The sequence below is a fragment of the Mastigoproctus giganteus genome, chromosome 2, assembly GCF_048544385.1.
Source record: "Mastigoproctus giganteus isolate SK-2022 chromosome 2, ASM4854438v1, whole genome shotgun sequence".
Classification (NCBI taxonomy): Eukaryota; Metazoa; Arthropoda; class Arachnida; order Uropygi; family Thelyphonidae; genus Mastigoproctus; species Mastigoproctus giganteus.
In genome coordinates, this window is record NC_143576.1 from 145,586,611 (window position 1) to 145,874,968 (window position 288,358).

At 37.9% G+C, this 288,358-nt stretch overlaps 1 protein-coding gene across 2 annotated transcripts; it reads right to left on the minus strand.

Moving 5' to 3' along the window:
• Nucleotides 1-42,563: 42,563 nt before the first annotated feature.
• LOC150089641 (max dimerization protein 1-like) lies at nucleotides 42,564-177,712 on the minus strand. Of its 2 annotated transcripts, XM_090368705.1 has the most exons (7): nucleotides 177,537-177,712; nucleotides 177,260-177,347; nucleotides 139,226-139,270; nucleotides 124,535-124,564; nucleotides 72,991-73,105; nucleotides 69,594-69,777; nucleotides 42,564-43,432 (listed from the first exon to the last, which is right to left on the minus strand). In XM_090368705.1, exons 1-7 carry the CDS (start codon nucleotides 177,589-177,591, stop codon nucleotides 43,296-43,298), a joined length of 654 nt encoding a protein of 217 aa, XP_090224831.1. In that variant the 5' UTR covers nucleotides 177,592-177,712; the 3' UTR covers nucleotides 42,564-43,295. The 2 variants fall into 2 exon arrangements, with proteins under 2 accessions (XP_090224831.1, XP_090224832.1); XM_090368706.1 differs by lacking the exon at nucleotides 139,226-139,270.
• Nucleotides 177,713-288,358: the final 110,646 nt, after the last annotated feature.

A 288,358-nucleotide genomic window follows, 5' to 3' on the forward strand; every position in this document is an offset into this window, starting at 1 on the left:
TAGACAAGACTGAAGGTGAGGATGGGTTATGCTTTCAACTGGAATTATACAGATTCGAGACAAGCATATTCCAGTAAATAACTAAATTGAATCAGTAGGATGTGACATAAACAGTGGGAAAACAGATGAGAGTGTTATAGACCAGATGACTGTGAAAAGAATAATATATATCTTTAGAGACAAATAAAGTGAGCAAGCAAATCAGAATGTCTTAGCATTAAATATCCAGACTGAGTTGAACTTGGAGTTAGGCACCCACTTAGTGGAAAGGGAGGGTATATTTCTAGAGTTCCTGAATGAGTGCTTCTTACATTACCATGTTAAAGATACCATAAGGGAATTAAATATTCTCGATCTAGTTATCAGCATGGATCCCTCAGATGGTAAGAATCTTCAAATAAACATTCTTAATATCTGATAGGTCACTAGAGGCAAGCAGTGGTCATACATTGCGTCACAAAATGTTTTTCATGAATATTTTATTGTGAACAGTGCCGCCGAAGGCGAATATTCGATATAATAGGCATCCTTGCATGCAAATGCCGAGAATCCAATAGAAATCGATCTACCACCTTACAGAGCCGCACATTATGCAAATTATTCATGCCTAGAAAAACACGGGTTGAGACCACATCACTTAGTTCCCAATTTTTTTTTTTAGCTTGTTCAGTAGGATGCCACATCTCCAGTGCTCAGAATGGCTAGTGATCGTCGTTCACATGATTCTTTGAAAGGGCGGGCCGTTGCACGACTTCAAGCCGGGCAGGCGGAGGAGGAAAGTTGCTGAATGTATCACGCAGCGTCGTCTCGGCACTATGGAAGCAGTTTTCCTTGAAGGAGACGTCGTCTGCGCGGTAGTACACAGTGGTATCGCCACCATCCTCCCTACACCGGGTGAAAAAGGCCCGGGTTTCAATCTCGTCGATGATGCGAGGAACTTTAATGGGCTTTTTTCAATCTGTGGCTGAGTTAGTCGGTCTCAGGCGTAGATAGCAAGGTTTTTTTCGTCCAACAAAACAGGCGGAACAGGAACCATTACAAGAAGAGCTGGCTAGGGTCGCCCGAAGGGATACGTCAACCAAAACAACCAGAATAGATCTGGCTCTAACAACAAGACAAAAACCCTACGATGTTCTGTCATCAACTGTTGCTTGAGGTTGCTGTGGCCACAGGTGAAAACATTTTCAACTGGACTCTGTTAAGAAGATTCAATTCAAGTGACTCTACGCAAGTAAGCCAGTTTTTGTATCCCATTAACCCCAAACCACCGCAGAGTTCGTCAAAACTGATACCATGAACATATGATTTGGAGCCCTGACAAATGGAGCATAGTCCTGATTTAGCCTACAAACAGATCTAGAGGCAACGAGGGATTCAGTACTGTTCCTCCAACATAATAGAAAGGGACACTTTACGGTGGAGGCGGAGTTCTCGTGTGGGATAGAATAATGATCAGCGGCCGCACTCCTCTTCAAGTTTTTGATAGGGGTACCGTAACTGCGCATAGGTACCGAGAACAGATCCTCGAATCCTATGTGCTACTTTTTAGGGCCTAGATTTTATTTTCATGCACGACAACGCCACTACACATAAAGCTCGAGTGGTGGAGGAATATCTTGAAACTGAACTGAAGATGTATGTAGACATGTATAGTATCTTATGTAGGACGGCACCTGAACGAAAGTTCAATTCTGCCTTTGTACACTGTGGTGGTTACAGAGCACTGTAACAGGCCAGAAATGTGTGTAATATTATGTTCGTGCAATGTGTGTGTTGTTTAGTTGTTTCTGGCCGTTTTGTCACCAGGCAGGCGATCACCTGGAAAGCCTGCCCAATGTCCGTCTACACCACAGGGAGTTAGGCCACAACTACGCATGTACCATGGCCAACCTCAACAGTCACGCACTGAATGTCCAAAGAGTTTGGAGCCATTCAAAAGAACCACACACAGTCATTCCCAGGAGAAAGAACAGCAGAAGAGGAAGAGATAGCATAAAGTAAAAATAAAACAAAAAAGAAATCTTTATCCATGTCTTTGCCCACGTCTTCATGCAGTCCTGTCCAAAGTAGTCCACAAAGAGAAAAGGCGTACTGTTAAACAGAAGTAGTAATGTCATTCAAACAAGATCAGCAGGAACAAGTTCTAGATATAATTCTGAATTCTGTTAATTTGGACTGGTATCAGAAGTTTCTGGTCGATGACGGTATCACTGAGCAGAGGAAGGATTTAGTTGCAGAGAGTCATGATAAAGGATGAATCAGAAAAATGCAGCATCTGCTAAAACCACAACAATTTTGTATATGATGTCACACCACGTTTTCTGTTAATTTGGTCGAGCAGAGTAGTATACTACTGTAGGGCGTAAAGAACTAACTACTACGAAAGAAAAACGAAATGATAACTTTCACAAAAAGAAACGCTTAAGAAAGTTATTTTTAAAACATAAAAAATAAAAAGTATTTTTAAAGGTAGACCGAAATGGATGAAAAAAATAACTGATTACCGTAGCAGCATTAAAGAAGGGTACATGGGATGATTATAAATTATTAGGGAACGTTCTGTGGATAGGAATGGAACTACACAGACCGCTTTATTTAGGTACATGTGAGTAAAGTCGCCGCTTGGGTTTCAGAATAGTTTGGATTTATCTTTAAATAGACTCAATGAAGCGTCGAAAGCTTGTCACAGGGATTACGGCCATATTTTACTCAATTATTTCTCACAGTTATTTCAAATTGCATAGCTGCAGAGCTCTACCCTGAAGAACATTTTACCTCATCCCATTGGTACTTAGTTGGATTGACATCTGATGACTGGGAAGGCCACCATGCTAATTTGAATACACTTTCATGTTTCTGGACAATTCTGGCCTTATGACGTGACGCATATCCTGTTTGAAGAACCCATTCGCTGATGCAGCCATGAAGGGATACGCTTGGTCGGAAACAATTTCCAGATAACCTGGCATCCAAATATTGCTCCGATGGTATCACGAGACCCAATGTGCACCACGAAAACATTCCTTACACTATTACACTGCAACTACTAGCACAGTGCATTGTTAACAGGCAGGATGGATCCGTGGACTCTTGCTGTGTTTTCCATATTGTAGTCCTCCCATCAGCGTGGAACAGCTAGAACACGTGGTTCCATCGAGTGAAATCCGGTCCACTCGTCAGCTGCGATACCGGATCATTGAAAAATTTGAAGAGTTGTGCATCGAGAAATGTCGCTTTCGTTACCACTATTGTACTGGGTTGTTATTTGGTTGACCGTAGCCTTTCTGCTGCCCTGCACAAATCTTTCCAGCCTCCCTATCTGAGTTTGAATCCCTTTGACGACGCGAGAAATTTTTATGAGTTTTATTCACAACGTGGCCGAGTTAGTTGGTCTCAAACGAGGGTAAGGGTAGCCTGGTGTTTTTTTTCAGGAAACTCGGCTTCTTCATCTAGAATTATTTTATAAAACATTCCCTATTTAGCAAGTGTGTTCCTTAGGAAAAGGTCTCATGTGAATGACGAATGAAAATAAATTTAAAAAATAATTTTAAATAATGTATTTTATATGAAGATTCGTGTATATAATTTTTTGAAAAAAATCTTGGATCACTGAACATTAAACTAGAATCTGTGCATTGGTCCCAGAAAAAGCAACCGGCAGACGGTATGCTACCCACTTGCTTGAGACTCATGAATCAGTGGCGTTTTCATGGAGTGGATCTGCCTATGCATCTATGCAATAGGGAGAGAGACGGTTCCCCCATCCCTAGAACCTGAGTCAATTGGAACAAATACTGTGTCTTTTGTGATATTAAGTCAATGTATTCGTTCTGTATGTGTGTACATAAAAATGATTAAAATTTTTTTCAGATTTTCCAACAACTGTAAGGTTCTTTTTTAAGTGTTTTTACCGCTTGGGGGTCCTTTTCTTGTCAGGGTTTTAGTGTTTCGCACACGCCCCACTTCTCCTGTTTGCACGGCCCTGGGCATGCCACACAGAAAGAGAGCATGGGCAGAAAATCACCGAGCGACTAGCAGTTAAGGCGAATATGCGGTGTTGTGCAGGACTGACCCGGACCTTTTAATGCTAGTTAACCCTTTTTATCTAACGGACGATGAGAGTAGCGATGTCAGACATGTGTGATTACTCCCTCCCGCTCCGTACACTGGAGGCTTCCAAGCAGCAGTCATTGATTTCTCTCCGTGTGGCCTTGACACTCTCGCTAGCTGCCTGAAGTAATTGGCCCGTCACCCTCACCTGCTGTTCGTTACGCCTACGTCACCGTGACCGCCATTCCTACCGGTGGTCGTATGGGGTCGGGTCTGAACGCCCAGCAACTCCAAAAGCGGTCGATCTTTCTCCACAAGCAACAAACTCCACCATCCATTCAGTAGGCCTTTCAGTTTTGTATTTAACACAACCTCGGTAGTAATTTCTTTGAATTTTCTCGGTGCGCATGCGTAACCGCTTTGTGAAAAGTATACAAAGTGTTGTTATGAAAGTGCGGTAGTACTTAACATACAATCCACCCCTCACTTCGTACGTGGAACAGTCTATCGATCTTGAAGCTGAGCATATTTCTCATGACGGCTAAGCGACACGTGGTGTGTTCAAAACATGCGTTAGGTAACAGCGCCAAAACGTACTTGACTCAGGTTGCGTGATGTGGGGTTTGTGAGGAAAACAAGATTAGATATTCAGGTCGTCACAGTTTCATTGACGTTGTTAGTACATTCGGTGCGTACTGACTTGGACTGTGTACTTGTCATCATTCATTACCATCCCCCTTTCGAGCTTCCCCCCCTGTCTTTTTACACGAATTTCAGTAGCTTTCCGCGAACTTTTGATTACAAAAAAAAAAAAAAAAAAAAACGTGGGTTACAGCGACCGATTTCGTTGAAAGATCACTTTGTTAGAATCAACGTTTGTGCCCAATTACGGATTGATGTGTTCCATAAAGTTGTAAGTTATAACTGAAAAGTGGTTATTCATTTTATTTTTTTTCATAATCCACGCTTTGCTTCTGTTCTTCCCATATTGAATTCCATTTCAGAATGAATATGCTAGTTTGCAAACAGTTTTAAAGAAGTAAATCATTCGTCCCCTAATGGGAGAAGTGTTTCTTACTTTTATTGTTAATATCATTCTCATAATACGATACTCTACAGTTAATGTCGAATATTTGTATATGCAGCCGAGTGGTAAAATGTACGAGTACAATAGTACATGCGTTTAACTTTAAACACGGATTAGCTCCAATATTCTATATATTATAAACTACTCTGTCCCTGTTTTACCGTCTCGGATTTTAAACAGAAAATTTATACTATTTATAAACTGACTACAGGAATTTTACGGTTTCTCACTCGGGAGCAGAACATCACTATGAATTTTAAACCGATGTGTTTGTCATCAAGGCCGAATATTTTAAATTAAAAAACATCCAAAGATGTTTTTTGAGTAAACAAATAACGTGGACCTAAAAAAAAAAAAGGCTGTAGCAGCGCATTCTGTTACGCTCAGAATGAGCCATTAGTTATTTAGTTCCTAAAAGAGAAGGTTATGTTCAATCTGGAGCCAATCCACTCTGGCATGTGTCAGTGTTTATTGGCACTTCTTCAGAGAGTGGGCTGGGTAACGCACTTCGTCTGAAGGTATGCAGAATGTTTCTGCCAAATAACTTTTCCATAACCCTTTTAAACTTGCTTATTTACAAAACATCTCCAACTTTTTCACGTGACTATAAAATAAAACCACACTTCATTTCCAAAGGAAAAAGCCTTTTACGGGTTTTTTTTTTTTTAACCTTGAACCGAAGAAGGAAATATAGTAGCAAAATGGCTGCAGGAGAAGCGGACAAAATTTATCACCATTTTCCAAAATGTCTATTTTGAATGTAATTTGAACGGTGTATGGTGATCTATCGGAGTTTTAGGCGCCTGGAGACAAACGTGCTTCTACTGTAAAAGATTGCACTGCAAGGAATGGACGAGTAGTACAACAAACCGTGTTACCATAGCAACTGTGTATTGTGTACACGGCAGCAGTAATCGAACCCGAGTCTGTCCGTGTGAGAATACGAAGGTAAATACAATTCCTCGCCTGAAAATACTTGCAAACTAGTTTTCCACAAGGATACGCCTGTGTGAGAATCCTTCCAACCTGTCTAATTAAGGAACATAAAGCGTGAAAGCAACGAAGATGAATCAGGAGCAGAAAATGTTGAAAAATACATGCTTGGAAGCAATTTTCTAGCATAAACCGTAAATGAGGTCTGAAATAAACCTCGAATATTATTTTAGAAAACTCATTGGTGCATGCATTTCTACATTTCGCTTGTCAAAGGCTAGTTGCACAGGAAGATAAGCAATTGCATGAAAGGGCAAACAAAATACTGGACCTGTACTTTGCTACTCTCTAAAACATATCTGGACACTCCGTTTTTCATAGTCCATTGGCTTCACGGATAAACAAGACTCCGACCGGTATATGTATAAGGAAAGCTTATGAGCCACACAAGTTAGTTCTCAGCATAACACATACTGCACAGCTATTTCATTTCGAGAGAAGTATTATTGTCGAATGTTAAATTTCTGGCGTGTCGATTCCTGCAATTGCACACAGTATACATCCAAATTCTACAGTCAGTGATTTTTTCATGAAATGCAAGGGTACCACCAACCCTCAGAAAGATCAATCCACGTGACTAGTTCTCGGCAGGGCAGTATGACAATCTTGTGAGACGTCCCTGCAAAACATCAACAAGGAGTCCTAGTGTCCCCAGAGGTTGCGGTCTGTATGAACACACTCCGCACGGAACTTCACAATTTCGATTTTCATGGAAGAGCGGCCGCGCATAATCCAGACAATAACAACCACATGGCCATGTGTTATTGTTTGGGGGACTCCTAGAACGTCAGTTCAAACCGCCTAGTGTCTCTGTGAAGAGCAGCATCAATGCAGAAGGACCAAATAAGTGAATAGTGTAGGTTTATTGTTTTGGCCGCTTTGCTACTCAGAAGCATAAATCACCTGGGAAGCTGCTTCCAAGTATTCGTCTGTACCACGGGAAGGTGGGCCAGGAGATCTCATACCATCTTAATATGAGACTCTCACTCACCTGATTTTGCCAAAAGGTGGACCTGATTTCTCTGCGAAGCTCATTACAGAAGTGAAAAAAAAAAAAAAAAAAAAAGAGAGAGAGAGAGAGAGAGTAAAACTGCGTACAAGCTCTTGAATTGTACCCTGTTTGGTACCCTTTTTCTCTTCTCGGAGTTCAAACAGAACTTGTAGTGAAATTAAATAACTCCACGCAGCTATATGACCTTGCTGTTCAACGCTGCGATTAATTGAAATTCAACCTATACTCCTGTTATCCAGAAGATGCAAGCAAAAACTTCAGGCGCTTGTAAATTAATGGGAGGCTCTATAAGGTTAGTTTCTTGGCCAGGAAAAAGGTTCCCACTGAGATCTCAAGTTCGGTCCTTATATCTATGTAATATGTACATTCATATAATACATGTCCCCAGCTATAGTTCTTTTAAAATAAATCTACATCACAGAGGAATAGCCTTTCTTGTAGATAAATTTCATAATCGTTTAATTATGAATGCTTCCTCGTATATAGACAAGACTGCCAAAAAAAAATAAAAGTTACAATTGACTTTTGTCTCCTTTACATTCCTAAAGGTACCTACACCTTGGACAGACTGTTCCTTTGTCGGATGATCAACCATAATAAGATAATCATTTTTGGTTTACCTTAGTGAGCAGAGGATAAAGTTAATACAGTACTAGGAAAAATCTGTACATATTACTATGGATCTGACTGCACTTTGATATACTGAGAATAGCTTTACTATCTACCAAACTCATGAGTTTGGTAGATATCAAAAGCTAAATGAAATAGTGATTTAAATCACGTAAAACTAATGATTCTTATTCTAAATATAAATCCAGTTAACTACCATTACTGTTTTTTTTTTATTTTAAACTTCGCTGAAGCGCGAAATGTTGCAGGGATTCTAAGAGTACACTAATCCTTACTTTAATCATGTTTACAAATGAAGGATTTTACAGATTAAAGCATCCTTCATTTCAAGTTATAATTTCTTTAATGTGTGGCCGGTTTGTGTCGAATTTAGTGAGACCTTTCGGGTGATTAATATGTGTCAATCACACGAAAGGTCTCACTAATTTTTATTATTTTTTTACCTTGTGAGAGACCTTGAACTGATCTCGAACTTGGGTCGGTGTGCTTGCTTGCTGGAGACATATCCTCATCGCTGACGGGTCCTTCTTGTGAATGAAAATTCAAAAGAAGTACTCACAGTTAGTAGAAAAAACACACATTGTACTTTTCAAGTTAACAAAAGAATACTGATTCATGTCAACACACGCCTATGCACATAGTTAAGCAGAGAAGAATGCACATTTTCCAGTTAAGTGTATGAATATGTATTGTGTGCCCGTTCTAACTGGTGAAGTCACCCAACGCCGGTTTGGAAAATTCCATATGAATTGAACATTGATTTCGCTCGCCCCTGCAGTTTTACATTTTGCTGAAAAGTATTGAAAGGAACTGCAGTGCGTTGGTAATATTCGTAGACTGGATAAAATGATATCTCGAACAACCTTAAGAGACAATCGGGGGGGGGGTTCGATTGCTCTCGCACTAAGTCCAAATCATCCATGGTACTGCTCTCCATCAGGCGGGATATTGTTCTTTCTGATTCCAAAACTTCCACAAAGTTGTCAATAATCAGAATTTTCATCCTTAAAAGTTCCATTTCTGAAACGCCTTATCTTGTGTTTCTCACGTTGACCAGTGCTGTCATTCCACACAAGAGTAGCGATGGAATTCACTGTTTCGATTGTTAACCCACTCTGTTGTTGGACTATAAAGAAGAAGCATATCATCTGCCCGTCTTTTTAGAGCGAGCCACTCACTTAAAGACGTAGGTATGTTTTCGAATTTTCCAAAATTACCAATGCTTCATAATCATAAAGAGTAACACGGAGAGTTGTTTTGCTCCCCAATCTTCGGTATAAACAATTTTTTTTTTCTGGCATTAAGATGCATCGTAATTTGCACTAAAGAACTGAAAACAAAATGACTCAAAGAGTGTCACAAACTATCATTTTAAGCTTTGATGAAACAAGACCAGACATGCCCTTCTCGCAGTTAATGTTACACACTACAGTTATGAGTCATTGCCGACTGAAAGGTCACAGCATAGATATCACGATACAGAGGGCACGTCTTGTTTGTGTGAGGTGAACAGGATCACACATTTTATATCCAAGAGGTGTATGCAATTTCTGATTGGTCGAAAAATGTAGTCAATACTCATATTTTTCGCAATATTATCTGAATAAAATTGTCATTTTCCTATGAAAAAATAGCTAACGATACGTTTCCCAATCTACACGAATACACATTTTCGATTTGAACTGTGGCTTTCGGTGCATGATTCACAGTTACATTATGCCTCATCCGTTCCAGGGAGGCAACACGATTTATTCCTAATGTTGAAATTATTGAAACCGGTGTTAATACTAGGTGTGTAACTAACGCCGCATATCTCTATATAACATGCTAAAACTAGTGGTTTTTTCCCCAACAACTATGAGACAGAGAATGGAGAGATTATGTTAGAGATGGGTCATTAATTAACCAAACTGCCCTCTTCTGAATGGATTCTAGAAACCTGAGAGAGGGGTATTGAGACACAGCCCTGGGTGTGGGCACAATATTCCATGGTAGAGAAAATTTGTGATTTGTACAGAGTGAGCAGCTGTTTGGAAGAAAAGTAACGCCGAAAGAGAAAACCAAGTTTTTTAGATGCAGAGGAAGCAATATTTGTAATGCTTGTGCCAAGAGAGATTAGAAGTCAGGGTAGTCCCCAAAAGAGATATATCATTTTGCTTAGAAATCGGAGTGTGTCATCAAAGATAAGCATAGGAGCAGAAGAATCCTTTTTGCGAGATATAAGACAAGACTGAGTTTTAGAAGGGTTGAAATCAACTAAGTTGTCTTTGCCCCACTGGAGAATTACCTGAAGATCGGCATTTAAGTAATTGGTAGCAGATTTTCCAGAAGTTGAAGCTGATCGAGCAGGGTAAGGTTTCTCAAAATGGAAAGTGGAATGCAATGTGCTATCATCGGCAAAACTATGGATAGGATTTCCAGTAAATGGAAGAAGGACATTAATATACAAGAGGAAAAGAGTGGGGGAAAGAACTGAACCTTGGGGAACACCGGCATTAGTGGAGAAGTTAGAAGACAGAGAGCCATCTACCATCACCCTCAGTGAGCGATCAGAGAGAAAACTGGATAACCAATTACAAAAAATCAGTTGGCAAACCATAAGATGGAAGCTTGTTTAGAAGACCTTTATGCCAAACACGATCGAAAGCCTTTGAGATGTCAAGAGCAAAATGGAAAGGTTCGGTGTTTCACCGAACCTTTCCATTGAATTAGTCCATAAATGGGTAACATAAGCCAGAATATCAACAGTGGATCGACACTGACTGAATCCATACTGGCGATCATTGATCAGACGGAAGGTTTCTAGGTAGTTTAAGAGTTGGCGGTTAATTGATTTCTCCATTACTACAGTACTTGCTATTATTCGCATGTACGCCTGTATCTTAATGCTCCCACCGTGAAGACACGGCGCCTCCGTAGCCAGATGGAAAGGAGCAGCAGTGCGTAGCACACGCTTCTTGATTAGACCGGGGTTCGAGCCCGTCACCACCAAATACGGAGGATGCGGAAAGGTCAGGGAATGACCACCGTATATTCCCAGAGCAATATGGCCTTAGTTGCTAATGCTCCTTAAAAAAAAAAAAAAAAAAACCGTGAAGATACCAATTTTCCATTCTTGGCCCTGTCTGATGGTAGTGTTCATTGCTGTGAATCAGTCTAACGATGACTTTATGACCAATGATGATCTTACGCTGGACGTGATTCTCATTAACATCGCCAATAGGGGGAGGCAGCCATCATTCTGAGAATATTATGAAAACGGCTATGTTGCATCCAAACGATTTTCTGAAGAAGAAAAAATACATAATCTGTCTGTAGGATGGACACTGACAGATAGTCTGTGTCCATCCTGTGCGCTAATTATTGGCATTTCATCCCTCCAAGACGATGGCAAAACATAGAGACAAGTGGGAAGGATACATGTAGTACGTGAACTACCGGGCTAAGAATTTGCACAAGACTGCAGGGGTGGTTTTGGACGTTTGCGGTCTGGTTGAAGTGGAAAAGTTTCAGCGCTTTCTCACCAACGATTTTCAAATCGTAGTAATATCAGCCTAGTGTGGGTTTGAACCGATTTATCAGGGGCCCGAGGCCGCTAAACAGATTTTCCTTCTCCATCACGACAGTCATTATGATTTGGTGCACTCTCTAAAGACCCTGCTCAATGGCAATTGTTACTGTTCACTCTGCTTAAAAGTTTTTACATGTCTGCAACACCTTGCCACTTACGCATATCAACATTCATGTAATAGGTACAGGGCCTGCACCCATCATAATAAGAGCAACCTTCTCTTGTACAATGACTTGAAAAGATATTTCAACGGCAGTGATTGCTTGGATAGTCAGATGGCAAACAAAACATGCTTTGAACTTCAATGCTGCAGTGTTTGTTTGCGCACCTATCTCACTAAAACGTGCACAAATGGGAGAATCCCAAATTCTGTAGCCACTGCAAGACTGTGCACTAGCTAACGATAACCTCAACACTGTTTCGTTCAAAAACCGGAGGAACCAAAAAAAAAAAAAAAAAAACTCAGTTGTGATTTATTTCGACACAGAAACGATCTTATTAAACGGCGAACATGTGGCTGTCTTTTGCATGGCTGAGTTTCTGGAGGAACTGTTTGGAGTCCAAGAGACAGTGAAACTTGGTCGTGACGGCCGAAATATAAGGATGTACGGTAGTGCTGCATAACCTTCGCAGTTTCAACGCGTACTTCGTACCATCTTATATTTTTGGCAATCACATGGGTCCTCACGTGATTAATGATGGCTGAAGATTTGCATGGCCACCTTGATCATTGTTTCCTTGGATTAATGCTCTTCCCTTTCAGTACCTCTCCGGAAACTGCTGGCAATGTTTGAGCAGCCTGAGGTCGCAAGGGATTCTTTCCTCATGAATTCCACACTATAGATACATTAGACTACGAAGATGGAATTCCAGATCAAATGACGAAAGAAATACACGTTTGGAATTCGCGTTATGGTACCAGGAGAAGTCACATGAAGTGTACACCTGAAGTCAGAGCTTTTGGCCTATGCCATCGATGACGTTAGGGTATTGCGAGATTAGTGAAATAAATTTCGATCTCTCTTCATAAGCATCTCGCAAGTTGACTTGTTCTGTCAAGATATAACTATCACCAGGGCCTGTTGTAAAATCGTTCATCTGCTGTTATCAAAGAATACGTCAAACGGACTGTGTCAAGCCAGCAGAGCAGTACCAGTTTGCTGAATATTTGTCCACCGATCTTCTTTTAAGAATTTCGGCTTAATGTCCATAATGATAGACTCGAAATCACCCTGGCAGCTTTGAAATGTTGACAATGCGCTAGTCTTCTGAAAGTTTGCATAATATTCCTTTTCGTCTTGTTTCAAGTGAACTTCCTCCGACCATATGAAAGGGCCATATGAAATGCTTTCTACGTACTCAATATGGAAAATGAAGTTGGTGACGTGAAACGGAACAAAATTGTCACTAAACGAATCTCAGCGAACAACTAATGTTGTACAGGAAGCAGAAGCGCGGGGATGTGTAAGTTCTTCGTGGGGGAGGAGAATGCAAGCAAAAGTTACATTACATTCTTTCGAACAAAGCAACAATATCGGTTTTTAATTTTAATTCTACTGATTTGGCACATTTTTCACCCTCCATTCTTTTCATTGCCGTTTAAGGACACAACTTCAAATGATTGTTGCAAATAACTTCCACGCAAAATAGTTCTGAAATAAGGATTTTCTGGCGCATGTTTATATAGTTTTTTTTTCTCTTATTTTGAAGCATGTATATTGAGATAACGAGAAGACAGACACCTTGACGGAATTCAAACGAAATCCTTGGTTCGCCAATGCTGTCCGTTATTTAGGTCGTTTGCCCCATAACTCGCTACTAAGTTGAAAAACTTTGGGAGAAATAAAAATGTCGCAGGATTAGAGAACAGGGCTTTGGTCACTTAGCTATCAAGGCCGCAGTATACAAGTGAGTCAGTACTGAGAACACGAGGGAGTGTCATAGTAATGCCATACGTAAAGTAGCCACATGACTGGTATTGAATATCCAGTTTTTCAGAGACACCATTGCGAATTACTCCTATTTAACTGAATGGGTAAGATATAGCGTATAAACGAAGGCTTAAAAACTGGCTAAAACTCTTAAATAAATAGCTATAATAATCCCCTTTACTTCTTTCATCGAAGGTCCTTTTCAATCTTCGACATTATCGCACTGATTGCAAGCATGTTGTGTTGCCCTTTGGCATGTTTCATCCTCATTGCCAACCGTAATTAAATGTCCACGCTCAGAAAGAAAGCGGCATTTGACTCTGAAAATATTTTCCTAACGGCGAATTCTGATTAAAATGTAAATGGATCGATTAAACCTGCAAACGTTCAGTTCTGCCAATCGTGTTAAGAATCGTTGGAAAGAAACTTACGGGCTTTTTTTTTTTTTTTTTTTTTTATGATCTCCCAATGCTTATAACCACAGTCTCATTCGCTCGTTGTCCGTAATTACGAAATAGCTAAGTTGTATCTATATTTAGAACTCATAGTCTCCGGGATGAGCTCTCTTTACTGCGAAGGCATTAAATTAAATTCATTATCTAAGCAACCGCTAAGCTTGACGCAGACCTTAGACTACAAAGCGAAATGATTTTTCAATTTCTTTGAAGCTCGATTTATTTGGTTTCCTTAATTGCAGCCAGGCAGCAAGTATGAATCTTCTAATTATACAGGATGCTTGGAATATTTCGCTGCATAAATACAGAGAGCAAATTTTTTTTTTTTTTTTTTTGTTGTTTAATAAATTACTCATCTCATTCATTGCGAATCAGCACTAACAAAATCAAAAGAATCTGAAACTGGAGTAGATGAGCTTCAAAGCGTAGCATGCGTGAATTTTTTGCTGTTTGCCATCAGCGCTAATTTTAAAAATGGTATGTCCATCTATTCTTGACTTACAAATATATTATGAAACATTTAATCATTTATAAATATAAGATAAAAATAAATCGTAATAAATAACAAAAAGAGTATTTACTTTTTAGTGTTGCTGTGGCACTGACGCTTTCTATGGTGCTTTATAACCAGCTCCCATTGATAAAATATATAAATTTTCTGTTTATAATCCCGGACTAGTACACAGCCAGAGGAGTTCAGAAGAAACAACACGAAAATGCAATTGCCTATTATTTATTACTGCAGTTTTTAATGAATAATTATACTGTTTAGTTTGTTGCACAAACTATAATACAAAATTCCCAAAACACTCGCATTTCTGTCATGGTTTGCTGATAGTAAAAGAACCATGGATGTCCTCACGCTAGGGATCGAGACAGTCATAACGGAAAACATTAAATATGGTTAACCTGATGGCTAGGGAGCAACTCGAACTGAAAAGATGAAATGTAGAAAGAATACTTTTTCTCGTTCAGTTTCTGAGCTTCATGAACAGAATAAAATACTATACAAGATTATAACAAGATTTATGTTCCCAAGTGTGTAACATTCATTATTTTTTTAAATTAAAGATTCATTACTATAGTACTTTTCGTTCTACAACACGGCAAAAAAAAAAAAAAAATCTGTTGTCATAAAATGCATAGGCAACAGATTTCGCCTGTACATTTTCTTACTAAAAACAGAAAAATATAACTACTCGTTCGATTTTATGTTTTCACTAGCCAATAGACAGCCTTCGACGAGATGCAGTTTTCATTACGATTAATTTTGTGAGATCCAAAATATCTGAGAGAACTGTACATTTTCCCAGATGAAAACTCACTTCCACGTTTTCCATTTGTAGTCCTTTATCTGAAAGATCAAACTGCAAAAACAAATCCGATTGCTGGTTGGATATAAAAGTGACAGATACAGAGGATGTATTTGTATACTTTCTTCAATTGACAGAATGATCCTAGCGTTAATAATCGTGCTAATTACTACCCGGAACAGCGCTTAGTTAAACGAGAAGGAACAATGTTTGAAGAGATGGTAGCTACCACTACTAATCTCTTCACACATGAGGAGTTGGTTCGAACAGAAAGAATTCTTTTTAATCTTGACAGATGGCAGTCCATTCATCTTCAATATATGTACGCCATTGTCTTGTCTGCCAATGACCCCACTATCGGCCACTCGCCCGCCACACACCGAAAGGAAATGAAGAGTATATTATCTACAATACAAAATTTATCCATGGGTGACGCCCAAACCTTGCAGTTAACATCGTTTCGCTCTACATACCCTAACCTGCATGGCTACCGATGACTCACACACCATGAGAGAGAGAGAGAGAGAGAAAAAAAAAAAAAAAACTACTGAGTACCCATGTTTTAACCTCGTCAATGCTCACAGAGATGATGTCACTCTGGGTAATCTTCCTTGTATCCTCAGATGACAGCCTGTAATGCATCAGTGAGGCCAGCAGACCGCATTGCCGTCTGGAATTAGCTTAGCACCCCACTAAACACATCAAGTGACCCTTTAAAACCCTACAAATCGAATAGAAATGCTAAGCATGGCTGGTCGAATCTGTCACCAAGTTGCTTCCTTCATTATTCGAAAACAGGATTCCGTAACAATAATAAAGGACTGGGTACATTAGGAGAAATATTTCCGGTAGGATAATGTCATTGGCAGGTTGATAACTAACAAAGGCTGCTGTAATGGAATTCCTATATAGTCAAATATTTCTTAAAATGAATGCGTTGAATTTTACAGATCACCTGAATGTCTAGAAATTGTTTGTTGAACGTTTCAATTACCTAGTATAAAATATACAGCCAGAAAATCCGGATGTAAGCACTAGTATTATGACAGACCCATTTCCTTCCTATCACATATCTTGAATTTTCATAGCGTTTATATATAAATAGTTCAATAAGTAAACGTTGAGCGTAACGTTTATTTATTGAATTATTTTATATCTGATTTATGTTTCGAAGGACAGCAGACTATTTTACTTTTCAAATTTATATCTTATCCAGTAGCTCAAGCCTTCCGTTTGTAATTGTACTTCAACAAATACAAGCTAATAACATCACAGTATTCTGGTCGGCATTTTTATATTCTATTTGGGCGAAGCCATTTTATTTCTCTTGACTGGAATATACCAGCGTCGATTAACGATGGACATACAAAATGGTTAATAAATGGATGCAGTGGGTTTTATCATAAGGGATAACTATAGACACTTTAGCCTCTAGGTAGAGGCCAAAGTGTCTATAGTTATCCCTTATGATAAAAATAATGTGGATTTTTAATTCATTTTTTTTTTTTTTTTTACTGCTAGGTGACAATTAAAGCTCTTAATGATTCTCCTAACACTGCTGTAGGCTCCTTCCCATTTAGACAAATCTTGGACCACCACTGGGATGCGATCCTCATCAGCTGAAATACGATCCATACGTTCTTTAAGAAACAGACTATCGTTACGATAGTTTTCTTGATAATTCAGTAATTTCATTATGAATACATCAAAGTGGTGTAAGCCTATTTATAAAACTCGTAACTACTATTATACGTCATTTACATTTTCCAGTTTTCTTAAAAATTAAATTGGCTCTTCGCAGTTGATAAAAATGGTGATTCTCTACCTTTGTTCACTTCCCTCTTACCAACGATTCTCTGTAATATACAAATAGAATCATGTCAAATGTTGTATGAAGCACTGCGATACATCGTTCAAAGTGCTAATTATACTTAACATATTTTATCGTGGAATATTACATGTGACGTATTGCCTTGAGTTTAAGGACAAGTCTGTCTAGAAGTTAAATAATTTGACCTCTCATTATTTTCTCTCCGTGTCGACTGCCTTCCAGGCTAAGCGCACTGAAATTTTTCCCTTGCCTTTTGTTTCTCTATTTGTGAGCAGATATTTTTTGACTTGTTCAGACTTCTGCCTTAGAGGGCAGTAGATGAAACGAAGAAAGCTTATAACAGCGCCTTATATTTCCTATAATCTGTGGATAACCTTTTATACTTCAGGAAGTGAAAAATGTTTCCAGTCATATTTTGCATACGTCACAGCTTACCTAAAGAATTCCTAATTTATCTGTACATGAATCGCTTTTCCTCATTACAATGAGACGAAAGTATTGTAAATCAAATAGGAGTTCTAACAAAGTCCAAAAAGAAATGAATGCCTTTATTTTCCCTCAGTAGTGACAGGGAACTGGTTAAAACATACAGTTAAATCGCTAAAAAATTAAAAAAAAAAATAATAACAACAACTTTTTGCTTCATACACTAGGTGGCAGTAGGCAACCGTAAATTCAAGAATTTGCTAGCTGGAACCGCGTATATCTTAAATATTTGTAAATGTGCGCTGCGTGTCTTTATATAGATCTCATCTACAAGGCTCAGGTGTTGGCGGTTGTCCAGTTTCGTCATGCGTGGGTGGGTGGACAAAGTTGCGAAGGGATGGTGGTTGGCACTCGGGGAGGAAAGTGTACGGCAATATGACAGAAGTAGCACACATAATGAGCAAGAAAGGAAAGAGCTATATAGTTAAATGCAAACCATGTCAACACAAGCGGCTATATTTATCACAAGGACAATTAATATCCACTGGTTGAGTATTGCTCCTTTTTTTTTTATACTTTGTTTATGTAACTTAGGTGAAGGACTGTTGCCATTTGGTCGCTTTTTAATGAAGTAACTTCCAATGGAGAGTTCTTCACGGGGATCGATCTCATACTCTTCTTTGATTTTAATACCAAAGCAACACCTTTAGTCTTCCGATGCACATAGTGCAAATACCCGATAGATATATTCACCGTTTCTTCAGCCATTATTATACCACAATATACCGCTTCAGTACCAGGAAATTTTCCGATCCCTCCCCGCCCGTGAAAACCAAGTAGCAAGCTCTATTGAACCCATAGTCGTGCAACTTTTAAATCTCTATTTTATATTATTCTTAAATTTAGAAAAATAAATCCCGGTAAAAAATTTAAAAGATAAATTTGCACTACCAAGAGGTGCATCCTGACTGTCATCTTCCAACGCATCCTCTACGGAGCAGATATTTGGGGTTCTGCGACCAAAACTATGCTAAAGCCACTATATACAGCTGAGTTTTGGTTACTTAAATGGGCCACATGGAAGTCTAAGTTACCTCCACAGCAGCGAACTACAGCGATGGTCACGGCTCTCGGTCTGAAACGATTGCCAGTGAAGATGGAACAGAGACGCCTCACCCTCACGGGGAAGATCTCGGCCCCCAATATCTAGGGCATGATCTGCTGGAGAGTTCCTCCTCCTGCGCTGAGAGCAAAGCCGCCACAGTTTGTTTTTTTTTTTTTTTTGTAGTTGTTGGCGCATCGGCTTCTGTGGCCATAATGCACCTCCCAAGGTTTTTGCGGTACTTTGATCCAAGCCAGAGGCGGGAATCGAACCCGCGACCTTTGGGTTGCCAGGCAGGCATTTTACCCACCCGGCTAGCCCGGTCAGCTCCACAGTTGTGCTCGACCCCTGTGAGACTGCACATGACAGACAGATTTCTTTCCACACAAATGTTTAAGATTATACAATTACTGGACGTTGATCGGTACCGGTTTGCCTGCGACAAGCAGTATAGGAGAAGAATCAAAAGCATGTGATCTGCTCCCCACCCAGTAAGGGGTACGAATTTGAATTGTAAACTGAAAAAACTCGATCTGTGTCACTCTATTCTGTGAACCACGAATTCCTGTAATCTAGATGTATGGAGAAGTGATTCACATGGTATCTGTTCCTGGATTGGACTTAATTGATTCAATTTTGATATTACTGGTGTTATTATCTTCTTACTATACCTTATTATATTTATTTGTGTGAAACTCCTGGCAGCATGCCGTGATGGGTACATTATATCGTACCTTTACGTACAATAACGATTAATTAATTATTATTATTATTACGGTTCTTGTTTTGAGGATTTTTGGTGCATTGACTAATCTGTTCCTAGTGTGCTCATTCACGTGATTTAGCGTTTATTATGTCTGTACATGTGCGCGTTCACAGGCTTGATTGGCATACATATATATATATATATATATATTTTTTTTTATTGAAAAACACGAAGCTGCTTTATTACCTTATAAAGAACCGTATAAATACATTCTAAAGCGAGTTACGAATTTCGAAGACGATTTCCCCCTCCACTGAATCAGGTAACATTGTGATAACCTATTCTTCATTTACCTCTCCTAACATGTCATTTGCATCATGGTCTTTTTTTTTTTTTTTTTCTGGAACGTAAACCCCCCCCCCCCCCCACCTCTCATTATCCATTAGTTTAAGCATTTGCTGTTCGCGATTTTGCCGATCCCTAAAGCTGATAGCCCCTCAAAACATTTAGCAGTTCCTCCTCCTCCTATACTTACCAATTCGTCCCTGACCACAATACCCATACATGTGTACAGATAGCGTGACGCGTTTTCGTACATTTGAAGCATGTGATGATTATATCTATGATAGAAATAAGTGCACACGTAGCACTAAAGGATGGTTTTATTTTATCGTTTTTGGACTTCTAGCCTTATAAATAATAATTACTTTTCAAAACCAAATTCGATTTATTGCTCCACGATTCAAAATTATGGTAAAAATAAAAATACATAAGCCGAGTAATCATCTTAGACACTAACTCCTTTTTTCCCCTTTGCTTGCTCGAGGGCCCTCCTTGTACACAGTACCCTGTTTATCGTGCCACGAGATCTGGAAAGGCTTAAGATAAGTATCCGAGGTATACAAGTCAGATATGAGCCCACTGACCTGGCCCCAAGAAGTACAGGGAGGAAAATAGGCCAGTTGGGATTACTTTCTTCAACCTCGAGATGTTACCTAGGAAACAAGTATAGTTACGTGCACTTCCCTTTATCCCCCTTTTTCTTTGTTTGCTCGCCCTTTAGTTCAGAGAACAAGGGGTTCATACGCGGGCACACACTGACAATAAAACAAGGTTTTGTATTAGCAGTTCTGCTTTGTTCCTTTCTTCCACAACATAAGGTAATGTTCCCTTTGGTACACATGAATAGACATCTTGCTGAAGGCGTCTTTCTTACGTCACGAAGTAAGGGGATGCTTTACGAAGACCGGAAGAAAGCAAGATTCATTACTGATAAGAGTCATCAAGCAAATAAACTTACAGTACATTTTAAATTATCCAAAGTATCATACTGTCATAAACAAATACTAAAAAAACAATAAATAAATAAGTATTAAAAATATTTTGGACAAGCTTATGGTACAACCAAGCACGAGGAAGAAATGCTTCGAAACAGCCACTAGGCAAGAGTCTACAACATCATTGTTACTGAATGCAAGTTCGAATATGTTAACGCCAGGTTACAAGTTCAGCAGTGCTAAACTTTTAACTGACGTTTAACATATTCGAACTTGCATTCAGTAATAAAGTGAAGATGGAGAAGATCCATTCCAGTATATTAAATTTCAAAAGAAAAAAAAAGTAAGCTATAGATATAAATTAAAATCCACTGGCTCTGTGTTACTGCATAGTGTAGTAGTCAGACAAGTGCTTCCTCCCACATAGTTGAAGCAGAAATAACATCAGACAACTATGGAAAAAATATGGAATTTTTTTGTGAAACATCCTTGGCTTGAAAGAGGTAAGCGAAATTCATTTGTAGAATAGTATGACGTCACAATCATACTTCCTGCTGTAAGTATGATTGCAACAATACAAATATTTGACCACAACATTTGAGTTTCCGTACACTCCATCTTTAGGTGCCGCTATAGATGTTTTCACATCAAAAAATAAATAAAAGTAAGCATATGTACCTTAATGCAATTGACTGCCCGATTTGTAAAATAAGGTCCCGCATAACAAGGCTGACGGCCGCTAGCATGTGACAACTCAACTCTCAGGACGCATTTTCATGAAATTTATATTTGGACCTTTTAGAAAGATTGTTAGGCATTCCGATAATTAAAATAGGACTAATAGAAATGATGCTACAATTATTATTTCTTTGTCCGTCCAGATCATACTTCTTGCTGCCATTATGATTTCAACAAAAGCGCCCGGGCTAGCCGGGTGGGTAAAGTGCCTGCCTGGCAACCCTGGGTTCGAATCCCGCCTCGGGCTTGGATCAGAGTAAATGCAAAAACTTTGGGAGGTGCATTATGGCTACAGAAGCCGATGAGCCAACAACTAACAAAAAAAGAAAAAAATTGCAACAATACAAATATTTGACCACAGCATTTCCGTTACACTCTATTGTTAGAATCCGTCCACTGATAATAACTGTTCTCAGGGGATGAATTTTAAGGAAATTTTACATTTCGCTCTGTAAGAAAGATTTGTCGATCCTCCCTTCGTTAAAATCACACAAATAGAATTCCAGCAATTATCCTTTTCTTTTTTTGGAATATATATCACGTAGGCTACCATATACTGTAGCTGAAGTACTGAATATTATGCCTCTTGACATGCGCAGAAACGAAGTTTACTCTGTTCGCGCGTAAATCATTAATGTTTGCTAACGCGCCTGAAATGAAATGCTATGCGCAAATTAACTACCTTTTTTTTTGTAATGAATTTATATTAGCATGAGGCGCAAACCCCAAGTGATTTTTGCTGCAGCTGAAATTAATGCATTGTTTTAAGGAGCAGAACATGTCTGTTAAATAGACTGGCCGCAACCCACCTTATGATGGTGACGCGGCTGCCCTACTAAACCCCCTTCCCTCAAGAGTAAAGTCTGCAGCGAAAACCCTGCGAAGTTTAGTCTACGCGCGTCCCTAGCCCTATCAAATTTTCGTGAACCCCTCGTCGTGAAGGGCGGTTTGTCTGTTGTGAGGGGAAAACCGGAGTCAATCCCCTCACAATTTTTCACGACCACGGTTTGAGACCGCCAAGCTGAATGCCCCTGGGAAAATCCCCATAAGGGTAGCAGCTAGAATCGAACCTGGATCAGCTATGCAACAAGCCAGCAACGTTACCACAAAATTCCGTGAGCCCCGTATGCTATCGTTTTAATTTCGGTATATCACATTATTTCACACCAGTTACGTGGGTAGTGTGATGTCATTGCCAAACTTTCGTTACATTCCATTCCATTGTTAGGTGCCGCTATAGATGTTTTCGTATCATGTTACAGACTCTGATAGAAAAACATGGAGCTGCGTGCATTTGAAAACAAACAGTTCTTTGCTGGACTCCAAGTAGTTATTAAACTTCAAAATGCTTTTAAACAGGAGAGTACTTTTTATAAATTAAAAAAAAATAACTCACTCTGGCGAAAGAAGTAGTTAAATTATTGAAATAGTTTCCATAATTACAAGCACGTGTATACAAAGTCTGGGGGGGGGGGCAGAACGCGGTACAGCGCGTAATTCTCAGTTTATAATAAGAAATTGCCGAAGGAGTGCAGCTAATGTTTAGGATAACCAAACTTTAGACAGGCATTTGCGAAAAGCGCCTGTTACACTTCTACATGCCACGTTTATGTTTCAATATTATTAGGTACATTCCAGGTAAAATTACGAAGATTTCTATTTGCTGCATCATGTCCGACCGTACGAAGGCAACAACTTTATTTTTGAATGCAAGAATTTTCCTTTAGTATTTTTGGAGAAAAATTGCTGCAAGGATTTTTCGTACATTTATGTGGCCAGATGTTTGAGGATTCATCCGAAGTTAATTACCAGGATATGCCTTCGATTTTAGATGAACCAACAATATTGCGGAAATAAATCAAAAGAGCATCTGTAGAAAAATTTTGCAAGTTTTTTTTTTTACTTTCAGTGACCTTTCCATTACTTTATATCGCAATAAAACGGATGTTACTATTATTACAACATCTGTATTTAGATAAGTACAAGTTTCTCCAAATTCAGGTCATTTTTACATATATAGATTTTTGTAACTAATTTTTAAATTTCTTCCCTTCTTATATCAGTTAAACGACCCTTAAAAGTTAACAGAAACCTGATTATGCTCATCAACAAAAATTCAGTAAAAATAAAAACACATGGAAAAGTTAAATCCCAGTTTGTGGTAACCTCTCTTACATTATGTTTATTTTTTCGTAAAATACTCTCAATTTACAGGTAAAAATATATTAACTTTCATTAATAATTTTAAGCAATTTAAAAGTGACTAATTTTTTTTTATAATTAGCTCAGATTAACTGAAAGAAAAGCATGCGTAACTAATTAGCTGAACTATTTTGGTGAAAGTTAGTACAATGATTAAAAAACTACGCTTATTTCATAATGATAACAATATCAAGTCGATTAAGTTCATTATTTTAGATACCCACTAATTTAAAAGTGCTTAATTCCAATAATTAATTTCCTTTTGTTTCTTCCAGGATCCTTGAACAACTGACTGCGATAAATATCTCAAAGCTAAGCTGTATGTTAAAGTAATAACAACCATGTATAAGGATGAACCAATGAATGTCAAAGTCCCAAGCTGGTATTTTCCTGTCTCTCTAAGAAGTAGGGGCGAATAATGACATCTTAGTTCATGTTATTGAGATTTCATCACTTATCCGAGTTGAGATTAGACAATTCTGTCGCCCAATGCAATTTTACTGTATGAAGTCAGCCTTTAGTGCTGTTATGTTCTAAGGAAAACTTAATTATTAAAGCAAAGAGTCGGAACATAATTCATAAAACAGACACTTTTATAGTCGTGGCAGTTCCAAAGAAGCTTCATGCGGACTTCCGGCAAATATCAATCATCTCGAGAAGTGCATCTATAATGATGTTGCACTTGCAATCTTTGCACATAGGCCCAATCATAAATATACTTGATAACCACCACCGACGGAGACATAGGGCAGCTCCGCTGCCGACACGCCATTTGGCGATCTGAACCGGGTGCTTAAACCCGGTTCCCTTTAAAACACCATCCCCAGGTAGGAGGAGGATACAGAGACCTGTCTCCTTCCTTCTCCCATACTTCGCCTGGTGAGGCTCATCCCCACTGACCTCTTCGGGCATGCCTAACTATCGTCCCCAGCCTTCTATCTGTTCCCCCCACTCTAACAATGCCACCAAATTCTAATCAACATCTAAATTCAACCTCTTTCGGCATTTCCAAATTCTAGTGTTCATCACCCCCCCCATTGCGTTTTTTTATATAGGCCTTGCCAGAGTACTTAAATAATCTATTGGGTGCGTGGCAAAATGTGGGCAACGATGGGTCCCAAAGGCTAAATGGTCAGAGAAACAAATCACTCCCCACACACTTTTTTTTAAATCTCTAGCCTCCACAGACTATACAACGCGGAGATGGGATAAATCCCTGGTGCCGTCAGACAACTAACACACTTTACTGAACATGGTTGGCGTTTGCCGGGAAACAACCTCCGTAGTATCCCTTCTTTGTGCTCAAGGTACCAGAGTTTCAGTACTGTACACACTTTCCAAATGTGAGTTGGGACTCGCTCAACATCGATCTATGGTCTATTGCCAAGTCATATCGCGATGACATCTTGGCCTATCAAACCGTATGTAAAGGACAGGTGTGCCGGTCCTAGTATGCCGATGTCATTTTTATGTTATGATTAATTCTGATATTTTGTAAGATTCCTCTAGTTATCTGTGCATGGAATCACAAACGTATACGATTTAACTTATTAAAGAATATCTTTAATTATTAAACAGATCAAAAAAAAAAAAGCATGAATTTTTTTTTTTTTTTTTTATGTAAAAACACCTAACAATGGAATGTAACGGAAGTTTAGCAATGACATCACATTACCCACGCGAATGGTGAGAAACGTAATGTGAAATATTGGAATTAAAGCGGTAGCATACGGGACCACGGTGGCCTTGTAGCAACGTTGCCGGCTTGCTGAATAGCTGATCGAGGTTCGATTCCAGCACTACCCATATGGGAATTTTCCCAGGGGCATTCAGCATTGAGTTTGGCGGTCTCAAACCGTGAGGTTTTTCACCGGGATTGACTCCGGTTTTCCCCTCACAACACACAAACCGCTCTTCGCGACACTGAGGGGTACACAAAAATTTGATAGGGCTAGGGTCGCGAGTAGACTAAACTCCGCAGCGTTTTCGCTGCGGACTTTCCTCTTGAGGGAAGTGGGGCAGCCGCGCCACCATCAAAAGGTGGGTTGCGGGTAGTCTATTTAACAGACATGTTCCTCTCTTAAAAGAATGCGTTGCATGCTCTAATTTCTACTGCAGCAAAAGTCAATTGCTGGGGTTTTCACCTGCTGCAAAATAGAAAAATTTATAAAAAAAAGTTAGTAATTCACGATTTACAGCAAAATGCAATATTTATTAACAGAGAAAATTTCGTTTCTGCGTATGTCACAGCAAACAAAATATCCAGTGCTTCAGTTACAGTATATAGATAGCCCTTGTGATATCCATTCCAAAAAAAAAAAAAATTTACTGGAATTCACGGAGAAGAGTTATTACATGCAGACGGACAGGCAAAGAAATAATAATTGTAGCATTTCTATTAGTCCGATTTTAATGATTGGAAGGTCCAAATGTAAATTTCATGAAATTCCGTACGAGAGAGTTGAGCTGGAGGTGGGCGTGATGAAGGCATTAGGTGCATTATGCATATATGCTAACGTTCTTAAAAACGGGACCATATTTTACAAATCGGGAAGTTAATTGCTCTGTTAAGGTACGCGTGCTTACTTTTATTTATTGATGTGAAAACATCTATAGCTGTATAGTGTTAGGGTCGGGCGCCACCTGCGGTTTCCCACATCTGCGCCATATGTACGCTGTGAATAAACATAGAACAGTGTTGTGTGTTGAATGCGTAGTATTATGTTGGGTTCTGTTGTGTGTCCTGGCATTTGGCCGTACACACCACTAGGAGGTAGCCAAGTTGCCCATTATTCTCTGGCAAGTTTCCGTCAGGGTCGTCTGAGTTTCCTGAACGGAGACCAATTAAAAAAAAATATATATAAAAAAATAAGGTAGAGTGCGGCAGTACAGGGTGCACAAGAAGATGGGGGTGAGAGTAAGGGGATGTAGGTGAAGGTGTCGCATAAGTTGACAGTGGAGCGTATGCCCCGACAAGCGAAAAGGGGAGGGGATAACCCCAGAAGGGTAGAAAAGCCACGCAGCGAGAGTGCTGAGTATGACTTTTATTTGGCGGTGGAGTGGTCAAGACCACTCGAGCCTACTCAACCATGTGGGTGAGTTAGCAGGTAATCCTACCCTGGATGTTCCAGGGTTAGCAAGTCGATGTTGATAAAACGGTCAAGTATAGATTTTTTATTTCCGATTTGAGCAAGTCCCTAACGGATTTGTGCGCACTCCATTAGTAATTTGTAGTATTGTTCATCAGAAATGAACAGGTGCTCCTGTCCTTGAGATATGTGTTGGAGTCCAGTGTTCCTCGAAGATCGTCATAATTTGAGCAGTTATAAAGAAGATGGTTCCAATCTTCAATTTCTCCACATATACAGTAGGGGTTATTGATGATTCCCAAGGCCAACTTATGATTTATAGAGCCGTGTCCAGTTATAATACATGTACAGTAGAAGCCAGGAGGCCGACCGGGCTAGCCGGGTGGGTAAAGTGCCTGCCTGCCTGGCAACCCTGGTCGCGGGTTCGATTCCCGCCTCGGGCTTGGATCAAAGTACTGCAAAAATCTTGGGAGGTGCATTATGGCCACAGAAGCCTATGCGCCAACAACTACCAAAAAAAAGCCAGGAGAGAACTAAGGCGGCGACTTTAGCGGCACCTAACAATGGAGTGCAATGGAAATGCAAATATTTGTATTCTTGCAACCATACTATTCTACAAATGGATTTCGCTAACTTCTTCCAAGCCAAGGATGTTTTCGCATAAAACATCTTTCGTGCGTACAGGGTACACGCTTTAATTTTTTTTGTAACGAATGAGCCAATGAAATGATTTTGGCTTGCTGAACACAGTTAGGGCCAACTTAACCTACCACGAATTTTATAGTTTTTCAAGGATCAAGTTCCTCAGATTCGGATTACAAATTTGATAATTTAAAAAAAAAAAGGGGGGGGGGGGAGAGAAATGGACTAAGTTCGAAACTCTCAGAATTCCCTTTATTTCTTGACATATGACCTTCTTATCCAATGTTGCCATATCCAGTAGGTCATGATCATCGAGGAAATTCTCCAAGAAGAATCCTAATGGATCGTAAAATGCAGGACAAATGCTGTCTTCTTCTGAAGTAAGAATTACAAAAAGAGATATCGTAGTATGCAAACTCACCAACTCGCACTGTACAGAAAAGAAAAATAAGAAAAAATATATATACGAACAAGAAAAATAAAGCGCCATTTCGCCCTAGAATATTCAGGAATCTTGAAATCACTCCTTCACGAGTCATCACTCGAGCAGCAAGCCATTATCCTGGATGTACGGGTTCCAGATGACATATTTATGCATTGTGGAAGTGGTAACGACTCTAAGCTCTAAAACAGTTCCTCCGTGAATGTACTAAGCGACATCAGCATCAGTGCGCATACAAGCTCTTAATATTTCTAGCGGCAATTGAAGGAGCATCTATCGCTGAAATGTTGCTATGCGATTCCGACACTTACCACCATTACATAATTGCGATGCTACGGAGAGACACTAGGCTATAATTAACTTCTGTCGCAGATTCGGACGACAACCGTAATGTACAGTTTCAAGGTTTCCTGCCAGCAATAATAATAGCCGATTGTCCTTAGCTTCGAGCAAAAGAGGACATGATAGTAAAGAAAATGAAGGGTTTCCCCATTCCATTGCAAATTGCTAACAATTATCCCATCTCTCACTTTGGACATGGTTCTGTAAAATTTTGGAAGGAAATATTTTTGCCGATATTCTCTTTTACCAGCTCCTCCCCCTGTCCCTTCTCAATTAATGGGGGGGGGGTAGTTGTTACAAAGGCCAAATGATTAACGGTCGCAATGGGATATGAGGTTATTTTGAATGGGATTACTAAGTTCAACGTGCTGAATTATCGGTTTTCCCCTCACTAATGTGATGAAAAAAAAAAGAGAGAGAGAGAGAGAGGAAAAATGCTCCCCCCCCCCGCCGAAACTAGTTACTGCCTAGCCTACTTTTGCCTTCACTAAAGGGAGAAATTTTTTTTTTTTTTTTTAAGTTCTTTATTTCTAATCTCGTCGCCTAATAGTGGCAATATTACCATACGTTTTCATGAATTTCAAAGGCACGCATCTCTACTGAAATAGTTAAAGACATTTATAATGAAATTGTAATGAAATTTCAACAGGAACATATATATAAAAAAAGGGTTGATATCTGTCTTTCTTATTATTGTCAGCATTTTTATAATGTCGTAGGCAATCATATTAGCCAGTGAAGCATAGTAAATTATGTAATATGACAAGTTTTCACTGGTATCATGAACATTTAGCAAATAAGTAAAACATAAAATACATTAATTAATTAAAACATATATAAAAAAATAAATTGTAACACTGTTTATTAATAAAAGTTATAAAGACAGGTTGGTATGTGTTTTTCATTATTTATTAATTTAATTCATTTATTTATTATTTACCTGTTAGTAAATAATTACAGATACAGTAATGAAACGTACCGGTTTCGAGAAACATTCGACTCCATCAGCATAGCAGCGACCTATTATGATGTCTTATTTTTGCTGCAAACCAATCATGAAAATAAAGGTAAGTGGATATCGGTGGATACAACTATGCCAAAAATATAACTACAGGCGTCAAACTTCTAACGGTAGAGTGCTTCTCAAAGAACCAGTTAAAATTAACACACTTCCATTAGATGACTGGCTCAATTATTATAAAAACCTAGAGACCACAGGTCCAAAATAATATACGAGAAGCAATCACTAATGAAGAATTAGAAATAGTGCTTAAAAATACAGCAGTAAAAACCAAAATTGTCCAGGTGACGATGGAATCAACATAGAGCTCATCAAATACTGTACTCCGGAAAAAAATTAAACTACTTGAACTGATGAATATGATTTTTGCGGAATATAAATGCCGCAAAAGGCAATATAAATGACTGCAATCACTACAGAGGAATCACTCTTCTAAACTCCGGATATAAAGTATACTCAAGCCTTTTAAAACTGAAACTTAGCAAATATTACGAAAATATCCTTGGAGAAGAACAAAACTGGTTCAGGAGGGGAAGATCATGCGCGAACGATTACTTCATACTCAAGCTCCTAATAGAAAAAAAAGAAGAGTTTAATTTGGAAACCCATCTCTTATTCATAGATTACAAAAAGGCCTTTGACAAGGTGAACCGAACAAAACTAATGAAATCTTAAAAGAAGATAATATACCAGACCAGTTGATCGAGGCTATCTTCAATATCTATAAAATGATAGAATAAAAATTAAGATTGAATCACAAACAACTGAATTCGAGACAATAAATATGGAGGTGAGACAGGGATATGGACTGTCCCCACTTCCACTTGACATATATATAAATTATAAGAGAATGGGGAAAAATCTCTAAGACAGACATCGAAATCATTCACAAAGCAATTATAGTCACACTGCTTTTTGCCGATGATCAGGTTCTAATAGAAGAAAATGAGAATTCATTGCAGAAAGCCATTTTCTCACTAATCAAAATAGCAAAGTCATTTGATAAGGAAATTTCAACTTCAAAGACAAATGTGATGGCATTTGAAAGGAGAGATCCAATCAGAAGCAAGATCTGCATCGATAATAATATTATCGAACAAGTTAATACTTTCAGAAACTGGGATACCATCTGTCCTAAGAAAAAGATATTGAACATAAACTAAATAATTATAAAGGAATAACTAAGCATGGACAAGACCAAAGGGGTAGGTTCACTAGTGCAGAAATGCGCAGAACCGCAGGCTATACCATACTTGACATGAAAAGAAATCAAGGAATCCTGTCAGAGCTGGAGACTTCAGTACTGAATTTTTTCAATTCATATAGAAACAAATGGATCCAGCATGTAGAAAGAATGGAGGATGGATGCTATCCAAAAGAGATTTTGAACTACCAACTCCAGGGAAGGAGAAACAGAGACAGATCCCTGCAAAGATAGAGAGAGAGACCATAACAGGCCACTAGGCTTATTACTGGATAGGAAGAAGATCATTCACCGTAAAAAATATCAACATAATTTATCCAATGGAATTTGTACATCAGCAGTTCCTACCGCTAAGCATTGGCGTACAACCATCTTTCTTGGCTCTATGCCGCAAGCACGGCTCGCATTCTGCATTCAAAGGCTTCCAGCATGCTAATACAAAAACGATGCCTCACCATAACTATCAAATTCATTGCTGGTATACACCGAGTGGACAGAAATCATGGGATACTTACCTAGTAAACGGGTAGTCCCACCTTTCGCCCGGATAAGGGCAGTCACGCGGCGAGACGTTGATTTCACTCGTTCACGAAAGCCTTCCACGGGTATTCTATCCATGCCTGCTGCACCGCTGTCCATAATTCCATCGCATTCCTGGGTGGAGGATTCAAAGCTCGAACGGACCTTTCTACAGAATCCCAAAGATGCTCCACAGGGTTCATGTCCAGTGAACGGAGAGGCCATTCCATGGTGGTTAAATCTGTGGAATGCTCTTCGAACCATGTTCTAGCCACCACGGCTCTGTGGGTGCACGATGACCATGAAGGGATGCAGATGGTCTGCAAGGATGGACACATAACTTGGACTGTCCAGATGTGCGTCTAGAGTACCAAAGGTCCCAACGTGACGCAGTTGAACACGCTCCAGACCATTACCGACCGCCTACTTGCTGAACAGTTCCTTGTTGACATGACGGGTGCACGGCTTCGTGCGGTTTCCGCCAGATACGCACCTTCCCGTCCGCTCAAAATAACTGGAAACAGACCTCATCGCACCAGGAGACTCATCTCCAATCATCTAAGGTCCAGTGCCGATGTTCTTTCGCCCAGTTGGCATAGAGTCCTGTGTCCTGGTGTTAGCAATGGGACTCTGGTGGGTCGGTGGCTATCATAACCTATCGCGACTAATGATCGCCTGATGGTCTTGGTGGAGACGTTTCTGGCACCTCCCTCGTTGAGTTCGGCGGTGATTTGTGCCACTGTCGCTCTCCGGTTGGCTGAAACAATGCGAGAGAGGCATTGACGGCCACATTCATCCACCACCTTTCTCTGCCCACAATGAAATGTTATTCCGGAAATGGCGTATTCCCGATATACTATCGAACGGGGATAGCGCAATTTCTAGACCCCCTCCACAATATAGTGACCCACGGCTTCGGGCACCCACTATCATCCCTCTTTCAAAGTCGGTTAACTCACGACGTTTATCTATACTGACATCGAATTACCCTCTACGTGAATCCAGTGTACGTACAGTATATACCTGCCATGCGGTGGGTTCGTCCATTAGCGAGAGCGGTGACAGCGTCTCGTTGCCCAGGAATCAGGTATCCCATAAATTCTGTCCTTTCAGTGTATAATGAATAAGAATATGATGAGTCAAATGAAAAACGGGATTTTTTAAACAAAACTAAGTATTTAATTTTTAAAAAATATTTCTACCACAGTTCAGGCACTAATTCCATCTACACACCAGATATTTTAATATCCTCTTAATAAAGGTCTTTGGTTGCTGCTGACATCATTGTTTGACAGTTTCCTTCACTTCATTTTCGTATGGAACGACGTCCTGAAGCATCCTAAGTGAGGACATTCTCTGGAAGGTGTAAACAGCTTTCATACTAAAATCTGCTCTCGTAGAATTGAATTTATTACAACAAAGCCAAGCTTCAAAAATAAAATTTATTTTATATTCCAGGAGGTCGCATATGATTAAAATTCATAAGATAAAAAAATAATAATAAATATAAAACTATTGCAACGCGTCTGTCAAGCGGCACGAACTCTACTTACGTACTGACTAGTTAAGATGAAAACTTGTTGCTAGTTGGTTGGCTGTAAGGGGTGAACGTACTACCCATTAAACACACGAGAATATAGGCTCTTAATAGGGAGTATGATGCATATATTTTTTAAACCAATATACACTCAGTGATCACTAAATTGTGACCACCCAATTCGTAATGGACTGTGTCGCATTGCTCGCAGTATGAAAAAAAAAAAAAAAAAAACCCGAACTACTACGCTAGAAAAGTTGCAATTTGCATCTGGTCGTGCACGTCAAAGTAGCTGTTATGGGACGATGCAAATACACTCCTGGTGTATATGGACCAACGTTTCACTGGTGTGGTCTACCGGCTGCTCTTAGGAGACTATGTGCAACCTGTCAGTTAGCTTTTTTTTTTTTTTTTTTTCTGGATAGAAAAGAGATTTTCCAAGACGATAATGCGCCATGTCAAAGGCCAGCACTGTGCACGAGTGGTTCGAGGAACAGTAGATATATCACCCATCTTGACTGACCTCCAAATTTGCCCTAAATTCAATCCAACTGAATGCCTGTGGTATGTTTTGTAACTGATAGTGAGGCGTAGGAACACGCAATCGTCATCTATACCGACATTGTGGAAAGCCTTGCAGATCCTTATGGATGTCTTCAGACATCTAGTCGAGTCAATGGCGAATAGCGGCTGTCATCCGTGCGAACGGTAGCCCAACACACTATTAGGTAGGTGGTCACAAATCAGTTATCATTGAGTGTAATTGTGCCTTGCAATAAAAATATTCTTTCGTATTCAGTTTCATAGAATTCCATAAAGTACTTTTTCTTATCTCGGATTCTGTGTAACTTTTGGCGACATTCATATAGACCAATAACATATCACGATATGCAAGCACTTTCTACTTAATCTAAATGGATTAAAATGTCTTTTGGTATTTAGTATGAAAATGAGCTTACCTTTAAGCAGAGCTGCACGGCCTCGTCGTCATCATCAGTGCTTTATGGGAAAAGCAAGTGATATCAGGCAGTTCACAAGACGCATGCAAGTCCTCTACAGCGAAGCATCTCCAACGGCAATAACGAATGGGCCATAGTGTATTAGTGAAGACAATGTCAAGGGTCTATAAGCAGAAGCTTTCAGCTGGGAAAACTCGTAGCAACAATGCAGACCAAACGAAGACATTCCATGATCGGAACCAATGACTTATTTAAACATCCTCTGTGAAAAATCAGACGGTCCACCGTGAATGGAGAGTACCTGTATCAGTCATCACCAATGGCTGAGAGCTAAGGGTGCTACTGTATTGCATTTCATAAGCCGCTTGTGTTTGAGAGGACGTCTATTTGCAGAGGTGTCGTGAACAGCGATAATGGTTGTTAGAGATGTGTAAAAGTAGACTAAGGAATCTCTTCTCACACTGTTTACTGACAGAAGCACACAGGTGCGAAAGAAGAAAACTCCTTTGCTTGGTATCGATGTCGCTAATATTCCCTCTGCTACAACAGGAGTGCACTGTTCATCCTTGAACTTGTCAATTCTAATGGATACAATGGAGCAGGTTCGTACGAGCCAGTTGTCAGAATTTTTTTTGGTGGTGGTGGTGGGGGGGGGGGGTTGTTAATATACAGTTGTTCAGCAAGTCCACTCTAATTGGTTGGCATATTATCTTCGAGTATATACCTAAGTACAAGGTAGGGCCAAAAATTAAATCAAATATTATAATACAGGAAGTCAGTTACATAATTTCGATTTTCAATTTTGTTTGAAAATTTCAAACAGAATTAAAAACCGAACCACCCATCGGGCAGACTGTATTCTAGTGGTATAAGAAGTTCACAGAAATAGCACATATGCACAATCAACAACAATCAGGGAGGTGACACCAAAACCGTAGGCCAATATGGAACCCACACGAGTAGCATTTGTCGTTAGACTAAAGAAGTTTATGTGATGTGCCAGTAATGAATTACAGCTGCTACACAATAATTTGACGGGCTTTAGATAAGCGACTATGAGTGAAACCATACAACACGCAGTTGGCTGCTGCAGGCACTGTCAACAATAAGAGACAATGATTCAAGTTCTGTAGGGCATGTCATCTCATATGGAGGAAGAGAACTTCCTAGAACTGTGTTCAGTAATGGAACTTTGTTTGTTCACTTTAGCGAACAAACAAAGTGCCAGAGCTTGGGGGAACACAAAACTACCAAGACAGGTAAGGTGTATTTAGTGTCAGACGGCACCAGGGGTTTCCCCCATCTCCGTGTTGCTTTCATTGTGGGTGTATCAGTTTGCTGGAAATGCCAGAGATTTAAAAGTGTATGGATATTGTATAAGTGCAGTGTCATGTACCGTTGTTCATCTGGTCGTTTAGCCGCTGGACCTCTGCTGATATCCAGCGTTGCCCCGTGGAGGCAGACCAGGAACCCAGTAGTTTTAGTTTCACTCTGGCAGGTCTTGCCACCTAATTTCCTAAGATTTCAGACCTAAAAAAAAAAAAAAAATGCGCGCGCTCTTTTATATGCACTTACGTACAGACAGATACATATATCCATCATCGTCGGTTTGATGATCGTTAAGCGAGGGGGATAATGCTTGCATAATAAAGGCCGAAAGAATGAGCGAACGGGAATTTTGACATAATTAAGTTTTTGTGTGTGGGACATTCGCTAGCATAAAGATAGAGTGGGTGGGAGACTGAAGGCTGGGGGAGTTAAGGCAGAAATATGGGGATGATAGAGTAGGCAACCCCAGAAGTCAGTGAGGCAGGCCCACGCCTCACCAGGAGAAAGTAGGGGGGCACCGGGGGGACCATCCCACCACCGGCGCAGGGGAGGGGGTGGAAAGGCACCAGGCAAGGGAGCCCGGTGCGATCGCCAACAAGCGTCTGCAGGAAAACTATACAATGACCCTGTTGGTGGTGTCCAATCTGGTGTCATTGTCCGAGTTGTCATCCTTAGGACCTGGGTCCCGTCCATGTTAGTCCTTTACGTTAGTGTGGTTTATTTCCTAAGCCTTCCAGTTCTTAGGAGTGTGTCTTGTTTACATAGACCCAGCTGGTGGGGTGTCTAAATTTGGTAGTCATCTCCATTTGTCTTTCATGGGACATGGGTCCCGTCCATGTTAGTCTATTTTGGTATAGTTTGTTTCCTGAGTTTTCTAATTCTTGGGGGTAGGTCATTTCTGGTGTCCCAGTCCTAGCGAGCTGAAGAACAGATGTTCTTTGGTTATAATGGTAGTGGGTTGTGGCCATTTGGTTTCTCCTCCTCGCGAACAGTGCCTGTGCGTAATCCGAGAAGGCTTGATACTCCTTCATGTCTAGGAGGTGATGTTCTTTCATTACCAAGACAGGTAATGGAATGCTCATGTGCCAGTCCAAATATTTTATATTTTGTGTCATAAGTTGCTGGGTGATGTATGGGCCTTTCTTCTTTGTGGCCACACACACTTTACTGCAGAATTACCAAATTCCATTGCTTTAAGAATGGAATGATTGTAGGTACAAAGATTTTTCAACAAGGCAAATAATGACATTTCCATAATAAAGCTCGTCTCAAACCCAAACACTTAATTTGCATCTCAGGGCCACTTTCTGTCTGGGGATTTGTGAAAATTCTGATGGCTAGCACTTTTACTAACTTGTGGCTGTGCATCACAGATGTTATAAACAAGGTGGACCAAAATATTCTTTCTGGAAAGAATTTATTTATTGTGCAGATATCTGCAGGATAACTAAGGAGGTTCATATTAATGAGCCTATAGATAGAGCTTGAGCTTTCTTCTTATATTATGTAGGTGATTTCATGTCATTATTGACTCCTTATATTTCTACAGTATTTGATTAAAGTTGTCAACTATATTTTGACTCATCTCATACTATTGACATGGTACCACGAAATTAACTAATGTATGTGGATGATATGCCACTGAGCACATGGCAAAAATATTGTGTAGGGATGAATGAAGAATATTTATTCATGAAGTGTCATTTGCCCTTGTATTAGTCTAGGATTTCAGTCCAATTGACAACTTCTGGGATAACTGACTGTTGATGAACAAAGAAGATCACATTTTCACAAGTATTCCTTGAGCTAACATCCCCAGAAATACACGCGAAAACTTGGGGAAGGAGGACCAAGTCAGTATTAACTGCATTCTCTAATACCTTGATATGGCAGCATATAACTACCATTTACAGCGCTGTTTCTTGCATTCTCTCTAGTTTGTGAACTCCTTTGACTGTGTGGTCGTCCCGGACTATAAAGAGCAAATTTAGTTATTTTATTTATTTATTTGGATATTCACTATTTAATTAAAATCATTCTACTGCTGAATATATGCACACATGTATTCAGTGGTAGAATCTGTGTACATGTGCACACACTCAAAATTCCACCTTCATATTCACATTGTATATCCTTTTTCTAGAACTTTTAATTCATTCCTATGGTACAGATTTGATATATTTATATAGCCAGTTGTGATACTCATCATGTTTTCTCTATTACTTTTATGCCTTCCAGATTTAGCTTCTCCCTGATAGCGCCCTCGTTGTCCTCATCCTCACACTTCTCCTGGCCTCATATGCAGCTGGAATTCCTTTCGAAATGAAATGCACTGTTTGTGGTTCCATCTGCTGAACTTAATTCATCTGCATTTTTTTTTTTTTTTTTTTTTTTCCATTTTAAGAAATGTTAAACTTCTGGTTATTAAAGCTATTTGTATGCAGACATAATTTAATACTTACATTCCTATAGTTATTGTAAATCTGAGTACTAACTTAGTAAACAAAGTAATTTCTTATGGTCATTACTAATGATTCTAGGTATATTTTTTGATTAGTATTAATTTTGGTGTCACATATTACGAAGTGTTACAAACATACACATAATTTGTCTGGGATAAATGATTTTAATCTCAAACACTAATAACAAAAAAAAAAAAAAAAATCAAAATTTAAATACATTGCATAAAACAATTTAAGGAATTAATTGGAAGGAGTTGTCAATTTAAGCTATATTAGTTTAAGGGGATATAATTATACAGGGTGTCCTTGAAATTGACGTCAATATTTAATGAGGTAATGGTTCATTAAAATAAAAGAATATTCTACACTCAGTTCGAAGTACGAGTAACGGGTTTTGAGGTAGAGTATTAGATTAGTGACATCATTTTTGCTTCTAGCATGTTAGAGTAAATTATGAAAAACAGTCATTATGAAAAGCTTACTTTAATTAGAAACGTTTTATTTATAAAAGTTTTTACTTTAATTATTCCTAAGTATCTGATTCCGAATAATGTTACTTGTACGTGGTAAATTTTGTCAATAAATCCAACAAAAGATGTTCATTGATTAAAATTTAGATATGAATTGAAGAGCACTCAAAAATTCAATAAAGCTGTTCAGTAGGAGTAAATGAATTTTATTAGTACTGCAATCAAACTGAAGCATAATCAAAAGAAATATCACACAAGAGGCGTTTGAAACAAGTACCATGTGACAGGAGACAGGCTTCAACACGGCATGAGAAAGAATCCCATACATGTGTGAATAGCGCTGTGTGGTTCAAATAGTAGTGGCAGCTTCGTGGATTCAACAAGTCATATCGGTTGTTAACCTCTGTGACATAAACAATTTGTTTTATGTGACCCCCCCCACACACACACATCCAAACAAGTTAAGGTCAGGAGAGCATGGTGGCCAAGAAATGGGACCTCTGCAATCAATCCAGTGATTCTGGTGATGATCATTTAAGAATGTTCTTACTTGTCACCCAAAATGTGGAGGCGCTCCGTCGTGCTGAAACCACATTGGTACGTACACTTAAAGGAACATCTTACAGAAGTGATGGCAGTGATGATCATTTAAGAATGTTCTTACTTGTCACCCAAAATGTGGAGGCGCTCCGTCGTGCTGAAACCACATTGGTACGTACACTTAAAGGAATATCTTACAGAAGTGATGGCAGTGAACTCATGATGAATAAATTATCTCCTACAACTTCAGCGCACATATTGGCACTAAAACCCACTTGGAAATGGGATTGCCAAATAGTGTGAGGATTTTCCACTGACAATGTATGGAGACTGCAATACCGAATATCCCATCTTGTGTAAATGTTTCCTCGTTGGCCCACAGGTTATTGACAAGAAAGTCTGGGCTATTGCTGATACGATTAAGTATCCATAATCAAAATTCCTCACATGCAAGCAAATCTCCTGCTTACAATGCCTAAGCTCTCTACACATGGTATGCATACAATCCGTGCTAACGCAGTGTGCACAAAACAAAGGTTTTGGGATGACCCGTTTTTGCAGCAACTCATTGGGTGCTGGTGGAGGGATCTAATATCACAATATCTAGTACCATATTCTCTGCTTGCGTAGAATATGATCAGTCCAGCCTCAGTCACGATGCCCTTTCACTGTATCTCATTCCCTCAAATTAATTACAGTGGATGTCACCAATTAGAGTGCCACCTTCTGGTATTCGGTGGCTGCAGCTCTAGCATTTCCTTCGTATACATAAAGAAAGTGACATTTCTGCGTATTCTGCTAATGTTAGTGCTCTTCTACTCTCCATATATGTAATAAAGTTACTGTACCACAGTAACAATCCATTTGTTGCAGCCTTATATTTTCATTACGCATTTTATAAATAATACAGTATGACAATTTACATAGCATTTTGTGCAATAATCTGATTTGCATACCCCACTCTATCCTTTGAAAGGACACAAGTCCTTTCAAAAGCCACTGCAACTGGAAAATCACTTGTTTTCATGGATAGTGCTCAACCTCACAGGGAAACATTGGGTAGATGTATTGCTGCTTGTCCTGAATCTCCTGTGATGTTCCAGCAGTTGGAAAACATACTCAACAAATGGTTCAGTGGTTCAATGAAATGATGCAAAACCTGTCTAGTGATCAGAGGTTACACACTGTACTAGGCACTCACCATGCGACACCTAAACCAGTTACTACTGATTACACAATCTGTGTGCATTCTGCAGCAGTTTCATATATTTTTATGTCTTTTGGTTTCAATAAACTTTACTTTTGCTGCCCGCACAGTTTTCCTTTGATAAACTGAAAATTAACATAGTATTCACGAGGAACACTGTTGATTTTGTTGTAGAATAAGGTTACCTTAAGGTATTATTAACTGTTTTGAGCAGCCTATATTATTCTAGCACTGGATATTTCTTATTAGGCTTATGATTTTCTCCCAAAAGCACTGCTTCTTTTTGGAAGAATGGTAGGCTCTTCTTTGGGTATAAATGTGTTTGTGTTTTCAAAACGAATAATAACTGCACAATTTATTACAGGAAATAGGTTTTATTTTAGGAAAATGAACAAAAACAAAATTCAGTACATGGAATATGTACAGAAGTTGTGAAAGACCTCTACATGAAGGGCCACATGTCATGTCATGTCATTTCGAAGTATCAAAAGATACAAATCCAGGAATTTTTTAACCTTACAATATACACACTCAATGAAATGCAGCCTTTGCATACAACATCAACACAGTTCTTCAGATTAAAGTCACCCGAGTGACTTGAAGATTCCCATCAATTATCTGGGAACCTTATTAGGCTCTATTTAGTTTGCAGAACCTTTTCCTAACCAGCAGGTTTCAAAAATACATTATATCCTTTATATAATGCCCTTCTCTATATAACTACACACAAAACATTTCTGTTTTATTTAATCTTGTGCCCAAGCATATTTACAAAGGGACAAGGTGCTTGCTGGAGGTGGCAGTGAATGAATACCATGCCTTTAAGGCAAGAGCCAGTCTCTCCATTAGCAACCAACCAGTTCTGAATATCTACCTTAAGAATAATTCAAATATATTTGGCCAACATTAATGAATCTTCTACTAATATCACTAAGTGTTCTTTGTTCTTTGTAATGATTCTGCAAATTATATAATAAAATGAAGAGAAAATAATCCCCCCCCCATTACACATATTAAAGAAAGAACAAAGATGTTTAATTAGGGACAGAGCAATATAGTGTTACAGTAATACATTGCCTAAAAGCGATTTTTTTTTAAAATGAACCCCATGAGACCTTTAACGACTTTAAGTCATACATGAAGTCAAAAACATTCAATGGCTACAGAAGAACTCTTTTGCTCTGTCCCGGGATAATAAGCCATAATCAAAAATAGTTTCTTCAGCTATCATATACACATTATTTCACCAAATTCTTTACCACTATTTGACTCACTGTTTGAAGAAGAAATGCTTAAAAACTACATTCTAATTTTTAAAAGATTTTTTTTCAAAAAAGCTAATAGTACAATTAATTTTTAATAATTACAATATATTGCAAATTGAGAAAGTTTGGGAAAAATTAAAATGCATTTTATCGAAAATGAGGTTCATTCACAATCACTCCTACTTTTCAGGATGAATCGTATTGTTATCCTTCCTGACATTATTTCAGAGTACCACAATTAACTTTGGCAGTAATGAAAATTAAATTCAATGACTAATTCTAAACAAACATCTGGTCCTCAAACATAGCAGAAAAAGGTTTTGTGCCAAATCATTTCAAATAGCTGAATGTATAATAATACCTTCTCTTTGGATATGTTAAATTTCAGTAAATAAAATTCTATGAAATTAAATCACCAGTAGTAATCTCGAAGAGAAACATTCAAGATTAAACATTCCATACTACGCAAAAGGACCATTCTGTAATATGTCAATTTTTGTTTATAAATTTTAATATTTATGTCAAAACTAGCTTACTTGCTTAAACAATGACAGTTGCAACACAAAACTATTACCGTACATATTATTAATTCAATTTTCTTAGATTTGTACTAAAACTAGTCAAATTATGACTAAAGTATGAGTTTTTCAAAATTACATCGAGAACTTCATGGTTCAAGTAAAGTATCCAAAAATAAAGAATTTAACAAAGATAACAATACACCAGAAATCAGAACAGAGAACAAAAGAGACTTCACATAATTCTCTATATAAAAAAATTTAAATATTGGAAAACAGAAAAAAATAAGAACTTGAATATATGTATCAATTACTAACAAGTACTAATTGCCATTTAGATGTTCTTTAGAATTTGGCAATCATGCATCTTAAATAACTATTCTGGCTCCTAAAAAGAAATTTCTTGAAAGATAATCAACACTAGCAATATTAAAAAATTAGTTCCATAAAATCTGAACAAAGACACTAAAAATTATTGATTAGTGTAAAGGAATAACAAATCTCATTATTTTGGATTTTGCAAAAAATTTGAAAGAATATGTAAAAAGTTTGAATTCAACAAGTGAGATTTCATTCTATATGCGCAAAAGCAGATTAGAGTTATTTTGATGAGATAAATATATCAAAATTCATCAATTAAACATCAAAATGTTACCTCCCAAATAACTGGTTTAAGATTTTCCAAATACAAACTGGTTAGGTTTTCTGACTAGCTGTTTTCTGATTTAGGGTAATGGATTTGTAACTCAATTCCACCATTATGCATCATATAAATTTTTTAAAATTCTTCATTTATGGCACTATGCATAATTTTCAATTTGAAAATGCGATGCCTAGTTTCACGGTCTTCTGACTAGAAGGTAGAAGCGATTAATAAAAAATTCTTTTTGATGAGTAGCGGTATTTATTTTATTTTTTGGTATAAATGTTAGTGAAATAATGTGATCAGTACACAATTGTTTAATTAACAGAAAATAATTTAATTTACATAAAATAACATAGATTTCTTGAAATTAATGAGAATAGGGAAAAAGACTTCAGGGAAGCTAAAAGAACTAGTTTAGTTCATAAAAAAAAAAAAAAAAAAAAAAACAAGATAAAACTTGCAGAACTAAATATATGCAAGGAGCTTTCTCTCTCTCTCTCTCTCTCTCTCTACTACTACTAACATAAGACCACGTTGATAAAGAGAAACCACAAAGGCTAAGATAAACAATTAGACAAACTATTAACTTAAATTTAGCTAAAAATAGATAAATAAAGGGCCGCCTGAAATAGAAGAATCTGATCTTTCCATGTAAAGACCCATCTCAAAACTCTAAGTGTTATGGAATTCTCAAAAGAACTGTGTTGTTATTTATGCGAACCATTAACATAAAGTATAAATGATATATTCAAAAAATATATTTTTCAATAAATTAGTATTCAAAATATTTGAGACTTTTATAATATATTCTGATTTGGCAGAAAACCTTTTTCAGGATTTGTGAACAACGGTAATCAAAGGAAGGCAATCACACCTTACAGAGAGGCAAAAAAAAAAAAAAAACTGTACAATTAAAAACACCGGAATCAATTGTTTTGTAAATGTTCCTAACATAAAACTTTAAGGCATGTTCATATTAAATATTTTTAATTATATAGTGTGTTTCTTTTATACAATATAAATTGGATATCTTTTTTTTTTTTTTTTTTTTAGGTGGGCATTACTGGAGTATTATTTTAAAATATTTAGCCAAAGTGGCCTATAATGACAGAAAAAGAAATAAAATATACAAGAAGTTCTTTGTAAAATTTTACAACCCAAATAAATATTTTCATCACATATAGTAAAACTGGCTCTTTTGACAAAGAATGGACCACCCATCCAAAGATAAAATTAGCCAGCAAATAATTTACTTTTACAAAGTCACAGACTTTAAAATATAAATTATGTATGTCTCTTGGATTTAGTTTTATGTTTACAAGGATACACATCTCTGTTTCGCCAATACTACATACATACATACATATGTACACAGCAAAACTGCTGTAAATTTTTGGAATCTACCTGTGACTTTCATCCATTCCACTATAAATATATTTAATATAGCATCTTGAACCATTTTCCACTGACCTGATAGCTTTTACAATCTTGTAAAGTGGAGGGATATATACTAAAACAGAGCAGTTTTGATAACTGGAATGAGCAAATTCCTTCCTTCAAATTCCTGTAGGTATCAATGAATCACCATAGGAAATGTGCTACCAGTTCACTGAAAAGATCCATTATCCAGGAGGGTGTCCACCATCAGTATCTCACAAAATGATTTTTTCCCTTTTCTTTTTTGGGCCACTATTTGCACTGGTGACAATTGGCAAAAATCTGCAGTAACTGGCAAGGAGACCGATGACAGTGTCCACTTTCATATCCTCACAGCCAATGTTAGATGGAACTTTCTTCAGTAAGAGAAAGTCGTTTGGTACTAATAGACACTCCACCATCACTGTTCAAACTTTGTATGCTGCTGTGGTCATCTGTATCACTCTGATTGCTATTATAGCCCATGATGTCAACTTCATCTGTTAAAAAAAGGGGGAAAAATGGTATTAAGTACTGTGATTGCTAAAATGGCATATTTATTTTACATTGTGATATCTGAGACTTGGTACAATATCTTAATTTGAAACAAATCCCTTAGGATACACCTCATTATAAAATTATTTTTTTTATTTTCAGATGATACACCAATACTTCACCTTCAACTGGTTAAATGTGATGGAAATGGTTGAGGTTTATGAATTCTGTGTTGAATCTCATCATGAGGCCTAATCAGTGACAGGATTCAATGCATAATTCAGAAACTCAATACAACCACTTAGTAGCTACAACTATTAAGTGGTTGTATTGTGTAGGAGTAATAGCTTAACCATTTTCCACAATAAAATTCACTTTATAACAATTAAATAGTTTAATCAGTGTCAACCAACTTTACATTAAAAGTAAGAGATTTCCCCCATTTACTGCTCCTGGCATCTACTCCTATGTCAGCAAGGACATGCTAACACAGAAGCCTTAATATTACTTTACATTAATTCTTCTTTCATCACATCAAATTCATGATAAATGAAAAATCATGTTTTTCTAAAAGGTACTTCTTTAGATGGTACCTTTTAGAAAAACATGATTTAGATAGTTTCAATAAAATATATTCTTTAGCACTTTTTTTATAATAATTTCTAGTGAGAGCAGATTTTTTTTTAAAAAATATATTTTATTGCAACCTAAGACTATGAAATTCTACAAAATACTGGTTAAATACTATTTAAGTTATCATGGAAAATATTTGTAGAATTTCACGTCTCAGGAAATAGTAAACATTTTTAGAACAACCTTCACTTTCCGTCACTTTGCTGAATAAATCTAAATACAGCAAGTTCAATTACAGTTGGATGAAAGAAATAACTTTGACATTATTAATTTTGAAATTTAGCAAAGAATTTGACAGTGAGAGATTGACAATTAATACATAAGCTTGGGGGAATACACTGAGATCATAAGCAAGATCCCAAAATGGATTATGTGATTGATAACATTTGTTTTTTACTGGTCCAGAAATGGAAACAGGAATGGCCCCAAAACCAATTCCTGAGAGATCAGTTTCGGGACCAAAACTGATCTGAAAGATCTGTTTCTGATATTTTTAAATGAAAACATTGATCAAACATTAATTGATACTACAAGGCACAATATCAAAATCTGCAGGTGATGTGACGATTCCAAGCATGGTTAATGGCCAGAGCCAAGGTGGATATGCTTCAGGAATCTTCAGATAAATGACAACTAAGTTTTAATAAGCAAAATATAAGGTTTCACACTTATAAAATAACAACCCCAATATCTTACACTTTTGCAGGGGCTGAATTAAAAATGGTAGAGGATAAAAGAGATGGCGCCTCCGTAGCCAGATGGGCAGGAGCAGCAGTGCGTAGCACACATTTCTCGATTAGACCGGGGTTCGAGCCCGTGCCCATCAAATACAGAGGATGCGGAAAGGTCAGGGAATGACCACTGCATATCCCCGGAGCAATATGGCCTTAGTTGCTAATGCTCCTAATAACAAACAAACCAAGATTAAGATAAAAGAGATTTGGGGATCATAATGTAGGTCAACAGACATGCAATTTTCTGCAGTGCAGATGAGCAGCAAGGAAGTCCCATGGTGTCTTGTTCATTTATTGAATGGTTGCTTATAGAGAGTTGGAGATTAATTCTACTGCATAAAGTAATTGTGACTCTTGTTCTTGGAATTCACATAGTGGCCACACCTAGAAAAAGAAATCGAGCTTCATGTAAGGTCCAAAGACGGGCAATATGCCAGGTGAGATTTGCAAAAGTGCACCACATGAATGAAAGAGACTTCAAATATGTGAGCTTGGTAATTATAGTAATACTGCAAAAGAATGAATGAACCAAGGTCACTACCAGAAGCAGTCTATTTTAGAACTGAAGGGGGGATGGCGTGGTTAGGGCAGTTTAACTTTTAGATTAATTTTAATTTTAAACAAAAGAAATCATATAAATGTAAAATGAATTAACATAAAGAATCTATTCTGATGTCATTTTGAGCTTGGTATTCTCAAAATGAGACCCGAATAGAAACTATATATACTCCTTTTCCCCTAGTTCATTAATCCCTTCATTTCTTGATTGAAGGGATTAATGAAACATAAAAAAGGCACCTGGGGTGGAATGGATCTATCCAACTATATTAAAGAAGGCAGCAAAGGAAGTAAACAAATCCTTAGCCATAATTATGAGAGCATCCTTGGATTCAGGGGAGGTCCCCATGGACTGGAGAAATGCAAATGTATCCCCAATTCACAAAATGGGATCAAAGGGTGACAAGTAATTACAGACCTGTTAGTTTAATTTATGTTTGAGGAAAAGTAATGGAGTCACTGGTTAAAGAAGTATTGCAGGATCATCTAAACAAGACTGCAATTGTAGTTCAGACACAGCATGAGTTTGTTATGGGAAAGTCTTGTCTGACCAATTTGATTGGTACTATGATGTAATCACTAAGGAACCGGATGCAAAAAATAATTTTGATATCATATACTTGGATTTCTGGAAGGCTCTTGATACTATTGCACATGTAACACTGCTGTACAAACTGGAGCGGTATGGCATATGCAGTATCCCCAGAGTAACATACCAACTGTGCAGTACTACACACAAGAGTAGTGGAAAATTAAAAAGACCTGGGGGTAATTGTGCAGTCAGATATGAAGTTTTCTAAGCAGTGCAGACTAGCTGAGAGAAACTAATGGGAGTCTTGTCAATGATATACAGAAATTTTGCTACCAGGGATAAGGAGGTGATTATCCCTTTATAAGGCAATTGTCAGGCCACAACTTGAGTACTGCATACAGGTCTGGAGGACTCATTTTAGGAAGGACAGAGCTACTGGAACAAGTACAGAGAAGGGCAATGAGATTGGTGAGGGGAACAAAGAGTTGCGCTTAACAAGAAATGCTTAAGCTCTGCAAATTGCAGTGTCTGAAGACTAGGCACATTCGAGGTGATCTGACTGAGTTGTATAAGGCCTCCTTGAATGATCTGAGCAAGATCAATGCTGATGGGATTCTTCCTCTTGCTAAGATTATGCACCTGAAGGGGCATAAATTCAAATTGAGGAAAGACAGTGCAGAAGTTTGCCTTTAGCCAGCGGGTGGTTGATTGCTAGAACAAACATCTATCTGTTATTGTGGATGTTGATAGCTTAAATAAATTCAAGGAAGAACTGGACAAACTTTTGGAGCAAACGGATGGGTGAAATGGAAAGTGTATTTATTTTTTATTTTTGGCCGATGTTGTATAAGCTTGTTTTCTTGCATCAAATGCTTCTACTGATGCTAATGCATAGTTCTTTCATCTTCTACTGTGGCATTCTTTCCCAAGGCTAGTAGTACTTGTCTTTGTTGTTTTCTGTTGGTTTCTGGTTTCTCTTCCATTCATTCTGGTGGCTGTGACAGAGGTAAATAAATGGCTGTGTGTATGGTATCTAGTGTTACTTTGTTGTTGTTGAGGAAATCGGGCATTATTCGCCGACTTATATGGCCTGTGACTTGCCACAGAATCTTCTTGGGTCTCTGCTTCAGTATTGCGTGGGTCATTGTGAGGCTCATTCCCTCGAATTCTGCTAGGCTTTCATCCACTCTTCTTCTATTCTGAATATCATGACCTCGTCTCTTTCCATTTCAGCGGCATTGAGTTGTACTTCTTGTATTTGCTGTTCCTCCTCTAACAGTAGAGATCATTCTTTGTCCATATTCCTTGTTCTTGTTAGTTGGTTGCTCACATCCTGCTTGATTTTTTCAAGATTGCAGGAGCTATCAAGTTCTTCATGATAACAGTCTGTCTCTGGCCTGCTATTTGCTGTTTGGTAATCTGAACAGTTGGAAATTGTTCTAACAACTTGGTATGTAGTTTCATCCTGTACATTTTCATATCAGTTTCTAGCTTGAGAGACAGTCTCCAACTTTGCTTAAGGCTTGAATGCGAGTAACTTTATCCTGTGCAGCTCTTGATGCAGTATGCTCACTATATCTACTTCTCATCCTCATCCAAGCTATGGAGGTGGACCTGTTTAGCTCTGGCCTTTGCATCCAGTGGTTGTTGGTAGTTATTAAGATCAACAGCAGATGGTGCCATTTTGAATAAGCCATCATTTCCACTTGTGGGAGGTAGGTCTAATGAAGCGACTTTTTCGCGACATTCCCCTCCATTGCGATTTTTTTTTTCTTCACAGCAGAATTTGAACTCTGGTTCATCATATTGATGATCTGGTGTCATAACCACTGAGCTAATCACACCAATTATTTTTAATTGCTGAACCTTGCCCTTCTGTATATGGCTCACCTCGGTAAGAATAAGAAATACAAAATCTACTTATTTATTCCCTTTATTTTAATTTACAGTTTTTACTTTGTTTTACCTAGTTTTTAATATTTTTTTAGGCAATCAACATTAATGAATACGATTCATATTTCAAGTAAGAGTATCATCAGTTGAAGTGAAAATTAAATTAAATTAATTTTAAAATTTAAATACCTTTCATCTGAGAGAAAAAAAAAAAAAAAAAAAAGATTACAAACTAATACACTACTGGACTGCAAACTGTTTTTTTAAATTTTTATGTAAATTTCTCTCCTCTAGTTCTGGCTGGGTTGAGGTCCATCAGGTACATAATTTTAAGGAAACAAACTATAGTTACTAAAAAATAACCTAAATATAAAAATACTTCAAAGTACTTCCTTGAGTAATATTTAATCAGCTGAAATATGCGGTATTTTTTCAATATGGGAGAGAAGTGCTGTTCTCAATTTTGAAGAGAAATTGATAAATTAATAAAAATAATATAAATTAAAAAATAATAAAAAATGAAAAAAGTAGATGAAAAAAAGTTTATTATATTAAATATTTCTTGCAGTTTTCCAATTTAGCTACAGTTTATAACAGATCCAAGGAAGTGGCTTAAGGCAAAATAATTTACAAAAACATCGAATGTGCGCCTTCTCAGTACAGATTACGTTTGAAGCAGCTACTGGTAAGCAACAAAACATCAACAAACATAGGGTCAACTCGTCAGTTTGAAACTCTCGCTGTTTGGCGCCAGCTTTGCCGGGCAACGACTGTCCATGAACTCGACCTCGCTCAATGTACAATGCGTGCGTGCAGAGATACGGCATTCGCACACCGATCGGGAGTTGTCCTACCTTGACGTTTCTTACAAACAGAATAAAGCTATGGGTCGTTTGGAATATACTATTTTGCAAATCCACCATTCTAAGCGAAATACAACTCATTTTCAACATCCAGCACGCGACTATTTTAAAGGCAAAAGAATAATTAAAAATAGTTAATGGGAGAGTACAGTACTTTGATGTAATTAAAGAAAAATTTTATAACAAGTATGTATTACCGGGTGTTTGTTATGGAATTTTTTTTTTTTTTTGCCATATCCATATATACACAAGGCCGTGTAAAGATCTTTAAGCGCCTGGATGCAAACAATGAAATGTGGCTATCTCACATATTAAAAGCTTCTAATAATACTGTATCAATACAGCCGCTTACATGTTAACATAGCTACATATACGCACAGCAATAAGCAAATACTCTAGCGAATAGGGAAAATCTTTTCATTTGCAGAATGGGATAGTAGACACTGCTGTATATTATTATGCACCCATTATAAGTGATCTGGTATTCGGATTCTTTCAGTGTGCCTTTCAATCGTGTTTACCCTGACTCCTTATTTAAATGCAAATTATTTTATCGTCTTATTCACACCATATATTTGCTGCGCGAGATCTGTTAGGTTCCTTCCGGAAACATTCGGACATCAGTAAGAGCAGAGTAAACGGCAGCGAGAGCAAAGGCACTATCGGAGAGCTAGCTAGCACACTTGCACAAAACATCATAGTTTTTTTTTTTTTTTTTGATTAGCTTTGAAATACATCGTAAGACAAAGAATTTAATGTCAAGAGTGTGCCTTAATTAAATATAGTAATTCTGCGGCCCCTAATAATGAAATTCACAGCGGTTGCTCCCCCCCTTATACTTAAATAAGCCATGGGTAAATGGAGAGTGCACATTCATCCTGGATTGTTATTCATTTTTAGGCAGTCAACAGTGCTTACCCAGAAAGCGTGAATAATACACATTGATAGTTATATAAATAAGTGTTCAGCATGGACAAATTAATCACTTTTAAAAGGTTTTTACTGATTTCTGTCAAGCTTTCGTGAAAGTGGACTGTTTTTTACCATCGTACTTCTGTATATCACTTCCTGATACTGAACGGTGTATCTTCATTGTCTTTTTCAAAGTTATGCTTCACAAGTAAGTTACCTTTCTAAAGAAGTTATCCCATAAGGATATTGATGAAGGCATATCAGGGTTAATGTCTTAAAAGTTTGCAGATGATCCAAAGGTTGGCAGAGTGGCTAATGACTGTAACCAGAGTATGCTACTTCAACAAGATCTAGAAAAATTACGCAGATGAGCTAAGGAAGTGGCAACATATGCAAGGCAATGCATATTGGGTAGTGGTAATCGAAGAATAAACTCAGAGGCTCACATCTGGTGAGTATGGGCTTGGCACATCCAGGGTTCTGAGCTGGATATCATCATTCTTCTTTTTCTTGATGATTTCCTTCTCTCTCTCTCTCTCTCTCTCTCGGGGTAATTCAGAATTTTTTTTTTTTTTTGGCTGGTGCAGTATAAGCCTCACGCTTCCTTGCACGATATGGCTAATAATAATAATAAGATACCAACTGTGTGGTACTAAATGTACAGCCAACATGTTTTCTGAACAATACAGACAAGCTGATGAAATTCTATCAAAGAATTTAGCCAGTAGGGATAAGGAAGTATACGGTATCCTATAATAAAAGCTTAATATCTCTCTGGGGGTCTATCTAAAAATAAATAAATAAATCGAAGAGAAAAACATTACGTGCGGGGAAAATTCAAAATTTATGTCACTACTCTAAGTGAACAATTCTAGCCACCAAGAGTCCATTTCACATCTAAACTATTTATGCTTTCTAAATAAAATATTTCCTCTACGAGCACCACTAATTCTGTTCTGATTCCATCCACCTTAAATTCAGTTTGTATGTATTCGCCTGCTGTACCAAAGCACTGCTCTTCCTTAACCTACATTCGGCAATTTTTGACTCCAAACCTCTTTACCGCATTCTGTCGAATTCATCGCTCTCTGAACTTTCTCGACTTTTTGTCCTTAAATTTTGATTTTTTCTTATACAAATTTCTGAAGTTATGATTTTTTTTTTTTTTTTTTTTGACTTTATTCAGCATTACTTCAACTGGCATCCCTTTCTAACGGTAGGACCTACTGGTAGAGATGTCAAGGCATTTTGCTATCTATAATAGTTCTAATGCAGTGGTTTTAAAATTTTTCACTCAAGTCACATTTGGAAGTAAAAGACGTTTTATTCGCAAGATACTTAAACAGTGATTGTAATTGAACTGAATGGAGTTTTCACTAACCTCACACATTTTGGGAGTATTACTTTATTAACATGTTAATTTATACACTAAAACAGCCTATAATCCTAATAGACCCCTTGTAAGAATATTGTAGATAATTAGACCATTAGCGAATTCATATCACAGTTTGCTGTTGATTTGTCCAGAATTGTTGATTCAATACCCGTCTCGTTTGGCACTGCCATTTTCAAATGAATAAAAAAATAATTCTAATTATTTATTGAAATTTCGTAAACAGACGAATGTAATCAGTAACACAATAAGAACTGCAAGCCTTAGCGCCCTCTGCCTAAAGCATTATCAACCAGAGTACGAAAAGTTTTCATCGAGATTATGGAAGCCTATAAATGAAAAGAACTAAAGAAGGTTGCAGAAGAAGCAAACTAACAAGCACTACGGAATGAATTACTGAAAGGAGCTACAAAAACATGCAAAGTATAAACAACTGATATGACTAAGTTAATGAAGGATCATACTCATTAAAAAAGTAAATTAGTTGAATTAAATTCCTGGTTCTGTAATTACCTCATCGATACGTATACCGACGAAGAAGCAGAAGCTTCTGCTGACCTCACTAAAATGACGAATGCATATCAGTCATTACATTCCCATTTCAAACCAATATACCAAGCCGTCCCAATATAAATTTTCTGTTTATACTCCAGGACGAGCACACGGTAGAGAAAATACAAGAAACAGCACCGTATTCAACAGTCAAGGGCTTGAACCGGGGGCACTCAAGGCACATGCACTTATGCACCATTGCAGGTCAGAGATATTTAAAAAAAAAAAAAAAAAAAGACTCCGACAATTTTTTTTTTTTTTCTTTTTGGAAAATTAAACAACAGTTATAGCCGTACAAATTCCAAAAACTAATCCAAAAAGCATCATGACTCGATTGATAGAAAAATACAATGTGAAGAAACGTCAAGCCTTGACTACGGGAGGACATTTTCACATCATCATCATTATGATGGGAAGGAATAAAAGATAAAGACAGATAACAGAAAAAAAAATAAGTAAAGAATAAAAAAAATAAATATAAAATAATAAATAAAACTAAAATATATAAGAAATACAGAATGTGAAGGGAAAAAAAAAAAAAAAAAGCAAAAATATTTAAGACAGTCAGAACCGCCTCTTCGTGGTATCCTCTAGATAAGGGCAAATGGTTCTGAAGTTTTCAGTGTAGGAAATTTACTACTAAGGGAACTTATTTCAAGTTTACAATCATCACCGCATTCATTAGAGCTTAACAGAGCGGAGGACTAATTATACTACAATTTTTGACCTGACTAGTCCTGATAACGGTTGAAGGCATGGAAATGGAAGTAAGTACTTGTCTAATTTCATTTCTGTTCCTTGCATTCCCTGCACACGTTTCCTCTAAATTCAGTAGCCTTTTAAAACATATGTCCCGGATATGGGTTAACTTTCACTTCGTTTCTGAAGAAGCCAAGTTTACCAAATGCTGACGATATTAAATTGTTTTCATCAAATCCTCTCCAGTGGATTACCATACTCTTTGTCAAGTGACTGGTAAGTCAGCATAATGATTTGGTAATAACTTACAAAGTAATACTTCCGAGTGTAATTGCACATCTTAATAAATAAAAAAAGAAAAACAAGTTTACAAATACGTTATGATCAAGCTATTCTCTGAGTTTTTAAGCATACTGACGAAGTTTTTCCGTCAATACCCCCTTCACATCTCATAATACACATGAATGGTTAAAACTTATAAAGCATTACTTTTTTTTTACTTAGATACTCTGCGTTGTTTCACAATCCAGCCATGTTCCGTTATGTATTACTCATTAGCGATTCTGGAATTTGGTCACCTCTCTGGGCACCGAGTGGCTTCACTAGCATCCACTTGTTTGAAAATATCGTACGTGGAACTATTCGTACCTTGCTAAGAATGGAACAAGCATATGATTTTTACTGTAAATATTATGTTCTGTCGCATTATGATTTCATTTGGCATCTCCTTATAATAATGTCTCTCATTACGATTAGATTCATTTTTACAAATTATTTAATAGAAATGCACAGCATATATACATTTTATTATCCTTTTTAAATGCTATACAATTCTTAAAAAAAAAAAGCCCTATATTAAGTGTGTTCTTGTTCATACTCCGGCACGACCAGCAGACCAGTGGAGTTTACAACAAATCTAAACGCATTAAATCTGGATCTGTTTTTAAACTCAGTGTTTTTTTTTTTTTTATATATAATTGTTTTAAAGAAAAGTGTTTACATATAAAATATTAAGGGGTGAGATATTTCCACTTATTTTTATTTTATTATTATTTTTTTTCATGTGAGAATAGCTTATTCCTTTCATTTTATATTAATTTGTATATTCCAAGTAATGTCTTTTACTCAAGAAACTATAAAATTGTTTTATTAATATTGTGGAAACCTAAGCTGAGCATTGTTAAGTAAAAGAATCTAATCGTAATGACAGACATTTATTGAGGTTCCATATTAAATCATAATGCGAGAGATAACGTAATATTTCCAGTGAAAATCACATGCCTGTTCCATTGTTAGAAAGGTACGAATATTTTAAACAATTTACAACGTATACTTATCCTTTTTAAACGTATACTTTTAAAATAATTCACAACGTATACTCACTTTTTATTTGTACAGGAGCGAGCTTAAACACTCCAAAATCATTGAATTTATCTATTTTACAGCACATCTGGTCTCTAAACTGGTACGATTAAGATTCTTATTTCTACTGCCATCTATTTGTTGTTGGTTTCATTAAGCACCAGCGTCTTAGGCCATATTACACCAGTGATTGTACAAGTGTGTGTGTGTGTGTGTGTGCGTGCGCTCGCTCGCGCTCACGGGGCGATTTTTCATGTGTAGGATGAAAAACCCAAAGTGGCGACTGACAGAGAACCATGTTTTTCTTTCTCCGCCTAATCAGCCAACCACAGCCCGATCGAAGAGGTCTTTGAAAATTCCTCCATTCTATAACAGGACTCGAACATGGACCGCTCCCATAATTAACTAAACCACTAGTCATGGAGATATCAATTTTGTCACTGACTGATAGCGAAGTTTACACTTCGTAGCTATTTTTACAACACAATGGACTGGTTGAATTTTTGGGATTTTACGCGAAAACAACTAAGGGCCACGAGGGGTCAGTATATTATGATTATGTTGGTAAACTGCATGCAATCTACACTGGTGTGCAAAATTTAAGGAGCAGTCAGATTTTCACCTGTAGCTTCTCATAGGAGTGGCCTGGATATGGGAAAAGCATACCACAAAGGAACCTCGTGAGGTACAGAAATGATGAAGGAAACAACACCTACACAACAACGGAAACAAAACGGTACAGAGAGACTTTATTCAAAAATGGCAACATAGCACTGGCTGCCATGATACAGATGCATCACTGCCAAAGATGGAATAAAGGGAAGAGGTGGTCCTCAGTAGGAGATATGGTCACCCCTAATGTCGATGCAGGCTTTGCACCGCCTGTCCATATTAGAACAATATTGTTGATAAGTACTTGCGGTAACATCGTCCATTCCTCTGTCAGCGCCATCTTCAGCTGGTGAACATTTTCTGGTGTGTGTGTGTGTGTGTGTGTGTGTGGACTTGTCGCTAGGAGTCTCCCCAGAGCGTCCCATATGTGTTCGATGGGATTTAGAACGGCAGAAGGGGCAGGCCAATACATACGAACAATGTCCTCACTTTCGAAAAGCATACCAACAGCTGCAATGCGATGGGGTGTGGCGTTATCATCCATAAACACGAACTCGAGGTTAATGGCACCTCAGAACAGACGCACATGGGGAAGGGTTACCTCAGTACAGTAGCGTGCACCGGTTACAGTACGGCCTTCCAGTATGTAGAGTTGTGTAGGTCCATCCAAGATAACGCCTCCCCAGACGAGAACACCTCGACCGCCACTTTCAGTGATGTTTGCGGGGTGATACCGTGTGCCAACCTCTCGCCAGATTACCTGACGTCCAGAATCGCTGCTGAGACAATCTACTCTCATCAGTAATGAGAATATACACACAGCTAATCCTTGTTCACAGCATCGAATACGTTTTTGTAAGTCAAACCATACGAGAGCAAAATTTTCGTTCTTTTCACCACTTTCACACAATTTCAAATATCAGCAAACACTTTCCTAAGCCATAGATAAATTAGGTTTACAACAGAAACTACAAACAAGACTTAACAAAGACAATTGCCTCACTAGTCTAAAAGACAATACAGAATACATTTGCATTTGGGTTCTGCCACCGCACTGCTAAATGAAAGCATGATCAGCCTTCTCGTTATTTATTATTGCAAATCAAGAAAAAGACTTCGCCCCAGGCCAGTATACTTGTCAGGTGGTATTAGTTTCATAAGTTAGACTGTATAAGGCAAAATAAGAAAATATAAGGGAGGTAAACAAATATATGAAAAATAAAGAAATTGGACGGGTCATTGATTTCGCCAAACTATCAAGAAAGGCGTTCTTTTTCATAAGGGGTGGACATTTCTTCTTGTATTCCAATTGCACATTTGGTTCACTTAAGGAAATGTGAAAACTACCAACTTCTTAATACAAGTTAGGCGTGAAGGACATAACTGACTACTTCGCGGAGATAGGAATGTTCTGTGTATGTTCGTGGATCAGCTATCAGATTACACCAAAATGCCATGTTTCGTATGTGAAAATGCCAGCAGAGCACTCAGTCAGCACCGGACAAGGAAGCAGTGGTCACACAGGGTAAACAGATAGCCTTGTACCACTTTAAAAGTACTGAATGCGTGCAGGACCGGCTCTATGATGAGCTAGCATTTAAAGCAACGAACATAATAAACGCACAGCAAATCAAAGTTTTAACTTTATTAATATCGAACAAAAAAAACAACAAAACTTTATTAATGAAGCAACTGCACTTGCACCTTACCATGTTTCTACATTCACATACTTTCCTACATACGCTATTTAAAATGATTGCATTTTATGTTTTGAAATATCTAATGTTTCAGTTTATCGTTGTGCCTAATGTTCCATTGCTTTTTTTTTTTAATAAAAAATATTCACCAAATAGTAATCACTGGTTTTACAACGGTTGATCTGGCTCTTATAGTGAAAGCCTGGTGCACATCGAAAGTCTAGGGTTCATAACGCAATCCGTAAAGGGCTTGTTTAGGCAAGGATTGTAATTATTTTAATATTATTGCAATCAATTTCCAAGTTTATATAGGGCGAGCCTTGGCATTTTCGTTAGGTGGACGACAAGAAAGTTAACATCAGACGAGCAATCTGAAGGAACGATAACCGCAATTGAAAAAGCAGCATGGACTCACCCCAAAATGCTGTTCATGTCTATTTAAAAAGATACCAATTAAGAAATTATCACCAAAATTATAGTCAATAAATTTCAATAATTAGGATGCAAAGTTGAGATTAAAGATCCATTTCTTGCACTGTCAAACACTATCTTTTCAAACCCAGGAAAATCTTGGTCTCATCAGCGAGGAAGAGGCAGTGCAATACCACTAAGACATAAAGGAGATGGAAAGGGGATACTAGGAACGGTGAAATTAAACACAGGGAGCAGATTACTTAATATAACAATAGTGACAAACTAGGCTTGGAAAATGGAAACGTCTGGTGTCACAAAAACGAAAAATCACAAAACGGTAATTTAGGACCAAAAGAACTAGAATTTATTCTAAGGAATGAGGAAAATTTGCATAAACGTACAATTTTGTATTAATATTCTTTTGTTTTCTTCACTTTTGTGTTTGTCCATGTTTTTTTTTTTTTTTTTTTTTTCTCTCTCTCTACAGGAAGTACACAAATCATTATTTGGATAAATTAAAAAAAAAACATGTTTTCCTTTTTCCCAGCTTGTTGAAAATCATTAAGTGATACAAAAGAACTAGATGTCAATTTTGAAATCAGCATCAAACTTAGGGAAGATAACATAATTAAAATACAAATCCCATTCTTCAAGTTTCAATTTGTTGGCCTGTGTTACTGGACTTTGGTATCAACAAATAGATTGTAATATGAATTTCACAGTATCTTGCTGAGAGAACACGAACCAGAATCAGAAATGCCTACTACAATAATTAGTGCGGGCGAGCAGGGAAAGAAATATGCATAAGGACTACCACCAATTTTACTACATGCCCACAGAGTTAAACTTTACGAAATTTCAAATGTTTAAAAAATATACTCCTATAGTTCTTTAAAGGGTAAAATATTTGTTCTCACACACACACACACACACACACACACACACACACACACACACACACACACACACACACACACACACACAAATAATAATAAAAAATTATATTTATATATATTAATTAATAATAAGAGGTTGTAGTGATAAAACGGAACGTCTAAAAAAGAACGAAAACATAATAATAATATATAATGATGGATTATGGAGGATCCGGGGCACTGTTAGTGATAGCAGATATGCCCAGCAACCATAATGAAATACAGTATAGGCAAATGGATTTGAAAGTGTATGTATGGGTAGGAGTGCTGACTTGACAGGTATAGTTACAGTGGAAAAAATTAAGTGCCTAAAAAATAAAAGCAGATTACTTGAAAAATTATATAAATAAAATGAAATGAAAATATATAAATGGTACTTAATGCTGTAGGCCTTAAGATTTGGCTGCCGGCCGTTGATGACGTAGTTAAAATCTTAGGACCTACAGCACAAAGTACCATTTATATATTCATTTAATTTTATTTATATAATTTTTCAGGTAATCTGCTTTCATTTTTCAGGCACTTTTAATTTTTTCCACTGTAACTACACCTGTCAGGTCAGCATTCCTACCCATATACTTATCAAATCCATTTGCCTATATATATATATATATATATATTTAAATAACGTTTAAAATAGTTGAAAACTGGATCTTTCATGATAAAAATAAAATAAAAAGGTACAGCAAACATCAGAGGCAGCAAAAAGCATATTCCTCTACATGATGCTTGAAATATAACCATACAAATAAATTAGAATGAGAGTAAAAAAAAATAAATAAAAAATAAAATAATGCCAGCAGTATGGCAAGACAAGAGCGAAAAAGTCGAAATTAAACTTAAGAATCAAACGAAACAGGGAGGGAAGAGAGGGATAACAAGAGTAAAAATATTGCAGCAGAAAATCTCTTAGGATAATTTAGAACATCTAATTATAAGAATAAATAATAATTCATTAAATTTTGAAAGCCAATTAAAATAGAAATTTAACGGCGCTCCCTCTGACGGACACCAGGTCCAAATTTATGTGAAATATCACCAACAGAGATCTAGACCACTACAGTAAAATAAAACAAAAATAAACTAAAAATAGACTGACCATTATGCCCCATCTCAACAGAGGCCCACAAGGCCAATAATGGTCACGGAATCGCTGCATTTCGATCGCTAGACAAATCGCCGCAAAGGCGAGTCGATCGGAAGATCAGTCCACCACCTGATCCATTGATCGAACCGCCAATGCAGAAGATTTGAATAGCGGTGGTCCTGATGCAGCGAAAACTAAAAATAGAACAGATACGAGCACTCCAGTGCAAAGCCACATTTTAATTGGCTTTCAAAATTTAACGAATTATTATTTATTCTTATAATTAGATGTTCTAAATTATCTTAAGAGATTTTCTGCTGCAATATTTTTACTCTTGTTACCCCTCTCTTCCCTCCCTGTTTCGTTTGATTCTTAAGTTTAATTTCGACATTTTCGCTCTTGTCTTGCATTATTTTATTTTTTATTTATTTTTTTACACTCATTCTAATTTATTTGTACGGTTTTATATATATATATATATATATATATTTTTTTTTTTTATTTTTTTTAATTTATTTTTTTTTTTATTTTAAGATTGCTAAAATATAGTTTTAATATTGACTACGAAATTAAGTAAAGCAGCAACACAGGAAATGCAAATCTTATTATTATTCGGGCTCAACACAAAATATGAAGGTCTTTAGCAGAAGTGTTTCACAGCGTCCCATTTCAAAGGAATGACATGGAAACGCAAATATAATAATTGAGTAAAATTCTCATATAATATCCTGGAAAGAATATTTTGTGACAAATATCTTTCTTAAGAAATAGTAAGAGGATAAATAAATAAACAAAAATTCATTACAAAAGAGGCTTTCAGTAAGAGTTAACTTGATAAACCAATTATTACAATTCCACTGTGCGTAGGAAATTGAAAATGCCATCAAATGATTCATTATTTCTTAATTAAGATTAGTAATGCAATGCCCAAAATAAATCTAGTCACTGTAGTTTAGCAGGTTCAGGGACGTCGATAAGCTACAGCATGAGTTTATATATATATATATATAAAATCGCTACGACCAGGCAAGACAAGCTATCAGATGCTAGCAACAGGTCGCTGACCTCCTATACTAAGTGGCACACTCCGCCTTCCAGGCGACGGCCATTCAATACCAAGGGCGACGACTTCGGCTATTCAACAATGACCAATGAAACAAAAAGAATACAAACGCCTTCTACTTCTAATCAACATGACATTTTTTATAATAACCAGGGTCACCCGTCCACTCGGTGATAAAACATGTACTATCATGAAAACTAGTTGATTTTTCCAGCTATACTACAACTATTAATATAATCAAGTCATGGGTAGTTTGTGCGTTCTAATGATCAAAGAAAAGATAAACCAACCAACAAATACATAAATAAATAAATAAATAATGAACATAAAAATAAGAAACTGCGCAATGCATGCCACACGTCCAAAAAATAAAAATAAATAAAATAAAATAAAACAAAACAAAATGAAATGAAATGAAGTAGAGCTTTATTTGGAACCCAAAAATTAAAGCACAAGATATACTATAAGTTCAAGTATCCACTTTGGTAATAAATGAACTGTTCTTTCAATATTCCTTATACAGTACTAGCAATGGAAAGCAATGATTCCATTTGTTCCTCTGACACAAAAATGTGTTAAATGCAGATATCAACGTTAAATGTGATACCAACGCACTAATATGCACACCAACGTAGGAATAAACACGAACGATCTGAATCGTTCCCACTTGGTTAACCATTCCAAGAAAATTATTTTGGGACATACCTCGATGCTCACCGATTTCATTATTCGAGAAAAATCAGACAGCTCATTATAAATAATAATAACTGAACACGTGTAGTAGTCAGAGTTTCTCGACCAACAGTAACAACAGACATAACAACAACCCTGTGCACTTGGTACCAGTATCCGTCACGGGGTGGAAACCCCTATCAGAGAGAAATAATAATAATAAAGACAGCACAAACCAAGCTAGAAATATGGACAAAGAAGACACTCCATGACACATCAATATCACATAGATAAAATTGCTTCCGATGCATGGCTCACCAGCGGGACGCTCTTCTTCGAGACTGAACGATTCATGCTCGCTATCCAAGAGCAGGTAATCAATACCAGAAACTATAAAAAATACATCGCCAAGGGGCCCGGAGTGTCAGATGATACCTGGCCTCAGAAACGATCCAACACATCACTGCGGGATGCAAGGTGATCACCCAGACTGACTACGCTCGTAGACACGACCAGGTAGCCAGGATAATACATCAGAAGCTAGCAAGGAAATACTAGTTGATCAAAGAAAGTGTACCGTACTACAAGTACGAACCCCAAGCAGTACTTGAGACCGCCATAAAACGGATAGGACAATCCCGCACAACAGACCGTACATAACCCTTGTGGACAAGAAGGAAAAGGCTACCTATTTGATTGACAAAGCAGTGTCCAATACTGGCAATCTCCAGAAAACCATGAGGAAAAAATCAGGAAGTACACGAAAATAAAACAGGAGATCAAAGCAATGTGGCATATGCAACAAGTAAAGACCATCCGGATCAAAGTGTCAACCACCGGTATGGTGCCAAAGACCCTACATAACAGCCTAGCAGCAATAAGTCTCCCAGACAAATAGAGGAACTGCAGAAGTCGCAATCCTAAACACCTGTAGGATAGTCAGAGTTCTTCGACGAACAGTAACACCAGAAATAACAACAACCACCCTGTGTACTGGTAGCAATACCCTACACGAGGTGGAACCTCCAATCAGGGAGAAATAATATAACAACAATAATAATAATTTATTATTATTATTGTAATAATTGGAAATAATTTCCTATTGTTTCCTGAATAATAATCATAATAATCCAAGAAAACAGAGCACCAAGCCAAAAAAAAAATAATAATCTTTTTCAAGAGGAGTGTTTCCATTTACAATGGGTTTCCTCAGCCTACAAGTTATTTCTTGTTAGGAATTTTTTCCCGCCATAAAGTGCGGTTCTGGGTGTCTTGGTCGGTTAAGCCTCGGACTGTTATGCATTCCCGTACTCCATCCATTCATGTCCTCCTAGGTCTTCCTCTTCTCCTTCTTCCAGGATAGCCTTTGGATATCTGTTTTCTTGCATCCGTTTTACATGTTCATACCATGTTAGACGCTTTTCTTTGATGGTGTCAATAATAGTCTTTTTCACTTCCATTTTTTCCCTCATGTCTTCATTCTGTTTTCTGTCTCTTCTAGAAGTTCCTGCTGAGCGTCTCCAAAAATCCATTTCTGTGGAGAGCAATTTGTTTTCCGCTCGCCTATTCAATGTCCAGGTTTTCGCTCCATACAATAGAAGGCTTTGTACAATCGTTTGAAATATAAGTTTCTTTGTTTTATTTAGGATATTTTTGCTCCACAGAACAGAGTTTAACATGCCAATAGCCTTTCTGTCGTCTGCAATTCTCTTATTGATCTCTGCTTGGGATGATCCACCACTTTGTAAGATTGATCTCAAATATTTGAATTTATCGACTTGTTTGATTTTAAAACCTGCAATATTTAGAACGTGTCCTGGTCCTGAAGACAACATTTCAGTCTTGCTAAAATTGATTTTTAGACCCCATTGTTTATATTCCTCAAACAATTGACGACATGCATACTTTGCATCTTCTAAGTCTTGTGCTATCACCACCTGATCGTCTAAAAAAAGTAAATTGTGAATATAGGTGGTTCTTATTAATCGGCAATCCCATTTTATTGCATTTTTTTGACCAGGATCTTAGGCAGATGTCGATATAAATTTTGAAAAGTGTTGGTGACATGCAACAACCTTGTAATAAGCCTTTTGAAGTGTGGAATTCAGGTGACAAAGCTGATCCCACTTTAATTCCCTTAATAATGTTAACAGAAAACTTATGCTTCCCATAAGTTTTCTTGGAACACTGTCATATGCCTTTTCAAGGTCAATGAAAATCATAAAGATTTTTTTCCCTTTTGATCGGCAATTTTCAAGGATCTGTCGTACTGTTGAGATGTGGTCTATACATGACCTCCAGGCTGAAAAACCACTTTGTTCTTCTGATATCTCGATTCGGGCTTCTAAATGGTTCCTGATCCATTTTCCAAGGATCTTTAACAGCGGGTTCAGGACGCATATTCCTCTGTAATTTGAACAGCTTTTCCGACCGCCCTTCTTATAAATTGATGTAATATATCCTGTTATCATTTCTTTCGGTATTCCTCCTCCTCTCAGTATACTATTTAACAGTTTTTGTATCAGAACAGCCACTCCTCTTCCTCCATATTTCAGAAGTTCCATGTAAACTCCTCCAGGTCCAGGTGATTTGCCTTCCTTTAGCAGGAGTTCCACTTCCCTAACAGAAACTTTTAAGCCCGAGTCTTCTACACCAAAATCCTCCATCGTCTTGAACTCTTCCCGGTCTTCTTTTAAAAGCCCTTCATAGTACTCCGTCCAGTCTTTCAAAGGTATTAATTGCAAACCAGCATTGTGTTTATTCTGGTTTCTTAAGTCTTTAAGGATCTTCCACGATTTCGCTGATTGCTTGAAGCCCAATTTGCTATTAATTGTTGCGCATTTTCTTTCCCATTCTTCATTTTTTGCTTCTACTACCAACCGATTGGATATTTTCTTCTTTTCAACATAAATGTTCCTATATACATCATTCATATCATGCAGCCATTTCTGATATTCAAGTTTCTTTTCCTCTACAGCAGCTCTTACTTTCTCTGTAATCCAGGTCATTTTTGGTCCTTAGCTCTTCTTTTTTCCTAGGATTTCATAAGCTATTTTTTTAACAGTATTTTTTAAATATTCGTAGATTTCTTCAGTATTACCTTTTATCTCTATGTTAATTGCAGCATCCAGTCTCTGGGTGAAGTTTTTTCTAATGCTGTCGTCCTGGAGTAGGTCAACGTTAAACTGATCCACTTGTAGCATTTCTCCTTCCCTGCACTGTTGGTTGTCCACACACATTTTCTTAATCCAGTTCCACCTCAGTGTTGTTTTAACAAGGAAATGGTCAGATCCACATTCGGCTCCTCTATAAACTCTGACATCTTTCAATACATATTTCCCTGAATGTTTTGAAATAATGTAATCACTACATGATTAGACACTACATGGTCTGCATCAAGCTACATATATAAGATGGCTTCCAACGCATAGCTCACGAACGAGCTCTTCCCCGAGACTGAAGGATTCATGCTCGCCATCCAAGACCAGACGGGTATCACCAAGGATTACAGAGTGATAGATGATGCATGTCGACGATGCCACCTGGCCCCAGAAACAACAATCCAGCATATCACCGCGGGTTGCAGGATGACAACCAGACGGCGTACCCTCTCTGACATGACCAAATCGCGAGGATAACACCAACCAGAAGCTAGCGCAAAAATACCAGTTGATCAAAGAAAGAGTACCATATTACATTTACGAATCTCAGAACGTACCAGAGACTCCTACTCACAAACGATACTGGGCCGTATCATAATAACGGAGAAGACGACCCCACACAACGGGCAAAACATAACACTCATCGTTAAGAAGGAAAAGGCTAGCTATGCGATCGAGATAGCAATGCCCAACACCAGCAGCCTCCAGAAAACCTACAAGGAAAAGATCAGGAAGTATAGAGGCTTAACACAAGAAGTTGAAGAAATCTGGCGGATGGAACAAGTAATGGTCATCCCGATCACCGTGTCAACTACCGGCATGGTGCCATAAGAACCTAACAGTAATAGCCTCCCAGAAAACACCTATATGGACTCCAGAAAGCCGCGATCCTGAACATATGTAAGATAGTAAGAGAGTTGCTGCAACAGTGAGGTCTCGACCAACAGTAATAATAATAAGAGTAACTGGACACAAACAACCACGCCATGCACTTGGTACCAGTATCCGTCACGGGGAGAAAAAATACCATAAATAAGAAAAAGTTTATTTAAAATTTTTTTTAATAACAATAACTATAAAAAGTTATATAGAAACCATCACAGAAGGTGAATAATTATTCCTTTGTTATTCCTTTGTAATAACGAAGGAATAACCATTAACATCAAATGAAACTGTATTAAACATAATAAAAATTATAAGCACAATCAAACATAAAACTTCATTGTAATACACAAATATATAAAAGTATTAAAAATATTTAAATTAATCTCGGAGACCAGTGGTAGATTTAGGCATAAGCGGCTACTCAGGGATTCACAAATTACTATATCTAAGGCAATGTCAAGAGCTAACACTCTCAACACTGAAACATTCGCTTGTATTTCAGTAGTCCCAAGCAGTTTCTCCTATCTCCGTGACAGGAGAAAGCTACTTGGGACTACTGAAAGACAAATTTATTCCATTAATGCAATTCAAAATAACTTTCAGCACTGTTTTTTCATGCATGATGAAATACCGGTGCACTATTCGAAAACTGCCTGCAAATTCTTCGATGAAAATTTTCCAGGTTGATGGATAGATGCCAAGGGTTCCATGGAAGGGCCATCACGCTCCTCGGATTTAAAAACCCTTTGATTACTTTTGTAGGGATTCTTGAACGATTAAACATTCATTAAGAAGCACAGGTATCTTCTGGCGCTTTAGAAATCAATAAATAACATAGTCGGTTAGAGAATTTGAGAACATTTCTGAGGAACTATGCCTAGCGTGTTTTCGCCTGTGCCCAAAAGACTCCAATTTCGTAAAGATCAAAATGACAGTTAAATTGAACGGATGTGATTTTTTTTTGTTTTGTTTAAGTAAGCCCTTTCTATTGACTAGCATTAATTGAAATATATATTTAAAATTGTGTTATTATTTACAGTCAAACGTGTTTCCTTATTTATGGACCACCTGTATATATAGTATAAAGTTTTTGTGAAAGGAAGGGGACTTACTAAATAAACTTACGAGTAGTGAGATGTCACAGTCAGAAGGTAGCCATATTGGCATAAAAGAATCAAACGTACATCAAAATGTGAAAATCGCCAGTAATAAGACCCGGATTAACCTGTTCTCCAATATCGTGATCAAGTTCTTGGTATGAACATCTTTTTCTACATGCAGGCATTGAAAATTACGCTTTTTTATTAAAAATTAAATTTTGTTTTTGTTGTACTCATTATTAATATTATTTTCTATGTACAGTAAATTACATTGCAGTAAAGCGTTACACACGCTTAATATTATATATATTTTTTAAATTAAACATAACACCACGTTTTTATGAAAATATAAATGATTTTTACTGAGTAATAAAAGTTGGAAATTCTAAGCCTATCCCCTACCAACAAACCTATTTAATATGCATGTTCAATATACTAAATAATATTGCAGTATTTATGTCGACGTTTCGTATCCGACTTTGGGAATCCGTTATCAAGAAAAAAATTTGAAGGTGACTGAAATCAAATAAAACATTTAAAATCTAAATACCATAAAGTTAAGTGTTTAATTTAAAAATATTCATCCCATACAGTAATATTATAATACTAAAATATATTTTATCGTAAGACATCACTTGTGCAATACAATGCAAATATATCAATGACACCTTGCAAGCCGAGCCCTTCCTTTTTTCGTGGAGGTCTCCAGAAACGCAATTCTTGCGAATAGCGAGGTCACTACTGAACTATATATTTTCGCCTACTGACATTTCTACTGTGAAGTATCATGAAATTTTGAGTATCCCTTTGCACACTACTTGTAACCCCCATTTTAATATATTAACATGAATTTGTAAAACTTTGTTATACAATAGACATCTGAGGTCCCCACTTGTTTGATGCACATGCTGAATGAGGAAACTGAAACCATCTATTTCGATCAGCAGGAGCTAATTATTTTCTAAAGGGGCAAAAATAACTTTAACCCTCAAGTGTTTCTTCTTTTTTTTTTTTTTTTAATTTACTATAAAAATTCAATTCTACGAATTTCATTCCTTCTCGTCCGTGGTTCTAAATTAAAGATAAAACTTTTGGGTCTCTTTAGAATAATTTTAAAATTAAAATTTTCCAGAGCCTTAAAACAAAGTGCCTACTAAAGTATTACACGTTATATCTTATACAGGACATTTTATGCAGTTTAATTTAATTTCTACTAACGCTTATTCCCTCTCTGTAATATATAATGTCTCCCTCCCCCTCTCGTTCTCTGCAGCGTTTAAAGCTGCTACAAAAAAAATCTTATAGTGAAGCCGCATCCTCTCCACGTGTCTCGCTATTTTTCAAGGTCGTGTGTAATGGCCTACTGCCAAGAGTATGTTTAGAATTGGTGATGTAGAAAGACAATCTTATAGTCAGAATATAAAAGATCCTTCATTGGTAGGTAATCGCCATTACTCGTACGTACACACACCAAGAAAAATTTTATTTGCTTTATTCCATTTATTGCTACACGTGGTCCCAGAATTTCGAGAGGAGTTTAAATAAAATATCGGCCAGACCTGATACGATTAGTAACCCAACTTCTGCTTACCAGTAGTTTTGCGAACAGCATACAAACTACAGTACTTGAAAGCTCACTACTAAAACTCTATAGATTTTTTTTTTTTTTTTAAGCCACGCTCCCTTGCGTGGCCCTTTGCCTCCACTCCCCGGGCGGGAGGGGGAGGTGACTTCTGGTCTCCTCCTCCCCTCGCCGCCCCTCTCTTCCCTCTGGTGGGGCATGGGCCTGCTCCACTGATTTGGGGGTCATCTTCTCTATGGACCCCTTATTTCTGTCTTTTCCCCCAGTCTTCAGTCTCCCCACCCCTCTCTCTCTCTCTTTTAATTATAATTACTAGTGTCTGAACCATTGTTAAATTGCATGAGCCCTACACCCAAAAACTTAACTTCTATTTGCATAAATAGTACTTCTTATGGCTGACCCATAACTATAACTTTTTTTTTATTATTTTTTTATTTATGTTTTTTATTATTATTATTTATTTTTTTTTTTATTTTTTTTTTTAAGGTCCTTGCCACTGAAATCTCAGGAAATTAGGTGGCAGGACCTGCCAGAGTAAATAACTATAATACTGGTGTACCTGGTCTGCCTCCACGAGGCAGAGTGTGGACAACGTTGGGTCCCATTAGGGGCCCAGCGGCTAAATGACCAGAGGAACAACGGTACACGACACTACACATGTACAAAATCCATACACTTTTAAACCTCTGGCATTGACAGTGTTCTGTTTCACACCCACAATGTATAGCCCGCGGATATGGGGGAAACCCCTGGTGCCGTTTGACACTAAACACACTCTACACTCTACTAAAATTGGCATCAGCAAGTTAATGAATGATTAGCATTTTTGATGCATTTCCTAAAGTCTGGAAAAATAATCACATACAAGAATGATATCATATAGTAACAGCATTTCCTTATGTGAGGATAAAAATCTATAATGGCATATTTTTAGGCCTCCTCAAGTGATTTGGCTTACAGATTCATCGTATCAAAATCCAGCCAAGATTAGCAGGGTTTCGATCCATTTGCGATAATTACGAAGTAAATAAAATTTGTGACTGGAGAGGTAATAAACATTCTTATCCAAGTCATAATACTTCTCGAAATGAAAATGCTTTTATTTGGAGTGTAAGCAATCTAAAGCGATAAGGCTAGGTATAACATTTCGGTACATGGCGCATCTTAAATTGGTTTGTATGTACATGGGAAGAGAAACCTAACATCTATTCCTGAGACTGACTAAGTATCCTGAGGTATCTGAGAAAAGAAAAGGAAACCATCTGTTATTTAGTTTTTAGGAGCATTAGCAACTAAGGCCATATTGCTCCGGGGATATGCGGTGGTCATTCCCTGACCTTTCCGCATCCTCCGTATTTAGTGGTCACGGGCTCGAACCCCGGTCTAATCAAGAAGCGTGTGCTACGCACTGCTGCTCCTGCCCACCTGGCTACGGAGGCGCCAGGAAACCATCTGGAAATATGCAGAAAAATCTCTGAGATTTTTCTGCATATTCCCATAACATCCATCCGAGTTTCTGCAACGGTGACGTCTCCACTTCTGATATAAATATGATCTTTATTGTAAAGCACATCTAGAAATGCAGAAATAAGCACATTTTGGCCTCAGTTGCCCTTGTGAACTTAAACATCAATACGTTCCTTCTGCCTATGGTTCTGGCTAAAGATATCTGATTATACATTATGTGGTGAAAGCCTACATAAAATTGCAGTGTTTATCTGGTTGTTAAGAAATTGCAATTGTAAGCTGTTGCATGGTTGACCACACTAAATCGCAAATTTGGAAGCAACCTCCACACAATAACGGCTCATAATCCAACAGTAGAAACCTGTCTACAGAGAATCCTAGAGTTAGTTTTTTCTAGGCTATAAAGAAACAAATACACTTGTAATATCTCTGGACCGAATCAGAGGAGCCAACTTTCATAAATTCCACTGGGTATGTGGTTGCCCGCCTACATGTGTATGTGAAAACAAATTCCACAGCCTTACAAATTTCCCGATGTCGTTGAAGAACCGTAAAAATTTGGCCCTCTGAGGGGGAAGGGGGGGGGGAATCTCCAACCTTCACAATAAGCGCTCTAACGTTCTGCTATGATAACTAAATCAACTAATTTGTCGGATTTTCCCTAAACTAAGTAGGAAAATGGGTAGTGACAGATAACAGATTAGCGGATTTCAGAGGTTTGACTATCTTCTATGAGAACGGTGCGGTTCGTCACAAACTGACAGACTACCCGGCGGTTTTTCAAAGATTACGAGTGAACTGAACCTAAGTCAATAATTTGTAGAAGTAATTACTTTTGAAAGTTTCCTTAATTTGATTTATGACGTTTAAAAATTTATTCTCTGTTATACTGAATGAACTTTGTTTTCGCTTCTGTAAGAAGTAATATTTACTTGGCGTTTTAATTCATTTTATGCCGAGACTCTGGGAAAAAGGGATCTAGACCTTGATAAGTTCCATTTCTTTTTCCCCTAATACCAGATCCCTCGACAAAATTAATTGGTGACCTCGTTATATGTGTTAGTCGCCCCTAGTGTTCTTTTTTCTTTTTCGTCAGCCGTAATAATGAAATAGTTAAAACTTTCATAAAAATTTAAAGAAAAACTAACTTTGCGATCCCTCATGCAGCTGCGTCCATCCGTGTCTCCATAACTATAACCCTAGCCTTTGATTTTGTCCCTTCGTTTAAATAAAATAAAACCATGAACGGACATAAACAGTACGGTTCTAACGAATCATTCGCATTGAAAACACTGGCAGGATTGAACACGAGCCACTTTAAGTGCCTTAAAGTAGAAACATCAGCTCCATAATGTCTTACCTGTTTCGGAGGTGGATGAGGTAAACGATGCAGAAGTTAACGAACTACATTCGCTAACGCTCCGTCTTTTGTACAAGTGATCAACTCGAACTCCAAGCTGATCCAACTTTCTTCGAAGATACCTCTGTTCCCGTAACAACTGGTCTTTTTGAAACTGTTGTTTCCTTTCCTTCTCTTCGAGACTCTGGAAAAATAACAAAAGTAAAAAAAAAAATTGACCATTCGCTCAAAGCAATTCTCTTTTGTTTCTCCATTCTGCAGGAAAGTAAAATGTTAAGCTTACAATATTAAATTTAACTTCTTAGGCCATTACTGGTATCCAATGCAAACGCATGAAAGAACATCACATTAGTGATTCTCCAAACGCGGTCCATGAAGCGATCCAAAATGCAAGTTGCTGATACGCAGCGCTACAAGCAAATGGATTTTTTATGGGATAACAAGCTGGAGCGGTTACCCCATAACCTTAATCAAACTCACGAGATCTTTCCCACCATTGACTCTGAATTCAGTGGTGGGAAAGATCTTGTGAGTGTGATTAATGATACGATACAGGACCATCTCGATAGGAACGGTATCCTTAATGGATCACAAATGGGTTCGTGAAGGAAGGTCTTGCTTGACCAATGTGGTAAATTACTATGACGGAGTATTATAAAAACAGTTAGACGGAGGAAATAATTTCGACATAATTTACATGGAGTTTAGTAAAACTTTTGATACAGTTCACCATGAAAGACAATTGGGTAAACTGGAATTACTAGCAAGATGAAATTACTAGCACCATGAAAGACTTGAATAAACTGGGGTAAATTGGAATTACCAGCACGATTCTTCGTTGTATAGAGATCAGGTGATCCAGACGTTGCAATTTGGTTAAAGGATGGTAAACAGAAGGAAGCCATACATGGACATTAAGAAATGACCAGTGCAGTAAATGGAGTCCTTCAGGATTCAATGATGGGAACACCTGTATCTAATCTACCTTAATGACACCGACGAGGGAATACAACAACGAAAGTTGTTATTTGTTATTTGGTTTTTTTTTAGGAGCATTAGCAACTAAGGCCATATTGCTCCAGGAATATGCGGTGGTCATTCCCTTGACCTTTCCGCATCCTCCGTATTTGGTGGTGACGGGCTCGAACCCCGGTCTAATCAAGAAGCGTGTGCTACGCACTGCTGCTCCTTCCCACCTGGCTACGGAGGCGCTACGAAAGTTGTTACGACCTCGTCGTACTGCTCCAAAATAACATGGATCGGTTCCATATTCTTAAAAGTGGCAACAAAAAAAAAAAGGTTTAATACTTCTATATGTTATAAAGTTTTGAATCTGGAGACCAGAAATATGGGAGTTATTTATAAAGCTAGGAAGTGACGAATTAAGTGACTTACTTCAGGACGAAAATACTTAGGGTTATGATACGATCATATGTAGAATTTACGTTATTATTATTATTATCATCAGTTTATTTCTCTTAGGAGAACACCCGATTACAGCCACTGGCTAGGGAGTGATCCAACTATGTGATCCAAATATACAACTATGTTACAAAATGTAATACAATTATAAAATACATGAAATACATAATATCTGATTTATAAGTACATTTTATCTGGAATATAAAATATTTGAGTTATTAATTACTCGCAAAGGCCTTTACTACTTAACTACTGTAATCTGGTAAGAACATAATACCGTGACAATTTAAGCATACCTTCTGCTTAAACACACACAAGTGGGAGTTTCACCATATTTACATAAACACAAATATTTACAGCCGAACAACGTACAGCATATGAAACAACAAGACAACAGGAATGACCACCATACAGTAAAATGAAATTTGAAAGTTCAATTTTCCAGCAGTCGTCTTCTTCGGTGGGGATTAGAGTGGAGTAGGTAGGTACCTATTTCTTGATCATGTGCTGATAAGGCCAATTTGAGGCGTATAACCGCCTCAAACAGGTTTCAAGTTGCTAATCCTTCACAAGCAGGCAAGACATAAACCGTGCACGTTAACGTCAAAGTAACTAAGGCTATGAGGCAACAGTATATGAATGTCTATAAACTGCGTATTCTGAGGTATATTTGCCTGTTTTCGGAAGAATAAAAACTGCAACCTTCGCCTGAGACTTGACTTATCGCGATGTGAAAAAGACCCATAAAATTTCTCACATCACTGAATGGATTCGGACCTGGGCATTTACTTCCTATATTTCTGTTCTCCATATTCAAAGTCTTATAACATATAGAAATATTAAACGAACCTAAGGGAGTAATAAACGACTTGATTCCATGGGTAGAGTGTTGTAAAACACTGGAATTACTCCCACTGTGACCCAGACGAAGAGTTTAGCAAAGTGGAATTGGAAAGTTACTTTTTTGATTATGGGAAAAGTATGAATGGAGGGAGGGGGGGGAGAACAGTTTTGTTTTTTTTTTGGGCAGGGGCATACAATGTCCGCTACCGTCCATCCTATGGCCATTCTGGTGTCAATGTCAAAAAAGTAAATTTTTGACAAAAGAAAATCCTAAAGAGTTTTTTTCAACGACCATTGCATAGTGGACGCGTCACAGTAGGTTATTTTTCGGCAACAGTCACTGCGTTCGAGGCAGAATGCATCGATGGGCCTCTTCAACGCAATTTAGAGTTATATTAAACTGTCAACCAAAAACTACATTCATTTTGCGGAAGTGTATAATAATAGAGCTGGTGATAATCGTGCAGTCAGATATGAAGTTCTCTGAGCAATGCAAACAGACTGCCAGGCCAGCTCATGGGATTTTATCATTGATATATAGGAACGATTTTGGAATGGATAAAGAGGCGATTATCCCACTGTAAAGGCATCTTGAGTACTGCATACGGGTCTAGAGGCCTCATTTTAGGAATGATAAAGATATGCTGGAAATGGTGCAGAGAATGGCAACGAGATTAGCGAAGGGAACGAAAGGGTGGCCTAAAAAGGCTTCAGTTCTGCAAACTGCAGTGTCTGGATCACCTCAATCAAATCACGTGCGAGGTGACGTGATTGTGGTGTCAAGCTCAATGCTGATGGCTTTTGCTCAGACTACACATAAATAAATTCAAATTGAGGAAGGGTGGCTGCAGGACAGATGTGCAGAGGTTTGCTTTCAGCCAGCAGTTGGTTAACTGTTGGAACAAGCTTCCATCTGTTGTGGAAATGGGTAGTTTGAATAAATGCTGGGAAAAACTAGACAAATTATTGGACTGGATGGGCAGTGATATGGTATTTTTTTTTTTTTTTTTATTTTGGCTGATGCGTTTAGCTTGCTTTCTTGCATAATTTGCTACTTCTTCAAGCAAAGAAAAACAGTTCACTTGCAATTCTTAATTAACAATATTAATGAAAAACAATAAAAAAAACTTACTTTTATGAAACCTTTGGCTTTTGTGAGTAGACCCAGTGTCGTGTGGCGACTCGACTCCGGACCCAATGGAACCATTTCCTTTAACTTTTCCAGGCAGTTCCGTAGGTGAGCTCTCCTATAATAAAAAGAATTTTTTTTTCTACTTGAAAATACCACTCAAAAGGTGTAACTAACTAACTAACTCACACTCTCTCTCTCTCTCTCTCTCTCTCTGTTACAAATGTTTTTTTCTTTTTCCTTTTTTTTATGAAACCCCTACATACACAAAGAACCTATAGCACTTAGCATCGTGCATGGATTAAAGCTGCAGAAGATACTTGTTGAGACTGGACTTGAATTTCTGTTGATTGTAATTTTCAAAAAGGCACGTGAAGAAAGGCTCTATTAGGGAATAAAAAGTAGAAGGAAAAAATGAGGAAGAGAAAATCTTAGTATTGGTATCATGAGAGGGCAGTGGATGGATGTTGACTGGTTGAGACATGCATTCGGACCGGTTTTGAAGAGCCGTGGAATTGCAGAAACCAAATAAGAAGACTAGTGTCCAAGGAAGTATCTATAGAAAAGGTACGCAGCAGAAACTGAGGTCTATGACAATGGTGGTAAGACTGAGTAATTTACCTGACTGCCCTCTATTGAATAGTCCAGAAACTTGAGAGATTTTGAGGGCAATCCAGAAGTGGGTACACTATTCCATGCTAGGGTGAGTATAATTGTTTAGAAGAATGTAACGCTGAAAGCGAAAACTAAATCCTAGGGTTTTTTTTTTATGCAGAGGAAAGCAATATTTGTGATATGCTTACGCAAAGAAAGATTAGAAGTCTGGGTAAACCTTTATAGAAATATCTGACCTAGTATAGAAATCTAAGTGCCAAAGATGAGCATAGAACAATAGACTTATTTTTTTTTTGCCAGAAATAAGACAGGACTGAGTTTTAGAAGGACAGAAGTTAAAGTTTTCTTCACCACATTTGGAGAATTACTAGGAGAACAGCATTAAAGAAATGGTGGTGTATACTCAAGAAGCTTAAGCTGTTTGCGAAGGGCCAAGTTTCTCAAACTAAAAGTGGAATGTAATGTGCTATCATCAGCAAAACAATGGCTAGGATTTCCAGTCAGTGGAAAAAGTTCAATAATACACAAAACGAAAACAATGGGAGAGAGAAATGAACCTTGAAGAACACCAGCATAATTGGAGAAGTTTAAGGCTGAGCTGGACAGGTATTTGGATCGAACGCAGGGGTGAAATGGGAGCGTTTTTTTTTTTTTTTTTTTTTGGCTGATGCTGCATAAGCTTGTTTTCTTGCATCATATGCCTCTACTAATGCTAAAGTTAAAAGACAAAGAGCCGTTTACCAACACCTGCCTTGATCAGTCAGAGAGAAAACTGGATCCCCAATTGCAATAAATAGTTGGCAGTCCATCATAAAGAAGGGAGCTTGTTTAGACCTTTATACATAACACAAAAAAAAAAAAAAAAAGCCTTAGAAATGTCAAGTGCGACTACTTGAGTTTCATTACACTTTTCCTTCGAATCCGTCCAAAGATGGATAACACAAAAAGCAATACATCACCAGTGGATCGACACTGACGGAATCCATACTGGCGATGGTGAGTTTAAGGTTTACGGATTTCTTCATTACTTTGGAAGGAGTAGAGGTAAGTGCAGTGGGACGATACCTTTAAGTAGATGGATTTATCATTCTTGTTAATAATCGGCTAGGTATAAGAAAATTTCCAAGCAGAAGGAAAAATACCAGTGGAATAGGAAAGTGTAAAAAGGCGACAGAAAACATGAGTAATCTGAGGAGCAGGAGCAACACACTCCACTCAGGAGCGTTGAGTGGAGTGTGTTGGGTATAGCAGAAGATAATTTAACTAGATAGTCGGTACAGGAGTTAGAAGAAAATATAGGTTAGTGAGTTAACTTTATCTTTAGCCCAGGTTGCAACAGAATAAGGTCGTAAACAGAGGTGGGAGTATACATGGACAGAAGTTGTGGCCAATAGCAGTAGCAAGAGACCAGAAAGCTCTGCCATTTAAATAAGAAGCAACTTCCAAAATAACAAAATGGCTATTTTATTATTTTTTTTTAGGAGCATTAGCAACTAAGGCCATATTGCTCCGGGGATATACGGTTGTCATGTCATTCCCTGACCGTTCCGCATCCTCCGTATTTGGTGTTCACGGGCTCGAACCCCGATCTAATCAAGAAGCGTGTGCTACGCACTGCTGCTCCTGCCCACAGAGAGGCGCCAGTTCAGATGGATTAGTAAGTGTTTTACGATTGTAAAGGCTTTTGTGCAAGCAAAAAATAATGCTGGAGATTTTGATACAATGGGCTTGTATCCACATCTCCAGCATTATTTAAGTTGCTATATTCTTATCTTGAATATCCTTAGCATATTTTTGGAAAACCAACGTTGAGATAAAGAACGATATTTTAGGGTGTAATGTGGAATAAAGTATACCATCCTTACCAGAATCATTTCAATGACACGATCTATGCAAGCAAGCACGGGGATCGGAATGTTTAAAACAGTATCTAACTAAGGAAAAGTGAAATAGAAATCACGAAAAGATTTCTTCGCACTCTTTTAATGCCAAACGGCATGAGGGTGAGAACGCCCATGAGAAAAAGAGAGAGGCTCCAATGAAGAACAAACCAAGTTTGATCTGAGGTGCCTCGAGGCCCACTAATACTGACCCTGTACTTTGAAACACTGTTGTGGAGGAAAAGATCAAGAGTGTTGTGTGTGGTTAGGATTGCCTGTTAATCTGGTATCGAGGTCTTCAGTAATCGTAAAATCTTCAGTATCTCATATAGCTGGGTCCGTTTAACTAGAACACTGAAACCACTAAGAGTTGTGAACATTAAAATCACCAAGAAAAGTTACCTCGCCCTTAGACCCGACTGGAGAGTACGATAGAGGCAACAGATGAATTTGACAGAATGAGGTAGAGCGAGATATATATTTTAAGCCAGAGGAGATCAAAAAGAGGAAAATCAAAATTGGGAAGTCTGAAGCAAGAACTATCAGAATGAACATATGCACAAGTACAATGTTTGAGCACTCGTAGGTAGCACAGTTGGTATAATCACCGTTCTCCCCACACCGGCTGGAAAAGACACGAGTTAGAATCATGGGAGAAATTTTTATGGATCTTTTTCACAACGTAGCTCAGTTATTCGGTCTCAGGTGATGTTGGCATGGTTTTTCTCGTCGAGCAAAAAGCAAATCGACCACAGAACACGTAATTTACAGACATATTATATATGGCGCAATATGGCCAAAGGTGGTGTACACCTACACCACCTTTGAAGCGAAAGGCGAATAAGTAATACAGCGAATAATTAGAACAACTAGATCAGTAGTGGTTGAGGCAAACGATAATTGAGAAACTCTGTCAGCAAAGTAAGCTTAGACTGGCAGATTGTAGTTGAAAAATGAACATCAATGAGACTGGAACTGAGACCAAGTACATTTGTAAAACGAATGAGGAAGTTTTTGGGAGGTAAAGATCTTTTTACGTATAAGTTTTTCTATTAGAACAAACTTATCTATGAAAGTCATGATACAATTAACAGATAAAGTAAAAGTAAAGGAGAGGAATGCATTAATTTAATAAACATTTTGGATATGTTGTAGATACAGCAAAATTATACCCAGATATTTTACATAACGTGGACTCGACATACCTCCCGCGTACACACTACTCGAACTCTCTCCCGTCACCAGCAGACACAGTTGAGGCAGGGAGATTATACACTAGATCAGGGGCGGCCAACGAGTCGATCGCGGATTTAATTTCGGTCGATCGCGACGAATTTTAAATATACAGTCATCCCTCGATTTGTGCACCTTGTGCAATGTAATTTTTGAGATGGTAGATCGCGGCACATTTTGAAGGAAAAAAGTAGATCGCATCACAAATTAAGTAGGCCTCTCCTGCACTAGCTGATACAGATGCTTCCTAAAGAGTTAGCAATATGTTGGGTCCGGTGGACTGTCTAGCGGCCGGCATGCGAAAACCGTTTTAAAGCTGCAAGCTCGAAATGTAAGGAATACTAGATCTCACTATGATGCCCAGAAATGGGGGGAGGGATTGCCGGAACTTTGCTATGGAGACTAAACATGGGTTTTGCCAATTCAAGCTTCCAATATGCAAAATAGTGGCGGTATTCCATCCGAAGATGAGAGCCATCTAGTATTGCCTGGTGACAGAGGGACAGCAATTGAAAGCATGAGTGCAGCCGATTCTTATTCGTGAGAAATAAGCCATGATTGAGTAAATAACTGTAGTTAACCTGGTTTTACCTCCCACTGGAGATCAGCATTTAAGGAACTTATGGTGAATATTCAAGAGTTTGTGGCTGTTTGTGTAGGAGGGTGGGTCGAAACAGAAAGTGAAATAGTGTACTATCATCAGCAAAACTGTGAATAAGATTTGCAGTCAATGGTAGGTCTTTTAATATAAAGGAGAAAAAGAGTTGGTGAAAGAACAGAAACTTGGGAAATTCCCAACATCAATTGAGAAGTTTGAAGACAAGTTATATTAGGTTCCCCTGTAAATGATTACATCTAACCATATATTTATTTTGTCTGTAAATTGCGTATGTTCTCAATTCGATTTGCCTGTTTTGCTGGATGAAAAAAACCCCAATTTCTGGGGGGGGGGACTTTGCTATCTACGCCTGAGACCGACTAACTCAGCCACAGAGTGAAAAAAAGCCCACTAAAGTTTCTCGCGTCATCGATGGGATTCGAACCCAGGCCATTTCCACCGGGGTGGGGAGGACGGTGACGATACCACTGTGCTACGCGCGCAGACTCTTGAAGACACAGTCGTCAATCACTGCAAGGCCAACAAATTTAAAAATTTTTTTCTTCCTCACAATGAAATGCAGACATCGGAAAAAATTAGTTGCGGTGTGATTTTAATTTAATAATATGTAACCTCGTCCTTCGGCACGAATCATTTCATGAAAATTTTCATAGCAACAATTGATATAGGGGTTTATCTTCATGAAAACGGATCCGATATATGGAAAACATTTGACGCAGTCGAATTGTCATGAGCAAGAGTGAAGGGGCATGCGCTCTTTGGGTGGACCGGGGTTCAAACCCGTTACTGCTAAATACGATTAATGTTTGTATTGATAATTCATTGTAAACTTCACTGACCTGGTGGTCGTGCCGGGGTATAAACAAGAAAATTTTTATAAATATCAATACTTTTTTTGTCAATTACCAATCTATATAAAATATTTAATAGTCATTACTGTATAACTATTATATTAAAATTCAAGAAAACAGTAATTATAATAACACTGACAATACGCTGTGATTACATGTTGGCATTTTACTCTTCACTTTTATAATGCAATTGGCACTTCTACTACGTTCTTGAAAAGGAAGGCATGGCAACATGGCTTGATTTCAGTGGCGACGCCACTTTTCACTTGATCAGGAATGCTAACCGTCACAACATTCGTGTGTGAGGCACCGAAAATTTTTAACAAGTCACAGAACATGAGCGGGACTTTCCAAAAACATACCTTTTTTTTTTTTTTTTTTTTAATTTTTCACATCAGAAAATATATAGACCTTTCTCTCTTTTTTTTTTTTTTTTATGTAAAGACGATCAATGGGAATATATCTATCCGGACATGCTCACACTAAATTGAATTACTCGACTTCACGGAGTTTATTCTGATTTCATCTTCCAAAACATATGGAAGATGAGCCTCCTCGCTTTCGTTTGGAAGTATAACACACTAACGCAGATAAAGTCACATTTAGTGCAGTTGTTAAAACGTCAGCGATGGATGAGACGAGATATCGAAGATGATGAATTTGAGCCAAAGTAAGGCTTTGGCTGTAAACTGCATGTATTCAGTTCGCTTTTTCATTAAATGAAAATCACAAGTTCAGGGAAATTCCATGCAACCCTCGCTCGAGACGAACTAATCTAGTAATAATGAGAAAAAAGCCCATAAAACTTCCGCCTTGACAAGATTCGAACTCGGATCTCTTCCTCGCAGTATGGAAAGACAACAATCTAACTCACTTGCTACTCGCGGGGATCGACATGTGACGCTTCTGGTTTCCTGGTCTTCAAACAAAACAAAACGCGACTTTTTTTTTTTGTGATGCTATATACCGCGTTTGTGCCACCACCATTGTCAACAGAAAAGCAAATTACCAGACATACTGGCAAAGGTCTGGGAAGAAACGGACGACTGAACTGACTTACGAAACTCGCATAGAACATTTGTAGGACCATAGGACACTTCCGGAGATTCTTAGTCCAACAATGCATATATCGACAACAATAAATGCCAATTTTCATTTCTATGATTTTTTTTGAAACTGTACATTGTTTTTTTCTAAATTACTCTGTAAATAACAATATAAAATTTTATCGAAATCTATACAGGTGGTGATATTTCGAAAATGTGAAACTTCCTTAACTTTTGCAAAAGAATGTAGTTAATAAATACACTTGTGTCAAAATTTAAGGACTAGTCAGGTTTTCACCTGTAGCTTCTCATAGGGGTGGCCTGGATATGGGAAAAGCATACCAAAGGAACCTCGTGAGGTACAGAAATGATGAAGGAAACAACACCGACACAACAACGGAAACAAAACGGTACAGAGAGACTTTATTCAAAAATGGCAACATAGCACTGGCTGCCATGATACAGATGCATCACTGCCAAATATGGAACAAAGGGAAGAGGTGGTCCTCAGTAGGAGATATGGCCACCCCTAATGTCGATGCAGGCTTTGCAATGCCTGTCCACACTTACTGATAAGTTCTTGTGGCAACATCGTCCATTTCCCCTGTCAGCGCCATCTTCAGTTGGTGAACATTTTCTGGTGGGTGTGGACGTGCAGCTAGGCGTCTCCCCAGAGCGTCCCATATGTGTTCGATGGGATTTAGATCGATGGAACGGGCAGGCCAATCCATACGAACAATGTCCTCACTTTCCAAAAGCATATCAACAGCTGCAGTGTGGTGTGGCGTTTTCATCCATAAACACGAACTCGGGGCCAATGGCACCTCCGAACAGTAGCGTGCACCGGTTACAGTACCGCCTCCCCAGACGAGAATACCTCGACCACCATATCGATCCCTTTCGGTTTTGTTGTTATTATTTGGTTTTTAGGAGCATTAGCAACTAAGGCCATATTGCTCCGGGCATATGCGGTGGTCATTCCCTGACCTTTCCGCATCCTCCGTATTTGGCGGTCACGGGCTTGAACCCCGGTCTAATCAAGAAGCGTGTGCTACGCACTGCTGCTCCTGACTACCTGGCTACGGAGGCGCCTCCCTTCCGGTGATGTTTGCTGGGTGATACCGTGTGCCAACCTCTCGCCAGATTAGCTGACGTCCAGAATCGCTGCTGAGACTGAATCTTTCATCAGTAAATAAATAAATAAATAAATTTTCTGTTTATACTCCGGGACGACCAAACGGTCAGAGGAGTTTACAAGATACACAGAATACAAGAAACAGCACTGTATTCAGCAGTCACGGGCTTGAACCCCCGTCACTCAAGGCACATATACTTATGCACCCGCGCGCCTGAGTACCTTAAGTAAAGATTTTGTGGTTGTTGTCTTTAGAAATAGTGTTGGTCCTTAAGTTTTGCACACCAGTGTATGTCAAGTTCTGCGTTGCTAGTTAAGAAAATTAAAATCCAATCTGAAAGAAAAATGACTTCTCTCTCTCTCCTCACCTTTTTCCCACGTTCACATGGGGTCGACATTCCCTTCCTTAAATCTCTTCAACCATTCCTTTCTAACCAGGGCTTCCTCCATCCTCTCTCTTTCAAATCCTCTGCCACCTTGTCCTTCCATCTCAGCTTAGGTCTCCCCCTCTTCCTCTTCCCTATCACCTCCAGCTTTTCACACCTCTTCCCTACATACTCCTCACTTCTTCGTTCCACATGACCAAGCCACCTCAACCTAGATTCCTGTATTTTTTTACTCAGAGGCTCCACCTTAACCGTACCTCTAATGTAGTCATTTCTTAACCTGTCCTTCCTCGTCACACCACACATCCATCTCAGCATCCTCATCTCCGCCACTTCCATCTTCTTCTCCTGGGCCCTTATAATCGCCCATGTCTCAGCACCGTACATCAATGCGGGTCTAACCACAGTTTTATACACTCTTCCCTTCATTCTACAATTAACTTTATCACACAACACCCCACTCATCTTTCTCCAGTTCAGCCATCCACATTGCACCCTGTGCTGTATTTCTGCACTCAATCCCCATCCCTCTCAACGTTCGATCCCAGATGCTTAAATTTCGAAACAGATGTTAGCTTTTCCTCCTGCAGTTTTATAGAACTCTCAACTTCTCCATTCAATACCATATATTCTGTCTTTGTTCTACTTATCCTCTTGCCTCTATCTTCCAACGCTTTCCTCCATTCCTCCTCTGCCCTTCCTTGGGATGATTCGCACAGTACAATATCATCCGCGAACAGCATACTCCATGGTGCTCTACTCTTCACTTCTCTCACCAACACATCCATTACCAGATCAAACAGATATGGGCTGAGAGCTGATCCCTGGTGCAGTCCATCTTCTACAGAGAACCCCTCAGTCATACCTACACTGCTCTTAACCTGAGTCACCGCTCCCTCGTACATATCCTTCACAAGCCTTACGTACTTTTCCGATGTACTCTTCTCCCTCATACATCTCTATACCTCTTGTCTGGGCACTCTATCATATGCTTTTTCCAGGTCTATAAACACCATGTGCAACTCTACTTGCATCTCCCTGTATCTTTCCATCACCTGCCTTAAAGCAAAGACCGCATCTGTTGCTCCTCTTCCCGGCATGAAACCAAACTGTTCCTCTCCTATTTCCATCTCCTGCCTTAACCTTCCTTCCACAATTCTTTCCCAGATCTTCATCGAATGAGACATTAACTTTATTCTCCTGTAGTTCCCATATTCCTGCACATCACCCTTTCCTTTAAAGATTGGCACAAGTATATTTTCCCTCCACTCATCGGGTATCCTCTCTCCTGCTGCCACAATTTTTCCATCAAGTCCCATAGGATATCGATCCCTTCTTCTTCCAGACTACTCCATACCTCTACTGGTATCTGATCAGCACCTACTGCTTTCCCTCTCTTCATTTTTCTGAGTGCGCTTTCCACTTCTTTCCTGCTTATGCCTTCCACTACTCTCACATTCATCTCTCCATCCTCGCATAGTGCTCTTGGGTTTTCCTCATTTAATAGCTTCTTAAAATAGTCTTTCCACCTTTCCTTAACCTTCTCCGGGTCCTGTATGAGAGGTTACTCCCCTCTCATCTTTTATCTGTTTTACTGATGAGAACTCCTTCGATGCCTTATCTCTCGCTTCATCTTATTCTACCAAAAATATTTTAAAAAATAAAAACTAATTAAATGCACAACACTAAACTTTAATAGAAAGAAACTATACAGAAATTGGCAGACGTTTTTAGCTCATTTTACTACAGCTCCACCTATGGGCTGGTAACATCCTTATTACGTCTTATAAACAGAAGCTGTTTAGATTCTTGTGATGAATTTCCGTTATCTGAAGTTAATTCACATGTAATTTAACAACACAAAAATGTTTGCCCACTTTTTACGATCTCAACTCTGGTTTGTTCTCTTCATTAATGAGAAGTTGTTCGCAAATGTATACAGGACCGTGCAAAAGGGAGAAGGGGTACGATGGTTGCGATGCACCGGACCCCAAAGCGATTCTTAAATGGAGTGTACGTGAGCACATAGCTATAACAATCACGTATGAGCCACACACAGCTATAACAAAAGAAAGACCCCCAAAAAATCGATCAACTATGCACCTGGTCGTCCGCGCAGGTAGCACAGTGGTATCATCACCGTCCTTCCCACACCGGGTGGAAAAGGCCCGGATTCGAATCCCGTCGATGACGCGAGGAACTTTAATGGACTTTTTTCACTCCGTGGTTGAGTTAATCGGTCTCAGGAGGAGATAGCAAGTTTTTTCTCCCCCCAGAAACTGGGATTTTTCGTCCAGCAAAGCAGGCAAATCGACCAGAGAACGCACGCAATTTACAAACACAATATACATAGGTAGTTGAATTAACGTTCTGGGAGACCCTAATAAATAGTTTTTTTTTTTTTTTTTTTTGTGTTTCAATGCATGCTCTTGTGTGCATGGGAACATTTAATAAGTACAAAGCTCTCAGGGTGAACTAATCTTCCAGAAAAACATTACTAGAATACTCCAAAAATTTATTATTTCTAATCAAATATTATCTGAAAACATCAAGCAAAAGCACAAAGCAGCAAATGAATTTCGTTCTCTATTCTGGAAGTTAATAAAATCGATAGTAGAATTTTCATAAACCCAACAGATTTGCTAATAGAGCTATTAAGTGCTCGATAATTCCTATATTCTATTATATTGTGAAATCAACAGGGATTACCTTTAATTTTGATATAGGATTGCTTCTGTTTCAACTAGGGCTTGCATAAAACCGAGAATTTCAAAACCGAAGTTTACTCTTAAAACCGGTTTTAAAACCGATTTTCTCAGACTTAGGGAAAATAATTAAAAGCTTATAACACAAGTATTTATTTTATCTTGGGTAGATTGTACAAATCGTAATCAAATCTTTTAAACAAAATCTATCACCTCTTATAGTAAAAAAAATAAAAAAATTAAAATGCTCCAAAAAAGTAACCAACTTGAGATTATACAAAATTACAAATTGTATTCAAATCCTTTGAATAAAAACTATCTTCTCGTATAGTAAACAAAAAAATAATAAGCCCTATAATAATAATAATAATAATAATAATAATAATAATAAATAAAACTAATGTGGAAAAAAAAACAGCTTGGGGAAATTACTTTACTATTTATTGCTCAGCTTTTTTCTGAAAAATGATCCTTTAAAAAACACAGTATATTTAAGCATTTTTCCTGATAGACTTGACCTTATTTTTGTTTTAAAGAGACCAGTGATCGAAAACACTCTCTCAGATTGGACACTTGTTGGTTTAATAGTCAGCAGTGCTCTATAAACTTTTTCCAGCTTTTCACTTCTACTGCTAGTTGCCTCCAAAATTTTAAATTCTTTGCTGATTTCCAATTCACTCGGATATTTTGAAGGCTCTTCAGTTAATCTTTTTATTACACTATCATACTTTCGTATGAGTATATCTCCAACATCGGAACTAGACGAGTCTTTGTTTTCTTCTAAAAGAACAGTTCGTTTATTTTCAGTTTCTTCATTCAACGCTAAGACTCCTTCGGAATGTTTTGCAAATAATCTCTGATAAATCTCTTCAGCATGCTTTTTCGAAACTTGCTTACTTGGAACATCAAAGGTTCTTGAACCTGAATCTTCTTTCCTAAACTTTTTGGGGTTGTGTAGATAGCTCAGCAAAGCCACAGTTGGGCAATTTCGTCTTGCATTATAACGCTGCAAAAGGCTTTGGTGAAACTTTAAAGCAAATGGGTTTTCTGCTGTATCAAGTTTAGCAAGCAGAAATTCTATTGAAGACTCTGCTTTAAGTAAGTCTGTATCTTCTGAGGTTATAGCCTTCAGAATCATTTCAACTGGTCGCAAAGTTTCACATAGCAATTCAAGTGTTTTCCAGTCATCGTCAGACACTGCTTCAGTTGACAGTACTGCACATAGAGCATTTGGAATGCAATTTTTCAATTTCAAAAATCTCTCAATCATATAGAATGTGCTATCCCATCTAGTCCTGCAATCTAATATAAGTTTATATTCTTTCCCATTAAATTTTGCTTTAACAAAATTTTGTAATATGTCATTTTTGGTAGGCGATTTTCGAAAAAGCTTGCAAAATTTTCTGACTTTGTTAATAGTTTGTGCAATATTGGCCATTGGGTTGAAGAAACAAATGAGCTCATCGGTAAAGTCGGTTTGATAAAGCATGCCTTGCTGTCTTTCTTCAACTTCGTCATCATCACTACTTTCTTCATTATTTTCATTTTCTTCATTGTCTTTGGGAGACTCAGAGACTGTGGCACCATAACTGACTGCTTTTTCATAAAGTACATCTATAACTGACAGATGTATACAATGGGCTATACATTGTTGATGATTAGGTGTGATTTTCTTGCCAAACTTAATCATCATTGCTGCTCCATCGGTGGTGCAGGCAACAATATCCTCATCCAAGTTCAAACCAAATTCCTTCAAGTGTCCATTCACAATTTGCTCAGTTCTTCTGCTATCAAGTGAACCATTAACCTCCAATAAGACCTAACGACCAATGATTGTCTTTTGAATGCACATTTATATTCATATACCTTTTATTTTGTATAGACGTATATTCGTCTAGAGTCAATGAATACCGTGCACCCAAAACCAATGAATTTTTTAAATGCTGAATAAGTTCTTCTTTCTTAGTTTTATAATAATTCAGAACCATATTTTTAATTCCATTCACTGAGGCTGGTGGTAATTTATCGTATTTATTTCTCTGAAGGTGAAGGCTTGATTGTATAAACTCACTCTTGGCAATTGAATTAAAAGAAAATCCATCTAAAGCAGCTAATTTTGAAATCTCTTCTTCCATAGATTTTTTAACGATAAAAGTTTTCTAATGTTCTTACCATTTTTACAGGAGGTTCACCGTTATCTTGTTTAATGTCAATCTGATGCATTTTCTTTAAATGCAACATCAAAGATGATGTAGATCCTCCAGACGACTTCATTATCTTCTGACATTTCGAACATTGTGCTTCATCTTTGCTTTTTCGAGCAAAATAATTCCATACATTTGATTTCATCTTAGACATATTAAGAGTAATAAATATTAATTAGTAGGAATTTATATCACTGACAATTTTAAACAATAATATTGAAGATAACAAAGGCACAATACTATGAGTCACTCCCGCAAGCACTGAATGAAGAGTCTAAACGAGGCAAGTTTCAAAATTTTCACGAAAGAAATTTTTTATTTATTTACTTGCAATTTTTTCCCCCAATTAAATCTATTGTATTTTCAAAATTACATAAAAGCTAAATTTGGTGAAGCTGCTTTTTGGAGAACATTTGATCGCAAATTTACCGTATTTCCCCATGTACAAGACGCACCTTTTTTTGAAAAAATTGGGGTTTAAAAACTGGGTGCGTCTTATACAGTGGTTGTAGATTTTGTTTACTTGCATTTCCCGCTTTTTCGCACTTGTTGTCTTTGCGCTCATTGTTTCGCACTTGTTACCGGTATATTAGGTTACGTTTTGCCGAGAAATGGCTCAGAAAAGATTTTCGTACAGTGCTGAATTTAAGTTAAAAGTGATCCAGTTTGCAAAAGTGAATGGAAATCGTGCTGCTGAACGTAACCTTGGTCCTCCTCCAACTGAGAAAACAATCCGAGACTGGCTACGGGAAGAAGAAGAAACGCTACTGAAAACGCCACGGCAGAAGAAGGCCATGAGAGGCAAGTCAGCAAAATGGCCTGATTTAGAAAGGGAATTGAAGATATGGACTGAAGAGCAAAGGACAATTGGAATTCCTGTGTCCACAAAGATGGTTCAGCATGAGGCAAGAAGAATTGCTGATGAAAAAGAAGTTACTGATTTCAAAGGAGGACACAATTGGTGCTTCAGGTTCATGAAACGGAATGGACTAAGCATGCGTACACGCACCAGACTTGCCCAAAAGATGTCATCGTTTGAATTTCATCGTTTTGTCATTCAATGTCGGAAGACACATCAGTTTGAGTTGGGATAGATTGCAAATATGGACAAAGTCCCCCTTCAATTTGATGTCCCAGTAACAAAACTGTTGACAAGAAGGGGGGTGAAAACTGTGAAGACAAGTGGACATGAAAAGAGCCATTATTCTAGCTTGTTGTGCCGACATGAAAAGAGCTTGTTGTGCCGACGGAACCAAGCTGCCTCCTATGCTGATTTTCAAACGCAAAACAATGCTAAAAGAAGACGTTACTCGAGGAGTGATTGTCCACGTTCATGACAAGGGTTGGATGGATCACGATGGGATGAAGATCTGGTTTGAGAAAGTTTGGATCAGAAGACCAGGTGGGCTCTTACGCAAACCTGCCCTATTGGTGCTTGATCAGTTCAGGGCATACATAACAAAAAATACAAAGAAGAATGCTGCAGAGCAAAAAACAAAACTTGCCGTCATACCTGGAGGCTTGACATCCCAGCTCCAACCACTTGATGTCAGCATTAACAAACCCTTCAAGGCTACCATGAGAGACGAATGGAACCAATAGATGAACTCTTCTGGGGACAATTTGACACCAGCAGGAAGAGTGAAGAAACCAACTATAGGAGAAGTTTGTATCTGGGTGAAAAGATCCTGGGATAATATCAAGATTGAGATCACTGTCAAGTCATTTAAGAATCCAGATCACCAAAGCCTTAACTTCATGTCCTATAATGCAGTAGTCCTTTGTCGAAGATTCATACATGTTTCAACAGGAAAATGGTCCATGCCATGTCGCTGATGCTGTTCGAGAATGATTCATGGGCATGAATGTACATTAGTTGGAATAAAGCTTAATTAGTGGGCAATCTGAAAGTCTATGAAATTATAAAAGGTATGCTTATAATTTCAGATAACAGATTATTCCAAACAAAATATTTACATAAGTTGTGAACTAGATGGCTGTTGTGAGTCTATTATTTACAGGCGAAAAGCTCATCCAGGAGGGTGAAATGTCCCATAGAGGCAATAAGTGGACCGATTTGCTAATGTAAGGGATTATAACGTGTGCATCCAAATACTTTCTGGAAGGTAGATTACATGCGTTAGCTATTAGCGAATAGAGGAACTCTAAGTCCGCAGAAAGTTGCTACGGCTATATTCATGACCATGCAGACTGCAGTGCACCCCAGAGTTCCTGTAGGTTCCTTGGTGGAGGATCCATCCGTCTGATGTGTCGATCGAGGTGGTCCCATAGATTTTCAATTGAGTTAAGATCCAAGGAATTCGGAGGCCAAAGGAGTAGCTTGAAGTCTTCGTCGTGCTCCTCAAACCACTCACGGACAATTCTGGAAACATGGCGCATTGTCTTGTTGATAGATACCATCGCCCTCAGGGAAGGCTGTCAACATGTACGAGCATACCTGATCGGCGACGATCGACAGGTAACCATATACATTTAGGGTGCCCTACAGAAGTATCAATGGAACAAGCCATGCCATGAAAACAATCCCCAGACCATAATGCTGCCTTCTGCCAACAGTCGTGTCCGGGTGTCTGTTCTCAGAGGTTTCACACCTAATACGCCACAGTCCATCCAATCGGTGGAACAGAAATCATGACTCGTCGGAGAAGGCCACCCGTTGCCACTTGGCCAGGGTCGGTATTGCTGTGCAAACTGACGGCGTTGTTTGCGATGAACGGCCATCAGCATGGGTGCTGTCACCAAGCATCTATTCCGGAGCCAATGCACAACAGGGTTCACTGCCCTGTCGTGTTGGAGACCTTTCTGGTGGTACCAGGGTTCATTTGGACAGCCAGTTGAGCAACAGTAATGCGCCAATCGGTCCTGACCAATCGTTTCAGCCGACGTTCACCTCTGGGATCAATGGCGCATGGGGCTCCACAATTGGTCCAGTCTTGATACACTTTAGTCCAGCCTTGATAAGCCTATGGAATCATCATGATGAAGCTCTTGAACGGTCGCCTAAAACTACAAACTGCTGTGAGGGATTTCACAATGCATTTAATTCCCTATTCCACTGCAGTCATTCCAGCGTGTGCTTTTTGTTTGATGGACTGAAGAGGGACCTGGCTTGCCACAGATTGACACTGGCTAATGCACAAGCAGGTCCATCTAGAGGTGAAAAAGAGAAGATATGATGCACTGCACGACTTGGTTGCACTTTTGTGCAGGAATATGAGCAGGTATAAGACAAACTGAAATACTTGCAGAGATTGGCTAACTTACAGTAATGAAAATTGTATTCAAATCTTTGACAAATAAATAAATCACTGAAATATGTCTGAATTAGTTGTTTGTTGATAAAAAAAAAACCTAAGTTCTGACTGTTCACTTTGTAAGACAGAGAAAAAAATAATTTATTTTTATAAATAAAGTTTGAACAGACATTTAAAATTAAGGATATACAAAAGTCTCATTAGACCAGTTGTAACATACGGTTGTGAAGCTTGGACATTAACGAGTAAAAATGAGTGGTTGTTGAGTGTTCGAACGTAGAATTTTGCGAAAAAAAGTCTTTGGGCCTGTACAAGACGTTGATGGATACTGGAGGATCAGAATGAACCATGAACTTGACAATCTTATTCAGGGTGCGGACATCGTCAGATTTGTGAAGAACCAGAGACTTGCCTGGTTGGAACATGTAATGAGAATGGATGACAGCAGAACAACTAAGAGGATAATGGAAAGAAATCTATCGGTAGGAGGGCAAGAGGAAAATCGCGGAAAAGATGGATGGATGACGTAAAAGAGGCGGAACATCGTCGAGAAGGATAAGACCCACCCTGGGTTATAACGCCAGAAGAAGAAATAAAAGGCTTTAGTTTCAATAAAACCAGAGCATTTTATTTCCTGTAATTTCCTTTGCAAACATTTACATCCAAATATTCTAGTTTATATTAAAATCAAGAGTTATATTAAAATACATCTTATAGAAGTAGAAATAAAATATATAAATTCAACGTTTTGAAAATGAAATAATTTGTTTTTTGTAAACTAAAATTAATGTGAGCATTCTTCCGTGTTGATTTTTTCTTGTGAGCATTTATTTATGACAGTAGGATTTTTTCTGTGCGGAATTTTCGTGTGGGCTTTTGTCAGGGAACCAAATCTATTATACATTATCAAAACGGTTCCTGAATATATGTTTGTTCACAGTATTGGTCTGGAGTTTTGCACCTACAGAAATAAATCATATCATCTGTAAAGTCTCAACCAGGTATCGAGTTTATGCTATTAGACAGAATGTAATGAGTTAATTTTCACAAGTGAAATAATGGCGACAGACACACACTCCCGTGAAGTGAACTTCAAGAACAGGTGCCTTGATAGCCCCAAATTTTCTTTCACTTTCTTTATTCTTCTTAGTTTCCATTTCTCCCATAGAGAATTTAAATAAGTAACATCAGCAAATTACCTTTATAAAGAAGTCTTTATTCATTTGTGATTGTTGTTTGAATAACTAGAAGTCCCCAGGCTGTAATTACGAAATCGATGCATTGTGCAAATGAATAACTGACATCGTAAATCAGGATATTATACGCGCAACTATAACTGCTGAATCAGTAGTGTAATGGATGAAACAATTCGTGTGCGTTTTTATTGCGTCCAGATATATGTAATCAAATCCGATGTTTAACTATTCCCTGATTCTTTTAACAGAGAAAAATTTAACAAAGTGATATAAAAGGTATAAATTAATGAAGCATGTCACCGAAAAGGTGAAAGTCGAATATATAAAAGTAGTTTATTAATTATTGATTAAATAAACTAAGCATCGAAAATTAAGTTGCTTTCTCTCTAGCTTGTGAAGTTCTCTGATCTTATGTGGTTGTCCCCGAGTACAAAGAGAAATTTTTTTCCCCTTGGCATATTCTACTGTTTCTGAGAGAAGCATTTACTTTAGATTGATTTAAATCAGTGGTCGTCAACCTGGTCCCTACCGCCCACTAGTGGGCGATTCAAGCTTTCATGGTGGGCGGTGGGGATTTTGGTCCGTTGTTGCAAATTTTGTTCTTCCTCCATATACACTGCTAACAACTTCGCGAGTTTGACTTTTTAAAATATACTTTTGAAATTTACTTTTGAATTCCATCTCTAAACTTTTAATATAGATAATACCGGACACTTCTCGAAGTATACTCGTGAACGAGGAGCTAAATTGAGTTACTGCGGCACCGGTGGGCGGTAAGGAAATTTTACCATCAACAAAGATACAAAAGTGGGCGGTAAGAATTAAAAGGTTGACGACCCCTGATTTAATAATATTAATCATAAGACCTTTATAATAGGGCTAGTAGGAATGGACCTAAACGTCGTTCGAGTTCGTAATATGCAACGGTAATGTCACGTACATATTTAATTATTAAAAAAAGAGAATTTATTAATAGCTTTCCGTTATAATCATTGCTTTTTAACCAAACTCCAAGAATTGTGCGATTCACTTAGTTCACAAATATCTCATACAAATCGATCACAGAATCTTGAATATCTTCCGGGTGAAATAAAATGACTACTTTGCATATGTTGTGGAAACATACTAAATGTGTAATCACAATAACATTATGACAAGCATTCTCAAATATCTTTGAATATACTGTAGTCCAATTTTCGAAAACATATTTTACCAAATTAAATAAAAATCATTACGTCGCATTTAGGGTAAAAGCCTCAAGTTGCGTAGTGAGTTAACATGCTTACAAGTTAGTGCATATGCATCAGATCTGCTCGCAGCTAACTACTAAATAGTTATAAGATTGGCATCATTATGTATACCTCGTATTATGAATACCTTCACAACAAGTTGCCATGATATTGCAATACCTCGAATAAGTAACTCTTCACACAATAGGAGAAGACTATTGTTACTTATTCTCAGAGGATGCCACCACCCAGACGGCTCCTCTTCGGTGGGTGGGTAGGCACCCTGGTGTTGCAATGATGGCAAGGCAGTTGCGAAGTATAACTCCATCACTGCTATCATTGCAACACCAGAGTGCCTGCCCAGCCACCGAAGAGGAGCCAATCAGTTCCAAAACGGTGCTGTCTGGGTGGTGGCATCCGCTGAGAATAAGTAACAATAGTCTTCTCCTATGGTGAAGAGTTACTTATTCGAGGTAGTGCAATATCATGGCAACTCGTTGTGAAGGTATTCACAATATGAGATATACATAATGATGCCAATCTAATAACTATTTAGTAGTTAGCTGCGAGCAAATCTGATGCATTTGCACTAACTTGTAAGCATAAAAATCATTAATCAAAATCTTTACCTCAGGATTAGTCCGTTATCACTAAATTAGAGTTATGAGTAAATATTACTGATCAATTAAAGAATGATAACAGTTACAAATATGTATTACAAGGCAGCCTCGGTCTTCCATTAAGGAAAGTCCAAACTGAAAATAATGCTATGTTTCATAAAGTAAAGTAATGCATTTTAACGAATGACGTTGTTTATAACTAAACTAAATTAAAATTCCAGGTATTGTAAGGATATTGATAATTCTTATTTCTAAACAACTGTTTCTTTTATTGATTAACAATAATTACTCATAACTTTAACTGGTAATAAAATATTTGTGCAAGTTTGACTTGATCGAAATATAGTTGAGAATGCACGCTGGTAACTATAGGGTCAACTTTAGGGCTACCTTTTTGTTCGGCTATTATAGAAAAAAAAAGAAAAGAAAAGAAAAGATATATATATATATATTTAACTTCCTTTTAAACTGTATTACTTTTTTTAAAACCTGCAACAAGCGTTCCATAAGATTTCCTTTCAAATTTATGTTATTCGTAGTGCTTATCTGTCTTTCTTTCTCGGATTTTTTATTACAAGTATTATCAATAAATTACGTCCACTTTTAATGCTACATTGCCAATAATCACTTTTTTATCAAGAAAAAAAAAAAAAAATCAAGAAATATATGCTAACTTACAGGTTTCTCCGAGAAACCAAGTGACACTCCAAGTGGCAGTCCAAGGTTGGGGACTAAAAGGGCTACAGTCACCTCGTAGAATTTTTTACTGCTACATGATCAAAACTGAATGATTTCCCGCAAAACTGCGTTATCCCATCTCACTTTAGAAATCCTAGGACTCCATTTACTATAAATACAATGAAATTGGGTGCTTTCTAGATTTCTTTATCCAGTGAAGCAGGAATGGCATCACATAAATTTTCTATTTCGGTGTGACTAACAAGCAACGCAGCTCATATCTTACTGAATGATCGCCTTTTGCCAATAATATATTGTACTTTACAAAGCCTTGAATCACGACTACTAAGGAAATTACCTTAGTCGTCGTGAAGTAGACAGGAGTAAACATTCCTCTATCGCTGTGGCCGTACAAGAAACTGATTTAGCTGTGACAGCGTGCACAGTAAGAACATTATTCATTTTTAACAGGAAATATTACTTCTCGAAATTAATAAAATGAACTCTCAACAGTTAGGAGGCTGGGTAAGTTAACTTACTTGCCTAAAACCTGTAAGAATAAGGGGAGCAAATCATTACTGTCAAAACCTTATTTTTACTCTTATAGAGCAGCATACTGGTTAAAGATTTGAAAGAAACAAACAAAACGAATTACAGGTATAAATTTAAAATTCTGATTTCAAGTGGGTATGGTCCAAACATGCTTTTGTTCAAACAATGAAAGAGAGACAAAAAAAATGTAACTAAAAGGGCAAGTAAATGGGGTGATGACTAAATCAACTCACATTAAAGTAATACATTCATTCAACAGAGGAAAGGGGTAATCAGTTAATACAAGGTAAGAAGGCATGGCTAACTTTGAGAAAGTGTGCCCTGGAAGATATTTTATTCCAATCATGTACAATTCAGTTAGACCGTATATAGAGATCAGTGGTGTATCACGACGAGTTTGGACCTCGTGGAACATTTCTTTATTGGCTCACAAAGTCTTATCTCTTCTTCTTTTGGGCCCCCAAGGGTTAAGGCAGTGGTTTTCAACCGGGATGCCGCAACAACATTCTAGGGGTGCCACGTAATTTGGGTTTAAGTTACTAAACTTATTATTTTTTAATTTATATGTTTATTTCATTATAAAATGGTGTATAGTATCTTTTTAATCTTGTGGTGATCTATAATTGATGTTTACTTAGTACCTCTATATAAAGAATAAAATTATTATAAAGAATATATAATTTGTATTATGAAATGTAATTTTTATAATTATATGCAATAACTATCATATATATATATATATATATATATATATATATATATATATGATAGAATATGGTAGTGTAAAAATATATCGGATTAGCAATGAGGTAGCAGGTTGAGTGAGATAAGGTGCGGTCTGCGAAAGACCTATCTCACTCAATCTACTACCTCATTGCTAATCCGATACATCATATCTAGAACATATCAATACAGACCGATGTAATGCACAATCTCTCACATAGGTGGCATTAATCGGTGTTGATTTCATTAACAAACTTAAGTTATCTATAATGTTAAAATTTACAAAGAATTCTAATACGGATATATATATATATATATATATATATATATATATATATATATATGTGTGTGTGTGTGTGCAGAGAGAGAATCGGATCTAACAGGCAGGAAATTGAGTAGGGGTGCCGCAAAATAAAATAAATTACTTAGGGGTGCCATTATTAAAATAAGGTTGAAAACCAATGGGCTAAGGGAAGGACACTGTGCCAGTGGTGTATCTATACCAGCTGCACTACAGAATGGAAAGCCACTGACAATGATGCACGCTCTACAGATTACTACATATTGCACATTAAAACGGTGGACCAGAAACGCAGACTATGTAAACTTAAGTAACTGAGTAGAAGAGGGCTTTGTACCTTAGAATGTATTGTAAAATCAATCAACAAAAATTTTGTTTACCATCTCCGTATTTTAAGAACGTCTAAAGTTTCGAAGTAAGTGTCTTATAGTAATTATGCATTACGTTATAGCATTCAACCTATTCGATTCATATACATTTAGTTAACAATACATTTATGCTGACTCTTGACATAGAGTTATTTTTATTTTTTGAAAATATATATCTAACTAGGTCATACACGAAGTTCCGCTGGGAAGAGTAACGATAAAAATAATCTTGCTGCTGAAACCTGGACTACCCATTAAACCATATAATATAAAAGAGGCTGTGTAGAAATTGTCGTTCTATTTTAGGAATTTCGTAAAGTGGCTGGCAGTCAAACTTATTGTATTACTATTCCCTATCCTTTTTAAACTTTATACTTCTAGAAATACTTTTTAAATTTGGAGCTTTTCCGAAAAGTTATACACGTTAAAATAATCAAAAGGTAAAAAAAAAAAAAAAGGGTACAAAATACAGGCCACGTCCATTATCAGCGCAAGCGCATTGCAAGCAACACGTGCGGAGAAACTAGCTGTGTCAATAACCCGAAAAACCACGTGATGTTGACAAACGCATGGAGCAGACCATGCAATAATCACGTTGCACGGAAATACGAAGGCGACCGCTACATCCACGTGTACGCATAGAAAACAGTTCCGAAAGCACCAAGGCTTACAGAAATCCTGGAATTGGGTCTTGCTCCGTTTCACTCAAACCTTGCACATTATTGCAATTTTAAATTGCAAATCAATACAGAAGCAAAGTTAAATAAATATCAATTTCATACCAAAAAAAAAAACAAAAAAAAACCGACAAAACTTTTACAAATGAAAAACCAGTGAACGGTTTAACATGAAGGCTAAACGTTTTTAAAATCGCCACGGAACCGTAATTTTCAATCAAAACAGCGATCGAACATAAACTGTAATACTGGTTAGTGCCATTAGAAGCTCTTCTTGGCTTTATGGCACATCACCATCTGAGACCATATTGCGCCAAGTGTATTATGTCTGTGCGAGTGTTCATGGCGAAATTTGCATGTTATGTGACTGAAAAACTCGGAACAAGTCACGTGGAAATCGTACCCCCCCCCCTCCCTCCGCCTGAAGCAGACACCTTACAGTCACGATTGAAGAGGTTTCTAAAACTTCATGCAATCTATGACTGGAATTGAACCCAAACAAGTGGCATGCGGCGAAATCATTATATTACCACGAAGGGTCCATTACAGAGACCATCGCAAAACCGCATTATGACTTTTGAAAAGGTCTCTGTCTCTAGAGCCACTCTGGCATCTGTTATAGGACGTGACAGTTCACGTCTTATAACAGATGCCACACCTACAGAGGGTAACAGCTAGTTTCTAATATTGCACTTAAATAACTCATATGATTATTAGCATGGTTACAAATAACTGCTAGAAAACGGTAAACAGTTAAATTCTCTAAACTAGAGGATTAATTCAGCTTTAAAGAATACTGGCATCTAAAAGTTACATGACATGCGTAAAAAACTGAATACCGTAGATTAAAATGTACTCGATGAATTTTAATAAATATTTAGAAACTATCGATTCGATATTTAAAAAATGGAGTATGATCTCTCACAACACCTCTCATGATGAGAAGTCAGAAAAGGGCAAGGATTTTTTTTTCAGGGGCCCTGGCTGTCTCTCATGTAGCAGCATGCAAGTGGAAGAAGCTTTTCGCGGCTGTATGTTGTAAACAACATTGACAGATAACTCCACTGGGGGAAGAAAATTAAAAAGAACGAAAGGTAACATCGGAAAGAATAATCAACTGTGATGTTATTGTTACGTTATACCATGCACTGACAAAGAACCTCTTATACGTAGATATATCTACTAAAGTAACAGATGGTGGGTGTTTAATAAAAGAATTTCACTTTTAACAAAATAAATTTCAGTTTTACTGCACTATAAGAAACACGGCAACTGTACCCGATGGCATTTCAGTGACTTTTGATCGTGTTTGTTTTAAAGGTCTTCAAAAAAAACTTCCGCCTTGTGGTCCTATGGGTATCATTTTTGAAAGAAAACTGGCTACAAATGAGTAGCCAGTTTTAATTCTGACTGCTCATTGCGGAGAATACTAATGATTCTCTGTCTTCGAAACCAATTCTGAAATTTATGTTGTGTGGTTTCACCCACTCTTTCTCTTGTATATTAATGACCTTCTTCCAGTAACTGAAAATTGTGTAATAGTTTTGCAGATGACAGAACACTACTTTATCTTCCAATCCAACAAATCCTGCTCTGCACAACTCGAAACTCTGCCACCAGCTCATTAAATGCTGATCCCACGTAATTCTCCAATGGGAAAAAGAAAAGTTAGTTAATTTCAATCTTTTGGAAAGCCAGCGTACTTATTTCTTGCAAAAAAAAAGAGATAACCCTGATTTCTAGACTCTTGTAGCATAAGCATCATATGGATAGAAAAAACTTGGTTTGTATCTTTTGCTCTCGTTGTTACAGTATATTCTAAGCGTAATCATATTCACCGTATGTCTCTTTTTTTTTTTTTTTTTTTTTTTTTCTATTTTGTAGCGTGGTGGTGTACAGATATAAGTCAAGCCTATTATACAGGGCACAACACTTCATCTTCCAGTCCAACAAAACCTTCTCTTCTGCACATGTACAACTTATAGAATATCTTCTTTTTAATTCAATTATTTCTGCCTTTAATTTTAAAAGTTCACACTCTGATATTTTATTACGCTGCACAATAAACTATAAAGAAAGTGCTAATAGCAAAACAAACTCCCTTATGCAGAAGATCACAAAACCAAAACAATGACGACTTCGCATCGCTCATGTTAATGTTATAAGCATATATGGGAGGTATACAGTGAAACTTCTCCTAACGGACATCTCTCTACAACGGACATTTTCAAATTCCCCAACTCGCCTCCATTGGTTTTAACGTGTTTGCAGCTTCTGTCCAGCGGACATTCTCTGTAACGGACGTGGACAGGCAATCTGCACTGTTTCGTTTAGATTAGCACTTAATTTGATCTCCCCATAACGGACGGCGGGCGAGCTCACGGCCCTTTTTCTAGGAACGTTTCTTCCACGTATTGCCTCAATCGTGTGTTTATTTTCTATTTCCGATTCTCTGAATTTTATCAAGGTTTACGTCGCGGATCTAAACCCTTTTTCAAGAATTTTAAGGCATGTGTAAAACTTCTGATGAATTTGGTGTGTGCAGGGAGGGGGAATTTGGTCGGTCTTTTCAGTTTCAGTTTTCAGTTTTGTTCAGTGTCGTGTGAAGCGCACAATGTCTTCTCGTAAACATTTAACTTTAAAAGATAAAGTCGAACTCATTAATGCGTATGATCGGCAAAAAAATAGTGTTCGCAATCTCGCTGCAAAATTCAAAATCGGGAAGATGCAGGTAAGCGACATCCTAAAGGGAAAAAAAAATGAACTGCTCAAACAATTTTGGCAACACGGAAATGATCAGGTTCAAAAATCATTCCCGAAAACTGTTGGACTTCAAATTTGTCGCGCACGTGCTAAAAAAATTCCCATTAATGGGCCTATTATTAGGGAAAAAGCTTTGGAGGTTGCGAAATCTATGGGAGTAAATGAGTTCAAAGCTTCTGTGGGATGGCTAGACAAGTTCAAAACTCGGCATAAAATTTCTTGGAAAACCGTAAATGGTGAAGGTGGATCTGTTGATACTGGGGTTGTAACAGAGTGGACCGTCAAATTGGAAGATTCATTTCGTGATTTTGAAGCTAAGGATATTTACAACTGTGACGAAACAGGGTTGTTTTTTAAAGCTCTTCCTGAAAAAACGATGAGTGTAAAAAACGACAAGTGCCAGGGCGAAAAAATTTCTAAGGAACGCTTGACTGTACTATTGTGTACAAATATGCTGGGAGACTTTGAACAACCTCTTGTTATAGGAAAACCACAAAATCCTCGTTGTTTCAAGGGCATAAAGTTGAATCTTTTGAATGTTGACGGGAAGTCTAATAAAAAAGCGTGGATGACACGAGATATCACGAGCGAATGGATAAGTCACTTTAACCAAAACATGATTCGTCAAAACAGAAAAATTATTCTTTTCATGGATAATGCTGCATCTCACCCGCAGATTGAATTGTCCAACATTCAAATCGTTTTTCTGCCACCAAACATATCTGCAGAGTGTCAGCCCTGGATCAAGGGATAATAAAAAATTTTAAACTTCACTACAGAAAACGTGTTTTAAGACATCTCATTGCAAACATGAACGATGTAACATGTGCGAGTGACCTTGCAAAGAAAATCAGCATCCTAGATGCGATTCAATGGATTTCCTCTTCAGTAAACGCAATTAGAAAACAAACTGTCGTGAACTGTTTTGTAAAGTCTGGCTTCTCAAATGCAAAAATTGAAGTTGTGAACAGCAATGTGGAGCACCAAGAAGAACAAGAACTTCAACATCTATTGATAATGTACGATATTTCCGCCACAAGTGACCCTGGCTACAAAGATATAGATTCAAACCTCACTACAGAAGATGGTGCTCTAGATATCAACGACATTATCATCGATATTTTTCAAGAAGTTCCTCATGAGGATGAAGAAATGAAGGAGGTCATTCTGTCGAAGAACATATTAACGACGAACCACCGATGAAAATAGAAGAAGCGCTCATACAAATCAATCGTTTAAAAATGTTTTTCGCCGCTGAAGAAGATACTGAAGGACTTTCGATGGTTTCTTCACTCCAAACAAATGTTGAAAACAAAATTATCAGCCGGAAGAAGGTGCGGAAGAAAATAAGTGATTACTGTATGTATTTTTCTCAAGATAAAGTCATAATATGCATAGCACAATTGTATGTATATTATTTACAAAAATATTGTGCAAAATCTGTATATAATTTAATTTAATTTTACATTAAACGTTTAGCGAATTTTCTTTATCTCTTGTGTATGTAATTGTATATTGTTTACAAAAATATTGTTCAAAATCTGTATATATTTTAATTTAATTTTACATTAAACGTATAACGATTTTTCTTTCTTTCTTTTTTTTTTTTTTTTTTTTCTCCCTCAGACTTCTTGTTAGCGGACACTTCTCTCTAACGGACACATTTTCGTTCCCCATGGCTGTCCGTTAAAGGGAAGTTTCACTGTATTTGATTATAATTCCAAGCCTTTACTTTATTATTTTGCCACTTGAGTACTGTACTAAATTCTTGGGTTTAAAAGGTGAGCAAATGTATATTTGCATACAATTATACAATGCTCTACATTAATAATGCGATCATTAATCATATAATCATAAAAATATGAATGTATCCGGATAAAATTATATTAAGACATCCACTCCTAGATAGTCACGTCCTACCCAAGCACCAAATGTCAGAAAACTAAAAATATGCTCATAAGCCTTCGAGGAGACAGCAGTACTACTGCAAATGCCAGATGCCGCAATCGACAGAGTTAACAGACTTCCAGCGCACAAAGATATCAGGTGCCACATAAGCGATCGGTCTGTACGTGAAATTTCAACGGCACTGAAGTCCTCAGGTTGACGACTGGTGATGTGGTCTCAAGTATGTATGTACAGTATATACTAATGACAAGGGTGGCACCCAGCCTTGCAGCTATCTCCAACTATATGATCTGAAACACAGAATCCCATATTACGGCCTGAAATGTAAGAGCATGTCTCTGTGGTGTGTAATGTGTGTAAAATCAAGCATCTCTGCCACCAGGGGGTAGCCACCATCTGGGCAGTTGTACCACGGCGCCCTTCCCTGACACAAAGAGCCGGGCCTGTACCACTAACACTGTCCGCACAAAAATGTGCTAAAAAAAAAAAATCCCGCACCCACTGGTAGTGGTGCAAGACCGGTGGGTGCGGAAATTCCGCTCGTAGGTTGCCCCCCCCAAATATATATATACAAAGGGTACTAGGAAAGTTTTGCAATACAGCTTTGTGTATTCAATTTTTTCAAAGTAATTTCCTCTACATTCAATACACCTCTCCATCCTCCGAAACCAATCTTTAAGCCAGTTCTGCCAAGTTTCACTAGGGAGTAAAGCCCACTCGTTGTCCCAAGCCCGTAGAAGGTCCTCATCACTGGAAAACCGCCTCCCTTTTAGCTTCATTTTCACATGCGGGAACAGTGCAAAGTCGCAGGGAGCAAGGTCTAGACTGTAGGGAGGGTGCTCGAGAAGTTTCAGTCCTGTCGTGGTCAAATATTCGGTGCAGGCTTTGGCGCGGTGAGCTTTAGCATTATTGTGATGGAGGTACCAGGTGTCCATTCTTGACTTTGGCCGCAGGTTCTTCATAGATCCAATGACTTTAGGCAGGCATTGTTCAGTATACCACTTAGCTGTGACTGTCTTCTGCGTGTCCAAAACGACACGTTCCACAATTCCACTCGATTTGAAAAATACAGCTATCATTTTCTTCTTTACAGATCGGGATTTTCTGACAATTACGGGTGTGTCGTCATCATCAAAGACCCAAACTTTGTTTTGAGCCTTGGTCGGCAGATCGTAATAGTACAGCCAAGTCTCGTCACCTGTCACGATGTTCACATACCGAGATTGTCCCTTATCAAACTTTTTTAACATCTCCCGGCACCAAGTCACACGTCGTGTCATCTGCTCTTCAGTCAGTTGATGCGGCACCCAGAGAGAACAAAGTTTCTTCACGTGCAAATGATCTTGCAGAACAGAATTGAACGAATTGCTGGTGCATTTAGGCCCAAAGTATCCTCTATCTGTTGGTAGGTCACTCGCCTGTTTTCGTCAAGCATTTTCCTCACAGCAGTAAGGTTTTCCTCCGTAACTGACGTTCGTGGCCTTCCCGGCCTCTCAGAATCCTCCAGAGTGAAATTTCCCCTTTGGAATTCTCTATACCACCTGAATATCGTTGTACGATGTGGACAATCATCATCTAGCGCAAGAGTCATTTCTTCTAAGCACTGGTCTATGGTTAAACCACGCACGAAATTATACCGCAAAACTGTCCTTATCTCATTTCGTGACCACGATGCCATCGCAAGCACTTTACACTCTCACTACTAATGAATAACTGAGCCCATCGACTTGGCGCGGCGGCTACTATGCACGTATGAACATGTCTCAACATGTAGAAACAAGCAGCTTCCTGTGATTCATTGTTGCGTCATATTGCAAAACTTTCCTAGTACCATTTGTATATATGAGCCGTTCAGGCAGTTTTATATATATATATAAAACTGCCTGAGTGCTAGCCAAAAAAAAAAAAAGTGTAGAGTAAATTTATAATCAATCAGCACTTATAATTAATAATTCTCTTCTTTTAAATACAGATTTAGCAAACCTTTGAAATGCATTATGCCTGCTAACATCCACAAGATATTCAGATTCATTACCCATATAAAAGTCAAATATCTCCTTTTTTTTAATTCCCCCTATAGTTTTCATATAACTGACAGTCAAAGAATGTGGTTCCAGGATTCCAAACAACTAAAAAACACGATGGGTTGGCTACTAATCCAAAACTAAACAGCTTACTGTTAAAAGATCCGTGACCAGTTAAAAAAAAAAAAAAAAAAAAAAAAAAAGAAGAGGTCTCCATTTCAGGAAAAAATCACTTAATAACTTTGATTCCACACATATGCTTAACCCCTGGCTTGTAGCCGTGAAGGGTACGGCGTGTGTCTTTTGTATGCAATAGAGTTCTTCTTACTTCAGGGTCAAACAATCCAGTTAGAGTTCCACCTATCCTGCCACAGGCGCCTCCGTAGCCAGGTGGGAAGGAGCAGCAGTGCGTAGCACACGCTTCTTGATTAGACCGGGGTTCGAGCCCGTCACCACCAAATACGGAGGATGCGGAAAGGTCAGGGAATTACCACCGCATATCCCGGAGCAATATGGCCTTAGTTGCTAATGCTCCGAAAAACCAAATAACAAACCTATCCTGCCACCTTTCAATTAAAAGTTTCATAATAATCTTTTTGGCCTGTGATATACCTATAGATGTATCACTAGTAATATGATTAATATCCATGAATGTTAACGTTCTGCCTTTCCTCAAATAATAAAATCCTGGAAAGAATCGTCCACTCGACGCAAGTTGAGTTGTCGCAGCACGCACGACTTTATAGTATGATGACTGGTAGTATGTCAACACCAGTACTGTGAGCAGTGCGCTGCATGATACGGGTTACCAGAGTCATGCAGCCGTCCAGAAGCTACTAATCACCCCGACTAATGCCAGATGCTGTCTAGCTTGGTGTAAAGTCTACCGTAGACCAATGGAAAGCAGTGCTTTGGAGTGACACGTCACGGTACATGATCTAGTTTGACAGTCGTGCCTAGTGTGGCAGATGCACGGAGTAAGCTACCTCCCAGACTGTATCGTCCCGACAATGAAGTTTTGCAGAAGAAGCGTGATGGTCTAGGTCCGCTGGTTGTGTCATACAAAACCATGAATACTGGAGTATGGGTATATCTAGACATGGCGCCTCCGTAGCCAGGTAGGCAGGAGCAGCAGTGCGTAGCACACGCTTCTTGATTAGACCGGGGTTCGAGCCCGTGACCACCAAATACGGAGGATGCGGAAAGGTCAGGGAATGACCACCGCATATCCCCGGAGCAATATGGCCTTAGTTGCTAATGCTCCTAAAAACCAAATAACAAACAAACATATCTAGACATCCTGGAAAATAACGCGTTACCTACGCTGTGGCAGCTTGTGTTTGTTTGTGATTTGGTTTTTAGGAGCATTAGCAACTAAGGCCATATTGCTCCGGGATATGCGGGGGTCATTCCCAGACCTTTTCCGCATCCTCCGTATTTGGTGGTGACGGGCTCGAACCCCGGTTTAATCAAGAAGCGTGTGCTACGCACTGCTGCTCCTTCCCACCTGGCTACGGAGGCGCCTGCTGTGGCAGCATATCGAGTCAGACTCATACCTGTATCAACAGGACAATGCTCCATATCATACTGCTCGCATTGTGATGGACTGGTTTGGATGCATGAGCATCGTAAAGTAGGACTAGCCAGCCCGGAAATGAGATGAACTGATAGCCACTTTGAAGGCTGAAAAAAACCGGGGGACATTAAAAAAAAAAAAAAAAAAAAAAAAAGAAAGAAAGAAAGAAAACTGTAAAAACTTTGTAGATATGCAGGTGGCTGATATTAATGGTAGGGAAGTGTATATGTAATAAAATTGTAAATATACTGAAATTCACTTATGTCTTTCTAACCCCTCAGCATTTGTCTTTAATTCAAGTTTAGGATTTTATGCACGGCATATACACTGAGTGGCCACTATTTAGGTATACCCACCCAATAGTAAGATGGATATACTGCAGTCATGAAGCAATGCACCTGGTCAGAAACAATTTCCAGATAACCTGTGGCATCTCTGACAAACAGCTTGGATTCATTGTGGCACGCAATGAGGTGTCAAAAGCGTGCCAGATAGGATTCTGATGCATGTTGAATCAAATACTTCTCACAATTTCTACAACCGGATGGTTGCGGATTACTATTCAGAAGAGCTCATCCCACAGCTGTTCAATTCGATTAAAATTTAATCGAATCGAGTTAAAATAATAAATAACAATAATAACCATCCCTATGTGACTACTTTATATCGCATGTGTATGAACATGCGATACTGAGTTCGCGGTCAAAATCATAAAAAGGATAGATGTGCCCAATAAAGTAACTATTCAGTAAAAATCGACTTTAAAAAAACGATTTTTTACTACTTCAAAGGTCGGTTATACGCCAGAATACACGGCAATTTTCTTTTAAACAGTTACTAACTCTGCACAAATCCATCCTACCATGGAACTTTAGTCCCATATCTGGAGTGAGAATAATATTCCTCTCCTCCTTCCCAAACTTCTCTTAAACTCTTATAAAGATTTTAAGATAACTCTTTATAAGAGTTTATAAAAAGTTCTCTTAAACTCTTATCCAAAAAAGGGATGACATGTAAATTAATAAATTCTAACTTGCAAACATATTCCACTACTCTCACACGGATGTGCTGTTTCTGCTGCACGCGTTTTCTAATATATCCCTGGGTACTGTCATTTTTCAAATAAAGCATCTAGTCAACTATTCAGTCAGTCAATTAAATGAATTTGTAAATCAACTGGTTCTAAAGGGAAACTTGGTGAACTAACTTTTTTTAAGCGCGTTAGCATACATGCGTAAAGCACCTATTGTTTTCATCTAGTCCGCATGTAGGCCTCCGTAGCCGAGTGGTCATGAGCGGGAGTGCAGTAGCACACGCTCTTTAAGTAGACCGGGGTTCAAGCCCCTGACTGCTAAATACAGTCGATCTGCCAACCCGCACTGGACCAGCGTGGCAGATTATGGTCCATTTCCCTCAGCATGAATTGTTGAGGAGGTTTCCATCCTGCAGTGGATTGATAATGGCTGCAATTTACTTTACCCGTGGACGAATTTTCATAAAAAATTTTACTTATTTTAGGAAGACGAAAATCTAAATTAAATTTCATTAAAATTGGAATAACAGAGCATTTTATTATTTTTGTCCGTCCGCACGTAATAACTCGATTACTAGTGAATGGACTTTCCATGAAATTTTATATTTCGCTCTTATAGAACGATTTGTCGAGCATTCCCACATTTCATTAAAATCAGACCAATAAAATTCGGAAATTATGTTTTTTTTTTTTTTCAAAAATATCACATAGGCTATCCATATACCGTATATTGTACCGAAATCACTGGATAAGTTTGTCGCCGTGGGCTGATTTGAGGAACTAAACAATATGTCGGATGCATAGAAAGTAAATGTTCTCGAATGGCGCATAACAGTCTCTGCTTTTTGCTCTTTTTTAATTTTGTTATAATCATGAATTATTACTATTTGCTAACGTGCCTGAAATAGCTAACTTTGGTATACAGCTTTTCAGAACAAGTGGAGAAATGAAATTAGGACCTGGAGACTTTTTGGCAACAAGGTTCAGAATTATTCTAATTTGGATGTTCACGGTAAATTCCATAGTACAATGGAATTCACAAAGTTCGTCGATACAATACAAACTAAGATCCTAATATGTCAGCTTTATCTTTATATGAGGATGCAACTGAATCATCAAAATGTAACAGAAGCGGAAGTATGGATGAGCAAACATTGCAGCCAACGGCTCTAGGAAGGGAACATAAAAAACCCATCTACCATTTAAACAAGAAGCAATTACTCTTAGTCCTTTCAAAATGCAGTCTGCATTTATTAACAACTTGTTTAGTGAAGCAGAGAATGACGATTTGGATACAAGCAAACTGTAATAAGTTATCGTCTTATCTTGTAACAGACTAAAAGCGCGTTTATTGGAAAACCATGGCTTAGATTAGATGGTGGAATGAAGAATTATGTCCCTAACCTGACACGATCTAGGCAAATATTAGGATCCCAAGGGTTAAAACTACAGTCCAACGTAAGAAAAAAGGAAGAGCATTCCACTCTGAACTCTTATAACAACAAATGACAAGAGCCATAGAAAAGAAGCTTCATTGAAGACAAGACTTTTAAGACGTTGTGATCTGAGATACCTAGATGCCAAATAACAGTGCACTATGAAGAGTTACTGATATAAAAAAAAATAAGATGAAAAGTATTAGTCATATGGTTAGGATTGCCTATTAGTCTAGTACAGCGGTTCCCAACCTTTCTTGACTCGCGAACCCCTTTTAACATAATTTTTTTTTTTTTTATCGCGAACCCCTTTCAGCATAATATTTTTTTTTAAACCACTAAGCCTATATTCTGTGAAATCGTATAATGTTTCTGAATTTTTATTACAAAATATTTCCAGTACTGCGTTTTTATAGGTGACATAATAGCATAAAAATAATAATTTTTATTATTAAGTATCATTTATACTTTGTAAAGCAGTTATTAATCAGTCCAAACTATATTTCCAACAGGCTTAGAGTAGAAAACTTGCTTCTTGTCCAATGGTAGCCGACCATTCTGGTCTCTTGCCAAAAATATTGGCTGCAATTTTTGCCCATCTCTGTTCCCACTTCTGTCGAAACCAGATGATTCTGTTGACACATCAGCCAAAGATAAAGCTGACCTGCTGGCATCCTATTTTTCTTCCAACTCATGTATTGATGATCTTGGTAAATCACCTCAAACCATTCTCAGTACACTCCATTCAATGCCTCTTTTGGTCTTCCGTCAAAAGGATTTTGATGAATCTGATGCTAAGAAAGCTCCAGGTCCTGATGGTATTTCTCCACTTGTTCTCAAAACCTAAGCTCCTGAACTTACTTCTGTTCTTTGCCGCTTTTTTCACTTCCTTATTCCAAAGGTGTTTTTCCGTCTGCTTGGAAATTGGCTCATATCCAGCCAGCTCCTAAAAAGGGTGACAAATCCCTCTCATCCAATTATCGTCCCATCGCAATTACTTCTACTTTTTCTTAAGTAATGGAGAAATCAATTAACCGCCAATTCAAACTATCTAGAAACATCCCGTCTGATCAACGATCGCCAGTATGGATTTCGTTAGTGTCGATCCACTGGTGATATTCTGGCTTATGTTACCCATTTATGGACAAATTCAATGGAAAAGTTCGTGAAACACAAGCAGTTGCTCTTGACATTTCCTAAGGCTTTCGTTCGTGTTTGGCATAAAGGTCTTCTAAATAAGCTTCCATTTTATGGTTTGCCAGCTGTTTTTTGTAATTGTGTATCCAGTTTTATATCTGACCGCTCACTGGTTAATGGTAGACGGCTCTTTGTCTTCTAACTTCTCCCCTAATGCTGGTATTCCCCAAGATTCAGTTCTTTCTCCCACTCTTTTCCTCTTGTATATTAATGACTTTCTTCCATTGACCGGAAATCCTATCCATAGTTTTGCTGACGATAGCACATTGCATTCCACCTTCCAGTTTGAGAAACCTTGCCCTGCTCAAACAGCTTCAACTTCTCGAATATCCACTATCATTTCCTTAAATGCTGATCTCCAGTGGGGCAAAGACAACTTAGTTGATTTCATTCCTTCTAAAACTCAGTCCTGTCTTATATCTCGCAAAAAGGATTCTTCTGCTCCTATGCTTATCTTCAATGACGCTCCGATTTCTAGGCAAGATCTTGGGGATTACCCTGACTTCTAATCTCTCCTGGAATAAAGCACATTACATATATTGTTTCCTCTGCATTTAAAAGACTTGGTTTTCTTTTGGTGTTACTTTTCTTCCAACTGAGGTTGACTCTGCAGAAATCGCAAATCCGGCCTACCACGGAATGTTGTTCCCACATCTGGGGCGGTGCCCCCAAAACCTCTCTCAGGCTTCTAGATTCCATTCAAAAGAGGGCAGTTAGGTTAATTAATAACTCATCTCTAACAAAAAAATAAACAAATTATGAAATTAGGGTCACCCGTAAATGATTACATCTACCCATATATTTATTGTGCTTGAAACCGACTAACTCAGCCACGGAGTGAAAAAAGCCCATTAAAATTCCTCGCGTCATCGACGAGATTCGAACCCGGCCTATTCCACCCAGTATGGGAAGTACCGTGACGATACCATTGTGCTACCGCGCAACAGTCTCATCTCCAACAGTCTCTCCACTCTCTGTCTCATAGACCTTTGTATAGATACTTCTATAATTCCTCCTCTCTCGGCGCCTCCGTAGCCAGGTGGGCAGGAACAGCAGTGCGTAGCACACGCTTCTTGATTAGACCGGGGTTCGAGCCAGTGACCACCAAATACGGAAAGGTCAGGGAATGACCACGCATATCCCCAGAGCAATATGGCCTTAGATGCTAATGCTACTAAAAACCAAATAACAACACGCTCTCTCTTTCAAAGCTATCCGAACACGTGCCGCAACCAGTCAACATCGTTTTCTGGAACAACCTTCCTTCTTATGTATTTCCTGAAAATTACAATCAACAGAAATTCAAGTCTAATGTCAACAAGTGTCTTCTTTCAACTTTTCAACCCATGCACAGTACTAAGTACTACAGGTTCTAAAAAAAAAAAAAAGTACCTGTACATAACAATGGTCCTTGAGAATCAAAAAAAAATTAGTACGGAAAACATATTTAACATGATATACTGTAAGACAGTAAACTAATTATAAGAAATTGTGGGAGATGTGGTTTCTTTCTTTGGCAATTCTTTACTTTTTATTTAATTTGATTTTACTTTGTTTATTATTAGTTATATTTTGTAGTTTACAATAATATACGTATGTAAATCTAAGCAGACGCCATTATAGAATTTTTAGTGCGAACGTCCTGGAATATTTTCGCGAACCCTAGGGTTCGCGAATCACCGGTTGGGAACCGCTGGTCTAGTAGATAAATGAAAACATTGTCTGAGGTACTAGTCACGGCTGGAAAATGATGAGCCGTGTGTCTCACTATCTTTCCAACTGGGTCTGTACAACTAGAAAATGAAGCCAACTGGATTCATTTTCCATCGAAAATTTCCATCAAGATTTTAATAGTTGTAAGTATTAAATTCACACAGGAAACTCATTTCACTCTTAGCAGAGTGACTGGTGAGAGTCGAATTTTAAAGAAAGTAAAATTTCTGAGTAATTTGTAGACTTCGAAGAACAGTACAGGTAATAAAAATAAATTCTGCTTATACTCCGGGACGACCAAACGGTCAGAGGAATTCACAAGATAGACAATAAGACAAACAGTACGGTATTTAGCAGTCACGGGCTTGAACCCCCGGTCACTCAAGGCACGTGCACGGGCACCCGCGCGCTTGACCACTCGGCTACGGCGGCCGGTATATATCTGAATAAAGTTAAAAGATTTTTGAACCAAAGGAGATCAAAAGAGGAGACTCCAGATTAGCAAGTCTGACAAGGAATAAAGGATCCCGCATAAATAGGACAAATAAGATGAGTGGTTGTTGGGGCAACTGATAATTGAGATGCTTTCAGTAAAGAGGGTTGGCAAATTATATGAAAATGAACTGATTTCAGATTAAAACTGAAATCACGTTTACCTTATTTGGGAAATAAGGTTTTTGGGTTTATTCCATTAGTGTGACTATTCATAATACGCTGATGTAGAGAAGTTGAGGTAAAGATGGGTGAGAAATAAGCTGGAACAAAACATAAAATTATGAATGATCGGCAGAAGCTAATGTAAACTCAATTCTAGAGCAGAACGTGAAATGTGCAGTGCTACTCTCTCTCTCTCCATCCCCGCAATCACTCTACTCAGACTTCTAGTCACAACAGCCTGGCAGAGGCAACAAGGTTGGTACGGTGGACTGTCTATCGGCCAACATGCAAAAACCGTTTTAAAGCGACACTCTCGACATGAAAACGAAATGCAAATGTATTAAATGCTTTAGCATTTAATACATTTGCAAATATATGAAATTTTTAAAACTTGGATATAAAATTTGAGGCAAAAGATAACTCCAAAATAGCTTTACGCATGGCCAGAAGTATTTCGCCACACATTCAACGCTCTTCAAAAATAGCTAAAACCAAAAGTCATATTAATCCAATATTTTATTTCTTCATGTTTTGCTCCCATATAATAATTTCACATTCATATTTGTTATATTAATAATCCATTTGTCTTATATTCCATTTTTAATGAGCAGTTGTACTTATTACCGTTATTACTTAAAATCCTTATAAAAAGAACATATAAATGAAAATATAATGAACATACATACACCTGATTTATATGGTAAATGTAAGTTAGTTGCTTTAACCTGTCAGCGATGAACGAACTAGTTATGTTTTTCACACACTTCACTTTCAAGAAAGTGCAATCATGCAGGTAACGGTCATTCTCAGTCTCCTGAAAGCACATAAGGAACAAACTTGTGGCAGCGTAAGCTGTTTAACGGTAATCTTCAACTTCATCTTTTCTTGGTTTTCTCATAGCAGACAACATGCAGCAGCCCAAGTTGAGTAACTCCTATACCTTTTATTTTCTACTGGTCATTCTTGGAGCTAGTGCAACACTTTTTATCATGGCTTCTGTACTCATTTCGATGGGTGGCGGATTACAAGCTATATTACTAATTCTCGTTTACATTCTCCGTTCACTGTGTGAGGGTAAACCTCACACAGTGAACGGAGAGTTCTCAGGGCCCCGCAGTAATGTGCGTGATCCTAAAATGCGGAGGCCCCGGGCAACTCTCGGTTCATTTTCTCTTTATTATGTGAGGGTAAGTATGAGATTGTAATATAACGTGTAATCCTCTACCCACCGAAATGAATACAGAAGCCACGGTAAAAAGTGCTGCACTAGCTCCAAAAATTGCTAACAGAAATTGCAAGTAAAAAAAAAAAAAAAAAAAAATGCCAACAGAATAGGAATTACTAAACTTGGGCTGCTATGAGAAACCTCAGAAAAGGTGAAGTGGAAGATTATCGTTAAACAGTTTACGCTGCCACGAGTTTGTTTCCTATGTACCTTCAGGAGAAACGAGAAGAATGATATTCGTTAGCCGCATGGTTGCGCTTTGTGTGAGGGAGAAAAAATAATAACTGTAGTTCGTTCACCGTTGACATGTTAAAGCAACTTACATTTACCATATAAATCAGGTGTGTTCATTATATTTTCATTTATATATTCTTGTTATAACGATTTTAAAGTAATAACGGTAATAAGTACAACTGCTTATTACAATTGAAACAGTTAACACCAATGGAATACAAAATATAGGAAATGTTTGCATTACACAAGGCAGGAAGAAATTCCGCATTAATGTGATTTTTTGTCTTGCTATTTTTCAAGTGTGTCGAATGCTGGCGAAATACCTGTGACCATTCGTAAGTTATCTGTTAGTCTCAATTTATTATGTATTGGATTTTACGTATTTCATTTTAGAACGACTGTTCACGTGTATGGGTACTACTGATTATGAACACTTTAGAGATTGTTGAGGGAATATTACATGGGAGGATATGTTCCTTAATACCAAATTCACACAAGTGAATGAAAAACAAAACTCTTCAGCCGCCATGCAAGTAAATGATAAAAATTTTATTGCGAAATAAGAAATAAAGGCGTAAAAACAACTTTTTTTTTTTTTTTTCCGGCAGGTGCCCACACGGCCACATGAAGAGTTCGCGGGCTGGATCCGGTAAACAAGTTATTCATCCCTTTAAACAGTTTACGTTGTACAATTCACTAAAAACCACTTCCATTAGGGTTACATTCTTCGAAATGTCACGAACATCTGATTTTCATCAGTACGACCGTAATTTAAAATTTTGTATGGGGCTTTAATTATTAAGGGACAAATTTACAGATACACAAATAATGCAACTGTCTACACCCGTAACTCTTAGCCCAAGTGCTGATATCAACATTAATGAGATTATCTTTTGAAATCAGGTGTTTGTAAATGGTTGTCTTAGAACCACAGCACATGTGGCCATTAATATATTTGTATATACAGCTTCAAATTAGTGCTCTAATCATTATTTGATATTTCCCCCCATCTGTAGGGGCAAGCATATGGTTATTATATAGAGCCTGCACATTTTTAAATGAACCCCGAAAGGCAACTGAACACGTAGTGTACATTCATATACGACCGGCGTTTGAAAAGTTCGTGGCCTGCATATGAAGGGTTCACCTGAGGAGTATGGTAACGTGTTACGTTTCAACATAGTTCACTATGGAGTCAATACACTTTGGCTACAGTGTATTCATTCCACCTGCAATGAAAGTTTTCTCTTGGGGAATGGATGCCAAATACGTATTTTTTTCCAATTAGGAAATAGGTGAAAGTCCGATGGTGCTAGATCTGGTAATATGAGGGATGGTCCAAGATTTCACAAAGCCGAAATCATGCAGTGCAACCATGGGAATGACCGACTGGGTAGGCATATTCTCCAAGTGGAATAAGACTCCTTTGCTGAATTTTCCTCGGCGTTTGTCTTTGAAGTCGGTTATGATTGTGACTGTCCGGCCTTTCTGAAGGTATCCACTAATAATATTCCATCAGCATCCGAAAATAAAATCTGATGCAAGTCACCTTTCCAGCAGAAGGAATCGACTTTGCTTTCTTTGGAGAGAGAGAAGAGATGTATCCACGTCTCATCCATGGTTGTAAATCTTGTAAGGAAATTTTCTGGAGCTGCTTGAAAACGATGCCAATGTTCACTTGACAACTCTTGTGCATTTTTGATCTGCTGTCAACAACTTTGAAACCTATCGTGCTGATACCTTTTCATTGCGAGAACTTACGTTGTTATGTACTATATGTCTTCCGATTAGATGCCCAAGATGCTGGCAATGTACTGAACTGTTCAACGTCCTAGATTATGCACGCTGTCAACAACTTTGGAGTGGTGGATGCTGCAGGTTTTCCACAGCGTGGGTCATCTTCTAGGCCTCCCCCAATGTTGTACCATATCATCATGAAATGTATTTGGTGTTAGTCCTCCTTCCCAAACACTGTATTAGTGCACAAGAAATTACTGTCTATCTTTCCTCATCCACACAATTTTGATCTCAGGACCCGTAATTTAAAAAGATGTTATTGAAACTGTGTGAAACTTGGCTGGTTACTATTTGAAGTGTCATACATTAGTTTGATACTTATTAGTATCATGAAGTGTCATGCATTAGTTTAATACTTATTAGTATCATGAAGTGGCATACATTAGTTTCTATATAAGTTGGTCTAGTCCGTACTAGCCAAAGGCTTCTTCGTTCCCATTGCTTAATTTCGAAGCATTCAGTCAGGTTAGCAAAAATTTGGCAATTTATTAATCATAAATACTAAATATTGACAATAACAACCGATAACCCTCTTTGGGTATACATTTAAATAATCAATTTGTTTGTGAAAAATTCTTTGCAGCTTAATGTATGGGCTTGTTCATGGATAAGCTTACAATCTTTCCTACGCATTGTCGGATCAAACAATCTTTCAAAATAAAGACAGAAGTAACAACCATCAATGTTGTGTTGTCTGTGGTCGACAGTCATGGGTTGTCCAAAAGTGGTATCAACTTGGTAACGATCACAATGTTCTATTATCGGGTACAATAAAACAAAATGTATTTTAATTTCGAAGGGGGGGGGAGGCTGGTTGGTTGGTTATTTGGTTTTTAGGAGCACTAGCAGCTAAGGCCATATTGCTCCGGGGATATGCGGTGGTCATTCCCTGACCTTTCCGCATCCTCCGTATTTGGTGGCCACACCATTAAATCTAAGATTAAAAATGGGCCCATTGTTGAAAAAGATTGAGACACTGGTCAAGGTGGAGGGGAAACAATGTGGTACCTTACTCCAGCTATACGTTGTTGGTTTGGCAGTGTCACGCCTTCATTTCAGTGGTTTTGAGCGCTAACATGTATGAGCAAAGCGATATTGTCTTGACTCTGTGTTTGCCCGCATTTAATAACTTGACCCCAACTGGATGGGTTTTCATGATATTTTATATTTGACTCTTTTAGAAAGAGCTCTCAGGCCATCCTACATTTCATTAAAATTGGACCAATAAAAATCTGGAAATTATTATTTCTTCTCCGTCCGTTTGCGTGTAATAAGTCAACTCAGTGGATTTTCATTAAATTTTATATTCAGAATGATTTGTGAAGCATTTCCAAATTTCATTAAAATCTGACCTGGCTAATATAAATCCGGCAATTATCATTACCATTATTATTTTCGTACATATCACATAAGCTACCATATATCGTAGGTCAAGGTTTCCCAAACGTTTTCAAGCTCGGGCCGGTGTTTGCAGTTTTTTTTTTTTTTTTTTTTCGTGGCCCACCTATAGCTATAAATTAAGGTATTTTCAATACTTGTAGGTTCAGGAAATAATGACACTACCATTAGGACATTTAACATACCAGTAATAATGCAATTAGGTATTCATTAACATCCGTAAATATAAATAAAAGATAGGCAATTCATTTCTTTGTTTATTATCAAAAGTTTATATAAAATTGAAATATTTTAGGAAAGGAAATTTCCTTACAGTTTTATGTAGGTATACTTCAAATAAGTTATTGGCAGACCGGTATTGGGCTGGGGACCACACTTGGGAAACCATTCTGTAGGTGAAGCACTGGATATCGTGTTGCTACGCTGAAGGAATGAATGGGCAATATGGCGGATGCGCGAAAACGAAATGAGTTCCGATATCCGCATTAGTTAGATTATCTTTTGAAATCAGATGTTTGCAAACGGTTGTCTTAGACAGGAGTCCACCACGTTGCGGTCGTTAAGACATGCATATAGCGGGTTTGTGCATATTTGAGAGAGAGAGAGAGAGAGAATATCTTTATTGCAAACCAAAGTACCAAATTGCACTTTGGTAAATTGGATGGTAAATCAAAGACTTTCACAGCCATATGGCCAGAGGATTACACAGCATATTCACAAGTAACAAATTAGACTATAAAATAAATATGAAAAAGTGATACTAACATAGATATAACATTTAAATTAACAATTAGTCAAAATTAACTAATTAGATATATACATAGTAGAAACAGAACAGACAATGAATACATGACACTATTCACCCAGTTCAGAAGAAAGGAAGAATAGCCAAGGGAAACTCAACATTTTGATCCAGTGTTCTCTAAGGTCAAGTGGATCACATCACTAGAATTGACAGCTCAAGCTTTTGGTGAACATTTATAAAACAGTTTCCAGGACAGTTGAAAGGTTATGTTGTCTGTTACCCATCTGTATGAAGCCCGCACACTGGTTGAGATCATTTATGATGTATTCTCATTGCAAGAAAGTCAGTCTGATCTGATATCAAGATGGCTGTGAGTTGAGATAGTATGTTGGGACAACAGCATCATATGAAGAATATATCACACAAGTGAATCCCCAGGCAATGTTTAGAAATGGGAAGCAGTTTCCAATGTATTATCGAGGAGGCACGGGGGTTTGTAAGCCCAAGGATGTCCTTTCTGTATGGGCAGTTATAAAATTTTATAAGGTCAATATCAATTTCCTGTTTTCCATCAATTTTCAATTGAAGCATCTGATGAGAGATGAAGAAATCTAATAGGTGTGGACAGGAGTGGAGAGAGCAAATAAGGATATCCAAGCTGAATCCTTAGTCACACAGATCCCAGAATGAGGGAGACGTAATGAGTCCAAAAAACAACTTTATCGTAGCGAGGAGTCTATAAGTGAGGAGAGACAAGGGATGCCTAGGGCTATAACTGTAGTATGGAGTTGAAGTAGAATCCTATGTTTATGGAATGCCCACTTGACAAGCCAGAATTACACTGCAAAAATCTGTTTGACGGTTGCTGATGCCACTGATGGCCAAATCTTTGCAGTATAAAGTAGTGGGAGGTATACAACAGACTTTACATATTTCACTGTTGTGGTCTTATCTGAGATGCAATGGAGGTGTTGTTTTGCTCTCCCCTTAAGGTGTGAAGTGCAACATTGGAGTATATCATTGTGATGACTGAATCTCAGTTTGGTATCAAAGATAAACCCTGAATCGTTGTGGGTGGCCATATGTATTGTCACATTTTACGAGGTCTAATATTTTGCTAAGACAAGTGTTTCTGTCCATTATGATATAGCCACCTCCTTCATCCATATTGCTGATGGATATCAGTAAAATTGGTAAAGTGGAATTCAGCATCTTTCCCAAGGTTCTTTATGGCTTCCTTTTCAGGGTTTGAGAGAGTTGTTGACTTCTTTTGTTATTTTGCTGGTGAGTACTGGTTATATCTGTTAAAGGCTCAAATTAATTCAAAGGTCAGAGCTCTTTTTCTGGGATATTCGATGTTTTGATGTGAAAGCATCTATGGTGGTACTTGAGTAAAATCAATTGGTAATGAAATTTCTTACGGTAAGGGAAATGATGCAATTGATTGGTAACAAAATTTTTTTTTAAAGAAATGATGCAAGTGTCATCACTTCCTATTAGGTGGCTGTTAGATTTTAAATGATGCAAATAACCTCACTTCCGAAATTCCGCTAACAACGCTAACTCAGTCACTAACATTGATTCGGTAGAGTAAGAAGTTGATTCAGTAGAGCAAGTTCATACTAAGATATGGAAATGACATCACTTTCTAAATGATGCCAACTCAGTCACTAATGTTAATTCAGTAGAGTGAGCAGTGGGTAGTAATATTATGCAAGATAGCGGGCAGTAATATTATGTAAGAATAAAATCTGCTTCTCAAGATTTTGATCAACGTCAACCTCCTAAGTAGCATAAGTTTCAATTAAACCGATCAAAAATTTAAACAGTTTTACTCTAGTTTCACATAAAATAAAACATTTTTTGTGTGCAGTACTCAGAACTTTCCAGGATGAGAGGTGTTTAAGGAACTTTTGTAACCTGCACACCTTTACAGAGTAAATTACTTTCCTCTTCAGTTAATAACTTCTATGATTATAGATTAAAAGATTATGGAAGGGGGTTCTCTGTAAGGAGGGCAGTTATATCTGCATACTGTATATGTTTTCATGGGTAAGTCCAGAGAAAATCTGCTACCAGAAAGCATTGAACTTCGTAAGTGTCAGAGTTATGTTGTCTCACTCTTTCTCATGGTATGTCTTTGGTACAGACCAATGTTTGTTTCGACATGATTGTCACTCAGCCAGTGCTATTCAAAAATGGTTCATGGGCATCACTGTACAAAAGTTGGAATGGACAACAGAATCCCAATTTGAATCCTATGAAACATCTATGGGATGAACTGGAATACTGGATTAGGGCCAGACTAACACATCTCAGATTGATAGCTCAATTGGTCACTGTTCTGCAAGTGGACTACACTCACTGTAGTCTAATATTCAGTGATGGAAAGTAAAACTAAGTGGGTGGAGTATGTGTATGTCATAGTAGCCAAAAAGGGGACCAGCATGCCACTGAAGCAAATGGCAGTGATGTTAATTCCGAAACTAACATGTGTCTGGATTTGTTCTCTAGGGTATATGAAAGATAACTGTACAAAGCATGTTTTGTACAGTAATTACAGTCAGTCAGATATTTGTTTCTGACATTGGAAGGGAAAATTGTTATGGGTACTAGATATGGTAGAGATTTGATCTAAAACATTCTTACCTCAAGCAGGGCTGTGACCTGCTTCTAATATATACTGGTTGCTAATATATATAATTAAACATTCAAAAGATTTACATAAGTGGGTTCAGGTCCCAATAATGATTATTAGATTTTTTTTTTTTTTTTTTACAAGTAACAAACAGTCCATGAGAAAAACCTTATGCAAGGTTTGGAGGGATTAAATATAGGACAAAACTAAGAACTGATGATGGATCTTCCTAAGCTGTGAGCTGTTTGAAATTGTCTGGGACTCAAAACAACTGGTTTTGAAGTTCTGAATTTCAGATGGTTTTGTGAGTTTTGAATGAAATTTAAAACTCAGAATTTTTAAATTTCACTCAAAATAAAGAAAACATGGTCACCTCCCCCTTTTTTCTCTGGAGTGATACCAGTAACTACAATGCAGTGCTTATCCTTATTCAAGATTTCAAGCATGTCATGAGATCATAAGGACAATAAGAATTGCAATGTGTAGAATATGTTTCTGACATTTTGTAGGAGGATGGAGGTATTGAACATTCAGTTATATACATGAAAGATGAGCAATTGGGTAAGCAGTAGATGATTGTATTTCAGATGTAAAAGGAAACAGGTTTAAGTAGTAAATAACAATCCTACACCAGAATTTGGCAAGGGAAGTGATGTTTTGTCATAAGATTTTTATCTTTACCACTTTTCAGTCTGGAAATAAAATATCACAGATAAACAAACATTGGGAATGCAGAAAGCAAACCAGAAACACAACTTCAAGAAAAATTTAACATTGTTCTTAGAGATTTTTTTTTTAGACCAATAAAAAAATGCATAATATTATGAAAATGTAAAATCGGTGATCATGAAAACAATGTTTCATGTATTATCAAAACAATCATAAGGGAGGGCAAAGCTAAAAATATTTTTCTCTAAAACATTATTAGAGCAAGTGAAAGAAGGAATTTCAATAACATTTGGATATTGAGTTAGTAGCTATGTGAGCAATAAAATATGGAATTAATTTTTCATTTGTCATTCTCATTATTTATGTCATAATCACAGCAATACAAGTAATTACTAAATACTATAAGAGTATTTATGGTAAGATTAGATAGATATTCATACTAAAATGATAATAACAGAAATTAATAACTGTTTTTTATTGCATTACACTATATAAAACCTTTGTCCCAAAAGTTAAGGGACTGATGCTACAAAAAATAATGGAAGGCATTTACAAAGTAATGGTGCTTACTCCTTCAAAGTAGTCTCCCTCTGTATCAATGCAAGGTTGACAATGATGCTACCAGTGTTTGAAGCAACGCTGTAAATCATTTTGGGAACTCTGTCAAAGTTGCTTGAACATGTGATATATCCTCATAGTAATGGCATTTCATAGTTCTTTTGAGGCGGGAGGGGAAAGAAAGGTAGTGGTCACAACAAATCCAGCAAACGGAATAAGACAGCAATCTATCATTCGGCCAAAAACTGTTGGTGGAGTGCAGAAATTGATTCTCCTTGCATTATCATACAAAGAAAACCAATTTCTAGATTCCCACATCTCAGAACAGTGGCAACAAATAAGTACTCTACAGCATCCTTGTAAAATTTATTGATTAAGAGTTATACCTGCAGTGATAAACTCTTATGCATAATCACTTTTGTTTCAAAAAAAAAAGCTTTTGCTTCATTGAAGGGTCATACTGGAAGCATCATCTACAACAATAATAGGAATAATGAAGGAGCAGTCATTACATAAAGTTTTCTGGCCTCACAGGCAATCACTGAATAGGCACGTCTTGGACTCAGTAGCCTTTGCACCAATAAACACTTATACCAACAAGTAAAGTTTGAAGAAGGTCAATACAAATTTCAGATCAAGTTTCCTTTTCTTTTGTTCTGTACCAAGTTATGTGGAACTGACTTTCCACATTCACATTTCCCTCCTCAAATTCTCAGTAAAAATTTAACTGTTTCTGCTTATGTTCAACTTATCTGCTGGCAGTCAAGCATTATTCCCTGATCATGTTGCAAAAATTTCCAGACCCTGTCAGCACTTTCATCTGAACATGCAGTAGAAGGGTAGTTTGACATGAGATCAACAATCCCTCTTCCAATGCAAAAATAACCATATCACTCAAAAACATAAGAATGAGATAATGTATCATAACTGCAAGTTCTTGCAACAGATTATGTGTCTCAGTGGCACTTTTGCTCAGGTTTAAATAAAACAATGTTCACTCATCTCTGCACATTTTATATATATATATATATATATATATATGAAATCATTTGAATGGCTACAGATTAAAAAAGTTGAAACTATGACATTAGTTAGTGCATTTGCATCAATTACTACATAGTTGAATTTTTTAAACAAACCAAAGTTTGTACATTGGAATCATTATTGTAACATCTCACATTGTGAAACCTTTCACGAGATGCCCTTCTCACATTTCAAATAAGTAACACTTCCCCATTAGAGAAGACTACTGTTACTTATATTCAGTTGAGAACCACCACTTGGACAGCACTGTTTCGAAGCTATTTGGATTCTAATCAGTGAGTAGGTGGGTACCCACTCACTGATTAGACTTATTTACAGTTGTGACTTATTTACGCAATATGAGAGATGCCAAAGGTGTCTTAGACTAATGATATTTTAGGGCAAGTGTAAAGTGTGTTAGTTGTCTGAGAGCACCAGGGATTTTCCCTCATCTCCACAATATTTTAGGGCAGAAAGCCTTAGGCCAGGGGTGGCCAACAAGTCGATCGCAGCTTTATTTCGGGTCGATCACAATGAATTTTAAACATATATAAAAAATAGATTAGTCAAAATCTAAATGTTATTATTATACACCCCACTGCATAAGCTTATTACAAATCCGTTGAACCATGTGACTACTCTTGTTGCCGCAAAGCAGCTAGGCTTGTCTGGTTTTTTTTTTGTAGTTGTTGGCGCATTGGCTTCTGTGGCCATAATGCACCTCCCAAGGTTTTTTGCAGTACTTTGATCCAAGCCCGAGGCGGGATTCGAACCCACGACCTTTGAGTTGCCAGGCAGGTACTTTACCCACCTGGCTAGCCCGGTCGGTGCTTGTCTATTGAAAATTCACGCAGTTACAAGGTGGTAGATGACTCTCATCAACCGGTTCAATACCACCACTTTGCTTATTGGAGGCTTCAAGTGGTGAAACCCATGTTTAGTCTCTAGAGCAAAGTTTCTGGCATCCCCCCCCCAATACTTCTCTTTCAACCCATGCACGGTACTAAGTACTATAGGTTTTGATACCTTTCGTGTTTGGGGTTTTCATAAAAAAAAAAAAAAAGTTAAGTTGTCGAGAGCATAGTGTATGTGTCGAATTCTTATTTAGCTTACTTAATATTAATAACTGGACAGTACTTATACGTTAATTTAATATCCCTTGATTTAAAATGAATACTATGTAAAAGAGTAAAACATCATTTTCATCAAGAGTGGGAAATAGAATACTTTTTTGTAATGATAAAAAAAAAAAAAAAAAAGTTGTTGCTTGATTTGCAATGCTGCCGTGGCTATACCCAAAAAAGGAAATTTAGAAAGGCACTTCAATGCACTCCATGGTAAATGCCAATCGGATTTTCTGCCTAATAGTGACCTTAGAAAAAATAAATTAAAAGAACTTAAATCCAGCTTATTCGCGCAACAAAATTTCTAAATGACACCTAATTTACAATCTAAAGCAGTAAGTGTAGAATCATTTAAAGTGGGTCATCTTCTTCCAAAAAAATGCAAACTATTTTCCTGATGATCAATTCAGCAAAGACGCATTTTTAGAAAAGACAGATTCTCTTTCTGAAAATTTTAAGAATAGAAATGAAATTAAAAGTGCTCTTCAAGATCTGCAATTATCTCGAAATACTGTGATGCGACGCATCGAAAAAAATTAGTAAAAATGTGAGCGAACAATTGCATGCTCATATTGTTTGTTATTTCGTTTTTAGGAGCATTAGCAACTAAGGCCATACTGCTCCGGGATATGCAGTGGTCATTCCTTGACCTTTCCACATCCTCTGTATTTGGTGGTGACGGGCTCGGACCCTGGTCTAATCAAGAAGCGTGTGCTACGCACTGCTGCTCCTTCCCACCTGGCTCGGAGGCTTTTGATTGATTGATTTGGTAGTTGTTGGCGCATCGGCATCTGTGGCCATATTGCACCTCCCAAGGTTTTTGCAGTACTTTGATCCAAGCCCGAGGCGGGAATCGAACCCGCGACCTTTGGGTTGCCGGGTAGGTACTTTACCCAGTCGGCTAGCCCGGTCGGCCCTGGCTCGGAGGCACCATGCTCATATTGCCAATTGTGTCTCCTTTTCTTTACAACTGGATGAATCTACAGACGTAAGTGATACAGCTCAATTGCTAGTTTTTATTCGTATGTTTTTCGATGATTCTGCCACTAGAAAAGAACTGCTGGGTATGGCTTCGTTAAAAGAAAGAACTAGAGGTCTTGATATATTTAACACATTCATCTCTTCAAAGGAGACTTTTCAAAATGCAACTCGATGAAAATGAACCAGATCTGATATTACACACACAGATGTGAGGTGGCTGAGTCGGAGTAAGTTTCTACAGAGATTTTGAAATTTTGAATGAAATTAAAAAATTTGTTGATCAAAGGGGAGATGATTATTAGCAGCTACAAGATACAGAGTAGTTGTGTGGTCTGGATTTTTTTGGCAGATTTTACCAATAAATTAAGTGATCTGAATTTGAAATTACAAGGAAAAAATAAAAATGTGGGTGACATGATTAGTAGTATTTCTGCATATAAATATCAATTTTTGGCAATGGCTAAAGATTTCAAAGAAAAAAATTCAATCGTTTTGCAAATATGAAAGTTCCTGTTTTTGAATTTAATAGTGAGAAATATGTTTCTGAAATTGAGAAAGTTGTGGATGATTTTGAAACAATTGAAGATATTGTTCAATATATTTCTTATCCATTTAATGTCAACTTAGATAAGAAACAAATTGCAGAAAAAAAAAAATCTGCTGAGATTTTTCACAAGGAGAAAATATTACTTGAAAATTAAATTATTACACTGCGAAACGATATTTTCCTAAAAGCCAGATCATTAGAAAAGACTTTTGGAAATGTTTGCCAAGAAAAGTACCCAAATGTAAAAAAATGCAGTGAACTTTTAAAGTCCTGTTTTGGTTCCAGATATCTATGTGAATCGGCCTTTTCGTATTAGAAAAAAAAAAAAAAAAGATGAAGAATTGCTCTACTCTTACGGACTTGCATAAAGTAGATTCTTTACAGTTTGCCTTATCAGAGCATATCCCCGTTTTGAAAGCTTGGCAGATGACATGAAGGCAAACTTCACATAAATTAAAAATTTAAATACGTATGAATTTAAGATAAGAATTCTGAATTGTATTTAAATTTAAAAACAACATTTTTAAATATGTGTTGATTACCCTTTTTAACCATGTGCAATGAAATTCTTGAGATGGTAGATTGCGGCACATTTTGAAGGAAAAAAAGTAGATTGCATCACAAATTAAGTTGGCCACCCCCGCCTTAGACTATGCAAATTTCAAAATATGACATTAGTTAGCACATTTGTATCATTACTACACAGTTGAATTTAGACAAACCAAAGCTTGTAACATTGGCATCATTAGGAAAAAAAATGTTGAGTAATGTACAAAGTAAGTTACATTTTGGGCACATTTGAAGCATTTTGTTTTTCTAAAATTAATTGATTTTCTGTGATTAACAGAAGTGAAAGGTATATTTGTTACTAAGTAATTATTTAGCTAACTAACTAATAATATATAAAAGTAATTCTTTACACTTTATTTCACAGTGTAATAATTATTCATTCTTTTTTTTACTTATTTCCTCTTGGATTTTAATAAAAATTTAAATACACCATATATTTCATGGATCTTCTGTGATCAATACAATAATAAAAAAAAAAAAAAAAAAAAAACCAAATACTAATAACTGATTATCTATATATGTAGTAAACCGATAAAAAAAAATTAACCCTTCTAAAAGCAATCACTTCCAAATGCATAGCATTTAAACCAAGATTTTTCTTTTCTGCACCTGCTTATTTTGCCCATTGTTGTTTCCTCACACTGTAAAAAACTTAATATCCAATGTTTCAGCTACATCAATAAGTATATGTATGGGAAAATAAAAAAATAATTGCTGGATTTCTATTTTCCCAACTTCAATAAAATTTGAAGTTAGCGTGATATATCTTCCTAAAAAACCCAACAACAAAATTTCATAATAATCTACTTGCTAGGAATGCCCCATCTTTTATTATAACCATATGCCCTTTGCATATTACTTCATCATTTTTAATAGACTGTTAAACAGTCAGATATTGAGCTTCATAATATATCATAGATATCCTTAATTGCCATTTAAATTTTTATCTCCAGTGGCATAACAATACGGTAGCATATGTGGCAAAATGAATGAGTAATTTATAAGAAGGTTCAAAATAACATGTCACTTCTGTGAGAGGTATTTTGAACATGCAACAACTTCTTATAGTTTGATTAATTTATGGAAAAATATGTGGTATAATTTATGGAAGAAAAAAGAAAAGAAAATTTACGGAGGAAAAAATTTATGGTAGAAATACACATCTTTCTATTCATATCTCAGATTAGCCCAAACGTTTACATTAACAACCACCGTTTTTCAATCTAACTGAAAAAAGGTGGTTGCAGGAAATTTGGAGGGATTAAGCAAATTATTGGAGGGTATGGGCAAATGACACAGGTATTTTTTTTTTTTTTTTTGCTGATGCCACATAAGCATGCTTCCTTGCATCATATACCACCACTAATACTAATCACTATATATTTTGAGAAAAGAAATGAAGAATAACGAGATGTAAAATAAATGGAAACTTTCTTACCTGTTCTTCTCCAGTTCATTATGTGTTGTTCTGAAAAAAATAAAACAGAAAAAAACATGTTAATAATTAAATAACACACCGATATAATAATATGCAATTTGAAAGGGGGAGAAAATAGACAAAAATAAATGTTTTCTTTAATTTTAAACCAACAATTCCAAAATATGTGTGGTAAAATGACCTAATAACACAAGTCATGCTCATTAAATATAATGCCTTGACACATTTTCTGGTAAGATATAACATGAATTCTAATTTAATAAATTTTCCATTTATCCTCTGCAATAATAACACCAAAAGCAAGAGTAGTTTCCAAATTTATTGTATGGCAACCAAATAACAGCATTCTGTTAATTAGTCTATTTTTTTTTTTTTTTTTGGCTGATGTTGTACGAGCTTGCTCTTCCTTGCATCATTTGCCACTACTAATTCTAAAATCTTAGTGATTGATTCTCGTTTTTTTTAAACTAGTGACAGCCTTCAAAATGGGAGGAGTAACCTGATTCACTGGAAGGCCACACAAATATCTTCAATTGTGATGAAAAGATCTTGCACATTTTTATCAATATATATATCAACACACAATCATAAAATTAAAACACACACAAACACTATATATATATCAAGGCTAAATCATAATGAAGCTAATGAATGTGTCAGGCAAATGTATGACTAAGAAACTTGAGAAAGTATAACAGTTCAATTTACATACTTCAACAGTTATTTTTATATTTTATACATTGCACTTTCTTTCACTTAGCAGAGCCCTAATATCTGTAATTCATTTTTAAAAAAGATTCCAATATAAAAATAGCACTAAGGTTTTGCAAGGGCTAAACACTGGGGGGGAAGTTGCTCATTACTGATCTAATAATAATTTTTAATCTTAATTTGAAATTTATTAACTTTAGTAAGAGAACATATACCAGAGGTATATCAGGCTTTGAACACAGCACCAGAAGAACTTAGAAAAACAGTATAAATTTCAAAAAGATTATAAAGGACATGCAACAATCAGTGACAGACAACACATGAGAAAACAATGAAGAATTTTTGTCTACATTATTATCTTAGTGGACACTGAGTTTTTCCCATAGAGAAAGATGATTTTACAAAATGTTTGTAAACGAGAAGGGGCAGATATCACAAAAAAGTGTGGGATGAGAGCTTTTTTTTTTTTTTTTTTGATATATTTAAAGTATTTTAACAAAAATTAGTATTAGTAAAGGCCATATTGTGCAAGGAAGCCTAAGGTTTATGCTGCACCAACCAAAAAAATAAATAAATAAAATGATAATAAATAATAATAAGAGAAAAGGAAATAGACAACTGATGCATTTTCCTCCTCCCATAGGCAACTATCCAGCTGACCTTTGATTTTCCCCAAACAGTCAGCCTCTTCCACCCATGTAGGTAACTTATTCCAGTAATTTATAACTCGCTGACTAAAATAAAGCTTTCTGCAATCCAATCTAAACATCTCTCCCCCCCCCATAACTTGAATTTATGGTCCACAGTTCTAGAATCATTTATAACTGTGAAAATTCCATCCTCATTCATTTTACTATTGCCTCTCAGAACCTTAAACACCTCAATCAAGTCACCTCTAAGGTGCCTAGTTTCCAAGCTCCGAAACCCACATATTCAAAGTCTTTTCTCATAAGAGCGTCTTTGGCCGATCTCACTTGGCGAATTACCCATCTCTGGATCCTTTCAAGAAGTTCATGTCTTTTTTTAGGTGCAGTCTCCACACTTGAACACAGTATTCCAAGTCTGGTCTAACAACAGGCTTATATAATGGAATTATGACGTCCTTATCTCTACTAGCAAATGTTCGATAAATCATCGATAGGACACCATGGACCTGTCTACAATGCTCAGAGATCTTCATGTCTGACCGTATCGTAACTCCCAAGTCATTTTCTTCCACTACTGACTTTAGTTTGACTCCACCAAGTATATAAATTAATTTGGAGTTACTGTTCCCCAAGGGCACCTCCGTAGCCAGGTGGTCAGGAGCAGCAGTGCATAGCACACGCTTCTTGATTACACCGGGGTTCGAGACCGTTACCACCAAATACGGAGGATGCAGAAAGGTCAGGGAATGACCACTGCATATCCCCGCAGCAATATGGCCTTAGTTGCTACTGCTCCTAAAAACCAAATAACAATAACAAACTGTTCCCCAGGTGTGACACCTTACACTTTGCTGGATTAAAGCATAACTGCGATTTTTCTGACCATCCCTGAAGTCTATCTAGGTCACTCTCAGGAAGCTCTGCTTGGTGGTGGTCATTAACTACTCTACCAATCTTTACATCATCAGCAAATTTAGACATCACGCCCTCTATCCCTTCATTGATGTCATTTAAGAAAATCAAAAACAACAGTGGTCCCAATACTGATCCTTGGGGAATCACACTTCTTACATTAACCCAATCTGAGGAATAACCATTTATCACAACCCTCTGCATCCTACCCTGAAGCCATCCTGCTATCCATCTAAGGACTTTCCATGTGATTCCAACATATCCCAGCTTATGAAGTAACCGCTCATGTGGGACTGAGTCAAATGCTTTACTGAAATCCAAATAAATAATGTCAAAATTATTCCCTAAATCCAGCTCATGAGTGACCTTATCAAAACAGCTAATCAGATTCGTTAAACACAATTTTCCATTCACAAAACCATGCTGTGTATCCTTCAGAAATCCATTTCTATCCAAATGATCCTGAATTACATACTTGATTATTGCCGTCATTATTTTCCCTAGTACTGAAGTAAGACTGACCGGTCGGTAATTTCCCACTACACTCTTAGAACTGCTGTTATGTTTTGGAGATATATTGGCACTTTTCCAATCCAATGGAATCTGAGTCCAGTGATGCTGTCATGATTAGGCTCAATGCAGTCACTTGCTGCCTCCCTTAAAATTATAGGGTATATGCCATCAACCCCAGGGGCCTTATCTGCCTGTAGATTTGAAAGTTTTTGCATTAAATAATCATTAATTACATTATTTTGTTTTTGGCTGGTGCAGTATAAACCTTAGGCTTCCTTGCACCATACGGCTAATAATAATAACTCCATTTTTAATTTATTATCATTACTATGATCCTCCAAGTAACAGAAAAATCCATTAACTGCTAAACATGTATACTAACTAGAACCATCTTAACTGATCATTGATGGCAAATATGGATTCAAATATTCCATCGCTGGCCAATATGATCAACGATGGAATACTCAATCTATATTTTTCATTAGTTAAAGATACAGAAACTATAACCTTTTCCAGTTGGATAATCAGCAGGGAAAGAGGTGATTATCCCATTGTACACTGAGTGGACAGAAATCATGGGATACCAACCTAGTAATGGGCAGGCCCACCTTTTGCCCAGATAAGGGTAGTCACATGGCAAGGCATTGAGTCCACTAGTTCATGAAAGCAATCCACAGGCATTTCCATCTATGCTTGCTGTACTGCTGTCCGTAATTCCGCTGCATACCTGGGTGGAGGATCCAAAACTTGAACGCACCTTTTTACAGCATCCCAAAGGTGCTCCACAGGGTTCATGTCCAGGAAACAGGGAGGCCATTCCATGGTGGTAAAATCTGTGGAATGCTCTTTGAACCATGTTCTTGTCACCATGGCTCTGTGGGGAGGTGCACTGTTCTGCTGGAAGAGTCCATTCCGCTGTGGATGCACGATGATCATGAAGGGATATAGATGGTCTGCAAGGATGGACATGTAACCTGGACCATTCAGAGATGCATCTAGATGTACCAAAGTATGCCAGCTGAACATGCCCCACACCATTACCGACTGTCCACCTGACATGACGGGTGCATAGCTTCGTGTGGTTCCTGCCAGATACATACCCTCCTGTTTGCTCAAAATAACTGGAAATGGGACTCGTCGGACCAGAAGACTCATGTCCAATCATCCAAGGTCCAGTGCCGATGTTCTTTTGCCCAGTTGAGGTGTAGAGTCCTGTGTTGTAGTGTTAGCAATGGGACTCAGGTGGGTCGGCGGCCCCATAACCTACTGCAGCTAATGATCACCTGATGGTCTTGGTGGAGACGTTTCTGGCACCTCCATCATTGAAGTTGGCAGTGATTTGCACCACTGTCACTCTCCAGTTGGCTGAAACAATGTGAGACAGACATGTTCATCCACCACATTTCCAGAATAACCTTGCATCTAGATATGTTATTAAGGAAATAGTGTATTCCTGATACAGTCGAAAGGGGATAGTGCAATTTTTGTACCACTTCTGTGATACAGTGACGCCCATGTGTCGGGCACCATCCCTCTTTCAATGACATAAAATGACCATCTACGTGATTGCAGTGTACCTATATACTGTAACTGCCAAGTGGTGAGTTCGCTCACTAGTGAGAGGGGTGATAGTGTCGCATTGCCGGGGAACCAGGTATACCATGAATTCTGTCCTTTCAGTGTATAAGGCAATGGTTGGGCCTCATCTGCACACAGCATCTGGAAAGTAGGTACCTGCAAGGAGATCTGATTGAAGTGTTTAAGGCTTTAAACAGATTCTAAATGCTGATGGCATCTTTATTTTTCTTGGACAACAAACGTAATGGGACATAAATTTAAATTGAAAATGGATGGTTGTAGAACAGATCTATGAAAATTTGCTTTCATCCAGAGAGTAACTGATTGTTTGAATAAACTTGTATATGCCGTTGTGGAAACGGGCAGTTTGAAGAAATTTAAGGACCAATTATATAATTTATTAGAGGAGAGGGATGAAATGGTGTTTTTTTTTTTTTTTGTTGCTGTATAAGCTTTCTTCCTTTTATCATTTGCCACTACTAATAACTAACTAAAACTGGCTGACAAAAAAAAATGGGGTGAACAGCATTTATAGCATGTTACCACAGGAGAGAAAAAAATATTTATTTGTATGAGTATCTGTCATTTAACAAAGTTTTCTGTAATAAAATATATCAGATATGACAATTATTTAATGTGTTCATGGGATCAAAACTGTCTATATGGTATAAAAAGTAAAGTGCAGCCATTATCAACCCACTGCAGGATGGAAGCCTCCTCAACAATTCATGCTGAGGGAAATGGACCATAATCTGCCACGCTGGTCCAGTGCGGGTTGGCAGATCGACTGTATTCAGCAGTCAGGGGCTTGAACCCCAATCTACTCAAAGAGCATGTGCTACTGCACTCCCGCTCCTGACCACTTGGCTACGGAGGCCTTTGGTTTTCGACCTTTTTTTTTTTTAATAACGGCACCCCCCTAAGTAATTTATTTTATTTTGCAGCACCCCTACTCAATTTTCTGCCTGTTAGAACCAATTCTCTCTCTGTATATATCCGTGTGTATGTATATATATATATATATATATATATATATATATATATATATATATATATATATATGTTATATGATATTTATTACAATAATATAATTATAAAAATTACATTTCATAATACAAATTATATATACAGTATATAATTTTATTCTTTATACAGAGGTACTAAGTAAACATCAATTATAGATCACCACAACATTAAAAAGGTACTGTACACCTTTTTTTAATGAAATTAACATATAAATTAAAAAATAATAATAAGTTTAAGTAACTTAAACCCAAATTATGTGGCACCCCGGTTGAAAACCACTGTGGTATACCAAAAAAGGACTGCAACAGCCTCACCTATGTAATGCAAATGACAATGATGGCATTCAGCGTAATAATAAATGCCAACACTTTTCTTAACATTTGTTACTGATATCTTCACATTAACAAGCTATAACTGCAGTCTCTCCCAATAATTGCACACATTGAATATAAAAGATATTGAGGTCATATAATGAACTCAAATAATACCAGGGTAGCAAAGTATGAAAAGCTGTGGAGGCAGGTAATTTCCTGAGGGGGTAGGGAAACAGTTATTTCATGCATCTCTATTATTAGCACAGAATAGATGCATATGGCCAGATGGTATATCAAGATAAGATGCAGAATTCTGAAGAAAAAAAAAAAGGAGCTTAAATGCAATGAAAGTGCATTTAAGCTGCTGAGAGCTTTGGAATGATGTCAGGTAATTTCCATTAGAGAGGCATTAATGGCTAAAAAAAAAAAAAAAATTCAAACTTGAGAATGTTTCGAATTAAATGTAGCTAATTTCATAAACTAATGTCAGCGGAAAGAGAAAAAGAAATATCTTTATTTCAGCCAAGAATATTTACTCTTCATGATCAGAGGACCAGAAGTTCATGATATATTAAAATAAAACTGAACACAAAAATTAAGAAATAAATCAAAAAACAAAAATTAACTAAACAGTTATTGTCTTCTGACTACATTTAGTGTCTTACATTATATAAAATATTGAAAACATGCATATGTCTGTTGCAAGTCTTCCCAATAATGAGCTTCAGTCCTTACTTCCAAAGAATTTTTTTTCCCTCTCCTGTTTGTGTTCAAATCATTAGATAATTTTTTATTAACTGCTTTATGCCATAGGCTACTTCTTCAATTTAAAATTATTATACAGTTTTGATTTTTTAGTTTAAAATTAAAATAGCCTTGGGTTTTCTCAAGGACTCATGAGTAATCTCCCAGTGGTTTTACTGCAGATCAAGAAATATTTGATTCATGCAGGATATCATCACTGACTGGCTTAACCACAATTTTACCTCTCAATACTACTCTCTATGCCGACCAGGCTAGCCGGGTGGGTAAAGTGCCTGCCTGGCAACCCAAAGGTCACAGGTTCGATTCCTGCCTCGGGCTTGGATCAAAGTACTGCAAAAACCTTGGGAGGTGCATTATGGCCACAGCAGCCTATGCACCAACAACTACCAAAAAAAAAAAAAAAAAAAAACTACTCTCTATTTCATTCTGTAGAACAAAGATATCACTTTTAAGTGAAGTTGTGTTGGTAATGAAGAAACAGAAGATTAGGTTGAAGACAAGAGAAAACAGAATGTTACTAAAGAAAACCAAACTGCAAGTCTGGTGCACACAACTAGAAAAACCAGTGGAACTAGGTTACTCTTAAGAATTCTTGCGAATGACTGGAAAAGCTGTTGTTTGATAAAGAGATGGATTTTGAATTGTTGAGGCTGCAAACTATCACGCAATTATGTTGCTGGCAGGATGCTGACCCGAGTTAACAGATTCTAACAGAGGGAGAAACAGCAGAAATGTTACTGCTGCTGCTTTGTAGGAAAAAGCAGCGAGTAATATGGAAAATAAAACATGATCAAAGTTAACAGATTCTAGAAGAAATATTAGTGTTGCTGCTTTGAAGGAAAAAGCAGCAAGCAGTATGGAAAATAAAACAGCAGAAAAAACTAAACTTTCCCTGGTTGGATAGCCCTAGATACTATGACTGAATTCACGGAAGAAACTTCTGATTATCTAAAAATCCTATGGGGGAAAGCTGTTATAAAAATAAATACAAAGACATGCTCAGATTAATAAAGATGTTACCATCTTCAAAGTCAGATTGAAGACCCAGATCTACCTCAGCTGGCAGCATCATGTCACAAGCACCATATCTTCTTTCAGCATTGAAGGAACCATAACACCAAAACCTCCAATAAGCTAATTGTTTAATACTGAATACTGTACTGCATACTTATTTTTCCATAAATTGTATAGGTACACCTAGATTAGCAACATTTCATTATAATGACACTTTGAAACTGCCCCAATATTTGATTTTTCACATCCCTCAACTTGTTATAATATCACTTTAAATATTTTCAGAAATACTGAAAAGCCACTAGCAAGCAGCAGCAGCAGCAGCATCCCACTGCAATGATTATTGCCAAACTGAAGTCTCATTTAGTAAGCAGAAGATGCCACTTTCAATTGTTCTGTGTTTGCTTGATTCATTTATTAACTTTTTTGTTTCAATTTATTATCAATTTTTGTTTATGTCACAGGTAGCTACAAAAGTTAGTCTGAATATTTTACATATACATTTGTAACACTACAGAAAGTGCTGGTCAAACCATGTACACACTTGGCAACTGAAATGTGGTGGTGCTTCATCATGCATGGATATGTGGGCATAAGGTGGATTTCTTTCCAGACATTATCATTTTCAATAGCAGCAGCAGTATCATTGAGAGACATTCAAATTCTACAATGCCATTTTTTGCACTAAATGAAGCTGCTCAACTTTCTTTAATGCATCTTTCAAAATTGGGTATATTCATTGAAGTTGTTTAATAAGGTGATTCAGGATTCATATATCATGTCTCCCGAGAAGGGATCGTCTCTGTTTGAACTCCTTTTTTCATCAGCTCTTCTTCTGTAATGATGAAAATTCCTTATATATATATATATATATATATATATATATATAAATACAACACACAAAGCTTTTCATTTCTGCAGACCATCCAAGCAAGATCCCAAGTCATTAAAAAACAGACCAGAACATGAAAAAAATCAAATTATAACTGGATAATATTCATGTAGTTTTTAAAAAACAAAAATCAGTGCAGTTAAATCTGCACAAAGAGAATAAAGAAAAATGACTAATACCAAGATGAGACCATACTTAGTCAGGTTTCATCTTGGATCAAAATCCCAGTCTGTTAAGCATTTTGAAATCCCAAGGGTGAACTTCTAAACAACAGTGCGGTATAACAAACAAGAATTTGTAAGAGCCAGCATGCCACAACTATATTTATTTATTATCTGTTACATACCTTTTATAAAGTTATTATGATGAATGAATTGAATAATAGATCCTAAAATGCCTGTTAAGTCATTTTAGGATCCATACTATTCAATCCTTCCTTGAATACCACATACAAGTATTTAGGGTATTCTATAAATGTAACATCCTTGAAGACCACAGACAGGTGTTTACAGCATTCTATTAATGTATAAAATATCTACCAGAAACAGCACAGCTAACCAACAGCTATGCATGATTAATAAGATTAAGACTAAAGCACTAGCTTTGAATTTTGATGCTAATGAACGACGCACATGCTGAAACTAAAAAAATAAATTAATGAATAAATAAGCAACCAAAGAGAAAAAATGGATTTACTTCCAGTATAGAGACATTGCCCAGTACTACAAGCAAGCAAATTCATGTGATGCAAGAGGAATAGGTAGAATGAATTAAAAGACCTTGCTTCTAATTTTGGGGAATTAACATTGGTATAAATGCACACTCTTTCTGCCCCATGCCCTGAAACTGTATGATGAGGAAGCCATGAAGACACTGACGTATCAAATACAGTAGTAGCATATGGTGCGAAGAAGAAAGCTTATACAGCATCAGAAAAAAAAAATCCCAGAAAAAAAAAATTTTTTTTTCATCTAACCTTTTCCAATTTTAAATGTCCCCTTACGTGCATCATTCAAATAATATATTCTTAACAAAAAAGGCTAAAGATAAAGAGGATCTCAATAGAAATGTAAATCTACAAGAACCAACAAAAACAATGATCACTGCACGTCACTCAACCTAATCCCCCCAGGGACTCACGTATGGGCTTGGCACACACAGGATCCTGAGCTGGATATCATCATTCCTCTCTCTCTCTCTCTCTCTCGGTAACTCGGGAATGTTTTTTTTTTGGCTGGTGTAGCATAAGCCTCGGGCTTCTTTGCACCACACAGCTAATAATAATAATAATCAGGAGTGTTCTAAAACAGCACTGTAGCAAGCACATGGCATGCATCACGAACTATGAATGTACCATCATCACAAAATTTGATCGATTGCATAATAAACCAGCGAACTGATTAAAGAGGATCAGTACCAATGAACCCAAAAAGAAAATCTTACTTGAATCAGGTCATCTGAGAAACCAGATTAATAAGATAAACACATTTGTAATCACTAACTGTAGCAGTGGAATACAGGAATGGACAGCTCCCTTCAAGCACACAATGAAATGATTACATGCTGAAGGAGTAGACCACACTACAACTGAAAGTATGAGGAAACAGTTGTTGCCGCTGTTGTTACTGATTTCATGGAGCAGCAGTCAGGCCAAATTGAGCCAGTGTTTTGTTTGTAGTGTGGTCAGAGACCGATTTGCATGTTGTGCAGGCAGAAAAAACATATAATAACTCAAGTTGCCATAGATTTACGAAATATACAGTCCTGAACTGAGAGGCCTTTAAGAATTTCTCCAGTCTACAATGTAATATGAACATAGATCTCTCCAGACAAGTGGCAAAATACTTTACAAGTTTGTGCTAGAAATTGGGACCCCTTTCCCCATATCAATTTTAACTTCTAGCGATTACTTTTTAAAATGGTTGTGTTGCTTTAGCTTGAGGCAAGTTGCCCAAATCTGTCAATGGCAGGTTTAGGCACATCTGAAAGAATACACTACATAACTAAGTTATTACAATTAGTAGCCACTTCTAATATACACTGAAGAAAACTTCTTGTGCTAATACCAAACCTGTGTGTGCAGTTCCATGTTGGTTCACTATACTACCAATTTAAGCTTAATTTTGGAAAATGCTTGTGGAAAACTCAGTCAATGTCAACAAAATTTAAGAAAACTATTTTCTTATTGAATATCTAAAGGGATGGTTGAGGGAGAGAAGACAGAGTGGTAATCAATGGACACTGCTCATCGTGGACTAATGTTATTAGTGGAGTCTCTCAGGGTTCAGTGTTGGGTCCATTATTGTTTTCTGTATTTATAAATGATATTGATGATGGTATATCAAGCTTAAGGTCCAAGTTTGCAGACGATACAAAGGTTGGCAAGGTTGTTAAGGACACTACTGACACTATGCTGCTGCAACAGGATCTGGAAAGGTTGAGCAGATGGGCTGAGAGGTGGCAAATGAAGTTTAACATTGACAAATGTAAAGTACTACATATGGGAAAGAGTAACCCCAGAGCAACGTATCAACTCTGTGGTACTACATTGACAGTGGTAGAGAATGAAAAGGACCAGGGGATAATTGTGCAGGCAGATATGAAGTTTTCCAAGCAGTGCAGATGGGCTGCAAGAGTAGCTCATGGTGCCTTGTCAATGATATACAGGAATTTTTCTAGCAGGGATAAGGAGGTGATTATTCCCTTGTATAAGGCAATGGTCAGGCCACACCTTGAGTACTGTATACAGGTCTGGAGGCCTCATTTCAAGAAGGATGTAGAGCTGCTGGAACGAGTACAGAGAAGGGCAACAAGATTAGTGAATGGAACAAAGGGTTGCTCTTACGAAGAAAGGCTTAAGTTTTGCAAATTACAGTGTCTGAAGACTAGACACCGGCGAGGTGATCTGATGGAGGTGTATAAAGCCTCAAATGGTTTGAGCATACTCAATGCTGATGGGATTCTTCCTCTTGCTCAGAATAATCACCTGAGAGGGCATAAATTCAGATTGAGGAAAGACAGATGTAGGATAGATGTGCGGAAATTTGCCTTTAGCCAGCGGGTAGTTGGTTGGTGGAACAGACTTCCATCCCTTGTTGTGAAAGTTGATAGCCTAAATAAATTTAAGGCTCAGCTGGACAGGTATTTCGAATGAACGGAGGGGTGAAATGGAAGTGGGGTTTTTTTTTTTTGGCTGACGCTGCATAAGCTTGCTTTCTTGCATCATATGCCTTTACTAATGCTAATCTAATTGCTGATTGTACCATTCAGATAGTTTTATAAATGACTGGAACACATATAAGATAAAGTCGGAACAAATGATGCACTGTTTTTTGGGTTAAAAAAAAAAAAAAAAAAAAAAAAAAAAACCTTAAAATATAATAAAATTTACTTTCTTAAAACTTAAGAGATTAATTTTACTCATCTGGTTTTATTTAAAAAATAAACATTTGTTTTCAATAAAATAAAATATAAATAAAAAAAGCTTAATAAATTCACTAAAGTGTTTTTTTTTATGCAATATATTCACAAGAATTGTATAAAATAAATATTTGTATTCATAATTATTTTTTTCCCCTTATGCTACACATAATATATGGGGGGGGGTAAAATGAGTGATCTGTTTAAAATTCCAAAACCATCTCACCAAACTGGATATAATGGATATTAAGACCCAACCAAGCTACTACCCAAGAAGAAGCTTATATGTAGTTACGTCTACAAGAAATGTCTACTACTACAAGAAAATGCATTTTTCTTTTTTGAAGCTATATAGAGTTGTGGAAAATTCAGCAATAAACATAAATCACACTAATAATTTCATAATAAAGAAAATTAATTTTTGCATTGAGTTTTTTTTTCATTTTTAATTTAATTATTTTTAAACTAATTAAACTTTAGTTAGCCTTTAATAACTAGGAGCAAGCAGGGATATCTCTAGTCACTGTTTGTCTACTGGAACGGTTTAAAAAATATATGGGAGTCATTTTGACTCCCATATATTTTTTAAACTCTTGAAAGTTCTAAAAACCACTCTGCTCACACAGATTACCTTTCTCCTAAGAAAAAGTTTTCCATATTAGTTTTCTATTAAAATTTAAAAAATTCTCCACTGAATAGTGTCAAAATGATGCCCAAACACCTATATGAATTTTCATGACTAAGTTCAGGTTAATATAAATTGATACAAAGCTCTAAAAATTGCATAAACAGGAACTTCACTAAATCTCTGTTCATGCAATTTGAATATTTACAGAGCCAAAAAGGTATTAAAAATAAAAAGTAAAACGAATATACTAATGTAAACTTTGAAAAAAAGTATTCCATTGCACTAATAAACATACCATAGGTGTACAAAATAATTGACAATTAAGGATTACATGTTACACAGTTTGTCTTTCAAGAATGGTAAGACAATTAAACAGACTGCATCTGAAAATTACTCGCTTTGCAATTTTTTTTTTATAAGTGCTGTATTTAAAAAACATTTAAAGGATGTACAACAGGATCGTCCCTCAACCCAGATGCTTGAGGGATGCTACTAAAGTCCACTGGTGCGTAGTCTAAAATATTTATAATTCTTGTAGTAGACTTTAGAGACACAGATCCGTATAACTGTGCTTGCTAAAAAACTAAAAAAAAAAAAAAAAAAGAAAGAAGACCAGAAGAAGAGAATATGAAGTTCCAGCAAATACTCATCCATCATTCTATATCACAAACTATAAATACACTTTGAATTATATAATAATTCAAAATATCCATTATTGTGGCACTGACAATCATTTCAAATCTACACTGGCTTTAATATATAAGCATGTAGAGATATTTTTAGATGTTCAAAAGGTTAGCCTGGGCACTCTTCAGTCTACAGAAAACCAATATGTGAGGTTTTGTTTCAGATGAAGTTCTGAAACAAACATAGCACCATAGATTATTTTTACAGAGGGAGCGATATGACCTATTTACATCTTAGTGGCATAAGCAGGTCAAAGAAAATCAAGGATAGATACTAGCAATCAGCTGGAATTCCTGCATAATACAGAAGGAGTAATAACCCTCATAACTGCATTGCACATGCATTCCATTGGGAACGTGTATACTATGCTGGCAATTTTCTCTCTTATTCTGGAGATGAGAGAGAATATTACCACAATTCTGCACTAATACCATATTCAATGTATGCAGACTCCTGGAAGAAAATCACATTCTACTATTAAAAATATGATGCAATGAGCAGAACTGTCTATCACAAGGAGTATCCAGATATGGATATAATTTAGTTTTTGTCCTTTTAGTTTCACCAGTAATTATACTAGTAAAATTAAAAGAAAACTGCATGAGAGAGCATAAAATCACTTCAAACTTTCCAATTAATCATACGTCAACATTATTTGGCAAGAAAAACGTTACCACTTTGATCCCAGTATAGAAAGATTAACAATTCTTACCACATCTAGCAATGCAGACAGTGGCTGGAAAGTTCTCTTGGGCAGGACTCATAATATAAATCATGACAGAAGTCAGTCACATTGTGGAAGCAACAACTGCAACAAGATGAATGTTGGCATACTACCAATATGTGTGGAGGGGGGAAGAGAAAGAGACTGAGACCAAATACTTACAGCTAATGCAATCATACTATGATAATACTATATAGCAGGGTTATCCAACCCCTGCTATTGTGAAGCTAATGACCAAGTAGGCAGCTCTAATGTTATGTCCTCACCAAATTATTTTATAATGATTTATGTATCTTCCTTAATATGTAATAATATTGTTACAACCATATATAAGAATGTTATTAGCATCAATTAATAATAACATTGGATTTCTGATTTAATTACATGTAAAAAATTTAACTGTAAATATAAATGCTGATCAACAAAAATTAAATTTTATTTGGAAAATGCATAACTAGTAATAAAGAACTGTTCTTAGGGCATCCAACCTTTTGTGAAGCTTTGGTGGGACAACTAAAAATCATCTTAAAACACTGTCATATACTAAAATCCAGCAATGTAAATCCTTCTAGAGTTTATAATACTGTGTATGTGTGTGTGTGTGTGTGTGTTTATGCATAACTTCTCATAGCATGCATATTCCTCTTTTATAATGCAAAGGGCCACTAGCAAACCAATGCATCTTCTGAACATCTTAACAACAAAACAAAAAAAAAACTCCTACAATTTTGTACTGGAGAATGGTACTAAAATTAAAATACAAAGTAGTGCTTTAAGGAGGGTTTCTAATGATAGAATTAGAGAATTACTATAAATTTTTAAAAATTCTATGCTAAATTATATTTTTACTTATCTATTACATCAAATTCACAGGCACGGCTCTTGCTTTTACATGTGGCAGTTTACTAGATGAAAGAAAAAAAAAAACCATAAGGGTCAGCTGTATTTCTATGCCTGGAAACATCTCTGAATATTTCACAAGCATGATAATATCATAAGAAAACATGTATGATATGAACAAGAAATAAAACTTTAGCCATACTGAGAAAAAAAAAATAATAATTTATATTACTTATGTTAACTGCATTAGAAATTTACAAAGCCAACAGCTTAATCTTTCTTATCAGGGCACTTGATTATAATATGTTGTCACATGTTCAAGAATAGTCCAAAACTATGTCGGAGGAACAACTAAAAAAACAAAAGTTACATTACTGAGCTAGCTCTAATGTAAGAAACTGAATCTGCATTATAAAGCAAAAAATAAACTAGAAGGATGATATGCACTGCCATTATGTAAGATGAATACACTACTAAAAATAGTTTTATAGAATCTTGGCAATATAAATAACTTTTGTATAAATTTAAAATTTCTGTACTGAATATTACAGTAAATGGTTGGAATCAAGAGTTAAACTCTTGATTCTAGCCATTATTAATTTAAAAGGATTTAATGCTACAGGTTAGATGGGTGAATCTATATACTTATTACCAGGTCCTCTAAGAAAAGTCATCAGTTTTCATATCGGAAAAGGAATTTTTATATATTTGTAGAAAATTAACTTTTTTCTAACTGCCAACATAAATATAATATGCAGTTCAGCATACTACTGGAGAACAAATCAGTGAAAAATTAACGTGCACTGGTTTGTTCATCTTATAAAAACTGAAAACTTTTTGGTCACAATTTGAAAAATAATATAACACTGCAATCTATACTATTATAATAAGCTTACTTAATTATGGTACTATGTGCTTAATAAAACCTAAACAACTTTCATTTTTCTATTAAGAAAAATTATAAGGGGCCTCCAATTCTTATATTTAACTGGCCCAGGATTATAGCAGAAATTCGACACCTAAAGCAAAAAAAAAAAAAAAAAAACAATATCACTTAACAATATCAGTTGACCCCCCCCCCAAATCACTCCACATTGGTCAAGTAACTGGCATCAGTGCCCATCATCAATGCCAATAGAAATTCAGTATAATACCTTGAAATTATAATGAATTATACCTGGTATAATACTACAGTAGCCCAGAAGCATATCACTTTGTAAATATTAGCATTAGTAGAGGCATATGATGCAAGAAAGCAAGCTTATGCAGCATCAGCAAAAAAAAACTTCCACTTCACCCCTCCGTTCGTTCGAAATACCAGTCCAGCTGAGCCTTAAATTTATTTAGGCTATCAACTTCCACAACAAGGGATGGAAGTCTGTTCCACCAACCAACTACTTGCTGGCTAAAGGCAAATTTCCGCACATCTATCCTACATCTGTCTTTCCTCAATTTGAATTTATGTCCTCTCAGGTGATTATTCTGAGCAAGAGGAAAAATCCCATCAGCATTGAGCATGCTCAATCCATTCAATGCTTTATACCCCTGTATCAGATCACCTCGCCGGTGCCTAGTCTCCAGACACTGTAATTTGCAAAACTTAAGCCTTTCTTCGTAAGAGCAACCCTTTGTTCCATTCACTAATCTTGTTGCCCTTCTCTGTACTCGTTCCAGCAGCTCTACATCCTTCTTGAAATGAGGTCTCCAGACCTGTATACAATACTCAAGGTATGGCCTGACCATTTCCTTATATAAGGGAATAACCACCTCCTTATACCTGCTAGAAAAATTCCTGTATATCATTGACAAGACACCATGAGCTACTCTTGCAGCCCATCTGCACTGCTCAGAGAACTTCATATCTGCCTGCACAATTACCCCCAGGTCCTTTTCATTCTCTACCACTGTCAGTGTAGTACCACAGAGTTGATACATTGCTCTGAGAGTTATCATATCCACAGAGTTGATATAACTCCCTCGGAATAATTTCTAAACAAGCTTTGCTTGATCACTATTGTAGTGATTCAGCAATTCTTTCAATCAATTCGTCACCAAACTCACACTTTTCAATAAAAGGACAAAGTTTTTACAATGGCAATGTCTCTCCAAATGCAGTCCTCAATCTTCTTCCTGGATGAAAGAGGAGTGCATGTTATGTTACTCTTTACGATTATTCATGTATGATTGCACTTGCTCCTATGCAATCTAAGTAGATAAGGAACAGGAAGATAAACAGGCAAACTTTCTTCTTTATATATTAGACTAGTTTTAAGTAAATAGTGCTGCCCAAGAAATTACAATATACCTTGGCAGCCCAGAGGTGCATTTCTTTGTAAATTGGCGCCTCCGTAGCCAGGTGGGAAGGAGCAGCAGTGCGTAGCACAGGCTTCTTGATTAGACCGGGGTTCAAGCCTGTCACCACCAAATACGGAGGATGCGGAAAGGTCAGGGAGTGACCACCGCATATTCCCGGAACAATATGGCCTTAGTTGCTAATTCTCCTAAAAACCAAAATAACAATATAACAAATAACAAATCTTTGTAAATTCATTTGATAAATACTTTGAATTATCCTTTAATTGTTTTGGATTTAAAAACCCTTATTGGTGAAACGTTTTTATTATTTTTGAAACAGTTCTTGATGAACACTTGACCAAAAGAATTACTCAAAAGTACTAAATACTCACACAGCTTTTCTTTTCTTTTGAGGATTGTATGTACAAAGCTACATGCCATAGTGCTGGCAGAAAGTGGTGCTTTGCTCACATTTTTACCCAGTCAGCTTCAGAAACACAGTAGAATGCCTACCTACCTTTGTTTAAAGGAGATGCTGAAAGTGGTACCCATCAGATTCAATACATTACATATACCCAAAAAGATTCTAGTTCACGCTGTAGTTGTTTAACTGTTTTACAGTTACTGGACATATATGCTGGCCACTACAACTGTGAAGTTTTCTTTTAGTTCTGTGCAAGGATTTGTTCTGTATATGATATCTTTTAAATATTCCCCATAAGAAAAAGGCAACGGTTAATAGTCTATAAAACTCTTTCAACAAACTGCTTTCTCACTACAGGTAATGTTCCATAAAACAATTGAGTGCCACTGATTACACTTTGCCTTGTGAGCTTCTCATTTATAACGTTCCCTAATTTATCATGATGTGAATTTTTCTAGCCTAACTCTGGCAGTTAGGCTAGAAAAATTTACTAAAGTGTTATACTACAGAGGGATAAGAGAAAAGTGAAAATGCTAGGTATGATATACAAATTACAACAGTCTTTTTGCACAGTCCTCAAATAACTTATTTGTATGAGTGATTTATGATCAATTGCATAAGCCTCATATATCCCATATCTTTATGGGAATGTGTGTAAAAATGAGCGATGGCAGCACTAGGGCATGATTCTATTTAATTTTTGGGTTTACATTAGTGGTGTAATTTATATTCATGTTCATATAATGTTTAATTGATAATTTATACAATAACATTAACACCACATACCTACAACCAGATTACAACAGAAAGTTCATTATAGAGTATAATACTTTAAATTAGCATTTAAGTGTGTGTATATATATATATATATACACACACACACACACACACAAAAAGTATAATTAAAATAAAAATAAATTTTCTATTTATACTCTGGGATAACTACAAGGTCAAAGGTTCACAAGACAGAGAGAATACAAGAAAGAGAACCATATTTAGTAGTCACACAGGCTTGAATCACAGTCACCCAAAGCACATGTACTTTGCACCCTTGCACCTGACTGATAACTGATGAGAAGCAGTTATTCAATATATTTTGGAAGGACAAAGTTCATTTTTCATTAAAAGAGAGTGAATATGCACTAGTATCACATCTGGACAACAGAAAATCCTCATACCTACATTAAACCTGATCAGCGAGCACAAACTCCTCAGTAAGGCATGGCTTTAGTGCATCATTCTTCACTAATTCATTTATTTTTCAGAAACATTGTGCCACTGGTTTGGAAAAATTTTAATATATTACATGGCCTCTGACCATGTGCCTACATGGTCAGAGGCCATGTAATATATTAACCTTTAATACTGTGGCGCGTCTGTAGCCAGGAGCAGCAGTGTGTAGCACACGCTTCTTGATTAGACCGGGGTTCGAGCCCGTGACCACCAAATACGGAGGATGCGGAAAGGTCAGGGAATGACCACCACATATCCCCGGAGCAACATGGCCTTGGTTGCTAATGCTCCTAAAAACCAAATAACAACAACAACCTTTAATACTATGTCACCTTATCAGAAATGGAGTACATATAGCAATCAGCAAGATATCAAAAACTTGTTGCCACAGTTCCATAATGCACCAGGACAGCACAAATTTATAACATTTGAACTTTCCATACATAAATGTTAAATCTGCATTTCTGGCTTATCACTTACCAGGTATGATCAAAATGTTTGAGGACTGATTTGTATCTTGAAATTGAGGCATCATAGTAAGTTGTGATTTATCTCAACATATTCAGTGGCTCATCTGGACATAGTAACATACAAATCCCCCATTTATCTGCAGTCAGTCTGAATTAACAGATGATGAATAGAAGGTGTTATTTTGTTTGCCAGATTTTAAGGTGAGTGACTTTTACTGAGCAGTGAACTTACATAAAATTTTGTTTCAAATTAGGGAAAATGCAACAGAAACCAATGAAATGGTAAAAACTGCTTTTGGAAAAAAATGCTATGTGTCATTTGAATACTTTCAGTGGTTTATGAAGTTTAAAGAGGGCTACTTGACTGTTAAAAATGATCCACACTACCTTCAAATGCTTCAACTTCAAAGCTAACAATTCAACTGCTCGTATTTTTTTTTTTTTATGAAAACCTCAAACACAAAAAGTATTAGAAGCTATAGTACTTAGCACTGCACTGTACATGAGTTGAAGGTTGAGAAGATTAAAAGATACTTGTTGACATTACACTTGAATTTCTGCAGATGGTAATTTTCAGGAAATACATGTGAAGGGAGGCTGTTCCAGAAAACAGAAGTTAAAGGAATAAATGAGAAAGAAGAAAAGTTGGATAGTAAAAGGATGCTGACTGATTGTGGCATGTGTTTAGATTGGTTTGAAAGAGAGAGGGAGAGGAATTATAGAAGCTATTTGAGAGGAACAGTGCCCATAAAGGTATCTACAGAAAAGGCATGCAGCAGAAACAGAATGTCTACGAGACAGAGAGACTTTGTAAGAGAGGTGTCATTAATTAACCTAACTGCCCTCTTTTGAATGGAGTCTAGTAACCCAAGAGAAGTTATAGGGGCACTGTCCTAGATGCAGGATGTTTCTGATCTGATCAGGAGTTATTTGCAAACTAACTAGTGAAATTGGTATTTCTTATAGGACATGTCAAACAATTTTAATACAGTATTTCGGAATGCAATGAGTTTCACCCAAGACTGTACCTCAAATCCTCAATGACGATCACAGACTGGAGAGTTCTTGCACATCAGAATCTTCATCAATGTGCTGCTGCCGAGCAACACAGTTTCTTCTGTCACTATACTAGGGCCAAATCATGGGTGTACAGTTATGACCAGGAAATAAAGGCTCCTGGTTCTCTCAAAGGAAGACTGTCCTCTCCGAGACCAAAAAAAGAAGGCAATTTTGATGAAACATAAAGCTCGTGCTTACCACACTTTGACTCGGAGAACATCATTCATATTGAATGTCTCCCATGGCCAAACAGTGAACCAGGAATACTACAAAAGTTCTATGGTAATTATGTGGTACTGATTGGAGAAAATGTCCAAATAAGTGGCCATCAGAAAACTTTTTTTTTTTTTTTTTTTAATGTTAGTTGTTGGCACATTGGCTTCTGTGGCCATACTGCACCTCTCAAGGTTTTTTTTTTTTTGAATTTTCTACTCGAACCTGCGACCTTTGGGTTGCCAGGCAGGCACTTTACCCACTCGGCTAGTCCGGTTGGCCATCAGAGAACTATTGCATGAATCATGACAATGCTGCCCTGCACACCCAGTGCTTTCTTGCAAAGAACTTCATCACTATGGTCCCCATCTTCCATATTCATTTAAGATTTAGCTCCATGTGATTTTCTGATGTGAAAACATCTATGGCGGCACTAGAGTAAAATCGATTGGTAACAAAATTTTCTTACAGTAACTGAAATGATGCAATTGATTGGTAACGAAATTTATTTTACGGAAATGATGCAACTGAAGTCACTTCCTATTAGGTGGCTATTAGATTTTAAATGCTGCAAATGACGTCACTTGCTAAATGGCATTAACGATGCTAACTCAGTCACCAACATTGATTTGGTAGGGTAAGTAGTTCATTCGGTAGAGTAAATTCATACTAAGATATGGAAATGATGTCACTTCCTAAATGACACTAACTCAGTCACTAACGCTGATTCAGTACAGTAAGAAGCGGGTAATAATATTATGCAAGAATAAAAGCTTTGAAGCCATCGAAGAAGCTTCTCGGGTCAAAAAGGAACGAGTTCAAAAACACAGAGAAAGAAAAAAATGCAGACACTGGTGGATTACTGTATGAACTTCCTTTACTTATCGGCAAAGAATACTCGATAAGGATCACCTGCTGTGGGTCGACTTGCTAGACTGAAGGCTCATTAGTTTGCTGTGGCTAGAGAAATCGATTTAGAAGCTGTACCGATCGCAAGAAGAAGTACAAGTGTTTCATTGAATAACAACAGAATGATCTCAGCTAAATGAAATCATTTTCCACTAATACCAGCTTATGCTATTACCATCCATAAATCTCAGGGAGGTACTTCCAATTCCATAGTTTATGAATACAAGAAATATCATGAACAACAACTAGTTTATGTTGCATTATCTCAGGTTGCAAATATCAATGATCTTTACATTATTGTTGCAATGGAGAAAAGATATTTTTCATGGACTGAGAAACACTACATCCACTCTTGCACTTCAAGCTGAAATGGCCAGGTTGTTGAGTAATCCTTATTTACCATGCATGATAGTACGAGTTCATCAGTAAATGACAAGATCTCCCCATTCTATCATTAAATTGTCAAAATTTACATGCTCAAAGTGACAATCTCACTGATGCAACTAAAACAATTCAATTTACTTCTATCTTCTGAAACGTGGCTAAATAACAAAGAAGAAGTAATCATAACTAACTTCGATTGTGTCATTCAATTCAAACAAGGTCAACAAGCTGGCGGTGTAGCAGTTTATCATAAGAGAGAAAATTGTACTCATGTTGTTACTTCTCATATGAAAGTGATTTATCGACAAATTTTTGGTAAATCCGTGAGTGTTAGACCTGTTGGAGACATTTGTGCAGCTGAATGCCTTCTTCCTGATGGTCAAACAATTTTTGGTAATCATTTACAATTCACCTAACCAAAAGATCAAACACATCACTGAATTCATCCATTTCATTTTACTTCCTTACACGATTGAAGGAGTTGCACTGCTACAACAATTTTCTCACAGCGACCGAATACCAATGATACTTAGTGGAGATTTCAACGTTAATTTTGCAGATACTCAATCCAAACCTTTGACTGATTTCTTAGAAAATAAATTTTGTACTAATGTTAAATACTTCTACATCTGTATTGACTACTAATTATGGAACTATAACTGATGCTGTGTTTCAAAGACATTTACACCCTTTACAATCTCAAGTGTACGTATCATATTTTAGCTATCACAAACTCATTGTAAGTAAATCACCTATTGAATATGTATTGCAACCTCAAATTTATGAAACTGTCAAAATAATAATAATAAATAAATGCTTTAAAATGTTAAATGTGTTCGGATTCTTTTCATACTAAACTCCTTTAATCCTTGGCTTCATTCAAGCCAAGGATGTTTTCACATAAAATAAAAAACACCTTTTGTGTGTACAGGGTACACACACTGTTTTTTTTTTTTTTTTTTTTATTGTTTCCAAAGCTTGAAGCCCTTTTGAAAAGGCACAGATTTGCAATTACTGAGGAAATTATTTAGAATGTAACAAAGGAATTAGTAATTCCAAATGAAGTTATTCAGGAATGCTTCCAGAAGCACTGAAATCAATATATACAGTGTCAACAAAACTACTTGAAAGGAGATCAATCCAAACAGCCAATAAGCTGTCATTTCCAAAATAAATAAATAAATTTTCTGTTTATACTCCGGCACGACAACCAAGTCAGTAGAGTTCACAATAAATCGTCAATACAAATATTTATCGTATTTAGTAGTCACGGGCTTGAACCCCGGTCCATTCAAGGAACGCGTGCTATGCACTCTCGCTCCTGACCACTGGGCTACGTCAGGCCTCAGTCCCCAAACTTTTGTTCATATCTCAATAAATTCAAAAAAAAAAAAAAAAAGCCTACATATGTTGCATATGAATGGACAAACAAGCAAAAATCTACTTACCATTAGTTTTCACAGGAGAATTATTATATTTGCATTTTTAATGCTAAAAATAATGCATAAATTGAAAGTAGGAGTGTGTTATAAGCCTAATGACTGTGATGAGTATACCACACAGTTATAGAGAGAAACAGAGTGAGCCAGTAAATCAGAATGTCTTATAATGGGAGATTAACTTTCCAGATGTTGAATGGAATTTGTTTGCGAGTTGGTCACTCACACACTAGCAAGAATTTTGTAGATTTCTTGGATGAATGTTTTCTACAGCAGCAGCATGTTAGAGAGGCAATACTCTTGATCTGGTTATTAGCAGGGATCTACATGCATTAAGGATATGCAAGTAAAAGACCCACTGGGAGGCAGTGATCACACTATACTGATGTGGAATTTAATTAAAGATATAATTGCTGTAAAGGGTATAAAGCTTGTGCTTTCATAAGGATGACTACAGTAGTCTCAGACAGCTTTTAAATTCTGTGCAGTGTGACCAACAGATGATGTTACCAACAGGAAATTCTAAATGGGAAGTAATCATAGATGGTACTAGGCTTTTCATACCAATGAAGAAATACTGTTCAAGGGTTAGACCTAAATGGATATCAAATGAACTACCAAGACATGTGGCAGAGAAGAAAAGTGGATGGGATGCATATAAATTATCTGGTGATATTTTTGATAGTTATAAAATAGTCTGTAATCAAGTCACAAAGGAGGTCAGGCAAGCTAAGGCAGATAATGATAAGTTTCTGGCAAAGAAAAGCAGCAAAGACTTCTATGCTTATATTAACAATAGAAGGAAGGGTTTCAATCACAATGAATCACTTGATGTCAATGGATTAACTGTTAATGACTCTGCTCAGGTTGCTGACAAATTGAATAGATATTTTGCGTCTACATTCACACGTGAGAAATTATTAGGAGAGGGGATACTAGAAGTTTATCAAGCTCCGATGGAAAGCTAAATAACTTTGTGATAACTGAAAAGAAAGTGAAACCGTTGAAGATGAACATAAAAAAAGGCACTGGGGTGGATGGGATCTATACAATCACATTAAGGGAGGCAGAAAACTAGGTAAGCCATGATCACGAGGGCAATCCATCCAGATTTAGGAGATATCCTTAAGGAACAGAGACGTATGAATGCATCCCCAATTCACAAAGCTGATCAATGGAAAACATAAGTAATTAAAGACTTGTTGTCTTGACTTCTTTCCAGCAAAAAAAAAAAAAAAAAATGGAGTCACTGGTTAACAAAGTAATGCAGGACCATCTAGACAGGAATGCAGTTATACTGAAATCACAGCATGGATTTGTTAAAGTTGATGATGGATTTGTTGATGATCTTGTCTGACCAATCTGATTGGATACTATGACAGTAACAAGGAAATGGATGCAAAAAATAATTTTGATATCACATACTTAGATTTCATAAAAGCTTTTGATAGTGTTACACAAAAAACACTGCTATATAAATTGGAGCAGTGGCATTAAGGGACAGTTGCTGCTATGGATAAAGAAATGGCTGAGTTGGAGAAGACAGAGTGATTATCAATGGACACTGCTCTTCTTGGTCTAATGTTATTAGTGGACTTTGGGAGGATTCAGGGCTAGGTCCATTGTTGTTTTTTACATTTATTAATGATATTGACGAAGCATATCGGGCTTAATGTCTAAGCTTGTAGATTACATGAAGGTTGGTAGGCAGTTCTTGTTTGTTGTTTTGGGTTTCACTGGCGCATCAGTGGCGGCTCTTGATCATCACTGTCCTTGTCTTTCTCATTATGAGCCTGAAGGAGTTAACACTGGGACTGTATAGGCGTTTATGGCTATAACTGTGTTCCCTCTGTTCAGCTTTGCTTTAAGCAGGCTTCTGGGCCTCTGATGGTATTGATAGTCAGACAGGCCTTAATCTCCTCTTGATCTAACTGCTGAGACTGCACCATCCCAAGGTATTTGTAGGTCTCACTCCCTGTCATGACTTCGATCTCTTTACCAGTCTGCAGCTGGTAGTTTCAGCTGATTAATTTCCCGTAATGCAATCATCTAGACTTCAGAGAAAATTTCATCTTATCATTGCTGAATTCTTCAGTGATCCAGAGTAGTTGCATTACAGTTTCAGTATAGAGCTTGATGACATCCATGTACATCAGGTGGGAAAGGGTGTATAGTTTTTCCCTTCCTTCTTTGAGGTTATATACATACTTGCTGTGGTTTAGCATGGGGAATAGCAGAGTGAGTGCCAGACAACCATAGCAGGCTCAAGGTATCTCCCTGAAAGATTCCTTTCCTGATAGGGACCAGTCTGCTTGTGATGTTCTCGACCTCGATGGTGGTACTCCATTTTACCATGGCTGCCTCTAGGAAGTTCATCACTGTTGGATATACTTTATAAATATTTAGCAATTCTATTAGCCAACTATGAGGTATGGAGTTGAAGATCTTGCAGTAATCAATGCAGGCCATGTACAAGTTACGGCACTTCTTGTAGGCTTGCTCTATAACTGTGGCATCAATGGTTAACTGTTCCTTGCATTCTTTGCTCATTCGCTTGCATCCTTTCTGCTGTTCAGCCATGATGTTCTGGCTCTCCAAGTGATATGATATCTTCTTGGTTATGCAGCTGGAAAGATCTTATACATTGTTGGAAGACATGTGATCAGCCTGTATTTTGCTGGGTTTCTTATTTCTTGGTCCTTAGCCTTCAGATAAGCGATTCCCTGCAGTGGTATATCAAGGTATCATTGTAAGGGGGGAACCATGGCGACAAGGGTTTGAGTTTTTTTTTTTAGAATGCCTCCTGCATTCTTTTTCTTTTATTTCAAATTTTTGGTTAAGGGGGCATATGCTCCCTCTGCTCACAGCTGATTCTTTGAATAAGAAACCATGGATTGTCTCTAGGTGCCTTATCATTGCAAGTGAGTTTTTGTACCAGTAGTTTTGGACATTATCTATTCCTGGAGTTCACCAGTGTAGGAGTTCCTGATCAACTGTTGTACTTCTTCCTCATGAATCTCCCATCTCTTGTACATCCTTGGCTTTCTTCCGTTCTAGTTCTACCTAGGGGGCTCGGCTGTTATGTCTTACTTTATTGCTCTGTCTGTTGCCCCAGAACAATCGTCTTCTGCTCAGGTGGTCCATTTCTGTCTTTCCCATCTTGTCCAATACTCCTGTAGAAGGCTTTGTTTTTCATCAAAGGTTTGGTAGTTTATCTTCCTCTGGGAGCTCTCTTTGTATTGGCGTAGTCTCTTATTGAGTGTGAGAAGGTTCGGTTTTAATATGTCTAAGTATTCTCCTATTCTCTGATTTTTGGTCTCATGTTTGCTATGGACAGTTGTCTCTCTTGAGGATGCTCTTCTCTTTTCCAATAGATTTCTTACCCCTATTATCCCATTGGTACTGGATCTATTGGCCTATCTTGACTCTTAATTCTTCTAATTGAGGCAGCAGCAAAGGAAGTAAGCAAACCCTTAGCTATAATTATGAGAGCTTCCTTGGATTCAGGGGAGGTATCAATGGACTAGTGATGTGCAAATGTGACCCCAATTCACAAAGGAGAATCAAAGGGTGACACAAGTAATTACAGACCTGTTAGTTTAACTTCTGTCTTGGGGAAATTAACGGAGGCACTGGTTAAAGAAGCACTGCAGGATTATCTAGACGACACCTCGGGTATAGTTCAGACACAGCATGGGTTTGTTAAGGAGAAGTCCTACCTGACCAATTTGATTGAATACTATGATGTGGTCACAAAGAAACTGAATGCAAAAAATAATTTTGATATCATACTCTTGGGTGTCTTAGGAAAGCTTTTGATACTGCTGCACACGGAAGACCACTGTATAAATTAGAACAGTATCACATTAAGGGCAAAATGCTACTATAGATAAAAGGATGGTTGAGTGGGAGAAGACAGAGTGGTAATCAATGGGCACTGCTCTTCATGGACTAATATTATTAGTGGAGTCTCCCAGGGTTCAGTGTTGGGTTCATTGTTGTTTTCTGTATTTATTAATGATACTGATGAAGGTATATCAGGCTTAACGTCTAAGTTTGTAGACGATACGAAGGTTGGCAGGGTTGTTAATGACACTATGCTACTGCAACAGGATTTGGTAACATTGGGAAAATGGGCTGAGAGGTGGCAACTGAAGTTTAACATTGACAAATGTAAAGTACTGCATATGGGTAGCAGTAACTCCAGGGTAACATATCAACTGTGTGGTACTAAACTCAGGGTGGTAAAGAATGAAAAGGATCTGAGGGTAATGGTGCAGTCAGATATGAAGTTTTCTGAGCAGTGCAGACAGTCTGCAAGAGTAGCTCATGGTGTCTTATCAATGATATACAGGAATTTTTCTAGCAGGAATAAGGAGGTGATTATCCCCTTGTATAAGGCAATGGTCAGGCCACACCTAGAGTACTGTATACAGGTCTGGAGGCCTCATTTTAGTAAGGATTTAGAACTGCATGAACGAGTACAGAGAAGGGCAACAAGATTAGTGAAAGGAACAAAGGATTGTTCTTATGAAGAAAGGCTTGAGATTTGGAAATTACAGTGTCTGGTGACTAGGCACCTGCGAGGTGAACTGACTGAGGTGAATAAGGCCTTGAATGGTTTGAGCAAGCTCAATGCTGATGAGATTCTTCGTCTTGCCCAGATTAATCGCCTGAGGGGACATAAATTCAAATTGAGGAAAGACAGTTGTAGAATAGATATGTGGAAATTTGTCTTTAGCCAGCGTGTGGTTGATTGCTGGAACAAACTTCTGTCATAGAAGTTGACAGCTTAAATAAATTCAAGGCAGAACTAGACAAACATTTGGAGTGAATGGATGAGTGAAATGGGAAGTTTTTTCTTCTGGCTGATGCTGTATAAGCTCGCTTTCTTGCATCATATGCCTCTACTAATGCTAATGCTAGTCTTATGCTAAAATCTTCTTTCCCAAACTGGCAGTTCCTTGCCAGCTTGCCAGACAGTACAGTATAAGATTATGTGGTTTCCTGCAGTGTTGCATGAATGTTGTCAAAGAAATACAGTCATACCTTGGTTAACGTTACCTCTGATAACGAAGCTTCAATATAATGAAGTCCACAATTTCAAGCCCATTTAACATAAAAATATTCCAATTTAAGGCCAACGCCCGACAATCATCCGATTGGTGACTGACGGCAACTCATTACGTACTCCCGAGTTGTGGATGTGTCTGTTATAACAGTTTTGCAAATCATTCGCCTAATTTAGTCGTTGTTTACACTTCACAGGGTGTGTTTCAGTGTGGTGTATTGCAATACATGATTGACGTTGTTTCAGTGTGGTGCATTGCAATAATTGACGTAGGTACGTTGATAGAATTACATAATGTAGATTTTGTAAATTTTAATAGAAATATTTTTTTTAGTTAAAATGTCAGAATCAAAAAAAAAGAAAAGCAATTTTTTTGGAAACTAAACTAAATATCGTACGATGTGTTGAAAGCGGCAAAAGAAAATCCGATGTGGCACATTCTTTAGGATTAGCGCAATTAACTTTAACAACCATATTAAGTTAATCAGAAAAAATAAAACAGTCTGCTCAGAATTGTACAGATGTTACAGCGACAAAATTAACTCGCTTAAGGAGTCCAATTTTAGAAAAAAATTGAGAAAATGTTAAGTTTGTGGATAGATGATATGTCACAACGTCATATGCCTTTAAAGTCAAATGGTGGTTCAAGAAAAGCATTATTTTTGTTTAATCACCTGAAATCTAAACAAACTGAAGAAATTACGGAAACTTTTGGGGCTTCTCATGGTTGGTTCGAGAAATTTAAAAAATGGGCCAGGATTCATAGTGTAAAATTAACAGAAGCTGCAAGTGCAGATGTTGAAGCTGCAAATAAGTTTCCAGAAAAACTAAAGGAAATAATTGAAGGTGAAAATTTTCCACCAAATGTGGTGTTTAACGTTGACAAAAGCAGTTTGTTCTGGAAACAGCTACCATCAAAAAGCTTCATTTCTATTTAAGAAAAATCAGCTGCTGGTTTCAAAGCAGCCAAAGACCGTTTAAAGTTACTCTTTGGATCAAATGCCTCTGGCGATTATAAATTAAAATTGTTATTAGTTTATCATTCAGAAAATCTGAGGGTGTTAAAGGTAACATAAAAATGAATTTGCCTGTAATATGGAAAGCAAATAGAAAGGCGTGTGTTACCAAGGAGTTATTTACTGATTGGTTTGTTAACCACTTTTGTCCTGAAGTAAAACGGTATTGTCAAAAAAACAACTTTAAAGAAAAAGCTCTTTTGTTGTTAGACAATGCTCCGGGACATCCTACTGATCTTAACACGTTGGACACATGCATTCCCGTCAAAGTTGTGTTTCTTCCTGCAAACTTCAACCATTGGATGAGGGAGTAATAGCATCATTTAAAGCTTATTATCTGTGTTGAACATTAAGCAATTCAATTGAACTAGAGGATAAAGAGGAAATGACAGTTAAAACTTTTTGGAAAAACTACACCATTAAAAACGCAATTGAAAACATTGATAGTTCTTGGAAAAAAGTCACTAAGAAATGCTTAAATGGAGTTTGGCACAAAATATGGCCAGAAGTTGTACTAGAAGAAGAAAATAACATCCAAGAAATTAGAAATTAAGTTATCCAGATGGCTCAATCAATAGGTTTCGAAAATATCGATGAAGAGGATGTTAGAAATTTATTGAATGCAGAAGATGATGGTTTTTCAGTGGAAGATTTAGAAAACCTTGTTAGCAATGAAGACAAAGTTAAAGTTCCTGCTGAAAAAGTGTTACAACCAAAGATTTAAAAAGGTGTTTAAATGACACTGAAAACGTTTTAAATTTTTTTAGTGAAAATGATCCTGATTTAGGAAGAAGTGTTTTTGTTAAGCGATCAGTGTTAAATGCAATAGCTCCGTATAGGCAACTGTTAAATGAAAGAGAAAAAAAGCATAAACAATCAACTTTAGACTCATATTTTAAAATGTGATTTCACTTTGTATGTAAGTTGACTGTTTATTTAATAAAACTTTCCTTTGTTCGAAAAAAAGCTTTTCATTTTCTTTACGTAGGAATGTATCCCTATTCTGGCCATAGTATTTCTACCTCTGAAAATGAAGTTTCGCTTAACGAAGTAATTTCGTGGAATGCATCCTATTCATTAATCGAGGTATGACTGTATAGTATTATTTTCCAATTGAGGTAGTCTGTGACTCTTCACAGGATTCTGTTGGGACTCTGCTTCGGTATCACACGTGTCTTTGTGGGGTCCATTCTTTTGAATTCTCTTACAGCCTTCTTCCACTCAGCTTCCATTCTGGATATCACGACCTCGTCTCTTTCCACTTCAGCTGCTATCATTATTATTATAATCTTAATACTGCATTTATCACACTTATACATAATACTCAAGACATGCTCAATTTAATTTAACAAAATCATTTACTAAAGATTTCATTAATTTTTTATAGTTTGTGGGACCTTTCCAGAAAAAATATGACTCCCACCAGTACAAAAAGAAGGCATATGAATATAGTTGTTCTCATCACAGGATGTAGTGCTAGGTTGACTGATTTCAAGTAAGGTGATTTTGTCAGATAGTAATAGTATTTGCCAAATAGTGCAAGGAAGCCACAGGCTTTTGCTGCACTGGCAAAAAAAAAAAAGTAGATAAGAAAACACAAATTATATGATTCCCTCCTCCCACAGGTAATCCAGTTGACCTTTGAATTTATTCAAACTGTAAACCTCAACTACCTATGAGGGCAACTTGTTCCAGAAAACAACTCGCCATTTAAAAGTTAACTTCCTACAATCTAATGTAAACCTCAAGCCCTGTAATTTGAATTTAGCTAATGCTAACTGTGGAAGTCTTACTTGTTTTTGTTAAGTTTTTCTAATAAACAATCATCTGTAATTATAACGTCAATAATTTCATATGGCTCTGCCTCACTAGCACAGCCCCTTCTCAGCATAAAGGGTCTTTCGTCAGTAAAGACAGATGCAAAGTACCTGTTCAATTTGTCCACATCAACTGGGTTGTCTAACACTTTCCTACACCCAGTGTACATGGGTACAATCTGATTCACTTTTTTCTTCCTTGTATTCACATACATAAAAAAGTTCCTAGTTTCCATTCTTTGCTCTCTTAGCCAATGCTTTCTCATATGCAGCCGTGGCCTACCAGATCTTATTTTTGGTACTAATATAGATCTACTTTACCTTTTGTGGGCTTCAGTACTTTTCATTGCCCCATAACTGTCCCATGCTATCTTTTTCTGCTCTATTTTACCAGCCAGCTATGTAGTCATCCATTTTGGAATCCTCCTCCTGCAATATTATCTTAAAGGAATGTATGCATTCGTGGCTTTTATGATTTTTGCTTCAAAAGCATTCCATGATTCAAATGTATTCTCCATCCCTCGGCAATCTGCCCAGTTCACAGGTGCCATATAGCACCTCATACTGTCCAAGTCCCCCCCCCTTCTGAAGTTAAAACTCATGCCTTTACCTTTATTTAACTACTGCAACATTTTTCATCTTCCAACTGACAATTGCATGATCACTTCCAGACAATCGTTCCTGTAGGTTAAGCCCTGTGATTTCATCTGTTTCGTTATTAATGATGAGGTCAAGAATATTCTCACCCCTAGTACTTACTCTAATGTGCTGGTACAAATAATAACCAACTATTTTATTTAAAAGTTTTTTCCCCATCATGAGTTTCTCTCCCACTTATTCCAATTAAAATCTGGGGCAAATTAAAGTCATCCACAGTAAGACATTCACATTTGCTTGCCCATTCCATCTGAATGTAAAGACCCTCGTCACATTCTTCACAATGAGGCAGCAAGCAAACCCTTAGCCATAATTATGAGAGCTACCTTGGACTCATAGAGGTACCCATGGACTGGAGATGTGCAAATGTGATCCCAATTCACAAAGGAAGATCAAAGAGAGAGACAGGTAATTACAGACCTGTTAGTTTAACTTCTGTTCCAGGGAAATTAATGGAGGCACTGGTTAAAGAAGCATTGCAGGATCATCTAGACAAGACTTCAGTTATAGCTCGGACACATCATGGGTTTATTAAGGGAAGTCTTGTCTGACCAATTTGATACTGTGATGTCATCACAAAGGAACTGGATGCAAAGAATAGTTTTGATATCATATATTTGGATCTTAGAAAGGCTTTTGATACTGTTGCACATGAAAGACTGCTGCACAAATTGGAGCAGTGTGGCATTGGAGGCAAATTGCTGCAATGGATAAAGGGATGGTTAAGTGGGAGAAGACAGAGTAGTAATCAATGGACACTGCTCTTCATGGATAAATGTTATTAGTGGAGTCCCCCCAGGTTCAGTGTTGTTTTCTGTATTTATTAATGATGGTATATCAGGCTTAATGTCCAGGTTTGCAGACAATACGAAGGTTGGCAGGGTTGTTAATGACACTATGCTACTGCAACAGGATTTGGTAACACTGGGCAAATGGGCTGAGAGGTGGCAACTGGTGGTGCTGGAATGAGTACAGAGAAAGGCAACAAGATTAGTGAATGGAACAAAGGATTTTTCTTATGAAGAAAGGCTTAAGATTTGCAAATTACTGTGTTTGAAGGCACCTGCAAGGTGATCTGATTGAGGTGTATAAGGCCTTGAATAGTTTGAGCATGCTCAAAGCTGATGGGATTCTTCCTCTTGCTCAGAATAATCGTCTGAGAGGGCATAAATTCAAATTGAGGAAAGACAGTTGTAGAATAGATGTGTAGAAGTTTGCCTTTAGTCAGCGGGTGATTGATTGCTGGAACAAACTTCCATCTGTTGTAGAAGTTAATAGCTTAAATAGATTGAAGGCAGAACTAGACAAACATTTGGAGCAAGTGAATGGGTGAAATGAAAAGGGTGTGTATATGTGTTTTTTTTTTGGCTGATGCTATGTGAGCTTGCTTTCTTGCATTATGTGCCTTTGCTAATGCTAATCTTCTGGTCTGTATGTTTACTCCCACTCTCATTGCTCCCTTTGCTTCCAACTAACTCACACCACACAAATTCTATGCTGGCAGATATAACTTCAAACTCAGCAAAAGCTCTTTTTGCATTCAAGCTACTTTTGATAAGAAGCATGACCCCTCCTATCTTCCCTAAATACATTATTCATACTGTAGTCGTCATCACCAATTCCTGAGTGGCACCACATTTCTGTTAACCCTATCATATCAGCATTAGTTGTCCTAACCAGGAGTTCAAATTCAGCCATTTTATTGACAACACTCCTGATATTACTGTCAGGAGTTTTGTAATCTGCTGTAGTTTACTACCCTGACACATCCCTTTAACTTATTTAGGTTTATATTCCAAACTTTACCTTTCCTCTCATTTGAAACACTGCTACCTTCAGAACATCTTATCAACATCGGCTGTTGTGGCAACAAATAAGAATTCATGAGGTGAGTGCAAGCATTACTTTGACCCATATCACCAGATAAAAACAGATCTAAATTACCCCCCCCAACTAGCAGTTTCCATGAACCCTAAGGGTATCACATCAATGCTACTGGCAAAAATCCTTGCACCATCTTTGTTCAAATGAATACCATCTCTACAAAATAGATTCCTTCTACCTACAAATGTCTGCACGCTGATAAAATCTCCCGCCCCTAGAGCTTTGCAGATTCCCTCAAATTTCAAGTTAATCCACAAGGCTTTCAGCATATAACATAACAGCTTAACGTCAATGCCAACCTTAACATTTTGGACCATTACATTTTCTCTATGATGGGCAATTATTTGGTATGGACCACACTTGTTTCAACAAGATAATGTCTCATGCCATACCACTAGTGCTATTGAAAAATGGTTTGTGAGTATGAATGCATAAGAGTTGAAATGAACATTAGAGCCCTACAGAAAGAACTGGAATGTCAGGTGAGTGCAAGATCAACACTTCCCACATCAGTAACTCAACTGATTCTGCAGGAGGAATGGAGAACTATAACCACTGAAATTTATCATTTGTTGATGGAAAGCCTATCCAGGAGGGTAGAGTATATCACAGCAGCTATGCAGCAACACACTGCACTGAAGAGAGTGGTAATGACGTGAATATGTCCAGATACTTCCTGGAGGGCAGTGTAGTGTAACTATTTATCACAAAAGAAATCCTTGTAGTAATTATTTCCTAATAAATAACATTCAACAATATCATAATAGAAGACTGCATGGGTTATCAATGTAAAAATTAAATTCAGACAGGTTTTCAAATACATTACTTCATTCAGGAAATCTGTCCCTTCAAAGATTGATACCAAAAACTTGGCATTAAGCTTGGTTTTATATCCTAGTTAGAAACAAATTCAGTTATCAGCATAATTTATTAATATCTTTTTAAATCACATAGCATCACCTAATAACCATATTGCTTACTGGGTGTTGATATTTTATTGCTGAGTTCTTGGTGTTGATCTTTGGAAGAAACAAAGCAAAATATTCCCAGTGATTGCACCTAACACAGTAATGCACTTTAAAACCTGTTTAAACATTTAACAAATTAATATTTTAGTGCAAAGCAATCTAAAAACATTTATTTTATGTGAAAAAAAAATGTTAGGATTGCATTTACTATCTCAGTTAGAAATGTTGAAGCAGTGATAAATTTAGTTAGAGAGGAGGATGTATGCAATTACTGTTATGTTATTATAGTATAAAGACATGTATATTGTGTAATGAAACAAGATGACCTAACTCAGTATAATGTTGGGTGAGATTTAAAGTACTGCCTTGCATGTGCAGGTTTTTTTTAAAAGAATTTTCTAAACTTATAACTATAATACCAACCAGCATACATTCTAAATTATCCTTAATAAAGTCAAATTTTCAAAAATATTTTATTGCCAAATTAAAGATATGAGTAACAACTAAATCAATTATTAGATAGAGTAATTAATACAGTTATATAAAAATAATAATTAGCAATACTTTTAAGTACAACCCTTGAAATTTTGTTTATAAGCAAAATCTTTTGCTGGAATTAATGTAACTGGACCTGAAATTTTTCCAAGGACCAACAAAATATAGGTTGATAATTTGGCCTTGATCTGTCTTTTCTCTTAAAAGCTTTCAAGGGACCAACAAAATACAAAGAAAATGTGACATTAACTTAACTTTTTCTTATTAAGCATACTCTTAACTTCCATTACAAGTTAGCTAACATACAGTGCATTACATTTCTGGAACATTGCATTTTTTTCATAAATTAAATAATTTTTTCTTCTTTTTCTGCAATTAATAGAAGTGAAAAATAAATATACTTATTTCCTTATCAATTAATAACACCATAGTTTTATAATCTCGAAACTTAGCCATGCGGTTTAATTACAACTGTATAACATTTATTACTCTTCTCCCATATACTTTTAAGTCTATTCTCTCTCATATATATCTTTCGCATGTGATGCCACATTCACAAGTCGTACATAACAATACATTAAGTGTGCACAGACTGTCTAAAGCTAATAATATTGCATCAAAATACATTTAATCTAGGAATTCTTTTTCCACACAAATTGTATGGAAAAAATAATAATAATTCTGAATTTCCATCGGCCTGATTTTAATTAAATTTGTGAAGGCTCAATAAATCTTTCAATGTGACCAGCTACAAAATTTCATGAAAATCTGTCCACTAGGAGTCAGGTTTTTATGTACGGATGGATATGGTGAAGATAATAGGTGCTTACGAATATATTTTAACATGCCCAATAAAGAGAAAATCAAATTGGGAAAGTCATTGATAATCCATTTGATGAGTTTAACAGATTACTTTACAAATGAACATCCCTCCACGGCAAGGAAAAAACTATTTTAGTGATCCTTAGCACTGTTAAGTCAGCAATATGGAGGTCTGCAGATGACTGTTTAATAGAAAAACTTTTGAAGGGCTGAAGTAATAGATGACATATTCTCAGTTATTTTGAGGGAAGTGGCATAGAAATGCAGATCATTAATATTAAATGTGTGGGACTCACTGGATTCAGGGGCCACTCACTTGGATGGCAAAAAGTGACAAAGTATCAACAATCCATAAAAATGTGGTTCTACGAACAAAGTGGAAACTGCAGGCCAGTAGTATGACTTTGTCAGCAAGGAAAATCATGTGGTGATGATTAAGAATGCAATTCAGCATGGCTCTGTAAGGGGAAAATCATGTTTAATTCACCTAATAAACTAGCATGACGGTATCACTCAAGAACCAGATACACTAACACTGTTTATTTGGATTACTTTAAAAGCTGTAACAGGATCATTAGAAGCATTATGGGATATATACATGGCAGGAGACAAATAACTAATTAATGGTTACCCTTCAAAATTGGGCAAGGTCTACTCCTGTTTCAGATTTCCTTAAATGACACTGACAAAGGGATACAGGGTGCAACGGTAAATTTTAAGAGGAAATAAAGACTGGGAATATATTTAATAACCAGCATCAAACAGCAACATTTTGGAATGATTTAGTCTTCAGGAATAGTCAGGTAAGTGGCAACTACATTTTAATATTGCAAAATGTGAATTTTAGACTTCAGAAATAACTAACAATATAAGTTGGAGGAGCTGAGTTAAAAATGGTAAAATAAAATAGCGATCTGGGGATTATGATTAACCATGACAAGAATGGCACTTTCCCTGAGTTTCTCAAAACCAGGAAAAAAAAAAAAAAAGTAGGATTTAAAAATGATATACATTTATTATTTTTTTAACTTTGAAATATTGTAAAATGAATAGGCACATCATGCATTTTGCAATATTTCATTTTTTATTCATGTTCATTTATAGGGGATGCAAGATTCTTATTCTGCTCTGATTACAATATAAGCATATGTAAAGTTATCTAGGCACAGCATACAGGTAGCAGGGTAGATCCATTTTGTCTTCTCAATGATTTATGGAATAACTGCTTCTACAAAATGGGAGGTTATAATTCAACTGCATAAGGCAATTTCAGAACCAAACACTAAGGCTCATTATGGCTGAGAGAAATTTAAAGGCCACCTTAGATCAGTAACAATGGGATGATGGAACAATGATTGTGCGTGTGTTTTTTTTTTTATTAAATTTCTTTAGCTGTGCAGCAGACACCTTGTTTCCCTGCACGATAAATTATGAATATTAAATTACAATATAATATTAATTTTATTAAATGTATTTAATAATTAATTTAGTTATTAAATAATAATTTAGAAAAAATTAACAAAAATCAAAAGGTACATTTCTAATAATTGGCCAGAAGTGTCAAAAATCCTAGTTATGTCTTTGATTAATGTTACAATTTATTAGCACGTATGCCTCTCCCCCTCCCCTTTTTTTACTTCAGAGCTTATCAGTATACTTGAGGTCTAAACCTTGACGAGGGAAAACTCTTTATTGGTATTAAAACAAAAACAAGTTAGTGGCTTCTAGAATTACTTTCTTGAACACTTCCCATTTGGAATTAAAATCATATAAATTATTTAATATTTATCAGCTATTCATTAATTCATATATTAATGGGTGAAGAGATTAAGTGTCAATTCAGGATTTTGATGAAGAAACAGAAGAGCACTCATGCATCACATGACACAACAATTCTCCAGGGCAAAAAGAGCTGGCCATAGCTCTTTTTGGGAAGTAACTATTGTTGGTGACTCTACTGTCAGGGAAATGGGAAATATATTTTGCAAGATAGATATGTGGTATTGAACCAGGGTATGTATGCCAATTTGATGATGTTGATGTGGAACAGCTATCATCTTTTTAAAGGCACAAAGGTGATACTGTTGTACATATCGGTACTAATGATAACAATAACTAATGAGTAGATTGAGAATTTTTTAACAGGGAAATGCTGAGAAAAAGTTGAGTTAGGATTAAATTTGAAGGTATCTGCAATTCTGCCCAGATACGATAGGAAGGAACATGTGACGAGAGCCTCCTCAATCAAGTAGGTCCTGGAGAGACTATGCAGGGCTCACTGAGTAGAATATTTTGCAGCACATGACTGTGGTTGTTAACAGGAGACTGTTCTTACAGGGATAGGGTATACTTAAATATCTTTTTGGGGTGCAAGAATATTTGTTGATGATATCAAGGCAGCATTAGGTGGGTCAGAAAACTGCTATTTGGGGGGGGGGGAGTAAAAACAGACTAATAGCAGCAGCTTCAAAGTGCAAAGCATTGTAGAGGTCAAAGTGACCTACTGCAATGCTTCTCTTGGAAGGGGTAGCAACCTAGAAAACATAGTGTTGGCAAATACAAGGCCTGATGGGGGGTCCTCGTGAGACAAGCAAATACATAGGATTCAGGGTTACAAAGAGCAAAAAGAGGTGCACATGTACTTGAATCTACACTAATATTAAGAGTACAGAAACAAATTTGATGAATTTGAAGTACTGGTTAAGTCATCAAATGGATATCAGAAACATGGTGCCACTGAGACATAAGGGTTGTGGAATTTTAATAGGGTCATTATAATATGTATAGGAGGGACAAACAAGACAGGAATATATGCTCTAGGTTAAAAAGCACATATAATCTAAGACAGTGCACTCATTGGTAGCCAAGTACAATGCTAAGTCAGTTTGATGTGACAAACTGACTTAGCAAAAACTATTTGGGAAAATACAAAAACGAGTGTGGGAGTGTGTTTTATAGGCCAAATGTCTGTGATGAGTATAACACACAAATATACAGACAAGAGTATACCAGCAAATCATAATGTCTTATAATGTGGAGGGGGGGGTTAACTTTCCAGATATTGACTGGAATTTGAGTGTTGCTCACTCACACAGTAGCAAAAGTTTACTGAATTTATGGGATGATGCTTTCTACACGAGTATGTTAGGCAACAACAGAAAGCAATACTCCTGATCTAATTATCAGCAGTGACTCATTAGGAATGTCCAGATAAAGGAACCACTAGGTGGCAGTGATCACAGTGTACTGATGTGGAATCTACTTAAAGATATAACTATGTTGAAAAGGTAACTACAATGGTCCAAGAAAGTTTTTAAATTCTATTCAATGGTACCCACTGATGTTATCAACTGCAAATTCCAAATGAGAAGCATTCTACTAAGCTTTTTATACCAACCAAGAAATACCATTCCACATTCAGACCTAAATGGATGACAGATAAACTAATGACACTAACAGCAGAAGAAATATACGTGGAATAAACATAAATAATCAGGGTACAGAAACCTACAGTACAAACTAGCCTTCAATCAAGTCAAAAATGGGCCTCAATCTAAGGCAGATTATGCAAAGTCTCTGGCAAAAAAAAAAAAAAAAAGTAGAAGGAAAGAGAGGAATCACATTGTTCACTAGACAAATGATAAAAATGTTGATGATCCTGTTCAGGTTGCTAACAAACTGAACAGATATTGTTCATTATGTAACCAATTAAATCACACAAAGAATTTTTTATGGTAGAGGCACCAGAAGTTTGTCAAAATCTAACAGAGAGCAAAATGATTTTGTGATAACTGAAATTAAAAAAGTGAAAGAGAAACTATTGAAACTAAAAGTAAAAAAAAGGAACCTGGGTGGATGGGATCTATCCAATTATATTATGAAAGACAGCAAAAGAAGTAAGCAAACCTATAGTCATAATTACGAGAGAATCCTTGAATTCAGGGGATATCCCAATGGATTGGAGATCTGTGAATGTCTCCACAAGTAAAATTGGAGAGCAAACGATGAATGAGTAATTATGCACCTGTAGGCTCGACTTCTGTTACAGGGAAAATCAGAGTTTGGCTATCCTAAGGGTGCAAGTGGTGCCTGAAAACCTGAAACTTGCATACACATATGAAGAAAATTTTAAAGGAGGCACCACATTTCAAGTGGCATCCAGGTGCCACATAACCTAGGAATGCCCCTGAGGAAAATAATAGAGTGATTGGATAAACAAATAATGCAATTATATGGCAATCACAGAATGGATTTTAGCATTAGCATTAGTAGAGGCATTTGATGCAAGAAAGCAAGCTTATGCAGCATTAGCCAAAAAAAAAAAAAAAACCCACTTCCACTTCACCCCTCTGTTCATTCAAAATACCTGTCCAGCTGAGCCTTAAACTTATTTAGGCTATCAACCTCCACCACAAGGGATGGCAGTCTGTTCCACCAACCAACCACCCACTGGCTAAACGCAAATTTCTGCACGTCTATCCTACATCTGTCTTTCCTCAATTTGAATTTATGCCCTCTCAGGTGATTTTTCTGAGCTAGAGGAAGAATCCCATCAGCATTGAGCATGCTTAAACCATTCAAGGCTTTATACACCTCCATCAGATCACCTCGCTGGTGCCTAGTCTCCAGACACTGTAATTTGCAAAACTTAAGCCTTTCTTCGTAAGAGCACCCCTTTGTTCCATTCACTAATCTTGTTGCCCTTCTCTGTACTCGTTCCAGCAGCTCTACATCCTTCTTGAAATGAGGCCTCCAGACCTGTATACAGTACTCTAGGTGTGGCCTGACCATTGCCTTATACAATGGAATAATCACCTCCTTATCCCTGCTGGAAAAATTCCTGTATATCATTGACAATACTCCATGAGCTACTCTTGCAGCCCGTCTGCACTGCTCAGAGAACTTCATATCTGCCTGCACAATCACCCCCAAGTCCCTTTCATTCTCTACCACTGTCAGTGTAGTACCACAGAGTTGATATGTTGCTCTGGGGTTGCTTTTTCCCATGTGTAGTACTTTACATTTGTCAATGTTAAACTTCATTTGCCACCTCTCAGCCCATCTGCTCAACCTTTCCAGATCCTGTTGCAGCAGCATAGTGTCAGTAGTGTCCTTGACAACCCTGCCAACCTTTGTATCATCTGCAAACTTGGACATTAAGCTTGATATACCATCATCAATATCATTTATAAATACAGAAAACAATAATGGACCCAACACTGAGCCCTGAGGGACTCCACTAATAACATTAGTCCACGATGAGCAGTGTCCATTGATTACCACTCTCTGTCTTCTCCCCCTCAACCACCCCTTTATCCATAGCAGCAATTTGCCTCCAATGTCACACTGCTCCAATTTGTGTAGCAGTCTTCCATGTGCAACAGTATCAAAAGCCTTTCTAAGATCCAAGTATATAATATCAAAGTTATTCCCTGCATCCAGTTCTTTTGTGACTGCATCATAGTATCCAATCAAGTTGGTCAGGCAAGACTTCCCCTTAACAAAACCATGCTGTGTCTGAGCTATAACTGAAGTCTTGTCTAAATGATCCTGCAGTGCTTCTTTAACCAGTGCCTCCATTAATTTTCCTGGAACAGAAGTTAAGCTCACAGGTCTATAATTACTTGTGTCAGCCTTTGATCCTCCTTTGTGAATTGGGGTCACATTTGCACATTTCCAGTCTATGGGTACCTCCCCTGAGTCCAAGGAAGCTCTCATAATTATGGCTAAGGGTTTGCTTACTTCCTTTGCTGCCTCCTTTAATATAACTGGATAGATCCCATCCACCCCGGGTGCCCTTCTTGTGTTTATCTTCAACAGTTTCTCCTCCACTTTACTCCCAGTTATTTCAAGATTCTGTAGCTTACTGCTAGAGTTGAATACACCTCTGGCATTCCCCTTGCTGAATAACTCCTCATGTGTGAATGTCGATGCAAAATATTCATTTAGTTTGTTAGCTACCTGAGCAGGATCATCAACAGTTGACCCATCAATATCAAGTGGACCAATCTGATTCATCCCCTTCCTTCTAGAGTTTACATAAGTAAAGAACTCTTTGCTGTTTTTCTTTGCATCCCTTGCCAAGGATTTCTCGTAATCTGCCTTCGCCTGCCTAACCTCCTTTGTAACTTGGTTGCATATCAACTTGTATCTATCATAGGCTTCTGTGTCATGTGTTAATTTGTAAGTATCCCATGCATTTTTCTTCTCTGCCATATGCCTCATTAGTTCATCTGACATCCATTTTGGCCTAAACCTTGAACTATATTTCTTAGTTGGTATGTAAAGCCTAGTAGCTTCCAAGATAAGTTCTTTGAATGCTTCCCATTTTGAATTTGCTGTTGGTAACATCATCAGTTGGTCCCACTGTATAGAATTTAAATACTGTCTCAGTCCATCGTAGTCGCCTTTACGGAAGCAATAACCCTTCCCTTTACCCCTAATGGTAGTTACCTCTTTCAGTAAATCCCACTTCAGCACACTGTGATCACTGCCACCTAGTGGTTCATTTATCTGCAGATTCTTAATGCATGAAGAATCACTGCTGATAATCAAATCAAGAGTATTACTCCCTCTAGTTGCCTCCCGAACATGCTGATGTAGAAAACAATCATCCAATAAATCCACAAAAGCCCTGCTAGTGTGTGAGTAACCAGCCCCCAAATTCCAGTCAATATCTGGGAAATTAAAATCTCCCATTATAAGACTCTCTGATTTACTGGCCCACTCTATTTCCCTGTACAGTTCCTTATTATACTCATCAGAGTCATTAGGCCTATAGCACACTCCTACTCTCAATTTTGATCTCCCAATGCTTATGTCACACCAAACTGACTCAACACTGCACTGTCCAGCGATGTCGACTGGCTTCACTTCCTTGGTTTTTATGTGTTTCTTAACTAATAGCATAACCCCTCCCCCCTTCCTATCCTGTCTATCCTTTCTGTAGACGTTGTACTCCCCAAATTGCATTTCTGCATCCCTTATATCTGTGTGACACCACGTCTCTGATATCCCAACAATATCTGCCTTTGATGTTTTGAGCAATACCTCAAATTCATCAAATTTATTTACTAAACTCCTAGCATTGGTGTACACGCAAGTATACCTGCACTTGTTTCTATTCTTAGCTACCCTAACACAACCCATGTGTTTACTTGTACCGCAATGGCTCCCAGCAGTCTCTGAAATACCATGCATCTTGTTTTTCAGGCTTCTGCTCATTCTAATAGAAGCAGTGCAAGAATCTCTTTCACCTCTGCCAGTGGCTACTGTCAATCTATTGGTCTTTGTCTCCCCCCAAGCTAGCAGTTTTCCGACCCCATTTGTTAAGAGGTGATCTTGTGTGACCAATCTGATTGAATATTATGATAAGTAACAAAGAAACTGGATGCAAAACAAAACAATTTGAACATTGCATATATCCAAATGAAAGACTGCTATACATGTTGGAGCAGTGTGGCACCAAGGCAAGTTACTGTTATAGATAAAGGGATGGCTAAGCAGGAGTACACAAAGAGTGGTTATCAACGGATATTGCTCTTGGACTAATGTTATTAGTGGATTCCCCCAGAATTCAGTGCTGTGCCCATTGTTGTTGACAATATTTATTAATAATAATGATGAAGGCATATCTGGTTTATGTCTAAGTTTACAGATGATAAAAAGGTAAGGTTGGCAGTGTAGTTAATGATAGTAATCAGGGAATGCTACTGCAACAAGATCTAGAAAAATTAAGCCACTGAGCTGAGAAATGGCAAACTGAAGCTCAACACTGACAAATGCAAGGTACTGCATATGGATAGCAGTAATCCTTAAAATATTTTCCTAGTTACTAACATTATAATCACTAATTATAAACAAGTACACGGCAACGTTGACAAAAAGTCGCAAGTTAGGACTGAATTTGAAAGTGTCTGCAATACTGCCCAGACGTGATAGAAGGAAGTATATGGTGAGAATCTGGTGCCATTGTAGCAATCTGTGAAAGGAGCTCACTCCCCCAAATTAAGGCATCCACTTACCCAGGAGGAGACATAGAAGCAGTTCTTGGAACCTACCGAATTGCTGGTTTGTCGATCTCTGTGTATGCCATTTATCTCCCTCCACTGGTTTCTGAGGATTGTGTTCTCAATCTGACAGCATAGCTGTTATCCACAATCAATTATCATCAAAAGCTCATCATGCTTGGAGATTTTAACCTTCCACTGCCAGCCACAAAGAGGCTAGTAGATACACTGTCACTGAACATGTCAGAAATGGGCAGTGGTCTTATTCATGTTCCTCTTTCACATGGTGATGCCACCCATCAGTGCATCTTCTCAAATTGTTCAGTAAAGGAAACACTGACCATAACAGAGAACTTCCTCCCATCTGATCATGATCTGATTGCTGTCATAATATAACTGCAGGCACCTAAGGATGAACGTACACAGGTACAAGCTACAAACACTGTCAGGAGCATATACCACCCAAAATATATCAACACTGGAAAAGTTACTACCCTTTTTCAACTTTACCCATGGAACATACTGGCAGAGCTTAACATCAAAGAGGCTGCCTACTGGCTTTTGAGATGGATGGAATTCATTGCAAGGTCTGCAATGTCCAAAACATGCATCCTTAGTCCCAACTCAAAGTCATGGTGGAATGACCTCCTTACTAAGGCCTTTAGCGAAAAACAGGCAGCCCATGCTTCCTACAAGGAGTCCTACCTTGTAGTCCTTCCTACTTTCACAAGACTCATATACCAAATTTTCCAAAGCAAGGATGGATTTCCAGAAGAGTAAACAATCAGCTATTGACAACTTCATGAATGGCCGCTATCCAGGGGAAAACTTGTGGTCCACAAGTCCTACTTGCACCCCCGAAACGCTTAACATTTCTTCATCTACTAGTAATATTGAAATTTCAGAAGAACAGCTGATAAAAATAATAAATTCATTACCTGACAAGTCCACCACAGGAATTGACACAATACCTCTTTTTAGTCTAAAAAGTGCTTCTTATTTCATCAGCAGAGAGCTCACCCACCTCTACAATAAAGTACTCAAATATGCACAGGTGCTGTCAAGCTGGTTGTCGTACAGAGTCATGGCAATTCTGAAGATGCCTCATGTGAAAACACTGGCTGACTTCGGGCCAATATCAATTGCTTCTCCCTTCCTGAAATGCCTTGAGAAGTGCATCTATAATGACGTAGAACTCACAATGTTTGTGCATAAGCCCGAACATACCTATTATGCCATGTCTGATAGATCTACTGTAACCTGCCCACAGTCCTTATCACAGAAAATGATATGGAATGACAACGAAAATCTTCACATCATTTTTCTGGACATGAAATCTGCTTTCGACTCAGTCCAAATCACACCCCTTCTTGCCTTACTTGAAAGATTCTACGGGATATCCAGAAATATACTCGAGATCCTCAATAATGTGCTGTCTAGGAGACTGCTTCACTTCACACATTACAGTCTGTAAAAGCGTGGAGGTAGGAATCCCACAAAGTGGTTCTCCCTCAGCCTTATTTGCAGCAATATTTGTTCCACTTATGGATCAAATTCCAGCGTTCCTATCATATGCGGATGATATGGTATGCTACTTGCCGTGTTGGTGATTCACAAGCAAGACAAACCTACTATGAAACTGTAAACAGTTACCTAAATACATTCTGTAAGTATGCCAAATTATTTGGCATGTCAGTTAATCCAGAAAAGTCAAGCTATCTCATCTTTACTCCAAGTCAGATGACTTCTGCTGATACTGGATCTTCTCTACTTCCAGAACTGGCAGGAAATGTTCTGACTCCCACAGACAAATTCCTAGGAGTAATCCTTGATGTGAACCTTACCTATAAACAACAAATCCAAGCTCAGTATTTCAAAGGCCTTGAGAACTTTCTGGGGAATGAAAATAGATCTGTGCAAAACTCACAATAAAAACATAATCAGGAAATACCTCACAACTTACTTCAGTAGGATGCTCTCCTATGCCATGGAAGTTTGGTCTGCCACACCACCCACCAGCCTCAGGAAACTATGGGGCCTCAAATTCTGGGTGCTGAAGTGGGCCAACTTATGGTCTCAACAGATCCACATGACATTGAAATCTGCAACACACCCACAGTCCATAGAGCTCATGTGCTAAAAATAAAGGCATTCCTTCATCTGTGCTCATCTAAGCATGATCACATCAACATGGGGTTGATTGGCATTTTCCAGGAAGACATCTCTGCAGTAGCCCCTCCTTGTACTCAAGGCTCCAGACATCTCAACATCAACTGTGGTCTATTGATAAAGCATATCGCAATGACATCTTGGCCTACCTTTCTGTTTGTAAAGGACAATTGTGTAAGTGCCAATCCTAGTTAGCCAATGTCATTTTATGTTCTGCTCAATTTGTAGTCCTTTTTTTTTATTATTATTACTACTTTTTATTACTACCTGAGCTGGATATCATCAATCTTCTCTTTCTTGGTGATTCCTTTATACTTCTCTCTCTCTCTCTCAGGGGGTAACTCGGGGAATTTTTTTTTTTTTTGGCCGGTGCAGCATAAGCCTCAGGCTTCCTTGTACCATATGGCTAATAATAATAATAATAATAATAATTTGTTCACTTGTACAAGATTTCTCTGGCTTTCTGTATAAGGAATCCCTAATGTATATGATCTATTAATAAAGAATGTTATTATTATTAATCAATTCGGCCCTGGAGAGATTGTGCAACGCTCATGGGGTAGAATTTTTCTCAGCATCATTTGTGCTTCTTTACAGAAGAGACTGTTTTTACAGGGATGGGATACACTTGAATAGAAGGGGAGAAAGAATATTTGCTGATGTTATTGAGGCAGTGATAGGTGAGTCAGAAAACTGCTAGCTTGGGGGGGGGGGGGATACACAGACTAATAGTTTAACTAGAGCCACAGGTAGAGGTGAAAGTGATTCTTGCATTGCTACTAGTGGTATTTGTGGCAGCCTGGAAAAGCAAGGTGTCTAGGATTTCAGGACCTACTATGGATCATCATGGAACAACTGAATACATGGGCTGTGTTAGGGTAACTAAAGTAAAAACATTTGCATGTATACTAATGTCAGGAGCATTTTAATTAAATTTAAGAACTAATTAAGTCATCGAATGCAGAGATTGTAGGAATGGCAGAGACATGGTGTCACTCAGACATAAGTGATGTTGAATTTGAATATGGGGAGTACAACATATACAGGAACAACAGACAGGGCAGTATAGGTGGAGGGGTTATGCTCTTAGTTACGAAGAATATTAAATCTAAGGCAGTGCATCCAGTTGAATTGGGTGATGAGTGCTACATTGAATCAGTTTGGTGTGACATGAGCACAGAGAAAACAAAATTGAGAATAGGAGTGTTAAAGGCCTAATGACTGTGATGAGTATACTAAACAGCTATCCACCCTATATAGCTGTTTATTGTGGGCAATCAGAATATCTCATAATGGGGGATTTTAACTTTCAAGATGTTGAGTGAAATTTGTAGTTGGTCACTCGCACACTTTTGTGGATTTCTAGGATGACTTTTCTACAGCAGCATGTTAGAGAAGCAACACTCTTGATCTGGTTATCAGCAGTGGTTCTTCATACATTCAGAATCTGCAGATAAAACGGCCACAGGGTGGCAGCAATCATAGTGTAATAATGTGGAATTTAATTAAAGACTAAATACTGTCAAGGGTAAAGCTTCTGCTTTCGTAAAGAGGCCTTTCTTTCATAAATGGATAGTAAACTCGATCTTACTGAATTTGCAATAATAGCAACAGCTGGAATTCTGTGAGTTATTATGGTGAAATGTGTTTACACTTCCATGAAATCTTCAATTATATAAAAAAATATTATTTTCAGAATCTTCTCTTCATTCCTATTTTTAAAGCTTCATAACTTGTTACTCCATTCTCACTTGCACGTATCATGTTACTTGCAATTTGTGTGTGCCAAGTTCTTTGTTATTGATTGCTTATCTTTTTACTGTTTTAAATTTTAATCCCCACCCACAAATGTCAGTGAACAGAAATGTCAACTAGTTAGTATGTACGTATTAATTATTTTGGTTATGTATATTCTTCCGATTTTCATGTATTGTTTAATTGGTAAGGTAACAAAGGGTAAATTTGTGCTTAATATAGCTTTACTTTTATAGCCTGTGGATAATATTCCTCCTATTTTCGCTAATTAGAATCGCTTTTTAATAGAATTAAAATTCAATTCACAAACGTGATCACAATGACCGGCACTTACTATACATCGTATAGTGACAGGTACTTTACTATGGTGAGTACATCGTAACGTGATTTGATTGTACAGTGAACCAACTGTAAAGCGGGGTCCATTGTATTCTTAACTATTTACACAAAACTTCGGATAATTGGGGCAGCCGCTTAATCGGGCCAAAATGCACTAGTCCCGATGTGTCCCAAATAACAAGAATTGACTGTATATCCCTAATTCATAAAGGGAATCAAAAGGTGACATGAGTAACTATAGACCTGTTAGCTTAACATCTGTTCCACAGAAAATAATGAAATCACTGGTTAAAGAAGTAATGTGGGACCATTTCAACAGGTATGCAATTACAGTATAGATTTGTCAAATGCTGGTCTTGTCTAACCAATCTGATAGGTTACTATGATGCAGTGACCAAGGAAATGGATGCAAAAAACAATTTTGATATCATATACTTGGATTTCAGAAGGCTTTTTTGATACTTTAACACATAAGACTGATGTATGAAGTGGAGCAATGTGTCATTAAGGGCAAATTACTGCTTTGGATAAAGGGGTGGTCAAGTGGAAGAAGACAGAGTAATTATCAATGGGCACTGTTCTTAATGGACTAATGTTATTAGTGGAGTTCCCCATGGTTCAGTGCTAGGCACATTGTTGTTTTCATTATTTATCGGTAATACTGATGAAGGTATATCAAGCTTAATTGGCTTTGTATCATATTTGCAGATGATACAAAGGTTGGTAGGGTTGTTAACGATAGTCATCAGGGTGAGCTACTGCAACAACATCTAGTAAAATGGGTCGATGATCTGAGATATGGCACTTAAAGTTTAACATTGACAAATGCAAGGTAATGCATGTGGGTTGCAGGTAACAAAAGAGTAACTTATCAACTGTGGTACATTTTCATTAAGTAGAGAATGAAAAAGATCTGAGGGCAATTGTGCAGTATGACATGAAATTCTCTGAGCAGTGCAGATATTCTGTCACGACAGCTCATGGGATTTTGTCAATGATATATAGAAACTTTGCCAGCAGGGATAAGGAGATGATTATCCCTTTCTATAATACCATGGTTAGGCCATAGCTTGAGTACTGTATACAGGTCTGGAGGATTCACTTTAGGAAGGATGTAGATCTGCTGGAATGAGTGCAGAGTAGGGCAACCAGATTGCTGAAGGGAACAAACTGTGCTCTAGCATTAGTAAAGGCACATGATGCAAAAAAGCAAGCTTATATATAGCATCAGCCAAAAAAAAAAAAAACTTCTCATTTCACCCATTCACTCGGTCCAAATGTAAGTCTAGTTCTGCCTTGAATCTATTTAAGCTATCAATTTCTACAACAACAGATAGCAGTTTTTTTCCAGCAATCAACCACCTGCTGACTCAAGGCAAACTTCTACACATCTATCTTTCCTCAATTTCAATTTTCTGCCCTCTCAAGCGATTATTCTGAGTAAGAGGGAGATTCCCATTAGCATTGAGCATGCTCAAACCATTCAAGGCCTTATACACCTCAATCAGATCACCTCACAGGTGCCTAGTCTCAAGACACTGTAAATTACAAAACTTAAGCCTTTCTTCATAAGAGCAACCCTTTATTCCATTTACTAATCTTGTTGCCCTTCTCTCTACTCATTTCCAATAGCTCTACATCCTTCTTAAAATGAGGCCTCCAGACTTGTATACAGTACTCAAGGTGTGGCCTGACCATTGCCTTATACAAGGAGATAACCGCCTCCTTATCCCTACTAGAAAAATTCCTGTATATCATTGACAAGACATAATGAGCTACTTTTGCAGACAGTATGCACTGCACAGAAAACTTCATATATCTGCCTGCACAATTACCCCCAGGTCCTTTTCATTCTCTACCACTGTCAATGTAGCACCACACAGTCGATACATAACTCTGGGGTTACTGCTTCCCATATGTAGTACTTTACATTTGTAAATTTTAAACTTCAGTTGCCACCTCTCAGCCCATCTGCTCAACTTTTATAGATCCTGTTGCAGCAGAGTACTGTCATTAACAACCCTGCTGGCCTTCATATTGTCTGCAAACTTGGACATTAAGCTTGATAGACCATCATCAATAAATACAGAAAACAACAATGGACCAAACGCTGAACCCCACTAATAACATCAGTCTGCAAAGTGCAGTGTCCATTGATTACCACTCTCTGTCTTCTCTCACTTAACCATCCCTTTATCCATAGCAATTTGCCTCCAATGGCACACTGCTCCAATTTGTGCAGCAGTCTTTCATGTGCAACAATATCAAAAGCCTTTCTAAGATCCAAATATATGATATCAAAATTATTATTTGCATGCAGTTCCTTTGTGACCACATCATAGTACCCAATCAAATTGGTCAGACAAGACTTCCCCTTAACAAACCCATATTGTGTCCAAGCTATAACTGAAGTCATGCCTAGATGATCCTGCAGTGCTTCTTTAACCAGTGCCTCAATTAATTTCCCTGAAACAGAAGTTAAACTAACAGGTCTGTAATTACTTGTGTCGCCCTTGGATCCTCCTCTGTGAATTTGGGTCACATTTGCACATCTCCAGTCCATGGGTAGTCACGTTCAGGAATAAGTGTTCTGTAATAAAAGGAAATATAAATATGTTATTACAATATTCACTTGATGTTTCATTAATTTTATTACAAAAAGGGATCGGGATGGTGATGAGTTATGTAACCTCAGGGGCTCACATCTGGTGAGTATAGGCTTAGCACACCCAGGGTCCTGAGCTGGATATCATCATTCTTCTCTTTCTTGGTGATTCACTTCTATTTTTGACTCTTGCTCTTGCTTCCTCTCTCAGGGTACCTCAAATTTTTTGGCTGATGCAGAATAAGCCTCAGGCTTCCTTGCACCATATGGCTAATAATAATAATAATAATAATAATAATAATACAGACCACAAAGAAAACTACTGCAGTTGGCAACCCTACTGCCCCTGTTCTAGAACTGAAATGTGCCAGTTATTAGGGCTTTCGAACTATCTAAATGCTGGATAATAAACCTTTTACTATACTTCTAAATTAATTTCATTATCACTAACTAAATGAACTGTATATAAAAACAATTACACACCATGTTTGTTCATGAAGTTATATTACTGTGAACTATGTGACTGAAACAGACACAAATGGTGCATTCTGTTATTCACAGTTATTGGACTGTGGATGCAGCTGAAATACTGCATGTTATGCAAACTCAGCAATCATTTCCCACCAAGCAATGTTTATCAACATCATACAGAAAAACATCTTGATTTTTATACACTTAACTCGTGACCCAATTATTTTGATTGTCCCTATCCTAAAAACTTGAACCAAAAACATGAAAAAGATATATCATTTTCTCAACAAACTGTCTATCCTATTTATGAATCTAACTGACAGTTGGATTCATGAATAGGATAGCCATGCAAACAAAACGATGCTTCTGAAAATGCAATTTCGCCATAAACATCTTTACTAGAAATAGATACTGAAATGACAGCTGATGGAACTCAGTATTTACTAATTTATTAAATTTCTTTAATATCAATTTTCACTTTTAAATGAGTGTAGGAAAGAAAAAAAAAATTGCCTATTTTTGCAAATTAAGTCAAGCCAAGAAATAGTATTTTTTATATTTCACATGGAAAGTCATCCACCCTATTCTTACTTCGTAATTCGTTTGAGGAAAGAAAAAAATATTGAGGTAACAATTCTTAAATAACATAACTGTATATTCTTAATTGCATTAATTAAAAATATTGCAACTCGCACGGCAAAAGCCAGTAACAAGGCTTGATTTAAAAGTGGTGTATGTGGCTCCAGATCCAGAGTTTGTGTGGTCCCCTGGAACGTAATTAATTACTGTTGGTCCAGATTACCTTCAAAATATGTGCCAGGGCCAAAGCTACCTAAATTCTAACTGAATGCCATATTTGTCCAGCTAGATAGATATTATGGAACATTCCATACCTAGTGGGCATCGTACATTTTCTACACAGTGAGGAATATTTAACAAAAGAAATTGATAATAAAATAAAACACATATCATTTCGGAAATTTTTATTCCATCATAAATACAGCATAGGAAGCTTTTACTGAAAGCTCGATGATTAAACAACTGGTGTTTACATACTAATAACGTATATCTTTCAGGGTTTATCCAACGATCATATTTCTAACGATCGATTCTGTAATATTAATTACAAGAGCATCAAATGAAACTGATACTAGTCATTTAGCAATAGAATAGGGCATATCTCACAATACTGTAACCCGTCTAGAATATTTTCTTGACTAACTGCAAAACAGAATACAATTCGAATCATGGAGTAGTAAATACCAGATGATTCGAATGATTCGTACTTCAAGATATATAGTTTTACCCTTTTACAACCTACTTTGATAATAATCATGTGCTGATGACATTCCATTTAGTGACGTTAGCACAATGCATGCAAAAATGGTGACATTTGCTGAATGGAAGACACGATTTTGTGCTATATTTATATAGAACACAGACAATAGTAATAACCTACGCTACGCAAAATTCATGGAAATCGCTTAGTTATATCATATTACGAAAAGAAAACAGATAAAAAAAAAAGTGGTATTAAATTTAACTCTTACCTATTTCCCTGAGACTTCTTAGATTTTGGTCTTCTGCGGTTGAGATCGTTTGGAATTGGCATAGTTGATGCATATCCGTGTTCTGCCTCTGCAAAAAAACAGTAAACCAAAAACCATTTTATGTCACATTTCTTACCATAGCCAATCTATGTCAAAATCAGCTGATCTGAAGCGCTCGCTTAGGCATCCATGTTGGGAGACCTTGGCGAGAAATAGTGTTTATAATCACACACACATTTACACAAATTTATAAAAGCAATAGCAGCCAATTAATTACCTCGTTCCCTTCTCTCTAGATATTCAGCTGCTTGTAGAAGGGCAGCGATACTCATATTAATAACACAGGTGGTTGTCAAATACCGAATTCCACTGAAAATATGGCGAACTATCCTTCACAAGACAAACGGTGTAGCTGCTGCGTTACCAACGCTTGTTTTGTTCGATGTCACGCACTTTTCCTCCGTACCAGAGTTGACGAATACAAGCACAGAACTCGAAATTACATAACCTGACACTACGACTTCTCTGATTGGTGAGTAGGACCCCTTTCGGCTTTCCGAATACGACTTCGGGTTTGTTCGTGTCTTCCGATTAAATGAAGCCAATGGTAGGCAGTGTTTATCGACGCCATAAGCCATGCTGGCTATCCACGTGCTAACCATGCCCTTGATGTATCTAAGGTTATCCTGTGAACTTATTGGACAGAGCTCTTCCTGCTTCCTGTTTAAACCATAGAAGGTAATCTGAAGGTATACGTTATTTTTATTTTGTAATGTGTTTATAAAATAATATAATACCATATTAGAAATTAGAATACTTTAAATTTTAGGAATTATTAAAATGCGCAGTATTTTAATTAAAGCAAGAGTGGTTTTTTTTTTTTTTTTTTTTTTTTCAGCTTAACTGAAAATGCTTTATAATCTTTTTAGGGTTTTGAACAACACATTTAATAAGCTTTTAAACTGTATTGCTTTCCTGGTTAATAAATTTTTATTAATAAATAAAATTATTATCATCACAGTTGATTAATTTGGCGTATATATTAGTGACCAGAATTACTGTATAAGTGTAAATAACCTTATTGTAATAAATGTATAATAGAACAGTTGTAGCTTAAACTGTACCATATTAGAAATTATAATTACTTTAAATTTTAAGAATCTTAAGTTTTAGTATTAAGTTTTTTTACTTTGTTTTTATTTTTTTACTTTATTAAGTTTAAGTTTTAGGAGCATCGGCGACTAAGGTCATTTTGCTCCGTTTATATTTTCTGTAAATTACTTGTGTTCTGAGATTGATTTTCTGTTTGCCGAACGAAAAACCCGAGTTTCCAGAAGAGAAAACTATGCTATCATCGCGGGACTTGAACTCAATTCTCCCTCCCCCCCCCCTGGTGTGGGGAGGACGCTGATCATACCAACTGTTCTACCCACCAGGCAATATACAAGAACAGTACACAGTAATATGAAGAGTATGGTACAATTAGTGAATAAATGTTAATTAATATTTTATTATTAGGTTTTAATTAGTCTGTTTCATGACGACTATGTTTTATCGTGAAAAAAATTATCTATCTTCTTAGGATTTATTCCGTTATTACAATGGTTCTCCTCAACCTAACATCGAAAAGTCATTCCTTTATTCTTCTCTGTTTCCATTTTCTACCATCTTCCCAATCTCCGTCCACCAGTCCTCTTCTATTCATGGCTGCTCTCACACCTTCTATCCACATCCTTCTTGGCCTTCCTCGCATTTTCTTTCTCCATGACATCGAAAAGTCATTCCTTTATTCTTCTCTGTTTCCATTTTCTACCATCTTCCCAATCTCCGTCCACCAGTCCTCTTCTATTCATGGCTGCTCTCACACCCTCTATCCACATCCTTCTTGGCCTTCCTCGCTTTTTCTTTCTCCATGGCATCCATTCCATGCTACACTGGACAATCTGTCGTCCCCCATTTTCTATACATGGCTAAACCACTCCAATGTTTTCTCCTCTATTTTATCAATGATGGTTTTTTGGACATTCATTGTATTCCTTATCACATCATTTCTAACTTTGACAGAAATTAATTTTCTTGACGATCTTCGCCAAAAATCCATTTCAACGGCCGGTAGTTTATTATTATTATTATTATTTTTTTTTTTGTCTTTCAGTTAAGATTTGTCTCACGTGCATATAATAAAACACTTTGTAATATTGCATTATATATTTGATGTTTAGTTTTGTTAATAATACAAATTTTTTGTATTATTATTTGTATTTTTTACTCCGTAGCACAGAATTGAGCATTCCTGCGCAGATGATCCGTCAGCCTGAATAATTGCACCTAAGTATTTAAATTGCTGTACATTTTTTCACCTGTATTCCATCTAAATCCAGAACATCCTCACTTCAATTCATGTACTCTGTCTTATTAAAATTAACTGTCAGTCCCCGTGTTTTGTATTCTTCTAGTAACTTTCTGCCCATGTAATTTACATCATCATCGTCCTGTGCTACCACAACTTGGTCGTCAGCAAACAGTAGATTGTAAAGATACTTATTTTTACCAAGGTGCAAACACCTATTGAACTGCACTTCTGTGACCATGGTCTTAGAACAACTTCCTGGTACAGCTTAAACAAAGTAGGTGACAAACAGCATCCTTGAAGTAGTCCTTTGGAAGTCTTAAATTCTCTCGATATTTTTGAACCAATTTTTATACAGCATGTATTGTTCTTGTAGATTCTTCTAATTATTTCAATTAATGGCTGACTTATTGGCATTTTTCCCATAACCTTCCACAGAAGATTTCTTCGCACATTATCATACGCTTTCTCTAAGTCTATGAACAGCATACCTGCATCTTGGTTTGTAGGCTGACATTCTTTCAGAATTTGCTTAACAATGAATAAATGGTCTATACATGAGCGTCCAGTCGAAAAGACACACGTTTCCTCAATTCAAAGGCTCCGTTTGCAAAATCTTGGAATAATTCAAATACACTCCTATTAGATAAGAACATCTCTTCCCGACCTAACTCATTTTCAGCAATGATTTCTCTGATTATTTCCCTAACGCTATCATAAATTGTACACACACACATATAATATATGGGACCAACTTTCAACCTCGCCACAAAAACAGAGATCTGTATCCGAAAGTCCCAACTGAAATAATTTCGCTTTAATCGAGCCGTGACCTGTTATTAAAATGATGTTTGTAAACTTGGTGTAAACTAGCTTCGAACTATTCTGTCACTTAAAAAGGTAACATCCAGAATTAAATTTCTTTGTCATTCGACCAGAAGATACAGTGTCCCATCTTGTTTGACACAAGCTAACAATCTCATTTAAACATCTTCTCTTCTCCCTCTTTAATGTCAGAATTTATATCAACTTCTATGCCAACAAGTCTAATAGGTATTTTCTTCTTAATGCCATAGCACAGCCCTCGATAAGCCACGAACAAATCCAAGGGAACCGCCCCAGCCATCACTTGAAGTGAAGTCGTAGCTACAGTTCTACATATTCTTAATATACTGAGAAGCATAGTTCTTTGCAGTGAGTTTAATTTAGCCTGAAATCTAATAAGAGCCACTCTGTGAGACCAAACTCCCGCTGCATATGTAACCATAGGCAGAAATACCACCTTATAATAGAGAAATAAAGTTTTATTGGATACACCCCAATCTGCTCTTGATACTCTTATAATATAACCAGCAAATTTCCTGATCTTGCTATGTAGATGTATTATATGCGCTTAATAAGACAACTTGTGATCAATAATGAGCCCCAAGTATTTAGTTTCAGAAACCATAGTCAACTGTCTTCCATTTAATTTTATTTGCGGCGGTCGTCCCAAATCAAGTTTTGTTTTAAAAAACATCATTTTAGTCTTTTGGGGCTAATGGTAAGCTTAAATCCTTGTGCCCATGTATTAATATCATTTATTACTCGGTTTGCATTTTGCTCCAAATTCTGTTGTGATCAATCTGCCACAATTAATGTGACATCATCAGCAAAAGCTATCACATGACAATTTACTTTGGTCGAACCAGCCATTCTGTAGCACCAGATTCCAAATGGAAGGACCTAATACACAGCCCTGAGGGCAACCTCGCGTAATCTGTCTTTGAAGGTGAAAATGTTTAGACCTTACAGTCATACATCTCTCAGAAAAATAACTCCTAAACAGACTGTATAACTGCTTAGAACACTCAGCGCGACACAGTTGAGAAAGAGCTGCCTCCCACCATACTGAGTCGAGCGCACCTTCAAAGCCTATATATATAGCAAGTTCATATTTTGAATCAGAGTTTGAAATGTATGTTTGAAAATCCAAAAGAGCATCCTCGCACGATTTTCCTGGTGTAAAACCATACTGATTAGGTGAAATCATGCCATGGCGTTCTAACAATTCTTGTAAATGTATTGCCATTAATCTCTCTAACACTTTCCCCAGATTAGCCAACAAAGCAATTGGACTGTACGACTTAGGCTCAACTAAAGGTTTCCCAGGCTTCCTAATTAGCCTTAATAAAGCAATCTTCCATTTCAATGGGAACAGTCCTTCCTATAAATACATTATTATATAACAGAAGCAACATGTTAGGTATCAACTTGAAAAACCTCACTATAAATGCATTCTCAATTAAATCTATTCCTGGACATTTTGCAAAATTTAGGTTCTTTAACACCCCTGCCAGTTCATCTATTGTAAATGCCATGGTATTTGTCTCTAGCTACGTAAAACTGATTTTTTCTCCGCAGTTCGAATTGGGACTGTGAGTCCAAAATGGGATCGACATCCGGGAACAGCCAGGTCAATATTGCATCTACTGAATCCTCCCAGCCAATAGTCTCAGTAGAATCTTCTTGAATTGTATAAAATACCTCCAAACTTCTTAGTTTATCTCGTGACAACTTATGTAACAAACCCCAGAGATCATTTCTCCCCGATTGAGCGTGTATACCCTTCCAATGCGTTCCAAATGCCTGTCCAACTCAGCCTTAAATAAATTTAAGGCTGAGCTGGACAGGCATTTGGAACGAATGGGGGATGAAATGGGAGGGTTTTTTTTTTTTTTTTTTTTTTTTTTTGGCTGATGCTGCATAAGCTTGCTTTCTTGCATCGTAGGCCCCTACTAATGCTAATGCCTTATTTATAGAATTTTATCCATAGCAGTACATGGATATAAGGATGGATGAACTCGCCCCTAATGCCACACTGATCCAAATTGTATAGCAGTCTTTCTTGTGAAAAAGTATCAAAAGATTTGCTGAAATCTAAATATATGTTATCAAAATAATTTTTTGCATCCAGTTACTTTGTTACTGCATCACAGCAGTTAATAAGATTGGTCAGACAAGGTCTTTCTTAATATTGGAGAACGAAAAGGATCTGGTGTAATTATGCAGTCAGATATGAAGTTTTCTGAGCAGTGCAGACAAAGTGCCAGGACGGCTCATTGGGTTTTGTCAATGAGAGATACAAATTTTACTAGCGTGGATAAGGAAGTAATTAATGACGTAGTGGGGCAGGCAAAATCTTGACTACTGCATACAGGTCTGGAACCCTTTAGGTAGGTTGAGGATCTGTTGGAACGGGTGCAGAGAAGATCAACGAGATTAGTAAGGGGAATAAAAGGGTGCTCTTGCCAAGAAAAGCTTCAGTTCTACAAATTGCAGCGTCATTCAAAGCCCTCAGTCAAATTCTCCCAACACCTGTGAGGAGATCTGATTGAGATGTTTAAGACTTTGAACAGAGTTAGTTAGCTCAATGTTCATAGTATCATTTCTCTTACTCACTGCTCACATGAGAGGTCATAAATTCATATTGAGGAAGGATGGTTGCAGGTTAGATGTGCGGAAATTTGCCTTCAACAGCCAGTGGACAGTTGATTGTTGGAACAAATTTCCATCTGTTGTTGGGAAAATGGGTAGTTTGATTGAATATAAGGAAGAACTGAAAAAAAACTATTACAATGGTTGACCGGTCATGAGGGAAATGTGTTTTTTATGGTTTTTTTTTTTTTTTGGCTGTTGCTTTATAAGCTTGCTTTCTTACCTCATTTTCCACTACTGTATTATTATTACTACACTGCTCAACAAAATTAACAGAACACGTAGAAAACGTGGCGTAACTCGTGCAGCTTACGATGAAGCCGGACAAAATTTGGTATGGTGGTGTATCATAGAATAACGATGAAATGAGGAGACAGCGAGAAACTTCGGACAGGTAAGAGGGACATACAGGGGTTGTATAAGAATTACCAAAAAGGTAATATTACAGATTTCGATACAAGATGCTCGAAAATATGATCACATGACATTAATACAGAGTATGATCTCCTCCAACGGCTAAACAGGCCTGACAGCGGTGAACCATACTCAGTATAAGAGGTGTCTAAGATTCTGTCGCAATAAATCTTATTCTTCCACCAGCGCAGACCTTAACTCGCCACGTGAACAAGGAGTTAGCTGTCAGCGTGTAATGCGACGCACCAAAGGGCGCCCCACATATGTTCGATCGGATTTAAGTCTGATGATTGTACTGGCCACGGCAGTCGTTGGATTACTTCAGTTACACGATATTTCTCCACCACTTGAGCCCTATGTGCAATGTTGTTGACGTGCATGAAAATAAAAGCTGGGCAATCGCACCTAGGGTTAGAGGTTCTATTCTCGGCACCACTGGGCAGTTGCGGTACCTCTATCAAACACATAAAGAAGGATGCGGCCGTTGATCATTATTTCACTCCACACAAAGTGTTCCTTTGTCTGATGCTTGAGGGATGGTACCACATTACTCGTTGTCTCCAGATGAAATAACGTCTAGAATCTGTTTGCTGGCTCAAACGGGACTCATCAGAGAACAGAACTGTACCCCATTTGTCAGGGCTCCAAGTCACATGTTCATGGCACCAGTTTCGACGAGCTCTGTTGTGGGTAGCGGTTAATGGGATACAAACGACTGGTTTCCTTGCGTAGAGTCCACTTGAATTGGGACTTCTTAACACAGTCCGGTTGGAAAGGTTTTCACTTGCGGTCGAAGCAACCTCAAGAGACAGTTGATGACAGGACAGCAGTGTTCCATATTGCTGTTAGAATTAGACTGCAGTCTGTTCTGGTCGACGAAGCCTTCGAGCTACCTTGGCCAGCAATTCTTGTAATGGTTCCTGCCGCCTGAAACTGCTTCCAAAAAAAAAAAACCAAATTATGATATTATGATCCCCTGTAAATGATTACATCTACCCATATATTTATTTTGTCTGTAAATTGCGTGTTTTCTCTTGTCGATTTGCCTGTTTGCTGGACGAAAAAAACCCAGTTTCTGGGGGTAACCTTGCTATCTACGCCTGAGACCGACTAACTCAGCCACGGAATGAAAAAAGCCCACTAAAACTTCTTCCACGTTGGGTTTTGGGTATGTTGAGGGTCTAACGGCTCCTGGGATTTCACCTATCTCCGTGTATGTTCTCTGTATCGAGTGACAGTGCCCTGTCAATGCCAGAGGTTTGACAGTGTGTGGGTCATGTAGAATGTAGCGCCCATTGTTCATCCGTCCTGTCAGCCGCCGGGCCCCTAGTGGGGCCCGACGTTACCGTAGCCAGCGACGGGGACGCCGGCCGGGTGTACTAATAAGACTAATTGTATTGTACTCTGGCAGGTCCTGCCATCTACTTTCCTTAGATTTCAGTGGCAAGGATCTAAAAAAAAAAAATTATTATTCGCGTTTTGTTTAAACATTGAGTGGGGTTTTCGCTGAGTGAATTTCTCTAGAAGTCTAATAGTTCGGGCAGTAATTTTGGTGTATTAGATTTGGACTTGTAGGGTAATACGCTGTGTAGGAAAAAGTTTTGGGAGGGGAGGCAGAAGACTGGGGAGTAGAAGTAGAATAAAGGGACTGATAGGGAAGGTAGTCCCTGGAACTGCTTCCATAGGGTCGAGACGACACCGTGTGGCAAAATAAGCCAACATGTCACCTCTGCCTGTGACTGCACGGCTTCACATCGATAAATGGCCCGCCATCTCAAAGAACGATCTAAACGATGATGACTTGCCATCCTGATTACCGGAGATGTGGCTGTCCCACTGCGCAAGCCAAAAAAAAACGGGAATGAACTGATATACTTGCAACCAATGTTTTTAATAGGCATGAATAATGGGCAGCTCTGTAAGATGGTAAAGAGCGATTTCTATTGGATACTCGGAATTTATATGCGAGGATGCCTATTATATCAAATATCTTCCTTTGGCTACATTATTCATAATAAAATATCCATGAAAAACATGTTCTGTTAATTTTGTCCAGCAGATTAGCAGCTTGTCTGCACTACTCTGAGAACTTCATATGTGTGTGGACATTGTTTTTGTAAGGGATGGTTTCTAGAACGTCAGTTCATCTCTGCCTCGTATCTCTGTGAAGAACAGTACCACTGTAAAATGGCCAGATGTGTGAGTAGTGTGCATTATTCTGTTGTTGTGTTCTCGCCACTTGGCAACTCAGAAATATCAGTCACCTGGAGAGATTCTTGGTATTCGTCCACACTACGGGAAGGTGGGCCAGTCCCAGTAAAGCACGTACCGTCTCAATTCTAGATTCTGATTCACCTGATGTTCCCAAAAGATGGGCCAGATTCCTCTGGGGGCCCACTCCAGAGGGGAAAAAAATTCCGTGGTGTGAAAAAACACTCGAAAGGGAAAAGTCCGAAGTTGTTTCTGACTATATACATAGTGATTATTCCGATACATAGTGATCATCTCCGATGAGAACTGTACACAATATACATATAATTCAGACAAAGTAGTCATCCTCAGGATTCAGAAGAAGCTGTGTTTGAAGCAGCAGTTTAAGCAATAGTTGGTACAGTATATGCGGTAGTATAGATGGGAGCCGGAACAGGAACAGCGTACCCAAGAGCAAAGGTCCTACGTCGGGCGAAGACGGCGGAAGCGAAGTCTTGTAGGTATGACAGATTAGTTTTAGATTGTACCGGGATTTCTTCTTGACTAGGAGAGAATGCAGGAATAGCCGTTTGGATATTGCATCTGAGATCTTCGTACAATGCACAGTAATACATATATGGGACCAGTCTTCGATACCACCACAGGAACACCGCCCAAAGTTGAAATATTGAAGCCCAGTCAGCAAGATTAGATAAAATGGAAGTAGTCATGAACTCCAATACCGCTCGTGACCTTCCAGAAATGATTATCGTCAGATCACCGGCAAAAGCTATATGATTTTGGATCCAGAAAAAGCACGCTTAAACCAATCATGGAGAACAATATTCCAGATTAGCAATCCAAACACAGATCCTTGGGGGCAACCACGAGCAACCGATTTTGGAATGGAATTTGGACTTAAGAACTGACCTCTCAGAGAAATAACTTTGGAAAAGACGATAGAGTTCAAAAGAACAAACAGTTGCTGAACGAAGATGTTCGAGGGCGCCATCCCACCATAGGCTGTTACCCTCGAAGTCAATGAAAACTGCTAACTCATATTTTGAAGTAGAAATCTCAATGTGATGGACAAATTTGAATAACGCATCCTCGCAGGACCTGCCTAGGGAAAAACCATATTGAAGTGGCAAAAAGACATCCGGTGAGAGGAAGAGATTATTAATCCTTAGAGCCATAAGGCGTTCTAACAGCTTGCTCATATTTGCCAGCAACGCTATAGGGCGATAAGAACGGGGTTCTGTTGGTAGAATCGCCGTTGTACACACACCGGGAGGAAATGACCTAAGTTCGAATCTCATCAATGATGTGAGGAATTTTTATAGACTTTTTCCACAACGTGGGTGAGTCGGTCTCAGGCGAGGGTAGCATAGTTTTATCTCCTACAAACTCAGATTTTTCGTCGAGCAAACAGAAAATCGACCACAGAACACAAGCAATTTACGCTACTTCACACAGAGCAATATGGCCTTAGTTGCTGATGCTTCTAAACTCCTGCAACAACAACAACAACCTTGGCTAAGTATACCACCTAATTGGTGTTTTATTCTGGGACTACTGCTACTTAAGTGCAGTATCTTGCATTTATCAATGTTAACCTAAGTTACCACTTCTCAGCATAGTCTGTAGTATAGTGGTATCGTCACCGTCCTCCCCACACCTGGTGGAAAAGGCCCAGGTTCGAATCCCGTCGATGAAGCGAGGAACTTTAATCGGCTTTTCACTACGTGGCTGAGTTAGTCGTTCCCTCAGGCGTAGATAGCAAGGTTTTTCCCTTAACCCGGAGTTTTTCGTCCAGCAAAGCAGGCAAATCGACCAGTGAACACACGCAGTTTATAGACACAATGCACATGGGTAGATGAAATGACTTTCCGGGTGACCATAACAAATAGTTTTTTTTTTTTTTTTTTCTGTCCCATTCCTATCTCTGCATGGATAGCAGTGATTATAATCACTACCCTCCCCACACGGGATGGAAAAAGCCTGGTTCGAATTCTGTAAATAAAGCGAGAAACATTTATGCGGTTTTTTTTTTTTTTTTTTTTCACTAGGTGGAATGAATTTAGTCAGTCTCAGGTGTGAATAGCAAGATTCCCCCCTCCCGGAAATTCAGGTTTTGCGTCCAGTAAAACAGGACAATCGATCAGAGAACACATATAATTTACGTGCATAATACATATGGGCAGAGAGCCAGAATAACACATCAGAAGCTGGCGAGGAAATACCAGTTAATTAAAGAAAGTGTATGATTATTAAAAGTACGAACTCCCGGCCGTAGTAGATACCCCAACCCACAAGCTGTACTGGGACCGCCATAATAACGGACAAGCCAATCCAGCACAGATCATACGTAACCCTTGTCGACAAGAAGGAAAAGGCTACATATCTGAAATGTGGCATATGCAACAAGTAACGATCATCCCGATAATCGTGTCAACCACTAGTATGGTGCCAAACACCCTACATTGCCTAGCAACAATTGGTCTCCCAGAGAGCACATACAAGGCACGTCAGAAAGTCGCAATCCTGAACACTTGTAGGATAGTCAGAGAGTTCCTCGACCAACAGTAACACCAGACATAACAACCACCCTATGCACTTGGTAACAGTATCCGTCACGGGGTGGAAACCCCATCAGGGGGAAATAATATAACAATAATAATAACCTGAGAGTAACAGATGACACATGTCGATACCACCTGGCCCCAGAAACAATCCAGCACATCACCACAGGATGTAGAATGATTATCCAGACGGAGTACACTCACAGACACTACCAGGTGGCCAGAATAATACATCAGAATCCAGCGAAAAAATATCAATGATCAAAGAAATTTAGCGTATTACAATTACGAGCCTCAAGCCTTACTAGAAACTTCTACTCACAGACTAAAATGGGACCGTACCATAATAACGGACAAGACGATCCCGCACAACAGATCAGAAATAACCCTCATCGACAAGAAGTAAATGGCTACGTACCTGAATGACATAGTGGTGTCCAACATCAGCAACTTCCAGTAAACATACGAGAAAAAGATCAGGAAGTACTCAGATCTAAGACAGGATATCACAGATATGCGGCATATGGAATAAGTAACGGCAATCCTGATTGCGGAGTCAACCACCGATATGGTGCCAAAGAGCCTCCGTAGCCAGGTGGGCAGGAGTAGCAGTGCGTAGCACACGCTTCTTGATTAGACCGGGGTTCAAGCCCGTCACCACCAAATACGGAGGATGCGGAAAGGTCAAGGGAATGACCACCGCATATTCCTGGAGCAATATGGCCTTAGTTGTTAATGCTCCTAAAAACCAAATAACAAACCTCCATAAGAACCTAGCAGCAGCAGCAGCAGCAACAGCAATAGGCGTCTCAGCGAACGCTTACATGGAACTCCAGAAAGTTGCGATCCTGAACACCTGTAGGCGAGTATGAGCTTGGCACACCCAGGGTACTGAACTGGATATCATCATTCTTCTCTTTCTACTTCTGACTCTTGCTCTCTGTCTCCCCTCTCTTTTCCTGCTCCCCCTCCCCTCTCTTTCTCTCTCTCAGGGTAACTCGAAAAATTCTTTTTTGTGTGGTGCAGCATAAGCCTCAGGCTTCCTTGCACCATATAGCTAATAATAATAAGAAGAAGAAGAATAGTAAGCGAGTTTCTCGACCAACAGTAATAATAACAATAATAATAACCGGACTCAACCAACCACCCCATGCAATTTGTAGCAATACATCACGGGGCGGAAAAATATCTCATAAAGGACAAGAATATTTCAATAATCATAGACATTTAAAAATTTCGGAAAACCTATAATACCGGTACTTACCGCCCAACTGCATATGTGTTAATGAGTGATTAGTGAAAAAGGAACTTGGAACTCAAGGTCATCCATTACATTAATATAGTAATAATAATAACAGAAACTATTACAAGAAATACAACTCAGAGAAGCCGAAGTGGAAAGAGACGAGGTTGTATTGTACCGAATAGAAGAAGGGTAGAAGGCCTTAGCAGAATTCGAGGTTATGGATCTCACAAAGACCCACACCATACCAAAGCAGAGACCCAACAGAATCTTGTGATAAGTCTCAGACCACCTGAATAGGCAAATACCTCAACCACAACAAAGTAACACAAGATATCATCCGCACACCCATTTATGGTGGTGCTGTAGTAGCCATCTGGGTGAACGGAAGAGAAACCAGAGACTAACAGTACACAAAACGCTAAAACAAGGAATCACCAGCCTGGTTAAAAAGGCTACAGCAGAAGATATAAGAGGGAACATAAGCTAACTGCTCCAGTACCAACAGGATAAAAGAAGTAACAAGCTGGTTAGAAAAGTGAAGATCATCCTCAAAAAGATAACATTCACAGCAAACTCGAGACCTATGATCAGAGGATCGAAGAATATCTGGACATCCTCAAGCAGAACCTCCTTGCACTCAGTAAAAGAATTCGCCGATATAGAGAGAGAGTCCAGAGGAAAACAGACAACCGGATATTTAACGAAAACAGAGAGCTTTCTGCAGGAACATTGGACAAGAGGAGAACAACGGACCTCTGACCAAAAGGCACTCGAGAAGTTCTGGTAACCTGCGGAGCAATAAAGGCCATAAAGTCCCACAACTGGCGAACACCTGGAATAGATAACATTCATGACTACTGGTAAAAGACATTCAGCTGCACACAAGCACACAGCAGAGCAGTTCGCCCAGATAATAATGCTCCTTGATACCATTTCAGACTCTCTAACTAAAGGAATCACTTCTCTGAAAGCTAATCACCTGTCTCCCAGCAATGTACAAGATGCTGATCAGCTATATAACTAAGGGGCTATCAGATCACTTGAAAAGCCGGAACATCAGAGCCAAGCAGAAGAAGGGATGTAATCAGATGAGCAAAGGATGCAAGGAGCAATTCACCATTGACGCGGAAGTTATGAAGCAAGCCTACAAGAAGCAACGCAACCTGTATCCGGCCTACATCGACTACCGCAAGCCTTCGACTCATCCACCCAACAGCTGGCTGATAGACACACTGAAGATCTCCCAAATCAACCCGACACTGACACACTTCCCAGAAGCAGCCATGGCGAAATGAAGGACCACCATCAAGATCGAGAACATCACTACCAGACAAATCCATCAGAAGAGGAGGTAGAATCGTCCAGAGAAATGCTCTGAACCTACTATTGTTCTATCTAGCACTCAACGTGTACGGATATATCATATCCGTACTTACTCAATAACAGCAAGTACGGATATACCATAAAAGAAGACAGGGAAAACCTGTACACCCAATCTCACCCGATGTACATGGATAACAGATGACAGTTGATGATCCTGCTTAGATAGCAAACAAACTGAATGAGTATTTTGCATCCACTTCACACATGAGGAGTTATTAAGGATTGAAAATGCCAGGTTATCAAATTGTATCAGGGTGCTTAATGATTTTGTAATAACTGAGAGCAAAATGGAGGAGAAATTGTTGAAGTTAAATATAAGAAAGGCACCTGGGGTAGATAGGATCTATCCAGTTATATTAAAGGAGGCAGCATAGGAAGTAAGCAAACCCTTAGCCATCCTTGGACTCAGGGAAAGTCCCCACGTACTGGAGATGTGCAAATGTATCCCCAATTCACAAAGGGAGATCGAAGGGTGACACGAATAATTACAGACCAGTTAGTTTAACTTCTGTTCCTGGTAAAATAATGGAGTCACTGGTTAAAGATGCATTGCAGGATCATCTAGACAAGACTGCAGCAATAATTCAGACATAGCATGGGTTTGTTAAGGGAAAGTCTTGTCTGACAAATTCGATTAGATATTATGATGTGATTACAAAGGAACTGGATGCAAAAAATAATTTTGATATCATATACTTGGATTTCAGGAAAGCTTTTGACATGTTGCGCATGGAAGACTACTGTACAAATTGGAGCAGAATGGTATTAAGGGTAATTTGCTACAACAGACAAAAGGATAGTTGAGTGGGAGAAGACAGAGAGTGGTAATCAATGGTCGCTGCTCTTCGTGGACTAATGTTATTAGTGGAGTCCCACAGGGTTCTTTGTTGGGTCCACTGTCGTTTTGCATATTTATCAATGATACTGATGAAGGTATATCAGGCTTAGTGTCGAAGTTTGCAAATGATACAAAGGTTGGCAGGGTTGTTAATGGCAGTGTGCTACTGCAACAGGATCTAGAAAATTTGGGAAGATGGGCTGAGAAGTGGCAACTGAAGTTTAACATTTACAAATGCATAGTACTGCATATGGATAGAAGTAACCCCAGAGAAACATACCAACTGTGTGGTACTACACTTAAGGTGGTAGAAAATGAAAAAGACCTGGGAGTAATTGTGCAATCAGATATGAAGTTTTTTGAGCATTGCAGACAGGCTGCCAGGGCAGGTCATGGGGTTTTGTCAATGATATACAGGAATTTTGCTAGCAGAGAAAAGGAGGTGATTGTCCCTCTGTATAAGGCAATGGTCAGGCCACGCCTTGAGTACTGCGTACAGGTATGGAGGCCTCATTTTAGGAAGGATGTAGATTTGCTTGAGCGTGTACAGAGAATGGCAACAAGATTGGTGAAGGAATCCTCTTACCAAGAGAGGCTTAAGTTCTGCAAATTGCAGCGGCTGGAGACTAGGCACCTTCGAGGTGTATTGAGGGGTATAAGGCCTCGAATGAATTGAGCACGCTGAATTCTGATGAGATTCTTCCACTTGTTCAGATTACTAACCTAAGGGGGCATAAATTCAAATTGAGGAAAGACAGATGTGGAATAGATGTCCAGAAATTTGCCTTTAGCCAGCGGGTGGTTAATTGCTGGAACAAATTTCCATCTGTCGTTGTGGAAGTTGATAGGTTAAATAAATTTAAGGAGGAACTGGACAAACATTTATAGGGAATTGTTGTGTAAATTTTTTTTTTTTTTGACTGATGCTGCATAAGCTCATACGCTTGCTTTCTTGCATCATATGCCACTATTATTACTACTACTATTACTATAACATAAAACTCTGTGCCGTAACTGAGAATCAACTGTAACAGCTACTCTGCATCACCAAAGAGTTTAGTTCTGACATGACGATACAATTTGGCCTAAATAAATGAAAGACCCATGAATTGCATCAAGGAAATCCAGTCGACCGAAACTACCAGCTGATGACCGGTGAAAAGATTGAAGCCATGACAGAGGGAGAGACCTAGAAATATCTGGGGGTGATGTAGGCTTGCCAGTTAGAATAACTATTATATTAGGATCACCTGGAAAGTAACTTTCAACTACCCATGCGTATTGCGTCCGTAAATTGTGTGTGTTCTATGGTCGATTTGCCTGTTTTGCTGGACGAAAAACCCGAGTTACCGGATCAAAAAACCTTGCTATCTACGTCTGAGACCGGCTAATTCAACCACGGAGTGAAGAAGTCCATAAAAGTTCCTCACGTCTTCCAGTTAGAACAAACCAAATTATGATATTAGGGTCCCCTGTAAATGATTACATCTACCCATATTTATTTTGTCTGTAAATTGCGTGTGTTCTCTGGTCGATTTGCCTGTTTGTTGGACGAAAAAAACCCCAGTTTCTGGGGGGGGAATTGTTATCTACACCTGAGACCGACTAACTCAGCCACGGAGTGAAAAAGCCCACTAAAGTTCCTCGCGTCATCGACGGGATTCGAACCCGGACCTTTTCCACCCGGTGTGGGGTGGACGGTGACGATACCACTGTGCTGCTGCCCGCGCAAACTTCCCAGTTAGACAGTTAGGCGACCAATTCCTGCGTGACTGAAAAATATCATTAGAGACTGAGGAGCCTGCCCTCGTAGGTAGCACAGTTGGTAAATCGCCATCCTTCCCTCACCGGATGAATGAGACTTGAGTTAGAATCCCTTCAATGACACGAGGTTTTTATTCCCCTTTTTTGCAATGTGGCTGAGTTAGTCGGTCTCAGGGGAGGGTAGCATGGTGTTTAGTCCGGCAAACAGAATCTGAAGAGTAATCTCCCAGCAAATCAACCGCAGAACATACGCAATTTACAGAGATATCATTTAGGGAGCAATATAACCTAATTTACTGATATGCCTAAAACACTACAACAACAGAGCAAAATCAAAATTGAATTCGGGAACATGAACATAGCCATACACCTACCTCAGTCCCACTACTAACGTACTCCTTCAGGATTATGATGACCAAGAGCAGCCGTAATAGGGTGAATTCACTCTCGTGTTCTTGGAACCAGTTCTGTACAGTTTTCTCCTATGATTTCGGAAAACCCGTTTGCAGATGGATACAGTGCAGCGATGAAGGAATACAGGTTATCTGGAAATTATTTCTGGTCAGAAACAAGGTCCAGATAACCTGTGGCATTCAGATATTGCTCCACTGGTATGAAGACGTGCAATATGTACTGCTAGAAAAGTGGTTTTCAACTGGGGTGCCGCGGCACCATTAGGATGCCGCAACAACGTTCCCGGGGTGCCACGTAATTTGAGTTTAAGTTACTTAAACATTAATTTTTTTAAATTTATATATTTATTTCATTATGAAAAGGTGTACGGTATCTATAATTGATGTTTATTTAGTACAATAAAGAATAAAAATTATTATATAAGTATATATAATTTGTATTATGAATTGTAATTTTGTTTATAGTTATATTATTGTAATAACTATCATATAACATATTTTTTAAATATTAGATTGAGTACAGGTGCCACAAAATAAAATAAATTACTTAGGGATGCCGTTATTAAAAAAAGGTCGAACACCACTGCACTAAAACATTGCCCACACCATTAAAACACCACCACTGGGCTCATCGTTGGCACCTCGCAAGATGGTCCAGTAACTCATACTGTTTTCGCCATATCCTGATCCTCTCATCAAAATGAAACAGCAAGAACCGGGATTTTTCAGACCAGACAACATTTTTCTAAAACTTCCAGTGTTGGTGTTCTTGATGTAACCATACTTTTTTTTTTTTCTTTCTTGCTGGCAGGAATGGTGCCCGATTCTGTTGTGGGCTGCGATACTTTATCCGGGACAAAGTACGACTAGAGGAGCGTTATGAAAAACCGGTTTGGCTACCACTATTGTAGTGGGTTGTTATTTGACTGACTGGAGCCTTTCTGTTATGCTGTACAAATCTCGTCAGCTACGGTTGTCCTCTAGCATCAGCAAGCTATTTACGACCTAGGTTTGCTGTTTGCTGGATTTATTTGGTTATTCGACGAATCTCAGTCTTACGTGAAAACCCCAGAAGGTGTTCAACTTCCAAGATACTCATACCGGCTCGTCTGGCGCCGACTACTACATTCAAAATCACATAAATCTTTCGTCTTCACTATTCACGCGCTAAACTGCACACATATAGCATTACTACGTATCTACCCACCTGCTTTATATCGCATGGTACGAACATATATCTTATGATGCAGTTCAAATTCAAATTATTATAATAAGGTCACTAATTTCTTACACAAACCTGTATTTGTGCCTGTAAATTTCGTGTGTTCTCTAATCTATTTGTTTGACGAAAAAACCCCAGTTTCTGGGGGGGGGGTCTACGCCTGAGACCGACTAACTCAGCCACGGAGTGAAAAAAGCCCATAAAAGTTCCTCGCGTGATCGACGGGAATCGAACGAGGGGCTTTTCCACCCGGTGTGGGGGAGGACTGTGACGATACCACTGTGCTACCGCACAGACCTTATGATGCTCTTACTGAAGGTGCGCTCCATTTTATGAAAAAGGTAGGTCTACCTTATAAGTAACTTAGGTGTCAGGCTATGGTGTGTGTGTGTGTGTGTGTGTGTGTTAACCGCCAAAGCAACTAAAGCTATAAGCAGGGATGTGCTGCCAATTTGTTAGCAAGTGGTTCGTTCTAGAAGAATTTCAGCCAATGGCGTAGTCCTCGTTTAAAATTTTATCAAACCTTTTTCATAAAGAAGAGCTTGGATAATCCCAAAAAAATTAGCAAAAGGCTCGCGCGAGTCTCCTCCATACACTCCTGACTATGAGACCTCAGTACTCTTCTGTCGATTTGCTATGTGCCAACGACAACTCTGAGTTTCCTGGATTAAAAACCATCGGGTGAGACCGATTAACTCAGCAATGTTACGAAAATTGCCCATAAAAATTCTTTGCCTCGTTGATTGGATTTCAACTGAAACTTTTTTACATGTATAAGACGGTGAATATACCTACTATGAAGAGAATACTCAATGTACGTTAATGTCATTCCTGATGCAGGCAAAAATGTGGTTGTAAACTTATAAATCATATGACCTTAAGTATTTGATGTGGAGCATTTATGAGTAATAATTTTGTTTTTATCAAAAGTGATTGCTAACTGATTGTTCTGAATTAAGTCTCCAGCTGCAAAATATAAATAATTCTATGCAAAGCTTTCCTTATGGGATATACAACAACACAGTTATTCCTGTTCTTCCAACAACACGTTCCTTTGCAGATTGCATAGTTGGTAGAATTTCCGTCCTCTCCACACAAGGTGGAAAAGACCTGAGTGAGAAATTTTTATGGGCCTTTTTCACAAAACACTGAGTTAAACAACAGCGAAGTCTCATGATCGAAATTAGATCTTTTAATAATAATATTAATCTTAGTATTGGCAAAACTATGCAAAAAAGGAAACTTATGCAGCGTCACACCCCTCCAAGAGGGGAAAAAATGTAACTCTCACTCACTGCATTTACCTATTCCTTCTATGTGTTTTTCTAGACTCTCTTTAATTTTATATATATATATATAAAGAGAATTATAAATGTAATTGAGGTGTATAATTATTATATAATCATAATAATTATATACCTCAAACAGATCATCAGCCAATTTTGTTTTCTTCAATGTTCAATCCAATACTTGTATAATTAGTAATAATACTAGTTTTTTTTTCCCCTTCCTATCTCATCCTTGTTTATTGCGTTGTATTAGTATCTTCTGTAAATCCCTGGCTTGCAGCCGTGAAGGGTGTTGTGTACGGCGTGTGCCTTTTGCATGCAATGAAGAGTTTTTCTTCTACTTCTATTTGCAAACATTGTAACTTAACTCGTAGCCGAGTGTTCAAGCGCCCAGATGCATAAGTATACGTGCCTTGAGTGACCAGTATTCAAACCCGTGACACCTAAATACGGCGCGTGCTGTTTCTTGTATACTCTCTATCTTGTGAATCCCTCTGACCGTTTGGTACTTCCCGGAGTACAAACAGAAATTTTATTTAAGTCTCTCTTACGTGCCCATAATTATTCCCATTGCGTTTTTCTGTATTCTTTCCAACAAGCTCAGATCCTTCGTGAAAAGCGATTTCCAAACCTGTATACAATATTTAAGATGCGGCTGAACTGTTGATTTTTTTTTTTACTATAAAATAACCACCTTTGTCTCTGCTAGTAAAATTCTTCTATACGAGGGGTGATCAAAGTGTCCTAAACCTAACGTGGAAACTGGAGCTAGCATCTCTTCTCTTCTTCAAGTTCTCTGCCCACAGGCAGGTTCAAGGCTCCATTGACACCATGCTCCTCTATCTTGTGCTTTCCTTTTAATTCCTGCAGAGCTAGCATATAAGAATATAATTCTTTGACTTCGGATCATAGTTTTAAATTTGTTGTTTTTATTGTTTTTTTTAAGTCATAATATTTATAGCGTGCCGATTTTGAAAAATGGAGCCAAACGGGGTAAGAACAATGTTCAAATATTTGCAAAGGAAAAACTTAACCCTATCTGAGACGTAGATGATATAAGCATCCTCAGCTCCATATGACGGAGCTGAGTCACCCAAGTACAGAACAATTATGTGTGAAAAATGTATCAGTAAGATGGGTCCCACGAATATTAATACCTCGTCGTAAACAAATGACAGTGAAATTTTCAGAAGCACTTCTGACAAAGTTCAGTAGAAATCGTTCTTTTTGTACACAATTAGCATTAGCATTAGCATTAGCATTAGTAGAGGCATATGATGCAAGAAAGCAAGCTTATTCAGCATCAGCCAAAAAGAAAAAAAAAAAAAAACCACTACTCCCATTTCACCCCTCCGTTCGTTCGAAATACCTGTCCAGCTGAGCCTTAAATTTATTTAGGCTATCAACTTCAACAACAAGCGATGGGAGTCTATTCCACAAACCAACTGCCCGCTGGCTAAAGGCAAATTTCCGCACATCTATCCGACATCCGTCCTTCCTCAATTTGAATTTATGCCCTCTCAGGTGAATTATTCTGAGCAAGAGGAAGAATCCCATCGGCATTGAGCATGCTCAAGCCATTCAAAGCCTTATACACCTCTATCAGATCACCTCGCCGATGCCTAGTCTCCAGGCTCTGTAATTTGCAAAACTTAAGCCTTTCTTCATAAGAGCAACCCTTTGTTCCATTCACTAATCTTGTTGCCCTTCTCTGTACCCGTTCCAGCAGCTCTACATCCTTCTTGAAATGAGGCCTCCAGACCTGTATACAGTACTCAAGGTGTGGCCTGACCAATGCCTTATACAAGGGAATAATCACATCCTTATCCCTGCTAGAAAAATTCCTGTATATCATTGACAAGACACCATGAGCTACTCTTGCAGCTCGTCTGCACTGCTCAGAGAACTTCATATCTGCCTGCACAATTACCCCCAGGTCCTTTTCATTCTCTACCACTGTCAGCGTAGTACCACAGAGTTGATACGTTGATCTGGGGTTACTGTTTCCCATATGTAGTACTTTACATTTGTCAATGTTAAACTTCATTTGCCACCTCTCAGCCCATCTGCTCAACCTTTCCAGATCCTGTTGCAGCAGCATAGTATCAGTAGTGTCCTTAACAACCCTGCCAACCTTGGTATCGTCTGCAAACTTGGACATTAAGCCTGATACACCATCATCAATATCATTTATAAATACAGAAAACAACAATGGACCCAACACTGAACCCTGAGGAACTCCACTAATAACATTAGTCCACGTTGAGCAGTGTCCATTGATTACCACTCTCTGTCTTCTGCCACTCAACCATCCCTTTATCCATAGCAGCAATTTGCCTCCAGTGCCACACTTCTCCAATTTGTGCAGCAGTCTTCCATGCGCAACAGTATCAAAAGCCTTTCTAAGATCCAAATATATAATATCAAAGTTATTCCCTGCATCCAGTTCTTTTGTGACTACATCATAGTATCCAATCAAATTGGTCAGACAAGACCTGCCCTTAACAAAACCATGCTGTGTCTGAGCTATAACTGAATTCTTGTCCAGATGATCCTGCAGTGCTTCTTTAACCAGTGCCTCCATTAATTTTCCTGGAACCGAAGTTAAACTAACAGGTCTATAATTACTTGTGTCAGCCTTTGATCCTCCTTTGTGAATTGGGGTTACATTTGCACATCTCCAGTCCATGGGTACCTCCCCTGAGTCCAAAGAAGCTCTCATAATTATGGCTAGGGGTTTGCTTACTTCCTTTGCTGCCTCCTTTAATATAACTGGATAGATCCCATCCACCCCTGGTGCCTTTTTTATGTTTATCCTCAGCAATTTCTCCTCCACTTTCCTCTCAGTTATTAGAAAATAATCTAGCTCACTGCCAATGTTTACTTCACCTACGACATTCCCCTTCCTGAATAACAATTTGTTACTATGGGTAAGATTTGTGTTCAATTCGATCCGATCAAATATGAGCAGCCAAAACAGTGGAAGCATCAAGAATCTACTTCTCCAAAATATGACTTTGAAGTGCTTTCAAGGTCATATTTTGGGATGTTGCGAGAATTTTAGTCAATAACTATTTGGAGCAGGAACAGATATAGACAGTTTTAATTATCTTTAGTCCAGAATTTTTTTTTTTTTTTAGCTGGTACCCCAGTTTGGGCAGCTGTGGGTATGGGATTAGCTAGCACCCACTGGTATAGCATTATCTCCAGTAGGTGTGGTTTTCGTCCTTCCTAGGATAGAAAAAGACTGCCGTCTTGTGGTTCCTTGTGCCACAATTTATACTTCTGATTAGTTGTGTGACGTAAATTGCTGTGTGGACATGGACATGTACATTTCATTTCACTTATGCCATTGTATTTAACATGATTCTATGTATATCATTGTATATTATATAATATGTATATAGTGGATTTGCCAGTTTCTTTGTTTTGTTAATAAAGAAGGAGTTCCTCAAATGGACTAACTCGTTCTTTGGAAGCGGGGGGGGGCTAATCTTTATGTAGGACGACCAGCCGCCTGTGTTCCTTTGACCCGTATACACAAATTAGCTCTTCAATGTCAACGGACTATTTCGGTACCAACACCATATTGACCGGACTCCGGAGCAATGGGCCATGTTGCTTTTCGCCAATGAGTTGAGATACATCCTCAATAGGATTCCCTACACAATTTTATCCAGAGAGGCGCCTCCGTAGTCAGCTGGGCAGGAGCAGCAGTGCTCCTGCCCAGCTGGGAATAATCAAGAAGCACACGCTTCTTGATTAGACCGGGGTTCGAGCCCGTGACCACCAAATACGGAGGATGCGGAAAGGTCAGGGAATGACCACCGCATATCCCCGGAGCAATATGGCCTTAGTTGCTAATGCTCCTAAAACCAAATAACAACAAGAACAATTATCCAGAAAACAAAGAAGCAGATTCCATCCCGCTAACATCGTGACAAGAGATATATTTGGAGATGATTATTTAGTGGTGATGAATGGAACTACTATCTGGAGCCATACAGATCTCGATGTGTCCCTGAGAGGAACCGCCCCACGAATTTAAGGTATCGATATGAGATTACTGATCCTTGTGATCGCCTTTAATGGATGATAATGCGCTTAAGCGTCTTTGCAAAGTTATCCTGGTGAACCAGTACATTTAAAGGAAAAGCTAATCCGTATGGAATGGCCAGATCTCCGGACTTCAATCTAATAAGCATGTCTGTAATTCTCTATGTTGGTTGTTTTTGTGCCAGAAGAACTAAGGGTGGTCCGCGCATTGGATTTTGAATTGCCTATCCTAATTGATTTGTTTGTTTTCCTGGATAATAAACCTGAGTTTTCAGAAAAAGGGCTGTTAAGCTCCCGCCACAGACAGGTTAAGTAATTATTGAACAGGCACTTTTTTGACGATGGAAATAATATGAGAGAGTTTGTTTATTTATTTATTGTAATTTTAGAAGATGCATAATAAGTTCATTTCCTTGCATAATTATGCCATTTTAATACTAATATTAACTCGACCAATGTGTGTAAAAAGCCCACAAAATTTCTTCCCATTTTGACGGAATTCGAATCCAACTTTTTCTTCACACGTCGTGGAGAACGACAAAGATCGTAATCACTATGCTTCCCGCTAGGCGGAAGAGCACTAGTCAGGATAGTTCCCGAGTTACAGACTCCACTCTCAGAATCCTCACTGACCTTGCATCAGTCTTGACGTAAGAATGGACATTGATACTTCCAACACTAATTAAAAATCTCGTTCTGAACATGAGAGGTCGATGTCACGACTGTATTATTACCCACAGAGATCACCCGCCTTTTTTAAGGTATTTGACGTGGATTATCAGCGTGCCATTTTTCGGCCACTTATAAACTCGTTTGTATAATTCTGTAATTTGAGACTGAAAATTGTCCTTCTCTGTGCATCTTATTAAGACACGTTAAAATGAATGTCTCACAAACATGTTTCTCATAACTTAATGAAAGGATTTTAATTTTTTTATTATTATTATTTTTTATGTTTATGTATTTGTTCGTTAGCTTTTTAGCAACGTGTCTAATTTAAAAGTAATTTTCATTTGTTATTAAAAGTGACAGACCATAGTGTAGAAGGTAAACGGCTCCAATTATAAAGGACGATCGTTAACTGATGCACAAACGTGTGCAGTCTTTTTGAAGTGATAATTATACTTTATGACAAAATGTTGTGATTTGTTGGAGTTTGAAAGATGGATAAACAGTGAAGAAGCACCAGCCAGACATCGTACCCGACAAATGTGCGTTCCTTTAAAATACATTGTGTCAGAAGAGTAAGTGTCCCCCCCTCTCTCTCTTTTTCTCTCTCTCTCGTTATCGCTAGTGGAGCGTTACAGAACCGTTATTGGGAAGGAATATATAAACTGATAAATTGTGAAGGAATATATAAATTGTTAAACTGTGAATTGAGTCATCAAAATAGCCTGTGTTCACCAGCAATGCAGTTGAAAATTAAAAGTTAAGGTAGTCTATAAGATGAATAAATCGGTCAACTACTGAGTGCCGGGCACTCAGGATGAAGGGTCCGTAGTCACTAATGGTCATTAGTGTAGTACGTATCTCAAATAGAGAGCTTTATGGTAACTGAAAAAAAGTTTATAGTACCCTACTTGGCCTAAAACTGAGGAACTAACGAAAACGTTGTCTATCTGAGTCTTTCCAGTTGTTGTGAATGACAAGGGTGGGAGAAGCGACTCCAACTTCTTCCTGGAGAAGCGATTAAACCCTTGGGGAAGAAGCGATTGGCAGGCTCCTCCCTACCACCGCCACCTCAACACAGGCTCTCTGAGTACCTCCTCGCCGGGACAACTCAAGCTTTGAAAATTGTTAAAAAATACTTCTCGTCGCAAAATTTATAAATTACCTTTATAAAATTATTAACTAACTATTTAGCAACCTTTTTGTCACCAAAAGGAGAGTTAATTACTACAAAGAAGCGCGCTATCGAAGTGCAATAAAAAATAGTTTTTTTAATTTTAACACAAAAAGTAAATGATAGATTTCAATCGGAATAGTTTTTCCTTGATAAGCATCGTATAGTGTTTAGCTAATGTGATTTTTACATTTTTAGCTCCATTGGCGACGGAAATAGGGGGGGACACGAATATTATTCACATTTTCCTGTCTGGCGCTGCTATTTTTAATTTTAAAAATATTTTAAAATTATATTTAAAACCTACTCGTTCAGCTCTTTCCAATGGTGTATAGGTTGTCGACAACATTTTGTTCCCCCCCACATTTTCCCCCACCATTTCTCAGACAGATTTTTGTCAACAACGATTAATATGCCGTTATGTTGGCCCACATGATGTACAAATCCATGAAAAATTCAAGTCAATAGGTTGAGTGGTTCCAGAGATACAATGCTGTGACAGACGGACGGATAGACAGAAAACCGAGTGACATTATAAGAGTCCTTCGTTAGACTACGGACCCTAAAAATGAGAACGAAACATTTAGTGTACACTGAGTGGACAGAAATCATGGGATACCTACCTAGTAACGGGTAGGCCCACCTTGCGCCCGGATAAGGGCAGTCACACGGCGAGGCATTGAGTCCACTAGTTCACGAAAGCGTTCCACAGGTATTTCCATCCATGCTTGCTGCACCGCTGTCTATAATTCCGTCGCATTCTTGGGTGGAGGATCCAAAGATGTACCACAGGCTAAATATTCGTTGAACGGTAAGGCCATTTCGTGGTAGTAAAATCTGCGGAATGCACTTCACTCATATATATAGTAAAGTGTAAAGTGTGTTTAGGGTCAAACGGCACCAGGGGTTCCCCTCAACTCCGCGTAGTTTACATTGTGGGTAAACCAGTTGACTGGAAAAGCCAGAGATTTAAAAGTGTATGGATATTGTACATATGTAGTGGCGTGTACCGTTGTTCTTCTGGTCGTTTAGCCGCCAGACCCTTACTGAGGCCCGACGTTGCCCCACTTTCGCCCCGTGGAGGCAGACCAGGTACCCACTAGTATATAGTTCACTCTGGCAGGTCCTGCCACCTGATTTCCTGAGATTTCAGTGGCTAGGACCTAAAAAAAAAAAAATTATGATCGCGTGCGCGTCGCGGAAGCGCTAGGGAGAAGTCCAAAATATTCGGCGAAATTAATTTAGATGGATGACTTTAGATTGTGTGGGGTGTGTTCACGTTGCTGTCAGATAGAGTAAAGCTGAAGACTGTGGGGGGGGGGGGAGATAGATAGAAATATGGAGCCGAAAGGGAAGGCAAAAACTCCAGTTTACAGTGGGGCATGGCCATGCCCCACCAGAGGGAAAAGAGGGGTGGCAGAAAGAGGAGACATCAAAACCGTCTCCTCCCCCCGCCGGGAGAGGAAAAAATAGTAGGCTAGACAGGGGGACTGGCCCAGATCGCCAATAGGGCCTGGATGTAAGAGGCTGCAGGCCAGGTGCTAAGGCAACAGAGTTGTGCCATCCGGGAACCCAAGGAGTTCCAGCGAGGGTGTTTCCATCCAAGGTTTTGGTCTAGGTTTGGCAGTGATTTATGTAAGTCCTGGTTATGTATTCACTCATGGAATACAAGTCCCGTCCGTTGATCGTTGTTCAGTGGGTTTGTCCTCGTCGGTGGTGACTCCGTCCATAGATCGGCAAGTAGGAAATCCGGACAGTCAGCCAGGATTTGGGTATAGGTCCGATTGCGGTCCAAGCAGGTGATGTCATTCGTTGGTTCAGTTCTCTCATGGGATCAATGTCCCGTCCATGGATCAATATTTAGAAGTGAGGTTTAGTCACAGCTTTCTGTGACTAAACCTCATTGGTGCAGCTTTCTCTTGGTGCATCAGGTTGTTGTAGTTGTAATGAAATTCGAGGTGGTCTCCACTGTTCATTCTTGCAGCATATGTTCTTTTGGGTTTTGTTAGGGCTTATTGCGCTTCTGTTCGCTCAGTTTATAGGCTACCGCTAAGTCCGAGGGGCTTCAGTTTCAGTATGTGTGTATGCTGTTTTATTCTGGTTGTTCTGGGTTTGGTGGCATAGGTAGAGTTTGTCGTCTTGCAAATAAGCTGTTATTTTATTTTTTTTTTTTTTTAGGAGCATTAGCAACTAAGGCTATATTGCTCCAGGAATATGCGGTGGTCATTCCCTGACCTTTCCGCATCCTCCGTATTTGGTGGTGATGGGCTCGAACCCCGGTCTAATGAAGAAGCGTGTGTTACGCACTGCTGCACCTTCCCACCTGGCTACGGAGGCGCCTTCAAATAAGCACTGTGCAAAGTTAGTGAGGTCATTGTAGGTTGCCTCGTCTTCTAGAAGGATGCTCTTGGTTTTTACGGTTGAAGCGGACTCGTGTGATGAAGTGACCCCGAAGATCTTCATACAACTCACACTTGTGCAGCAGGTGGTCCCAGGTTTCAAGGGAGCCACACGCACATATTGTAAGTGTAAGTGTTTTCAGTGTCTAACGGCACCAGGGGTTTCCCCCATCTCCGCGTTGCTTATATTGTGGGTGTACCAGTTCACTGGGAAGGCCAGAGATTTAAAAGTGTATGGATTATGGAAGTGTGTTGTTTTGTACCTTTGTTCCTCTGGCCATTTAGCCGCTTGACCTCTTCTGAGGTCCCGCGGCCGACTTACGCCCCGTGGAGGCAGCAGACCAGGTACCCGATAGTCTTTAGTTCACTCTGGCAGGTCCTGCCACCTAATTTCCTGAGATTTCAGTGGCTACGACCTTTAAAAAAAATTTTTTTTACACATATATGTATAGATATATGTGTGATATCTCTCGATTGCGTAGGGTGATGTCGCTTGAATAAGGATAGACCGAAATATGGGCGTAAGTTAATTTGGATTCATTGAATTTATGTGTGTGGGGGAATTCGCTTGTGTAAAGATGGAGAGGGGGGAGAATGAAGACTGGGGGGGGGTTAAAGGAGGAAGGATAAGGCCAATAGAGTAGGAGGCCTCAATTTGGTGTCAGCAGGGCATGCCCATGCCCTGCCAGAAGGAAGAATGGGGGTGGCGTGGAGGGGAGGAAACAGTATAACCGTCTCCTCCCCCCCTGCCGAGGTGGGGTAGAAAGGGCCGGACAAAGGAGCCGGCACAGGTCGCCAATATGGCGTGTGTGCAGCCTGGCTGCAGAGTGGCTAGGTCAGCAGGTTCAGGACAGCATCACAACACTGTCCCCACCAGGAGGTACATCCAGGGACAAGGTCTCTACCGACATGTTCACAGATCGGTTGAATGCCGGCGTTGGTCATGGGATCAAGGTCTCATCCAGTTTGGTCGTGGTCATGGTCATTCTATTTCCAATTTGGGTCGTCATTGTTGGTATATGGTCACTTTCACTGTTTGTTCTGTTATCTGGGCGTCGATGCAGTGTTGTCACTCCTGCATATGGTGATTGTCACATTCTAGGGTAGTTCGTTGGGTAAATTACATGCGCTGTCGGTCCAGTTGACAGGGGGTCCGTGTTTGATTGTGATGTTCGTGGGAGCAAAGTCCCGTCCGATATCGTGGTACTTTGATCTTTCTGGTACAGTTGACAAAGCAATGGCACTCATGAGAGCAGAGTCCCGGTCCGATGAGTTGTAGTTGTAGTATTGTAGTAGACAATTCAGGTCAACTGGCCAAATTCGCATCACTGATATTTGTCAATCACACGGTGCCTGGAAAGCCATTACAGGAGAGTCGCTGATGGTCCTGTAAAAACAAACAAGATGTGTTTGGTTGGTTGGTTGCAGTAAGCTTGTAGGCCCATCAGCAATTTAGGACATAAAAAAAAAAAATGTAAACTGCAGCCATTATCAACCTATTGCAGGATGGAAGCCTCCTCGAAAATTCATGCTGAGGGAAAATGGACCATAATCTGCCACGCTGGTCCAGTGCGGGTTGGCAGATCGACCTTATTTGGCATCAGGGGCTTGAACCTCGGTCTACTCAATGAGCGTTTGCTACTGCACTCCCGCTCTTGACCACTCGGCTACGGCGGTCGTTTTTTTGTGCCGTATATAGTATATCTGTAAATTGCGTGTGTTCTCTGTTTGATTTGCTGCTTCCTGGATGAAAATCCCAGTTTGCGGTAGAATTTATCCCGGCAATCACATATGCCTCTGGCGCATGGTACCACAACGCCTCAACCGCGGTAAATCGCCGACGGCTTGAAATTATACATAGACCGATCTTATTGACCCTCACCCGTGCATGCAAAACAGTGTCGACCTCGAGGCTACCCGAACAGCATGCTGCACAGCTTGGACGGGGGAAGGTTACAACATATCTGGACCATACAACAGATCCGACAAGCAATTGGAAAGCCGAGAAGAACAAGCTTCAAATCTACCTCCGATCAATCTGGCAACAGCGCTGGACAGACTCTGATAAGGGAGAAGTCACGCGAAAGTTCCTTCCAAATCTGGAGCAAGTGTACCCTATATTTCCGACATGGTTTTGCCCCGGACTGCATGTCACCTACCTCCTTACAGGACACAGAGCAATCCGTCACAAGCTTCATCTCCTTGGAATCGCAAACAACCCTGCATGTGCCTGTGGCTCCCCCGAGACCTGGGAACACCAGATACATGAGTGTGAACTGTATGATGATCGACGTGCCCAGCTGATCACACAAGTGCGCTGCAACCCTAAAGACCAGGAGCACCACCTTCTGGAGGATGGGACAACCTACAAAGCCTTAACTGAATTTGCTCAGAGCCTATACACTAGACGACTAACCCTTCCACTGCCTCCAAATCACGAACAACAAGGACAAATGTAGTACTCCACGCACTCCAAATCTGAAAGCTCCATGATCAAGTGGAAACTTTTATAATTCCATCCACACCAGATTACTGGGGTAGGACCATTAAATATCCGAACTCATCACCAACTATAACCAAACGGAACACGTGTCACAGGAGGAGTATGGGGAGAGAACCTCCCAATTCTACCCCAGTGGATAACGTTGGACATCATGGCAGAACTGAAACTCACCTCAACCATACTCACTTCCTTTTCTCTGCAAATTGACTCACCGACGGGACATGGCTCCCAAGGGCAACCTCCAAACAAAAGAGCAAGCACAGCCTCCGTGCACAATATACGACCCGGACTTGCATTCTGGTTGACAGATCCATTCTCCCAAACAACAACGGAATCTGCCCTAATGGACAATAAATCCTACTCTTCCAAATATCCATGGACGGGACATGGGTCCCTTGAGCGACTACTCAACAAATGCTGCATTAATTGCACTGAATTGACAGACTTATTGAACCTACATCTCCAGCATCAAATGGACCAGGATTTGCTTCTTGAATACTCAATCTTGACCTACAGACGGAGTATACACCAAAAGCGGCGAGCAGCCCTCTACGCATTATCCTATGGATGCTAAAATCTGATTTAACTGGACGGGTCCCATTTCCAAAGAGCGACCTCCAAATAGGCGACCAAACTTGACTCACACGGACATCAGAGAAGAGGAGTTAAATCCTACAAGCGGCTCAATCCTACTAGTCTATACCAAATGCCACATGAACAAATCGCAGTCTCTGCATGCACGCCGTATTGGCGACCTGAGCCGGCTCCCTTTCCTGGCTCAACTATTCCACCCCTCCCCGGCGGGTGGGGGAGGTTACGGTTCCACCGTATCCCCCCACGCGCCACCCCCATTCTTACTCTCTGGTGGGGCATGGGCTTGCCCCACTGTAAACTGGAGCTGTCTTCTCTATCGGCTCCATGTCTCTGCCTTCTCCCCCCAGTCTTCAATCTACTCCCCCACTCTGCCTGCACGCAATGCCCTACACAATCTAAAATCACATTCGCCCACTACTTTCGTCCTCTCATTCGTAGCGCCTCCCTGCCACGCAAGCGCATAGAGGGTGTGTGTATGTGTGTGTATTTGTGTGTGGCGTGTATATGTATTTATACATGCCACACACGGGTGTATATATATATATACACCTGTGTGTATTATGTATATATATATATATATATTTTTTTTTTTTTTTTTTTTTTAAGGTCCTAGCCACTGAAATCTCAGGAAATTAGGTGGCAGGACCTGCCAGAGTAAATCTTAGTCGATTGGTGTTTCCTGGTCTGCCTCCACGGGGCTAAAGTGGGGCAACGTTGGGCCTCAGTAGGGGTCCAGCGGCTAAATGACCAGATGAACAACGGTACACGACACTACACATGTACAATATCCATACACTTTTGAATCTCTGGCATTTCCAGTAAACTGGCACACCCATCACAATGCAAGCAACGCGGAGATGGGGAAAACCCCTGGTGCCGCTTGACACCAAACACACTTTACACTTTACACTTTGCGGTAGAAAGGACCATACTACCCGTGAGACCGACTAACTCAACAACATTATGAAAAAATGCGTCATTGACGGGATTCGAACTCAGGTCTTTTTCACTGGTGTGGGAGGGTCGGTGATTATACCAACTGTGTTCCCACGGGGGCTAAAATGCTGGTCTCACGACTGATGGTAGTCGTAAACAACGATGAAAAATGCGATAATGGGCCTGTCATTCATGTTTCAAACAGTGCAGGCTAGTCGCGTATTATTATTATCTGAGAAATGTTTTGTTCGAAGTTTCTAGGTTTCCGATAAAAAAAAAGCAAAAACGCCTGATAGATGTGAACTATTTGAACATTGTTTCAGATCACGAGCACTCATCCGTGTTCCTATTGTTTCCAAACAACACTGTTTGCGATGACATTTTTCAAACAGGCGAGTGCATTGTGCCTCCATCCAGACATCGTACTATTTAAATGTGCATTCATTCAAAATACAATATCCTACTGACACATTACTATCCAGTGCTTATGAACAACTTTTTAACCTACACATGTCAAAACACAAGCCTTGTGGGTAGCACTGTTGGTAGAATCGCCGTCCTCTCCACATCGGGTGGAAAAGACCTCAGTTGGAGTCTTGTCGATGACGTGAGGAATTTTTGTGAACCTTTTCATACCGTGGCTGAGTTACTCTCAGGTGAAGGTAGCATAATTTTTTTTTCTCCGGAAATTCGGGGTTTACATTCGGACAAACAAAAAATGAACCACAGAACATACGCAATTTACAGACAGCATATATACGGAGCAATATGTCACCGATATATCACAGAAAATTTAAAAGATATATATAATGTAAAAGTGATTTAGAGTCCCATGTTCTTTCTATGACCATTTCCTTCCAAAGCACGCTTTTCACCATTTTTGTCGCTTGACCACAGATAATGCACCCTCGCGGGTAGCATTGTGAATGTAATTATTTCCTCCCTAAGCCATGTGGAAAAGGTTTGGGTTCGAAACTCGGCAATGACATGGGGAATTTTTATGTTGTTTTTTTTTTTATTATTATTAGTTTTATTTATTTTTCACACCCTGGCTGATTGAGTCGGTCTAAGATAAGGAGAGCATGGTTTGTCTGCTCTGGACGAAAAACTCGGAAACTGGCGTTTTTGTCCAGCAGGGGCAAATCGACTACAGAATAAACGCAATTTACTGACGCCACATAGCCTTAGTTACATTTGGTGCTTAACAAATGCATGGACACGCACACCTTCCTATCACCCTTAGCAATGGTAAGAATCATCTTACCATTGCGTACCATTGTAATAAGATGACTTTATTACAATAGCCTTGGTAGCGCTCCTACTGATACGGATATGAGTTAAGCTTGAGAAGCGTTAACATAATATTACGAGTTATTATTATTATTACTCTTATATTATTTCTCCCTGATTGGGGTTTCACCTCGTGACGAGTATTGCTACCAAGTACACAGGGTGGTTGTTATGTCTGGTGTTACTGTTGGTCGAGCACCTCTCTGACAATCCTACAGGTGTTCACGATGACTACTTTCTGGAGATCCTTGTAGGTGTTCGCTGGGAGACCTATTGTTGCTAGGCTGTTATGTAGGATCTTTGGCATCATACCAATGGTTGACACTATGATCGGGATGGTCGTTACTTGTTGCATATGCCTCAGCTCTTTTATCTTGTCTTAGGTTCGTGTACTTCCTGATTTTTTCCTCATGAGTTTTCTGGAGGTTGCCAGTGTTGGGCACTGGAGGTGTGCCCAACACTGGCAACCTCCAGTGCCAAAACTTATTATTATACGTAGATATAATACATTTTAAATTCTTTTAATTTGAAAAGAACTTTAAAAAGGACTGTTTATCAAAATAAAGAACAATTCTTCAAAGCGAGACCAAAATCGATGACAAAAGAGAATGAAAGCCAAGAAACGAAAACAAATTTTGTTTAACGGAATAACTTCTCTAATTATCAGGATACCGCAAATACAACAGCATGTATAAATTTCTATAAAAATAAAGTTAATCAGAAATTCTGGAATACTCAGGCAGACTAGGAAAAAATTTTGGTAGAGAGAACAAGCAGCAGTATAAAAGATTTCCTCATATACACTGAGTGATCACTGAATCATGACCACCCCTATGAAAACTGAATGCGACCCGTTGACCACGTGAGGTGCGAGAGTGCGCAGTTAGTCGACCTACGTAACATAGATAAGATGTCAGTAGTTCAGTAGGTAGTAAAATTCCAAGCGTGATGGGTAAAAGGAAGCATTTATCGGAATTTGATAAATGACAGATTGTGGGTGCTCGACGAGCTGGTGCCTCGATTTCCCAAACGGCTGAACTGGTAGCGTGTTCGAAAGCCGCCATTGTTAAAGTGTACCAGGACTGGTGTCAAAATGGTCAAACAACGACCCGACGGCAAAACTGCAAAGGTTAGCGAAGGTTGATGTTAAAGGTGAACGCCGGGTCCGACAACTCGTACAGGCGAACAGGCGCAGCACTGTTGAAGAGTTCACTACCCAATACAACATGGGGCAACCCGGAACAATATCTGGCATGACCATGCGTCGCACTCGCATGTACATATGGACTATACCAGAAGACGACCCCTACGGCATTCTCTCCTAACCAAGGATCATCGGCGTAAAAGACTCGCCTGGTGCAAAGAGCATGCAAGTTGTATGTTAGAAGAGTGGAAGAAGATGTGCTGGTCGGATGAGTCACGTTATTTACTCCACACCGTGGATGGTCGTGTACGGATATGGCGTCAACAACATGAGGTTCTTGATCCATCATGCATGGTATCAAAAGTGCAGGCCGATAGAGGCGGTTGTATGGTGTAGGGCATGTTGCATTGGCAGGAACTTGACCCCCTGGTGCATGTGGAACAACGTATCACTGGTCTCCGCTATCGTCAATTGCTTGCTGACTGTGTACATCCCGCTATGTTACACTTTTTCCCGAATGGCGATGGTGTCTTCCAAGATGACAATGCGCCGAGTCATCGGGCACTTGATGTGCAGGAATGGTTTGAGGAACACAGTTCTGACTTCCAGCCTATCGATTGGCCTCCAAACTTCACCGATATCAATCCCATAGAGCACTTGTGGGACAGTACGGAAAGGCATATCTGGCGTCTGGATACACCAATCACCTCCATACCTATATTGCTAGCCGCATTACACACAGCTTGGTTGGCCATTCCTCCCGAACGCTTCCAACATCTTGTTTAATCAATGTCAGGTCAGATAGCTGCTGTACTGAGGGCAAAAAGGAGGACCTACGAAGTATTAGGTAGGTGGTCATAATTCAGTGATCACTCAGTGTATATGAACATTAGGTAAAACAGGCTAAGCCGTATTGATCGTTATAGCATAGCATGGTAGCATTTCTGACCACCTTAAACAGGTGGCTGATCTTCTCAATAATTTTTATGCATCAGCGTTCTCATGCGAACAAATTATTTTATAAAAATATAAAATATAGCGTATTAGAGGCACTAGAAATTGAACGACCTTTCGACCTTTACAAAGAAACTCGATGAGAAATTATAATACTTAAAGTGAACAAGAGCTTAGGAGCTAATGGAATCTAACCAGTTACATTAAAGGAAGTGGTAAAGAGATCGTCTAAACCCGAGTATGATAATTGGATACATCATACGAAGGTCCCATAGGAATAGCTTGGGGAATAGCTGTATTTGTTGTTATGTGAGTTTAATGGCGCATAAGCTACTATGGCTATAATGCACTGTATTTGTAAATGGAACCTTAAAGATGAAATGGTTAATTACAGACCTGCAAGTTTGACTTCTGCGGCAAGAGGTCAAAGTTTTCAGTATTCGTTACATGCTAACGTGTACAGCCTTTGTGAGCTTATAATTGTATCAAGCATGGCAAAACGTTGTAATCTGAAGTAGTTTGAAAGAGCAGTGGTTGGCAAAGCCAGGAGGGCAGGTCTTTCCTGAAACAACATGTCTGATAGGCTGTCCCAGCAGTTGTTGTAAAGGGATACATGGATGAACAAACTAAAATGAAGGCATCCTACCATAACAGTATGCCAAATAAATGCAGGGTGATATGAATACAAATTATAAGAGAATCACAGCATAATTTCTCTAATCAGCAATCCTACCACGCAGTTGTTACATAAGAACTTGAAATTAAGAATAATTTTTACGCAATTTATTCGCTATATGCAAATATTAAAATTGATGCAAGTCATATGAATTCCTTTTATGTAACTGGAGTGGTGTGCTATTTGAAGTACGTTATTACACTGGATAAAAGGATGGTTAAATAAATAAACAGGGTAGTTATACATAAATTTTTATTTCTCTTTATGGACAAGCGTTATGAATGGGAGTCCTACAGGATTCAATGCTGGATCCTTTTTGTTTCTGCTGCTCATGAACAGCACTGATGAAGACATAAGTCTGATGCAAAGTCTGTTGATGACAAGAAAGCAAGTAGGAAGGAGGTTAAACAACAATAACCAGTACACGTTGCTATAAGACTTAAAAATAAATTATTTAAATAGTGTGAAAAATGACAGTGAAGTATAACGATGGTAAATGCAACGTCTTGTCATTATATAGCAGTAATCCTAGGTTGACTTGTATTACAGCTTTGTGCTGCCACTCGATTAACAGTAAGTTTGCATTATAACGATGGATTCGCTATACAGTTATTTTTTTATTATTATTATTATCAGTTTATTCAACAAACACCCCTGTACAGAAATTATCTAGGAGGGTGGCTCATGCATACATCCAACTAAACTTATTAGAATGTAACATAGGATAAAATATCAGCAAATACATAAGATAAATAAATATAGAGAAAAAATTACATATATACAGAAATCATACATTCATAGAAAAATTACAACACATATACATACATAGAAAAATGACATCGTCATTTACACTATCAATTGATCCTGATTGTCATTCTCTGAACAAAAAGGAATACCCTTAGTCCTATAAGAGTCTTTTGGAAACACTATAAATCGTTCAATTAAGATTTTTATGAGTTCGAGGGCACTTGAAGTCTTTCTTGAATTACGTTCTTCATCATATTTGTAGTTTCGTATATAGATCCGCTGCAATGAGCTTCCTGTAAGTTTTCTCATGACAGTACCTGTCCAGGTCTGTTTTGAGGTCTCTAAACAGCTCCAGAGTATTGGCAGGAAACATCCGCCTTAATCTGTCTGTGTTATTGAGAGCGCTTCGGAGACTATGAGGGATGTGGAAGCGGGATCCAGGGCGGGGCCTTACTACAAGATTTTCAATTTGAGGGGCATCTAAACTCCCAGTCAGAAGTTGTGCTAGGGTGCAGATGTTACGTATTGTGATCATCTGAATCCACGGAGCTGTGTTCAAGTTTGCATACAGTATGGATTTCGAAATTATTATTATTATTATTATCATTAGAATCAGTTTATTTCCCAAGAAACCTTGGGTCACCCCGGGACGGCTCTGTGCCAGAAGGGTGCAAATTGTGAAGGGCTTCCCGGAAATCCTATTTAACCACCGGAGCAACCAGTATTCCAGGCTGAGAAATTTCCTAATATAAGTATTTGGAGCAGAGGACCAAATTGTCGAAGCATATAAGGATACAGGAACGATACATCTTTGGATATATTGGGTCACTAGCTGCTGGTTTCGAATCCCAGTTATTTCCTGTCTTACAGCCCATATGGCAACAAGAGTTTTTGTTCTCGTGTTCTGAAAGTGCCTTTGGAAGGTAAGGTCCTCGTCCCACGTCACTCCTAGGTCGGTGTATGAGTTGACTTTCTGAATCTAGGGGGATGATTGTATCAGGCTGTTTGTATGATGTGCTCCGTAAACTTTTCTTGATTTGTGTGTTTTTTAATTAAAGTATTAAGTTACTATTAGTGCCACCACATAAAGATAGGCCCCTGGATTGCCAGATGCAAGTGCTTTATTATTTGAGTAGACAACAGATAAGTATTAAATGAATTTCTGCATGTTCATTCTGCTACTTTATACAAGCGCTTTCAGCCATTATCTTGTAGTTCAACTTATACAAGTGTCTAACAGACACTTGACCCTGACTAGGCATTAGAGTTTCGCATAGCCGCTCTGCTCTCCCCTCCCTACCTAGACCCCTGCTACCTGTGGATTTTACTGCGGGACAACTAAGGCGACCGGCTGGTCACAGTGTCAATTGCTTGCAAAACCACAACTGATGGTGATATTAAATTGTCTAGTAACACTACAGTAAATGAATTCAATATGACAAATACTACCTTCTGTCAAAATTCTAGCGTCTGCACCATCTGTGGAACCAGCTCTCACCCCATTATCCAATGTATTGAGTGTAAGCAATTAATATGCAATGACTGTACCCAATCTGACATGAAAAAATTAAATAAAAATCGTTGGAAATCATTCTGTTGTGATAGATGTCGACTCAAAAATTCTCAGAAAAGCCCTATAACTGTTGCAACGCAAAACAGCACGGAACCTGAGACACTTTCCTCCTCTTCCGCTAACAAAGTTGAAATGCCCTACGCTAGTTCATTTGAGACAAATATCTTGCCAATAACTAGAATTACTGACTCTGAATCTTACGTGGATGAAGCCTATAATCCTTTGTTGTCTTCGGGGTCGCATCAATTTCAGATGCATCAACTCAAACACATATATCTGTGCTGGCAGAAGATCTCAGCGCTAACTCCCTCCCTACTGAAACTCTGAATCCAACCTTTTGTATTCTGCAATCAACTGAATTCCAGGAACTACTCTTTAACACTATGCAGAAAATCCTCATTCAAACTCAGCTAATCAGCGTATCTCATACTGCAAAATCTGATATTCCCCTGGATTTTAATACACTCAATGAAGGAAACTGCGAGCTATCCTCGGAGATTCGTGGTATAGAAACAATATTAACTAATCAACAGGCTGAAATTTCCGACATTAACGCCCAAATTAAAAATCTCACGTCAATTATGTTTTGCCACTTAAGGGAAGCTAGGAATAATTCTGAACCTACTCTTGAAACTAATGGGCTCAAAGTGAATAAGAATTCTTCATTACCTGACGATACCCTTAGTGTTGACACCAGACCTTCATCTTTCACCGGCCTCAATACTCCTACTGCTGCAAATATTAATTTGCCAAAGCCTGCTAACATTCATGATTCAAGTCATTCAACAGAGCAATTTATTGCCAAACAGACTATGTCAGATGATTCTACTGATGTAAATCGAACCAGTCCTACCACCTGCTGTCCTCTGCGGAACAGATCTGTCTGTACCTCTATTTTACAAGCTCAGAGTCACCAAGTGGAATCCTCTTCAACATCAATTAAGGCAACATATGCAAAAATAACTGCTGCCACATCTAATGAGGTCTGCAAACCTGTCTGTAGGGCTGCCGCCACAGTGAGTAAACCTGTTTCTGATTGCCAGTCTCAAATATCATACCAAAGATCAAAACAGAACAAACCTTCAGAAAATGTTAAAGCCTCTATATCTCAAGATATTTCCTCCAAGCTTCCAACCAAAATTCATCAAACACAGAATGTAACTAATGCAGAAAAATCTCAGTTACTCAAACATAAGTACAATATCACAATTATTCCCACAAAAGACCGAATTTTTGTTTCTAGGCTTGGACCCGCCACTAAATCTGAAGATCTTATCAACTTAATTAAAGAAGAATATGGTTTCGGTGTAGATGTCCGTTCTCTGAAGACACAGTGTCCCGCCTACTCATCTTTTATAATAACATGCCTTCCATCACAAACAGAAAAGGTGCTGAATCTAAGATCCCTCTTATCAGGAGCTCTAGTAAAACGCTTCACGGACAGACCATCAAGGGAGTCCAAAATCTCTTCTCCACAGGCGCAGCAATCAGTGGCCCTGCTATCTACACATACTACCCTCTCCTCTCGTCATAGAATCCCCAGATCTCAACTGTTCAGTGTTTACCTTCAGAATTGCAGGAGTATAGTTAGCAACCTAAAACACTTTAGAGCAATCCAAGGCTCACATATTTTACGACATTTACCTGCTCACTGAAACCTGGCTCTCCATAGATATTGATGATCAGGAGATTATAGATGGGCAATATACAATCCATAGAAAGGACAGAGGATCTCGTGGAAGCGGAGTAGCTATTATACATTCTAACCATATACTCTGTGAAATTGCATCAAATTTCACAAATATTGAATCACTATACTGCCTTCTTCATCTTGGCAAGTTAAAAGTTTTAATCGTATTGCTTTATTTTCCACCTCCCTTAACTATTATCGACCTTCAGTACTTAGAAAGCTTGCTGGAATCTATCTTCCCGCTAATTCAATCTGCCAACATAGCAATGGTTTTGGGTGACTTTAACTGTCAACTGGCCAATTTAGGATCTTCTTCTCCATCACTGCAGACTAGGGCTCTCTTTAATATGCTTCACAGCTATGGTCTTGAACAAGTTTGTAATTTTCCAACCAGAGAAAATGCCTACCTTGACCTAATATTCTCCTCTACTCATATAGAGGTTCACAATGACAACCCTATACTGTATTTCACTCGGATCATTCGCCAATTACTTTTGACATCACTGTGACTTATCATAACTTCAAAGGCAGCTCCCGTTCTCCACGATTCAATTTCAGAATGGCTGACTGGCCTCTGCTCAACCTAGAGCAACCTAGGCCTCTGCTCAACCTCAAGCTCTCAGCAACATAGACAAGCAGCTCTTTGACGCTATGGATGACATCGATGTGCTCACCAGCAACCTGATTAACTGTGTCCACTCAGTTATATCTGACATTGTTCCTCAATCCCATCTGACCGCACACACACTCTACCTACCCGCACTGGTATAACAGCGAACTAATACATAAAATTAAATCCAAAGAATTCTATAGAAACAAGTATAAGCAATCAGGTGACAGTCAATACTATGAAATATTCAGCCAACTCCGCAAAGAAGTGAAAACGCTCATATTAAACTCTTACAATATGTATACAGAGTCAGTTCAGGATAGTCTGCTTACTCACAGAGATATCAAACCATTCTGGAATTTCATGAAGCATAAGAATATAACCAGTAGAAAGTTACAACTCCATAACACAGATGGAATTCTCTTATCGGACGAATTCAGTATTGCTCAAGAGTTTGCCAAACATTTTTCCAGAATTCAAACAAATGATACATTGAGACCTGCCTTATTTCCTGACTTCACTCCTGTTAAAGATGATATCCTCATTAACCTCTTTATCACTGATGTAGATTTAAATTCGGCATTAAAAAGCATGAGAAATGACTATACTAGAGGCCCAGATGACATTCCAGGCTTATTTTGGAAAATGACTGTCACTACCTTAAAACCCCTCATACTGCGGATCTTCAACTTGTCTCTCAGGCTGGGGAAGTACCCTAAGCACTTTAAGCAGGTCAATATAGTTCCTATTTTCAAAAAAGGTGATAAAATGATGTAACTGATTACAGACCCATAACCTTGCAAAACAGCCAGGCTAAACTCTTCGACACAGCAGTACACAAACATCTCTTCGAATTCTTCAGGCCTTTCACTGATCAAAATCAACATGGTTTCTGCAGTGGCAAGTCAGTAGTCACATATTTACTTCCTTTCTGGCAATACACCTCTGAAGCTCTTGATAACCACCTTCAAGTTGATGCAGTCTACACAGATATATCTACGGCATTTGATAAAGTCCCGCACGAACAACTTCTGGAAAAACTTAAGCTATATGGTATCCGTGATCCTTTGCTCTCATGGCTACGCAACTATATTACTCATCGTTATCTTCAATCAAGTGAACTCAGACTGTTTTATACTACTAAGTGGAGTACCACAAGGTACCCCCTTAGGTCCTCTTCTCTTCATTGTTTTTGTAAGTGATCTCCCTTCTTTCATCTACACCTCCAATGTTCAAGTTGCTCTCAGTGTAGATGATCTTAAGATCTACTCAGCAGTGAAGGAGATTACCGATTCTCAACAGCTTCAATGTGCTCTCAATAAATTCTCTCTGTGGCTATCTCTGAATGGCTTGTCTGCTAACTCCTCGAAGTGCAAAGTAATCTCTTTCTCTTCCGGCAGATCTCCACAACTAATAAATACGGAGTACAATATTAACTCTGTGATAATCGAAAGGTGTGACCAAGTTAACGACTTGGGGATTCTCTTTTCCAGCAGTGCTAAATTCGATGCTCATGTCCTTAAAATCACCAGCGAAGCATTCAAAACACTGGGATTCATCAAATGGAACACATACAAGTCCAAAAACTACAGATATGCGGTTATTCTTTATAAAACTATTGTTCTGCCAATCCTTGAATTCAGTTCACCCATCTGGAATCCTCACACAAAGACTAACAAATTTAACTAACAAAATTTAAGCAATCAAAAAAAAATTTGTCCGTTACCTTACGTAACGTAATCCTCTATTCTATCACTCAGTGTATTATGAATTGCTGTGTGATTACTTTTATCTGAGACCTCGGTGCACTAGAAGAGTTACTGCTGACATCACCCTTCTAGCCAAAGTAATCACTGGAACTTATGAAGCATCTGATATTCTTAGCAAAATCAACTTCAATGCTCCTTGTAGACAAGTCAGGAACCTTACACCGTTTCGCCTTGACTCTGCCACCACGGACTTTATGAAGTTCAGTCCACTGAACAGAATCAGCAAATGACTCTCTCATTGACTTCTTTGACAACTCCCAATCACTGATGAACTCCATCCACAAGTTTGCCTCTTCTCTTAAACTGCAAAGTGACTAGCTCTCATCTAATTATTGTAATTTATTATTATTATGTGTTTTATTATTTTTCTATTCTCTAACTGATTAATTATTACTTGTTTTACCGGTAACTTAACTTAATGCAATCCTGTTTTGTACATATGATTTTAATGTTTGAATCTATATCAATGTTTATCTTCCTCTTGGATTTCATATTATTGTTATGTTTATTGTACTGATCTCAGATACACTGTTAATGGTTACCTGTTGTGTATCTTGTTATTAATAAAAAATAAATAAATAAAAAATTAAAAAAAATAAAATCTGTGCACCATTAAGAGATAATCTGATTTGATTTTTAATCTTCTTATTAGTTATTGTCAGTTGTGCTGACTTTTCTGAGTTTAGCCATAAACCGATTTTGCGTAGGTATGTCTCCAATTCATACAGCTTAGCGTTGGCATGGAAATTTACGTCGGACACCAGAGATCCTTCGTCTGAGACAACAAAATATTTTATATCATCGGCGTAGGAAATAAAATTCTGATTCCGCGCCAGAAAAGGCTCCAGGGCGGCAGCGAACAGCAAAGCTGATAAAACACCTCCCTGAGGGATTACCCAAGTGAGGGTGTATTCTGCGCGGAATTCTTGGTGTTGTACAATGAGGTGCCTTGGCTTCAAAATGGTCTTGATGATTTGCAATAGTTTGCCCTCAATGCGGAAATAAACTTTCAATTTATTTTCAAGTGCAGGTAACGACACATTATCGAAAGCTGCCTTTATATCAAGGAATACGATGTCAATTTGGGCTTTTTCATTTAATGCTTGCTGCATTCTGAAGAGGGTCTTCAACAGATTAGTAGTAGTGGATTGTCTCAGTACTACGGTATGGAGATGGAGGTGGAGTGGCCTGTGCGCAAAACACTGTTGGGTTAAAGCAGAAAGGATGACTTTTTCAAAAAGTTTTAAAAGAGAACAACTGATGGATATAGGTCGAAAGTCTGAAGAGGCCTTAGGGTTCTTCTTTTTTGGCACCGGCCGCACAAAGTAGTGATTCCATCTCTGGGGGAGGACTCCATCTTTCAGGATGTTTTGGAAAATGTGCAACAGAACATCAACAATATAGGCACTGCATATTTTTAAAATAAAGGAAGGAAACCCGTCGGGGCCGATCGTAGCTTTGGTAGGCAAGGAATTAATGGCATTGATGAGATCTTCTATAGAAATAGCGACTGTGGATAAAGCATTCTCACAAACGCCTCCTCTCGCTAAAATATGTTCTACCATATTCTCCAGATGATATTCTTAGATATTTTTTGCTTTACCTTCAACTGGCAGCCTTTCAAAGCACTCCTTAGCCCAGTGTCCGAATGTGGTTTCTTCCATTTTAAATTTAGTGGCCTTTTTGCTCACGATTCTTTTCGAATGTCGAAGCTTTCTAATAACCTCTTCGTAGCGTGAATGTCGTTTCTTTTTCAAGAAAATGGCTCTTTTTTTCTTGTAGTCCGTGAAGTCTTCATTCAGTCCTGATTTTTTCCATCTCCTATAAGCCTTTTGCTTGGCCACAAACGCTTGATGGGCTTGTTGATCGAGACCAACTGCTCACCACCCATAAATAATTATATTAACAACGAGCTCGGAAAGCTATTCGAATTCTAACACGCTCACGCGAGTTCGATACAGCCTGATAATTTATTATCTTGAAAACAAACTTAAAATAATTGAAGATGAAAAAAAAAAAAAAAATAGGAATAATGATGCAATCTAACATGAACTCTCTCTCTCTCTCTCTCTCTTTCTCTTTCGGCGGTTCAAAAACAGGTTGCTAGGACAGTATGCACGGTTCTATTTATCAGAAATTTAACTAGTAAAGACAGACAGGTGGTTACAGGCGGCAGTTCCATTGTATAATGCAACAGGTAGGCTGCGTCTTGGGTATTATATACAGGCTTGGAAACTGCATTTCAGTAAATATATGGAAATGTTCAAAAGTTGTTCAAAGGTTGTTTGGAGAACAAGGGGATTAGTACTGGAGTAAAGAGTTAGTTTTACAGGAAGAGAGAGTCTTTTACGCTTAAAAAAACCAAGGTTCAAGTAAATTCCCCGTTTTTTTCAACGAGATGCCTCAGTACTACACTACTTATAATAAAAAAATAATCTCTGGTTTCGCTACTCTGAAAACTTTTTTAATAGTACTACCGTCCTATTGCAGCTCCCAACGCTCAACTTTAATGTCTCCAACAATGTGAAAAGGAAGATCTCTGCCACCTTCCTACAACCGAACAGATGCCTTGATGTAGCAAGATTAATTCCCTGGGGAGTTCTTGAATCAGGAGACCCGGAACTGGCCCTAGACATATTAACTAGATGGTTGCACACTGTTACCATGTTCTTGGCAGCTAAACAAGTCGCTATCTCTGCTAGAACTAATGATTGGTGGTCTTCGGAACTCAATTACAGTTTCAAGTGCAAATAGTCCCTCCATAAACAATGGAAACGGTTTGGTACAGCATATGACCGAATTCAATACTCCAAAGCTAGAGCACTGTTTAACAGACCGAAGTCTCAAGCCATTAAAAAAATATACTGACAAGACCTTATCCAAAGGCAAATTGTCATACTCTACCCCTAACTCTTAACCAGATTCCAACTTCAATCCAGTTGAATGGATCAACTATGTAGTCAGATTTCAAGACAACACTACACAACTATATGATTACCAACCAGACTCTATTTCTGGTCCAGATGATGAGCTGTTTTCCATTCAAATCGATCAACAGCAGCTTCTTCAACTCGCTGCGTCCGTCATGCACTGCTGGTGTGGATAAAGTCCCGCATTTCATTGTAAAGTGCTTCAGTCCATATATTCTTGATCCTCTGCTCTACTTGTTCAACTCCATCCTCTCACAGAGTGTTTCCTTCATCCTGGAGTAAATACGCTCTCGCCCCCACTACCGAAAGTTCAACTACCAAGCCAGCCGAAGCACTATAGACGTGGATCCACTGCATCCACGCTCCTAAAGCTACTGGAAAAAGTCTTTCTTCCGCATATAACACGCCATCTTCTTCTTCCAAAACTACCAAAGCAACTCCATTATGTTCTTCCTAATAGATCAACTGTCTCCAAACTTCTGGCAGTCCAAACGGCAATTCTAAATGCATTTGAGGCCATATCAAAAATGGCGGTTGTTTATGCTGATATCGAAGCTGCTTTTGATAGCCTCAACGTCACAGCCCTTCTGAATCTCCTAACCAAGTTCTTCCGGATAAAATGACGTTTTCGCTTTTCTGCACTCACTCCTCTGGAATAGAACAGTGTACCTCGCTCATCGCAAACTCTCCTATACCCCATCCATCAATGCAGGTGTGCCGCAAGGTGGCGTTTTATCGAGGCTACTTTTTACCGCCCTCCTTATTCGTTTTGTGTGTAACAGAGATGATATTACCTACGCCGACGATATAACTTTCCTAACGGAAATACCACCATTAGCCGACAGAGGAGTGATCACATCGGAAATCTGTAATAAGATCATAGCTCTCTCTAACCATCTTAACCAGTTCGGTCTTAAACTGAACCCCCAAAAATCCGTTATTATAGCCACTCTGAAGAGGTGTCCCACATTCATACAACCCTCACTGGAGGGCACAATTCTTCCAAGTGTAACTAAACACAAAGATCTCGGTGTAACCTTCTACTCAAACCTTAGGTTCTGTATGCCTCTGAAATATGGGCCTCCGCGGTACTGTCTCTCATGAAACCCACCCTCGCCAGCAAATACTGGATATTGAAGTGGGCAACCCGCAAACATCGACTCCCCCCCCCAACAGAGGACCACCAACATGGCCGACAAAATTCAAATTCCACTGCTGCCTCAAATAATCAGCATGAGGAGAACTGTGACCACTATCAAAATGCTGGTTGGCAAGATCAACCCCCCTCACTTCTGGGATATATGTCAGTGGCATGTTCCACTTCCTTCCCTAAGAGCCACCCCTCTTCTTCAGCTACAGCGGAACAGGCTGAAGATCAGTGACAGATTTCTACCCGGCCAAGTGCTTCCTACAATACAAGCCCTGCTGATGATCGGAGTAGACCTCCAGAAATTCGCTTCGGATTGCAATTACAGGCGCTCGTTGGCCGAACTTGTTCCGCTTTTGTTTGGCCCCTGATGTCGACTCATACCGATATCTTCACCTGCTATCTGCTATGAGGCGCAGAACGGCACGTCACAGGTACATCGACGAACTGTTTCACAAAAAAATGTGAAACCGTATACCGAACAACTTAATTCACGCCTGTAAAATATTGTGACTTAAGCTTGTACGGTATGTGCTTTGTACATATGAACGTGTACATATCTTGGTGTACTGTCTGCCTCAGAACTATGTGTATACTCATAGCTATTCTGGATATATCTATAGCATGATTTAATGCCACGTTTTTAAGTTAATTTCATGTTATCTTTTTGTTATACTGTACATGTTTTTATATTACCCCATAACCTTGTCAAGCCCCTGGCCTCCTGGCTGTGGCGGGCACATTATTGTATCTTTACTGTACAATAAAGATTTCTTCTACCATATCATCAGGAAAGCAAGCATTGCACCGTTAATAAATGCCTAGGTGATATTAGACACTAATATAGAAGATTAGGAATGGTTGTCAAAGTATAAATATGGCAATAAAAGTTTTTTGTTGGTTTGTTTCTTAAGCTAAGGTGGACCCAAGCCAGACCCGTCACGTGTTTACGTGCATTACTATATCCAGCAAGACCGTTCCATGTTATGCTACACATCTATATTCTGATCCATAGCAGACTAGTATAATATATACGTCATCACACATAAATTGGTTCCAGTCCATACTCAGCATAGAACTCAGTAATCAATGAATTAGGATTGTAGCATTTTACCCACCATGGTTTATTATATGCTCCAAATTGCAGCACAAGGAACTGCGTAAACCGTTTACCATACCTTCAATGTTGCAGAACAAGAAACTGCATCATAGCTGGAATGACTTACTGTATCATCACAATATTACCTGGCTCACCTCCCCGTGGTGGTGGCGGTTAACGTGGGTTACCAGTAAGGGTCCCTGCCGCCAGATAGTCAGAAGAACGACACAACAACACACTACACTAAAACAAGCCACGCATTACACCCACTTCCAGCTTTTACAGAGTTCTGTTATCCTCACAAGAGTACCGATGGCGCCTTACCCTCAACACTATCCAACTACTGTAAGTGTCATCACAATGTTCCACCCCCCCCCAGCTGCCCTACATAAGATACTATACATGTCTACATGCAGATATAGCCCTCGGTAACAGTACAGTGATTTGGCGGCATTCAATTCCCATCTACGAATGGAGGAATTTCTAAAGTCCTCTTCATTCGGGCTGTAGTTAGCCGATCTCAGAGAGAGAGAGAGAGAGTAGGGTTCTCCCATGAGTTATTCTAAGTTTTTCAGTCCGCACCCATGCAAATTAGCCAGTGAAGTCACACTTCTACAGATACAATATACTGATACGGATATGAGTTAAGCTTGGGAACCATTAACATAATAATAATAGTTATTATTATACGCAGATATAATGCATTTTTAAGCTCTTTTAATTTTAAAAGAACTTAAAAAGCTTTATATAGTGGCATAAAATCTCTCTATGTGAGAGATTTTTATGTCAGTATATCATACAGCATTTCGTAGTAGTATAAAATTTCTCTGTATGACAGATGTTACCATTACAAAAAAAAAAATAATTAATTCAACAAGTAGAAACAAAACTGAAATTCTAGGTTGGGTTCGGTAACTTTTCAAGAATGATGTATTTCTCTTTGGTATGAGTATTTGGGTGGTGAGTTCACTCTGCTAGGGGTCTCTGGTGCTAGTAGTGAATTTCTGAAATTAGGGGGTCTACATCTAATGAAACTACCTGCCGTTATCTTGCAATAATGGATACATTTAGGAGTGTTTATTGAAATGCGTTTAAGACCATCACGTGACATTGAACTGGCCAAATATTATCTTTCACAAATATTATTATACCTTGTTGGAATTATTAAATGAAATCGTCTCATGTGCTGTATTTAGCAATATTATCGTAGGTTGCCTATCCCTGTTCTATCACTGAAGCTAAAAAAATTACTGATATTTCGTTGTAAGTTTGTTTGGTTTGTTTAAAATTTTGCTGAAGCACCCAAGGCCACAAAGTGCCACTATATTGTGCATGTAAATTGCGCGTATTCTGTGGTCGATTTGCTCGTTTTGTGGAATAGAACCGGAGTAACCTTCTCCCGAGACCGATTAACTCCATCATGCGATAGTGGATTTAAGCAAAAATAGAGGTAATCGACCGTTTGAGGCTTCAGGGTTTTGGAAGTAGGATTAGCGAAATTGCCATTTCTAAAGATGTTGCCGTACTATGTTTGTACAAATTTGTAATCAAGGACCGGTTCTCATGTTGTATGGGATTAAAAATTCTATATAACTCGCCGGGGAACCGTATCCCCTCCGTGTGTGATTGACTAACTATAATTCCCGAATGAAGAGGACATTAAGAATTCCTCCGTCTCCGATAGGATTCAAACCCGGATTTCTCCAAACAGCTGACGAAACCACTATACTGTACCGTCTCGGTAGGCTGTACCGAGAAAGAAAAGTGGATTGATTTATACAATGAGTACAGTATTTTGTTTTCTTATTATTTGATCTGTATATTTTGCTGCATGAACATTGCAGTCTGTAAGTATTAGTAGTTTTTGCTGTATTTAACTAGACAGTATATAATAAATAAAATAATTGTTTGTTTGTGTGTGCGTGTGTCTTTTTTTTTTTTTTTTATCTTAGAAGTGAAGTTATTTTTCCTACAGGTTTGAAGATTACCCCACGCAGTGGCCTACTTGAACATAATCCCGGTCCCGGTGATGCAGAAAGTTTCACTGTATTCAATTTAATTAATTTAATTTTTTAAGTCCGATGCCGCATAAGTTTTGCTTCCTTACATCGTTTTTTTTTATTATTGTTTTTTGTCAATAGCAATACTAATCCAAATTTTAGAGAGTTTTCTTCAGTACATAAACATTTCCTCCAATACTATAGTTGAGGCAGCTGCAAATTCATTTACAGCTGGTGAGATTAATTCAAAGTTCTCAGCATACATATTGAAGAGCATTCATACCCGTGGCAACACGTTGATGAAACATGTTGCCACGGGTATGGATACGACGCGTCTGGAACTCGTATCAGGAATACTGTTTCCAGGAAGATGTCGGGGTGGTAACTTCCATTCAGACTTTCGTCCAGAAATGTACTGCCATCCCATTCGGCTCGGTTGAGATCGCAGGTTGTTAGATTTTGGATTCGCCCGATGTGGCTCATATTGTGAATACCTTCACAACAAGTTGCCATGATATTGCACCACCTCGAATAAGTAACGCTTCACCAATGGAGAAGTCTATTGTTACTTATTCTCAGCGGATACACCACCCAGACGGAACCGTTTCAGGACTATTTGGCTTATCTTCAGTGGGTGGGTAGGTACCCTGGTGATGCAATGATGGCAATTCAGTTATGAAGTATAACTGCACAATACGAGAGATGCCTGATGATGTATAAAGTAAATCAGAATAAAACGCTTTTAGGGTTTAAGCCTCAGGCTGCGTAAATTTTTTTTAAAGTTTACTAAGAACTAAAAATGAATTTTAACACTTTTATATTGCTATATTATATTTTATACATACTATCTAATCTGCCTTGCATATTTCCAATAAACAAAAATGAAATATCCAGATAATGCCGTTAAAATTTTTCTGGAACAAAAAATAATTAAAAAATAAAAAACAAATTGATTTTGACTAGTTTTTACCTGCACATACAATATGTACAACCCGTGGCGTTATCATTCTATGGCGCATGTGATGCACTAGGGCCCTGAACTCTGCGGGGAGGGGCAACAGAAAAAGACAAAAATAAAAGTTACATTAAAAAAGCAATACGTTGTCGAACTTAACATTATTTGCTTCAATATTTGCACAGCCTGAGTGAATAACCAGGGAACATTGCGTGCGTGAGATTGTATGATTCATTGCAGTCATTTCTTAACAAGTAAGATTATATGCTGCATTTCCCAGCTCAGATGAAAACGCAACGATGTCGCTGAACTTCCTAACGTTTGTGGTGAGTATAAATGAAGAACGAAAAGAACTCACCACTTACTTTAGTGGTAGTATCTCTCTATACACCCTTACCTTAGTATTGTTCCCAGTGAACCTTCCTGACAACAGTTTCCTTCAAGGCATTAAGGCCCGCAATGCAATCCGATAACTATGTTATAAAATTCTCAACATGATCAGAAGATCCAACAGCCGAGGATCGTGTTCTGTTAAAAATACAAATTCGCATTTTTAACAGAACTGTATATGGATTACCTCATGCCCAGTCTGCGGAGCTTAGAGATCCAGAAAACTTATTTAACTGAATAAAAGAAAACCTGCTTTAAAAAAAAAAAAAAGGTCTTTTAGTTTTTATTAAGCGACTGCTGGCCACCCATAAATTAGCGTAACTTAACAGTAAATAAATAATGAAATAATTCTAACGTATGTATTGCACTCACTGATTTTTCCATATCTGTACGTGTGTGTATGAAGGGTATCAAAAATTTCGTACCCTTACCTAGAAATTGCCCTAGAAAGGTGAAACTGCACAGGAACTTTAATCCTTTTTCTATGTACTCTCCATGTATAGTAACACATTTCTTCCATCTATATGGATCAGTTGTTTAATGCCTTGGTCATAGAAGTCCGCACTTTTTGCCTGAAACTACGATTCCACTTCATTGATGACTTCCTGAGACGTGCTTTGGCATGTCTTTAGTCTCCCGATCATACTGGTGCACCCAGCATTCGTCATTTGTCACCAACCGATCAAAAAAGTTCTCAACATCCGCATTACACAAATTCAACAGTTGACGAGAACATTGCATTCGACATTATTTCTGCAAAGGCGTCAGCAATCTTGGAACCCATCGTGCGGAGACCTTAAACATGTGCAGATGGTCACGCAAAATGCTGTGCGCAGACCCATAACTAATTCCCACTGCATTTGCGACGAAATGAATTGTCACACGTCTGTCACTCAGCACCATCTGCTCAACCTTTGCAACCGTCTCACTGTCTGTGGATGTTGATGACCTTTCTTCTCTTGACTCGTCAAAGACACTTGTACGACCGCACTGGAACTCCCGTTTCCACTTTTTTTACAGTGTCATAGGATGGACAATTTCGCCCATACACAGCTTTCATTTCTTCGTCAATTTCCTAGGCTTTCTTGCCCTGCAAATACAGGAACTTGATCACTGCTCGATACTCCACTTTGTCAACCATAGCGTCTTTCCTCAGATTCCGGGCTCCACCTGTGGTGTACGATCACCTACGAGAATGAAATTGCACATGTTAGTTATTGAATATGTGGACAACTTCTATTAAAAGCGGCATCTTCCTACCAACGTTTTATCTAGGTCAGAGTACGAACTTTTTGATACCCCCCTCGTATATATCTTATCTGACTATAAACAAAAGTATATACATTCAAATAATAAATAAATGACCTTTATTGATACCAGTAATCTAAATGTTTAGTATACAATCTCGTCACAGAGTATTTAACATGCCTTCTTTTTGTTATTTTTAAATCTTACGTTTTTGAGTTCCCGGTTTTTAATGTGCATTGGGCAAGTTCCCCGCTTGCTCCGCTGCACGCGTTTGAGTTGACCAAAGTTCGAGTTCACAAGGCTGCTAAATATGGTAATAACTGTATTCATCGTCCAAATGATTACTCGTAAGCTCTTGTGACATATGTAGTCGTACCGGTATATGAAGATAACATTTTTTTATTATTATTTTTTAAATTATCTGAGTGCCGCCATTTTGAAACAAAATGGCCGATCAGAGTAAAAATAATTCTGTGAGGATACCTTAGAGCTGCCTCATGTGTTGTGCAAAGATGGTTGCTTCTGATCTAACTGTAAACAAATGTTTTTTATGGCCTGCGGAAGGGAAGCAAATAGATTTTTGTGGGTTGTTTTGTAGAGAATTTTTTTGGCACATTTTGGCTACTCAGACTGTATAGCACCATTATGTACTTTGTTTCTCACATTCTTATACTATTATGTCTGTAGAAGTGCGTGATCGCGTAATATTGCCGATCTGTATCTCGTATTAGTTGAAAATCCAGGAATAATTCATGAAGAAATTCCCTCCGCTGAGACCGGCTAACTAGACTTCCGATTGAAGAGGACTCTAAGAATTATTCTAGTCTGGCATGGGATTCGAACTCACCACTTAAATTATGAAATAACTATGCTGTCTCGTAGTATGCCGTTTTTGAAAGAAGGCATGAATTTATAAAAGAATGTCAGATTGATTCGTGCAGACATACCGAACTTATTTTTGGAAGGATGTAAAGCTACTGAAACGAGTACAGAGAAGCTAGAACGAGTGCAGTGTCTGGAGACTAGGCACATGCGAGGTGATCTGATTGGGTTTATAAGGCTTTGGACGGTTTGAGCAAGCTTAATGCTGATGGGATTCTTCCTCTTACTCAGATTACGCACTTCAAGGGGGCATAAATTCAAATTGAGGAATGACGGTGGCAGAATAGATGTGAGGAAATTTGCCTTTAACCAGGGGGAAAGATGTTTTTTTTTTTCTTGGCTCATGCTGTATAAGTTTGCTTTCTTGCATCATTTTCCACTACTAATGCTAAATCAGTAAGGGCCGATTATGTTAATACGCAATGAATTATAAAAATTCTCTTTTTTGACGAATTATGTTTGTTCGTTTTAACATTTTCGCGGAGGCTACTAAGGCCCTGAGGTAGTATAATGTCTGTAGGCTGCGTGTATTCTGTGGTAGATTTTTCTGTTTTTCCGGATGAAAAATCGGAATTTTCAAGGTAATAACAATAATAATAATAATAATAATAATAATAATAAAACATCTGGATTCGAAACTGACTAACTCAGTTCAGAGTGGAAGATTTCTTCTATCACAATGGCCTATAAAATTAACCTTAAAAGCCCATAAAAATTTATATCGTCTTAACGAAATTCGAATCCAGTTCTTTTTCGGAGAGTGTGGAAAAACCCACTTTGCTAACCACTAGTGCTCCGAATATGTTAAACATTAAATGTCAGGGATTAACAAAGCATCCAATTGAAGGCATAGCGTACAAGAATTCTATTGTACAGTATTCAGTTTTTAGGCGCGTTAGCACATATGCATAAGCGTCAGTTTGTCTTCACCATGTCCGTCCATCTGTCTGTCCGCATGTAACAACTCGACTCCCAGTGGACAGATTTTCATAAAATTTTATATTTGGTTCATAAAATGGGAAAACAGAAATCAGGAAATTATTATTTCTTTTTTTCCATACAATTTGTATGTAAAAAATAAATTCATAGATCAAATGTAGTTTTAATGCAGTATTGTTACCTTTAGACAGTCTGAGTACACAGGAGAAGTATCATACAATTATAATTAAACTGAACCGCTAAGTTTAGAGAACGTGAAACTGTAGTGTTTTATAAAGTTTTATCTTAGGAATTAACTGATAAGGAGATAGCTACATTTATTTTCCACTTCTATTAATTCTAAGTAAAAGTTCAATCGATATCACATTTTTTCAGCGTAAGTTCCGTTGGTCCCTGGAAAGCTTTTAAGATCAGTCACTGGGTCCCCCTGCCCGCCTCCCCCCCACCGACCACAAAAATCTATTCATATAAATGAAAGTATATTTCGCATATTACTCTAGAACGAAATATGGGATCGAGGCCAAACCTTCAGTCTATGTTCTGTTGTCGATCCTTCGAACAACTTCAGGTCCTGTTACGATTTCATAGTCCTCGTCCCTCCCCCTTACAAAAATAAGCATAAATGAAAGTATGTTTTCGCATTAATCGACAGTAAAAATGCAGATTGCTACCAAATTTTCAACATGTATTCTGTTGGCCCATGCGATGGTTCTAAGTTCAATTTTTAGATTTTAGGTATTGTTAGTTTTTACTGTAAAAAAATTATAATAAAAATAGCAAACACCCGTTTCATTGGCGAGCCATATTATGCCTTCATTCTATTCATTACTTCTTTCCCCTTTCCCCATGGATAGCAGGCTTTTATAGTCGTAACGGCACCGTGTCCATTGTAATCGACAGATGGCTTTGATTCCAGGTGCCACAAGATTTTCCGCTTTGATTTCACTTTGAGCTATTTTAAACTCCAAATATGACGTCATGTTTTATACTTTATTCTTTTTTTTTTTTTTTTTTTGCAGTACAAATAAAATTTTAGTACATAAATCAAATCTGCTAACGTTTCATTTTCTCCACATTTTCTTCATCAATTAAGTTTAAGTTGGATTACAAAAAACTCTGTACATATTTCTTTTACAACCAGGAACAAAAGTGCTGTTTACAGCAAACTTTCATACACACACGCACGCACACACACACGTTTCCTGTTAAGTCACCTCCAGTAATGTTCGGGAAAAGTGGTTATTCACTTTCAGAGGAGGAAACTGAATTTCTATAGAAGAGGGTTGTGCTATTCTCACAGTAGGTTCTTTGCTTTTAATCACTTTATCAGAAAACGGACAAATTTCCCAGCGAATGTACACGTAAAGTAGAGTTATCAGGAAACAAATATTTTAGAGCCCATAAACTTTAAGACACAGAAAAGTTGGTGCTAGCACATGATATTCTCAAGAGATGAGATATATCGAAGTAACATAAACAGTGCGAACTATAGGAATTCGTTAAGGATCTGTTATTAGAATATAATGGAAAAACTGTGCTTTACGAATGATGCAATGAACTCCTAGAGACGATCAGCAAATATATTTTCTGTTTGATGGTTTCCCTGCTGAATTCAGTACAGAATTCGGGGGGGGGGGGGGGGAGTTTGGTATCCCTCGCCAGTGCAAATAATAATCACTTATCAAAGAAAGAGTGTTACCCATCCTTCAAGAAGATTTACAAATTCCCATAGTTTAGATAACGTAGGAGGACTTGGTGTGGAGGTCATATAAGATTTTTTTCCTATTTGAATGATTTCAGCAGTGCAATTGGGCCTACCGCTAAAAGATTTAAAACAGTGAATAACCAAGGTAAAGAGGGAATATTCTTCCAGATAATCCCTTTGACACTATAGTAACGGCAAACCATATTAGGGTGAGAATCGCCAAGTTCTGGTCTGATGTAGGCTTATTTATCTAAAAGAGAACTAATATTAACTGTATAGTTTGAAGGTACGTTGGTTACGAAGTTATCAAGATGAAGCTGGTGACTTGGTTCGTTGATATTCTGCTAAGTAAATGGGCAGTTTCTGTAAGTTCATTAGCGATTGCTAAATTCTGAACAATGCCATTGGAAAATGAAAACCAACTGGAGTTATGAACATTAAGCCACCATTGAAAAAATCTGGAGAATCAAGAAAATGAAATCAAAGAGTTTAGTGATTTGCGGATTTATGAGTTTCTTTCATCGTTGGGAAGATGCTCAGGGTTACTGTCAGTTGCTGCAGCGTGAGTGTTTATCTGATAGTCAGAATGGCTCGTCACTCAATCAGTGTTTTAGACTTTCAAGTGGCAGCTTGGTTAAGCAATGCAATGTAATTGGGCATCTTGGCTATCATCACTAGACCAGGGTGGCGTGGGAGTGGCTGACCCGGCCTTCCATTGAAAATAACCCGAAATCCTCCCCCTCCTCCCAAAAGTGGTTTTACTCAGTCCAAGCAAGGAGGGCAGGATAGACCAAACTTTACTGACTGCACCCAGGCCTCCTTGAAGTCTAGGACTGGCTCTGCGGCTGATCTCAAGATCATTCAGATTTAGGTTAAAGTTTAATATTACGTGAAATGACATATATTTGTATGAGTGGAATGTTCAAACAGTAAAGAAATCGAGAAATCAATTTCTAATAGTGTGCCTATTGAGAAAACTTAACGAACAAACAAAAACGTTGGGTGTTATGACCATATTGAAGAGGCTCGTAGACCCTGATGCGGTATCCAATCTATCAACAGTAGTATTACAGAGCACATACCCTACAGCAGTGTTCGTCAACCGCAGTATTGCGTACCCTTAGGAGCACGCAAGAGAAGCCTAGGAATTATGCCAACACGACTGAAATTATTTTGAGAAAACTGAATGTTTGTTTCTTTTTTTGTACAACGCTTTACTGTTTTAGTACTTTTAAAAATCTTGAATAAGGTTCATTGGTGAGGGAGAACTAACGAAAAATATCCTTACACTTTGAATAAGTTTTTGGCGTTTAAAACTGCATGTTAGAATGCTATTTAAGCAAGCAGAAGTTGCAGAAAAAATGAAGTAGCAACTTTTGAGCTTTCTGCTAATAGTGTACTGACAATGCAAGGCATGGGACTTGCGACATTTCCCTGATAAAGCAAAAAATAAAGGCTGAATATAAACAACTTGAGTAACAAGGCCCTCATAGATTTCTTCCATTCCCATCAACCTATTTACCTGAGACAAGTTTTCTGCAATTGCGGAATTAAAAGCAACGTTAAAAAATCGATGTCTGCAGAAAATGATTTAATTGTGTCCCTCAGAAATTTAAAACCTAGCTTTGAAAATCTGAATTTCATCCAAACTCAAATTTCGTTAAATTAACTATACGTTTTCTTGTAATTTTGTTGTTCATTATTGTCTGTATAAAAATATATGCATATATATGTATAACATAAAAATAGACTTATTTTATGCTCATCTATTTTTATTTATTTATTTATTTTACTACTTCTAATCATGAGTAAGATGGCATGTTTATTCCCTAAACACATTTTGGCGTAATGTTAGAGGGTAAAAATTCAAAATTGTAGTTACTTATTTTTATTTTATTATTTTTCTTGAAAAGAATATTTTTCAAAGAAAAAAAGGTTGAGAAACACTGTCCTATACTACACATCTGGTCATCTCCAAGGGATCCATATCGGTGTACTCACATGAATATGGAACTCGGGGGAAGGGGCGCAACTGAATGATGTTTTTAAGAACATTTATGACAAACAATTTATATTTCACCAGAATAAGTGTTTGTCAATGTCTTTAATCATTTCCAGAACTCGGTGGCCTGTCCATAGGTCATCGATATTATGTCTCTCCTCCCTTAGCACAGGAAAGCAGCCAGACCCCAATATTACTGAGGGGATGGGGTAGTTATGGCCTTCCAATTTACTGTAAAATTCTCGCATTCATAAAATTAATATCTGAAATTTACTATGCATTTTAAATTATTCCCTCTCCCCTGAACACTTACTCAAATTTCAGTTTTGGCTCCAAAACCTGAATTATCTGAAAAATTACTGAATTTTTTAATATTAAATTCACCTATCAATTACTTTACTGTTCCTGACAAAGAGCTCTCTAAAAATTGTATTGTCGGCACTTACGGATCTGTAGTGAATTTCAAATAGGACACATCTTTGCGAAATGGAAATTAATGAAATTAAATAAAATGGTAATTGACTTTTTGGTATGAAAGAGAGAAGTAGAGATGTGTACGAACTGTACTAGAAATCAGTGAAGTCTCTAAGAATTATTTGTGGCTTTGAGACCCTGTGTACTAGAGGTTCAAGTGAATCTCTTTTTCTTACGTAGAAAAGATATAAAAAGATCCTCACAGAATTATAATTACTTTGACTCTTTTTGTGGTTTGTACAATTACATCTTTGGTCCATGTTCATTCCCCATCCAAACAGCCGAGTAGTGTATCCATGATTTCTGAATGGAGAACTATTCACAAACGTTCTGTTTAAAGTCCCGGATGATTACATTACGTCAGAGAAGTTTAAAAGATGGGGAGTACAAGAATATCGCCTTGTTTTGTAATATTAAGTGGATTCGAATACACCGGATGATAAACTTTGTTTTTTGTATGAGTATAAATTTCAATGTACATTAATACAAATTTGAGAAATTTTAGATTATTATTCTCAAAAATCACGATATCAGCATACTAAAATTACTATGCATTTCTGAATATAGTACTTTTTTTCGCTCCTGTCCGAATAGTGCGGCATTATATGCAATAAATTACAATACAGTTGGGAAAATAAGAGTTCTTTTAAGAAAGTTTCATAAAAAGTAATGAGGGTTTATCAATACTTCGATCACTATTTGAGTTGAACAACACATGCTGAATACACCTAATCATGATTTCTCACCATATTATGCTTGCTCTCTATCGTGTTAGAAACTGTGTACACAATTGAGAGCACATTATGATACTGGATATGGAATGAAATATTTTTATACGTGAGCAGAAGCCAGTTTCATTGTGACAGCAGTGTTTTTTGAAAAGCAGGGCATTTCTTAGTGATGCGCGTAATATGGGTTTTATCCGAATGTGTATTTATTTAGGGTAATTACCTTGCAGCCAAATCATTTTGCAATGCCAAACGATATATTCAGTAATCCAGTAGCATAGTCATCCAGACTTCATTAGCGCCACTGATGAATATGTTCTTAATAGTTTCATCAAACAGCTAAAAAGAGTGAATGCATGTACACTAGTAAGGTGCACTCTCAGCATATTTTGTAACGCATTAATTAAATTCCATATTCGTTTTTGATAAAAATTTTGCTGCACTGCTGGGTTTCATTTTAATTGAATAATCCTGGGATCTGGGCTGAGTTGAATTTTAACGGAATAACTCATGGTCTAGGATGGTGCATAACACACAATTATTTTTTCCTGGTCCACCAGCGGAGTTAGTAAGCCGTTTTTCAAAACTTGTAAGGAGGTCAAGGCTTTTGAATTTTCTCTTTGAGACGTGTCATATTCAAACAAAAAAAAAAAAACTAAACTAAAATCTAAAAAAAATTATAATACCAACTTTCGAATATGCAAATATTATTATAATTTCTCTGTTTCTAAGTAGAGAAACTTCAAATTTGTCAAGTTCTCTGATCGCGAAATGAAACTATTTCTAATTCCAACTTGTTACATACAAAATTAAAGTAATATCAATTTCTGATAGGAGTATCCGTTCATGTTTTTCTTTTGGAGACTATTATATGAAATTAGCCTTAAATTTTGCTCTTTAAGAAAACTACACCATATAACTTTTAAATATTGCTTTAGATTTTCTTTTAAGACAGAATAAATCGTGGTAATTATATGATTTTTTATTTGTGTAATTTTGTTTTTATGCTCACAGCCAAGTTGGTTTTATATCTGACAGTTTATTATCATTGATTTTATTGTTATTTTAATTGCAATTACTACGCCGTACCTGTACATGTTCTGTATGTTTAATAAATAAATATTCAATTTTAAAATATCAAGATGTATTTGCCTTCTACATATTTCTGTAGTGAAAGGTGAGTTCCCTGTTTACACATAATGGTGTCTAAGGCAATACATGAGAGACTAATTGAGTCTTTCAGTACACTAAAAGCTGAAGTAACCAGCTGCACGCCTCAACCGCTTTTTAAACCTTCCCTGACCCCTTGTGAAGGCCCCATTTTTCGATCGGATGAACAGGAGGGACAGTCGACAAGAACAGACAAATTGTCAACCGTGCGTGAACCAGCCACCACTTTGGCATATAAAAGGGGACAAGAACCTTTTCGATGCACTCTAATTCGGTATTGTGATTTTGCTTTCCCACTGATCCTGGTGTTTTCGGGACTCCCTCTCGGAGGCGAATTTCAATTTAAATATTACTTGAAATCGTTTTGAATTTTAGTTATAATTTAAGCGATTTCATTATTTAAAACACTGAAGTACTTTTTCCTTGCTATTTGGAACCAGTTTTAACTTGACTTCTGAATACTTTCTTGTAGAGTCGATTGAAATTTCGATCAAAGTATTTTAGCGCCTGTCCTCGGCTTGTGGTCCCGCTACTTTTTTTTTTTTTTTTTTAAGAAACTGTTCTTGTGTGGCTGCTTAAAGTATTAAGGTTATTAAAAAAAAACAGTTAGACATAACTTTATTTCATTTTATTTTATTTCTATTGAACAATACATGCATACCGTACCTACTGATACAAAAGATGGCGCTTGAGAGTGATAGTTATGCTTGTTTGAGTTCCGGGTTTAAAGGTAAATTTAGAGAATAAAGTGGTGTTTAAAAGTTAAAACAAGTATATGGATCTAATTCGTGAAGAGGAATAATATTTATGGTGATATTTTTTATATTGAAATTGGTATATATATAGCTAGTACAATTGAAAGAATATTTTAACGGTTAGAAAGTTCTAACTGATCTTGGATTAATGTCTGCCTATGCTTTAACATAGTGAGTCCGTTGGACTATATTTTTACTTAAATAATTTGAAAATGGAAGACTTACGCATTTGGGAAGGTAGTTTCTCTTATAGGGAACGAATTACTGGTAGCAGTTACGAGGTTTTCAGTTTGCATAGGCATATGGAGAGTTTGATTTTTACTTTAGAAGTGAGTACAATTCGCTCACATAGAACAATGAGTAGCCATAATAGTATTTAAACGGTAGCAAGCAGGAATAAGCCAGCGCCGCCTCAGCTACTGGACATAATAATAATAAAATAAATAAATAAATGAAAATTCTGTACCAGGTATATAATGTGTCCTGCCGCTAGCATATTTAACGTGTTTTTCATTTAAGAGTCATCGGCAGGTGTTAAAAACGTTTTAATTTTCAGATATTAATAAAATTCATGGATAATAATATAACAATGTTTTTATTTTATTAATAATAATTACATATCGCTTAGTGAAAGTATTGGTCTATGATGACTAAAGTAGCTGTATAAAATTTTTACATTGAAGCGTTCACGACTAAATACACCATCTATAGTTGTACCATTACGTGTAGTATTTATCGGAAGATCTGATGACATGTCCAAGTTGAAGAATGTTTTCATAAATGTGCACAACTCTTTAAACCAGATGCGTTTTCGAATTAACGCATTTCCGAAAGTTTTTTTGTACCTTAAAACCTTAATATTTCTGTTTCTAAATTCCTTAGCTTTCCACCAAAATGCTATATGTCCACATTATCCCGTTTATTACGCCAGAAAATTTCCTTGATCATATTTTCATATTTTCCACTATCCTGGAAAAACTACTGCAATTTTCAGAGATTTGAAAGTTTCCCCTCCTAGTACAGAGCTAAGATGAAGCTCCGTGCAAACTTTCATTAAATTTGGTCCAGTAGAAGATAAATTAAACTGGAACAAATTTTTGTAACGCAAAGCATGACGGTTTTTCGTTACAATTTTTTTGGAATAACGCCAGTAAAAACGTTTTTAACGTCAAAAAAGGCAGGTTTCTCCTATTTATCGATAATAGGGTACGAGTATATTGTGTGTGTACTGTTTCGTTATTAATGCAGCAGACTTCCGATTAACCGGGGAAGTCTGGAAATTATTTAATTTCTCTGGATAATCCAAAGGATAAGCAAAAAAATGAATTAATGATAATATGCATTTAATATTAAAAAAAAAAATTGTATATCGCGAGCACTATCTGAAACACCAACAAATTCGATTAATTAACTTTATTTTTTATTAAAAACTCTTTCATTCAAGTTTTTGTTGTATTAAAATAACAATTCTTTTTTCCTTTTTAACATAATGAGTAACTTTAAAAGTTTCGAAATAAACGCAAAAAAAAAAAATACGTATGTACTCGTTGAACAGCTCAAAGTGTGCCCGCCCGCTTTTTTACACGCATTAACTAATGAACAATGAATTCGTACCTGTTTGTATACATACGCGCCTGAGGATTAAAGGAATTCCTAAGGAACAGGATTGTACCTTAGTAGATGGCAGATTAAGGGTTTGTAGAGGCCTAAGCGGTATTTTTTTAAACAAAATTTAAATAACGTACAAGTTAGTGCAAATGCATCATGTTAGTACGCAGCTAAACTCTGAATTAGCACAAATATGCAAAGGCAATGTGCATGTACGTTGTCTAATTCACTCGCAGCCTGAGGCTAAAGCCCTTAACACATTTCAGATAAAATTTAAATTTAAAAAATAAATTATTGTAAATAGCTACTGTAATTGATTATTTTTTTAAGATATTTAAATCATTTTTTTCGTCCTCAGTTAATCTGCCCCCAGATAATCGGGAGTCTACTGTATATGATTTTCATTTCTAATATACGTCATTAATACGTATACGTCTCACGTATAGAAGTTTGCATTTTTATCTAACATGGCGACTCGAAACAGACAAAAGCCACATCAGAAGAGAGATTGCTCTGTTCAACTTCCGAGCTTTTATGGTCTTGTATTGACTCTGTACAGTAATAATGATATGATTACGAAGAAAAGTAATGTGAAGAAGAAAATATCGAGGGGAAAACTAGATTAAACGTAGGGATGACAGCAAAAATAAGATCCCAGCGCGACAGAATGACACATCTGATATCATGGTGGCTGATGAAATACCTTCTTCAGGTAGGGATTGGGAAGATGTTTTTTCGGTGTAGCAGTGAAGAACAGCACGCTGTCTATGTACGAAGAAATTAAGGAAGAAAGTAACGAGAAATTAATGAACTGCATTCATATAAAACATTTCACAATTCGCAGTATACGTAGACCTCATGGGTAATGCAGTTGGCAGTATCGCTGTCCTCCCCACAGCGGGTGGAAAAGACCTCAGTTCGAGTCCCGTCGATGACTGGAGGAATTTTTATGGGCCTTTTTCACAACGTGGCTGAATTAGTCTGTCTCAGGCGAGGGTGGCATGGTTTTTTTCCCGGAAACTCTGATTTTTTGTCCAGAAAACAGAAATCATTCGCCCAACACACGCAATTTACAGACAGGATATACGGAGCAGTATGGCCTTAGTGGGTAATGCTCTTAAAACTATACTACAACAACCTCCACTCTGTCGTGTCCTGCATGCCGTTGGTTTTGTTCCGTTCTAGTTCCGTCCATGGACATGTGTTTATGTAAGGGATGACTCCTAGAACATCTGTTCAACTCTCTGTGAAGAATAGAACAATGTAAAAGGGCCAGAAATGTGTTGGTGTAGGTTTCTGTGTGTTCTGTTGTAATGTTCTGGTCGCTTAGCTGCCCAGAAACATCGGTCACCAGGAGAGATGATTCTAGGTACTCGTCCACACCACGGGAAAGTGGGCCAGTTCCAGTAGATGGGACACCTATGGTCTTAGAGTATGAGACAAAAAAAAAAAAAGAAAAAAACCCTCTCTGGCGTCCACTCCAGAGGGGAAAAAAACCGAAAGGAAGAGAGAAAAAAAAAAGAAAGATAAAGAAAAGAAGAGTAGATCTTCCAGTTGTGCAACCATTAAAAACGGCAGCATCAAAACACATCGATGCCTCCAGCCAAATAGATTTTTATGAACCTCGCATCACTGGAATCAAACCTTTCCTTAATTCAAACACTTGTTTAGCAAATACCTGGAACATCCGAAACTTACTACGGTCTGTTAAGAATATAGCTTCTTGTCCTGGAGCTGTACCGTCAAAAATTTCACGTATCGCTTTCCTTGCATTTTCGTATATTCGACAATCATATAGTATGCGCTGCCAGCCTTCCATGGCCCCGCAAAAACAAAGGTCCGTGTTACTTAGTTGTAATGCATATGATTTCTCATTCATTGACCCGTGCCCTGTTAACAAAAATGACGACTGTAAACTAGGTGTAAACCAATGCGAACTTTTTTTTAATCATTGAGGAAAGTCACATTCGGGATAAATGTGACTTTCCTCATTTATGGTAACCCATCTTGTCCACCATAAACTGATTACTTCATTCGTACATCTTGTCTTTTCGCCTCTACACTCAGAGTGAATATTGATTTCTATACCAAAAATTTCTGTAGGAATTCCCCTCTTAATACGGTAGCAAAAACCACGATAAAACAAATGTAGATCCAAGGGTAGCGCTCCAGCCAGCACCTGCAGCGCGACATTGGACACCGTTCTGCACACGCTTATGAGGCTCGGCTGTTATGTTTTACTTCACTGTTCCATATTTTGCCCCAGAGCTCCTCGATCGTCTTCTGCTGGGGGTCATCCGTCGTCTTCTTTTTGCTCTTGTCTGATACTCCTGTAGAAGGCTCTTTGGTTTTCATCAAAGGTTCTGTGGTTTGTTTTCCTCTGGGAGCTCTCTTTGTATCGGCGTAGTCTCCTGCCGAGTGCGAGGAGGATCTGCTTTAGCGTGTCTAAGTATTGTCTGATTTTTGGTCTAGTGTTTGTTCTGGACATTGTCTCTCTTGAGTGGCGCCCCCTCCCCAAACACTATGTCTCTCTTGAGGATGCTCTTCACTTTTCTAATCAACTTCTTACTCCTATTACCCCGTTGAAACTGGGCCAGTCATGGTTTTTCTATTGTCGGCTGAAGCCTTCCTTCCCAAGCTGGCGGTTCCTTGTTTTATTATATATGTTATTCCTTGTTGTTATTATTATTAATAGGCACTATAAAATTTTGATGCCTAATTTGTATAATATGTAAACTTTGAAAATAAGTGTATGATTCCTCTGAACAACTGTGTTAAGAATCATAGGTTAGATTTCTTAACTGCTGCTTTTAAACGTACAGATAATAAAGAAATTTACTATTTTCATATTTTAATATCTGAAACCGGTGTTGGAAACTCATTTTCAGATACGCTTGAGCTAATCTGCAATTTCAGAAATTATATGCTTTACTAATAAGTTGAGCACAATGTACCCTTGCTTCACATGAAGTGGGATACTTCCATACAAATTTCAGACTTTGTCAATTATTTCAAACTGTTGCAGTTCTGATTTATACTTGAAGTTATTCCCCTCAGTGTACACTTGACCAGTCATAGAACATAATCGCGATCCTGAAGGTTGTTTCTTCAAAATAATCATTGGCCTATGACTATCTGCAATGGTGCTGTACCACGTAATTGCTTGTGGCGAATGTATTGCTCTTTAATTGGACGTGGAATCAATTATGGAGAATATCTGCAGTTCTGAAAGTTCACCATTTCATTAAAGTGATAATTGGCTTCATTAGACAACAAAATATTCCAAGGTCATCCGGCAGTGTCCACAAGCGTGCCACGAGATGTACTCATGCAGGTGCGTCAGAACGAATTTTCGTGAGTGTGGAAAGAGAAGGTGAAAATGGGAAAATTGTTAATTATTCATATCTGAGATTATACGAACGGCAATTTCAAAGGATGGAGGTTTACTGGCCGGTCTATCCGTTTCCTCCTAGTGGTCATCACTGAGTGTCGAACTTCGTTTAAGTGAAATGTTTATATAAGAAATCATTCGTATAATAAATAAATAATTGAAAAAAAGCCTCCAAAAACCAAAATGTTTAAGAACGTAATATCTCAAGATTAATTATCTCAGTAATATCTCACGAATAATATGAACTTTTATCCAAGTCATCATGATCAAAACGTAATTAATCTCTGTTTATAAATCTGTTTTTAGGTAGGAAGCTTATTGAATATCATTTTGTTCAAAGAGGTTTATGTAATCGAGGCTAAAAACATTAAGCTTTCATTTCGACTTTGTCAATAAACTTGAGTTTGCCTTATAGGAGATAACATAAATTGTCTAGGCAAATGCGTATATAATAGGTATCTTTGTTTAACACTTTTAATTTATACTTTCAGTTTAACATATCGTAAAACATGCATTTCAGGGAACGCCAGGACAGAATAGGATACATCTCTCTAGCGCGTATGCGCCGTCATAAAAATGCCTTCGTTTGAAGGACATTACTCCTTTCTTCTTTTGAAGGACATAGAAAACATATGCCAACACGCAACAGATATTAATGACTCTGATGCAGCATATTCAACTGTTGTTAAGTGAAATTAGGAGCAGAAGAGCTTCGCCTAAAAATGCTGAGCGTTTAAAGCACCTACCAGCATCTGTTTCTAAAGAAATCACGCCATGAGTATTCATGACTTGACCTTGTCGTGAATAATCGTCGATTTTTTTTTTATCTATATCCGTCTGTTAGTATTTCGTACGATAGTTCGGTATGAGTCAATCATGTGTCTGTAAGATGGGTGCTACGAATGTTGAGTGATGCATTCGAAATGGTTCCTTTCTCTGATGTTAGAGGGATCAGAATCATGTCGAGAATTTGTGTGAAAAGCGAATCTGACTCATCTGTATAGAGAAAGTCGGTGTTCTCGCTCAAAAACGGTGTTTGCATCAAGTAGGATGGGTAATGAAGCCTTGCGTGTGCCTTGAAGTGTTGTAAAACTTTTAAATTTCCGTTCTTGACATGTTGATTCTGATCCTGCTAACAGTCATTCATCGCTCTGAATTTTCAACATCAGCATAGCATTCTACAGATTTCTTTTTTTTAAGTTAAAGTACTATTTAGGGCCATCCGAAAATCCATTCATTTGCGCATGAGTATTATGTTTGTAAATTGCGTGTGTTCTCTAGTCGGTTTACGTGTCTCTTTTTTTTTTTTTTTTTTTTTTTTTTTTTGAGTTTGGGGGGAGAACTTTGCTATCAATGGCTGAAATCGACTAATTTAGCCACGGACTAAAAAAAAAAAAAAAAAGTCCCTAAAAGTTCCTCGCATAATTAACAATATTCAAACACCGGCCTATCCTAGCCAGCGTGAGGGGATCGGTGATTTTAATCACCGCACGGACGCATTCTACAGAGATAACCTAATCAAATGCGTTATGATTAGGTTTTAATGTTATATTAGACATGAGTGATGATGTGGTAATGTCCACTTTTATAGCTCACTTCATTTGCATGTTCCGGAGCTTAATATAGTATTCTTATGTCATATAGAAAATGACTGAAAATTCAAGTCAATTATCAACCGGTCTATTATATCTATGAAGCGGAGATGGATGCGTCACCAGGTGCTTTATGACCTCCTTGACTGCGCCTGGAGTGTAATACAGGAAGGCTGGCTCAGCAGCGACACATATCTCATCGTTGGTGTTGTATCGACTTGCAGCCACTTTGCTCTTAATAAATCCCAACAAGGTACTGGCAGGCTTTATCGAAGTAAGATCAGGATAAATGACTGGGGATTATACCTGACTGCATCCCATGTGGAAGTTTTCTTTTTTTTCCTTTTTTTGTTCTTTTTAGGAGCATCAGCGACTAAGGCTATATTGCTCCGTGTATATTGTCTGTAAATTACGTGTGTTGTGTGGTCGATTTTCTATTTACTGAACGGAAAACCGAGTTTCCTGGAGAAAAATCCATGCTACCCGCGCCTCAAACCGACTATCCCCAGGGGCTCACATCTGGTGAGTATGGGCTTGGCACACCCAAGGTCCTGAGCTGGATATCATCATTCTTCTCTTTCTTGGCGATTCCCTTCTACTTCTGAGTCTCTCGCTCTCTCTCTCTCTCTCTGGATAACTCAGGAATTTTTTTTTCTTTTTTTGGCTGGTACAGAAAAAGCCTCAGGCTTCCTTGCACCTTATAGCTAATAATAATAATAACTCGGCCATGTTGTGAAAAAGTCAATAAACATTCCTCACGTCAGTGACAGTACTCGAACTCGAGTGTTTTCTACCTAGTGTGGAGAGGATAGCGATTCTACCAACTGTGCTACCCACGAAGGCAGTTGTTTTCTTACTCAAGGGTAAAAAGGGACACCCACATTTCGTAGTCTGTGAGAAGGTCATTAGAGAAAACCCTTTCCAAGATGACAAAAGAAAAATTTTCAAATTATTATTTTAACAGAACGTATCGTGTATTTGTTTGTATAAGTGTTCTCCCCACAGCGGGGAAAAGCGGATAGCATTCAGTGGCCGATTTGCATGTTTTGCTGGATGAAAAAATACCCAGAATACTTGATGATGAGGAGGACCTTTAGAAATTCTAGTCGTGGATGAGAATCGAAGCCATACCTCTCCAACAGAGTGACAAAAGGCGCTGATCAACTGCTGCGGAGGACAAAAGAGATATCACAGTGGGAATTTTTACTAGAAGCAGAGCGCGAGCATCATATACTCGCGCCGATGTACACTGAAAGGATTCACGGGACACTTGGTTCCTGAGCAACGCGACGCTGTGGACGAACCCACCTCTTGGCAGGTATATAGGTTTATTGCATTGACGTAGACGGTAATTCGATGTCAGTATGGATAAACGACATGAGTTAACCGACTTTGAAAGAGGGATGATAGTGGGTGCGGGGAACTTTAATGGACTTTTTTCACTCCGTGGGTGAGTTAGTCGATCTCAGGCGTAGATAGCAAGGTTTCTACCTCCAGAAACTATGGTTTTTCGTCCAGAAAAACAGGCAAATCGACTAGAGAACATACGCGATTTATAGACACGATACACATGGGTAGTTGAATTAACATTCTGGGTGACCCTAATAAATAGTTGTTTTTTTTTTTAACCCCTCTCGCTAGTGGGTTCGCCAACTAGCGAGAGCAGAAATATAGGTACACTGCATCACTGCATTCACGCATAAGGTAATTCGATGTCAGTATGGATAAACGTCGTCAGTTAACCAACATTGAGGCGACTCCGTAGCCAGGTGGGAAGGAGCAGCAGTGCATAGCACACGTTTCTTGATTAGACCGGGGTTCGAGCCCGTCACCACCAAATACGGAGGATGCGGAAAGGTCAGGGAATGACCACCGCATATCCCGAAGCAATATGGCCTTAGTTGCTAATGCTCCTAAAAACCAAATAACAAACAAAACAAAACAACCGACATTGAAAGAGGGATGATAGTGGGTGCCCAATGCATGGGTCACTCTATCGCGGAGGTCGTACAGAAATTGCGCTATCACCGTTCGGCAGTATCAAAAGTGTATCGGGAATACGCCATTTCTGGAATAACATCTCATCGTGGACAGCGCTGTCGGGGGAGAAAGGTGGTGGATAAACGTGGCCGTCGACGTCTATCGCATTTTTTCAGCCAACCGGAGAGCGAAAGTGGCACAAATCACCGCCGACTTCAACGAGCGAAGTGCCAGAAACGTCTCCAAGACCATCAAGCGATCATTAGCTGCAATAGGTTGTGTTAGCCGCCGACCCTCCAGAATCCTATTGCTAACACCACGGCACACGACTCTACGCCTCATCTGGGCGAAAGAACATCGGCACTGGACCTTGGATGATTGGAGACGAGTCTCAAGGTCCGATGAGTTCCGTTTCCAGTTATTTTGAGCGGACGGGAGAGTGCTTATTTGGCGGAAACCGCAAGAAGCTATGCACCCTTCGTGTCAACAAGGAACTGTTCAGAGTTTTGGACGGTCGGTATTGGTCTGGGGCGTGTCTAGCTGGCACACGTTGGGACCTGTGGTACGTCTATACGCCTCTCTGAACAGTCCAGGTTAAGTGTCCATCCTTGAAGACCATCTGCATCCCTTCATGTTCACCGTGCACCCACAGGACAATGGACTCTTTCAGCAGGACAATGCACCTCCCTACAGAGCCTTGGTGACTAGAACATGGGCGAAGGGAATTCCGCAGATTTTACCACCATGGAATGGCCTCCCCGTTTGTCGGACATGAACCCTGTGGAGCATCTTTGGGATGCTGTGGAAAGATCCGTTCGAGCTTTGGATCCTCCAACCAGCAATGCGACGGAATTATGGACAGAGGTGCAGCAAGCACGGAAATAATACCTTTGCAACGCTTTCATGAACTAGTGGACTCAGTGCCTCGTCGTGTGACTGCCCTTACCTCGGCGAAAGGTGGACCTGTCCGTTACTAGGTATGTATCCCATGATTTCTGTCCACTCAGTGTAATGCAAGTTCCTTATACGAATATGGATCGCGTGGTAGTTTACTTCCGTATTGCTGAGATTGCGAGACTTCATTATGCTTAATAATTTTTCATCTTAACAGTTGAAAATACCGAAGAGTTCTAAATTTAGAATTAATATGATTCTATATTGTCTACAGCTTAATGTTGAAGTTATTAGTTAAGTTAATGTCTGTTCAGCTTTCTACGTGATATCAATAAGAGCATATCAAAGCCAGCAAATGGAATGTTGCATTAATTTCAAAGTTTTGTTTCTGTTTCATGTAAAATCCTGTAATTATTATTCTTCAGTAATAAAATCTTGTGCCTGCTTTACTTAAAAGCGAATCTTTATTTTGCTTTTCAAATAAAGTTTTTTTAGTTTGTACGTATAAGTGCACTATGGAACCAACCCGGCCATCTAGTTTGTTCAACTGCTTTTTATGTCAACTTGTATGACTGGTTCGTCACTTGTTATATCCATTTGAAAGATAAATGAATCTTATTGTTAATAACCAGCTATGATAATGAGAGACGTACATATTATAGATGTAAAGTAAAAGGCCCACCCACACTGTAAAACTGCGATCTTAACTTTGCTGGTTATGTTCCCATATAACGGCTGAATGCACAAGAGCGGCTGATGGAAATATTATCAATGCAGAGTGACACCATTTTGGCATTGGCGAGACTAACGTCTTAGGCACCATGCCGTTCAGCTATTAGTTCAGGCTATTTTTAAAAGAAATCTAAAAACTACAAAAATCTATCCATCATGAGTAAACTAGCACACTTTTGTCAGAAGTTAAATTCAAAAACTTCCCTCTCTTTCACTCTGACGTGTCGATTTTTATCGCTGAAATTCTTGGTACATTTTCTCTTTTCAAGAAGACATTCGAATTTGGTTGCCATAACCTCTTTCTTTTCCGTAAGAAACTCCTGATTGTGGGATGTCACTTTGCAAGCTGTATTCAATTGAAGTGCTCTGTTCGAAATCATAATGCACGGTAATACCCATGACACTTCAGACTGCATTAATTTCCGGAGGTAGATCTTTTAACTTGAGGTTCCTTGGCCGTTCTTCTTCCTTAGTGGTTGATCCCACTTTTCCTCTTCAGCACCTTTATATGTTGTAAGTTCCGTAAGCGACTTCCCATTACACGCTAGGATTTGCTGATTGATCGATTAAGATGAAAGGTTTACGGCTGCTTCTGTCCTGCTAAGAAGACCAAGTGATTACTTCCTCTAATTCTATTTTTATTTTAATTTCGAACTGTTTAAACAGTAACAAATATTAACGAAATAATAACAAACAAATTACAAGAATTCTAATATGGCAGCTCATTGCACGAAATAGTTCCTGTTTGGTGTTATGTTCGCCACGAGTTCCTCTCGTGTGGTTTTCTTTTTGCATGCTGCTTAAATTAACATTGATGGAACAGTTTTCTGGATTTTAAAGAGTATTCTTCATATTTTGTCTTGTTCATTTGGAGCGTACAGTGCATGAAAAGATAAATAAACATTCGTAGTTCATAAACAAGGCTTACAGACATATAAGTTAGTGTAAATACATCATGTGTATACACAGTAAATTAACCGAAGTTATCGTAGGGCATCGCCACATTTTTATTGAGCATTAAACAAGATTTTTAAAGAGTAACAAGTCGCATCTCTTTAACATTTAGTTTTTTATTAAGGCTAAATTTTACTGAGTGTAGACTTTGGGGGTTTTGTCAACTTCTGTTCATTTGGAAAATATATACGCCCAAGTTGCGTTGTTGTTTTTGTTATTGGGAGCATCGGCGACTAAGGCCATGTTGCTTCGTGTATATTGTCTGTAAATTGCGTGTGTTCTGAGGTCGATTTTCTGCTTGGTGGCCGAAAAACCGAGTTTCCGGGAGAGAAAATCATGCTACCTTCGCCTGAGACCGACTAACTCAGCCACGTTGTGAAAAAGACCCATAAAAATTCCTACCGTCATCGATGCGACTTGAACTGAGGTCTTTGCCACCCGGTGTGGGGAAGACTGCGATCCTACCAACTGTGCTATCCACGATTACTTATTATGCCCAAGTCCCATCATTAAATTTCGGTGAAAATGTATGTGCAAAGGAGGTTATTACAGTTAATAAAAAAAATAATAATAAGATGAATTTCTTGAAGAAAACGAGATATTACAAAAATGTTTATGTTGTGGACCATTTAATAAATCCACTAACTGTCTTTAGTTACAAATATATTATTCGAATTATGTACAGTATATGAAAATTTATGGAATACAGTATTATTATCAGTATTAGTAGTTACAAATGATGCAAGGGCATGGCTACAAATATCATAAATTATACATACCTTGCCAGATTAAATTTGCGTTTCCACAATTATAATTTTAGAAATTAAGTTCTGAGCAAGAGCAATGTTTTCCAAGTCAAATCAGAACTGAGATAATCGATAGTGAAGTGCTCTTCCTACCCTTCCTTCCCGGTTTTGATATTTCAAACAAGGAAATGGGTTTTGCTTGGGTTGTTTAAAATGACGAGAGCCGAGGCAGCTAAAGCCATGAAGCGTAAATCTTAATTGAATTTAGTTTTGTACCAAAAAAAAAATATATTGTGATTATACAAATATAATAATAAAATACAATGCAATACTCTGATTGCCGTCCGAAGTTTATTACATTTGAACTTGTTAAGGATTACAGCCATTATCAGTCGTGCCGGAGTATAAATAAGAAATTATTTAATTATGTAGGTCAAGATCAAATTAATTACATTCAAATTCAAGTCTCTCATTAAAAACAGGCAATTAGCAAAAAATATTGATTATATGAATAAAGAATAAATTAAAATTCAAAAATACAATTAACAGCTCAATTTGTTGAATTACAATAACTTTTTAAGTAAAATTTTATTCGAGAATAAGGGTATATGCTTCTTATTAAAAAATCAGTTATTGACCAATATGTTATAGATGCAGTTGGGGAGTCTGTCTCCATATTTGATTGACGACGCTGGATGCCGTATATTTAGCTGGGATATCTCAGATTTTAATATATTCATTAAAATTTTAGCATTACTAAACTTTTTCATAAACAGTTCTAATTTCAATTTTTATTTTATTCTTTATTAATAAATAAATACAAATAAGTGTTTGTATAATTTATAATTTTACAATGATGATAATAATTATTATTATTAGTAGTAGTATTTATATTTTATTTATCTTATTTGTTTATTTATTTAATTTATCTTTTGATAAAAATAAATGTTCAGGTGATAAAGCTGTTTACAATTCACATTTGCAGGCATAAAACTGCTATGAAACTCATTTTGTCCCATTTACATATTGTAACTGGTTTACTTTGGTTGTTAGGAAAGCATTTTCAAATTATTCTACTACGAGTATTCGTATTAACAAAATGAGGAGAAGAAACAAAGCTTATATTTCTTCGATTTTTTTTTTTTAAAAATCGATTCCTCTTAATTACAAGCAGGTATCGCTTAGTAATTGTTATTTATATCATCTAAATATTTTTCTAATCCTTCTTTAAATTTACTTAAGCTTTTCCATTCGGCAAGATTAAGTGGGACTTTATTTGTTCTGGTAGATAATTGCCGTCTACGTAAAATAAATTTCTTATATTTAATTTGCAATTATCCTCTCTTAATTATGTCGTCGCACGAGAAGGAGAAAAGGTACGCCTCAGCAAGTACAATTTACTTAATCCTTTAAAGCTTTAAATACCCCAATAGGGTCACCACGTGGATGCTTGGTTTCAGGACGTTGTAATTTACAAAACTTCAATCTCTCCTTGTAAGAATGATCAGTTACGCCATAACTTCCTAATTGCCATTTTTGGCATCCTTTAGAACATTCTCTTTGAAATGCAGTTTCCAAACCTCTTCATCAAAAATATTCAATCCCGAATCATTGTGTGGACTGCGAAGCTATTTCATTCAGCTTAATTGCTAAGGCTACTAAAAATCAGTAGTATCCGGACTGAAATTGAACATGCATTTCACGGAAACCTACCAAGAACGTTATTGGAACGCAAAGCAAACCGAAACGACTTTAAGCGAGGACCTTGCGCCCAGGTCTCATTGTCATATTTGCCTCAATCGGTATTTATAATTAATTTGTCACGATCTGCATTAATCCAACGCTGATATTTTATTAAAACCAAAACAGATCCAAATTACCAATTAATATCGTGCAGATTCCTGCCTGTCCTCATTTTATATGGGAAACCAAAAATATTTTCACCTTGTGTTTTGAAAATAATGTACAATGTATTGTGTGGCGTGTATTTATAAAATTATAATGCATTGTATGTTTAATTAACTTTAATTTTAAATCTACATACAACTTAATTTTTGACTCTTCTACTTTTCTGGCTTAACTTGCATTGATGCTTACACAATATAGCCTGTCTAACGCCTTTTAATAGTGGGAGTGTTTCACAGTTTGTGTTATTTCGCATTTACTTCAATTTAGGTTGGATTAGACAGTAAATACAAAAGTTCTTGCGTGTACGACATCCACACTGGCTCGGTAAGCTAGTAAGTCCTTTGATTCCATTGTGGAAAGTAGAGTAACAGTTTTTGTGAGCTGAAGTTTAACCATAACCAAAAACCTTTAGCGGAACGCTGATTTATTAAACGTGAGTCCGCAATTAAGCAAAGTTTATTTCAAGCGTCTACAGATTAAAAGCATTCGGCGTAAAACAAAAATATTTGGAGTAAAGGAAGAACTTTAAAAGACTGCAGCTTCGACAAGCGAATTCAGAATTATAATTAACAATTCAAAACGTTTGATCGAGCTTTAGGTCATTGGATTGTTCAGAATAAGCTGAGGCATAAGCCTATCTTCCGTCTGTGTATCGTGTGTGTGAATTGCTTCTGTTGTATGTTTAATTTATGTTTTAAGGGATGAAAAACCCAAGATACCGTTAGGTAAAAAAAGAGATGTAATCATATACCGAGAACTTCTAGCTTTGCCCCAGTATGTAAGAGCCCATAAAAGTGTTTGATTGAGTTAATTGATCTATACTGTAATTTTCCAAATTACAGTATAGATCTGAAATAATAATGGATCTCATGTAACCCAAAACTGTGATATTTGCAACGAAGATGAATCTATGAAAACTTTTCTTTCCTAATATTCGACATGAGGTGATGACCCAACAAGAACGTCACCATTGCATAACCCTCATGAATCATTCGCACAAGTGTAGCAAACACGAAATTTCGATTTGTAATGATAACATTAAAGTATAAATAGAACTTTTGAAGCTTTACTGACGAAACAGAACAATGCACAACCGGCTTTACGAAACGGTTACTGGCAAAATACAGAAGAGTGATTTAGGACTAAACAATATTACTGTTAAATTATAAGAGCCATAATTACCAGAAATCTACGGATGGATTTTGTTGGAAAAGAGTTGCCAAAGAAGTTCTAGAAAGGGAGACATTGCAGTATAGGCACAAGCGATAGCTAATGCATGTAGCAGTGCAAAGTGTTTTTATCACAGGTGCGCATAACCCAAACAAACTGCATAAGCAGGGATGAGGAAACATTTATTGGAGTTTTAGTCATACAAACATCGTATTCATCGTATCCAGCAGCTGCGTGGATCCCTTTGTGCATTGCAATCTCTGGTGCGACTTAAAGTCGATGCTGAATATCAGTGAAACTGGTTTTTAGTAAATGGAACTGTGACATTTCAGAGCTGAGGAGTTTGGAACAAAGCCTATTCTATTACAATCAAAGAAAGTATTGACATGTGGGAGTTATCCACCGCGCAGTTTGTTCATGGGAATTTTTACCCTGGAATACCCGGTGGGATTCCAGTGGATATAATCACCGTCTTCCTCACACCGGGTAGGAAAGACTCTAGTTCGAAACCTGTCAATGACGCGAGGGATTATAGGCCTTTTTCACAACGTGGCTGAGTTAGTTAGTCTCGGGCAAGGGTAGCATGATTTTTTTCTTCCAGAAATCCACAGAATACAAGCAATTTACATATATAATACGTATAACACATTATAGTCAAGTCGCCAATGCAACCTAGGAGTTCGGTTTTTTGTCCCATAAGGCACTGACCCCTGGTAGCGTCACTCATTTATATATCTCAAGTAGAAACATACAGGTGAATAGCAAACTATTCAACGTACAATTGAATAGGAAACCTTAAATTTGCTTAGGCTAGCAATGTAGTCGAATATCGCTGTCAATTACACCATAAACTCGTGGCTTTAAGAAGAAACATAACCAATACGCTCACGAACATGTTCAGTGACTGAACCATGGTATTTTGTACTTGCCCAATAATCATTTATCTCTGATAGGTCAAACTTTTCCTTATTTTGTTTCTCCAATCAATAATACTCTGAAGTCTGGAATTGGTTCAGTTTAATTCCAGTTTCTTGGTAATTTCGTTAAGCAATGCCATTATGTTACTTTCTTTCAAACAACCTTTTTTTTTTAAGGTAATAAAGTGTTCAAGAGAAATTTCCACTTAAAATAATTAAGCTATACACCAGCGGTTCTCAAACTTTTTTTTGCTCGCATCCCACGACAGAGATGCGAAGATAATTTTCTATACAGCTTGGGTGCTAGATTAATTTTCAACAGCTGTGTTTGGTACGAAGACATTAAACTAAGGCACTGGGCCATGCTCAAATGTTAACTAAGCCAGCGTGAAATGCATCTGAAGACTGTAAAATGTATTGGCCTGTTTAAACGAAGTATAAATTCATGGAACACAATGCATGTACGTGGCATACAAGAATAATATGAAGCGATTATTTTATTTGACGTTTGGACCGTCTCAAAATGTATTTATTGAACCAGATGAACAGGGACCCTTTATAAAAGAAGAAGAAAATTTATTCTCTTGAAACCTTTTCATAAACTGGAGTAATTCAAAGGATATTGCATTGCATACGTAATGCAATACACCTTGCGTGTGTGTGTTACTGTAAATTAGCGTGCCTTACATATCTAAGACATTAAGAGCCAGTTGCTGCTACAAATCCTTTGCTAGCATCCTCATTTAAGTTTTTCTCCAACAGCAGAAATCGTGCAAACCATTAATCGGAATATTTCCCATCGTGTTTCACACCTGTGGAAGTCGGTCGTTATAATGAATATCTGGTATAACGACCTTAATTCTCTATATATTAACAAAGAAGCATCAGCTCTAATAAATAATTTCTACTCTTGATCAGATGAATAAAAATAATTATAGAGATCTTAGAAAGCATTCCAAATGTACAAGACTTTCACAAGGAGCAGCGCGCAGTCGGTCATAACTACATTTGGTCGCCTTGACAGCTCTGCATCCGGTAACCACTGTCTTTTCCGTATTTTTTGATGCACGTCAGTCAAGGCCAAGTCGGCTCTGATAATTGGGCTGAAGTCCTTCCAGCTGAAAATCGCATATTAATGACTGCTGCTGTGTTTTTATATTGTTTCTGTAGGTCTAAAATCTTCAAAAAAAAAAAAGTGGCAGCACGGTCCCGGAATTCAATATTTTCGATGACTATAGAACCGGAAGTCCAAGGTTGAGTGTGACTGGGTGTTCGGTTCTTTCTATTCATTAAATTTCTGATATCCATTTTAATGATGCAGTTTATTCATGCGCATGTACGTGACTGTCAAGCAAAGTCTTTCTTCGCTCTCGTGATGCGTAGATTTATAATTCTGTATGTACGAGTAGGTGTAAACAGAGATAAACGCTCTGTTCTTTGCATTTCCTAATCTGATCTCTTATATGCTAAATAAACTTTAATCGTGTATTTAAGCGAGACATTTAATTCGCGGATGATAACCGTCAAGAAATAAATTATATCCAACACTTCATACACCACGATAAACAATTTTAATAAACGAGCCCCTCTACTGGCTTCTCGTTTATTAAAATATTTATCATAGTGTATATGAAGCGTTAGAATAACTTATTTCTTGGTAAATAAATTTATTTGATGATATTCAGAACAGTGTAGTGACTTCAGTATTCCAAACTAACAGTGACTGTCCAAGTGTCAAACATATACGAAAGCATTAACTATTTCGCATATATTAATTTGAAAATAAGTAACAATAGCCTTCTCTATTGGAGATGTATTACTTATTCAAAATTTAACCGAACCCCAGGTGCTTACATCTGGTGAGTATGGACTTGGCACAGCCAGGGTCCTGGGTGTGCCAAGCCCATACTCGCTTGAGCTGGATATTATCATTATTCTCTTTCTTGATGACTCCCTCTCTCTCTCTCTCTCTCTGGCATTCACAATATGAGATGTAAGAAAACGATGCCACTATAATAACTTCGGTGGATTTACTGTGTACAGACATAATGCAGTTGCACTAACTTACATGTCTGTAATTTGTTTTTAGTTAAATGAATTTTCTTTTTATTTTATTTTATTTTTTTCTCATTTATCCTTAACATCGAATTAGGCCTCGCATTTCAACAGGATGCTAAGGCTAAGAGATTTCAAATTGGATGTCGCGTAGTGTCCAAATGAGGTTCGTCAAATTTTGGTTTCATTTCAACGGATTTTTTTTTTTTATGTGAAAACATCTATAGTGGCACTTAACAATGGAATGTAACGGAAATGCAAAAAAAAATGTAACGGAAATGCAAAAGAATGTAGCCTTGATGTCACATCAAGACTACATTCAAGACATTATATCTTTCCCTCTCCGATAACCGAAGTTAATGATACTATTCTACAAATGGATTTCGCTAATCTCTTCCAAGCCAAGGATGTTTTTACATAAAAAACACGCTTTAATTTATTTTTTTTCACTCATTGACATTCTTTCACCACATATATTGATATAATTCATTTATTTAAATACGATTATTAAGAAATACATTAAAAATGTACATTTATTTCTTCACATGCTTCATACTAGGCGGCCAGTGAACTCTGGACGTGTTCGTTCTTTTTGAAACTATCTGACGTGATACTTTTTTTTTAGGGCATCTGCGATTTAGAACATATTGGGCTATTGTATATTGTGTCTCTAGAAGTGTTTGTTTGTTCACGGGCCAATTTGCATGCTGTGTCGCTTGAAAAACCCGAAATAAGTCATCCGGAAAAGTTCTATTCCTTTCGCCTGAGACCGGATAACCACAGCCTCAAATCAGAGACCATTAGGAATTCTTCCACTTTATGACAGGGCTCGAACTCAGACTTCTCAAAGGAAAAAAAAAAAAAAGAAAGTGGTGAAACCACTATACTGTCGTGGAGGACTACGCTATCAGAAAGAGGAGCGTGTGAATTTATGTGTTTTCCAAACGTCGGTTTGTCTGTTTTTTGGGGTAGTATATAGTAAAGCCAAATGATGTAAGGAAGCAGACTTTCTGAATCAGCCAAGAAAATAAAATAGAATATTAAAAATAAAATAGGACATTGTACTGTTCCAATTTCCCAAGATGTAATCATACAATTCCGCTTTGAACTTTGCCGGTCTCACTGCCTCTGCCACCCTGGAAGGTAATTTATTTTAGTGTTCCACAAGAACAACGCTGTCTATAAGTAAACTACATGAGCTCCAATCTTGTTATTCGCCAAGATTTTATATTTGTCACCTCCGCATTTTTGTCTCACCTGCTGACGGGAGAACAGAGGAAGGTAAAAAAAAAAAAAAAAACTTATTTCCCACAGTTGCTAATCGATGAAAAGACTAGGAAAAGAACCTACTAGGATTTAAAATGAATTTTATCTAAGATGAAGGTATATATATAAATAAATAAATAAATAAATAAATAAATTTTCTGTTTATATTCCGGGACGACCAAACGGTCAGAGGAGTTCACAACGTGGACAGAATACAAGAAACAGTACCGTATTTAGCAATCACGGGCTTGAATCCCGGTCACTCAAGACGTGTACTTATGCACCCGCGCACTTGACCACTCGGCTACGGTGGCCCAACACTGACTGAGTCAGGGATAGTAATATTTCATTTTGAATTAAATTTTCGATTTCAGTGCCAACTTCTAGATATTCAGAAATACAAATACAAATGAATAGCCAAAATGAATAATCTTAAGCATAAGCACCAAAGGAAAAGCCAGGAACGCAGATTGTCTCTCCAAAACCAACGATTTTGGACCCATCGAGCTCACAGTGAACAATCTATGGATATCTTTGATATTCCATACTGTAGAAATATGAATCCTTACTATTTTGCAAATGAAAGAAAAAATCCAAATTAGTGTGTACTATAAAAATATTAGTACATTATCAAATTAAATTATAAAATAATAATAATCACAATCCATCTTTGTTGGCAATAACGGGATACTAGTAAAATGCTTGAGGAACATATTCCGGGCGAATCTTGAAAGGGCCAGGAATAAAAGCTTCTTCACGCTGTCTCGTAAATTTCAATTACAGTTAATACTGGTATTTTGGGATTGATGTTAATATTTCTACATCGCAGGAAAGATAATATGGAGTTCAGAGTGACGGGTACCGCCAAACTAACGCAGTGCAGTGTTATTAAGATTTTTATAGTGGAGAGCGTCTCTGCAGCCGAAATTCACTGGCGAATGCAAAGGGTATGTGTCGATAACTGCATATCGTGCTCACAGTATACGAATTCGTTACTGAGAAGGAAGAAAAATTCTGGAGAATGAGACAGATAAAACCGAAAGTAAAATGAAGAAATTTGTTTGAAGGTAGTACAGGCCATTGAATGATTGCAATTAATGCGTATGGAAGTTTGATGTGTGCGTCTGGATCAAAGATTTTAATCTACAGAAAAACTTAATTCATCTTTGAAAGCGGCAGTTTTTGTAGATAATAGGAGTTGTTATACATCTTTAAATGCAACTGCATATTTCTTAATAATGATAATATAATATCTAATGTAAATAAGGAGGAACCGACTGATATTCGTTTTATTTTGAACAGAGGCAGCACGAATGCAGAAAGAGTTGCCATATTGATACATAAAGCTGTCTCTAATATCGTCCTCTGCGGTGTTTCTTGTTCACATATTTTTGTAGATGTTGCTAAGAAATCTTTGGGGCAAAGATTCAATGCCACTAAAGCAGCAGTGGGGGTCGTCAAAAATAAAGAAATGGGTTATAAGTTGACCAGTTAAAATTTCAGCCTTAAAATGTCTTAAAGGCTATCAAAGGTTTCAAAGCAGCGGGAATATTTTCACTGAAGGATCACATAATTGCAGATTCCGAATTTTTCTCAAAAGTCCAGAAAAAGAAGCAATCCCCGATAGTGTCTCATCTGTTCGGCCTCCTGAAAAACCATGCGAAATTAGACCGGTACGTATGATTTTACCTCTTTCCTCATTAAATCGCAGATCAACGTTTACGATAGCTTTTTTTTCTTTTCTTTTTTTTTGTATTCTTCACGCAAAATGAAGATGAAATTAAACAATCAAAAGTCAAATCTCTGATGCAACAGAAAAACACAAAGACAGCTGCTAGAACTAAAAGCAAAGTCAACTAAAAGATATTGGTCTAAATCTTCATGCGAAGAACATAGTTACGTTTCGACAGTGGTGAAAAGTTCTCTCAGGATAACAAAAGAGAAGAATGGATCAGGTGGTAGAAGTGTTTCATCGGACCATGAAGACTGAATCTATTGGTGGCGATGGTATTATATTTATATGCGAGTTTTGGCTCGGCTGAAAGAAATGCTTTTACTTCTGAATTTCACATTTCTTACAAGGAAAATGTATGCCTAAATTTGTCCCTTGAATTTATAAAATTATTTTTTGAATTCTGCCAAATATACTTAGAAATAAAGTACTTCTGATAATCTATCATTGCTTGCCACTTCGGTAATTTATATTTTCATTATAAACAGTATTTATTGGGAACACTATTAAGAATAATTTTATAATATTTATTTATTTTTTTTTTGGTCTTCTTTCTATAATGGAATAAAATAAATAAATAATAATAAAGGGACAATTTTTGACCCTCACAGTGAGTTGTCTTTCTTTGAATACACAAAAAAAAAAAATTATTTGTTCAATACTGTATGTTGTTGCATCTCTGTCCCCTTCAGATTTTGGATGTATTTTATCATACTTGGATATCTATCAGCACACACACACTTCAAAAAAATAATAATAAATAAATAAATAAAATAAAAATACAGCTGTACGACTGTAGTTTAAAGACCGATAACATAAAAAAATACGGGCATGACCAAGTGGTCTGGGTTTATCATTTTCGTAAACGGGAACGCCACTTGAAAGCACACAGAAATGGGCTGATTACACACAAAGATAGTGAATAAAACAACATTTGATGAATTGGCACCTGCAAGCAAGGAAATTATCCTAAATGGACCACTATTCGTATGATAGTGAGTGTCATTATTCTGTGTTCTTCCCAGCTGTTGCTAAACTGCAGGGGAGAGTGGGAGGGGGACTGTCCTATTTTCTTTTTCCGTCAGGTGTAGGCTAATGAACAGAGTTGAACTTTCTGACTCCTCGTCGAAACAGATTTTAAAACTGAATGTACCATTGTGTTAAAAATGTATTTCTAAGGAAACGCACTACTCAACGCTAAGTTAAAGTTATAAATAAATTGAAAAAGTTGTTTTGAATTAGTATAAGGTAACCTAGGCCACGAGACATTAATATATCATGATGTAAATTGCGTTCTGTGGCGGGTCTATGCATTCTGTGGCAAATTTGTTTGTTTGAAGGATGAAAATGTCAGAGAAAAATCCCAGGCCTCGGACCAATTAACTCAGCTCAGCCCTGCTCGAGAGCTACTCAGAACATTGCTAGCGCTATCGATCAAATTCGATCCCAGATCTTTACAGTAGAGTGATAATTGATTTAGCCTTATTCTGTTGTGGGCTCTTTAAAAGGAAAATATCTCCGCGGTAATAGCAACTGACACCTCAGTTTTTTTTTCTAAATAATGCAGTATTTGTTCGGCCATTACAGGCTCAACAAAAGATCTATATACATGGAGTGCAATATTCATTGATATTTCAGACGTCACATGAAGTAAATACTAAATCATTTGATTATGACACAGTTTCCAGAGACAGGGACGTGCAAATGGGAGGTGTATTGGATGCACAGCACCAGAGTCCCTGACATAGGGGGACCCAATAGAGGGAGCCATCAAAATCTCGACATAAATAAACGAGGCCCCTTAACTCCTTTTGCATCAGGCCCCCAAGTACCTTTGCACAGCCCTGTCCAGAGAGATTAGAAACAGGAAACAGCTCGCCAAAAAGCTTGAAATTTGGATTTTTTCTGTTTTTGTGGAATACATTAGACCTTCATATTTGAAGCAATTCTTTCGGGACAGTGTTAAGTTGGAAGAATTTATCGCATAAAGTCTATTCTTACTTTCTTTCTCTGGGCCAGGTTTCTCAAGCCATTTCAATGGAGTTCGCGAATAACGCCCGAAATTTCTTATAAATATTTAAACTTGAGAACGTTCATAGCATGGAAGAGATTTTGTTAAACTTGAGTTTAAAAAAAATAAAAAGAAAGAAACTGAAGCTAAAAGGCGGTCCTTTGATCACTGACCTTCGAGAACCATTGACCTAAAAAGATCTTGACATTCGCTGACTACCTGTCATTACTGTACTAATGTTTGCCTTTAACGGCAATTAATAATAATAATAATAATTAGTAGTAGCAATTTGGGCATGAAATAGTAACCTGAAGATTGGGGAAAATTGGCATTGGTCCCCAAAATGAGCACTTGTGGCAGAAGGGCAGTGTGATACTTAGATGAAAATCATTGTGCTCGCAGGCCGGTATGAGTCTGTTTGAAGGAATAAAAAAAAATACTATATACCCCTCTCCCCCCCCCCCCCCCTTCCTTCCTTCCTTCCTTTCATGCTACCAGCTAGCTATAACTGCAAGTCCTCCTTTCGGGGACCAACACCGATCCTCACAATCTTCCGACCACTATTCTCTCACTTTTGTGCTACGAATGATAATTTCAAAAAAAAAAAAAAAGTCGTGCTTATACTTCGGCATGAGCACATAGGCGAGAGTAGTTTACAAGTAGCTATTGGACAATAATATCATTAACTTCACTTATCAGTCACGTGGAATCGAGCCATGGTCAAATATAAAGCGTGTACTTCTGCATTTCCGCACTGGCTACGCGGTCTTCGTCAGACTTCTCTGACTTTATTTCAGGAAATACAGAAAATATTTTCATCCAGCTTAATTATATTTACAGAATACTGTCAGATGTCGCATTCAATTTGTTAAATTAATTATTTATTTAAAGGTACTCTTGTGATATATTAAAGGGCAGTTATTATTTCAAGGAAAATTTAGCCAGAAGGATGTCAATTTTATTTATTTATTTATTTTTTTTTTTTTTTTATTATTTTGCTAATAATCAACTCTAATAATTACTGAGGCATCTTTTGATGAAAAGATAAAATAACTAATAACTAGAAAATAGTTTTATATACATACGAATGAGAGTGGTATTTTAAAAGTTTCTGAATGTGAAGGGTGTGAAAATAATTCATAACCTAAACTATTGATCGTCTCTATGGTAGCCTAAACCTTGTGACTGGGAGCGTTTTCTTGCAGGAAGAGGATAGATCCCTCTGGAGTGTTGATAAAGTTTGGTCTTGCTCATGAAACTTCGGCAACAAGGAAGAACAGTATTCACCGGAAATGGATTTATCCTTATGAAAGTAAAGTAATCAGTAGGCATCATTAATTTTAAAGCTGATGGCTGCCTTCGAAATTTCGAGGAGGTCCTTCATAATGCAGCTCCATGGACTGTTGTGTCGTCTTTGGATTATACTGTAGTAATGACTCCAAGTTTCATTCAACTTTTGGGAATAAAAAGTGTTTGAATCCAGGAAATTTTGACAAAAATCGTCTTCGCACAATTTATCCTCTCCTGGTCTTTTATTTAAGTATATTGGTATCCATTTCGCTAAAACGTTTTTCATGCTCAATTCTTTTGGGACAATATGGTAGATTTGTTAGCAGGATATATTTTATCCTTGCTATGCATTATACATGTAACTCAATCCAATGACCTTTCAAAAGGAGGTCATGAACAGTATCAATGTTTTCTGTGGTTGACACAGAAAACATTGCGGACTGTCCTGGTATGGCTTTACTTTATTTTTATTTTTTGTAAATCTATGATCCCTTTTATTTTGGTTTTTTTGGTTTTTTTTTAGGAGCATTAGAAACTAAGGCCATATTGCTCCGGGGATATGCGGGGTCATTCCCTGATCTTTCCGCAGCCTCCGTATTTGGTGGTCACGGGCTCGAACCCCGGTCTAATCAAGAAGCGTGTGCTACGCACTGCTGCTCCTGCCCACCCGGCTACGGAGGCGTCTGATCCCTTTTATACTAAGAAACCCACTTATTGATATTGCTACGTTGGGCAATCTTTTTATGATGTCTTTATCTGCGCAACTCTCTTTTTTCGTAAAATTATTGGTTTCGGACTTCTTTAAAACTTCAAAAGCAGTAATATTTAAGATATTACTCAAAAATTTGAGTTACAACTTTTTCTGCCATTTACGAGTGAGTAAAGTGAAAGCGATGTTAAATTCAGTCGAAAATTGAAACTAAATCTCTTTATTGATTTTTAAATTGAAACTATAAATAACTTTCATTTTTTATGTTATATCGATTGCATATAACAGGGTTTTGATTTGTGTTTATTATTACGTTGTAATTTTTTGTTGGCATGTTTTTACAAAGTGTCAGTAGTTCACTCTCAATAGCAATCTTAAATCTGCTCTATATTACTGATCGGTTCCCGAACCTGCTCAGACTTTTGTAATGAATTCCTAAATCTGCAGTTATCTTTCTATAAATAAGCTTATATGTTGTAAAGAACATCACATACCGATGTTCTCTGGCACATTTAGTGAAATGCTTAAAATTGTCTTAATTTTTAAATGCTTTTGTCTACTGTGTTGGTAGGATTTTAATTTAATTTTTGTTATTATGTTATATTTTATTTTAACTATTTTTGGTAATAATCAACTCTAATAATTACTGAGGCATCTTTTGATGAAAAGATATCATCAGGGCACTGGACCAACTCAAATGCTCCCATTTGAGTTGGTCCAATGCCGTGATGATATGCGTTTCCTCTCCCCATTCCCCGACTGCTTCCTCTCTAAAAAAAAAAAAAAAAAAAAAAGGACAGGAGGTGAGGAAACACAGAAATTTAACGGTTAGGTTATTTCCGCAGCTTATCTGTGGTTAGCGTTAGGGGAAGGACATCCCTTGAAACTGAGCTCCAGGTATAGTCAGCAGAACCTGGAGAAGTCGTGGAACTTCCTGTCTGAGAGAACAATTAAAAAAAAAAAAAAAAAAAACCCTGATTTTGGGGATGATCTAAACTTTTCGTTTTCATAATTTGCTAAACACCACATAAAACGTCAGACATCTAGAACCATTTGCAGACCATGAACTAGCATTTTGATTTCAAAATATGTATACAAGATGTTCCTGATATTATTTATTATCTTAACAAATCGAAAAATGTATACAATCGTAGCGTTAGTGTACAAATATATTTAAAGAATAAAATGAGATTAAAAAACTAGTTTCTATAGCAACGAAAAATAAGATGCGTTTCTCATAAATTAACTCCGTAATAGTTTTACAATTTATCTGCTTGTACGAACTTTCGTACTGCATTCACATCCACTGTCAAACACACATATTCGAGTACTGATAAATTACTCTGAAATCCTAATATTTAGCAGGGGGGGGGGGGGGTTCTAACGCTCTGCCCCAAGCCCTCTCGCTAACGGGCATAACTTTTTATTACTTTTCTTTAAGAGCGAATTATCGATCAAATATTTTCATGAATATCTGGACCCGGTTACTATCCATAATTAATATTGATTTTTACTGAAAATTGTTACTGCATGCCGTATTTATATTCTTTATTTATAGATAATAAAGTAATTTTTTCTTGAAATGCGTGCCTAAATATTTGACACGAAGTGCATATAAAGTATAAAAAGCAATTTATTGTTCGGGAGAATTGTTTTCTGAACACCAGAAAATAATTCACATGCAGTTGGGTGCTGTGTCATTTCCAATATGAAATTTCTAATATTTTTTATCAAAACAATTTCTGAGTCAATTTATAACGAGAGAACGTGTTCTTATATAATAAGAACTTGGTATGTTCTTGTATTTAGAATAATTTATCATAAATAATACCGAGACGTTTTTCGCTAAATTTCTATACTTATCGCAAGGAGTTATCTATTAGCTCAACTCTTCAGATAGATCAATGAATCCACTGTTTTCTGAAAGTTCGTTCCATATGGAATTCTTATTTTCCTTACTGCATTAATGACATCCAGGATTGGTACTGGAGGCAGCTATTCCAGGACGGCAGGTTGTAACTATATCCAATGGATGGGAGGAAACAAATTTTGATTTGAAAATTGTCACCTCAGATCACCACATACGTGTTCAGCGGGATTTAGATTTGAGCAGTGATTACTCAATTCTTTGTTACAGTTTCTTTTGTTGGTTATTTGTTTTTCACCGAAGCAATGAGGCTAGAAGGAGGCAACGTATTGTGTGTAAATTGCTTCTATTCAAAATCATATGAATGCTTCTTTTGACGGATGAAAAACCATTTTTCGGAGGAAGAGGGTGAGATGCGCATCCGAGACCGGCTAGTTCGGTTACGGTGTGAGTACATAAAAAAAAAAAAATAATAATAATAATAAATAAATAAAATAAATTAAAATTTCCAATCCAGGCCTCTTTCAACTGGTGGAAAGTCAGCCGATCGTAACCATTTAACTATAATCATACTGCGACCATTTCAATTCATTCATGCTGAATGAAGATCTTCCACCAGTCGCACATTATCATCCATTAGAACTAACTGGGTATCTACTGTACCCCAAAAAGAAGTCTAGCATAGAGTTCAAGTGTACTCTTCAACTCTATTTTAGTATACACTTATGAACAAAAACATTATGACGCCCTACTTAAAGACTGCTGAATACGGTGCTCTTTCTTTTATTCTCTCTACCTTGTGAACTCCTCTGACCGTGTGGTCGTCCCGGAGTATAAACAGAAAATTTATTTTATTTTAATAGCGTGCTGGGTCGCCTTTCGCCGTGAAAGCTGTTTGCACTCGACTTATCCTGGATTAGCTGGCAAAAGGATGCCCCGGAATCCGACAAGAGCGAGGCACTGTCATGGACTGGCGAATGCTGCATTCCACCGGATCCCACAAATGTTTGATGGGATTGATGTTGGGGAATTTGGCCGCTATGGTAGCGCACGAAATGCTTGTATTCGATCCTCTGTAATATTCATAGAGTGCATGTTTGATTATAATTCTGGGTGGATTTGGACGAGAGTCTTGGTGCCACCATAGAACAGAAACAAAGATGAAGATGAGGATGTACTTGATCCTCGAACCATTCCAGCACAATGTGACAAGGGGCGTTGTTTTGTTGAAAGAATCCAGTGCCATCTGGATACGGTCACCATGTAGGGCAAACAATGCTGACTTAGGATCTGGCAGTGCCGATGTGTTCAGTGGAGATGAGAGAACCCAATGATGTCCATGAAAACATCTCCCAAACCATGATTACACTGCCACCGCCCTGTTTTCGTCAAACATTGCAGTCTGGTTGCAGCTGTTTACCTGATAGACGTTGAATACGCACCCATCCATCGGAATGATGAAGGTGGAAGCTTGATTCATCAGACTAGGCGACTCTTTTACTATCGTCCAATGTCAAGGAACGGTGCTCCGTGCCAACTGCAGGCGGGGGTGTCGATGATGGTCCGTCAACATCACCAAATGAACAGGTAGCCTAAAGCTATCCGTAAGACCGTTTGCTGGATAGTGTGCTCGGAAACGTTCCTTCGTGCACCCTAGTTGTAGTCTGTTGTTAATTGAGATCAATTAATGAAGATGCTGATGTTGCCGTCAACATCTCCGAGGGGGTCTCTTTTTTTGATATTTATAGGAATGTTTCGGGTCGCTTCTCCACTCCCCATTCTCTCTCCAGTTATGGCTTTGAATTCATTGAATCTAGATCTCACATTAGTAGTTTTCATTTGACACTAGAGCTTTGGTCCCAAGGAACACCATTATTTATTATTAGCTTACAATTTTCAGCAGCCTTTGATTTTCACGTCTGAAAATACGATATATAAAACACATTTAAATGAAATTTTTGAGTTATCCAGGTTTTTTCTTTACAGACAATGAAGTATTAAAATTAAGGTTCAAATTCAAATTAGAGAGAATACAAAGGTTTGAATAATCTCTCCTCTTTTAATAGTTCCATTTGTTTATATTTAATCTTTTGTTTTTTATTTGGACTTAGTGTGTAATTGGTTTGGAAAAAAATCGGTACTATAGCCTTTAGGCCATGTTTTGTCGGGGGCTGCCGACTCGAAAGTACAGCGTTCTGACAATGATTTTATTTACTCTGTAGTTCGATATTAAGGAGGTGTTCGCATCAGGTTTAGCCTCGGGCTCCAATTGGCCTTAATCCGGCACTGGGTGTATGTAAGATACTCTCTCACAGTTATTTTAGTTTCAGTAAGTTCCATATAAACTCGTTTCCCCAAGGTAATTTCAAAGTTTATACTCATGTCGGGAAACCAGTTTATTAGCACAGTCATAAGTTTTTGTTTGTTTATCTGAGAATACGGATAATGGTTTTCTTTATAAATCTCGTACTACAAAAAGCAAAATATTAAACCATCAATATTCCGCTGTGAATTAAGTTGACAGTCAAAGCTTTTATTACTGTTATTGTAGAATCTTCAGCTGTTGAAGCCATTATGAGAGAGAGGCGTAAGGGATAGTTAACCCGAGTCGTATGAAAGGCATAATGCCACGTACCTGGCACCGAACCATTTTTGTATTTACATAGCATCTCTAGGTTTTTATCCTCCTTAGTCCACCTCATGCTCTAGTAATTTACTTAGAGTTTTCATCTTTTGGTTAAAATTCCACTATTCTTTTGTGGTTTCTTATTTCTCTTCTTTTGCTGTTGACGCGCTATATCTTCACAGCGTTCTTTATTATCGATGTGATCGAATTTATCTAAAAAGTTCATGACGATTTTCCCGAAGGTTTCGTTTTCTTCTTTTCCATTATCTGAAACGGTTTAATGGTTTTAGTTTTGTTAACGCACGTAAGGTTTTGTCATGGTTTGGTTCTCTCTCTTAAAAATTTTCCTTGCGTTATGAATTTTGCTAAAATGATTTATCACAAACAGAGTATTAAAAGAAAAGTTCGTCGCTTAAGAATATGTGTTAAAGTGATGTTGGATTAATGTAGAGTAATCAGAATAAAAATCAGAATGCCAATGCATATTCTTCTTCTTTACAATCGTAAACTGTGATCTAAAACGAAATTGCGAAATTCCATTTTATAGGGCTGTAATTTGCCAGATGGGTTGCTAAAGTGTTTTTGATTACTCACAGTACATCTTTAGACCATGAAGATTTAGTATTGCTTGTCTATAAATGGCATGTGTTCTAAGGCTTGTTTGTCTGCTTTCTGGATGCAAGACCCTATTGCCTGCGAACTCTTTTTTATCTGCCATTCGATAATCCGGAAACCCTCCTGATTCTGCAAAAATCTCAAACTTTGATCCGATCTGAAAAATTCCATGATCCAATAGAGATGACAACCTATCGTTGCCGGACTAAAGGAGTTCAAGTGAAATACCGAACAGAAAATCGGGGATTCAGTTCTAAGAAAATCTTTTGCGAGTAGTAAATTAACAATATTTACAAAATATCAAAAGATTGATAGAAATGCTGTTGAGATAGCAAGTTAATGATGCCTTCCATCTAGACAAGGATGCCATTTTTGGAAAAGAAGAGGAGAGAGAGTGACGTAACGAGGCTGCACTGAAAAACAAATAATTGACCCCTCCCAGGCCTCCTGTATATTTGGGCTGGGGACAATCACAATATATCTTTAAAGGTTGAGAGTTCGCGCCGTATCAGAGTGGTTATACTGTAATTACTGTCTTCTACACGTGGGGTAGAAAAAGACGGGGTTTGAATACAGTCAATGACGCGGGGAACTTTTATAGACTTTTCTTTCCCACTTCGTGACTGAATTAATCTGTCTCAGGCGTGGACAGAAAGGTCCAACCACCCCGAAACTCAGATTTTCGTCCAGCAAAGCAGGCAGATCGAACCAGAGAACACACGCAATTTATAGACAGATTGCACATGGGCAAATGGGTTCAGTCTCGAGTGGTCCTAATGTGACAGTTTTTTTTTTTTTTTTCGCGGTTGGAAATGCAGAAATTGTTTATTTTATTTAAAGAACACGGCACACCCGTGAGTATTTGAATGATGAGTTTATTTGAACATTCGTCGAAATAAAAACCGTTTTTTCCTCTCATTAATTGCTAAGATGTTTTGCTCTGTATTTAACATATCTTTAAGATAGACCAGGAGAGAAAGAACGTATTATAATAAAACGCAGAAATTTCTCTGAAATTTATGAAATTTTCCTTCATTTACAAGATTACTAAAGTGGGTAATTATCGACAGAACTATCGGCGTGTATACACTGTTCGTTCCCGAACTCTTTCAGGTCGACTCTCAGACGAACAACCCTTAGGTTGTCTAATTCCACCGCGACTTAAGAATTAAAAATAACGCCTGAAGTGAAGCGCCCGCAGGAATGATTATTCGGACACCCAAAGAAGAAATACACGCGAGTCAATTTGTTAAGTGCTCGCGTTCGGCGAAAGAGCTGTAGGACGATTCCGATTTGACCTTCAGCGATACTGAAGGCTATGAGAAAGGTAACAGACGCGGAAGACTCAGTAATGCAGCTGTCGTTAGAGTTATAGTCCTGGTAATCAACCTCCGATATCATTGACCTTGCTGTAATCTCGAGACAGCACACAACATTACTTATCGTGCTGTCTGCACTAAAAGAAATGCTTACAAGCTGGATTTCCGATGACAGCAGCCTTTCAGATTATGATTCTTTTTTTCCCTTCCAAAACCCTTTATTGGTGTCGGAGATAACGGCATTCCTTCATCTTTTCCATGATGTCAGGAACACCTTGCAAAATTTTTAGATTGGCCATTTCTCAACCGGTCTCTTCATGATTGTCATATTTACAAAGGCAACTCGTCAATTCCGTAATCACAGCCACCCCACATTCAAATGGGGGTAGGGCGTTTTTATTAAACACTGGGAACTGCTGAAACAGTTAGGCTTTTAAGTTTTGTTGTTAGTGCCTTCATATGACCTCGATAGTCAAAAGTTATATTCATTTCTTTTATTATTTTTAGACGGCGCCCTGAGATTTAGAATGAAATCTAGATTTTGAGATCTCGTGTAACTTAATACAATAAATCGGAATATGACCTCAAAATACCAATTTGAGCTTGAGAATATGCAAATCAGGCAATCTGATGGCAAGAAAGGCGCAAGCTGAGGTTAAGCCAGGGTCCTAAACTTGTCAAGGGCTATAATTTCAAAGCTACATCAACAATGTCAGGAGAGTCAGCAGAGCTACAGTCACAATGTCTCGAAGCTAAGGTCAACAGTTGCAAAATCTCAGGATGACTGCTATCTGGGTCTAACAGCGAGACACCACACGGAAATGACAACTAGGCTCTCTCTCTCTCGAAAATACCACAAGAGCGATGATTTGAAGTAGACTGTGCACAGAAAGCTTCCGAATAGTTTGGAGAAAATGAGCCAACATTCTAATTTGAAAATGATCATCAATGTGCTCTTATCTGGGGAGAATGTGTAACACATCCTCATTCCTCTGACATAAGGAAAAGGGACACTGCAGAAACACCGGCGAGTGCTCAGAGAACGACGTCCTTGAGCTCTACAAAAGGGACCAGAAGTCCCAAATTCATTTTCGGCGATGATAATGCTGTTCCACATAAAGCTTAGCTGGTCAACGACTTCCTTCAAAGTGAAGATATTTGTAGGATGGTGTAGCCAGCCAGAGCTTTGTAATTGAATGCCTCCTGGTTGTATTGTTGTATGGATTGTAGTATACAGAGCATAATTTTGTATTCCTGTGTATTATTCATTTGTAAACACAAATTAGGGTAAGATTCCTCTGATACTGTGTAAAGAATCATGATTGTATCTAAGTTAAGTTAATAAAGAACTTTTTTATTATTATTATCTGCGGACTTGAAACTCATTATCTCTTTACAATTCAGAAATTATAAAAAGGAATGCTCAGAGCATACCAAAAAAAAAAAAAAAAAAAGAACCGAAGTTTAGTAATAATGCAATGCTCAGCATTTCACAGGTAATAATATTTACCTATATTCATAAGACGACTATTTTCAGTGGAGAACTGAGAGGACAAGAAGTCAACGTCAGAAAGGTTAGTTTCTATCACGAATAAAATAAAAAATAATTTAAAGAATAATCCTGTTGATAGCTGCGTATCTAACACAACGTGTTCTGAGTAGTGATGGGAAAAATCAAATGATTTTCATAATAAAATGATTAATAATTGATTATTTTAATAACTAAAATAATCAACTGCACGCAAATTAGTTGTACACGTGTGTGAATGATATATATATAATTTTTTGTCAGTTTTCTTCTTGTCGATTCGTAATCACCTAATTTGCATATAATCAGTTATGAAAATGCTATAATCGATTATGCCCATCACTAGTTCTGAGTTGAGTAACTACAAATTCGCTCACTGCCCTGCGAGATTTGCAAACGGGTACCACCTTGCTCTTTCTAAACCATACTATACCACTCTTGAGGCTCTCGCGATAGTACTGTTGGTAAGATCGTAGTCCTCCCCACACCGTGTGAATGAGATCGCGTCCCGTCGATGACGGGAGGAATTTTTATGGCCTTTTTCAATAACATGGCTGAGTTATTGGTCTCAGGAGAGGATAACATAGTTTTTTCTCCCGGAAACTCGGGTTTTTCGTCCAGAAAACAGAAAATCGACCACAGAACACACGCAATATGGCCTAAGTCGTTGTTGCTCCAAAAATCCTACTACAACAAGAACAACAACCACTCCTCAGGGCTCACTGCAGTGTGATGGTTTTACTGTTGGCACGAGGAACGTTGGATTGATGCATCCTTTTACATCAGTATTCTTGCAAGACACAAATACAAAATTTATATGAATGAGCCGATTAATAGAGTTTTTATTAAATTCTGTATGAGGAAATTCATCCGCATGTAGGACATAAACTTATATGAAATTAAAGCGGGTTTTGCCTTTGCGAAGTCCTCGAGATCTCTCAAGTTACAATGTTAAGAAATAATTCCATCTCTGCTGCATAAGTATTTCACTATTGCTTTTGGGATTTCTGTATTTCTTCTCGTATCAAGAAGCGTTGGTGCTGAATCTCCCAGTGACAGCATAATCGGAATAATCACTCTGTGAGTCATAAGCAACACAACTGCTTGTGACTGTCAGGGTAAGACGACAATGTTTTTGAGTCCGTATAAATCAGCGTGACAGAATCCCTTCTTCGATTCGTAATTTCATGAAATTCATTTGAACTCATTCTAAAAGAGAAATATTTCTGATCTTTTCTGGGGAAACCGGATGATGCCTGCACGATCTCAAATAGAAACAGCAGAAACGAAGAATGACATTGACAAATTGAACGGACATCACGAATTACAATTTTTCTTTTTCCTTGTTTTTTGATAAAAATGCGACACACTTATCCTTCTAAGGTCGTGCTCCTACCGACGGATGATAAACTTTTCTCCTCTGTTATCAGCCGGTAGTACGCATTACTCCTGGGAATTTGCGGAGCTTTATCAGAGGGTACACAGTTTTTTTTTTTTTTTTTTTTTTTGTTTATGCCTAGGTCTGTAAAGATAGCATTAAAAAAAGGGCAATAAATTATCAGGGATACGCGAGAGCTCCCAACCCTGTTAATGTAAATGAGTTTATTTATAATTGCTGCAGTCAGTTTCGCTGGCCACAGTTCGAAAACCACTGATATGCAGCAGAGTGCGTTGTGAAAGCATCGTGCAAACTGCTGCTGGGGTTTTCTAAGGAAGTGCGTTGCTTCTGTCACGTACCCAGTTAATTCCATCGATAGCCCGCAGTTGTTGTTGTCGTTGTTTGCTCACCGGAAAGACCCCTCACGCGCTGTTGACAATTCATTTCAGTGAAATCAGCTATGTGACATTTCAAAATGACCCGCAACTGCTCAAAAAATAAGCTAAATCTTTGTCGATGTGCCATTAAGTGTAGGCATTAATTCAACGAGATGAGCAATTGGGATTTTATATAACGGAGGAAGTACGCGGAAATGGGAGTCACTCGTTGTTTCATGTTTTCCTCAATGAGTAGTACTGATATGCCAAAATGTTTTTGCATCTTCTCAACGCGCTTTAAAAATGTAAAATTCACCGTGGCAAACTTAACTGCAGCACCGCTTGCAGTTCACGTTAAAAGCACTATCTTATAAAAAAAATAATAATACACACTAGCATGATATTGTCACAGATCGATGAAGAAACCGGATGACAATTTAGCGAATTGAAATTGCATGCCCTGTCCAGTTTACAATGGAATAAAGAGATACTGGAAATCGGCCCATGATCTTTTCAGAAAATCAGCAGCCTTTTCTCCTGCATCTCTTGATCTGCAAGTACATCGTATCCAATCTGTAGGCGTGGCGTAGCCGAGTGGTCAGTAGCACGCGCCCTTTGAGGGTTCAAGAGCGTGACTGCTAAACACGATTAATGTTTGTATTGATGATTTATTGTAACCTCCACTGACCTGGTGGTCGTTCCGAAGTATAAACAAGAGAATAGTTTTAATTCCATTTCTTACTTGATCTTCTTGCTGGGTGCGCTTCTGTCACTTTCATCCCCTGATGGTTCCCTTTCCTGCCTCTTCTTCGAGATAGTTCTTATCGTAATCGATTTATTTTGGCTTTATAACGATAGCCCCGATTTGCATTTTCTTCCACCAACGTTCCATCTTTGATATCCTCTCTCTGTCTCTCTCGTGTGCATTTTCTTTTCTGTTCTTCTCTCTGTTTATGTCTGGTCTCTGACATGCTCTCTAAGCAGAATCCAGTTTTACAACTTTCATTTCTATTACATGTCTCTCCGTCTAACCCATTATCTCATATTCTTTCTTTTCGCCATAGTCCTTGCTTACCAAAACATTAATCTTTAGCTCTCTAAGGTTCCATCCGCTCAGATTTCTCTTTTAATGTATTCTCTCTCTCTCTCTCTCTCTCTCTCTCTCTCTCTCTCTCTCTCTCTCCTTTTCCTCAACAGCTGAAAGAATGCTATTTTCATCATTTCACGTCTCTATCCCCATAAAGCATAGGACAATAACTGAGGTTATTGTCCTACCGGCGCATTAAATGCCCTTAGTTCTCCTGTTAGGTTTTCTATCCTTCTCTAGACACTTGTCACATTGGAATCTTCTCTGCGTTGACCTTTTTGTCATTTCATTTTTGGCCAGGACAGTACGGCCATAAGGCGTCAGTGTATTGCGTCTGTCAAGTGTCTGCATTCAATTTTTTAATTATTATTATATTAGGTTTACCCGTAATTGATTACATAAACCCGTATTTTGTCTGTAAATACGGGTTTATGTAATCTCTGGTGTTCTCTGGTGTTACGTGTTCTCTGGTCGATTTGCCTGTTTTGCTGGACGAAAAAACCCAAGTATCTAGTATCTGGAGGAAAAAAATCTTGCTATCTACGCCTGGGACCGACTAACTCTCAGCCACGGAGTGAAAAAAGCCCATTAAAGTTCCCCGCGTCATCGACGGGATTCGAACCTGGGCCTTTTCCACCCGGTGTGGGGGAGGACGGTGACGATACCATTGTGCATCTACCCGCGCAGATTGTGCATTCTATGGTCAATTACCTTTTTTTCAGTTTCCGAAGGGGAACTGTGCAATCGGCGAGGATAGCATAGTATCATCGCATACTGACCTACGGTTAACGTGGGATGAAGATTTAAATTTCAAAGATCACTTCCTGAAGACAAAGAAGACCTATGCTGCATTCTGGGCTATCCGCCAGGAGCTTATAGGCTGCCACAACATCAATCTGCTTTGCCAATACATTTATCGGTGTCTCACTCCTATACCTTTATATGCATCTGAAATCTGGTCCTCAGCACTGGCCTCTCTGCGTAACAGATTCTTGGCGATGGAATACTGGATTCTGCGGTGGCTGAACCGTTTAGGAGGGAACCGGTTCACTATCTCCAAATCTTCTAGTCAATCGAGGCATAATCCCCTGGAAGCTCACTGTTCTAAAAAAAAATCTGTCCACATTGTCTAAGCTGCTAACCCGTCAGATTGATGCCCCATCGATAGAGGATATTATCTCGCTTCCCAAAGCAAGCAATAGAAACCACCAGAGTGGGCAACGTCCCTTTAGCATGAAGCTCACTATCCTGGACTCTCTGAAAGGAATGTTCCCGTGTAACACGATTCAACACCTTTTCCATAGATCGAAATAAGTTTGGAGAAAATAGAAGATACAGAAGCCAAATTATCGATGAAATCTTGACCAAATCACCAGAATTACTATAAAATGCGAGCTTTATTTATATAAGAAATGTAAATAATTTAAGGCGTTCACGCCATGGTATACAAAATAGGAGAGAAATGAGCGAAGTCTTTGCGCGGTAGACGTATTTCAGACACTGCTTAATAGATCACCACAAATAAAAATTTATGACAGGGCGATCAGGCTGACAACTGAGTTAAAATACCTAGGCGTCATCCTGATAGAAATCTATCATTTGTCCCTCATCTCAACCGCATGGATGCATGCGGTTGAGATGAGGTTCTCCCCAAAAATAAAAATAAAAAAAGTACATAGCAATGGTCACTAGGGTCGCTCACCGGGACTGAGGAGACGCACCCTTGCGCTCTTCTACAAGGCAGTCTTCATCCCTGTCATCACATATGCCTCAGGTGCCTGGTACCGCAAATCCTCAACAGCAGTGAACTGAAGAAGACTGGATATAATCCAAAGACCAATCCTTTTGACCCTAACACGTGCCTGTAACACGGTGTCAACTCATGCGCTTCAGGTGATTGCTGGTGCTCTACCCCTAGACTTAGAAGTTGCCCGTGTGGGCATGCTCTACCATCTGAACCGTGGAACCAGCACTACATTCATGAACTTTACCACAGATCCTGCCAATAACCGATCCATGTAGAAGAAGAGACTACAAATCCATCTGATGACCATCAGGCAACAACAACATTGGACAGACTTCACAAAGGGAGAAATTACACGAAAGTTCCTTGGCAGGAACTTTCGTGTAATTTATATATCCACAGTATCCGTCCTGGTTCTCCCCAGGCTTATATACGACCTACTTCCTCACAGGGCACAGAGCAATCCGCTGCAAACTAAATCTACTGGGAATTACTGATAATCCAAGGTGTGCCTGTGGCTCCCCGGAGTCCTGGAACCATCATATATACAACTGCGAGTTGTACGATCTTCGTAGTGTACTTGTCACCCAACTTCATTTTATACCTACTGGAGGATGAAATCATCTACACAGCCTTTTCTGACTTTGCCCAAAAGATGTTTGCCAGACGCCGGACACTTCCGCCACCTGCCGTTCCTAATCTACTGGATCCGCCTTAGATATAACCTCACGCCCTGATCAACTTGTCACAAGGAAATCACACATCCTGGAAGAACCAGACTGTAACAGCAAACCAACCAATCACTACGTCATCGTCACCACAAAAAACAGGACATCACTCCAAAAAGTGACCACCACAACCGAACCAGACTCACTGAGCGAACCCTCCACGTTGTAAGTGACAATTGGACGGGACATGCGGCCCAAGTGCGACCACAGACTCAGACCGTAACTAGGACAAACTGAAAGATGGGACTATTCCCATGAGTGACATTTTTTAGACAGGACTGGACTCGCCAAACGGGAACTCCTAAGAAGACTCATCACAGCTTTACTGTTCAAGGCCATCTTGGCTCTTCGAACCATGAATGTTTTTGCAGACGTACACAATGTAATGTTATAAACTTACCCTTATGGACAGCAACGTTTTCAAGATGACAATGTGGCCATCCATCATGCCAGGCGTGTGAAAGAGTAGTTTAAGAAACAAGATGATTTCAAGCATTTGGCTATCTCAGTTCTCTTATCTAAAGTTCATTGAGCATCTGGAGATAAACTGTAAAGGCGTATTCGACAACACAGTCGTCTGCCCACGTTACTCCAGGAGCTGAGGACAGTTATTATTTAGAAGCGGAGGGGGTGTTCAAATATTCTTCCTAATACAATGACAGGCGACAAGAGTTATACTAAGTCAATCTAACAACTTTAATTGAAGCTTTATGTGTAACACTGGTGAACCGGCAAGTGAGGATGCAACTCTGTTTGGTCTACCTCCCTCCTGGCCACACTGAAGAAACACGGATTGAACTTCAGACCCGGCTAGTTGCTAGCCTAGCCCCTGCTCAACAAAGAGTTGTGGGAGGAGACTTCAATATGCCTGTCACAAGACATGTTATAGCTCTGCAAGACTTAACATTAACCTTGAACTCTTTGGACCTCAGAAGATATATCACACCGCCAATGACAGCATGTCAAGCTTTAGACCTTGTTTTCCACAACTTTCCTAACTCTAACAACCTGCCAAACTCTTTCGCATTTTCTTCCGATCACTCACCTATTACCTGTGCCTTCTCTTTATCAACGGTATCAGGAACTCAAGTTAGAAATTATAATTCAGATACCCACTCTCAACTAATATTTTCTACAAAATTCTTGAAACCTGAAATAGTCATCAACCATCTTTCCACCATTAATTGGAATAATTTATTTTCATTATCCACTGAAGAGGCAATCCAATCCTTAGCTGAGCAGTTGAGACATATAGCCATGATTGGTGCATCTAAACAAGTCAGAATTAGCGAGAGAACCCACCGATGGTTTCATCCGGATATGAAAACCACCTTTAGATGTAAGCAGAGGGCTTATAGAAAATGGATAAGATCCAGAAACAGTACAGACCACGAAACCTTTAAAAGGGATAGAGCTCATTTCCTGCGCCTCAAGAGAGGAGCACATCAACAGTATATCTTGTCCCAAATTAAGAAGTCCCGGAGAATTTCCTCGAAATACAACAATCACTTTAACATGGAAGGAAAGCTATTTGAGGAGCGGTCGCGCATATCTTTCGTCCATTCAGATGCGACCAAAGAAACCGCAATCCTGCCTAGTCTAACCGGGAAAACCCTAAATTCTATGGATGATATAATAGTTACTAAGCAACAGCTCGTTGACGTGATAAATGGCCTGCCCAACAAGGCTACAACTGGACCTGACGGCTTTCCACTGTTTATGGTCAAGATGTGCTCTGTGTACATTGTGGATCTCCTCCTTAACATCTTCCGGAAGATTCTAAATACAGGCGCCATACCTGAACTCTGGAAATCTTATTATGTCAAACCAGTCCCTAAAATTGGAAACCCCAAGACTGCTAAAGACTTCCGTCCAATTGCCATAGGATGTACTTTATTAAACGTTTTTGAAAAACTAATACATCCAGTAATTATCCAGAACTGTTTTATTCACCGACCACCTTACCTCCACACAGTCCTGCACCACAGGTCCACGACCTCAAATCTCCTCAATACTTTCTTTAGAGCACAAAAGGCCGTGAATAATAGAGCTCAACTGGACATTTTTTTAAATTTTTTATATTAAATCTGCTAATGATACTGTGTCAATCCCTACCTTTTTATACATCCTAAAAGAATATTTCAAGGCATCAAACCAAATAGTCAGCGTTCTGGAGTCTTTACTACACCGGAGAGAGCTAATTATAGAAAATGGATCTCACCAAAAAACTATTTATGCAACGAGGGGGATTATTATTATTTTAGGGTTGCCCGTAATTAAATACATTAACCCGTATTTGTGTCTGTGAATTGCGTATGTTCTATGGTCGATTTGCCTGTTTTGCTGGACGAAAAAACCCCAGTTACTGGGGAGAAAAACCTTGCTATCTACGCCTGAGACCGACTAACTCAGCCACGGAGTGAAAAAAGCCCATTAAAGTTCCTCGCGTCATCGACGGGATTCGAACCCAGGTCTTTTCCACCCGGTGTGGGGAGGACGGTGACGATACCACTGTGCTACCCGCGCAGACTGCAACGAGGGGGATGCCTCAGGGTGGTTGATGTCGACCACCCTCTTTGCAGTTCTTCTTGAACCATTCCTTGCTGCACATACAAATTTCTGCTTTTTCGCCGATGATTTAAATTTTTTTATTATTTCAAAAGATCCCAAACCGATTCAAGAAATTAATAATCACACCTCCAATCAAATTCAACAATTAATAGATTATTTACAGCTAGCTGGACTCCAACTAAACGATGTGAAGTCAGCCCACGTGACAATTACGAAGAGGAAGTTCAGAAATGACATCCGAGTTGTAGTTAATGGCGAGACGATTCCAAAAGTATCATCGCATACTGACCTACGGTTAACGTGGGATGAAGATTTAAATTTCAAAGATCACTTCCTGAAGACAAAGAAGACCTATGCTGCATTCTGGGCTATCCGCCAGGAGCTTATAGGCTGCCACAACATCAATCTGCTTTGCCAATACATTTATCGGTGTCTCACTCCTATACCTTTATATGCATCTGAAATCTGGTCCTCAGCACTGGCCTCTCTGCGTAACAGATTCTTGGCGATGGAATACTGGATTCTGCGGTGGCTGAACCGTTTAGGAGGGAACCGGTTCACTATCTCCAAATCTATTCTTCTAGTCAATCGAGGCATAACCCCCTAGAAGCTCACTGTTCTAAAAAAAAAATCTGTCCACATTGTCTAAGCTGCTAACCCGTCAAATTGATGCCCCATCGATAGAGGATATTATCTCGCTTCCCAAAGCAAGCAATAGCAACCACCAGAGTGGGCAACGTCCCCTTAGCATGAAGCTCACTATCCTGGACTCTCTGAAAGGAATGTTCCCGTGTAACACGATTCAACACCTTTTCCATAGATCCAAATAAGTTTGGAGAAAATAGAAGATACAGAAGCCAAATTATCGATGAAATCTTGACCAAATCACCAGAATTACTATAAAATGCGAGGTTTATTTATATGAGAAATGTAGATAATTTAAGGCAAAAATATAAAGCAAAGCAAATTGTAATGACAGAAAAAATATGTAGGACAACCTGTATTTGTAATTGTAATATTAATTTAATATCAATTTTATTTTAAAGTTACTGCTATTAAGTGAATATAATATTCTAAACAATTTCATTATTTTACATATCAAAAATTTGTATAAAATTGTATGCTGTATTTAAAAATATATATTTGTACACCCTCCTATCCCACTGGCTGTTCAAGGGGTGAACCTAAGGTTAATAAACAGATGATGATAATAATAATACTAACAGTTTTGTTATATGAGTAGTCCACTGTTTTTTCCGTGCCACGTTATGTCGGAGTAGTGATTCAGGCTAACGTGGTCCGACACGCTTTTAGTTCATGGTCCTAATAAGGAGTGTATATACTTATAATACTGTAGATTTCTCGAATTTATTTGCAGGTCTCTTCCACATGGTGTGAGAAAGCAACACGCGTAGACTAAGGAATTATTATGGAAATGGCGTGGCGTTAATTCTTGATTTGTTATCTTAAATGAGCAGCTGTATACGCTCACTCATTACGCATAATAATGTACTGAGGGCTGATATTGAAGACTGTGTGGTATTGCGAATTCCTGGATTTTTTGAAGATGTAGGCTATTTTCAGGATGAAGCGTGTCAAGATAATAAATATTTTACTGTTTCGTAAACGTTTTGTACTTTTCCTGGCTAAAAATAACGAATTTCTCCCCAGAACCTCCCTAAACGTTAAGCAGTTTAGTATTCTGTGGTATTCTACGTATCGTGGCTTATCAACCGAGACTGTCTACTTGTGACACACCACAAGACTTCAGATAATGGTCTCAGATACCCGTCTGGAAGAGCCACAAATAAAAACAAAAGTTGTAAATGCGGTATCATCCAAGTCGTTAAACGAATCTCTTTTTTTAGAAGGGCGGGAGAGGGGGGTGATGAGGTGTGCAATGGCCTTATGATCTGATAATGATCCCTGCGTAAACCATCATTATCTTTTGCTTTTAGCTGGTGGAAAATACAGAATTTCGGCTCATTTTAAAATAGTTATTGCTATGATTAAAGGTTATCAGTTTTCAGCACAAAAATGGACTAAATCAGTGCTCTAATCTTTTCCACAAAGACAGCTCTCGTGGTATACCAAAGGCGATTCCGTTAAAGGAAGTAATCCACGAATAACTGTCTTTTTCAAGTTTGGTGTAGTGATGAGCACAATCAAGAAGTTATACAGTAAGTGATTCATTCGATTATCGTTGATAGTTAGTGGATTTACTTCACTGACATCTCGGTTAGACGATTATCTCTCGATATGGACATTCTACATGATTTTCAGTATGTGTTACTCTTTTGAAAGACATTGCTTCCAAAAATTTTATTCAATCAAATTCACTTTTAATGTTTTTATTTACCGAGTGTGTATGAGATATAATATATAATAAAACTGGTCAACAACATTAAATTCTTTGGTATGTCTGATATTTATTTATTATTATTATTTTTTTTTTTTCAGGCGCAGCTGGCAAATGTATAAAGTGCCTATCGTCTTCACCATGTCTTATTTCATGTAACCACTTTATTACCAAAGGACAGGTTTGATGAAATTTTATATTTAATTATTTTAGAAAGACCTGTCAAGCCATCCGAATTTTTAAAATGAAACCAATGGAAATTCGGCAATTTCAAGTTATTATGTGTATAAACGGAAGTATGTTTCGGATGTTTGAGTGTTATTCGACAAGGAAATGTCACAATGAAACCAAATTTTCAACGTTTGTTTAGTTAGTCCCGAGGAAAGTTGTAGAAATGTTCATAATCCAACCCCCCCCCCAACCACAGAAGCTTCTATTAGTTTCGAGGGTTCGAACATTACTCCAGAAAGAAAAGTTGGCACCGGATTTACAGCTCATTCATTGGTCTCTGGATCCTTTTAAGACCAATTAAGATTTATATATAATTAAAGCCTGTTTTGGGCATTACTAATGGATGAAAGAGTCGGATAGGCAGTAAATTTCCATCGTATGATTTTTATGATCCCAGCCTAATTGCAGGTCGAATTCCAATTTCATAGATCCCAGTTCACTCCTATGGAAATATTGCGACAAATTTAAAACAGCTGAACAGCTGATCGTTTTCAGAATTAGATCACCTATTTATATTATTCATCTGGACATTTATACCAAATATGATGTCAGTTGAGTAGCCCATGTCCTCTGCATACCACTTCTTCCTCCCCTCCACTTACGTGACGAGTTCTGCTCGACTCACAGCTTCTGGTCACGTGAACATAACTTGGTGTGATTTTGGTAAACATTTTCTGGGTATAATATAGAAGTTTTTAAGCCTTGACATACGTCATTCGATAATCTAACGTGCCTAAAACGTAATGCAATGCGAACATTACCAACTTTTTTCTAGGCAGCTTTGCACATGCGTAAAGCGTCGGTTGTCTTCAACATGTCAATCCGCCTCTCTCTGTTCGTCCGCATGTAGTAACTTGGGTCGCAATTGGTAGACTGATGAAATTTTGTATTTGGTTCTTTTACGCTTATCACTTTCTCAGATTTGCAGAAATCTTATTTGAAAGAAACTGATGTTGCTGTAAGAAAGAGGTGCAAATTTTTGTACATATTTTTATTATTCGTACAAATTTTAACTCTGTATTAGTTATCCTAAAGATTGGTTTTCTTTTCACCTTCAATTTGTTTCGCTTACAACATATCCAACTCTTTTCAAGATGATTGTTTTGGTTATTATGTCTTTTTGCTAAACTAGACCTGCCAAAGTTTCACTGTCATTCGAATGAACTTAACGATGATTTTTAAACGAATGAATATTTCAATTATGAAACTTCTCAATTACTAATCATTCGATTGTGCCTATCACTAGTTTTACGGGATGGTCTGCCTAACCTACAGCTACCTATTATCATGTTCCTTGATGCCCCTAACTGACCTGGATTATCTGTGTTGGTTCAGGCATCAAATTTCACCGGTGTGGCACCATAGTGATCAATGCCAGCAGGAATTAGGAAAATAGGTCAGTGTTAGTTGGGCTGCAATTAACGCTACACGTTTTTTTTTTTTTTCACTTTTCTTTTTTTCTTGCCCCTTTTCTTCCGCTCATGCAACGATAAGATAACTAACAACATTGCTCTGCGATAAAAGTAATTTTTTACAAGTTAAAGTTCTATATAATGTCAAAAAAAATAAATAATAAATAGAAGCCAGCAGCTGTCTGCGCAAAAGGAACAATTCTTTAGCTGGAATTTATATAAAATAATATAGAAAATATTTACCTCTACAATATTTTCTGCTCGGATCACGTACAGGTGAACATCTGTCTATAGTAATTAGTATGCAGAATCCATTTCATGTCCTCACATTGTACAAACACAACTGAATAATTTCGACAGCTGGTGATAGAAATAAACGGTAAACATAACAAAAGACGCCAAAATTCTTAATTACTGATAATATTTACGCACATGGGAACAAAGTCACCCTAAAAAATAAATTATGTCTATGACTGATGTACTTTTATCAGGGCGCTTTTGTTCATTTAACACTTTGGAAGAGTGAGAATTGGCTAATGCAGCAAAGCTCTCGTGTTGTTTTTATGAAGTACTTTTTAACGACATATGGTCAAACCATCTCACTAATCCAGGTATGAAGCGTATTTTACTTACCTTTGAGTTTAAACGTATTGAAGTACATATTCATTTGTAAAAGTTATGTATACTCATTGCTAAATTTGGTGTCAAATCTCTACTTGTACTTGTTCCGGAAGGGGACGTGGAATTTATGAAATATACTGCAAAGGGGTGCAAAGTATAAAAGTTTATGAACCTCTAGCTGTTTTTGTAGTAGGGCTTTAGGAGCAACAGCGACTTAGACCATATTGCTCCGTGTATACTGTCTGTAAATTGCGTGTGTTCTGAGGTCGATTTTCTGTTTGCCGGATGAAAAACTCAAGTTTCAGGGCGAAAAAACCATGCTACCCTCGCCTGAGACCGACTAACGCAGCCACGTTATGAAAAAGGCCCATAAAAACTCCTCTCACGTCATCGACGGGACTCGAACACAGGTCATTTCCACCCGGTGTTGAGAAGATGGTTGATCCTACCAACTGTGCTTCCCACGGCGGAACCTCTAGTCTAGACACATGTACGACACATACGAGGACGATGGTAGAATGATATGGAACCGTCACTTGGATTTATTCCAAAAGCTACAGCTTTTCCAGTATTTTTCGCATGCATTAATATATATTACCAGGTGGCTAGCAGTGGTCTCAATGACTGTTTTACCACACCATGTGAAAAATTCCTGGGTTCAAACTGCGCGTATTCTATGGTCGGCTTGCCTGTTTTTCAAGATTACAAAACTTCAGTTACCGAGAGATTGTATAACTATGTCGTCATTATCTGGACTTGCTGCTAACAGTGTTTACAATCTTCCAAGATATAGGCGCCTCCGTAGCCAGGTGGGAAGGAGCAGCAGTGCGTAGCACATGCTTATTGATTAGACCGGGGTTCGAGCCCATCACCACCAAATACGGAGGATGCGGAAAGGTCAAGGGAATAACCACCGCATATTCCCGGAGCAATATGGCCTTAGTTGCTAATGCTCCTAAAAACCAAACAACAACAACTTCCAAAATATGCCTCATGTGGAGAGTGCATTTTTTGGTAAACCCATCGCTTCTTTTTGACTTCATTGTCAGCTAACGTGGATTCTTCTTTCTGGTGGCATCTTCGTTATTTTCAGTCTGAAAAATTGATGAAGTTCAGTCTCGACTTCATCAGTGTGCACTTTTTATAATTGAGGGACTGATGGCATTTTAGTGAGTTTTCTATCTAATCGGGTTGTAGCTCCTGAGCGTCTTTTACTGGACTTGACTAACTGAATCTGTGTTTTAAATATATGTATAAGTGGATTCATGTATCTATGTCTCTAAGTACAGTATTGTATGATACCGAGGGGATGCCGGTTTTCGCCTGGGAATGCCTAGTATAATAAATAAATAAAAAATAGAAAAGCTCTTTAGAAGTTGGTGGTCTCACCGTCAGACTAATTAACTCCAGTCTGGCAAGGAGAATCGAAGCCATACTCTTTCAAACGGAAGTTGCGCATGACACTTTTATTATCGTGAATTTATATTTCGTAGAAGAATGAATAAAAAAAAAAACTATGCTGAAATTAACAAAATTATGGCCTCATGATCCTGCAGTCCTTGCTATATCATATGCTACAATACGCACCAATGAATTAAACAATCAGAGTGAAAATAAAGTTATTTACTTCAAATTCACGTTTTCAAAAATTCAGAATAAGGATCTGTTAAAATGTACTCATTCAAACTATCTGCTGAAAAGGAATATTTATACGGTATTAGAAACGCAAATATATTGAGTTTACCCTATCAATACACATCAAATGGCGTTCAAATTGATGCTGATATGTGAACCTGAACATTTGATTAGTGCAACTGCAGAGAATCGATCTCTGAAAGCTGCTGGAATGCAAGACATCCATCATAAAGTACATAGAGAAGATCGTTTCATGATATGGAACTGATAACTTAATAAGAAGTTAGATAAAGAAGTACGGATCACGAAATCAAACTATCAACGTCTCAGCTGTGCACTTGCCAACAAGGTCAAGTGTACGCGTATTAGTATTACAATGTATTAGTCAACTGCGTGCAATGAACAGACGGTCGTGTTTGAATAGCTCCAGTCTTATAACGACAATGTTCCAGGTGTGTAGGGCGTGCCAAGGCATGAAAAAACTGGACGCGTCTCTGGTATGAGCGAAGAAAAACGAAATAAATGAAATAAAATTAAAGTACAGGGACAAAGTATGAACTGGTTTCCTGGGGCGCTAATCTAGCCACAGACCTGCAGATTGTGTGCATTGGAGGTAACATAAGAAAATGTGCCATTAAGGGAAAGATAGTCCATCCTGGACTGGCGCTCTCCAGCTCTGAGTTCAAGCACCAATATTTCGAAGCTGACATTTGGATTCCAATTTAATATCAATATATTAATGATGAGATAATAACTAGCCAAAAGTTGAGTTTTGGGACCTTTAACTTGGACTACTATTCAGAATGGAGGCAAGTGGTCAGTGCCAATTAAATTCGTTCCTCTTCGCAGTCCAAATAAAGATTGATCACTCACTCTTATATCACGTCCTCTGTCTGACATCGCTGACCGATTAATTATACGCAGCAATCCGCTGTTCCGAAATTGCGACATTCGGAACTCTTTACCAGAACGTTATCACGGGGTCAGAACCTAAATTTCACACAATGCTTTCTAATCTCAGTTCAATAAACACGGAGCTAACGGAGATAAAAATGAGGGTGATAATGAGAATGAGAGAATCAACAGCAGCAATGGTGGGAGCAGTTTCTTTCATCTGCAAAAAGCTCGCAGTTGTTATGACTAATTTGTGGTCTTGACGAGATAAAGTGTTTGTTATTTCAAAACGTTATCGGCAGCGATTACTCAGCATCTCGATAAATAGATGTGCCCTTTGGTTTTGGTTTGATTTCTACTATCAGTGCGGGTATTGACGTAGTATTATTTGGTACATTATTTTGACGTCATTGTGAAATGGTCTCAGTGCTCTGTGAATTTTTGTTTCGTTGGTTGTGTGGTTCCGAAACGAAATAAAACCTTGGAGTAGCTATTCCCAAAGAGAATTCCTCTGTCTCTCCCTCGTTAATCATTAATAGAATTGTGTTTTTTTAATCCTGATTCCCACAGAGAGACAGAAATTAAATCACTACAGTTCGAGTGGATCTTTACTATGGACTGTTCAAGTGCTTGAGGCACAAAACGAATACTTTCGTGAGTTCAGAGTGAGAGCATGTTTTCTGCTGGAAGATTCCATTCCGTGGTTACGAATTTATGTCTACATGTTTGAAGTATAGAAATAAAGTGGTTATTTTAGAGTCTGTTGCGGAAGGAAGCAATTTAATTATCTTTTAGATGAAAGGTTACCAGATAAGACTGCGTCCGTTATCGCTCATAAAATATTTATAGATCTAATAATACGATGTATCCAAATGTTACTAGCTTAAATATAGCTTTAACACTTTCTAATTATTAGCATTACATACAGTTTTCAAACTTTCCAAATTTCGCTTCCTAATTTAAACGATGTCAAGCAGTGTATTATTTTTAAATTGGTAAATCTAATCTAACATTGGAGAGGCTATGACAGGAACTCTATCACTTGCAAACAAAGGTATTACTGTGCGTTTGGTTGTACTGTAACTGCCTGATGAGTTCTTTTTTGAACCAAATTGAACTTCCGATTTGAAACCCACAGATATAAGGTTAGATTTCTATAGTAATGACAGAGTGTTAATGTATTAATATTGTTTTCTGAACCAACACCACAAGTAACAAGGCTTATAATTAAAATATCGAAAGCAGTGTTAAATTAATTTGAAAAATGAATAGAATTGCCAAACATTTCAAAGACATAACTGCAATTTTTGTGAACGCCATGAAAATATGTGCCATTTCACTCGAAATGGAATTAAATAATAAATAAATATTTGTTTATACTACTGGACCTCCACATAAGATCAAAAGCGTTTATAATATAGAGAGGAGAGGATACAAGGTGCAAGAAGGTAAGGGAGCCAATGAGCTCCTCACCACATCACTTCTATGAACAAACATTTATTCGTATATTAAATTTATTTTATAAACATAAATTGTTAATTTTTTATCACATGAAATAACTTGTCCTGACATATGGTTTATTAAATTGAGTATAATTTTAATTAAATTGTATAAGAAAAATATCAATTTAATATCAGTTAAATCGATATTTTTCTTATATCAATTTAATTAAAATTATACTCAAATTCTTTTACTTTCAAATGTATTTACATTGAAATAAATTTCTGTCTGCGCTCTGTATAGGAGAAAAAAATAAAACATTTACAAAAATGCAGTATGAAAACGGGAGGGGGGGGGATTCAATAACTAGGGGTGTTTTTCCTAGTTACTGAATTTCCCCCCTTACGGAAATATCAGAAATGACCTTTTTTTTTCATTAATTTTTAATTCAATTATTATTTAAAAATTAAATAGTTTAATTCAAAATTAATTCTTAAATAGCATTTGATAAAAATTTTGATTTAATAATAGGATAAAAACGTGTTATCAGATGTTTACAATAAGTGGATAAGGAAGGTTAAAATTATACGAGGTGTTTTAGATCACGTAGTTATGTCATTTTAGGGGAGATCTTTCATAGCAATTGTTTCTTTAATGAAATGAATTTTGTTTATTCGACGTGGTCTTCACAGTTAGTATAATCGCTGTCCTCCCCACGTGGAAAAGGCCGAAGTTCGAATTCATCAATAACGTGAGAAATTTTTTATGGCCGAGTTATTCGGCCTCAGGAAAGGACAGTATGGTTTTTCTCCCTGAAATTGGGGTTTTTCATCCAGAAAACAACAAATGAACCACAGAAAACACGCAATTTTTACAAGCATATACGGCACAATATGGTCAAAGTTTCTGATGCGCCTATAAAACCCTACAACAACCAACCAACCTTATTCGAAATTCTTGAAATACCATATTAATAATACTTTATTTCCCAAGTCCATGCTACGCGTGCACGTCAGGTGGGATACGTTTTAAGGAAATCTTGGGAAAAGATTGCGTTGGTAAGAGCCGCACAGTCTGGCTGTAAGATGGAAAAATAGAAGCACAGGAAAATGAGAACCTTTATCAGCAACTTTCCCGTAACTTCTAGCACAATAGGTCAATAACTTGACAATCTCACTGTACGATGTTTGTCTGTCATTGGCTTCTGCTGACATTGATTAACAACTGTTGTCAATCAAAGAGCCATCACTGATACATATCACAAAACCTGTAAGTTATTTCTTAAAACTTAACCGTACTTACAGATAGTTTTTAATTAAGTATTTTATAAACAAAC

Excerpts from the sequence above, each read along its gene's own strand:
- LOC150089641 (XM_090368705.1), bottom strand. The coding sequence starts at position 177,591 with ATGAGTATCGCTGCCCTTCTACAAGCAGCTGAATATCTAGAGAGAAGG. Across the intron at positions 69,778-72,990 it reads AAGCCAAAGGTTTCATAAAA|AGTCTCGAAGAGAAGGAAAG; the intron begins GTAAGTTTTTTT and ends TTATTTTTCCAG. Across the intron at positions 43,433-69,593 it reads CTCATCCACCTCCGAAACAG|ATGAAGTTGACATCATGGGC; the intron begins GTAAGACATTAT and ends TTTTTTTAACAG.